Source organism: Castor canadensis, chromosome 5 (assembly GCF_047511655.1).
Source record: "Castor canadensis chromosome 5, mCasCan1.hap1v2, whole genome shotgun sequence".
Taxonomy (NCBI): domain Eukaryota; kingdom Metazoa; phylum Chordata; class Mammalia; order Rodentia; family Castoridae; genus Castor; species Castor canadensis.
The window spans coordinates 125,406,399-125,694,756 of record NC_133390.1 but is presented as its reverse complement, the minus strand read 5'-3'; the positions used below and the strand labels follow the sequence as shown (position 1 = coordinate 125,694,756).

At 39.5% G+C, this 288,358-nt stretch overlaps 1 protein-coding gene and 2 pseudogenes across 5 annotated transcripts; 2 read left to right on the top strand and 1 right to left on the bottom strand.

Annotated features, from left to right (window-relative positions):
* Positions 1 to 27,302: 27,302 nt before the first annotated feature.
* Positions 27,303 to 28,660, top strand: LOC109702678 (large ribosomal subunit protein eL21-like; annotated as a pseudogene).
* Positions 28,661 to 102,002: 73,342 nt separating this feature from the next.
* Gadl1 (glutamate decarboxylase like 1) lies at positions 102,003 to 261,744 on the top strand. Of its 5 annotated transcripts, none has more exons than XM_020156325.2 (15): positions 102,003 to 102,244; positions 130,814 to 130,986; positions 136,068 to 136,194; positions 138,410 to 138,500; positions 141,611 to 141,717; positions 142,717 to 142,832; positions 148,044 to 148,123; positions 148,244 to 148,298; positions 153,270 to 153,386; positions 158,180 to 158,244; positions 158,545 to 158,626; positions 198,922 to 199,121; positions 208,886 to 208,937; positions 216,289 to 216,378; positions 260,152 to 261,744. In XM_020156325.2, exons 1-15 carry the CDS (start codon positions 102,208 to 102,210, stop codon positions 260,323 to 260,325), a joined length of 1,566 nt encoding a protein of 521 aa, XP_020011914.2. In that variant the 5' UTR covers positions 102,003 to 102,207; the 3' UTR covers positions 260,326 to 261,744. The 5 variants fall into 5 exon arrangements, with proteins under 5 accessions (XP_020011914.2, XP_073930149.1, XP_073930148.1 ...); XM_074074048.1 differs by lacking the exon at positions 102,003 to 102,244 and adding an exon at positions 127,731 to 127,887; XM_074074047.1 differs by lacking the exon at positions 102,003 to 102,244 and adding an exon at positions 127,734 to 127,905.
* A 3,237-nt stretch (positions 261,745 to 264,981) lies between these two features.
* Positions 264,982 to 268,195, bottom strand: LOC109681523 (helicase MOV-10 pseudogene; annotated as a pseudogene).
* Positions 268,196 to 288,358: the final 20,163 nt, after the last annotated feature.

Below are 288,358 nucleotides of genomic sequence, written 5' to 3'. Positions count from 1 at the left end.
TTTCTTTTCTCTTTTGAATGTACTAAAAGAAGATTTGCTAAATTACAAACTATACCATATGTCATATTTAGGTGTGGAAACAGTCAGGAACACTTTTTTTGTTGTTGTAAACTTCTGCAAAAAGAGGTAGGAAATTACAATAGTTATCTCTATAAAAGACTCTCAATGATGCAAACAACAAAAAGCCATGCAGAAAATTCATTTTCAATTCTATGACATCAGCTTATGAATAATCATGATTTGCTTCCCTGGTTATATGATGATGTTATTCTATAACCCAAATTATGATTATTCCAAAGTAGGGAAAGCACAGATTCTTGTAATACTACAAAGTGATGTCAATGGACAACTTACACTTTTATACTGAGTGAAAAGAGAACTCTAGCTTATCGAAGAGGAAAGAGAGGAACTAAACCTGTTTCTCTTAGCTGAGACTAAAAGCTAGGTAAAAGCTCTCTTTTTTTTTTTTAAATAATTTACCAAGTGAAGATTTTAGGAGGCAAGGCCAAAATTACTTGTCTTTCAGGGCAGCCTTGGAAGTCACATAGCGTCACTTTTGCTGCATCCTCTTACTTAAAAGTGGGTCACTCACCCTGCCAGCTCTAAAGGCGGGGAGTTAGGTTCCACCCCATGACACAGGAATTCAGTTGCAGGGGTCTAGAAGAACATGTGGGCTGGGAGATGAGAGGTATTGTTGCAGTCTCGTGGGAGATAATCTGCCAGTTTCATTCAGCACTTACATTGCTTAATGCATATCCGTCTCCCTGTGGAGTCTGTAGCTTGTTGAGGGTAGGAAGCACTTATTTTTCGTTGGTTCTGAGCATGGTAAATAGAAGAGAAAAGGCACTCAGCATGTATGTGTGATGCATGTGGACTGAATACACAATTTTTCCTTCTATATCCAGAAAAAACATTATTTCTATAAATAGAAGCTATGTCTATTATTTTAATTATGCTAATGAGTACTTTTATAAGGTTAATTTAACTCATTGAAGTAGCACATTTTCTAATTTCCAGTAGAAGTGCTTTTCCTTAGCTATCTGTATTTACTCAGAGTTCTCCAGAAAAGCATAGCCTGTGTGTGTGTGTGAGTTTGTGGGAAAGAGAGAGAGAGAGAGACAGAGAGACAGAGAGAGAGAGAATGATGTAAGTCCCAGGGTCCCATGACCTGATATCCAGGAGCTCAGTTATCTATAAGAAGGAGAAAATAGATGTCTGGATCAAGAAGAAAAGGTGAATTTGCTTTTTCTTTTGCCTTCTTGCTCTGCTCAATCCCTCAATGGGTTCTCTGATGCCTTTTGTAGTAAGGTTGGTCTTCTCTAGTCACTCTACAGCATGAATGGAAACACTCTCACAAACACACCAGAACAATCTTTTAGGACCTGGGCATCCTTTATCCCAGTCACACTGACATGTGAAATTAACCATCACACAATTAAAGACAAGTCTTTCTAAAATTTATGCAGTAAACTCACAGTGGGCACAAAATTAATTTTTCTTAACCTGGCCCTTCTGGGTTCTCTGGTTCCATGCTGAAACATCTCAACTTTGAGAAGTTTGGCTGCCAGATGGAAATTCTCAGAGCCCTTCAAAGAGCTAAGATCTCAGTCGAAGCTGGGCATCCCAGAGCAATGCAAGAGTAGATACTCTGCTGGCTTGGAACCTCAGAATTATCTGTCCTCAGGCCCACATAGCTCTTTACCCTTCAAAGCCACACCAGGAAACCTCATGTTCTTATCTGTAAGTAGTACCCTAGCAACTACCACATTCCAGGTGGGATTTGCTGAAGCTTCTTCATTGGAGAACAAACCTAACATTTCCCTAAGCACAGTTTTGCCATCACAGCGAGGCTGAAGGGTATCAGATGGTAACCTGTGGCACATGTGCATATAGACTACTCCTTTCACACACGAAGAATGATGCTGTGTGAAGCCCTTAACCCATTGTTTATAAAAACTTTGGGCAGAATGAAACAGGATGTATACTGGACACTGTGTGATTATGTCAAAAGCAGCATCTATTTGCAAAGCGTCCTTAGTTTTTTTGTTTCTTGTTCTGTCAGTATCTTGTTTGTAACATATAATTTTCTTATATGTATCATTATATATTACATGCATATTATTATGATGATCATATGTTGTATAAATTATAAACATTGATGATTCATGTTGAAGTCTTATCCCTAGCACCTTTATTTCCCATCTTTGCTGAAGCTAAAAATATATCCTGTGATGATAATAAACTCTTTACTATTTTGGAAGTGTAGGGAGGTTAAAACTCAGTTTTTACAGAGGTAGCAGAGCTGGGTTCAAATGCTCACATGTCTGAAGTGTTTAAGGAAGAAAGCTCTTCACTGAGTACTATGAGTACTTGGAGAAGGTCCTCCATTGCTGTATGTGAGTCTCCGCCCACACAGGCTTTCTCCGGCCATCAGCATCCACTGCTCTCTTCACCTGTTTCTAGGACAATCTTCTCACCTAGAAAAGAGAGGCCGACATGGTCCCCTATTGAGAGCAGCTGTTTCTGCCAGGGCTATTGGTGGCCAAGGGTGGCAGAGCTGGTACCTGAAGTTGGTGGTTGTGGTCTCCTGGAAGCTGCTTGAGGAACAGCAGGAGGGAGGATGTGACGTCATTTGGCACAAAGAGCAGAGGGTGTGGAGAGAGAAATCCACAGCTGGAGTCTTTGTTCATCTCCTCGCTGCACGAATCTGAGCAAATCACTTAGTCCCTCTGAGCTAAGTGTTTTCCTTCAAATCAGGAGCTAATAATACCTGTCTTGCCTTCCTCTCTGGGTTATTGTGACAATCAAGTGACTTAACCTTGGGGAAAATTGCTGTGTAATTTGTAAAGTTTTCCATAATGTTAGTTATTTTTATCAGGGATGATCAGCAGGGTGGCTCCCCTTGCGGACATGGCTGCTGTGGAAGAAAGGGATAATGCTAGGTGCAGCAGAAGGAGATAGGTCCCTGAGCACTGCAACTGCTGGGAAGGAGTTTTGAGCTGTGGTGCTTTGTTGTGGTTGGACAGGGATGAGAGACAGAATGATAGACCAGAGCAAAAAACCCAAAGATACTATGGAAGTGAAACCTTATCAATTGCATATTAGAATGGACATAAAAGGAGAAATTGTCAATACATGAAAAAGCTATCAAAGCACACGTAGGACATTCATTTATTCTTTCAGCAAAGTGTTTTTAGATGTCTGCTTGATGGAGCACACACTGTTGGAAGAAAATGGATATTTGTTTACATACACTAATTTAACTCCTTTGGTAAGGAACATGCTTAGGTAAATACTGAGAAAATTAAGGTCAGCACAGGGTTCTGTTTGCTGACCTCCCAAATGGCTTACATTCATTTCCTACATCTGTCTATTGTCTGGAGGAGAGGCCAGGGAGGGGAGGTAGGATGTGTGGGCTATGCATTGTCCCACTGACTGACAGCTCAGTCCCTCCCTGGCTCTTAACCATGCACAAAGGACTTCTCCTCAAACCTCAGTTTTTCACCTGGGTGTTGGCGGCTTTCAGGGCCATCAAGAATTAAATAAGCTGTCATGTTTGGCAAGTGATGTGCAGTCTGCAGATATTAATACTCTCTGTTATGCAGGCTGGTGGCTTGTGATGGCATAAGGTAACCCCCTAAGCACAGCTGGTCCCATTTGGTTCTTCCCACCTTGGAGCTCCCAATACCCTTGTCCTCACTGTCCCACTGGGACAGTAAACCACAAAGCAAGCTTCTCTTCCCATGGATGAGAGTGTGTTCTTTCTTTGTCAGTGTGCTTAGAGCTCAATGACCAAAAATTTGGGGTGAGCTCTGCCACTGGGGAGCCTCAGCTGTAATCTTGGATGGGTCTGTGGCACCTGAGGACAATGTATTTGAAAGACCTAATCAGGTCTGGTTTTTTTTTTTTTTAGAGAGAAAGCTTAAACTGCAGTCCAAGAGTGCATTTTCGAGCCTGGGTTTTGCCTTCCTCACGTCTGCAGGTTGGGCATTCCTTGGTAGCCTCAAGCTTTCATCTGGGGGTTCACTGATTTTCATGAACAAGGTTGTGATTGCATCTTTGGTTGCCCATGTATACCAGGATTTAAGCAATGGCTGGGCAGTTATCCACTTTCTGCCTGTATTGGTCAGGGCAGGCTAGCTGCTGTCACAATACCCAAAGACTTGTAGTTTACCATGCTTGTTTATTTCTTGCTAACATGAAACTGAATTGGGTGTTTAGGCCACAGAGCCACCTTCCTCCCAAGTTGCCATCTCAGGATTTGGCTGCTTTGGTCCTGTGCTTCTATCTTCCTTTAAGGCCATGTAATCACCTTCATTGAGCAATGGAGCAAAAAGGAGAATAGAAACTTGCACATGGAGGTAGAGCAGAAATCTTCAGGACCCCACTATTCTCCCTGGACTCCTATTTCAAAATGTGCATGCCTTTTAAACTTCTAGCACCACTGTCACCATCCAAATCTCTTTCCAGAGGGTTTCTCTGGCCACCTGAGCCTGCTCTGTTCACCCGAGCAGCAGGTTTTCAGTACCCAGAAACTATTTTGTAGCCCTTAAACAATAATTTATGAGGGCTGGCATACAAAGAGCCCAGCTCCCATGACCCTTAGTGGAATACCCTGGAGGCCTGAGTGGGGGAATTCTGTGCTATTTATCAGAGTTTCCCATACGATTAAGCTCTGGTTGCTTAGAGTGGTAGGTAACTCATTGATTATGCATCATTTATTGACTTCCTTCCTTTCCTGCCTCTTCTCTTGCACTGGTGTTTGCGGAGGTCACCTTCCAAATAAACGGCTAGTGCGCTATCTCAGTTACATGATCTGTTTCTGTGGTGATGGAAGCCAAGGAGGGTTTTATAGGCTCAGTCTTGGAGGGACATGCCTTTCTTCCCTTCCTGTTCTCATAGCCTTGGGATGAAAACAGGAACATTACCTCATCTCCCCACAAGATAGGGCAGAAAGGGACTGCAGTTGTGTGCCTAGGACAAAGAGGATGGGGGGGTTGGTGGGCAGAGATTTCTCTTTTCTTCAAGAAGACACTGAATCTCAGGGATGCTAAGCAATGCTCACATTCCCATGGTGAGTAAGGCTAGACTTGAGAATGGAATTTCAGTGCCTTCAAAACCTGTGCTGTTCCAACCATGCTGGAGGAGGGATCTGGCCTTAAAGGATGAGTCTACTGTCAAGTAGCGGCTGCCAACTCACACAGGCCATTCACTCTCTTGTACAACAGTCTTCAGTCCCTGTCTGTGATATTCTTTCCCCTCAGGTAACAAATACCTACTTTTTCTGGACCCTCTAGGCATTTGCTTAGGTGATCACACCATCTAAGTCCTGCCTACCTACCTAGGGCAAAACCCATTGGCGATGGGATTTAGGGGCTATGATGAATCACATTAAGGAATTTATAAATTAGTTAAAGAAATAGATATACGAGCAAATAGTTTATTTTAGTTTAAAAGGAACAAAAGATGTGTGTGTCAAGTGTTTTAAAAAGTACAGAAGAAAGAGTAGGAAACTCTGCTTGGGGAGTTTAGGAAGACTTAACAGAGAGCAAGATGTTGGTCTGGGTCTTGAAAGATGAGTTGGGATTTTTCCAGGTAGAGGAAATAAGCGAGGCTAAATGTCCAGAATGAACAAGCTGTGGATGAGACAGGTGGTGCTAAAGTGTAGTTGGAACCTTAGGAACATGCACAGAAAATGAGGCATGGCAGTGGTGTGAGAGGCTGAGATCTTGGTCATGAAAGACCTTGTGTGACAAACCAATGAGGGCGAGTCTTAACAACTGGGACTAGGACAGCCATCAAGGAAGTTTAGTAATGAGAAGTTTAAGTGAAACATACAATTCATAAGCCTATATATTTGCTTGTGTCTATAATATTTCTATATACCTTTGTCTCTGTTTATCTTCATCAACCATCGTCATCTATTTTCAAAGAAAATACTTGAAATTCCATCTGAGTGAATTTCAGTCAAATTACACAAATTTGCCTGTTCACTGAGTCCATTGCTGACGTTGCCTAAGGCTGCACGGCTGGTCTGTAACAGGGCTGGGACTAGACCATCCTGAGTACCGGCATCACAAATCTGCCTTGTTTTGACCTTTGGGCCCAACTTACTGGGAGAAAACAAGGAAGTCATGCACAATGGGATTCAGAAGACCTTATTGCTAACCTTAAAAGGCTGGATGGTTTTGTAAATACATGATTGATAGTAAAGAGTCTCAGAAGTCCCTAAGTAACCCAAATCTTTTCTTTGCTCCTCCAAATCCTCACCCCATATCATACGTTCCTGTGTTGCTTCCAGTCAGTTTGTGGCATTTCTCTTCTGATTCATGTTTCAGTCTCTCATCTCAGTTTTCATGCATGGACTCAGTTTTATTAGCTGTATTACTTATCCCTGGGCTTAGATCTGCACCATCCCCACTCTACTTTGGGTGACTGGGAGAAAACTCTTTCATACTGGTTGTACTAGGGAACCATTCCTTAACCTGGCTTTACCCCTACTGAATGATTTACAGCATAGGAGTGGTCATACTGGGGATTGAAGAGTTAAATTTTACCTTGACTTTGCCTGTTAAATTCACTGGCTTTGTACAAATTGCTTTAGTTCTCTGTCCTCAGGATTTTATTTATTTATTTTTTTTTCCATTTTCACCAAGGATTAAGTCTAATTCTCACTGGGGTTTTGTGTTATGTAGATCTCATAAAATTGTGGTAGCAAACTTAACACAAACTGGCTTCAGTGGTTAAGTGCACTTCACTGGACCATGGAACAAAAAGGCACATGTTAAAGCTGGTCACTCACCTTTCTGGAGCCTTTGTTCAAACAATGTCTCCTATAAGTGGTTTTCCTCATCTTTTGATTGCTACACTGCATCTCTGCATTCTGCTACACTGGATTTATTCTCAATATCCAAGTAGCAGGAAAATGACTTCAGTATTTTCAAGTCTAATACTTTCTCTTCTTTAAGTTGAAAGTGAAAGAGAATTAAACTCTTTCTCAAGTTAAAAACCGAAAGGAGAATCTGTTTTTCATTGACTCTGATTGACCATTCATGGGTCAACCACAGTGGTGGATGGCTTAATCTCGGTCATATGCTGCATCACTCAGACAAGTAGTATAATCCCATCTAACCTGTGGCTAAGGCAGAGACACAGAGGATCTTAAAAAACAAACAGAGACGAGGTTAGAAGAGGGGGATTAAGAGGTAAGGAGCAGAAGTCTCTGAGAGGCCCTTCTTCTGGGAATCTCTGGTTTGTGCTTTTCTGAAGTGTTTCTGAGAGTACAAGTAGGTGGAATGTGGATATTGTACAGTACTGGAGCAGGCAGTCCTGGGTTGTAGTCCTTATACTACCAGCTATGTGACTGAGTGAGGGGATTGTCTCCTCAGAGCCTCTGAGCCATCACTTTAGCATGAATCATTTGGATGAAGTCCTTTCTACACCCTTTTCCAGCTCTAGTATGCTGGATTTCTGTGAAGTCCATATTGTTCAATTCCATGCCCATCCTGAAGGGAGAGGCAAACAGAATTTCCCCCACTGGAACCAAAGTTTCAGAAATGTAAGATGCCAATGAAAATGCTTTCCTGTATACTATTTTCTTTCTTGTACTTCCTACAATATCAAAGTGCTATGTTGTAGCCCTTTTTTCCTGCCCATTTGATTAATCTTGCAGTGAAATTATACTATCACATTTTGGGTGCATCCCCTATTTCCATAACAATAGGCTGGGTAAGTCTTCAGTACAGAAAAGTGATGATTGTTAATATAAAATCTACTGAAAACCAATTCTTTGAAGCACTTTGCCCTTTCTTTAGAAAATCATTTTATTGAGAAAAATTTAATCCATCTGATCATGATTTAGTTTCTATTGACTCATCATTTTTCCTCAGCAGAAGTGATTTAACTTCTAAAAAGTATTTAAGGAATACCTTCAACATTCTTTTTTTGCCACCACAGAGAAAATCACATTTTATTTTCTCCTAGAACAAATGGACTTGCAAAAAGTTCTAGTCCAAAACTATGAATGGTTAGACTGCAGTCTTGGATTTAAACAGAAGAAAATGTCTTCTTATGTTGGCTCTAGGAGAAGCAGAATTGATATCCAGTTGGGACCCACTGGCACTTTTATTATATTTTTTTGTGGCACTGGGGATTGAACCCAGGGCCTGGAGCATGCTATCCAAGCACCCTACCTACCACTTGAGTCATGTCCCAGTCCTCCTGTTTTTATTCTGCTTTTGAGATAAGGTCTTGCTAACTTTGCTCAGGCTAGCCTCAAACTCCTGATTTTCCTTCCTCCACCTCCCGAATAGCTGGGATTGCAGTCATGTACCACCAGGCCTGACTCCACTGGTACTTTGGTATGAAAGTTGCTTATGGCTAGTGTCTATTCTGATGGGTGGGTCTCTTGTTGTGCTTACAATATCTTGCTGGGAAAGTCCTTACCCTCTTCCCAACTGGCAAACATTGTAGTGTTTTATTTCGTTCCATGTCTGAGTATAGTGTGGCCCTTACTGACAGACATTTCTACCATAACAAGGTACCAAGAGCAAGAACTCCATGTGTCCTTGCCCCTTCAACTGTGCTCTAGAAATGCACATGGGCAGGTCTCACATGAGGCCGGGGGAGGAAGAGATGGGACAGGGAAGTAAGACAGGATCAAAGAGTAGGACATGGCCTTGCCCTGACATTGTCTGGCTGGGGACCCTATGCAAGTCACTGACCCTTCTTTTTGCCTTAGTTTCCTCAACTGTGAAATGATATGAATGGTGGATGAGTCTCAAGCGGTAACTAGTATGTAGATATATATTTCAGTGCATCCATTTGGATTTACAAAAAAAGTTTATTTTTCTTCCAAGTGAACTTTTCAAACAGATTTTTATTTGCCCAACCTGGCCGCAACAAAGTTTCTGGTTTCATATGTTATACAAGGACATTCCTTCCTCAAGAGGTGGAGTCTTTGTCTCTTGCCCACAAGTCTGGGCAGGCTTGTGATGCTACATGACTTCTGAACCCAACTCCTAAAAGCAGACCAGCTTCTGCTGACAATCTCTCTGCCCATGAATCTGCTGTGCTGAGAGATCCCTGACTAGGTGAAAATGAAGAGATGCTAAGAAGCCCAGCTGTTCTGCTTCCAGCTGCTGGAGTCATCCAGTCCAGTCACCAGCCACATAGATGAGGCAGCCTTCAGATAACTGTAGCCCCAGCCACTATCATCTGTAACTGCATGAATGAAAACCACCTTGCTGATCTCAGTCAATGCTCAGAAATGAGGGGAGTAAAGGTAGAATGATTGGTGTCATTTTAATTTGGGATGGCACATGCAGCAATAGATAAATAGACAACCTCTATATCAAGTTCCCACTCCTCTGGAGGGAGTTGTATGGTGTTGGGCCATCAGGTTCCTGCTGTCCATTATGTCATTATCAGATTTCCATCAGGTTTCCTTGTTCCTGCCCAGTCTTTAGTCATTACTCATGGTGACATTTTTGTCTTTTTCTCCTCTAAAACTTAAGACTTTTTCTAGCCTATTAACTTTTGGAATGACATTGCCACTCCCAGGCTCAGGGGTCCAGTCTACTGCTCCACGACTGGCTTCTGGGAACCCATCTCCCTTGTGCTCCAGAGTGCAAGAGGATATTTTTGCTGTTCCTACCCCACAGTGTTGCCTAAGATGGTCTGAGAGGCTCTTTTACACAGGTTCCTAGGCTGTATTTTTCAGATTTCCAAGTCACATCTTAGTAGTGAGTCATAAAATCAATCCAATAGTTTTCAAACATCATTTAAAAAATAAAAAGGAGTAGGATAGAATTGAATATGGATATCAGAGCACATAATGCATGGTGTCAACGTGGCTGGGCCATGATACCCGTTCACTTGGTCAAATTCTTCTGGATGTTGCTGTGAAGGTATTTTTAAAACATGAGACTAATGTCTAAACCAACCGATTTTAACTAGATTTCCCTCTATAATGTGGGTAGGCTTTACCCAATGATTTGAAGGCTTTAAGAAGAAAACTGATGACCCTGAGGAAGAGGAAATTGTGCTGACAGATGGCCTGCAGACTCCAACTGCAACATCAGCTCTTCCCTGGGGCTCCAGCCTACTCGCCTACTCTGCAGACTTTGAACATGCCAGCTTCCACTAAGTGACACCGTGGAAATAAAATAGTATCTTTCTATCTTCCGCCTTTTGGCACCTGCCTTTCTCTTATACACACACACACACACACACACACACACGTAGTGCATAATGAGATTGATATGTTCTCAGGCATTTTTTGTTGTATGGACATCAGACTGTGCTTACACAAATGAAGACAGCTACAGTGTCACTATGTGAGATAATCTTATGGGACCACAACTGTATATGTACAGTTGTGTATATATACAGTCATATGTTGGCCAAAATATCCTCATACGATGTACGACTCTGTGTGTGTGTGTGTGTGTGTGTGTGTGTGTGTATGTTTACTGCTTATCTGGATAGCCCTGACTAATATAGTAATTATTCTTTAAAGAATTTCTGCCTTCAACTGAATACATATACATGTACTGAGTTGTGTATAAGACATGTTTCTCACTGTGAGACTCAGTCAATATGTTTGGAAGATTTCATCTTACCTTACATATCCTCAGATATGTTCTTACTCCCCTTCATACTAGAATCTTGACACATCATTGCACTTCCCCCAGAGCTGTTGGATTTCCAAACCTCCAGTTTTCTTTTTAACCATCTCTCCCTCCTTGCATGATCAACAGAGCAGGGAATGCCAGATGAATAGATACAGGTGGTGGAGATGGAATAAGACAGTGCTCCTTGTCCTTGTATCCTCCCTTCTTCTCACATCACCTTTTCCCTCTCTCTTCCAGTTCCTCATTTCTTGAAGAATCTTGAAAAGGTAAAATCAGTTATCATCAGGTGATCTTGCTAGCTTCAGGCTTTCTCATCTGTATTATGGGGAAGTTAACTTAAACCTTAGGTTATTTTTGTGCAACTAAAAAGGGTCTGACACCTTTCAAATACTCACTATATCTTAGTCACCTTTTCTTTCTCATCTGCAACACAGCTGGATGTGTTGGTCTTTTCTTGAGACAAAGATTTTTCAAGGCAGGAACTCCATCTGATTCTTCTATGAGCATAGCACATAATAGCTACTCAGTATATATTGAAAAAATTTGCAGTCCAAGCTCTCCATTACTTCTTTGGCCCTTTGACTCTTATTTGTTGATTTAAAAATTCTGAGTCTGCTGGATTGGGAATTGTGCCTAATCTCCTGCAGGTGAAACATACATAGCAATGAATGTTACACATATATCAAACGTGGACCCTACCAAATAAAATACTATCCAATTGGAAGTGACTTTGATCTTTCCAGGAATGCCTCTATGTTAGACTCTTTCTCCTGAGACTGCCTAAAGTGGGAAAAATTACAAGGGAAGCAAATGCTATGGGGATGGCCTTGACATTGACCTTTTAACAATGAGCAGGAGTCTTAACTTCTCCAAGCAATATCTGCACATTATTGGGCCAACATTTTGAGTGGCTGCCTGCAATTTACAAGGGGTTCTCTAAGGTTATTAAGACAGAGGTTTTACTCTTTTCCTATTTAGTTAGTTGGAGGCATATTCCAGATGATAGGTGGAGGTGGTTGCCTGAACTTCCTTGGCTTCCTGAGTCTTTTTAGCTCTCAGTTAGCATGGTGTATGTGTGTACTTAACACCATGGTGATGGAACAGTGCCTTTCTGTTTTCTGCCTGGCACGTACCTTTCTACTCTGGGGAGGGTTGTTTCTGTCTCAAGGCAGTTGGCCAGGAATGGTATCTAAATTTGTATCTAATACCACATTGAGGGTGAAATACTATTTCACTATGTATCATTGGTCTATACTCTAGAATTCAAGCAGTGCTGTCTTTTGTGCATTCAGTATCCTATTGCCACTCATAAAAATGTGAGATAATTAATATAATAATCTCTTTCAAAATTATATTCATTGGTTTAAATAGCTTTGCTATATATACGAGTGCTTGGGTGAATGGGGTTATTTAATAGCTTAAATCTAGTCCATTTTGATAATGGAGTATTGTTGAACTATGGAAATGACTAAATGCCCTGTAAGAAACATAATACATAGGATATTGTTTTCCATGGTCTGCTTTCCTGAGCAGGAAGTTCAAAGCAGATTGTACCCACTGCATTCATCTTCCTAGTAGCTTTGAGTTAGTACAGTAAGTCCTTCAACTTTCTGTGTAGCTCTCTCTTTTTGTCCACTGCCAATTCTCTCCTCATTCCTGACTCCCTCTCCAGCCCTCATTTCCTACAACTAATTTTCAGAGTTTCAAAGGAGAGTTTTCCTCCTCCTTTGCTTGTCTTTTTCTCTTTAATTGGCTGCATTCTTTGAGTTCCTGGGAAGTTCCTGCACTCTAGCAAGATAGCTGAAGATTACCAGAGAAATAGGCCTTGGTTTAGGTGTATAATTTTCATAGCTAAGCTGTCCATGCAATATATAAATGACATTCACATCTGATGAGGATGAAGTTTCCATCAGTTGCTTGTTTTATAAAAAAAAATAGGATAAAATTCTAAACACACATTACTATATTTTTATAGCATCAAAGATTATTATAAGAGAGCAAAATTGAAAGAAGCACGTGACATGGATACAGGTGGACCCTGTGATTTATTCCTTCTTTTTATACTCACTCCTCAAATTCATATGTTGAAACCCTAATCTCAAATGTGATGATATTTGGAGGTGAAGCCTTTGAAAAGTAAAGAGGCTAGATTCAGTTGGGAGGATGGAGCCCTCATGCTGGGAATTTTGCCTTTATAAAAAGAGGAAGCATTAGCTCTCTTTATCTGCCATGTGAACACAGCAGAAAGACAACCATCTGCGAGAGTACTTACCGGGAACTGACTTAATCTCTAGCTTAATCTTGAACTTCTCAGACTTCATAGCCACAAAAGAGAATTGTCTATTGTTTAAGTCACTTAATCTGTGGTTTTAGTTATAGCAGCTTGAGTTGACTAAGACTCCCCAACCTGTCTTTGATTGCATTTCCTGAGTTTGAAGAAAGTATTCTCTAATGCTTTCTTCAAGGTTGACCTCTGTGTCCTCATGACTCTGAAAGACTGTCTAAGACCTGTCCAGCATATGTACATGCCATTTGAGGTTATCCTTCCTGCTTCTGCTAGTTTCCGCTAGCTCCTGGGCACTAAAAAGCTTCCCTCCATTATTTTGGCATATTGGAAGGATGGCCTTTGTTCTTAAAAGCTCTAGTTACTATGCAGTGCCAGCAAGAATGTTTGGCATTCAAAGGATTCTCTTAGCAAACCTTTATATTTCTGAAGCCAGATGAAAGCCTTAGCCATCCAATCCACTTTTACCCTTCCCATGGGTACCTGGCACTCCCTTATATACACACAGTTTTGGTTCTCCTCTTCCCATTAAGGAATTCTGACTATTCAACACTAGCTTAGTGAAGCACTGGCTTTGATTTGAAATGTTTAGCATGGACTGGTTCATGCCTATCCATTTTAGAAGACAGAAAACACATTTACTTCCTTTTCCAAACCTTTTACTTCCTTTATCCTCAATTATTAGCAACAAAATAAAAAGTTAAAGTTGTGATTTCCTGTTACAGACCTTGAACAAGAACAAGAGAAAATATACAAGAAATTATAGGTAACAGGAATAAAACATTAACTTACAAAATTTTAAATTCATCTTCTTTCAACTACCATCAAAGTATAGAAAAGTCTATCCTGGGATGCTTTTATCTGTATAGAAATCAGTGTATGTTGAGATGTCTTTGTTTACTAATAAGAACCAGATTCAAATGGGCTTGAACAAAATGTGTTACCTCACCTTTCTTGAACTCTGAGGAAGGACAGGCTTTAGTGCAGGACAATCAGAACCCCAGGGCTGTCTCTCCAAGTCTTCTCTGCTTTGTTTCAGATTGACTCAACCTTGCTTTAAGATAGCTGTCAAAAGCAACTGTGCAAAATAAGTCTTTATGGTGGAAGAGCACAAAGGAGATGCAGCAGGTTCCACTTGCCACGAATTGGGGCTAGGAGAGAAGTGAAACAAAGGAGAGGCTGAGTGAACTGACATAATAAAGTCCTGGACCAGAGAGAGAATAGGACAGGAGAGGAGGTAGGCTACACAGGCTGAGTGTCTGGATTTTAGAATGCAGGAGAAGCATCAGCCACCCTTGTATAGATACTGACAATAAGAGAAATAAGAGCAAAATTTGAGAGAAGATTAGCTTTGTATCATAAATATACACTCCTTTGGTATTTTCATGAGAGGGTATAAATTAAGATTCACACTGATTTCAATTATTTTGTTTGCTGGAGAATGACAGATACTAAAGTTTGGTTTGCTCAATACCTCTTTCACTATCGTCTGTTTTAGAATGTTAACCATATAATTTGTCATTCAAATGGTTATTTGAGGCTGATGGGAACCTGCTAATGATAATGTTGATAGCACCAGGTCCTAGGACTACCCCAGGCAACTAAATCATGATTTATTCTCATAAATAAGATTTATTTAGAATTGCTGCTGTAGTAGTTGGAAAGTGAGGTGCCTAAATTCCCCACCTCCCTGCTCCAGGGTGGTCAAGTGTCACAGCTCTGGTCCATGAGGTAGAGGAAGAAATCCCCAAAAAGGACTTGACTTCCTAATTAAATCAACAGGAGAGGAAAGACATGGCTTCTGCTCCCCTGCTCCTGCAGATGTGGTACCTGGAGACACATTAGTTAATTCCTGATCATTAGTAAGAAGGTCAGCACTCAGGCTGATGAAGAGAAAAATGGAGAACACTGGGATATTGATGCTTTCACAGAGCATCACAGGAAAGATGTAGATTACCTCCAGACTTCTTGTAACATGAGAAAAATTAACCCTGACTTGGAATGGAGCTAGTATCCATCTCAAAGGGTAGTTGTGACAATTAAATAAAACCATGATTTTAAAGCTCTGTATAGCAATTGACACATAGTAAGTGCTTGAAAGCTGATCATGGTTATTGTATAATTAACTCAGTTTAACTTGCATGAGTTTCTTTGCTTTTCTTTCAGGACAAGAGTGAGTGGGGAGACTATAGAATGACAGCAAGGCATGTAAAACACTGTATAAGCTTCATGCACTACCACAATATATAGTAGGGACTGGAAAGCAGGATTCCATTTTTCATGCTTTGAGACTTAGCTACTTCTACCAAAAAAAGAGAGGTGGTCACTGACAAAGGTGGACAACTGCTTGCAGGTAGATTTGTTCTGGGGACCAAAGATTGTCCCCTTTGCTGTATTAATGAGTGCTTGGGAGGATGTTATCTTGGATCTTATGAAAGTTTCCCATAATTGCATCCAGAAAAGGAGTCATTTAGCTTTGGAGATTCAGAAATATTTCAAAGGAATCATTCTGGTTTTTAGATTTTCATACAAAATATAAGTCAGGAGTCCTCACATTCAAACTATCAGAGCTCTCATAATTAAATTTCTTTTGGGGATGTTTTCCAGCATGGTCTGAGGAATAAGATGTATGTCTCTTAGTCACAGTAATGTGAAGAAGAAAGGACTGTTGAAATGGATGGAGACTTCATTTGTGCCAAACAGCAGATCCTATGTTAGTGCCAAGCCATAGCTTTTACTACAGATTAGGCAGATGCCTAAGGCACAATTTTCTCCACATCAAATCTAAAACAGGGACCTGGGTACACGTTGGGGTGTGAGAAAGAATAAATGAAGTAACATGAAGAAGGGAAAAATATTAAGCACATGAATTGCACCCAAGAGTTGAGTTACCTGGAAGCAAGAGGACTGCACTTTTTCCCTCAAGTGGGCCAGTCAGTGGCTGTGGAGTGTCTCCAAGTGAGAGGTGAAGGAGTAATCTATCATTTAAACTCCTTCTTGTTCTGAGGCCAATTCTCCAGAGAGAGGGAGGCAACGATGAGCTACTAGGAGCCCTCATTTATAGCAGCTAGGGATAGGTGCACTGGCCTACAACAGGTGATCTGGGAGAGACACCAGTAGGAGTCCCTACAAAGGAAGTCTTCATTTAAGGTCAACAATGTGCTTCTTCTTGCTGCTTTGACTGAGAATATATTTGGGACCAAAGGGTTAACATTTCTGAATCAAATCCCATTGTTTCTCAAGCTTGACTAATAGATGGATATTCTTTTAAGAGGGGAAAATTTCTTAGCTTTCAATGTTGGCTTGTGTTTCATTAAAAATTATATATATATATATATATATATATATATATACACATTTCCTAAAAAGGCATGAAACTAACACAAATTATAAATTAAAATTTTAAAAGTGTAAGACCATAGGAAATCAAACTGACAACATAAACTCAATGTGATGGATGAGGCTATTTTACTGTAGCTAATTTGCCAATCTCACTGTAAATATATATGGCTGTGAAAAAATGGACGGATTGTCTCAAATGGCCTATGCTACACAGAGCTGTGAAAGGACCAACTTTCTGCCACTTTTCTCTAATAGGACTTTGATGGAACCTTAATTTATACAGATCATGAGGTTCTCTAATGTTTATGTGGCACAAAGGAATAATTTAACATTTGCATGTTGTTAGTCTCTTCTCTTGTCATTGACCCATAAAAATCAAAGGTACGTCTTGGCGCCATTGTGAACCAAATGCAAACAGGCACTTACAGCATGTTGTGGCCAATCTTGTGAATAAATCATCCGTAACAGACTTATGCAATTCATCAAATGATATTTTAACATTTATCTAAAGACCTTATCCAGAGCACTTAGGGACCTGTAGAATCCTTTGATATGAAGCAGAAGGTCTTTCCCATGAAACAGGAATGTATAGAGAGAGTTCATCTACGTGATGACATGAAATAACTACGGCTTACTGGGACAAGGGGGCAGCATAAGGATGGCCCAGAAATTGGACAGTGAACCATGAAATGGTCTGAAAGGCCATGGATGGGCTCTTTGCCCCATATCTCATGACAATGTTTATGACTTAATTTAATGGCAATGTCCCTGTCTGCCTGGTGGCTCTGCATACAGAGGCTTCCCCTTGTGTAGTGGGATCCTCTTGCTCTTGCCATTGGCTAAGCACACAATGAAAGCTTCAGGGAGGCATGAGCTCCTGTTAGGAGAGTGGGGCATGGGAGCAGGGACCCTGGAGTTTCTGCTGCATCCCACATGACTGAGCATCATGTGCTTTCTGCAGTTTCTCCAGCTGTAGAAGCTCAGGAACCAGAGGGCTTGTGCCACTGCTGAGAAAGCTTCCCTACTTCCTCAGCTCCTTGCTTCCTTGCAACAAGCCTGGTTTCATTTCCATGAGCTCATCTGAGCATGTCTTTTCTTGTCCACCTGAAAGATGTTAATGAAAACATGTAGAATAGGAGGGGAGTCTCTGCTGTCATTGCTTAGATGAAGTCTGCTCTTAATCCAGAAACAAGACCTGCATTGGATCAGAGAGTCCTGTGGGAGTCATAGTGGGTTAAATTGAGTCTGAGGGTAGAAGGCAGACATTAAAACCCATAATTTCAACATAGAGGGAAAAGGAAAACATATGGGCAGCCACAGCAGCACAACCACCAAGATTTACTCTTCCCAATCACACCCTTGCTTAACAGTGGAAAGAATTCAGTGAGGTTAAGTGTTATGTTCAAAGTCTCCTTCATTTGCTAGGCACTGATTTAGTGATCAGTGTCCACTAAAGGCTGGATGTTATGCTAAGTTTCAGATAAGAAAAAGTCATGAGGGGCTCCTGCCTTCAGGGAGCTCCATGTTGGGCAAACAGATGGTTATGATGTGGTAAGACCATGACATGGAAGGAGAGGCATGGCTACCGTGTAGGCACACAGCTGGGTCACCAAATCTAGTCTAGTGCAGTCAGAGGAACCTCCAGGGATGCTGGGCAAAGCAGACAGTGGACCCTGGTGTCCTCTTGCATGGATGCTTTGGTTCATCTGCCCAGGGCTTGGGGAGTAGGCCAGGGCTCATTGCTTCTAGGAGTAGAAAGTGGCAAGGAGTCCTGGGAAAAAGCTCCAGTTCACACTCCCTAGTCTGCAGTGGCAGTACTTGAAAGAAAGGTTCTCCTGAAAACATTCTCAGCCAGAACACTTCTTACTCTCCTTTCAGAGACTGCATAACTCACTTTTCTCCTTGTAAATCCAAATCCTCTGCCAACTTTAAGACCAAGACTATCCCTGTCTGATCTTACCTCACTGCTCCTGGCATGGCCTTCTATTCACTGAAATCCTAAGCATGAAGACAGTCCTACTGGTCTGAGATGACTGAATCCATGTTGTAAGATGTGGAGTGTGCCAGAAGAGCCTTGCTACTCAAAGTGTGTCCCTTGGTTAGTTGTATCAACACCACCTGGAAATTTATTAATATTTTCAAAGTCTCAGGCCCCAACCCAGACCAGTAAGTCAGAATTGTAATTGCAACAAGATCTTCAGGTGATTCTTGTGCTAAAATTTGAGAAACTGTTCTGAAAGGATACTATAATTTAATTTTAAATGGCATACAAATGGCCTACAGTAGCTTTATTTGCAATCACAGGCTCTCTTTTATTACTTCTATCATCTTAAATAAAAAGAAGAAAAACTTGTATTTATAGTTTTTTGGGCCAGTACAGTATTTTGGTAATTAATTTGCATAATACTGGTATCATATATTGTCATCACTGCTACTTTTAAAAGCTTGTTCAGGATTCATAAAGTAATTTTTCAAGTCACAACTGAATGGAAAATATTGCAAACACAATTACATGTAAACACATTATAAAATGCTTAGAAAACTGTAAACAGATTGAAATATAAACACTATGAACACATTAACTGAGAAAGTTAGCTGACAAAGTATTCAAAAATACCTTATATGAGGAAGAAGAAATAATTAGTAACTTAAATATATAATTTGCTCATTAAAAAATTAAAATTCTGAACCTGAAAATAAAAATGTATGATGCATGCATTTATGCCATAATTGAGGGCAGGTTTCATCGAGAGTTTTTTGGCTGCTGAAATGGATCTGTGTGTCCTGGTTAGGGAATATGAGAAAGAAGATGTTTTATCTTCAAATAATTCCATGACTGTTTTTGTTTGTTTGAGGGGAGCTTTTTGAACAACTTTCATGGAATACACAGAGAGAGAGAGAGAGAGAGAGAGTTGTATTTTTTATCGAAGGAAAGCATCTCAGATCCATCTGTGTCTTCTTTGGTTTTATCTCCTATTGCTAGATACTTCGAACAGGTTTACCTGTTCTAATTTCAAAACTGTCAGATTTATACACCACTTGTGCAGAAAGCCTTTGAACTAGATAAGAATTATTCTTGTGAAGGAAACTTTATCAATTGTCATTTTCTTCTTCTTGAGGATTCTATAACTTGAGAAAAATGCTTTCTGAACAGAAACGTTTTGTTCAAAACAAAATTTGAATGCAGCAGAGGGTTTTTAAAGTATACAATCAATATGCAGATTTTTTAGATTTCAGCTTTATTTAGATTCTTTAAGAATGGTGTCACATCAGGTTACTCCAGAGGCACCTGCACACCCATGTTTATTGCGGCACTATTCACAATAGCCAAGTTATGGAAACAGCCAAGATGCCCCACCACTGACGAATGGATTAAGAAAACTTTGTATCTATACACAATGGAATTCTATGCAGCCATGAAGAAGAACGAAATGTTATCATTCGCTGGTAAATGGATGGAATTGGAGAACATCATTCTGAGTGAGGTTAGCCTGGCCCAAAAGACCAAAAATCGTATGTTCTCCCTCATATGTGGACATTAGATCAAGGGCAAACACAACAAGGGGATTGGACTTTGAGCACATGATAAAGTGAGAGCACACAAGGGAGGGGTGAGGATAGGTAAGACACCTAAAAAATTAGCTAGCATTTGTTGCCCTTAACGCAGAGAAACTAAAGCAGATACCTTAAAAGCAACTGAGGCCAATAGGAAAAGGGGACCAGGAACTACAGAAAAGGTGATATAAAAAAGAATTAACCTAGAAGGCAACACACACGCACAGGAAATTAATGTGAGTCAACTCCCTGTATAGCTATCCTTATGTCAACCAGCAAAAACCCTTGTTCCTTCCTATTATTGCTTATACTCTCTCTACAACAAAATTAGAAATAAGGGCAAAATAGTTTCTTCTGGGTAATGAGGGGGTGGGGGGGAGAGGGAGGGGGCGGAGTGGGTGGTAAGGGAGGGGGTGGGGGCAGGGGGTAGAAATGACCCAAGCCTTGTATGCACATATGAATAATAAAAAAAAAAGAATGGAGTCACATTAATAAAAATGACTGAATTTTTATTCACATATATCGGAGCCTAAAAAACAAAGCCAACAGTTTAGTCAATAATTTTAATGAAGGGCAATTCTTTTTTCTTTCTGTTTTTTTGAGCTTATAGGCAAGCAGTTCATTAAAAGAAGGACAAAGCTTTCCTGTGAGATAGGGAGAGGTGCTGAATGAGTTGCCCATGAACGGCAATTCTGACAAATTGTGTGAAAGTCATTGTCATAGGATTTACGGAAACACAAGAGCAAGAGATCATTGGAAAGATGATGAATGGAAACTACTATGCCAAACCTTTCCTGAATTAGTATAAAAATTCTGGAGACAAGTCACTCTTATTTTTAATTCAAGTCTAAAATCCCTGGAGCAGTGACATGTGCCTATGATTTCTACAGGGGGTCGTTGGAGAAAACAATGTGGTTTCACTGTAAACTTCATTGATTCCTCTTTTAACAAATTTCTGTGAGACTAGCTCATGAGAAACAAACAGGTTAAGTGTGTTCAATATAAGAAATGTTTACAAAAGCTCACATTAGTGTTCCTTGCATCGATACTTGTGATTATTTTGGTACTTTTGTTAAGTCTAATGATTTTCCAGAAATAAAACTCAATTTATCACATTTAACTGTAGGAAATAGGAGTTCCATTGATAATGGTGTGATTTTCAACCTTCTTCCAGGATCTAACTTAGCCTCAAATTGAAGGCTTTGTGAAGGTCTTTTAGGTGCTAATGTATACCTCTACTTTCTTTTCATAAAGTTGTAATGAAAAGCTGTAGAGTGTCTAGGAAAAGCCCTTGTGCTTTCTAGATTTCTTTTCTTCTAGGTTTGTCTGACTACCTTTCTGTGTCCCCCATGGAACATTTAGGGGCAGAATAGCTAAGGACACCCACCCAGCCACCATATTTCTTGGTTTTGAATGTCTTATTTGCCACCTAATATCTGTGTGGCTTTGGGCAGTTCCACACATTCTCTATGCCTCAGTTTGCCCACCTGTCAAATGGAGGCTCACAACATCATTGCTCACAGAACTGTGATGTGGACTAAATAAGAGCATATCCAGAGTACTTCCAACAAAGCCAAGATCACTCTAAGCGGTATATATGGTTGCTAGCGCTATGATGAGGATGATTGCAGGAGATAGTGACTGCCGTTCAGTCCCTTCTCTTTGTTCCCAGACAGAACTGAGAAAGGCCCAAATTTCTCATGTGTATCTTTAAAGCATGTCATGTGGTAGAAAAACCATTGATGTGAGAACCACACAGACCTCATCTCTTATTAGCTGTTTACACAGGGCAGATTATGTTTGCTGTTTCAGGTTGTTTTCATTTTGGGTGGTGGGGGTGGGGTGGGGATAGCATCTACTTCAGAAGAACTGCATAGATACCAAAGTAAGGTAACACACTTAAAACATTTGGCTCTTAGTTACATGTCTAAGTGCTCAAAATGGTCAAGAAATGTCCATTTCTTTCTCCCTTTCTGTCACTGACTACACATTTCATGGCATTTGATTATTTGCCTTAGTTTTTGTTTCTGTGAATAACCTTATCTTACCCTCCAATTTCTTTTTGCTCTTCAAAGTTGCCCATCCTTTATCTCAGCTCTTTAAATCCTTAATCCTTGCTCTTTTCAGGGAAGGTGTGTGTATCAATTCAACAATATAGGCCCTTAATCCCTGAGAGAGAGAGAGAGAGAGAGAGAGAGAGAGAGAGAGAGAGAGAGATTCATCTACAGTGTATTCAACCAAAATTCATTCAGGATCTACTAGGTTCTGGGAATAATCAAGGAGCCAAGCCTGGCCCCAGCATGTGAGGTAGATGTACAGAGGGGACTCAGAAAACAGGAAAGAGGGAGTGCCAAAGATGTGACAGGGAGCATTGGGAGGGGCAGCTGGTCTATCTGCTGCCACAGCTGGCCAAACATTGAGAGGATGTGGGGATTTCTTACAGCATAGGCAAAAGTTCACCTTGGGGAGAGGGGAGAAAGATCAGCACCTGGTGGGCATTTTGGGCAGAGGGACCACAGCAGCAAGGCACTGAGGAGAGAAGCAGCTAGGGGTAGTTGGATGACCACAGGCTGGAGACAAAAGAAGAAAGACCAGAGGCTGCAGGGAGGTCAGGCTGCAGGGAGATCAGGGAGGGCTTAGGGGAACAAGAACTAAGGATGTGCTTTGCAGGCAGGACAAGGCCATGTCTGAATTCTCCATTTCTTGGAGGTTACACAGAAATGAGATTTGAGGAAGCTAGAGTGAGGACCAGAAGGCAGGGAGGAATCAGGGAACAGGTGAACTGAGGTGATGAGGGCCCTGGTAAGAGCACTTGAGGTAGGACAGACAGGGTGGAGGACATGGTTGGAGCAGCAGCCTGGGTGGAACTCACCATGCAAGAGGGAAAGAAGGGAGGGACATTGAATAAAGCCAAAATCAGTAACATCAAAAAAAAAAAAGAAAAAATGGAACCATGTCACCAAAATGTAACAGGAAACAGAATGAGAGATTTACTTTCCTTTTTATGTGAGCCATTGGCTGAGAGAGGAGCACCAAGGGCATTTAAAACAGAAGTACTTAGTTGGATAATTGTGGGGATTTGTTTTGTTGTCTTTCGCTTCAATAAAGTGCATTATCAGTCTGAGGGAAGGAGTAGTTTTCTTTTGTTTTTTAAGTTTGTCCCAGCTTTTATTTTTATAGCTTCAAGCATGTAATCTGCAGTTTTTCTAAGGGTATCTGACCAGTGGGCCCGTGAAATTGAGAGAAAATGAGTTAATAAATAAAATCAAGGTGATTCAAAGGATTGGTGTGTTAGTCAACTTTCCATCACTGTGACAAAATACCAGCAAAAGCAACTTCAAAGTAGGAAAGATGGTTGCAGTTCACAGTTTCAGAAGTTTCTGCTCACAGCCACTTCCTTGTTTCTGGGATGGGCTGACACAGAGCACTGAGGCAGGCAGAGTTTATCACCTCATTATTGCCAGGAAGGAGAAAGAGAAAGAGAGCGAGAAGAGATAAAGGAAGGGGCTGGGGTCTCTTATGCCCTTCAAAGACATGCTCCCAGTGACCTACTTGCTCCTAGTAGACCCCACCTCCAGTTTCCATCACCTCCCAGTGCCAGCAGCTGGGGACCAGACTTTCAACGTATGAGTCTTTGGGGGATGTTTCAGATCCAAATGATAACATTTGCTAAAGTAAACTAAGACGTGTCAAGTGTTACTGCAGTTTCTTTAAAAGAGATGAAAAGGGTTTTTACTATAAAAAGAAAATGGAGAATTGTCTAGCAAATGATGAGATTTTATGTCATCAAATGTATATTTCTTGTTTAAGTGTTTGTTTTTGATTTCTACTCTTAACATCTTGGTGCTTAAGGTATTTGGTGAGTGTTAACTTCATTTATGCGTTCTGTTGATCCATGAGCCAGGTAATCAAGCATTTTATTCCATCTTGAAATAGTTAGAATATTTGAATTTCAGTACAAGGATTAGTGTTTCCTAACTGGGGGGCAGAAGCTCAGACCTCAATGGCCTCATTAAAAGATGAGGAGTGGGGGATTCAGTTCACATGATCACGTGAATTCACTTTGAGTGTCACCAGGTCACATGCTGGGAAGCATTTGTGAGTATATTAGAACAACAGGAAATGGAGCCAAAAGTGAGGATGCAGCTTCATCTCTACCTCTATTCAGTGCACTACAACTATCAGGTGCCTTAGCTTCTCTGGCTTCAGCTTCTCCATTCATACCATGGTAAGTCAGCTTAGATTGGGGGTCAGAAATACAAATAGCTACAGAGGCAGGTAGGTTACATACATAGGAAAAATGTACCTTACTGTGTCACACTTACATTCTTCCCATTCACAAGACAACTGTGTTGAAACTCCAGTCTCTTTTGCAGATTATCAAGTTTTTTGTCAGCACTTTTTCCACACCCAGTCAGGGTTCTTCTTCCGGTTTGTTTTCCTAATGGAGCTGTGGCAGACTGGAAGTAGGGAAAGATCGGGACACATATGTAGGTTGCCCAGGAATGGCCCAGACCTCCCTCACTTGGCCAGGCACTGCCTGTGGCGCTCCCCATTCATGGATTATTGGATGGAATTCACCTGGTTCCTCCCTTTCCCTAGATTAGTGTAAATTTTTAAAGCACCTGAAAAAGAAAAGCGCGCTCTCTCTGCTGGCAGATTTTTACCTTTGCCCATCATGCTCCCTTTTGTATTTCCCTTCCCTAACTTTTAATAAACTCCATTTACATCCATGTGTCCTGCCATGGATTCTTACCAGCGGGACAAAGAATTTGGAAGTCTTTTGATTAGACTACAGCAGTGGCTGTTAACAGCCTTAGATTGTGTTCTTTGCTACAGATGCACTTTGTTGGTGTGTAAAAACACCATGTTTGACACACATCTTTCTTAAAACATTTGTCCTCTCAGACTTTGGGACTTTTTCTCATGCTGGAAAAAGATACAGTATGAGGATAAATACTTCTTTTTAAAAGTTGTACTACAATGAAAACAACAATTTCAACTGCCAGGGGTAATTCCTGGCAGTTAACACTTAAACCCCACTGTAGGGGATAGTCGAGACGGGTGGTGACTATGGTAAACAGTAATCTGGTTCCTGTGGAAATGGGGAAAGGCACCATCCTTTTTATAGAAGTCAGTCAGTCTTCCCTTGCCACCACTTGAATTTTGGTCTGAGAATTTAAGTCCATTGTGGACATGTCTTCTGAAGTTTTTTTTTTTAAAAAGCATTCTGATTATTTCACATGGAATTCTTCTGAATTTTAAGCGCTGCACTGACAACTAAAATTAAATGTAAATAAACATCAGCATCAATACTTATTTAACCGTATAGGCTATCCATGAGAAAACTATGTGTCAGACGCTCACAAGGACTGGAGACTTTTTGCCCACATGATCCCTAGGATTTCTTTTAAAATACTCATGTATGTCTTACTATGTGCTGGGCACACAGTAAAGCACTTTACATGTCATTACTTGCTTAATCATCACAACCACCTTTATGATGTAGGTGCTATTGTTATCCTTATTTTACAGATGAGGAAAGGAGGCACAGAGGAGTTAAGTGACTTGCCTACTGTCATAGGGAAAATAAATAGTAGAGGCGGAATTCCAATACTGGTCATCTTCCAGTACCGCAACCCAGAAAATCTCTTACTCATGTACACTTATATATTTTATTTTTAAAACAAATTCCCTTAATAAGCACTAGTTTGTGAAATTTGTTGTTGATGGCAATGAGCATATTTATTTAAGTTTATATGAAGTTAGTAGTTTAGGATATTTCTATGTTGTATATGGGGAAAGATGGGTTTACTAGGTGTCTGAAGATTAATCAAATCACTGCACAGCCTACATTAGTGAGATTGAAAAAAATGACATGTTGATTAGGATCAGTCTCTTCCAATCAGATCTTATATGCAAATAAGTAACTGTTGTTTGATTGGCTGCTGGTGATTCTCAGAGGAAGTGATTAATGTTTTGCTTTTCTGTTGGCCCGACTATCCAGACAGTGTTAATACAAATGGAAATTCAGCCATATAGTTAAACAGTCTGTCACAGCAAAGAGATTTCCCGAGCTTTTTGGTTAAAGAGGTTTTTGAATGTATGTATGAGCAATATATGAGCTGACTTTTCATTTCAGCAAATATGAAGATGTATTATCCCTTAAGGTTTGTTATTAACCTTAGTTTCACCTCTGTTAATATTTACTCCATGGGTCAATAAATCTTGATACTCACTTCAATAGAAGCCAATATCTTCAGATTATGAGTTATTAATCTTGGCCAAGTTGAAAAATTGTGTGAATATTTTTCTTTCACTAGAAAAAGTGAGGACATTTTTGAATTCAGGCTCCCTATAAAGGAAGGTTAATTTTTATCTTGATCACCAAACTTCCTTTTCAGATTTAGTTCTTATAGCTGAGGGTCTGAGTCTTCCTTTGAGTTTTGGAAACTCTGTCCTGTTGAAAGAACTGCAGCACAAAGGACTAAACAGATCTTATTGAGATAGGCTAAAATTAGGGAATGTTCAGAACTCAAAGAAAAACATTACATTTTAGATTAACCAGGCTTTGGCTCAGGAGCCCCCTCACCTGGCCGGAACCACCCATATGCTGCACCTCTCATTGATTATTGGATGAGAATCACCTGGTTCTCCCCTTCCCATAGATTATCGTAGGTTTTAAAAGCACCTGAAGAGGAAAAACACACTCTCTCATTGTCTGGCTACCACATGGGCCTCCCCATGCTCCCCTACTTTTATTTTTATTTTTATTTTCTCCCCTACTTTTAATAAACTCCATTTACACCCATGCATCCTGCAGTGGATTCGTCCCACAGGACACAAAGAATTTGGAAGTCTTCTGATCACAGACTGCACCAGCGCCCTTAACACTATTTTAAATCCTCCTGTGAAATACCAATTTTAGGAGGAACTAAGAGGGTGCTACCAAATCACTATTGCCTATTTTTTATTTTTTGTGGTACTGAGGCTTGAACTCAGGTCCTACAGGTTGAGCCATTCCACCAGTGAAGGGTTTTTCATGACCCTATAGGGTCTCAAGAATTATTTACCCAGGCTGGCTTCAAATTGTGATCCTCCTGATCTCTGCCTCCTGAGTAGCTAGGATTACAGGTGTGAGCCACTGGTGCCTAGCAACTGCTGCCTGTCTTTGTATTGCTAACTAACTCTGGTTGATTTGATGTGAAACAAATGAAATGTATTTCTAGACCCCTGAACAGCTACATCTGACCCATTTCAGGATAAAAAAACAGCAGATGTGAAAAGACATGAGTATAATTTGGTTCCCAACATTTTAGATTTGGAGATTAAACTGTGAAACTATTCTATTGTTCAAGTAGTCCTGTAATCTACAAAATCATGTATACAACAACAAAGAAATCAAAGATGAGAGGACATAAAAAAATCATGGGAAAAGTTAGAGGTACCCTTTTTGCTGGAACTATGATCTTCCAGTAGTTTGCAAAATGACAAATGCAAAGGGAAAGAGGAAAAGAACCTGATACATGCAGTCTAAGCCCTTTAGTAAACATGGAGTTGTTCCTTTGGCTACATACATGTGAATCTACAAGAAGGATGATGCTGTAATATTAAGGGAATAAGTACTATTCAAAAAGGAATGCCTTATAAATGTTACCATGGTAAAACTGGAAATATGTACAATGTTACCTAGCATGCTTTGGCATTGTTGTGAACAAGGAAGTTAAAGGCAAGATTTCTTTTCTTTTCTTTTTTCTTTACATGTCTTTCTTTTTTATTGTTGTGTTGGGGGTACATTGTGGCATTTACAATAGTTCTTACAACATATCAAATACATCATAGTCAGAGTTCACTCTCTCTATCATTCTCCTTTATTCTCTACCCTCCCATTCCTGGAATAGTTTCAGCATGTCTCATTTTTCCATTTACATGCATGTGTACACAGATTCACACCACAGTCACCCTCCTACACCTTCTCCCCACAGCCTCCCCGCTTTCCACTGATACCAACCCTCACCAGACAAGACCTGTTCTGTCTCTTGTTCTCCAATTTTATTAAAAACATGACATTTTTGTTTGTTTAAGATAGCTATACAGGGAGTTTCCTTGTGCCATTTCCATGTATATATGTATTATAACCTGAATTGGTTCATCTCCACTATTTTTCTCCTTTCTACTTTAGTCCCCTTCTTATGGTGATTTCAGCAAGATTAAAAATTCTATATTCATTCTTGTATAGGAATTACATCACCATATTCACCTTCTTAACTTCCTTTTACCCTCCTTCTCTCGTATATGACCTCCTCTTAGCGTGACCTGTTTTTCATAATATTGCTGTATTTGTATTAGGACATATTCCACATATGAGAAAAAACATGTAGCCTTTGGCTTTCTGAACCTGGCTAACTTCACTTAAGATTGTGTTCTCCAGTTCCATCCCTTTACCTGCAAATGACAAAATTTCATTCTCCTTTATGGCTGAATAAAATCCATTTGTATATAAATACCACATTTTCTTAATCCATTCATCAGTGGTGGGGCATCTTGGCTGTTTCCATAGCTTAGCTATTGTGAATAGTGCTGCAATAAACATGAGCACGCAGGTAAAGATTCCTTGCCAAAAGAATTAATGTGCATGTTGAGCATATTAAGCTCTCTAAGAGCTGAGATAGCATCCTGAAATGGGTGAAGGAAAATAATCAGAAAAAGAAGAAAGCCAAACAGAAAGGAACCTGGGTTCAGTTGAAGCTCTAGCTAGCTCCACCCAGAGAAGCCCACTTTGTGAGAACAAAGGAAGGAGCTTGAGCTCAGGCATCTAGTTATTTCCTATGAATGTATGGCATAATGGATGTAAAAAAAAAAAAAGACTCCGGGCTGTCAAAGTAGAAGAAGAAGGGGAAGGAGGAGAAGGAAGAAGGAGAAGAAAAAGAAGAAGAAGGAGGAGGAGGAGGAGGAGGAGGAGGAAGGAGAAAGGAGAAGAAGGAGGAGAAGGAGAAGGAAGAAGGAAGAAGGAAGAAGGAGAAGGAAGAGGGAGAAGGAGAAGGAAGAAGGAAGAGAAGGAGGGAGGAGAAGGAGGAGAAGGAAGAAGAAGAAAAGAAGAACAAGAAGAAGAACAAGAAGGAGGAGGAGGAGGAAAGGAAGGAGGAAGAAGAGGAGAAGGAGAAAGAGAAGAAGAAGGGTGTTAGAGGTGCTCTTCCCCAATGGCTGGTGGCTGGTGCTCAGAGCACAGGAAAATGTGGCAGCTGGAAATAACTACATAGAGGGGAAAGGATCTTTCCAAAGGTTGATAAAGGGTTGATTCTAAGAGTTTCCAAAATAGCTACTGGGTCCGAGACAAGGAGGAGCCGCTAAAATGTGCTCTGCTCAGGAGCAAAGACTCAGATCCTTGCTTCTCACAGGAAGGTTCCCTTAGCAGAAGAGGGGCAGCACCATTGAGGAACTGATTAGAAATGCATGCTCCTGGTCCCTCCCTGAGCTGCTGGTTGGAACCCAGCCACCCGCGGTGAGACATCTCTAGGTGACCCTGAGGTGCTCAGGTTTCAGAGTCCTTGCACCAGGACATAGGTTTCTCCACTTTAGCTCTACATCACAATTCTTTGGGGAGTTTCAAAAATGATACTTGGATCATATCCCCAGAGGTTCTGATTTAATTGCCTTGGGGTCCATCCTGGGCATCAGGGTGTTTTATGCTTCATAGATGAGATGACTTTACTGAGCAGCCCCAGATTGAGAATTACTGGAGGGCAAGTTTCCATCTTTTCACTCGGAATGTTCTTTTCACACAATATAGCTTGCCAGGCCTCCTTCGCCATCCTGAAGTGAAATCTATATGAGTATTATTACTTGTACACGTGCTCCTCACTGCTGTAAAAGAGGAATAACAAAGCTCACTAGAGAGGCAGGCAGATGTAAACATGCGTTATGGATGTGATAGTCACAAATGCAGATTGATCAGGTGTGTTGATTTGACAACTCAAAAACCTCAGGCAACTTTGCTACAGGTGATATGATTTTCTGCAAAGAAAAACCCATCTTGGTAAAGTTTCTTACAATTTAATGAATAATGTTCATTAAAGCCTGACTTCAAGTCTATACTTAAAGGGACAGTGACTTATAGTGGGTACCACGATTGATTCCCATGAAGGTCTCCTGTCCTAGACTAAAGCCCTTATTTCTGCAGCTGCTGGGAATGTTGATGGCAGTGGCCTTGAGCTGATCTACTTCTCTGGGATTTACTTTGGCTGAAGAAGGCCTTGACCAATATCATACCATTTTTCAGGCACAGACTCCATCCAGTGGCTGGTAACACAGGTTCAGCCTTTTGTCTGAATTCAGGACAACTCTGAAGGCCACCTGGGATCCAGATCTCCCTGTTGGACTCTCTGCAACTTATGCAGTAACTGCCTTGCAGCTCAGCCTCCTCCCAGCCCAATTCTGCTTCCCCACCCCTTGAGGTTGATTCTAGAGTGCTCTCCAGTAAACCTCCTCCCTCCCTCTCAGCACTCACGCCAGCTCTGTACTAGTCGGAGAGGTCACAGTTATCTAAAAAAAGTCTTGTCTGTCATCCCATCTAGGTCTGCTTCATTGAGACAGTCAGGAACAAAATCTGAACTGCACTTGGTGCTAGCAGATGGGGGTAGGGTGGGGGATGGCACAGCTAGGGTATCTAGAGTTGTGTTAGGAAAAAAATCTCCATGCCTTGACCTAATAGAGACTTGTGTTAAATCCAGAAGCAGGGCAGCCTGGAGCCATTTGGTGGAAATTAGGCCACATTTGTTTTACTTTCCCTTAGAGCCCTTTTCTCTCCATGGAGCCTGTAGCCATCAGAATCATTTCTCTGGAAAAGATCCGATAAACTATTTACCCCTTCATGTGAATGTAAGTCAACAGTTCTATTTTCTACACCTCCAGAGATATTTGCATTTTAAGTATTTTTATGGAATAAAATTTGTGATCCTTTCTTTAAAGGCATCTCAAGAAACTACTCCCAGGTAGAAGGATTGGAAGAGAGAGTCTTTCTTCTTCTCAGCTATTCAAAATCAGTTTGTACGAGGAAGTTAGGAATGGGAGCCCTAGCAGGAACGTCTGTGAGCTGTTGTGGATGGGTCACCTGGAAATTCAATTTTCCCATCCCTATAGAAAGTTGTAAAGCAAAATCTCAAGAGTAAATTTGGCAAATTGTTACCTAACAAGATTTTAGGATAACAAGTTTATTTGCTGAGAAGACACTGTAAAATTTGAAAAATATTTGTAAATTTATTCATTAGCAAGCTCTTTACCAGAAGATACACAGTGTTGGTCTGATAACTTTGTATCTCCAGCTTTCAATTCCTTTTCTGTGAAACCAGATCAGCATTCAAAACATTTATCTCAAAGGATTTATCTCATGAGATTCTTTCTCCTTATCTCCTTATCTTCCAGTCGTCTTAATGAAATAGATAGAAGAAATTTTAAAAAGTGACAGCAAGAACAATGTTCAGAAGTCTCTGTGGAGGGTTTTACCCTCTCCTTCAGCCATAGAATCATTCATTCATTCATTCCAGAACACTGACTGTCCTCACTGTGCCAGACTTTGTCCTACGTGCAGAAGTAGAACAAATAGTGAGGCGCTGACCTGTGTCTTTGAGCACTTGCAGGGTAAGAGCATTCTTCTTGATCTGCTGACCGCAGGGCAACACTTTATTTACTGTTCACATTAGTCCTGTCCTTGGCCATGAATTAATCATGGCTTCATTTCTTCAGAACTGTGAGTTTGAAAGCCTTCTGCATGCTGTCGTTCAGGGTGTTGTTTGCATAATGTATCGACCATGCATGTTTAAACACCACCAAGGCAGATCATTAATACCAGATACAGTTACTGAAGTCCACCCCTGAGAATATCTTCTGCTTGGAATCTGAATTCCTGCCAATTTGCAAAGCTTTTCTAAAAGCAATTGACTGGTATTTTAATTTTTAAAATGTCTTTTAAGTTCTTTCAGCCACTGAAGTAGTTAGTAGTGATTCTACTAAGCTTTCTACCCCCTGCATGCACTAGCTTTGAATGAAATGATGCGAAATCTAAGAGAGTCAGGAACACACCATAAGAAATCACAATTTTGCTGATGCAGGATATTCTTAATAAGTAAAACAAGTTAACATAGTTGTTATTAAAAATAGCAATTTGATGCTAAATGCAAGGTGATCTGGTGAACAGGCATAAATTGCAGTTGTATGCAGCCAAATTTCTTTACTGAGACGACAGGGAAAGTCATCTTCCTCAGCCTTAGTTTTCTTGTCCATAAAATGGATGAGAAAAAAACAAGAAGAAAATCAGAATTAAAAAATTTCGGGTTTCTCTCTATAGAGCAACTAGTGCCTCTTAGGAGAGTGAGCACTTTATTTCACTTTTCCTTCCAGTCTAGAGTTTGGCAAAATATGACTCTTGGGCCAAATATGGCTCACCACCTGTTTTTACAGTTTTTGAAATACAGTCATGCCCATCTTTAACTGTGAATGCCTGCCTTCCTTCCATAACATCAGACTTGGGTAATTGCAGCAGAATCTTAATACTGAAAAGATTTACTGTCTGGATCTGTCCAGAAAAAGTTTACGGCCCCGTATCTACAGCAGGAATCTTCAAAGTGGGATTATAAGTGCCAGGAACAAAATATTTAACTCTACTTTGTTAAACAATTATCTTTTTATCTCAACTTTTGATTTCTATTTTTATATGTATCTTATAATGGCCCTAATATTTAAGTACAGTAAATATGCATATGGTTTGTGTTAATAAGTATACATATGGTTAAAATTTTTCAGTAGCACAGGGAGAATGATTAAAAAACTTTGGAGGCCATTAGTCCAGACATGAGTACTCCAGATAAAATACATGACTGAAAGTCACAAAATCTTAGCAATATAGGTTGCAAATTTACCAAAGGTCAAGCTATGGAAGACCCTTTGTGTTTCAGCACAATATTCTGGGAATGGTAGGAAGAAATCTGTACTTTTGACAATTGGCAAGTGCACATCTTCCATTTATATTTTTGCAACGGTGCTTCTCAAACTATCTGTGTCAAGGACTAGGTTTTTTCTTACTAATTTTTGAACCCAACATTTTTGTAAGTACAATAAAAATAAGTACCTGAACACTGAAATGAAAAAAGAATTATAAACTCCCTTTTTAATATTAGATTTAATAGACATTCAACTACTTAATCAAATTGCTATAAAAGTTCTAAATGTTTACTCTCTATGATTTCTATGTAGATCAGAAACAAAAATATTTGTCAATCAGGATTGGCTTTCTACCACACTTAGGGTCCCACTGCTGTAGAAAGTTCTAGGCAGAGATCTGGAATTGCTTCTATGTCATCACTTTTGGTGTGGTAGCTTTAGTTAAATAGGTAGTTAAGGCAGCTATATTTTAGTGTATAAGATTTGTAAATGAAAACAAAGGATGGATTTGATTCAAATCACATTTCTTCTTCTATGTAGGAGGAAGTATGGTAACCGTAAAAAGAATAAAATTTGGCGAGTCGTGGTATTACATGCCTGTGATCCTAGCTACTCCAAAGGTGGGGGTAGAAGGATAACAGTCCAAGGTTGGTCCTGGAAAAGTTAGCACAAGACCTTCTGAAAAACAAACCAAAAGTAAAAGGGGTAGGAGTGGGGCTCACGTGGTAGAGAGCTTTACTAGGAAGCCGAGGCCCTGAGTTCAATTTCTAACACCACAAAAAAGAAAAAATAAATAAAAGCTGAAGGAGGACTTCCTTTGTCTTCATAGAGCTTAAAGTCAAACAGAACAGTACTTTTCTAACTTTTTGACATAAATTCCATTTTAGAAATGTATTTTATACCACTGCCTACTATATAGGTATATATGAAATGAAAGTATTATTAAATATATTTACCTTTATTACATGTAATTAACTTGGTATTTTCTGTCTATTTTATTTGTATGAATCATTTATTCTCCATTTTTAGTCTATTCTCTTTCATATTTTAGATATTATGCTTGTGAGACACTGGTTGATTCTATGGCCCCTTAATGGGTTATTACCCATAGTCTAAAATCTCTGAAATAGGGGGCAAGTGGCAAATAAAAAGCACCTCTAGACCAGAGAAGAATGTCCTATAAACAGTAATTTAAAATAAAATCCTACAAAATATCAAAGAATGTAGAGACAATATTTAATTAAGGAGTTAAGATACTCATGAAAGTTCAAGACAGGCATGTGGACCTTGAAGAAAAGGGGAAGTCTGAAGGAAAATAATTTGTTTCAAGGAACAGGAAAGAATGGAATATTGTTTACCAAGGAGGGAACAGAAAAACCCAAAGAGTGAAAAAGGAATGGGAAGGGTATGTTTGGGAGAACTGTGAATAACGAACTAAAAACTTAAGCAGATACTTGAGGACTTGGGATATCTAGCAGCCAATAAATGTGTGAGATATCCAATTTTACTAGGTATCAAGAAAATGCAAATCAAAACCGCAAAGTGATAGAATTATATGCCAGCCAAACTGCCTATAATTAGAAAGACAGAAAATATCAAAAGTTGGAGAAGATATGAAGCATCTAGAAGAACTCTATTAAGGATAAATTGGTACAATCACTTTGGAAATATTTTGAGATTATCAATCAGAATTCAATATACACATGCCCTATATCTTGGCAAGTCCACTCTTGGGTATATATCTAAGAAAAGTATGCACATATCTTCACCCCAAAACATGTATCAGAATGTTTTCAGTGGCACTATTGATCATAGTTGAGATTAGAAATTACCCATCAATAGTAGAAACCAGACTCAAAAGGACACATCTTTCATATTTCCATTTACATAAAGTGCTAAGATAATCAAAACTGAATTACGCAGTGGTAACTGAATTCATGCTATTGCTTTCTCTTGTATAGAGGTGTTAACAACAGGTGGCAGGATAATGGGGCACTGGGGATGCTGGGAAACTCCTTTTACTGATCTGCCTTTTTAGTTTTTGGTGGGACTGGGGTTTGAACTTAGGGCTTTATGCTCGCTAGCTCTGTCACTTGAGCCACTCTGCCAGCTCTTGCATGCTTTTTTTTTTTTAGCAGGTATATTTAATTGATGAAAGTTTACTTAGGAGGTGATGGGGGTGAATGCGATTGAAGTACATTGTAGGCATGTATGAAAACATCATAATGAAACCCACTTAAAAGAATGGAAAAAAGTTTATTGAACTGTATTTCTGTATAGTTCTGTGAACTTATATATATGTATTTATAGTTAATAAAAAAGTTAAAAACCAAGAACATCTAAAATAATTAAAATTATTTTGAAGAACAAGATATAGATTTATAAAGCTATAATAAGTGAGACAGTACGGCAGTGATGTGCAAAGTGATAACAGAATAGAGTCCTAAGCTGGCCACGACATGATAGAGACACTTAGCAAAACATCACAAGTCAGGGCAAAGGGAAAATCTCTTCAATATATGATGTTGGAAAAACTGATTTCTTTTAGGAAAAACAAAAAAGAGTTCCCTACTTCACATTGTTTACAAAAATCAATGAGTTATTCTGTATATTAAAGGGAAAACTTTATAATATTTAGAAGAAAGTATAGAGACTCTCTTTATGGCTTTAGAATTCTTAAGTAGTGTTCTAAAACACAAACAGTAGAAGAAAAATTGTTTAACTATAGCATATAAAAATCAAGATACTTGGGCTGGCAGAGTGGCTTAAGTGGTAAGAGGACATGCGTACCAAGCATGAGGCCCTGAATTCAAATCCCAGTGCCACCAAAAAAAAAAAGATAATAAAATCAATTTGTAGTTATCAGAGAAAAACAAACTTAAACGAGGTACAGTTTCATACCTTTTAAGTTGCCAACATAGAAAAAGTCTGAAAATTCAAAGTATTGGCAAGAATAGACAGAAATTAAAAGTGGCATATACTCTTGCTGGAATTGTAAACAGGTTCAATTACCTTGAAGAGCAATTTAGGAACATCTAATAATTTCGAGTGATTTCACTTCTAGTCTGCACTCCGGCATGATTCTCAGTACATGGTTGCTGTGCCAGCAGGCATCCTTAACACCTGGGGGCTCTTTAGACCAGTGGATCTCAGACCTCCCACAGTCCTACTGACAGTATCCCCAGGTGCCTTACAGGTACATTACAGGTTAAAAAGCACTGATCTAGAGGAGTTCTCACACAAAGACATGGGGAACAGGTGCTAAATTCTTCAAAGAAGCATTGATTTTTAGAGAAAAATGGTTGACCACATCAATGTCCATTATCAAGTATATCAGTCAGGGTTCTTCAGAGAGATAGGTAGATAGGTAGATAGATAGATAGATAGATAGATATAGACAGACAGACAAAGCTATAGGGGAGGAGACTTATTATAAAATTGGGTCACACAATCATTCTTAGGTCTGAGAGAACGAGGTCCCATTGCTAGGCTCTCAGGAAGCTGGAGAACCAGAGAAATTAGTGTGTGGCTCAGGCAAATTAGTGTGTGAAACCTCAGGCCCTGGACCCAGTGATGCAGCTCTCAGTATGAGGCCAAAGGCCTAGGAACCAGGGGGCTTCCAGTGCATGTCCTGAAGTCCAAACGCTGAGGTTCTAATGTCCCAGGGCAGGAGAAGAAGGGAGGAGAAGGAGCAAACTCACCTTTCTTCTGCCTTTCTGCTCTATCTGGACTCTCAGTTGACTGAATGGTGCCTGCTCACAATGAGATTGGATCTTAGTCCACTGGCGCAAATGCCAGCCATTTCCAGAAATGCCTTCACATATGACCCACAGATAATGTTTTTCCAGTTATGTGAATATGCCTCAGTCTGGCCAAGCTGACACCTAAAATTAACCACCAGATCATGAAAGTATAAAAATTATTCATGGGATATTCTTTCACTATGTCCCCTGGGCCAAAAACTCTTATTGGAATATAGACATGTCTACATATGTAACTATGTAATATATATGTAATAGATATATGTTTTATATAGATAATATATATGTAATAGATATATGTTTTATCTATCTATCTATCTATCTATCTATCTATCTATTACCAATGGCTGGTTGCTTCCACACTATAGTAGCAGAATTGGATAGATGTGTGGCCTAAGTAGCCTACAATGCTTGGCCCTGTACTATCCAGCCCTTTTCAGGAAAAGTGTGTGGACTCCTACTGTATAGTACTGTGTAGAGCTAACCATGGTAACCAAGATGAATATATTACAAAAGTTTAATCTTTGGAAAAAGAATAATATATGCATTATAACCTTCCTGTGGAATTTGAAGATAAGTATAGAAAGCCAAAATAGTTATCATCAATAACACAAACAACAACAAATGCTGGTGAGGATGTGGGGAAAAGGAACACTTTTACACTGTTATTGGGAATTTGAATTAGTGCAACTGCTATGGAAAACGATATGGAGGTCTTTCAAAAACCTAAAAATATAACTATAATATAATTCAGCAATACGATTCCTAGACATATCCCTGAAGGAATGTGCCCCAGGATATGATAGAGGCACTTGCGCACCCATGTTTATTGCAGCACTATTCACAATAGGCAAGCTTTGAAAGAGCCCAGATGCCCACAACTGATGAATAGATTAAGAAAATGTGGGGTACATACACAACGGAGTTTTATTCAGTGATAAAGAAGAATGAAGTTATGTTGTTTGCAGATAAATGGATGGAACTGGAGAACTTCATGTTGTGTGAAGTAAGCCAGGCTCAAAAAGTCAAAGGTCATGTGTTTTCCTTCATATGTGGAAGCTAGACCTATAAGTTAAATGTATATATAGATACATATATGATTATACACACATATAGTGAGAGAGAAAAACTTGTATTAATGAGTCTGCCTGAAGGGGCTACAGGAGGTGGGAGAAGTAACGAAAATGTTAGAGAATGCAAAATATTGAAACAACCCATCTATATATGAATATAATATAATGTACTAGTACTATACGCTGTTGAGTATTAGGGAAGCACTGGGACAGAAAATGAGTAAAAAACGGGGGAGGGGGTTAATTTGACTACAGCATGAAATACCAAGGAGAAACTCTTTTGGACTGTCAATATATACATAAAAAAATGAAGGACAGGAGGGTAACATAGATCTTTTCCAGGTTGGGTACCAGTGGGGGCAGGGCAGGAATAAGGAAAGGGGAAGTGAAGGTGAATATGGTGAATGTATTTTGTATTCATATATGAAAATAGAAGAATGAAACCTTTCAAAATTGTTCTAAGAAGGAAGGGAGGGGGAAGAGGGAGAATGATGGAGCATGTAAATTTAACTAAGATATATTGAAAGCACATATGTAAATATCATAATTTATCCCCCTGTACAACTATTATACGCTAAGAAAAAATTTTAAACATAACAAAACACCATATTGTTTGTTGGTATGTGTATTTCTGTTATAAGCATAACACACACACACACGTATATATATATAATAAAAGTATAAAACATATGGGTAGGTTGCACACTGAATTAACCAGAAGAAGAATGATAATGGGGAAGAGGACATAAAGGACTTCTTCTTTCATTAAAATAAAATATACAGTTGTAACACTGTTCATGTCAGTATTTGTTAAAATGTTGTTGTGGGTACCTGAACCTTAGCTGTATTATTCTCCTAATTTCCCATTTCTAAAGTATTTCATAATTTAAATATTAAGATAAAAGTTGACTTTTTCAAAACCATTTGATTTTCCTGTCTTCATTTTCATCATCTGTTTTTTCACTTAAACGAGATGTTTAGACTTTAACATCTATTGCAATGCCAGGTTAGAGATCCTGGTGGAAAATGCAAGCTACTAAGAGCTACTGTTCATTCGTCATTCACTATGTGCCTGGCATTGAGCTAAGCGTCTCTGTTACACACTCATTTAGCCATCCCATTAGGCTGTTAGCATCCTCCACCTTACAAAGAAGGAAATTAGGCTGCCTGGTTTATTAAGGCACTAGTCAAGCAGCGTAACTGACCACAGGCCTTTCTAACTGCACTGAGATAATAAGAGCTACAGCAGAAAACTAACAGACTGATTTGGGGAATTTCAGAGCCTGTAAGCAATGGTTACTGCAGGTCTTTATTACTATTATCTTAAAAATAAAAGTTGAAGGAAATACACTTTTCTTTTAAAATCCATGAAGGTATGGTTGTTATGTGAAGACTTTCTTCCAACAGAGCTTTTTTTTTTTTTTTTTTTTTTTTTTTTTTCATTTTTCTTTTATTATTCATATGTGCATACAAGACTTGGTTTATTTCTCCCCCCTGCCCCCACCCCCTCCCTTACCACCCACTCCACCCCCTCCCGCTCCCCCCCTCAATACCCAGCAGAAACTATTTTGCCCTTATCTCTAATTTTGTTGTAGAGAGAGTATAAGCAATAATAGGAAGGAACAAGGGGTTTTGCTGGTTGAGATAAGGATAGCTATACAGGGCATTGACTCACATTGATTTCCTGTGCGTGGGTGTTTCCTTCTAGGTTAATTCTTTTTAATCTAACCTTTTCTCTAGTTTCTGGTCCCCTTTTCCTATTGGCCTCAGTTGCTTTAAGGTATCTGCTTTAGTTTCTCTGCATTAAGGGTAACAAATGCTAGCTAGTTTTTTAGGTGTCTTACCTATCCTCACCCCTCCCTTGTGTGCTCTCGCTTTTATCATGTGCTCATAGTCCAATCCCTTTGTTGTGTTTGCCCTTGATCTAATGTCCACATATGAGGGAGAACATACGATTTTTGGTCTTTTGAGCCAGGCTAACCTCACTCAGAATGATGTTCTCCAATTCCATCCATTTACCAGCGAATGATAACATTTCATTCTTCTTCATGGCTGCATAAAATTCCATTGTGTATAGATACCACATTTTCTTAATCCATTCGTCAGTGCTGGGGCATCTTGGCTGTTTCCATAACTTGGCTATTGTGAATAGTGCCGCAATAAACATGGATGTGCAGGTGCCTCTGGAGTAACAGTCTTTTGGGTATATCCCCAAGAGTGGTATTGCTGGATCAAATGGTAGATCGATGTCCAGCTTTTTAAGTAGTCTCCAAATTTTTTTCCAGAGTGGTTGTACTAGTCTACATTCCCACCAACAGTGTAAGAGGGTTCCTTTTTCCCCGCATCCTCGCCAACACCTGTTGTTGGTGGTGTTGCTGATGATGGCTGTTCTAACAGGGGTGAGGTGGAATCTTAGTGTGGTTTTAATTTGCATTTCCTTTATTGCTAGAGATGGTGAGCATTTTTTCATGTGTTTTCTGGCCATTTGAATTTCTTCTTTTGAGAAAGTTCTGTTTAGTTCACCTGCCCATTTCTTTATTGGTTCATTAGTTTTGGGAGAATTTAGTTTTTTAAGTTCCCTGTATATTCTGGTTATCAGTCCTTTGTCTGATGTATAGTTGGCAAATATTTTCTCCCACTCTGTGGGTGTTCTCTTCAGTTTAGAGACCATTTCTTTTGATGAACAGAAGCTTTTTAGTTTTATGAGGTCCCATTTATCTATGCTATCTCTTAGTTGCTGTGCTGCTGGGGTTTCATTGAGAAAGTTCTTACCTATACCTACTAACTCCAGAGTATTTCCTACTCTTTCTTGTATCAACTTAAGAGTTTGGGGTCTGATATTAAGATCCTTGATCCATTTTGAGTTAATCTTGGTATAGGGTGATATACATGGATCTAGTTTCAGTTTTTTGCAGACTGCTAACCAGTTTTCCCAGCAGTTTTTGTTGAAGAGGCTGCTATTTCTCCATCGTATATTTTTAGCTCCTTTGTCAAAGATAAGTTGCTTATAGTTGTGTGGCTTCATATCTGGATCCTCTATTCTGTTCCACTGGTCTTCATGTCTGTTTTTGTGCCAGTACCATGCTGTTTTTATTATTATTGTTTTGTAATATAGTTTGAAGTCAGGTATTGTGATACCTCCTGCATTGTTCTTTTGACTGAGTATTGCCCAACAGAGCTTTTATGGTAGAAGTTAGCAGAACTGGAGCCATAGGTCAGGCTTTGGTCTGAGTTTACCAGCAATTCTTGGCACCGTAATACCTCTGTTCTCAAAACCAAGAGGGTCTGTAGAGCAACGTGTTTCTGGTTAATAAGTTAACTTTGTTTTCAAAAAAATCTTTAGCCAAACAGATGTGTGTTGAGAGACTGCTGAGTGCCAGGCATGTAAAGATGAACAATGCAGACAGAGATCTCTGTCCCCATGGCACTGGCATTCTAGTTGGGGAAAAGAGGAAAAAGCAGAAAATCAGGAAAGATGATTAATGCCATGCTAAAAAAAAAAAAAAGAAAGAAAGAAAGCAAGGACAAGTAGAATGGGACAAAGAGGAATCCAGAGTGTTGAAGGTGGGGAGTCATTGGGTGTTGAGTGAAGAATGAAGGCAGTCCTGACTGAGGAGGTCAGTTTTGAGCAAGGACTGAGAGGAAGAAAGGAAATGAACCAAGGAATCAGAGAAGGAAAAGGTATTTTGGGAAGGGGGCAGACAGACTAGAACAAGGACACTGCAGCAGAACTGCTTATTACAGGAACTGCAGGAGGCCGAGTGGCTCCAGCTAGTAAAGGAAGGAGAAAGGTAGGAGAAGAGATGCCACTGGCCTTGAACCCTACCAGTTGTCCATGGGAAACCACTGGGGACCTTCATGGTAGAGGGGGAATATGTTCTGGGTTGTATTTGCTGAGAGTGGACTTACAACAGAGGAGGAATATCCTGCATAATCCAGGCAAGGGAATATGGTGGCTGTCTCAGGGATGTAGTGTGGTAAGAAATCATTAGATTTAGGGATATAACTTAAAGGTGGAACCAGAAGGATTTTCTAGCAAACTGAATGTGAGTATGAGAAAATGAGAAAGATGTTCCCCAATTTGTGACCTACAGAAAAACTGGGTAACTGGAAAGAAGGAGATACCAGCAGCTGAGATGGGTTGGTTGTGCATAGAGTAAATGTTTCAGGATTCTGTTTTGGGGCATTTCGCTATTGCAGTATATTTAGACTTCTAAGTGGAGACAGTTACATACTTGAATTTGGAATTCTGTTTGGGCTACAAGTCTGAGCTAGAAATGTAAATTTGGGACTTACATTTTAAAATTTTCTTGCATTCTCCCAGATCATTGCTCGCATTGTTATTCTACTTAATAATAGGAGTAGAAGAAAGGATGTCATTTTCTTTGACCCCGTCTTCCTAAACCTGGCAGTTTGATTTGAGAAGTACCAGCTATTTTGACAAGAGCTGTTTTGCTATAAAAGTACTGTCTGGATATTGGATCATGGAAAGGGAAATTAGAATTGCTGGGTGGTCACAGTTTGTGTGACAGCTGCATTACTGAAAGTGTCTGATAATTCAAAACTCAAGTCATTCAATACTCATACTGGCCAAAAATGACAGGTGTTTTGTTTGTCACCCAAGGTGGTATCTCCCATAATAGTGTGGTCACAGTTTTGAAGGCATTTCATCCACATCCTTTGAGATATTATTGTCTTACATTTTCTGTGAAGTAATTGGTATTTTTTAATTCACACATTACTTGAAATATTACTCATATCTTCAAATCCAAATCTACATGAAACAACCCTGTCTCACAAACGTTTACCTGAAAACATTAAAAAGAGATTTAGCTCAACTTGTAGTAAAGAGTAGAACAGACAAGGCTTACTGTCTCTGATCCTTATTTTTCCCACAATGTAGTAGAAGCCCTGATCTTTACCTTGACATTTGGGTGTAGATATTTCCCAGCCTGCCTTCATGCTAGGGGTGGATATGAGTAAATTTAGATAATGGGATATGAATGCAAATGACACATGCAGTTTTTACGTTGAGAACACCTTTCACTCCCTTCCTCTATCCTATTTCTTGAGATATGGTGACGGCAGTCAGGTACTTTGATCCATTCAGAGCAGGGAAATATCACGGAGGTCAGGAAGCAAGAGGATAACAGGAGACAGGGCCCCAAGACAGTGTCCTGCAGCACAGCTGCTCCCCACCTGCCACCTACCTGTCCCCTACTTGCCCCCCATCTGTACATTGTCTATCTTCAACCTGTTCAAGGAAAGAGAAATCAGCTGAAATGATTTCATTTAAGCCACTGCGTGCAGTAAAAGTAGGTGAAATATTCATTTGTCCACCGTGTGTTAAGTTTCACAGAGAATGTTCCCGAGGAAACACAGGTTAGAAAAATAGTGCAGACTTTGGCTTGGCATTTGGCCACCTGGACTTGAATTCCAGCTTTTCCATTTTCCATAGATATGAACTTGACCAAGTTATTCAAAATTCTTTGATACTCAATATTCATCTACAAACCATCAAAACAAAACAGATGTAAAATATCTAACACATAGACTTCTCTAGATTTATAGGGAAATGAAAGTCTCCACAACCAGAGAGCCACAGTCATTATCAGCACTTTCTCTATATATTTAACTGTCTACTACAGTTCCCTTTTTTAGAAGAATGGTGGGTATATCAAACACATCAGGTCCAAACAGAGTTTCCTTCTCATGTTTTGTTTACTCATAGCCTTCTTGCCTTACTTTACTATAACTCCATCTTCTGTTGGCTCAAAGTCAAAAATCTTGGTGTCATCCCAATATGCTGTCTTTCTCGTAACTTGCTTTGACTTATTAGAATATTGTATCGATTCCATCTTCAAATTAGATTCAGCATATTACTTTCCACAACTTACTCTTCCACCACCTGAGTCTGAGCCACCAATGTCCTGGACAGCCTATTCTTCCAAGCTCACTGAGTCTCATAGACATAGTCCTAACAACCTTGGCTATTCAGATGTTCGCCAATCCATATTAAGGAGTGTGTTACATCACGAATGATTTCAGTTCAATTGTCCCTGATAGATCTACTTAGTGTCTGAGAATTGTGCACCAGAGTTTCGCCTTATAACTTAATACATTGCCGTTTGCAAATGCTCTGTTTCTCTGGAACCCCGTGGATGCTAAGTGGGATGGATTTTTATTGCTCTCCTGGCACATCCTGCACCTTGTAAATTAATTAGTCTGCTTTTCAGCTTTGTTTTTAGGACATAATTGTTTGCAGCCATTCACTGCCATGCTTCCCACCCTACTGGAGGCTTCACTCTAGTGCTTTTAAAAAGGAAACTGGGGAAGGCAGGTTCTGTGTCCTGAGCCCGCCTGCCTTGCAGAGACTGCCCAGGGAAGCAAAGTGAGGGGTGCTGCTGTGATCACAACGGATCTCCCTCCTTTCAAAAGAGAAGCATAAAGAGAAGCACTTCTGAGTAGGCCAAGTCACTTCTGGAGCCTCAGCCATTGATCAAGTAAATTTAAATTAAGTTCTTAAGTAAATCACCAAGGTTCTACTCAGTTTCTTTGGCAAGAGCCAAATTCTAGTGCAACTCATTAGGAAGATCCTACATTATTCATCTAGCCACTCAGCCATTTTTAACCACATCTTGTTCAAGTTCTGTTAGTTTTTGTCTTTTCTTGATCATTGATCAGTTGTTTTCTCTTTTAATTTCCATGTCATCATGAAGTTAATTTCTACAATGGAACTTTACAAAATACCAGGGCACATACTTATCTGTAAGGATGAGAGATGGCAGAACAAAGAGCAATGCTAAAGTGGGATCTGAGCAGCCCCTAGGGAGGCTCCAATGTATGACCAAAGGCACCACCACCACCTGCTCAGACTTCTGAGAGATATTCCTGACCTTGTTCTGCACACAGCTCCAAACAACCCCTGGTTTCCTCTTAGAAGTGCTCATGAAATAAAAGAACAGAATTGCCGACAGTCTGGCAGCATCAAGAGTGGGACTCTGTAGTCTAGCAGATCCATGTACACATCTAGGCCTTGGGCAAGGTTATTTCCCCTCTGTGAGCCTTCATTTTCTAACCTTTAATTTAGAACAATGACAAATGATTCAATGCTACTCTCAGTATTATGTATGACGATAGGTACAAAGTAGCTATGGCTTGCTGGGCTTACAACAAATAATGACCTTTTCTACAGATGCCAGTGTTCTTGGGTAGAAATATTCTGTTCTAGAAACATTTCAAGAGTGAACCTCCAGAACTATTTTAAATTGGGAAACATATTATACTATCAGAGTATGTGAATTATGTGTGTACAGTTTCAGGAATAGTGGCAAGATGAATGAATACTGAATGCACAGCTTTGCTCCCTCCACATAGTGTGGTTCACCAGCAAGTGGTTCTTCATGATCTACCTATTCTGTGAATTTACACTGACTTAGCATCATTACTGATAAAGTTCAGAAAGTGTACTCCTTATTACTTTACCACATGTCTCTCCATTACTAAACACTTTTTTTTTATTTGAGAAGGCATCAGGACTTAGGGGACACCCTTGTCCCCTTTTCTTCCTCTGTTCCTTCTACACTATGTTGATTCATCATGGCACCACTGTGTCATGCAGCATTTGAGACATTAAACCATGCTATTTCCTTCTCCATCTTCACCTTGGCAGGCAGATCTTGTCTTGTAACTTCCCTGAGTCAGAATGGCAGAGCCTCTTGTTGGCAGAGGTGGTCACCATAGGGGAAATGGCTTCCCTGCTGATTCATACAGACCTCTTCTTGGAGTCCCCTGCTTACTGAGGAGGCTGAGCAGAAGCAGCCTTGGGCCTGAGGACAACCATCAGAGTGCTGCTTAAAAGGGTTCAAACTTCTTTATTCGCTTTCTTCCTTCATTTCTTCCTAGTCTTTTCAAGTGTTGCCCAGCATTGTCGTTACAGAACTGCTTTGTCTTGTTTACTTCTGCATAGATGATTAACTTTTCTTTTATCTTGGTTATAGGCTTCATAGTTCTAAAAGTGAAAGAGCACTACTCCAGTGTTTGTTCTGAAAAATGACACCCTCTCATTTCAGTGGCCCCCACACCCCACAGTCAACTGGTCTCAATTTCTTTCAGCTCTTTCTCCTCTTATTTATTTTCAGTTTTCTAAATCATATGCTTAAAGTGCTATTTTTAACTTCATCAATTATGTATCCCCCCATGTACTGCTAAAATTCCCTCTCCCACCTTCCTAATATGGTCACATTGCAATTTCTAGTTACACTAACATCTTACATATTCTATAGCTCTGTATGTGTTGTTCTTAAAGCAGCCATGAATTATCTTCTATTAGATATCCTTTTACATACAAAATTTGAGGTTGTTTTTTTAAAAAAAGAGATAATAGCTGTTATGATTTTGATACTTGCAAAGTATTCTACAGATTCAAAATGAATTTTTTTTCTGCTAGAAACTTATGGCTCTCTCAGGACTATCATATTCTTCAGTTCTGAAGTCTGCTTAACTCCATCTGACCCGACCTTCCATGCTTCTCTGACGATCTCGGCTGCTTGCCTTCTAGGCCTGGTGAAAGTTGAAGCCCGGGATCTCCCTGTGCCACTGTCCGGAGGGTTCCCTTCATTTCTGCTCTAGTTTGGCTCTTGTGGTCCCCAGTCCTCACATCCTCTTCCTGCTTGGTTTGCTCCTTCATTTCAGTGAAGGACTTCTTTCAAGAATGTTGTGGGAAGGAGTGCAACAGAAGATAAACTTTTCTTCACTGTGTGCGTGTGTAACTGAAGTTACTCATTGGCTATCAAAAGTCCATTCTTTCCTCCTTCCATAAAACAAGTTCATTCAAGATGGACAAGTGACCTCCTGAAACATCACATCTTCCAGCCTCCCTTGAACCTAACACGTATTCTGTATAAGTATGTTCTGGTCAGTGAAGTAGAAGCAGAATTGTTTTGTAGGGATTCTAGGGAAGTTGCCTAAGGGGAGCCAACTCAGCTATCAGGCCAGCCCTTTTGCCTTTCTGCCCTTTTTCCTTCCTACTGCTTGGAACTGAACATAATAGCTAGAGCTCTAGCAGCCATTTGGGGTCATGAGGTTATTTGACACAGAAAGCCAAGTGGAAGGTTGATGACACTTTGTTATTATTGCTGTTATCTTCACAGAAGGACACTGTGCCTGATGACACTGAAGTATCACACCCAGTCTGGAATACCTACTTTGGGGCTACTTTTATATAAAATGACACAAATTATCCTTGTATTTAAGGCATTTTTATTTTTCAGGTTTAATGTTATTTTTGGATTATCATATAATAATAACGTGCGAGATTTTATTGTCATATTTTCATGCATGCATACAATGTACTTTGAACAAATTCATCCCCTCCATTATATTTCCATTCTATCCTCTTCTGCTCCTCCCTTGTCAGGACAGTGTTTGGTGGGTTTCATTATGCTGTCTTCATATGTTCATATGTATATATGTAATGTACTTCAATTCTCTTTACCCCTCAATATACTTTACTTTCTCCCTCCAACATCATCATCAGCAGCAGCATAATTTTAGGTCTAGGTGCCATGAATGAGCAAAAACATATGATATTTGGCCTTTTGAACTTGAATTATCTCATTCAGAATTTTGATTTCCAAATTCATCCATTTTCCTACAAATGATATAATTTCATTTTTCCTTATGACTAATATTCCAGAGTATTTGTATATATGTATATTTATATGTGCATATGTGTATATATATATATATATATATACATATATATATATATATATATATATACACATATGCATATATATAATTTTCTTTAGCCATTAATCAGTTGTGCACCTAGGCTGTTTCCATAGTTTGGCTATTATGAAGAGAGCTGCAATAAACATGGGTGTGCAGGTGTCTCTCTTGTATATTGATTTATACGCCTCCAAATATATGCCCAAGAGTGGTATGGAAGGGTTATAAGGTAAGTTTATTTTTAGTTTTTGAGGAACTTCTATAATGATTTCCATAGTGGTTGTACTGGTTTGCATTCCCAGTAATAGTGTATGAGGATTTCTTTTTTCCTGCATCTTCACCAGCATTTGTTGTGGTGTGTGCTCTTGATTGCCAATATGAATGGAATGAAATGGAATCTTAGTATGATTTCCATTTCCTTTATGCCTAAGGATGTTGAATGTTTCCTCATGTACTTATTAGCCATTTGTATATCTTCTTCTGAGAACTGTCCAATTCATTTGCTCATTTACTAATTGGATTACTTCTTCTTTTGCTGTTTAGTTTTTAAAGCGCTTTGTATATTCTATGTATTAATCCCTTACCTGTTGAGCAGCTGGCAAAGATTTGATACCATTCTGTGGTTTGTCTCATGATTCTGGTAATTGTTTCTTTTTATGTGCAGTCCCATTTGTCAACTTTTGCTATTTCCTGGGCAATTGGAGTCCTATTCAGAAAATAATTACCAGTGCCTATATCTTCCAGAGTTTTCCCTCTAGTAGTTTCAAGTCTTACATTAAGATCTTTGACTTATTTGGAGTTGGTATTTATACAAGGTGAGAGACAGAGGTCTAGTTTCAGGCTTCAGAATGTAGATAGTTTTCCCAGCACCATTTGTTGAAGAGCCTGTCTTTCCTCCAATGTATGTTCTGGTATCTTTTGTTAAATATCAGATGACTATAACTGTGTGGTTTTATTTCTAGGTCTTCTATTCTGTTCCATTTGTCTTAGTGTCTGTTTCTGTTTTTGTTATTATGGCTCTGTAGTATAATTTAACATCTGGTATTGTGATACCTCTAGCATTGCCGTTTTTGCTCAGTATTACTTTTGCTATTTAGGGCCTTTTACAGCTTCTATATGAATTTTTCTATTTCTGTGAATAATGACATTTGTATTTTGATGGATATTGGTGATATAGTCATTGTCATGATACTAATTCTGTTAATCCATGAACATGGGAGATCTTTCCACCTTCTGGTGCCTTCTTCAATTTCTTTCTTCGAGGTGTTATAGTTTTCATTGTAGAGGCCCTTCACCTCCTTGGTTAAGTTTATACCAAGGTATATTTTGAGCTATTATAAATGGGATTGTTTCTCTGATTTCTTTCTCAGTCGGTTCATTTTTGGTATATAGAATAACTACTGATTTTTTTAACTTGAGTTTATGTCCTGTTATGTTACCAAAAATTTATTTATCAGATCTAGGAGTTTTTGGTGGAATCTTTGGGTTCTTTTAAATACAGAGTCGTATCATGTGCAAATAGGATAATTTGACTTCTTCCTTCCTTATTGAATCCTTTTTATTTCTTCCTCTTGCTAGGAAGAAATTCCTGTGGCTAGGAATTCAGCACTATACTGAATAAGAGTAGGGAAAGTGGACACCCTTTTTTCATTATTGCTTTAGTGGAAATGATTTCAGTTTTTCCCCAGTTAGTGTGAGATTAGCTGTAGTTTTGTCATAATCAGTCTTTATTATGTTGAAGTACATACCTTCTATTTCTAGTTTCTTTGGAGCTTTTATCATGAAAGGATGTTGAATTTTGTAAAAGACATTTTCTTCATCTAGTGAGATGATCATTTGACTTTTGTCCTTGATTCTGTTTATATGCTGAATTACATTTATTGATTTATGTATGTTGAGTCATCCTTACTTCCCTGGAATAAAACCAACTTGATGATGGTGTATGATCTTTTTAATGTTTTGTTAAATTCAGTTTTCAAATGTTTTATTGAGAATTTTTGCATCTATGTTTATTAGAGAGACTGTTCCATAATTCTCTTTTTTTGCATGTCCTGTAGGGTTTTAGAGTGACTCTAATACTGACTTAATAGAATCAGTATGGTAGTGTTCTTCCCCTTTCTATTTCATGGAAAAGTTTGAGGGGTATTGGTGTTATTTCTTTAAAGTTCTGGTAGAATTCATCAGTGAATTAATGTTTTCCTGGGCTTTTTCTTTTTGGGAAACTTTTATTACTGCTTCAATCTCATTGCTTGCCATAGATCTATTAAAGTGGTTTATATCTTCTTGGTTCAATTTTGGTAGGTCAAATGCATCTAGAAATTTATCAGTTTCTTCTAGATTTTCCAATATGTTCAAATATAGGTTTTCAAAGTAATCCCTCATGATCTTCTGGATTTCATTGGTTTTTGTTGTAGTAGCTCCCCTTTCATTTTTAATTTTATTAATTTGTGTCTTTTCTATTCTCCTTTTGGTCAGATTGGTTTTTCAATCTTATTTATCTTTTCAAAGAAGCAACTTTTTGTTTTATTGATTATTTGTATATTGCTTTTTGTCTCTATTTCATTTATTTCTGCCCTAATTTTTATTGTTTCTTTCCATTTGCTGATTTTGTGTTTGGGTTATCTTATTTTTCTAAGAAAATGCATCATTAGGCTATTTATATGAGATCTCTTTGTTTTTTTTTCATGTTGGCATTCATGGTTCTCAACTTTCCTCTTAGCAATGCCTAGCTGCATCCCAAAGATTCTGATAGGCTGTGTTTTAATTTTTGTTTGATTCTAGGAATTTTTGGATTTTCCCTCTTATTTCTTCAATGACCCACTGATCATTCCACAATGTGTTGTTCAATATTCATTTATTTGAATATTTTCTGTAATTTTTTGCTGTTGAGTTATAGTTTTATTTCATTATGGACTGATAAGATGCAGGGAGTTCTTTCAATTTTCCTATATTTTCTGTGACTTGCTTTGTATCCTAAAACATTAGCTATTTAGAGAAAGTTCCACTGGCTACTGAGAAAAATGCGTATTGTGCAACTGCTGGATGAAATACTCTTTAGATGTCTGTTAAGTCCATTTGATCTATAGTGTCATTTAATTCTGAGGTTTTGTTGACTTTTTTGTCTAGAGGATCTATCTACTGATGACAGTGGGGTTTTGAAGTCCCCATTATCATTGTGTTGGGGTCTATTTGTACTTTTCTGTCCAGTAGTGTTTAATGAAGCCGGGTGCACCAACATTAGGGAAACCTATGGATCTTTTTTTACAAAAATACTTCCAGTTACCTGCCTAGTACTTAGAATCCTGCAGGCTAGCATGTTATATGCAAGGAGAGCAGGATGGAGTCTGTCTGTTAATAGAGCAGATTACATCCCTGTTATCAATATGGAGCCTAACCATGTAGGGACTGCAGTCACTCTCATGCAATTTCTTCATTGAAACAACATTTAATTTCTCTTGAGTCAGAGATTTTTTTTATCATATAGTGGCTGAGGGTACAGAAGGAGGGTCTTTGGCTGAAGGTGTTGCTCAAGAGGTAGAGGGCCTGCCTTGGAAGTGTAAAGCCCTGAGTTCAAATCCCAGTACCACCAAAAAAAGTGTTCCATGGAAAGGGGGGTCTCCTAATGTAGACTTATACCAATCCTTGTGCTTTCTGCCCCACCCTACCTGGTAGCTCTGATTTCTATGTGTTTTTGAATAAGTTTCTCTGCATATTACTGGTTTCCTTCTTTGTAGAGCTTTAGCATTCTTGTTTCTTTTTCCTGCTAGTCACTTTTCACTCAGCCATATTTTCTATTTTTCTCTAACCTTGTCTTTCCCATTTTCTTTCTTTGTGAGAAATCTCACATGCTTTTGTCTTAAAGCAACCTTTAGCTTTTTTTTATAAATCAAATATATTTTAACTGATACATAGACATAAAATTATACATATGAATGGTCAATGTGATTTTTGATACATGTTCTACAGCCCTCCCCTCAGAAACTGCTTCCTCTGTCTACCACTTCACTTTGTGGCAGGCTGACCTATTTCACTAGCATTGTTCCTGAGTCTGTGTTCCATACTGGAAAAACTATGTTCTTAGTCCTTCAGTCACTTGCTTTGTATAATCCACAGATTCTTTCCTGCTTCAATGAACTTGGCTCTTGGCAACAGAAAGACTTGTTTTGCCAGTTGATGTGTATTCCCATTCAGCCTATTGATGGACCTCTTTGTTCTGGGCTCTGTGCCCCTCCTCTCTAAGGGTAGTGCTAAAAAAGAACACCCCCCCCCAAATGGTAGACCAAGACAGGGGTAAAGGAAGCTGGGAAGCTGTCAGTTACCTGTGATGCACATCTTAGCAACACACAGCAATAATTCCTTATTTGGCTCACAGATAGACAAGTGGGTCATAAGCTAGATAGTCTAGGTTGAGGTTGGTTCTTTTTTGCTCCTTCTCCTGGGACAGATGGCTAATCCTGGCATGTCCTCCTCATAGCTGTGAAATAAGAATGTCATAGGGATCTCAACTTACATGCATTTTTCAAACTACTGTTTACATCATGTCTGCTAACTTCCTATTGTCCAAAGAGTATCCCATGGCTAGGTATAGAACCAAAACACAATGGAGGTAAAATCTAGTTACTGAAATAAGAAGGGAGGAGAAGTTATTAGAGTTTATTCTACTTGGGTGGGAAAAAGTTGTTTCTAAAAAAATCTCAAAATATCCCATTCAGTAACCTGTCTCAGTTCAAACATGAGGCAAAAAAGCAGAATTTGAATTAAGTCTAAATTCCTTCAGAACCTATGTTCTTCTTATCACACCACTGAAGGCAACTCATTTTGAGATTTTAAAAGCAAAGTAATGTGAAAGAAAAGACATTTTAATAGACCTTAGCACAAATGTAACAGCCTTGTCTGAAATCCCTAAACTTATCACTAGTGGCTTAAATGCTACAAAAGTGAAAAAGTGACAGGAAGAATAAAAGTCCTTTTCCCATTCTTCATCTCCCACCCTAGTGTAAAACAATCTACAGAGATAACATTGGCTAAAATTTTGTTTAATTATCCATGAGTTTGATGGGAGAGAGTGTTTCATAATTTATAAACCAATTCTTGTTTAGCCAAATTAGGTCTTTAATTCTTGCATATTATAGTAACTATAAAATACAATTACATGTTACATAGGAAACAAACCCATAAAACAAAATGAACCAATCAATATAGCTCATTCCCCATAGAATTCTTTTTGGTATTTTAATGAGCCAAACTCTCAAACTAAGAATCAATATCCATTATGGTCTTTTCAGAAAGCAATAGTGGTCACATCTTGTTACAGTGACGGCTATCAACAGAACCTCCCTACTACTAGCCTGTGTCTCTGAGGCCTATGCTGTGGCCCGTGGCAACAGTGCTTGGCTGATCTCATTCAGTGACATTTGCTACTACAAATAATTTAGTAGGATTCCATTTATCTATGTCAAAATCTTTCACTTTGAGAAAGGGAAAAGATGAAGTTGGTAGAAAGACTAAGTTTTCTGATTCATAAAACTGAAGCATCTCCCAAGGGCAGTATGTCTGGAGTACTATGAACACTTGGATCCAAGTGCTGTTGTGACTCTGGAATAGTAAGTTTGGAGAGTCGGGGCATTTTACTAGGAAGGCCCAACAACAGATGTGTAGGGATAAAATAGTGATAGGAATCAGGAAACTCTCTGGTGATCTTTCTGGGAGAGTGACAGAGAGGTAAGGAAAATGAAGTGAGGAAGAAGGAAGAAAGGAAGAAAAGAGGAATGAAGGAAGGAAGGAAGGAGAAAAAAGAAGACAAAGGTTGATTCAGATGATTTGCATTTGTCTCCTAGAATGAGAGCTGACTGAAGAGTTAAGAATCTGATAAATGCATTTGAAGTTATTTGGAATTTGGGGCATAAAATTTTGCATTTTTTCAGCACTTACTGAGTGCTCAGATGCTAGAACTTTCTGCAGCAATGGAAATGTCTATATTGGTTCTGACAAGTATAGTGGTTCCCTACCACACAAGGCTATGAAACACTCAAGATATGGCTAGTGAAACTAAAGAACTGAATATTTATATCAACTCCTTGATGCTCGCAATTACTATTGCTGTCTCCATATTGTAGGTGTGGAATTGAAGCACAGGACCGTTAGCAACTTGCCTACGCTCACACAGCTGGTAAGCATCAGAGTCGGGAATCAGGCCTGGGCAATCATATCCACTGTGTTATATATTTGTCTTTAGAACTAAAGGAAGAAGAATCCACAGAGAAAGAGAAAATCTTGTTTATGATAAAACATACAAAGCCAGCAGATGAGCATAAGATCCTTAGAATTGACTGGAAAGAGCCATGGAGGCCCCAGTGTACCACCAAGAGAAGCTGCTCAGAAACCCTGCCTGCTACTGGCCTCTTATGGTCAGAATAGGTCACTGTGAATGTGTTGGGCACAGCTTTCCTGCAGTCCTTCGTGAATAAAGAAAGCGGTGAGAGAATGGAGAGCACATGCTATATTTCCCCCTTTGAAGCACAAAATGTGCACACATCAGTTTTCTTATCTCCTTCCTCTCCAGTTTGTCAAAATCTGCTCCTGTGGCAAGAATCTGATGACTGCATTCATTTCCTCATTTAGTCCATCAATGACTATCTATTGGGTTTGACTTCACTCAGAGCTTGGTGCTGTATCCCACACTGGGGTCCATCCACAGAACAGTCTGCCCTTTTCAGTCCTGGGAGATTATGGCCTAGAAGACACACAAACACTGCAGCAGTAGAGAAGAGGCCTCTGGCAAGGCTCTCCCAGTGACCTGGAGGATAGAAATGGAACCAGGTTAGAACTCTGAGGAGAGCACAGATAAGGTTTTAAGAAGACCTTTCAGGGTATACCAACCTGGCACCCTGAGAGAATGCCTCGTGCACACTGCCATCCTCCCTGCCACTGCCTGGCCCTGCAGATCCACATAGGTCAGGATAGGAGGAGGGAGGAAGAAAGGGTCAAGGAACTGGGCATTTTCAGAGGCAGACTTGGACTTGCTCAGCTCACAGAGAAATTCAAGAGAGCTGTCAATGAGGTGTCCTCTAAGGATCTCTTGGGAGAAACCCCATCCAGTTTCCTCTCTAACACAGGGGGACTGTATTCTTTATCATCCCAAAAAGAATACTGAGAGAGTCAAAGAAGAAGCTCTTAGTAACTGTACGACAACAAAGTTCATTAACTGGGACTATCCTGGAGACACTGGACTTATGGTTACTCTGTTCTGGGTGAGTTAGATTTCTGTTCTCATCAGGACCTGCCTGGAATTGAGGGGGGAAGAAGGGAGAAGGTGGAGGAAGGGGACAGGGGGGAGAAATAACCCAAACAATGTATGCACATGTGAATAAATGAATAATAAAAAAAAGCCAAATGGACTGTCCAGGGTTACAGAGAACACTGTAGGGGCCAAGGCAATGTGAGGGGTCAGGAAGGAGCATGGTGTCATTAAAAGAGCACTGGAAATGGAGCAAGAGGAACTGGATGGAAGTTCCTCTTTTGTCTCATAGTAGTCATTTACTCTGAGTAACTTCTTTCTTGCTTGTTTTTCTAACCACTCTGAAGTTCATTTTCTTAATCTGTAAAATGGTAATAATAATAATAAATACCCTGGATGGGATTATTATAAGGAAAACAAAAAGGTTTCTGTTCTCATGACTTCCATGATCTCCTTGGAAATAAAGCAGTCTGTGCAGTGGGATTTGATTTGTTCTCAAGATTTGTGCACAATTCTAGCACCATGTCTAGGAAGGATTTTAACAACTCCCCATGTGGTTCTAATGTGATGATCTGAAGTTCACATCTTGAGAAACACTGGACCCTGGGGTTGGGTCTGGATGCGGTCCTGAGCTGTTTCATAAGTATGTGAGTGACCTAGGGAAAATACCCTTCTAGTCCTGAGCATCCTCAGCTGTAAGATGGGCTGAATAATATTCACTTCACACAGTATTTTGTACATTAGAATAAACCTTGATATAGTACTTAACACCAAGCCTGGTGCAGTGTAAGCACTCACTAAATGTTGGATAGTATATCATGTTGAAATATATGAAATTGCATTTTTTGTAGTTGAAAACATCAAGAAGTGGTGATTTATATGGTTTGACTAGTAATTAGGGAAATTTTCTCCAGGCTTCTCCAAGGTTGTCATGGAGTATCCATCCTTGAAACTCAAATAAGTTATAAACATGACAGACAGGTTCTTTCACAGCAGGGAAGGTAGCTATACTGTGAGGAGGGACAATGCTTTTCACTAGACCTCAGGCTGCTGGGTTGAGCAGTGGCACCATTTTGCAAACTTTGGTGTGCACATAAATGACCAGGGTCCCTTTTTAAAAGGCAGAATCAAATGCAGTGGTAGCTTCAAGAAGCTCCCAGTTCACACTGATACTAATGCTGCTGGTCCGTGGACCCCCGCTTTGGTAAGCAAGGATAAAGAAGCTTAAAGGGAGATCTCCAGTGAATAAAAATGAGTCGCTCATCTTCTTGAAATGAATGACATGAATGAATGTCTCTGGGGCATTGGGGTGCCCTGAAGTTAATTGCTTTTTTGTAAGTATTTTAAGCAAAATTACTAAGCATTTATCTTAACACAAATCCAGGAATTTGGATAAATCCATATTCTGATAGATGAAGCAGCTTGCTATTCAAAAGGGTTTCCTGTTTTTCTTATTACTATGCTAAGTAAGAAGCATGACATTTTAGAGCTTAAGTGCATTTATTCATTCATCAAACATTTCTTTAGCACCAACTCCAGATTTAAAAAATAAAGCAGAAATGGACCTGAGAGAATGTTCCAGAGCCAGTTAGGATAGAGCTCAGACAGATCACAGATTTCCTGATCCACAGTGTTTCTTCCTTCCCACCAAGTCATGCATCAATGGTGGCAAAGTAATGGGACAATTGTTCCAACTGGCAGGGTTCCAAAAATAAAATTGTGTAAGCTCCAAATCTATTATCCATTCTTTTTGCAATGTTCACTTTGGAGAAATATTCTATCATAAAAAAGTAACAGAAGGTACATACATTTTCCACTATAGCATCATCACTTCTGACTACAAAATTCTACAATTCAAAGCAGAGATCCTGATTTACTTTACTTGTTGCACACTTGATCTTCTTTGGTTTTGTTTTTATTTTTTTTAATTATCATATTGTTGTTGCACTGGGGGCTCATTGTGACATTTACAAAAGTGCTTACAATACACCTTAGTTAAATTCACCCCTTCCATCTTTCTCCTTTGCCCCCTCCCCTTAGAATACTTTCAACAGGTCTCGTTTTTCTATTTTCACACATAGTACATAATACTTCCATCATATTCACCTTCCTTCATCCTTTCCTGTATCCTCCCCTTTTCCATTGGTACCGATCCCCAAACGGGACCTGTTTTACCTTCCTGACCTCCATATTTGAAAAAAAGACATTTTTGTTTCTTTAAAATAGTTATACAGGGAGTTTCATTATGAAATCTCCATGCATATATGTATTATAACTCAAATTGGTTCATCTCCTTCATTTTTCTCCTTCCTACCTTAGTCCCTTTCTTTATGGCGATTTCAACAGCTTTTTTAAATTCTATGTTCATTTTTATATAGAAAGTACATCAACCATAGCCTATGAATGTTCATTTCCAGTTTCAACCAATTGGTAAACTTACTAAACCTGTACCTGGAAATCTGGGCTTTATGTGCCTTAATTTTTTTTTTAAAGTTTAAAATTTTTTAACTTCTAGCTTTGCCCAGTCCTCTAGCCTTTTCAGTTCTCATGAAGATTTCCTCCTGCAGTCACTATCCTAGTAGGTCAGTCCTGGACACACTTGGCAGGGGGACTGGACCATGGAAATGCTCAACAGCCCACACTCAATACTTAAGTGCAGAATATTTGTTCTACCTTCAGAGAATCCAGAACCTTCAAAACTTCTTTCTTTATTGAATCCCAGTCTGGCACTATTCCAGTTGTTTGCCAAAGTCAAATTCGCTCCACTTTCTCTGTCCCCATAGAACAATTCCATCCCCCTGCTCTACCTAAATACTCTTAGGCATAGGTAGCAGATTGTATTTACAAAAATAGCAACAATATTTCTGGTCCCAGCTTTGTCAGACCCTTTCCCCTTCCTCATCAAGAAGTGCAGTGCAGGCTCCCTCCCCTTGAAGCTGGGCAGGCCTTTGTGTCACACTGGGTGGCTTGCTATAAGTTAGAAAAAGCAATACAGCTACCACCAGAATTTTGTCTGTCCCACTCATGGGACTGAAGCCTTTGAGCCTTGGGCTGCCATATAAGGAGTTCAATGTCCCTAATGCTACCACGCTGGAGACACACAGAGAAAAAGACCCTGGCAGGGAAGGGAGATGCCAGAGGAGCCTGGCTGTTTGTTTTTCTAGCTCAGGGAATAGTTTATGAGTAAGAAGCTTTGAGATTATTCCAGTGATGGGACCCAGGATCCTATCCCAAAGTATGGCATCTTGACTTTTGAAAAAACAGGAAAAGCAGGAAGGTCTCTTCTTGATCTTCATCCCTGGAGCAGCTCATAAGACCCTCCTTTGAAAGCTGCCTCCTGAAAAATGGAGGGAAAGAAGATCCATATTTCTGATAACACAGAGACACAGAAGAATCTGAACAGGTCTGCTGAGTTCTGACATGTATTACCATTGGATCATTCCCCCTTTGTCCAGCCATGCCTCTCCACAACTTCCCATTTCTTCATCAAACTTAACATAAAAATGCCTAGGCTTCCATATTTCCTTTCCTTCCTTCCTTCCTTGTTTCCTTCCTTGCTTCTTTCCTTCCTCCCTCCCTCCCTTCCTCCCTCCCTCTTTTCTTTCCTTCTCTTTCTCTCTCTCTCTCTTCTTTTTTTTTTTGACGGTACTAAGATTTGATCTCATGACCTTACATTTGCTAAGCACTTTACCACTTAAGGCATGCCCCCATCCTTGGCTTCAGTTATTTTTCAAATAGGATTTTGTGTCTTTTGCCCAGACTGGTCTCAGACCTAGATCTTTTCTATCTATGCCTCCCCTGTAGCTTGGATTGCATGTACCTACCACCATGTTAGTTGAGATGGGGTTTCACTAACTTTTTGCCCAGGCTGGCATTGAACTGTGATCCTTCCATTCTTCACCTCTCAAGTAGCTAGGATTACAAGAATGTACCCCCATGCCTAGCTGTCTTTACTTCTTGTGTTGTGTAAAACTGATATTAAATATATTTGTATGCTTTTCTCTAGTTAATTTGTCATTTATTTTAGAGACTTTGGTCACAAACCCAAGAGGGTGAGGAAAAGATTTTTCTGTTACCTTGCACCAGCTCCTGTCACTGTCTAATCACTCAGCTAAACCCATGCAGCTCCCAGAAACATGAATGATAGCAGTAATAAATGACTTAGTTGTTTTAAGTCTGTGTGAGGTGGTTGGTATTGCATCAATAGACAGTTGAAACAGAGACTTTTCAAGGTAAAGTCAGACTTTCAGCAAGCATTTCCTAAACACCTACTGTGTAGGATGAAGTGTGTTGTCTGCCATTCCACTAATTGGAACTCATACCCTGGACTTCTCCTTTCCCTGGTATGACCCATGACACTGTCTTCTGGACACAGGATAAGCTTTCCTAAGGCTCTCTTAAAGTGAGGCAGCCAGAACCAACCCCTACTCTTGGTTCTGTTGGCCAAGCCCAGACAATGTGAGAGCCCAGTGTGCAACAGCACTGTGGGCTCCATTGAATTCCCAGCTCTGATGCTTGCCAGCTCTGTGACCTCACCAAGTCGCCAATCCATTATGAGCCCTGCTTTCTTCATCCAGGAAATAAGGTTGCAATGAACATCCTTGTGGTAAGGATGGGTCCACTTTCAAATGAGATAATGTGTGTTAAATACCGCCCCTGCCTCACAATAGGACAAGCTGAGGGTTAAGGTAAGTGTGCTCATTAGTTTCATTCCCTCTTCTCTTGGGGAAAATTAATTTTTTAATGTACCCTAGAATCAGCTAGCAGATCAAATTAGCTTTGGTAGCCATTTACATCTTGGCATATGAAAATTTCAAGGAGAGGAAATTTCAGTAATGTGTCCTAGAACATACCGGGTACTGAAACCAAAACCAGAAAATTAGTTTCTGAACTTCTCCTTTTTTGTAGATACTGCCCTTTATGAAGCACCACCTATCTCCTTCTTTCCTTCCTTCTTCCTCCTTTTATTTTCTTCCTTCCCTTCCTTACTGCTTCTCACCTTTTCCTTCTTTCTTTGCTTATCTATTTCTATACATCTTTAAATTTGCAACCTTTCAAACACATAGAATACAGAGAAACTAATATGGTGAGCCACACATTCTGCTCACTCATCTCCAAGACTGATATTCTAGCCAACCTCCTGTATCTGTACCCCATGTACAGATGTGCTCTTCCGCCAGTCACCCCTGGATTGCCTTAAATGAGATCAGACTATTTTATAGCAAGTATTTCAGTCTGCAGCTGTGAAACCATTAAGAAATTTTTCCAAAATGCCATTTTACAATTAAAAATGATGATTCCTTAATATCATCAAATACCTAATCCATAGTAAAACTTTTTGAAATGTCTTCTAAACATTTTTTCTTTGCTTTAGTCAGGTTTCCAACAAGGTTCTTACCTCACATTTTGCCAATGTGTCTCTTAAGTCAGTCTCCCCTCTTATTTTTCCTTTGCATAAATTTGTTGATGAAATCAGGTCATGTGTCTGGTAGAATTCATCACATTCTAGAATTTTCACACCTCATGGGTATTGTTTAACAAGTGCCTATTTTCCTCTCTGCTTCCTCTAAACTGGCAGTCAGATCTGATTCAGGAGTCACTTTTGGCAAGAACATCGCACATATGGTACCATGCGCGCTCCTTGTGTCATATTCCAAGGCACACGATGCCTGCTTGTCTGACTTTATGTAGTGCACAGTCTTTGAGGGCATTTGGTCCTTTTTAAAAACCTCAACTATATGTTTCCTGCTGAATGTCCTTGGGCAAACTGTAGAAGGTTCCACGCTTCAGCATTTCATGGGGAAAATACGTATAAAGTTCATGCCTATCTCATGGGGTAACTAAGAGAGTTGCATGGATTATTTTTAAGTGATTAGAAGAGGATCCACCCACAGACAAATCTATACATAACAAATATAAATCTGTATTACCAACATGTATACTTTGTATATAAAAAACTGTATATACCATAAACTATAAAAGCATATATTAAAAGACGCGTAATTTAAAATGCATAAATATTTTGCGAATATTTATTTTTAAAGTATGTATAATACTTTAAAGTGCATAGTAATTAAAGTACATATTTTAAGACTATAGCATATTTGAATAAGTGTACAGTAATTAAATATACTGTAGTATATCTAAATATATTTACATATTTTAGTGTATTTTACTATCCTTTAAGTTATTATATATACTTCTAAAATCTAACAAATATACAAAGTGCTGCTATATTTTAGTGTTTACATATTATATTATAATATTTGTTAACTTGTTACACCCATGGTTTCTGTGACCCTTTGGGGATCTTCTCCTTAGGCAGACAGTTCCAGGCTTCATGCCGCCTGTGTACGCAGCAGCGCGTGCAGAAAGGCAAGTCCCAGTGTTCAGGGTTGTTGGAGCCACGTACTCACTCAGCAGGTTTCCTAAGCGCCTCTGTGTGCTGGGTCCTGGTGAGCAAGCCCCTACTACACACCGTGCAGTGTGTGGTCTCAGGCACACACAGCCAGCTCGGGAGGGAGCTGCTGATGTCATTTTTCCTTGTCTTCTATCTTTCCTCTGTTTCTCACCTATGACACCCCATGCACCCTCAAATAGTCATTGGAATCTGGGGCTTAGATGCCATGTTGCTGCCTCCTCATTTGCATCTGACTTTGATCTGGGTTTTACTGTTCCAACCTTTCCCTTGTACAAGATCCAGTTTTAGCTTCAAAGCCACAGAACTTGGCCCTGATTGCTCACCTGGCACTTTGTCTGACCTCTCACAGCCCCGTGCTCAGAGGAATACTTTTTCACAACTTCCCTTCAAGGACAGAATTGATTCTGAAATGGTATAACAGGTAGCTATTAGCACTGAACCCTAGCACTGAACCCACCAAACTTGGTGGCTTGAAGCAAAATTCATTAATTTAACTTATGGTTACTGTAGGCCAACCATTTATGCGGGGCTTAGCTGGGTAGTTCTGATCTTGGCTAGGCCCATCATGCACCTGTGATTAGCTACAGGCCAGGTAGACAGGCTGGGTTTTTTTCTGGCTGGAAGACTTTAACTGAGACAATGGGCTAATTTAGTCTGATCCATATCATTTTTCATCCTCTGGCAGGTTAGTTTGGGCTTTTTCACATGCTGTAAGCAGAGGCCAAAAAAAGTAGGAGAAAGAGAGCCCATGTTCCAAACCTCACTCCTGTCACTTTCTATTGGTCAAAGCAAGACTTGATACTGAAACAGAGGTGAGATAAACTGTATCTCTTAATGACAGAAGTTGCAAAACTACACTGCAAAGGGTGTGTAGACCGAGAGAGAATAAAGGACTTGGTCATTTTTGTAAACAATGTCCTATGAATTTTTTATGTGCAGTCATAGCTAAGGACAAAGACTTAGAAATAGATACATCTCATAGTGTTCTACTTACTGCCTTCTGTCTGCATCTAAGTAAGTGATCTGTCCATCAACAATGACCAGTCACTCAGAATGAATGAACCATTGAGAGTGAACCATTCTGAAATTTCATACGTGCAGAACCAAAGTGAAGAGGAGCTCAAGTTGTCAAGCTGAAGGCTCAAAGCTGCAAATTCTCATCTTTGGCTCTCCTGGAGATACCAGGTGAGGTTTAGGGGAGAGATACAAGATGTGTCTCTGAATTGATCTTTGAATAATCTTAAGCAAGTCACAGGGACTTCTATGTGACAGGTCCCCAGGCAACTCACCTTCCTCTGCATGTTATTTCTTTCTAACATAACATGCTTGTCAAAGTAGTGAGATATTATAGAGAAATGGGCTGTGGAAATGCATGTAAAATAGCATTTTATTCTTTGATGCACTGAGAGGCAAAGTGAACATTAGACAAATCGTTTAGTTTTGAAACCAACTCTTGTGAAGATTATTTCATTGCTGTTCAAAATTCAATTGCCCTCTCTTTGCAAGAGCCTTCTCCCCCTGTTTTTCCTCTCTTGGTGGTGGGGGACTTGTTTAGTGGAAGGCATGCATTATGACCTCAGACGAAATCCCTCCAGGTTGTTGAGGAATTGATTCTGCCCAAGAGCCTCACTTTCATATTTTCTTTATGATAGTCTATTTGATGCCTCCCAATTCAGTTCAATGGCTATGTTATTATCAGTTATTTCAATTGAGTGGGAAACTGTGCAAATTATGTCATTAGTTGCTTCTACTTTTCTTGCTCCTCTCCCTACAACCTCCACCCAAATAGGCAGATGGATTTCACCCTGGGGGTGACTTTCATTTTATGTCTATAAGGAAATAGCATATTTGGACTCACTTGGGTTTTATGGATTTTAAAGTACTTTTTATTGATTAATGTTTTAGGTTTTTCTCTTTAGGATCCACTCTGCTGTGGTATATGCCCTTCTGGATATGAAAAACTATGTAACTTCTTTACAGAAGCAAGAGAGATGGGAGTTTAAGTTTGGCCTGGGTGTGAAACAGCTAGACTTAGTGTTCCGATACTGATTTTGACCATGGCAAGTCCTTTTGTATGTGTAAGCTGCCTTTTCCTTTTCCTTATATAGAAATAGGGCAGAGCTCCCTCCTTGGGTAACTGGTTATAGATGATACAATGCACAGAGGCTGTTTAGTGTGGGGCCTGGCACATGTCAGGAGCTCACTAAATGGCAGCTGTTGGATGTTACTTCTACTGTTGGTGGTGACCAGGCTGATAGAATTACTCCTTCTGTTTCTGAGTGAGGTCATTGGCTGGAACAGTGGCTCAGCCAGGAAACTGTTTTTGAAGATACCCCAAAGGTCAGATGATAAGTTTTGTTCAATTGACAAAATGCCATAGAATGGTCAAAGAGGAACAGAAAAAGAGAAGACGTGTGCCAGAGAGGAGAAGGGTGTTCTGGGAAGATACAAAGGATGTGATAGAAGGCACAGGTGAAGGCCAGAAGACCTGTCTTTGTGATGTTGTTGTGCTTTTATGTAGAGCAGAGTGGTCCCCAAAGCTGAGTCTTGGGGACATACATTCCCCACTTAGAAGAAGCTGCTGTGCACTCTAGGCCGCTGCGAGGCTGGGGAAGCAGGCAAGTCATGGAATGTGGAACACCAAAAGCAGATTTGGAGATAGGTTGTAGAAGCTGGGTGGGGAAGGGGTCAGAGGAGGGACAAGCAGCACTCCAAGTGTAGCAGCATCCAGGGGGACAGGCTGAGTTCTGAGAAACAGGCTCCAATGAGAATTCAAGGCCTTTTAAAAAGGCCAAAGTGCAATGCAAGGCAAGTGGCTGCAAAATATACTTTTAAAGCTAGCATCCTTGGGGGCAAGGGCTCTGTGCTCTTAAAAATTTGTTTGTTGTTGTTTTAACCTAGCATGAAACATAGTAAGTACCCAACTAATGCTGGGGACCAGACAGACAAATTAATCTAATAAGACCTAAAGGATTTTCTTTGTACCTATAGGAGATACATGCAAGATAGGAAAGACACTTTGGATCCCCATATGGGGGTCAGAGTGTCAGTGAGATGACATACCAGCAGTATGACACTAGGCATGCCCTTTCATGTTTCAGCCTCACTATTCTTCTCTACAGCAGAAATGGTGGTGCCCACCTGGCAGAAAGCTTCTGAGAATTAAGTGTGATGCTTGTTCCCAGAGTATGAAGGCAGATCCTCCAAGAGTGACAGCTCTGATGTTTTTTTTTTATATTAACCATATAAAAAGCCATAGCTGTCATTCTTGGAGCTAGCAATGTCTTTTGAAAATTGAAAATCATTTAAAGAGTGCAAGAACAACTTTAGAAAAAAAGACATAAAGGTTGAAACCTATTTGAAAGTCTTCTTAAAAGTAACCTTCAAAGAACTCACATGTGTAGAGAATTGGCACTTTTTAAGATTTGGATATTTTGCATGACTTAGTCACTATACTCATTAGGGTCCTACCAGGGGACAGAACATGAGAAATGACTATCAGGAAATTGACTAAGAGGAGATGAGAAGAATGTTTAAGGATACACAAGGACAGAGAGAAGGTACCCAAGGTAGGCACAAAAAGCCAGCTTCTCTGCAGGAACACAGGAGGACTACAAGACCGGACCTGGAGAAATCCCCTCCCCTTCCTTTTCTGGTGTCCCTTAGCGCCCCCTACTGACAAGGTTTAGCATGGTGCCGGCTGGTGAAGGAGAAATATGCTCCCTGTCACAGAACAGGAAGAGGGTAGCTTTGGAGCTGAGAAGCAATGTGTTGACGAGTGGCACTGCCACATGAAGGGGAGAGATATCAGAAAAATCAGCACCATTTGGTTTTTCTTCCTCAGAAAGAAAAGGATGATTTTATAAAAAGACAATATGTCTGTATCTTCCCTTATATCCAGAGAGATATCTTGGAAACTGCTTATTAAGTTTCTGCAACTTTAATAAATGATAAAATTAAGGCTGCTAGTACAGAGCACAGTTCCAAACCACTCAGACAATATTGTATTGAAACTATTTATGTGATTTCAGCTATGGTTTATGGATGAATTTTAGAGAAACTATGCATTTAAGCAAATGATTGCTATTGGATTTCTTAGAGTTTATGAGCTGTTGCAAAATATTGCTCTCAAGAACCAACATTCTAATTTCTAGAAAGGTAATATAAAAACCTCAAAAGCTGTCTTAATGCAGCACCACATCTTGAAAGACTTGTTTTATTCACTTCAGTTCAGTTCCTTCAACCTAACAAATATTTATTGCCTAATATTCTTAAAACTGATTTCCAGAAGTGTGCCAGTGATTTGTGAAGGAAGTGTTCTCTGTGAAGACCAATGGGGAGTGGGAAGTGAGGCAGGGAGGGGAAGAAGCCAGGCAGAGTGTGACCTAAGGTGAAGTCCTATAGTGGGAGCTCTGGGTTATGAGCCACTGAGAGGAATGGTCACTGAGTGGGGAAGGGGAAGGGATGTCAGACTTCTGCACTGGGGGCGGGGGAGAATGTAGACAGGGTGAGGGATTGGGGTGGGAGGGTTGGAGTGCTCTTCTGGCAAATCCAGCTGTCTGCTCAGGCAAAGTGGACTCCAGTAGTTGAGAGGGGTCCTCACAAACCAAACTGATGGAACTGAAAGTGTGTCAAGGTTGCAGGTGGAAGTGGAGGTGAGAGCACACACACAAAAAATAAATAAATAAGTGAATAAGTAAGCAAGTAAATAAATAAATAAGGGTTGCAAAGGACTGTGATGGAATCTGGATAAAGTGATGAAATTGTCTTCACCTCATTTTTTCGTTGCTCTTCATTTCCTCCTGACTAGCCTTAGCATAAAACTAGTTTACTTTGGAAAGCTGAGGATCTTGACACTGACCTGTAAATTCAGTTCAAAACAGGCAAAAATGTGTGCAAAATGTGATAAGTAAAATAAAGGTGCCTGTGAGAAATCAGAAAAGAAAGCCAATAAGAATTGGATTGAAAGTCGCCTTTCATGTACAGGAGGCTAGGCAGGAGTCGTGAACTTAGAAAGTTTACACCTGAGCAGTGGAAACCAGATGACAGGACTTGAGAAATTGCAAATGATTATGTCTACTACCCCAGAAGAGATTCTTTCCTTTTGTAGGAGAACCCCACTATTGTTAGACTACACAGAAAGTCCAGACTTAAAAACAAACAAAACTGTTGCTTTTCAATTTCTATTTAAGTTAGTGGTGGGCTGAATTCTGGCCAGAAGATGTTAAGTTGTTGGATGGTACCTGAGGACAGCTGACGTGGTAGCCCAGATCTTCTACCTCAGGCCCATTCACTTCCATCTTCCTTTCTCAAACCTGAAGGTGATACTGGAGAGAGCCACCCTTTTGGGATCATGGGATGCCTACCTAGGATTTGCAGAGAGTGCCTAGTGGAAAGGTAGATAACATCCCTGATGACATTGGGTAGCTTCCAGATCAATCCAAAGATTCACGACTTCATTTATTCATTCACATCATTCCATGAGAAAAGGGAAACCCTGGAGTTGCTTTGGATTCTCTGCACCAGTAGCAAGTACAATTCCTTCATGGTATGACTATCCTTCAAGAATCTTACCAGTGAAGGAGAGGAGAGGAATGGTGTGTAACTAGAATAGAGGAGCAAGTGAGGTTGTCTTGGTTTGTGTTTTCCCCGAAGCTGACTTTGGAACATGGATTGAAGTACAAGTGGTTGATTTTGGAGGGAATCCCAGGAAATGTTTCTGAAGAAGTTCTAAAACAACACAGGGAAGGGAAGCACTAAAGGATGTGCTTTGTAGCAAGTTACTATTTGGGGCAACTGGAGTTTAATCTCAATGAACTCTTGGCAACAATACTGAATACATGCCTTATAAGTGTAGCCCACCTGGTAGGGGAGACAGTTGGGAAATTTATATGCCAATTATGACTGGTCATTACTGGAAAACTACTATTGAGGTAGGATAAGTTTGTGAATTCCATGGAGTTTTAGAACAGTCTCTGGTAGCCAGAGAAATCTTCAAAGAGGCAGATACCAGCAGTTTGAAGTCTTGCTGGTGTGCCCTGAAAGGCAAGAAGATATGTAGGTAGCATGCTCATGTACATATTACACAAGGGTGTGCTCTGTTTTGTTTGTGAGCATGAGAAACATAAATGTTGAGAGGAAATGTAAGTAGAGACAAGTGATTTAAGATTTAGGAAAGAGATAAACCCCATTCACGTGGCAGGGTTGCAGAGAAGAGCTGAGCCCTGGAGCTCGGATGCAAAGATGAGAGGATGGACTAGCTGTAGGATAGACTGAAATCTACCTATCTCATTATTTCACATAGATAACACATGATGGAGTCACTTTTTTTTTAGTGGATGAGGTAATTGAATATTATTTAGGTAAACTGAGGTTAGTTCTGATGGTTTAAAATAACCAGTGAGGGGAAGGGGTGCTGACCAACACTACAGGTGCTTGCAGGACTACAGGGCACCTTTCACATAGCGATGCCCATAGGGACCAGGTGCTGATCACTGATGAGTAAAAGGTTTCCTAATAAACTGAGCGACACAACACTGTAATACAGATAGTTGAAACTAACCATCAAATGGTTTGGGTGGCATTAAGATGTATGTATGGAGGTCCTTATTTCAGCAGGGTCAGGCTTAAAAGTAGACTGGTCAGTATGATTAACTAGGAAATTTTAAAATAGGGTGTAGTAAAAAGGCAAAGCAAAAAAATTTCAGCATCCTAAAAGAGCAATTGAAGTAACAGATGCTGGCATCACATGAACTGATAAGAAAGAATGTGGCCATGGAATTGGGAGTTTTCTGGAGGTAAAATAACATAAATATGGAAGAAAAAGATGGGAGAAAATGGGAGAAGAAGAGATGCAGACAGAGGTGAGAAATCAGGGGAGTTCAGACAAAGTTAAATTCTGACAAACATGATTCAGGAAATGACAAAGAGATTGAACTGACAGAGTTGGGTGCCAATGAAGAGAATAGTCAAAAAGGAGAATAAGAACCCTGGAGCTGGCAGGGTTGGGAAATACACTATGTGTGTATTCACATGCCCATCCAACCCAGCCACCGTGGCACCAATGTGCATTTCATACAGAAGGTGATGATTATGGCTCTTCATCCTACTCTGCTGTGTGTTTAGGGTGTGTTGGAATGGAGCAGCCTTCACCGGGCATCTGGAGAGTTGGGTCCTCCTAGACCTTGAGCAGGTGTCCTATGTGATCTGCACACTTGTAAACTGGGAGAGATTATACCTACTTTCCAGTCTTACTGGGCGGTTGCTACACAAATATCAGTCATTTAAATCACCAGCCATGTAGAAAGCTGCAGTGGAGGCACAAAATGGAGAAAATACAGAGCTAGTGGAAGAGGCTGCACAGACTTCAAATACAATGTTAGATTTGTTCACTTTTTAAAATTGCTGCAGTCTGCACATATTGCAAACTAGAGAATTCATTTCAAGTGCCAGTAACAGTTACAGGAGGAAAAAGAAAGAGCCAAGTATTTAAAGAGCTGTTTAAAAGAAGGGTGAAGGTCAGAGAGATTATATCAGATTGCCCCATCATGCAGGACTCCATCACTCTGATTTTTCTTGCTTTTTATTTTCCTTGCAAATTTTTTCTCTGCCAAAGACCCAGAAAGTTCTGTCCCATTGCTCATGTGCCAATGGTCAAGTGTGAAGTAGACCTGTTGGATTTTATGTTTGGCCATTTCCATGTTGACCTAACTGCTCTCTATTACATTTTTCTAAAGAGAAAATGAATAGTTATTCAAATCTTCCTTGCCAGCACTCATAAGCAGGCCGAATCTCTCTCATGTAAGCTGTAAAAGGAGTCAAACACCATGCAGACTTTTCCTCCTGTGGTCAAAACAGAAACTTGTTTTCTCTTAAATTTATTTGGAAAGGATGTTGTTTCAGTGATGCTCATTGAATTATTGTAGCTAACATTCTCCAGTGCACATGTCCAGATGCAGAACTGGTGTCTCAAAATGAGTGCCATCAATGATAGTGACAGAAGCGTGACTCCACTCCTCTATTCTTAAAATTAGTGCCGCCAGCACCTCCCTGTCTCTCAACAATGTATCTGAATGTACATTGGTTAGTTATTTACCAAAACAATACCTGAAGAGTAGAGACGTGGTAACAAAATTGACTACAGCTCTTTGCCTGTCTTCCTTCTTTCCATTCCTAATATATTTACTTGGATAATGGGTTTAATCAGGAGGAAGAGGCCCATACTTCTCACTACTCCCAACTGTTTGTGACCCCTATGATAAAATTTAGTAGCATTAGGCTCTAGAATCTACTCCTGCTCCTGGAGGATCCTTGTTCTTACAAACTGTGCATCATACTTTTATGAGAGGGACGTTACAAGAGGCTCTCAATATACAAGCCCAGCAGCTGTGTCACAGCTCTTTGCCCTGAAATGCATGTCTGGCTGCTGGGGGACAGGAGCCTGCCACTTTGGCAAGTGTTAGTTTGGAGGCTGTGCAGATGTAGTTCTGATCTCGATACGCAGGGGCACATTTCTTATTTCTCTAGGCTTCGGCTTCTTGAGTTTTAAATGTTTGTGTGTGATGGGGGTCCCTACATCATGGAACTGTGAAACATTCTATCCCTTTTGAAAGCAAATCTGGCAGCATCTATTGAAATCAAAAGTACGCACATCCTTCAAACCTGAAACCAGCTCTGAAATCTGTCCCGTGGGCTAAAAGCAGCAGTGCACACCAGTGCACAGGTGTTTCTGCAGCACTCTTGCTCTCACCCACAAACCCCAGGGGTATGGGTGAGTGATTGGTACATCTGCACCATGGGCTACTGGGCAGCCCTCAGGACCGACATGCTAGAGTTCTTCAAGGAGATGCTTTCAACCACTCTCAGTGTGATTCTTATCTCAACTCCAGCCTCTGGGATTATATCTCCTGATGGAATCAAGATGATTTTTGATGTTGAGCTGCACTTTTCTGGGGACTTGGCCATTTTTGGTGGGATTTTGGTTGAATAAGAAAAATGAAATGCAGAAGAGTGAATAATGGAATTTTGTGTACATTTTAAAAGCCCTTCCATACACATGTATGTATGTGTGCATGTATGTATGTGTGCATACATACAAACGTGTGTGTTTATAATCTATGACATGAGAAATAGCATGGAAATATGCATGCCTTGGATTGTCTTGAAGAATGGGGGAGCTTTGTGGGAATATGGTAGTGAGCAGAGAATTAAGAAGAAAGGAACAGGACAGAGGACCCAGATATGAATCCACACAACTATACCCACCTCATTTTTGACAAAGGGGCCAAAAAGGTGGACAAAAGACAGCCTCTTCAACAAATGCTGCTGGGAAAAGTGGTTAACTGTCTGCAAGAAACTGAAACCGGGTCCATGTCTACCACCCTGTACTAGTATCAACTCAAAATGGATCAAGGACCTAAAGATCAGACCTGAAACTCTGAAGTTACTACAGGAATTAATAGGTATAGGCAAGGACTTCCTCAATGCAACCCAGCAGCCCAGCAACTAAGAGAAAGGATGGACAAATGGGACTTCATAAAATTAAAAAGCTTCTGCACAACAAAAGAAATGGTCTGTAAACTGAATAGACTACTCACAGAGTGGGAGAAAATGTTTGCCACCTATACATCAGACAAGGGACTGATAACCATAATATATAGGGAATTTAAGAAGCTAAACTCTCCTAAACTCAATGAACCAATTAAAAAATGGGCAATTGAACTAAACAGAACTTTCTCAAAAGAAGAAATTCAAATGGCAAAAAAGCACATGAAAAAATGCTCACCATCTCTAGCCATAAAGGAAATGTAAATCAAAACCACACTAAGATTCCACCTCACCCCTGTTAGAATAGCCATCATCAAAAACACCACCAACAACAGGTGTTGGTGAGGATGTGGGGAAAAAGGAACCCTAATCCACTGCTGGTGGGAATGCAAGCTGGTGCAACCACTCTGGAAAAAAATTTGGAGGCTACTTAAAAATCTAAACATAGATCTGCCATATGATCCAGCAATCCCACATCTGGGGATAGACCCAAAGGAATGCGACACAGGTTACTCCTGAGGCACCTGCACATCCATGTTTATTGCAGTTTATTGCATAATACCCAAATTATGGAAACAACCAACATTCTTGATGAATGGATCAAGAAAATGTACTTGTACACAATGGAATTTTACTCAGCCATGAAAAAGAATGAAATCTTATCATTTGCAGGTAAATGGATAGAACTGAAGAACATAATTCTGAGTGAGGTCAGCCAGGCTCAGAAGACCAAAAATCATATGTTCTCCCTCATATGCTGACTTTAGATCTAGGGCAAATGCAGCAATGTGGTTGGACTTGGATCACATGACAAGGGGAGAGCACATACGTGAGATATAGAAATAGGTAGAAAACCCAAAACATGAAAGTGGTTGATGTCCCCACTCCAGAGGAGCTAATATAGAAACCTTAAAGTGACAGAGGTTACTATGAGAAGGGGATCAGTAACCAGTGCAAAGATCAGTTAGAGATGAATTAACATGGGTCATAACACGTGTACACAAAAGCAATACCAGGAATAGTTCTGTATAGCTATCCTCAACTCAGCTAGCAAAAACACTTTGTCTTCCTTATTAGGCTTGTGTCTTCTTCAAAAAAATTAGTGATAAAGGCAGAACAGGACCTGCCTGGAACTGAAGGGGGGAGGAGGAAGAGAGTAGGGGAGAGGGACAGGGGGGAGAAATGACCCAAACAATGTATGCACATGTGAATAAATTAATAATTAATAAAAAAGAAGAAATCATGCACAGTTTACAAAACTATAATTAAAAGAAATTTTCTAGTTAAAAAAAAGAAAAAAGGAAGAAAAGGTCACACTAAAAAATGTATCTATTACATTATGATCTGAATTTTGTTCCCTAAAGGTCAAATGTTGAAGTCCCTCAGCACCTCAGATATGACTATATTTAGAGATTGAACCTTTTGAGAGATGATACAGGTAATGAGGTTATTGGGATTGACCTATTCCAATAGGACTGGTGTCCTTTTAAGAAGAGTCAGTTAGGACAGAGGCATACACAGAAGGAAGACCACAAGCCTGGAAGATGACCAGCTACAAGTGGAGGAGGGAGGATGCAGAAAAGATCTTCTCTTACCGGGTTCCTTCTGTCTCTTTCTCAGAGAATTTTCTAGGTATCTTTTGGTCATCCTCTACAGATTTTTCAAAAGCTTGCAAATACAGTAGTTCTTCAGTTCCTGGTTGTTTCCTTTTTTTTTTTTTCGATAGCTTTGATTTTAGAATTTTGTCTTGCTTTTTAAAAACAATCCTTGGCTGAATATTTAAGTTTTAAGAAAACATTGCTCTAATTTTTTAAAATCACTTTTCACATTGTTCTTGAGAAGTTTGATATAAACCTGATTTTCTATCCTTTGTAAATGGCTAAGAGGTCCATTTTACTGAATGGCCTATGGTATTTTTCCTTAGAGTCTGGTAATTTTTTAAAAAATAAAATAGATTTTGGTTTGGAGTTGACAACTCTGAGAACATGGTAGCCTTTTCAACATGTAGATCATAGAATGTTTTTCTCTTGGGATCTGTCCTTGAATTATTTTTAAAATATTGGTTATATTCCACTATTTTGTTTTTCTTGCTCATTGATTGTAATTCTAATTATTCCAAGAACTCTTGCATCCTTTGTTTCACTTTGTTTCTCTTAACTGATTTCATTCACCTCCTCAGTGTTCCTTAATTTATGTTTGATCAAGATGATTTCCCCTTTGAGACTTTGAAATTTAGTTTGATATACTTTTAAAATTCAAATTATGTCCTGAGATTAGGGGGCTGGTGGAGTGACTCAAGTGGTACCTGACTAGCAAGCATGAGGCACTGAGTTCAAATTCCAGCACTGCCAAAAAAAAAAGATTAGAAAAGAACAGAGTTTATCTGTTTCACATAATACTATTTTCTGCCCATTTTATTCTGTATTTCTTATTTGAGCTATCGTTCATATTTTCAAATATTGTTAATGACATACAATTCATATTGAAATGTGTTACAACTTTATTCTGTTTTTCCTTTTTATAGTATTTTCATCAGGTGAAAAATAATTGATGCCATTTTCTTTGATCTTGCTAATAGTTTTATATGGAGGTTGCCTATGTTCTATTTGTGTGTGTGTGCGAGTGATGGGTTTTTTTAGAGATAGGGTCTCCAGAACTATTTGCCTGGGTTGGCTTTGAACCACAGTCCTCCTGATCTACATCTCCTGAGCAGCTAGGATTACAGGCGTGAGCCACACCGATGCTTTGGATTTAACTGGGTCATTAAGAAGAAATATAGCAGAGAAGGGTTTGGATGGCTCAATAAGTTTCCGAGTTGAAGAGTGCCCTCTTCTGTCAGAGCAGTGAAGTGCACTCGTTTCCTTTGGAAGGGAGGGCAATGTGCATTCTGACTCTGCCTGATACATTGGTTCTACAGGCCTCTTTATTTCTTCCACTTGTTGCCTTCTTTCTTTGCAGTCACTTTCCTGTCCCAAGTTGCCTACATTTTCTCCTAAGGGGCACTTTATCTAGACTGACACCTCACAAGTAATGTGAACTTCAGGACTAAGCCTTTAGGTTTCTCCATAGCTGGTGTTTGGTTCCACCCTGTCAAAAGTGATCTGAGAGAGACTTATGTGTTATATACCAGCATTAGAAACCTACAGTGTTCTCCAGGTTAGGAAGCAATCATCCTCTACAATAGTGGTTATTTTTAATCCTTGAATATGGTGTGTAGGTCCTCAGCAACTGATTTCAATGAAGTTCTGCAGGTTTTAGTGTGGAGGACTTACACGTCTTATAAGAGCTACTGTGTTCTGGTGGTTGTGTGTTTTATAAATAGCATAGTATGTTTTTATTTACTTATACAGTCCAATAATCCAAATCATTATTTAGGGTATTTTTGCTTACTTATATTTAATGCAATAATTTATATTTGGGCTATAAATCCATCTTCTTTAATCATTCTTTGTTTCATTCCAAAATTTTCTCCTTTTGTCCTTTGGTTAGATTAATAAAAAATAAATCATTTTATAGTTTCAGTACTTATTTTGAGATTGATTATTTAAAATTGATTCATTGGGGATTTCAATTATTAATTGGAAAATAAGACTATCTTGCAGTTAAAATACAAAGTTAGTATTTAATGTGAACAAATCTCAGTAAAAATCATATATTTTTGATCATTTTGTCTTTGTGTTTTGAAAGCTTCTTTGTTAGTTTAGTTTTGAAGGAGGCAAGAGAATCCATACAGGTTATGGGGGAGCAGTTTGCAGGGCTGAATGAAGTAAAGATTTTGAGGTAAAAGTGTTGCATGCTAAGCAATGTGTTCTCTTCTCTTTGAAGATTCTGAGACTTTTGTCAAGACATAATAAAAATAATTATTAATAAGAGGATAATTATTATTTTGGGTTTTGGAACAGGATTTATGTTTCCTTTGTATTTAACTGTTGAGAGTGATTATGAGGCAAATCAGTTTTGTTACATTTTGGGGATTTGCCCAGGGCTTAAGTATCAGTCAGGGTTCAGCCAGAAAACAGAACCGATTCTGAGTAATGTAATGGAATTTATTAGGAGCACCTGATAAATACATGTTCAAAGAACTGAAGAAACAGGAGGAAGATAAGCCAACTCAGAATAGCAACTGTTATCAGACATTGCCAGAGCCTAGGAGCTGTGGCCCCTAGTAGGAAGGAATTGGAACCATCCTGGTTTCTGCCTGACAGGGACTGGAGACACAAAAGAAAGCAGAGAAATAGGGTTGGAAAATATCTTGGATATTTTTTTCCAGTCACACTGAAATCTGCTGCCAGAGCTTCCTACTGTCTGAAACTAAGTAAATGCCAAGAGGTGGAGGACCCTGGGAAATGAGTCTGTAAGAGGCAATCCCTTAGTTTCAAAGCAGAACTGGGAATAATGGAGAATAGATCTGAGAGCCAGCAGGCAAACAGGTGTGGCACATAGTGTTATGAAGCCTTTCTTACGTGTGCTGGATGACTTCTAGATACAAGAGGACTAGGCCTGAGTGGCTTTAGTTGTCCTGTTAATGGTCAAGGTTGTCATAATAGGAACAGTTGAGGGATGCAGGCTAGCACTAGTCCTGGCTTAGCTCTGAAGGTCCTGATCTGGGTTAAGAATTGGTTTATTTCCACTCACTAAAATCCTGTAGGTGGGAGATGTGTCATGAAGAGATTGAGTCATTCTTACATGAATTGGGCTCCAGGCCAGAATTGGCTCCTCTGAGGGAAGGGATAAGCTCTCCAGGAGAGTTTTTAATACAGGAGATCTAACCCAGCTCAACCACTCTCAGTGTATATTCCTACCCTCAACTCCAGCCTCTGTCACTATATCTCCATCATGTTGCTGCTGAGCTGCCTTTTTTGGGGGGAATCTGGCATCTTTGGTGGGGTTTTAGCAAGATAGCTTATCATTGCTCAGAAGCTAAATCTAGGGAGAAGCTGTTGGCTGACCTGCCTTGGGCTGACTTTACTTTCTGATATCATATTGTTCATTTATCTACTCAGTTGTCTGCATTCTCACAAAAATGAACATAGGCTCTGTGAGATCAAGGACCTGGACTATCTTGTTCGCCTGTGTGTGCTCAGCACCTAGGACATTGCATGGCATATATTAGGTGGCCAATAAATAGTTGTTAAATGAACACAGACTCAGAATCATGCAGTGTCCAACAATTTCTGTAAGTAGATACTTATCAACACTGTCAAATATTGTTGAGAGATGAAACAAAAATATTTAAAAATAGTCACTGGGTTTTAAGAAAAGGCTGTCATTGGTAACAGTGGCAAACAATTTCAATTGTCTTAGGATGCCAAAGAGTGAATGGCAAGTGGTGAGGAAGCGGAAATAATGAGTGTGGAGGAGTTTTAGTGACTTTGCTAATGAAGATGGAAGATGGGTAGCGATGGAAAAGGGTTGCTTCAAAAAGTGGCTATATTACAATTACCTTGACATTCTATGTCAATGGGATGGGAAAGTTTGAAGATATAGACAGGAATGGGAATAGTCAACAGGAAGATGTGAATAGGTAGAAAGGGCTGCAAACAGAATACAGTAGAAGGATTAGCCACGAAGGGTCCAACTTCTCATATGCAGTAATGGAGGGAATGGAGAAAAGACGGAAGATTTTCAGGCAAACTTGGAGGCAGGCAGCAAGAAAGTGAAGGATCACTGCCTGTGACTTATTTCTTCCCCATGAAGAGGAAGTGAGGTATATTTTCTTTATAAGTACTTGTGGAGGGTCTACTTTGTGCCCTCACACTGCTGGGACCTGTAAGCGGTAGTGAGCAAAGACCAATACCGGATGTGCCACAAGAAGATTAGAGGCTGGAAGGGAGACAGACTTTATCGAATGATCACATTCTAAACTATAAAAACACAATCACACTGTGCATTGATTTGCATGGCTTTGTGATTTTTCTTCAGGCTGATTTGGCAGTCATGGAGAAGCACAGAAAAAAAAACTTAGACGGAAATGCAGAAGGAAGCCCTTTCTTAGCTCAAAGAACATGAGAGAATTCCTCTTGGAACATGGATTTACCCAGATGGAGCTGAGTCTAGGAGAATCACTACTCTATAGATTGTGAGATGTGTCTAAGCTCAGATGAAATTTCTGCTTGCTACCTTTCTCCTGTTCCACTGCTATCTTTCCTACCAAGAACTTGCTCTCATTTCTAACTACTCTGGGGCAGATCTGATCCTAGGGATCCAATTTGCATTTGTAAAGTACTTAAAGATACCATCAGAAACTCAAATAGAATGCTAAACTCTGTAGCTAAGAGAAAACTTTACTGTCTTTCTATAACCTTGAAGATTCTGTAAGTGGATCACTGCTCCTGGCTATTTATCTGTTTTGATCTCACTGAAAAAAGTATAATCAACAGTTCAAAGACTTGGATCCTAATTTGTGCCCTGAAAATTTGCCAGGTTAATTAACCTTGTCATTTTATGCTCCCATTCCTCCATATCTCCTTCATGGGATTAGATGAGCTTTCTGCTATGTGATCTTACCTATTAACTTTTAGAAGAATTTACTAAGCATACACCTTGATTTTCTTTTTTAAAAGTCTGAGCATCAGACACCTTCTGTATGTCAGAATAATTAGGTAGGTGGACTAAGTGTTGACTTAATTACTAAGCCATAATTTTCAGAAAAAATCCTCACCCACATTAGTTTTCTCTAGCCTTGACATATTAACTTTCTTACCTAAACACATTTGCTCTTGTCTTCCCCACATTCCTGGCCCCTTCGTTTAATACTGTGACTCTCCTTGTCCTTCTTCGATTAGGTGATTTTACAGGGTGCATCTTGAAAAGCAGTATCACACATCATGGAATGTTAGGATTGGGAGAGACCTCGGACCAGATGCTCCCTGGAAGTTGGTTTCCTGGCTTAAGCTTCAGTACCTCTAAGAAGTAGTCCCAGAGCGCTTGCACCATGCCCAGAACAACCACATAACAAGGATGCCAGGCAAGTTGTTTTACGGTTTTCTCAATTAGAAAGCAGACCCCAGCAGGGTTGCACTGATGTAATCAGTAGCCTATAGGGAAAGCCAACCAATACATGACAGCTGATTTCATTTTCTGAAAGAACTATAAGAAATCGGTCCCTCTCCCTTCTCTAATCCCTGTCTGACCCTCCTCCTCTCAAAATCTGCATGTGTGTGAACACATACACCTTCAGAACTGGAAACCATTGGTCTGTGCAAGGCAGACTGGATAGAAGGTTGGTAGCCTCTCTAGAGGACAGCTCAATGGAGCTGGGAGAGTTCAGCGGCCCAACAACTTCACTGGGTGGATACCACCCACAGACCGTGTTTCCTTGTAGACTTAGGAGAAACGGGACTTTTACTTTTTTACAATTTCAGGATAGTCTACCAAACTTAATCAGTGTATGTATTAATCCATTCAGACTGTTATAGCAAAATTCCTGTTTGTGTTTGTACACAACAAAAATGTATTGTCCCCAGTTTTGGGGGCTGGAAAGTCCAAGACCAAGGTACGAGCGGATTCAGTGTCTGGGAAGATCTTACTTTCTGCAAAGATGGCACCTTCTTCTATGTCCTCACAGAAGAAAGAGCAAAAGGGCTCTGTGAATCTTCTTTTATAAGAGAACTAATCCATTCATGAGGGGAGAGTCCTTATGACACCCAGAGGCCCCACCTTTTAATATTATCATCTCGGGGGTTAGGTTTCAACATATGAACTTCAGGAGGACGTGCAGTCAGGCCAAAGCAAGGGTCCCAGAAAAGAAGCTTAGTCTTCCCCATCTACCCATCACATGGACTCAGCTATCATTTTTGAATAAATAAAAATATCTATCCACTTCTCACTTCTGTATTATTCTAAAGCATATAATTTTACCTATTAATATTCATGTATTGCTGGAAAACAAAAACTATTTCAAAAGTAACTAAAAGGCCGTTACGAGGCCACCAAAAAGAATTGATAATTTTTTTGTTTTGGTGATATTGGGGTTTGAATTCAGGGCCTTGTGTTTGCTAGGCAAGTGCTCTACCACTTGAGGTGCCCCCAGCCCTGACTTGATAATATTTTGTTGATATTGTCTTTTCATTTTCTCAAACTGTCTCAGATATTTCTTTTCAGAAATTAGTTTATTTAAATTAGGGTTCAAAGAAAACCCTCATGTTGCATTTAGTTGACGTTAAAATTTTAGCCAAAGTATAGGAGTTCTATCTCAAATTTTAGCTTATTATATAGTGTAACAAAGTTCCTTTGATGCTAGATTCCATTTTGTAATGCATTAGCTACTGTTTGCATGATCCAAACATTGTATAATCAGTCATGTGCATTCATCCAAGTTATTCATTAAAAAACAAAAAGGAAAAAGATCAAATCTGGATACTGAAAATGTTCTATCTAAGCTGACCCTAATACATTAATTGTCTAACCATAATGCATCTAACTATACTATTATCTAGCCTTAATTTTAGCTACTAAGATATTAAGGAGTCCTTGCCAAATTTATTACTAAAGCAAGTAGCCATTTTGCCTTATGGTTCTAATTCTTGTACCTGTCATTTTAGTGGAAGGACTCATGAACATGTCTTAAAACCCATGATGGGTTCCAGTAAGCCTCACTTTCTATTCTAGTGATCAGTGTACCCATCTTTTAGATATGAGCACATGAATCAGTGTAACACATTGAAAACCCAGAAATAGTCTTATATTGGAAATTATCGGATATATTTAGTTACCCTTTACCTTTGAAATAAATGTAAAACTAGAAAATGATGCTTTTCATTACTTAGGCCTGCTGCCTTTAAAAAATATAATTTTATTTCATCTTCTATGAATTCCTTAGTGTCTAGCCACCATGAACCATCTGAGTGTACTCTGCAATCTAAATCTGTGTCTTCTCTTTTTCTGGCCCACCTCCTCCCACCTTGCCAATCCCATTTATCCTCCAAGATGCTATGTCTTTTATGGAGAAAATAGTAGTTTATTTGCTTTTCTGTCTCCCCAACTAAGCAGAGTTCTCCCTGAAGAGTCACTCATCATTGTGTCCACTGCTTAGCACAGAATGAATGAATGCAAATTGATGGGTGAATGAATTCCACCTAAAACCAAGGGAGAATTATTATCAAGCCTGGCAGTATAGAATTTGCAAAATTAAAGCCACAATACATATACACAAAAACTTCTGAATATCAGCTTTATGAATGGACATCGTTGGTATTCTGGTAATTTCACATATTGTTTGCCACATGTATTTTCAAATGGTAAAATTTCTGCAATCACATTTGGAGTTGTTATCGCTAACTCCTCAATAACTAGAAGTTTGACTTTATTAATCAAATTTATTCCAACCTTTCCAGTTTAAAGATCTTTCTTTGTAATGGAGAAGACAGAAGCACATCAAGAGAAAAGCAGGTCTGCCTTTCCTGACATTCAGCCAGTAAACCACTATTTGCCCTAGTCATGGTTGACCACAGAGGAAGCTAGACAGACAGACAAAAAAAAAAAAAAAAAAAGCACAAAAAGTCTGTCCATGCAACACTCTTGATTGTCTTGGTACATTTTCAAACCTCAATTTATTCCTTAAGTTTCTGAACCCTATTCTTACAGATGTATTTCATACTTAATTTGTTCTTGATAATTCTACAATTTGTAATTTTCTTTTAAAATTCAGACTTCTCAGGTGGTTTCCTACAGGGAAACTTCAGTATTCTTGCCAAATTTGGTTCTTTGTAATTATTTAAAATCACTTGGCTTTATACAATCAAAATTTCTTTTTATTTTAGGATTTAGTATCTCTAAAAACATTTCCCTTTGGAATTTATATTTTATGATAGGCTATTGCTTTGACTTTCAATTTGTTCTTGCTTCTTTATAGCTTCATAGTCACATCTCAGCATGTTCCATTTATGGTTTTACCATGGGATTTCCCTTGGCCAGTGGAACAGTAGGAGCTGTAAATCAAGTACACATGAGAAAAGCCATGTGTAAGTACAAGCGCAGTACAACCTGCTGGAGGATGAGAGTCTATATGGAGAGCAGCCTCAGTCATTCCAGCCATCTAAACCAAGGGCATCATAAACTCAGCTAGTCCAGCTATCTCACCAGCTGATTTATGGACACAGGGGACTAATAGACACCAGCAGAATTGCTTAGCTGAGCCCCACCTAACTGCTTACTCACAGAACCATGAGCTAAATAATTATTTATTGTTTTAAGCTACAGAATTGTGACTTTTTTTAACAGAACAAAAGATAATTGATACATGCCTGGGTTTCTTTAAAAATTTGAAAACCTTCGGTCTTCAAATCTTAGATACACTTAACTCTGTCCAATGTTGCTAGTTTTCTTTCCCATCATAAACTACAAGTCAGCACACACACCATCTCCAAACTTTCCACTCTCAGGACAGTTCCCAAATGGAGCAAAGAAGGAGTACTTTTGATCTTCATGTAAAGTTTGGGAAAGCACAGCATTTAAGTATAACAAACTAAAAATAATTAAGGCACCCTTTTAGTTATACTTAGTTATGAGTTAAGACATGATAAGAAAATCAAGATTCATCAAGAATTTGAATGCGGATATGAATCACCTGTAATTTGAAAGAGGGATATAATTGTTATGAAATGAACTCTTCCCTCCCTTGAGGTCCCTAAGACACAAGGTTCTGGGCTATCTACCTCTTGGCTTGAGTTGAGACCTTGATGTCTGGCAAAAATATTTATGTAGACAATCTAGCATGCTGCTACTTGCAAATAGGCCATCAATGCTCATGAGGAGTTTTTGTTTTCAGTGAAAGAAACCTGGAATATAGGAGTGGAGTGTGTAACTGGGTGGGCTCTGGAATCAGGCAAACCTGGTTTGGAATCTCTGTGCTATCACCATGTGAACCTTGAATAAGTCTCTAATCTTGGCTAAATCTCGGTGACCTAATAAATAATAGGAAAACAATAGTTTTACTAGGTGGAATTGTTTGAGGACTAAGTAAATTAGCACATGCAAGTATTTATAACAGTAAGCAGAATATAAGAATGCTCAACAGTGATCATACATTAGTTCTGTTGGGTATTAATTATACTTTTGTATTTATAATATCCTGTTATGTGCCAGTTCTATGAATTCTACCAAAGCATTAGTCCTAATAAGGATATATGTTCACCACATTTAACAAAATCTATAAGATACATACTTTGAAAATATGAACCATGATTTCAAAAAAATGTTGCAGGGAGTCATCAGTATCATCAAAACATCAAAACTTTTTCACCTGTGTCCCAAGAAAGTCCTATTGCCTTAGTATTACAGAACACAAAGAAACAAAGATATTAAATCCATGGACATCAGAAAGAAGCCTTCTTGGCTGGTATGGAGTCTTCTCATTTGTTTCTCATGGTTTCTCTTTTCTAGAACTGTCTTGGAGCTGATCATCACTCTGTGTGCCTGGGGGAAGGGTACTAAGAAGCCCAGTGACAGCCCAAATGTCACTGTCATTTGTCTCATAACTCCCTTATTTACCACTACCCTTACCTCTAAAAGGGATGAAATTGATTACTTCATCTCTCTTCAGGAGTAATGTGTCTTACCATCTCATTTGGTTCTGCAATACAGGTTAAGGTAGAAGCAAATTTAAAAAGAAATCAAAGTACCAAAAAATATAAACTAGGCATCATTTCTTATCCAGAGAAAATGTCAGACTCACAAGATATATGAATTCTATTCTTTTGAAAAAGAATATGAGATCACCCACAGGTGACAGCCCCAAAGCTTCAGGATGGGTATGAAAGTAAGAGCAAAATCCCTCCAAGCATTGCATGGCCAGTCAGTGCCAAGCACTCCCAGAACTGGTGAACAAAAAGAAGAGATGAAGAATGGGTCAGGAGGAGAGAAATGCAGTAAGCTATGAGTCTGAGGTGCACACAGGAAAGATGTGCTCAGAATTTGTTCCCACTTTATGAATACCAGAACAGGTGGTCAGGCTTGAGTCAATTTATACCTAAACATTCTAGTTCCCTTTTCTAGATACAACTTTCTTACCTTACAAAACTGATAGGACTAGAAATGTTATATATAGAACACTAGGACAGTTTCTGGTTTGAGGATGTGCTCACCAAATAACAGTTACCTTGGCTCTAGAGAGAGAAGAACTTCTTTTTCAGAAGTCATTGGTAATTAGAACCTCCAAATGGACTGGTAGGAGATGAGTCCACAACCTAAGCAATGGAAGTTAGTGGGAAGTCAGGTCAAGTCAGACTCTGGAAGACCCTGAAGGAGAGAAAGTAAGAACCTGATAATGAGTTTTAGAAATGCTGAGGAGGGACTCACTTAAGTGGCCTAGTTGGGGCCTAGATCCTCAACCAGGTGAGCTCCTGAGACGGTAGATTCTGGGGCTTGAGCAGGTTCAGTGGGGCAAGTCCAGGACAGAAGAGTGGAGGCAAGTCAGCACATATCCTCTTCGTTTAGACTCATGATTCTCCTTTCCTGGTTTCTTTTCCATCTTGGCCTGAGCTGGAGAATGTTGTGTATCATCATTGCTAGCAAACATCCACCTCATCCCATATGGTGGGAACAGGTGCTGCTGACTCTCCAAGGCATAAGCATTAAGGGTATTTAATTATCTCATCCAAAATAAACCAAACTAGGGAGCTTCAGATTTTATGCAGTCTCTGAAATGCCATTAACACCCCATCTTTGGTGGATCCACAAGGCTCATACACATATAAAAATGCATAACTTTCTCTTGACTATATGGAAATGATAAGGTGGGTTTTTTTTCTTCTTAAGTTTTCTTTTAATGAAAACTTAGGTGACTGTTGGGTCTCCAGACAGGAAAGAATCATGGAACAGATTTCTTTTTCTGTTATGAAGCTCTGTCTCTATATTCACAAAAAAGATCCCCTCTTGTATTTTTAAGAATCCCTAAAATCTAGGGCCGGATACCAATCATTAGCAACCACCAAGAATTGTTTAGACCAGGGGTGATTTGGCCCCTGGTACTGGAGCCCACTGTCTCTGAGATGTAACCTGCATCCATCCAGAATCCAAGAGCAAACAGATGGAGCATTTTAATGAGGACAATTCTAGGTGGAGGGATTTACAAAGAGTCTAATTATAAAGAGGCAGCCAGGGGACTTGGGCAGCCACAAGGGATAGCTATAAACACACAGGCTGCCACACTCCTTGGACCAATGGAATGAAGTGAAGCAGTCTGCAATGTAAAAAAAGAGAGATCCCAGTAAAGTTTGTCACCTTGACAGGAGCAGTGACCTGTCAAAGAGCAGAGTGCTCTCAGGGAGAAAGCCTAGAGGACAGGTGTCCCTCTTCCCTGGACTCCTCACTGACAAAACACAACAGAAAGCCAAAGGCCTTGGGAATTGATGATGTCACCCAAACAGGCAGCCTCTGGGGCAGATGGCAAAGTAGAGAAACATGGAGAACATGGGATTTCATGGAGAAATCCATGAAAACAGAGAAAATGCAGCATGCCACCTGAACACAAAATCGGATATTGCTTCCAGAGAAGATGGTGTGTGCATGTGAAAGACCAAGTGTCTGCTGCTTCAGGTAAAGCAGCTCCACTTCCCCAGCTGAAGAAAAATGGAGTAGGCCCTGCTAGCTGTTTTCAGTGATGTACAACAAAACAAAAGAGAACACAGATCAGACCTCATGGTGGAGTCTCTTATTGCTCTATTTCCTTGATGTGGAAATTCCATCAGTTGTACCACATGCTATCAATTTAATAACAGCCTGTGGAAGGAAGAGAGGAAGGAAGGAAGGAAGGAAGAAAGGAAGGAAGGAAGGAAGGAAGGAAGGAAGGAAGTACCAAGGGAGGAGGATAGGAAGAAGGAAGTGCAACCAGGACTACAAAAAGGAAAGCCTTTTGGTGTAGCCAAGCTTGCATGCAGTTTACTTGGCTTGTTATTCCAACTGACATTTTTTTCCTTTTGTCTCTCTCTCCTCCCCTCCTATCTTTCTCTCTGTGTCTGTCTCTCCTTTTTCTCTGTGCTGGAGAGACCAAGGTTAAAACTCTTACTCTTCAATTAAATCACACAGTCTTCTACCCCTTATCTCTCTCTGACTAGCAGAAGGAATAAACTTGTCAGCCAAGACATAAAGCTTTAGAGAAGTGGCACCAGGGCATCTGGAGAACAAAGGCCAGCACCTACTCTGAGAGAGTGCTTTGTCATGTACCTGAACAGAGCCCCTGAATTCCCCTTTAAAAAAGTGGACATTTTCCCTCAGAAGAGGGATTATGAAGAAGAAGAGCTTTGAGAGGTTAACTCAACCTGTCTTCCTCTTTGTCTGACAAATAAAAAACCTTATTTCTTTTTCCTCAAAATTCTGTTCTCATTAGTTGTGAGTTGGCATTGAAGTCAGGGGACCAGCTTTCTTATAACAGAAGGAAGGAAGAAAGATGGAGAAAGGAAGGAAGGAAGGGAGGGGAGAAGAAAGGAAGGAAGAGAGGAAGGAAAGAGGGAAGGAAGGTGGGAAGGAAGGAAGGAAGAGAGAGAGAGTGAGCGAGGGAGGTAAGATATTGTTAGTATAGCTATCAGTAGAACATGGAAACCCTTACTTCTGAGACGTTAAAATGTGAAAAAAAAAAGCATGTCGGTGAGGTTCAGGGTATTTTTAGGGCTGTGAAACTATTCTGGGACCCTGTGATGATGGGTCCATAATACTAGACATTTGTTAAAATCCACAGAAGGAAGCCTGGTGCTGGTAGCTCACACCTGCAATCCTGGCTACTCAGGAGGCAGAGATCAGGAGGATTGCAGTTCAAAGCCAGCTCTGGCAAATAGTTCATGAGATCCTATCTGAAAAAAACCCATTAAAAAAAAGGGCTGGTGGAGTGGCTCAAGGTGTATGCCTAATATTGAAAAAAAAAAAAACACACAGAATGTACAGCAAAAAGTTTAGGCCTAATGTAAACTAGAGCTTTTGTTAATACTAAGACATCAGTATGGGCTCATCAATTATAGCACATGTACTACACCAATGCAAGTTATCCATCATAAGGAGATGGGGGGCGGTATGTGGGAATTTTCTGCTCAAAGCAATTTATGCTTTGCTATAAATGTATAACCACTTTCAAAAACAAAGTCAGCAAATCAAATAACTTTATCTTAAACTAAAGGAAATATATTTAATGCACCAATCTCAACATGCTCTCCACCCAGTGAGGGTGTGTGTGGGGGGTGTGATGATAATAATCCCAACCCAGGCAAACAGATGCATGTGTCTCCACGTGACTCTTCTAATAAGCATGGATTTTGTACGTTTAGATAGCTTCACTGTTGCAATTACAAAAACACACCATCTCACAGTTGCACAAGGCAAAACAAAGAGACAGAGACAGAGAGATACTTGGTGTTTTCCTTCAGACCTTAAATTTCCTTGGTGAACAATGACAGTAGAAGAAACAATAATGAGCGAACATGCTATTGACCACCTAGTTCTCCTGACACTGTCGAGCCTTTGCAGGCTTATATATCAGCCACTGGACAGACAACCAAAAAGGAGTCTGTGGGCCTAGATCAAATAGGCCTGCAAACTTTGAGATGTAGTTTTTTCTTCAGTCTGCTGAGGGAGTGGTTCTCAGTGTCTTTCTGTGAATAGAATTCAATGGATGAAATAATTTGATGGCTAGATAGAACAATTCAATAGCCAGTTAACAAGCTAGTCTTTGCTGGGTGCTGGTGGCTGATGCCTGTAGTCTTAGGTACTTGAGAGGTTGAGATTGGGAGGATCATAATTAGAGGCCAGCCTGAGCAAAGTAGTTCACAAGACCCCCATCTCTACTAATAGTTGGGTACAGTGGCAGGTGCCTGTCATCCCAAGCTATGCATTAGGCTGAGATTGGGAAGATCATGGTTCCAGGCCAGCCCCAGCGTAAAAGTTTGTGAGACCCTATCTCAACGAAACAAAAGCTGAGTGTGGTGGCACCTGTCATCCTATTGATGGCAGGAAGCATAAAATAGGAGGATTGAGATCCAAACAAGCTTGGGCAAAAGGCAAGACCCTAGCTCCAAAATAACCAGAGCAAAGCTATAGGTATGGCTCAAGCAGTAGAGCACCTGCCTAGCAAGCCTGACACCCTGAGTTTAAACCCTAGTAACCACACACACAAAAAAAAAAGATGAAGAAGAAGAAACAAAAGTGGTTTAGCTTATACAGAGTGGCAGAAATCCTCTAACTTATCTGCTGTCGAGGTGACTGGTCTCCAAAGATAGTCCTTGATCAACTGGTCCTCCATTTTCATGCTCTGGTCTTGTCCACTCCCATGGAATCTGGGATGGATAGATTCAGTTTTGACTACAGAATGGAGTAGAAGGTGAAAACTCCTGCAGTATTGGCCTAAGACTGCTGAACCACTTACTGTGAGGGAAGTCAGCCACCATCTGACAGATTCAACTCCCCTGATAACCTGTCTTAAGTGGTCCTTACAGACATACTTTAAAGATGAGATAAGGACTGGTTCTGGTGTTGCACATCTGTAATTCCAGCTACTTGGGAGGAAGAAATAGAAGGACCAGGGTCTGAAGCCTGCCTGGAACAAATTTTATTATCTGAAAAATAAACTAAAGCAAAAAGGGCTGGAAGTGTAGCTCAAATGGTAGAATACTTGCCTAACAAATGCAAGACTTTGAGTCTAAACCCCAGTACTATCACAGAAAAGAAAAAAATGAGGTCTTTGCAAGACACTGGATAAAGAGAACTGGTTTGATTATACTCTGGTTTCTAATAGTGTGTATAGTGATTTGAAGCCATTTGCTTTTCTTGTGTGGGTGAGTTGTTGATTAGCCACAGCTGAGTTAGTCTTGTGGCTGTGGAAAAATGGATGCTAAGGCCAGTGCCATCTTGAATGCTGAACTGCACAAGATGTCTAAAGGGTTTCCTCACTCACTTGCCTGGTGCGTCAGCGGCATGGCTATAGGAGTCGGGGCTGGCCAGGAATCTGTGTCTCTCCCTGTTGTCTCTCTAGGTGACTCATTTGGGCTTAGTCACAGTATGGTCATTTCAAGGGGATGAAACTCAGATTGAGCTCATAACAGTCTCAAGTGAAAGCTTCAAGATTCCTCTTGACCAAGCCCATGTAAAATGACACATCTGCCACACGTTGTAGCCATAACACAAAACAGAGCCAGCCTAGGTTAACTGGGAAGGGACAAGAGCAGGGCATGAGTACAGGGACCACACTTGGACACCAGTGGCCTGAAGAGCAAACAAGTTAGAGTGCCCTAACCTTTTGCATCAGCAGGTTCCTTTGTTTCAATAAGCCTCCATGTTCCCTTTTATGAAGCAAATTCAGTTGACAATAACCAGGTGACCATTTCTTAAGACTTGCAATGTGCCATGCACTGCCCTAGAGACTTTCTCTCTCTCTCTCTCTCAAGTACTTTATATTTCACAATGACTCCTGGGTTCTACATATTTCTCCCCATTTGGGATGGGAGTCAGTTCCCAGAAAACAACATCCTTGGGGCCCTGTGGTTAGCGATGGGCCCACTTGAAGATCGTGTGCTCTTCCCAACAGCTCCAGCAGACAGCATCCAGGTACCACAGGTAAGTTCTTAGCATTTCTAGTGCTTTTGTTTAAACTACAGGAGAAGCCAAAACAGCCTGGAGTGAAAGGGTGAAACTGCCAATGAAGCAAAAAAAAGATAAGACGTTGGAAGTCCCCATCACCAGAAAAATATTCTTCTCCTTGACTGTTGCTGACAAGGGTACACAACCCGACCCTGAGCCATGCCTAACACTCTTCCTACCTGTTCCCTTGCCACCAGTTTTGCTCTTCACTGGGGTTTTGGCCAGCGGTTCCCAAACCTGAGTACACATTGGAATTGCCTGGGGAGCTTTTAAAAATTCTGATACCCAGGCCATTCCCCAGACCCTTAAACAATAATCTCTGGGGTAGCACCAAGCATCTGCTTTTTGTAACTCTCCCCTGTCCCAGGACAATCCCGGCTGCAGTTAACTAAGAAACCTGCTGTTGTAGTCAGCAAGAAACTTCATATTGGCTGGGCACCAGTGGCTCACACCACCATCCTAGCTACTCAGGAGGCAGAGATCAGGAGGATTGCGTTTTGAAGCCAGCATGGGCAAATAGTTCATGAGACCCTATCTAGGAAAAAATCCATTACAAAAAAGGGCTGCTGGAGTGGCTCAAGGTGTAGGCCCTGAGTTCAAATCCCAGTACTTCAAAAACAAAAACAAAGAAAAGTCCATATTTAACTGGGTATGGTGGCACTTGCTGGTGATACCAGTACTTGGAAGATCACGAGTTCTAGGCCAGCTTGGGTTACATAGTAAGACCCTGCCTCAACACATCCCCCAAAACAAAAAAAAAAGGAAAAGTTGGTATTTAACCAGATTCATGTCCTTTGCCTTTGTTGGCCTCTCTGCTTGGCCAAATTCAGCTTTTCTTTGAAAACTCAGAGTTCCATTTCCTATGCAAAGTCACTTTAGCTTCCTTCCACCTGTCTTCAAGCACAGAACTGCATCTCCCATTGTATGACTAACTTCCTGTGTAATGCCTCTAAAACATATGAGTTCTCTACCACTTTCCTGATCCCTCCACCTATTACCCACTGCTGCCAGAGTCACAATCCCTTAAAATATGGACCATATTTTACTCCATTTCTAAGACAGTGCTCTGCACAGTAAATGCCTGTTGGTGGATGAATGACTGAATGAATGAATGGGCAGTCAAATGAAAGGATAAATGGACATTCAGATCTGACACTTGCAGTGGTATATTCCATGCCTGGGTCTAGGGGCGTCCACTTCATCTGGGCCTATGTGAAGAATGTCAGGACTATCCATGTGTGTCTATCTGGCACTTCTTTCCTGCTTTCAAGGAAATATAGTCCTGGTCAAATTTTTCACTCCCACTTCGGTAAGGTACAAGGTAGAGTACGTTGATCAATGATCCTCAAAGATGCCCATGTTCTGATCTTTGGAGCTTGTGAATATGCTGTTATGTGGTGAAAGGACTTTGAAGATGGGGTTCCATTAGAAATCCAGAGGTGGGGAAATTATCATCTTAGTGGATCCTGGTATACTCACAGTGTCCTCACTAGAGGACAGGAGACTGAACTGCATTCAGAAGGCAGAAGAGGAGGTTTGTGGACTGAAGCAAATGTTGCACTGCTAGTTTGGAAGACAGAGCAAGGGGCTGTGAACTCTGAAGAATTTAGGGCCACAGATTGTCTGCTCTACCCTCCAGAGGGATAGTTTTTGCCCAGCAAATTGAATATGGATTGCTGACCTCCAGAATGGAAGAGAATACTCCATGTTGCTTTAAGTTGCACAGTTTGTGGTAGTTTTGTTCAGCATCCATAGGACATGAATACAGGCAGCTGCCAGGAAAGTTTAGGGACTTCTCAAAACCTCTGATGGGATGGAATTTCTCTAGTCTAGGTTAGGTACGGGAATGGGGGTATTTGGGGGCAGCCAGGGACCTACCCCAGGATTTTCTGAAAAGAAGCATCACCATAAAAGGAAAGATTTTCCTGCAATGGGGTGAAAGCTTGCTATTTTCTTAATAGCAAATATCAGGATTCCTATGCTTCACTCTTTTATTTATTTTGGCTGTACTGGGGTTTGAACTCAGGGCCTTGCAAGTGTTCTGCCAGGTAAGCCACACCTCCAGCCCTTTTTGCTTTATTTTTCAGATAGGTTACCCCCCCCCCTTTTTTTTGACTGATGCTGGCTTTTCCTATGTCTGACTCCTGAGGAACTAGGATTATAGGAGTGAGCCAATGCCTAGCTGAGGGTTACTCTTCACTTAATAAAGGCTTACTACCTCTGAGACCGTGTTCTGCATGCTTCATGAATATTGTCTTAATATTTACAATAGACTCTATTTACAATAGACTCCTTTCAAATATGAGGAATTTGAGGCACAGAGCGGGGTATACAACTAGCTGTCAGTTCTAAAGAGCATTTTACCTTTGCTTAGGGACCATACTTTCCAGACTCCTTGGGGTTCAGATGAGGCTCTAAGCCATGGCTTGCAGTAGAGCAAGAAGAGGGTTTAAGTTCCCTGATTAAGGATGCCCTAGAACTGATGAATGGATCATGAAATTGGGGTATATATACACAATGGAATATTACTTAGCCACGAGGAATAACGACATGGGATTTGAAGGTAAATGGATGCAATTGGAAGACATCACCTTAAGTAAAGTAAGCCAGGATCAGAAACACAAAAGACACATGTTTTTCTCTAATACATGGAAGATAGATCCAAAGATAAACGTATACACAAAAAACAAGCATGATCATATACAAACTCAGATGTAGAACATGTTTGTAACAGCGGGACTACTCTGTGGAACTTGGAGAAAGAGAGAAAGGAAAAAAGAATGATAGAGCATCAGTAATATCACATACCATAGGATGGGAAGGTAGCAGATATAAGGATGTGTATTTAAAGCTGTTGCAAAACACGGGGTGGGAGGAAAAGGTGTAGCAGAGAGTATTCAAAGGGCCTGAACAGACCAAAGTAAAGCACACCCACAGTGGGGATACATTGAGACAGCCCTTCGAACATCAACTCAAATATTTATTATGAAAACCAGGACTGTAAAATAGTGTGTGTGGGGGGGGAATCTAGCTGGAGGGGGAAGGGGAAGAAAGAGATTAAGGTGACAACAGTGTATAGTAGATGAACTTCATGTACTTGCATGAAACAGAGCTCAAAAACCTCTTACAATTGCTTTAAGTGGGATGGGGAAGGGGCTGAGAGGGAGAGACGATGGGGGCAATGTAAATAATGTACAGTGTAAGAGTAATCGTAATTGTCACTAAGCATCTCCCCTCTTTAATGAATATATCCTAATAAAAAACATTTTAGAAGGAAAAAAAAGAAGTACAAAGAACTGGGGAGCGAGGCAGGAGCGCCAGGACTGTCTGGAGAAAGGCCAGTGCCTCAGAGGGGCAGAGACTGCTGTCTTTCCCTTTGCACTTTTGTAAAGTTGGTTACATTTGGATACATTGTATGAGAGACTGAAGAGAACCCTGAAGGAAAAGGTGTTGACCACTGCCTGCTCTTGCAAAACAAGCAGGGAAGGAGTTGCAGAAAATAAGCAGAGAAAGAATAGAAACAACCTGGGAATGGAGATGGTCATGTTCTTACCAATGAAGATGCAGTGATGGAAACATTGTTTGCACATCTCACAGGTGTGTGTGACCTTGAGCTGCAGATAATCTCTTTTCCATCTAGGCACATCTTATAGAAGTTCCATATGGGACACTGCAGGTGTGATTCCAAGAAGAAAAGCTATATGGCCAGCATAAAGACCATCCTCCCTCTCTCCCTTCCTTAAGGACGCCCCCAGGGCTACAGGGAGGAGAAGGACCCAGAATGGCTGTGATTTACTCTTACTTTTCAAAAGCTATTAATCACATTGTATGTAATCAGTACTGAATGCATTAGTGAGACACTTTGCATTTTTCCTTAGTAACTTTTTGGAATTTAGGGTGAGTTTTACTGTCAGCACATCTCCATTTGGACCAGCCACTTTTCAAGGGCTCAAAATGCCTCAGGTGGCCTGTGGCCACTGCAGCAGATGGGCAGCTCTCCTTCACTACAGCTTCACCCTCTCCTCCCACATGGCCTTCTCATCACCTTCCATGCTGCATATGCTGGCCTTGAGTTTGCTTGGTGACTGGGAGTGCAGGACATGGGCACTGCAGGAACTGCCTCTGGCACCATCAAGGCATCGTTTGTATTACTTCCGGGTAATGATGGATAAAGGTACATATCAATTAGTATTGCTACTTTTTAAAATTTCATCACTCAGCAACATTAAATATTTTGATGAACACATTACCCAACTTTTAATCCCAGCATGAGTGTTCCACAGCTCAGTTGATGCAGAGAAGCTCTCAGTCCTATGTCATCGCCAGTTGTGTTGAAATTGTTGTGTGATTTGCTAAGTATTTCCCTTCATTTTATGAAAATCTGCCTCCCCAAAAGCAAATGGTGCTTCCAAATCAAGGTAAAATTGATGTGCATAATTCAAGTGTTAAAGTGAAAACCTGAGATTTGTTGAAAGGTGATTTGTCTTTGGGGGATGTTGTGTAGGTGTTATGGGAAGAACAGATGCAGCAATTTTTTTTTTTCTCCAGGTGATCCCCTGGGAACCATGTACCCATGAATACTGAGGGTGTACTGTAGTGCTTCACCAACAGACGCTCTGTGACCGTTGTAACTAGGATTTTTTCAGGAGCACTATCTCGTCTTGAGCATGTCATTCACTTCCTCTTAGACACATCCAAAATCGCTTGAGGGTCCTCAGGATGTTACTGCTGGCCATGATGGGAGAAGAGAGAGGGAACAAGCATAGGGTACTGTCCCACAGCTTCAAACTTGCACTACAAAGTGGTACAAAAAACAGTGTTCTGTTCCTCCCAAATCTTAAATTTCGTGGTGCTAGCTCTTTTGGGCAGGAAGATGCTGAGGACCAGCCAACTCTATCTACCTTCCAGAAACTCTATATCTATGATCTTCTGCGTGATTTACAGCAAGGGTCACAAATGTAAACACATACAAACAAACTCACAGAAACTTAAATGGATGGGATTGGGTAAAGGCTGCGGCACTTATTAAAGACCAGGCACTGAGTGTTTTACACATATGGCTCCTTTGCTCATCACAACTCTGTGAGAAGGACATGATTATCATGGTCACTTTTTGGATGAGAACACTGAGGCACAGAATGGTAAATGAAAAGAGTACATTTCTTAGACAAAGAGAGCAGCCTCTACTTGGCCCCAGCTCATGGCAACTATGCAGGACTTGGGCATAGCCCTGGATTTTTTTTTTAAGAGCTTGAAATATGAATTCAATAAGAACATTCCTAATGAATGAGAAAAAATAGCCTGGCAACTACTTACAAAATTGAAAAACATGATGCAGACCAAACAAAAAGTTTCTCTGTAGGCCAACTATGATTTCAGAGAGCCCATTTGCAACCTTAGATCCATGGTCTAGAAGTCTTTTAAGCAGCAAAGCTCAAATGTTTTAAATAAAAATACAGAGAACACTGACAAAGCCACAAGAATCTGCCATGAGTTGGAGAGGAACAGAAGTTAACTTTGTTGGCCATTGCTTTTTCTTATTGAGAGCTCCAGACACCCCCAGGATGCCCAGGACCAGTGCCTGACACACAGCTGGAAGCCCACATGCTCACAGTGAATTAACTAAATTTCCCAAACAAACAAACAAAGCCAAATCAAGCATCTGAGACTCATTTGCAAGACACACAGGAGGTCAGGCACCCTGTCTTTCCCTTCCAATCACCTTCCTTTGTAAAGAGTTTCCAGAAGGAATCTAATTTCACCTCCAATCATTTTCCCACTACTTTTGTTTACGTAAACAAACATCCTTTTTGCTAAGTACTTAAGTTAAAATTGTAGAACCACTGCCCTACTGGAAGAAAATGTTTGGTTTGCTCAGCCTATTTGAAATGTTATTGCTTTTCTTTTTTGTAATGTCAGGTTTGAAACCAACACATGCAATCAATACTGGCTGTGCTATAAATACGACAAAAAAATTTGCTGCATGTCTACAACACACACACACACACACCCCTCTTCAAAGTAGCCATTAAGGTAGACAGATGACTAACTTTGGTGAAAAATACTTTGAGTCAAGAAGTTTTAAAAGCAAAAGTTGTCTTAAAAACCTGCATGTTAGCTCTGCCTGGCAGCCCTTTCTTTTTCTTTTCTCTCTATGCACCTGAGGGCCTGAAGAAATTTCATAGCCAATCTACACTTCCCACACGGAGTTGGGCTGGGAACAAGGGCACGACCAGTCTGGTAGACTCAGTCCTTCAGAACATCGTTGGTGCAGCCTTTGTCTTTGTTGTTTGTTTCAGGGAACTCCAGCTTCCCCTATCTGCACAAGCTGATTCTTTTGGCTACCATTTCCTATAAAACTTTTCTTCCCCTAGTAAACTTCACCTGATGTTTGGAGCCCAGCTCAGATCCTTCTCCCCTGGGAAGCCCCAGCTTCCCCAAGCAGAGACAAACCTACTCATGCTCTCACTGCCTGGGCATTTGGTTCACCCTCAGCAATGTCACTCGCCCAGCTTGTCCCAATTACCTTTTTACACAGCTGTCTCAGTCCCCTGGCTGAGCTGGAAGCATTGCAGAGCAGGGAGCACCCATCTATCTGAAATGCCTTTGGGGCCTCAGAGCCTGCAACAATAGCTGAGGCAATCTCTGTGACATTCAGAGTGTAGTCAATGTCATGGTCACTTATGTTCCAAAGGTCCATTAAGTTCGGTTTGAGTGCTCACTGCCCAATTGGTTAGAAATTCCCTAGCAGTGGAATTTAGCAAGACTTTCAGAATTATAAGACCAAATAATTGGTGATGCAGGAGGACCCTATACACCAGTTTGTGAGGGTCATTGCTGTCCAGGCTGACTAGTCCCATGGCCCAACTTCCAATGGAATGATCACGAAGATCTGCACCCCTCTATGGAGGTGCACACACTGCCAGCTGCAGCTCAAGCCTGTCTCCCTCCAAGGCCCACACTCAAACCATCTCATTACTGCAAGCATTTGCACTTCCCTCAGGCCTGGAGAGTTCTGACCCTACCTTGCTCTAAATCCTCTGTCTTCTCTGTTTTTCCAGCTGCCCAGATGAGTTGTTCTGTAGGCCCAGTCCAGGAACGGCCAAGTTGTGCCACGTGGACCAAGGCCTGCCCTGGGTCAGGCACGGGACAAGACAGGTGAGGGCAGGGGCTAATTTTTGCTTCAGCTGATTGAGAAAAGTATTTCATCTACATGTAGGGAAGGAATTGTTTATCAAATGACATAAATTAATATTAAGATATGATAATAGCAAATGACTAGAAGAGTGAAATTGAAAGACACACAAAAGAAAAACCCCAATTTTATTTTTTATATTACTAGTTCCTACAGACATGAAATTATTCTGTAAAATTACTATACAGCAGTGGCTCTCAGTTGGGAGTATTTTGTCTTGTGGAGACTTTGGTAGTGTCTGGAGACATTTTTGGTTGCCAGTTGAGAGGACTTTGGTTGTTATCTCCAGGCACCTTGTGGGTAGAGGACAGGATGCTGCTGAATCCCAGAGTGCAAAACATAGCCCCACAGTCATGGTGCCAAGACGTCATCAGTACCAGGAGGTTCTTGGGTCTTTTCCATATGGCTACCCTTAAGTTTTCCCCTTATCTTTCAGGGATTATTTATAAGCACTTCTCAGACCAGCAATGGTCTGCAGACCACACTCTGAGAAGTAAGGTCCTACAGGTTTGTCACTGCCTTTCAATCAGCCCCAAGGTGTCATTTTCATGGTGGGTGTTTCCAGAAGGACTTGTATAGCAGTATTAAAATACATATTATTTTGTCTTAAAATGACACTGCTACCCACACTGTATTCCTCTAGAATATAAGTCTGAATGCCCAGGAGCAACTCCAAGCAGCACTGAAGAACGAATAAACAACCCCATATGATATCGTGTACCTCACTGGCATACCCAGCACCTGTCTTTTCCAGTAGGAATATTTTAATCCATTTAGTAAGCATTACTAAATTCATCATTGGTTTCTCACCACTAATCCATAGTTCTTTTTTAAAAACAGAGATTTCAAAGTCCCCCCCAAGGTGGAGGAAACCAGGTGGGGTGTAGCTAGGAATTTGTATTTTCAGTAAGTACCTGGGTGGCCCCAATAATTGGGAAATCTGGAAGCATTCAGATACCCCATAGAATCCGTCTACCATCTCTGAATCCAGTTATAGACTGAGTCCTGGGGATACAGTCATTGACCAGTTCCTCATGTAGTGCCAAGTGCTGTTCTGGACTTGGGGGCAGCTGCAGTGGAAAAGGCAGGCAGAGAAGTGGCCACTCAGAGCTCTTACTCCCATCCTACCCTGTTCTGTTGCTTCCTCCCAGGTTCTCCTGTCCCTGCCTAGATTGTTATAGTGACTGCTCTCTTCTTCTGGTCTCCCTGCCCCTTTCCACATCTGTCATTTTCCATGATAATACTAGCCCTCTCTTCATTGCCTGAGCTTCTAAACACAGTCTACAAGATCTTCAGAACCTGGGCTCTGCTTCCTCTCAACCTCATCTCTGGACACCCCATCTCCTCCTTGACTGACTCTCCAAGATGTAGAGAGCCAGTTACTGAAGCTGGGCCAGAGGTCAACCTTTGGTGGAAAACCAGTATTCTACACAGCAAACTTGTATCCATTTTTCAAAACTCACCCAAATATTACTTCTTTATGCTAACAATTGCTAGCATTTAAGTACTTCTGTGTTCTATAGGCACCATGCTAAGTGTTTGCTTCATTTATCCTCTACAGTAACCCCAGGAGGTGGGTACTAGGCTCACTTTCCATTCCCTATTAGGGAAGTAGAGCTTAGCTAATTTTGTTAACTTTCCGGTGGTCATGCAGTAAGTGGCAGAGGTGGGATTTGATTCCAGGCTGAATCTACCGCTGTCCTTCCACTCTTAACTTCCTTACATTTCTCCTCTCTGGAAAGCCTTCCTGTTGCTACACTCTGCCATATAGCCAGTGTGATAAACTATGTTCTTGTTCACAAACACACACTACCTTCCCTGGGGTCAAGATTATTATCTTTCTGCTCCGGTGTTGGTAACAGTGGGAGGGAGGAGGATTTATATCCTCCCTTATATAAGGGAGGATATATATCCTCCCTTATATCCACTGAAAGGGTGTAGGAGGATGAATAAAGTGGAAAAATTGTGTACTCATGAAAATGGAAATAAACCTGTTGAAACTATTCCAGGAATGGGGGGAAGGAGGATAAAGGAGAATGATGGAGGGGGTGAATTCCAATATATTGCAAGAACTTTTGTAAATGTCACAATGTACCCTCAGTGCAACAATAATATGATAATAATATTTTAAAAAGACTATCTTCCTATCTTGTTAGTGGTAGGTTTGGCCATGTGACTTGCTTTGACCAATGATCTAGAAGTAAAATAATTTGCAGTGTTCCTTGATGGGATGGTAACCAGAGCCTGGTTTGTTCTGCAACTTTCTCACTTTCTCTTTCTCAGCAGTACTGGGGTTTGAACTCAGGTTCTCAAACATGCTAGGCAAGCAGGCTACCACTTGAGCCACACCCCTAGTCCTTTTGCTTTGTTTGTTTTTCAGGTAGGGTTTTATGCCTAGCCTGGCCTAGGACTTCAATCTTTCTACCTCTGCCTCCTGAATAGCTGGGATTACAGATATAAACCACCATGCCTGCCCTACTTTATCTCTTAAATGAGCTTTTCCTCTTTCCAGAGAGAGCTTTCTCCAGCATTGTGGGTACAGTAGATATGGATAATGACATTTAGCTGATAAATCTTAGTTGGCTTGGGGGCTTATGGTTATCAAGCATAACTTAAGCAATTTTGACTGATAGCTTCTGGTTTAGTACAATTTTCGTAAGTGTGCAATACTTCTATCACAGCATGTAACACAATACTCTGTGATTAAACTACTCACAACCTTCTATCCTATTAGACAATGTTCTCTTAGGACGAGGGTCCTAAGAGGAAAAAGACTGGATATCTTATTCTGGTGCCACATTTAGCTCAGAGCTGGCTTGGCCCTTGCTTCAAATCCAAGTCTGATCTTCCATCCTTCCATACCCAGTCTGCAAGGCCTTGAGAGCCTCCTAAGAAATTGCTTACAAAGCTTCTTAAGGTACCAGATGTGATTTAGCTGCTTGCAGACAATAACTGTTAGATCCTCTTCTTATTGTGCCTCCCCCCCCACCCCCACTCCGGTTTCTGTAAATTGCTGTACACTCTCTTTTCTCCTGGCCTGGATTTCTTCTGTAAATATCCGAATTGTATTTCTTCTCAGGTTGTCAGCCCCAAAGTGAGTGACTATAATCTAAATGATGCTTCCTGGCACTTTGGGGCTCATCTTAAAACTTATAAAATGAAATTCCTTCATGAAAAATACCTGCCTCCCCCAACTCTTTCTCTTCCCCACCCCTTGCCCCAACACACATATGCATCAAGACCAGTCCTGTTATCAGCTGTTTGAGATCTTTTTGATTTTTTGACATAGATTATTCATTTTTTATTTTATTTATTTACTTTTGCCAGACACTGTATTGAATGTGTTTCTAACCACTGCTGAGAATGTGCTATTACACTTTTCCCCCTTTCTCCCTAGCAGAACCCCTGAAGTTTTCATGCTCTTACACCCATACATTGCCTACTTAGCCTGTCTTGTACAGAGAGTAGTTATTGAATTTTAAGTGGATGTTGCTAGACAAAGCTTCCAGGAAAGTTACTTAAACTTGGTAACTTGCTGCCAGTGCTATTTTTGTTCTCACCTCTTCCTTTTCTTTCCTGTTTGGAAAATAAGCCCAAGTCAGTCTGGAGTTTGGCAAACATTTTGTGACCATAAAGAAGTCCTGAGTTTAGAATTCTGTATTGAAGATGCTGGAGAAGAAAATGTGAAGGTTCTAGGTTCCTGATGAAACATGCTGTGGAATACTAACCCTGGATTAACCTCTAAATTTCATGTTAAATGAAGAAAAAACACTAATTTATTCAAATCACTGCAAATCTAGACTCTGCTACTAGCAACAGAAAGTACTTCTTCATCACTACATAGACATCACACAAAAACCCATGAGATTCGTATTACCACTTTCTAGATGGAGAGTCTTTTGTCTTTTTTTCTTTTTTTTTTTGGTGGAACTGTAGTTTGAACTCAGGGCTTTGGCTTGCACAGCAGGCGTTCTACTGCTTGAGCCATTTTCCTCTATCTCTAGTCCATTTTGCTCTGGTTATTTTGGAGATGGAGAGCTCATGAATTATTTGCCCTGGTTGGCCTTGAAACCCAATCCTCTGGATCTCAGCCTTTCAAGTAGCTAGGATTACAGGTGTGAGCCACCTGTGCCTGTTCAGATGGGGAGTCTTATGTTATCAGTCACAGACCACTCATTCATTGGTAGTATTAGATTGACCCAGTATTGGGTCATCATTGATTGGCTGGGCCAGCGTTTGAGCACAGTGTTTGTCTGACACCAAAGGCTAGGCTCTTCACACTATCTTTTGCTGCCTTTGAGTTGAACATGCCAAAGTTTCATCCCCATACAATCTGTGGGCCTTTCTGGTAGGTGTGAATGGTAGAGATGCTGTCATGAGAACACAAGTGCACTGTCCTCTTTCTCATCTGTCACCTCCTGTCCAGCGAAAGGCCTGTTTCTCAAGTTCAAGTCAACTGGTTCAATGATCAAGTCTGCTGGGGCAACCCTTCCTTCTTTGTCCACATGTAAATCCTGAATGTTATTAGGGAAATCTGTTGTTGGAGTGAAATTAGTTTCCAGAAAAAGTTTGTGCAGTGTAATGGGTGTTCACCCAATATTGGATGGTTTTATGAATTAATGAACACTGTTCTCACAGCTGTCTGGCCTGGTTCTTTCTTTCTGAAGGGTCACATGTAATTATGACAAGTAGAAACTCCTCAGTGAGTCTTTACATGTTCAGGAGCCACTTTCCTAAAAGGCTTGGTAATTCCTCCCTGGTCACTGCAGCCTGAGACTAGGCTCAGGCTGCATAACTAGGAATAATTCCATTCCAATCATGGGCAGGTTACTTAGTATAAGTTTCAGTTAGTCCATCTGTAAACTGGGGACAGTAATGATTATTGTTCTTCTAAGGACTATAAGACAGAATGTATGTAGGCAAGTGCCTAGTTCATAACATGTGACAGCAACTATCATTAGTGAAAATCTCCAAGTATTTCAAAATGGCTACTTGTCGGTGGAAGCACTGCTTAATTCCCCAGGTGGACTTCACCATCCTCACATGGGGCTCCTCTGCTCCCCATGTCTTTATAGAACATAAAACATCTAAGAATGTTGGCTGGGCTCAGGCCCACCTCTCTCTGATATGCCAGGGTCCTCTGAGCACAGGACTTTTCTTCAAATCCTTAGTGCCCAGCACAGGGGAAACATACAGTAATTGAAGAATAAAGGCAAGAATGAATATACCATACGAGCCTGCCACTGGTGGCTCATGCCTGTAATCCTAGCTATGCAGGAGGTGGAGATCAGGAGGATCACTGTTCGAATGCAGCCCTGGGCAAATAGTCCATGGTACCCATCACAAAAAGGGCCTGCAGTAAGAACGCCTGACTAGCAAACATGAGGCTCTGAGTTTAAACTCCAATGCCACCAAAACAAAGGAAAAAAAAGAATATATTATACTGGTGTTGTTACAGGAATAAATATGATAGTTGAGATAAGCCAGAAGGAGGTGAACGCCTAGAGTACATTTAAAGAAATTTTGAAGGGCATATTCTCTGCTTGATGAGAGTGAGGCTGAGGCAGTGGAAGGTCCTTGAATCTGGAAACCATTGTAGCTCTGACAGTGCTGGTTTGTCTCAGACAGAGAGGTGTATAATTCAACAGGGAATGACACTGGTCAGTATTCTAAGATGGAGTGGAGGCATTCATTTATTGTAATGTAAAATCCTCAATCCTTTAATGAAACACCATATAAAAGAATAGAAGGGTGGGGATGGTCTCAGAAACTTACAGAATCTTCTAAAATTTGAATTTAAGATTTCTAACACTAACTCTGCTAGTAGATATATTAGAAACAGGGTTTTTGTTTGGGAGCCTGGGTCTGTACTCTCCACCACTGTGAACTTTAATTATGCTTGCTAGAAGAAACAATCGCCAGGAAAAAATGATACTAGTCCCTGTTCAAGTACCTGGACTACAAATGCAGTTCCACAATGAGCAGTCATAAATGTGTTTTGAACACATGTATGTGTGTGAGGCATTAACTGATCACTCCTATCATAGCGAGAGCTCCCATTAAAAGCTCTTAAGGCAATTCATCTTTAAACACAAAGTTGGCTGGGAGTGTGACAAAAAAGTCATGCTCATTGACTAAATTAAAAAAAAGAAACCTGACTGAATTAAACTTTTGGTATTCAGAGGAGCAAATAGTGTTGAGGAAATTTGTACTAAAGACCAAATGCTGGGCCTTTCTGACTTGCCGCCTCCTTCAGCTTTTACCAGGAGGTAACAAAATGCCCACCCCTTACCCTTCTCCAAATTCGGAGTTTTGCAGAAATTCCCTGTACAACTCTGAAATGTCAGGGCAGTCCTGAATGAATTCTGTTCATAGCAGCAGCCCTAAATAGATTGCCGGGGTTGGTGGCCGGGAGCGAGTGCCATCCTATTTACCCAGTGGCATCATATTTAGTTCATATTTGGCCAGGAGCTCCTGCAGCCAAATCAGACCCTGCAAGGTGGGTTACTCCAAAGATCTGGGCTCCAGGACAGTCCCCAGGGCCACTCCCTTACCTGGCCAGCTTCTTCCCACTAGGAGGTTGTCCAGAAAGTTCACCTCTTACCCGGACATTGTGCCCCCGCCCCCGCAAGTGTCCCCATCCTTCCCGAGGCTCTGGGTCAAGCCCGGGGACGCAGCTAGGCGCTCCAAGTATTAATAGAGAGCCGCGGGCGCACCCCGGAGTCAGGACTGCGAGGGAAGGAGCGCGTGTCCTCGTTCCTCCCTGGGCTTGGCGCGCGCCCTGTGCACCTGTGCGTCCCGGGGGAGGCGCCGTCTCAGCCACCGCGTCCGCCGCCAGATCGTCCGGCAGCCCAAGCCGAGCCGGAACCACAGCCCGAGCCCGAGCCCGAAGCGCGGCTGGAGCCGGAGCCGGAGCCGGAGCCGCAGCCGCGATGAGCAGCGCCCCGGACGGCCCGGGTCCTCTGGACGGTAACCACTCGCGTCGCGCCTCGGCGTCCTCAGTCCTTACGCGCGCGCCCGGGCTGTCATTTCCCGGGTGCCTGCAGGCCTCGTAACGCGGAGGGGGTGGGTGGGAAGCCCCGTTTCCGTGCATTTGTGGGCCCTTGTCTGAACTTTTGCGGGTATTTTTAGATCAAACGAGTTAACTTTGCTAAAGCGCGGAGTCTCGCGGGCCACACAATGCGGGCTGACAGGGCACAGAGACCTCCCTGCTCTGCGCGCCCGGCGGTGTCCTCAGCCAGGGTGCAGGGACATTCCCTGAAAGCTGACAATTTCGTTTCTGCTGTGGGACAAGGACAGTATCACCCGCGTGCCCCCGCTCCGTCCCGCTCCATCTCGCCACTCTGTAAACGTGGCCAAAGAGGCTGCCTTGTTCTCCTAGAGATCCCTGGTGCTCTTCGGGTTGGACATTGGGGGCCTTAGTAATTAACCAAGACATTGTGCCGCAGCATTCCTGAAGATGACTTCATGATCAGGTGGCATTTAGTGCTATTTCTTTAAAATAATGCTTACAACTTTTTTCCAGGGAAGGGTCCCGGATTGCTTTGAACACGTGACGAAACACTCTAATCCAATCTCACCAAAACTGACCTACATTTTTTATGCACGTTAGACCCCTTCACTTTGTGTGCCCCAGGCATAGGCCTTTTTTTTTTTTTTTGAAAGGTCGTTATTGTTGCTATTCATTGTCGCATTCTCACTAACTAGCAAATTGTTGACCTTTTCAGAGCAGTCCTCCTCCAGGAATAATGAACTCTTCTTTGTATCAAAACCCTTTTGGGTTGTACTTCTCACGGCTTAATGAAGCCTCCACGGAGGTGAAACTCCTTGGGGCTTGTGCTCCACAGGTAGCCAGGTAACCACACCAGGGTTCCCTATAGGGTCCTTCATCTTCAGAGCTGGGTATTTTGCTCAGAGTTGCCAAGGCAAGAACCACTGTACAGAAAAAATATTTCATTCTTTCCTTTTAGTGTCCTAAGGTGAGTCCCCATATAACTGCCCCCGGGCTCTTTAAAAGTAGTTTATAATAGTTGGATTGTAGCGGCATGGTGATGCATGCCTGTAATCCTAGCACTCAGGAGGTTGAGGCAAGAGGATAGTGATTTTTGAGGCCAGCCTGTGTTACATACTGAGACCTTGGCTCAATAACAACAACAACGAAATTTAAAAATTTGAATGGCTGTAGTTTTCCCTACAGAGCACTTAAAAAAAATGGTACTTTAAACCACTTGTCAGACTTAATACGTTTGTGTTTCTAGCATGGACCATACTGTAGTTTAAAACACTTGGCTATTTGAGAAGGGATTGTGAAGTATCAATTGGATTATTGGTTAACAGCAAGAGTAATAGTGTAGCAGCTTTCTTCAGGTGAAGCAGGGTGGGCAAGGCCATTTATCTGACCACACTGACCCTGCTCTGTTTTGTTCATTTTAACCTCACTTTCTATTTTAAAGCCACACAGTCTTTAGAACTGTGATAGAAACATTTAAAAATAGGTGTCTACTCTTTCTAAATCAAAACTGGGTTCTTATAACCAGGTGTTCTACTTCTTTACTTTTTATTGCTAAAAAGGCCACATCGAAATGGTTGGTGAGATGAAGTTAATACAGGGAGAAGTCAGAATAGAAAATATGCTTTCTTTATGGTGTATGCTCTCACAAAGCTAAAGGAATACTTTTGGGAGATACCATTCTACCGAGATTGCTATACTGGTTTTCAGCATATTTATTTATTTTTATTATTGTTGCACTGGGGGTACAGTGTGACATTTAGAGTTCACTCCTCCATCATTCTCCTTTATTCCCCCTCTCCCATTCCTGGAATAGTTTCAACATGTCTCATTTTTCCTTTTCATACATGAGCACATAATTTTTCCACCACCTTTATCTTTTCCTTATATCCTTCCCCTCCCAGGGGAGCTTTCTCCCAAAGAGGACTTGGTTTACCTGCTTGTTCTCTGCTTTTGAAAAAAGACATTTTTGTTTGTTTAAGATAGCTATATGGGGAGTTTCATTGTGACATCTCCATGTATTATAACTCCTTGAGTTTCATTATCAACTTAGCTGGCAGCTGCTATACCCAGCAGCCACCAGAGGCATAGACAGAAGGACACCCTTAGTGGACCCATGTGTATGTGCTTCCTGCAGGCCTTCCTCAGGGGTGGGATTGCAGGAAAGGCTTGGTGACATGTGGCACAATGCAATGTGAAGGCTTTGAAGCTTCTTTAGTACTAATGAACCCTGGGGGCACACAGCAACCTGGAGGACCCACTGGGAGATCAGGGAGCCTGGCAGGAAGAGAGACTGGAGACCAAACCAAGTGCCGTCATGGATCTGGCGTATTAATCCAAACAGGTTTCCCAAGGTGAGCAATATTGGGAGTTAGAAGCAAGCCCCTGGAGCCCCCTGGGCCTGCGGGACATGGATATGAAGCTGGCAGCTAACATCTGAGTGGTCCTTTTAATAGAAGTAGTGGGAAAAGCCAGGATCCCATCTGCCAGGCGAGGGTGATACCTCTAAGTTTTTAACACTGCCACCAGCTGGACTACTCCAGTGGGATCTAGTATTGGAAATGGTGTCATAGGTGACAGAGACCTGCTTCTGGAACAAGGAAGTTAAACTTATATTTTAAAATGGATGCTGAGGCAACATAAAGTTATAAGTACCCCCTATACCAGATAGCTGCAAGGAATGAGCAGTGAAGTTTGAAGTTTAACCTTAAATGTGAATTCCTGAGAACCCAAAAGGCTTAAGTCCATGTCTGTCTGGTTATCCTTGAGCAGGTGACAAGGTGATAGCATGTTTAATAACACCTAACTGTGCCAAATGCTTGTTATGGCATCTCTAAAAAGCACAGGATAGATCTGTCAGACTTTGATTTCCAAATTCTTATGAGGTGATCATGCAAAGTGACATTGTGTGATATATTCAGAGATACGTTTGTCTTAAACTCTCTTGTTGATGTCCTACAGACCTGTACATTATGGAGGAATGTCCTGGGAATCCTGTGACAGAGAAACAATTCTCACTCTGCTCCTCATGCTTTGTTATGGTACATCCAAGAGGAGGCTAGGCAAATGACACCCAGTTCAATTTTATTACATTAACAATAAAAGATTCTTTGGACTCAAATAATCTTTTCCCCATAATAGTTCCAACATCCACATACTTTTACCCAAATGGATTTGGCTCTTGTTGAAAACACTTTTAGAATGGAAGTCAAATTCCCATTTTTACAGAGCAAGATAGAATTTTTTTCTGTTGAAACACTGACTTTCCTGTACTGTTATAGGGATGATAGCTGGTATGCTGTAATAAAATTAAAATATTAGTACTCAGGAACAAAACTTCCCTGTAACCTTTCTCCCTCTAGGTCTTTCCTCTTTTTTTCTCACTGTGACTTCTTTTTGTTTACTACCTTTTTTCTCACCACTTAAATGAAACACACCACAGGCAAAATTCACCATCTGGTAGATGATCTTTGCTATTGCTCTGCTGGCTGCCAGGACCCTCTTACCTAACCTTCACCAAGTCAGGGAAGGCAAAGTTATTATTGTCTCCCTTTCCTAGTCTTGGTTGGTGAGGGTAAGTGCCAGCTCTGCAGTTCAACCCAGGTCTCTAGCTCCAGAGTCCACCTTGACAGCTGACCCCTGGCCCTGCTGGGTGGGCATAGATATGAATGTGGCAGATGACCTGGAGCAGTGTCCTTCACTTAACCTCTTCAAGGACCACAGGGACAATGCTGGTGAAGACTTGGGATGTGACTCTAGGCTCACTGAAATATCAGCTGCTTTCTTTCCTCTTCCTTTTGGGTGGTGATGGATTGGGGCAGAGGGGAGGGGGAGGCTGGGAGTATTTGAAAGCATATGGAGGCAGCTCATTGCCCCGCCTTGCCAGGGTAGGCAGTGTGCTCTGCCCCTGGGGCAAAACCTTCTGGTGCCTAAGAATGAAAGGCAGCTTGGCTCTGAGGAACATGGTGATGCTTCATGGAATACACTGTACCAGCCCCTCTCTCAGGGCAGGTTCACTGTTCTTGTTCCTCTCCATCAACACAGATGGGCAGGCAGACCCACCATGGGCCACAGCTGTTCTCTTGCAGGTAACTGAAGGAACAGAAGAAGGAGAAGAGGGAAGAGAAAATACTTTTTCCTCAGCCTGTTCAGACTGTATATCTCTGGATATGTGATTTAACTCCTGTGAGCCTCAGTTTCTTAATCTGTAAAGTAGGAATGAAAATATCCACAGTTTAGGATTTTTGTGCGGATCAGGTAAAATGTGCAGAGAATATGGTGATTTTCCATAAATTGAATGCTTCTGTTCAGAAAATTGTATGTGGAGGTATGGAGACTTTGCAGAAAGATAGCCCAGGGTGATATTCACTCAACCCCACAATGCTTCTGGGTGAGATCTAAATTTTTTATTGGTGCAGAAAGTTCGCCATATGTAGGATCTCCACCAAGATCACACACACTGTGGGATTAAGCTGCTCCTAGTCTTTGTTATTCTGACTTTCAGCTTGGGGAAAGATCGAGAAGTTAATTTCTTTATTAAAACTGGAGAATGAATTGAGTCCAGGTGATTCGTGGGGAGGTGATTTTCAATAAGCTGTTTGGCCAGTGACATGGTGGAGTTACTGCCACAAATGGCTTCAAGATTTCTGTTCCTGCTCACTGATTTTTCTGCTGTAGGTAATTTGGCTACCCCTGGATTGCCCATGTCACAGCTCTTTACAAAATGTTTGTCACTATTTGTTTATATTCCTGTTTCTTGCCCAAAGTATATGAGGACATGGATCACATCTGTCCATTTACCGAATTGCTAGAATGGAGCAAAATGCCAGGCATACAGTAGGTACATGTATTGAACATATGTTTGTTCATGAACTCATGAATGGGTGAATAAAGCAGTGATGGGAGAATTTAGGTAACAGTGCATGATTCCTGAAATACATAGTCCTTTTCACTTTTGGGAGAATTTAGGTAACAGTGCATGATTCCTGAAATACATAGTCCTTTTCACTTTTGCATTTAAATTTTGAATACATATTCACTTTTTCCTTGAGCTGTTTGTAATAGTGAAAATTTATAGTTATGTACACATCAAACAATAGGGAATTATTTGAAACACCTTAATATCTAATTGCTGGGAGGCTTAAATAAATTATAGTTAGGTATAAAATATGTGGATAAATCCCATTTTTGGTAAATAATTATATATTGTTCAGGATTTAGGTGGCTATATAGTAAAGGATTTATCTCTGTTAATCTCTGGGCAGATGGGCTTATGGATATTCTCAAATTCATTTGCTTGTTTATCTGTTCTGATTCTTTTTTTTCTTTTTTTTTTTTTTACTATACTGGAGTTTGAACTCAGAGCCTATACCTTAAGCCACTCCACCAGCCCGTTTTTTGTGATGTGTTTTTTTTGAGATAGGGCCTCGCTTTTGACCTCGATCCTCCTGATCACTGCCTCCTAGTAGCTAGGATTACAGGCATGAGCCACCAGTGCCTGGCATGTACTGATTCTTAGGGAATGAACTTGCTTTGCTCTTATAAGGAAGAAACACAAGGCAATGCATGCACACTTTGAATACTGTAGATCACTTCCATCACCCCACCAGTCACTGGGTTCTTATGTCACCTTCTCAGCTGCCTTTCTGAATATGCCCATCAAACTCTTAAACATTTAAATAGTTTCCAACTTCTCTGTGTCAAAACAGATTTGAAAGAGGTGAACATTGAAAAAGAAACTTAAGGTAGGAAAAAAAAATGGAACTCAAAGCCAGTGGCTAAGGATATTAATTTTCCAACTTGTCATGTTGAAAGCTTTGCTGCAGACCAGTGTCGGGCTGACTTATGGTTTCCCCTGTGCCCTTGGTTTTCTTCCATTGACATGGGAACATCCTCTGATAGTGCAGGCATGTTTCATTTGTAAGAGTCCCTACTTATTTTATGCAGGTACCTGAGGTTTTTTCCTGGTGGCTAATGTTGAGTGTTTCTTCCCTTCCACAGGGTAGCCATATCCTCTGCTCAGTTTCCCAACTGTAGCTTGTGACTGAGCTTGCCTTGTAGAGAGCTGGTGAGGACTGAATGAGATGCTCTACGCAGACACTTAGCCCTGGCTCATTCACTATAAATGCTGTCTCTGTGCCAGCTGCCAGGATAATGATTATCCTTCTTAAGTGGAGAGGAGTAACAGGCTACATTTGTGATTGAAGCTCCACTGTACCATGGCAACTCTGTTGTCCCTGTTTTTGTCCATTGTCTTTCTTAGGCTGCCTGCCTGGAGCTCTAGGCTTTGACCTTGCAAACATTACTGCCCCAGAGCAGCCAGTCTCTGCCCAGCATAACTGTAGGGATCCCGTACAAAGGCTGCAACATGAATGAGGGCATGAAGGTGACCCCCAGGGTGGGAAGTTTACAGCACCTCTCAGTGGAGGATGAGTCATTAGGGCTCTCGCCCTCAGAGAAGCTGTCTTAGACATCATTCCATCCTGGCTCTGTCCTCTCACTAGAGCACGTGTGCTTTTGAGCCCTGTGTAGTTGCTGCTGGGAGGGGCCCTTGCTCGTTTCTGCAGACCCTCTGCGTCCTGGATTAATGGGAAGAAATCAGTACCTTAGTTTTCAGTGGGTAGAGCTTTCTCTGCCCCTTGTTCTGAACATGACTGGCCCTTTTGTCTAAGTTACTTTCCTCACTCTGATTCTTAAGCTCCAGAAACAGGCATGAAGTTGTTGTTATCTATTAAGTTTCTTAGACAATCAACATTTTATTGAATTTCTCATATTCAGCTCCTCAAATCTTGCATTAATTTCCTTAAACACTACAATGAGTTGGTTAAAATTGATGTTCTCATTTACTGATTATTTTAGATAACGATAATTGGGCATGTTGGTTTTGAAAACTTTTATATCTTAAGTCTTTTGTTAACCATATCAAAAACTTTTCCCATTTTCTTCAGTTTTCATTAATTTTCAGGCAATTATATTTTCTCCCTCTCAATAGTATTAGTAAAATGTTGGAGTGCATTAAATGTTTAGGGATTAATTTGAAAAATGCAAATGCTGAATTACTTAAATTTTTGTAGATTGCAAAATATTGTATAAAGCAAGAATCTATTTTGTTGAAAAGTAACAATCCACTTATCCATATGGAATTGGAACTGAAAATATACACACCTGGGGATTCAAAGTTGTTATGGATAATTAGGTAGAGAATGGATTTTTCTTAGTTTCTTCTGCTTGTCTGTATTTTCTGTAGTGAGTCTGCATTTCTCTGTCAAAAGGAAAAAAATGTTAAGTCTGAGGCTTGGGACTGGGGTTTCTGCTTTTTAACTGTTTTGCTCATTTATTGTAGGCCAGGCTTCCCAGCTAGTTCATCTGGTTTGGTTTTTCTCCTATTTCACAGGCATGAGTGTCATGCCTATTGTTTAAAATTCTTTACATTGGATTCTGAAGTATGTTGTAATTAATCTCCCATTACTGAATATTTATGGTGTTTGAATATTTTTTCTCATAAATAACACAGAGAAAAGGCGATTGGCTGAAATTTAATTAAAAATATAGAAGAAAAAAATGTAGAGAACCTTACCATTCTGAACAAAGGATCAACAATGTTTTAAGGCATAATACAGAGTTGAACATCTGCCCAGGAGCACATCAGAATTACCAATTCTTGAAACTCCACTGGCTGGAAGAATGTAACTTGGACAAATTATCATCTTGGCTACTGTGCACTTGGTCACATTGCTCTTAGACAATCCACAGGCTGCTGTTAGTATAATGATGGGGAGGACAGCTTTGATCTCGTCTAGACTGAGGCCTGGTTTTTGATGAATGACAGTGTGGCCCCTTCTGAGCATCAGTTCACTCCCCAGGACAGTGAGACTGTAGCAGACAATGCTGCTTATCTCACTCACCATCTTGTAGGGTTGATGGAGAGAGCATATGTAAATTACCTGGCACATTGAGACAAGTGTTTCCCATTTTCCCCTTCAATAAATATTTATTGCATTGAATTTTATGAATAAATAAGCATGACACTCTGTGGGGAGTATGTATTTAAATACAGCTCTTTTAAAGTAAATCCTTCAAACCAAATAACAAATGCACTGTATAATGAGGTAGGGAGACCTTTGACTTTACCTTTCTTAATAGAGAAATTGAAAAAGGGTTAGTTTTAAAGATTCTTCCTGCTCAGAACTGAAGCAACACATATGGAGAATGCAACTGAAAAAGACCGTGTGGAGATAGAATTTTTTTCCGATTGACTAAGTTACAACAATCGAATAGTATCTCCCTGGGCTGGGGAGGGGTAGATTTTATCTCTGGTGGATTTAGGGAACTGAGGCTGGACCTGCTTCTGCTGCTACCACTGCTTTTGGGACCACCCTTCCAAAGGGACTGCAGACTTGCTCAGGAAACGAACCACAGAGACCCCTAAATGTGGGGTGTGGCCTAATGCTCATTCTTTGAACAAGATGTCACAACATTCCCATGGATGGGAATTGTCACAGGGCAGGCACTCCTTTGCTCCAGCTGGGCTTCAGACCAAGTCTGCACATGTGGCATAAGTGGCCTACTTAAAGTCGTCTGCCCTGTCACTACTGGGGGCAAGGGGCTTCAAGTTGAGGATGGGTCTCAGCAGCGTTGGTCCCAGGCTCAAGAGGGCAACAGGCAGACGTCTGTATTGTGCAATTCTTGTACCTGATTGGTTGTGGACTAGCAGAATTCTGTAGAGTAAGATACAGAGCATTTGGGTGAATCAATAGTATATTTAGAGTTAAAGGACTTAGATCAGCAGATACCAGTTGTCTGTGCCTGCAGTCTCCTTGCTAATCTCTACCAGTTACTCTTTTATTTAAAAAAATCAAAGACTTAAAACAAAACCAAAAAGAATACTTCAGAATAAACCTAACTAATGAGATGAAAGACTTGTATGTTAAAACAACAAAGTATTGCAAAAAGAAGTTAAATAATTGGAAAGGTATCTTATGATCATGGATTGGCAGAAAATAATGTTGAGATGTTTATATTACCCAAAGCAATCTACAGATTGAACAAAACCTCTAGCAAAATCTTAAGGGCATTTTCTTTGCAGAAATAAAAACAAAATCTCCTAAAATTTATATGGAATTACAAAGGCTCTTACCTAACTAACTTAATTTTGGAAGAAAAATACCCCCAAAGTAACAAGGTTGGGGCATTCACTGTCATGTACTACAAGGATGAACCTTGAGGGCATTGTGCTAAGTGAAATAAGCTGTCACAAAAAGACAAATACTGCGACTCCCCTTATATGAAGCATCTAGAGTAGATTCATAGAAACAGAAAGCAAAATAGCAGTTTCCGGGGGCTTCAGGTGGGGAAGGAATTGTTTAGCTGGTACAGAGTTTTGGTTTTGGTAGATGAAAAAGTTCTGGAGATCTGATTCACAATAGTGTGGATACATGTAACACTATTGAGCTATACATTTAAAAATGGTTAAGGTGGTAAGTCTTATGTTATACATGCTTTAACATAAGAATAAAAAATAATTTAGGTAATTACTTGCCTGTCTTAGTCCATTTTGTACTGCTGTAACAGAATAGCACAGACTGGGTGGTTTATTATGTGCAGAAATATATAGGACCACAGTTCTGGAGTCTAGGAAGTCCAAGATGTAGTGAGGGTCTTCTTCCTGTGTAATCCTAAGGCAGAGGGCAAAAGAGAGACAGAGGGGCAAAACTGGCCCTTTAACAACAGCGACTGCCCCCATACATAAAGAAGGGGACCTCTTATGGGTCCACTACTTAATACTGTTACAATGGCAATTAAATTTCCACATAAGTTTTGGAGGACACACACTTTCATTAGCACTTGCTGAACCAGTTGAACTCTTCTGTGAGTATATCTTGTCCTTGTGAGCACCAATCATAACGTAACTCTTCTAAAGGGTGTGGTATGTCCAGCTGTTTGTCCTTTCATGGAAGAATCTCAAGTTACTGGTTTTGACCTTTTGTCTCTCTCTCTTTTTTTTTTTTTGTAGTATTACTGAGGATTGAACTCAGTGTCTCACACTTGCACCCCTGCCCTTTTATTAGTTAGTGCCTTGCTAACTTTTTGCCTGGACTGACTTCAGACCATGATCCTCCTCCTTCTGCTTCCTGAATAGCTGGAATTATGGGCGTGAGCCACCACATCCAGCCCTCTTGTGCCTTTTTTTTAATACTGTTTTTGTCTCCTTCATCACAGTTTCCTGAGGGATATCAGCTGGATTTTCCTCTTTTCTCTGACCATAGTAGCATCTTTAATCACCATTTGCTTCATGTCTGATTTATTGCCTTTAACAAATTTGGTTATCATCTTGTCTTCTGGTGTTTTAGCTAGGAAAAGGCTGGAATGGTATGTGTTGTGGGGTAGACCGCCTCTGCAGGGGATGTGAAGAGTCTGACATAGGAAGAGTTAACGAACAGGCTGGCTGGTTGGCGTGGTGCACGCCTGTGATCCTAATACTCCAGGAGGCTGAGGAAGGAGGATCTTGAGTTTGAGGACACCTTGGACTACATAGCAAGTTCCAGAGCTATGAGACCCTATCTCAAAAAATATAAAAAAGGAACAAAAAGAAAAATTAGTACCTGTTACACTACTGTGCTACAGTTTCCCCATTCTTCTGTATTCTGTTGTATGTTCCAGCTATTTGATTTCACCAGATAAGAACCTTCCATATAAAGTATATGAAAATGAAAAATGCTTTTATGTAAATGTTTGCATGCATAATTGCAGTGCATGCTCATGATTTAAAGAAATGGATGACGTTTTGTTACTAAAGATACACATGTAAATGGGGTTGGCAGATGAGTCGCAGTTTGGGCTACAAGGGTGTATGACGAACGTCTAACCACAGGGAGGGGATGGTGCCCGTGCTTTCTCCCATATGTACTTACTGCCTCAGTTTCCACTGTGCCCACAAACAGCACCCCCAGATGTTACTTTTCCAGTTTAAAATAGGGTGACCACTCTGCTGGTCCTATTTATGCTGTATGTAAATGGTTTTCAAGAGCTTTTTTGAGGTAATCTGGTTTACATTCATAAACCTGACCTATTTGCGTTTCTAGTTCAGTTCTTAGTATTTTTGCAGGGTGTCCAAGGTTCACCACAGCCCAATTTGAGTGTGTTCCTCACGTGGAATTCTTTTGAGACAGATTCCTGTGCTTTTCTTCTGGAGCCTTTCTGAGTACCTGCACCTCTCTGCAAGTAGCTATCTGCCTGAGAGAGATTATGATTTTTGTAAGAAGAATGCAAAGAGAAAGACACCTAATGTTTAGATTCCAGCAGTCAGCGGCATCAAAGCTGAAGGATAGTTTCATAAGCCAGGCTTCTGCCTTGAGATAGAACTTTCTAGAGAGGCTTATTTTTTCTTTAACACAGCCTAGTAGACCTAAAGGACAAAATCATGTAGCTTGGTCTATAGTACAGAGAAGAAACTCTGGTGCATATTTACTAGCTATCCATGAAGCTAAGAAGAAGAACAGGCAATGTTCAGGGAGACACCAATAAAACATCTCTACTTCTGGTATGAGGAAGACAGAGGTTAGTTCATAGAGTATTTAGAAGATAAAAACACCTTGTAGCCCTGAAAATGCCAAGGTGACAGTTCCCTAATGGTGGCTGGAGAGGGACAGCCCAGACTGAGCAAATCAAGGGTGATTCAGAAGGACCTGGTTGTCCTTCCTCAAAAGATGGCAGCTGAGTAGAGTACCCTGATCCTCTGCAGCATCCTTCTCTGATGAGGATGAAGGCCAAGGTCAGCTGATGGACTGCTGTACTGGGGAATGAAGGAGGAACATTGCATAAGTCAGCAAGATTTACACCATAACCAAGAGCTAAGGTGAGACTGCACCCCACTCTGACTGCAGTGTGAGAAAAGAGACCACCAGTGTGTGTTGGCCATGAGTGATTGGTGGGAAAGGCATGAAGGTCTAGACAGGTGACATTGCCCAGAGACACAGGTGCCAGAGCATACAGATTCAAGGACTCCATCACTCTCCCTCCACTTTGGAGCTGAATGAGACACGCTTCTCATCTCATACACCTGAACACCATCAGGAAGGGTGTTAGAGAAGGGGGTGTAGAACTCTGAGATAGCAAGCATTTTCACACAGAAATAGAGCATTTCCTCAAGGGAAGTTTAAGTCATTATATCTGATAAATTTTAGCCAGATTGGACAAAAGAAAGTAAACTTGTTATGTCTCTTCAGCAATGGGGGCTCAGGAAAAAAACACAATTAGAGATCAAAACAAAGATCTGCATACCTGGGTGCCAGAAAAGTAATAGCACCACAAATAGCCTTCAAACAAATGAACTTGGTTATTTCAACTAGTCCATTGCCATTGCCTCGGTCCCATCTTTGGGGAGTGCAGTTGCCAAAAGTAAATATTTGCTAGACTTGGTCTCAGATCTTTGATGGAGTGTCCCGTGTAAGTGAGCCTTGGTGAACATGTTCTCTTTCTTATAATGGGGGAAAAGAAATGAGCAAATGTCTGTCAGGTACATTGTAATTTTAAGCCAAGGGGTCCATGTATTCATTCCTGCCTACAAACTCTTTGTTTAAACAGAATTATATATAGAGGGTCTGGAGATAAAATAACACTGCCATGCCTGCAGTAGGCACCTACCTAACTCTTCATTACTTTCTCCCGGAGACACCTTCGGCAAGGGGCTGAAGCATTTAGAAATTTGTGCATCTGCAGAGCATTGATGAAGACCACTTTGGAAAGTACTGGAAGGTGATCTACATTAATTACATGAATAATAATTTAATTGATAAACGGGCTTTGGTCATAAGATCATTAGAGTGGTGATGCATCTTATAGGCAGCATTTAACTGAGAGCATCATTTATGGCAGAATTAAAGTATTTGAATCTACCAAGTTACTTAGAGCCAGAGTCTCCTGTCCAAAATTCCAGAATGTCCTTTACATATAGATTGTTAAGGCAGGTAATTAAAAGTATGAAACCAACTTTGCAAAATACTGATTAAATCAGAGTTGAAATTGATATTTGTTTCTAACAGCATTTGAGATTTCTTGGTGCAGGGCTAAGAATTTCAACATCAGGGGCTTCTTAACATTAAATTTTGCAGAGCAACTGTCTAAATTTCTTGGTGTTTGTAAGCCATTGTTAAATATTAAAATATATTTTGGTGATTCAGTCATAACATTTGACAAATGCTGAATTTCCACACTTCAATTTTTGCCTATTAAGTAGTGCTCCTTGTGTTTGAGGTTTTTAGGTGATAAAAGCTTCCAAATTCAGTACTCTGGATGTTGTGTTGTTTGATCTCCTAATACTTTGTATTGACTTACAAAATCAATGGAGACTTAGCTGGTATTTTATGACATCGTTCTCTTTCAGATACCATGTGGGCCAAAAAATACAGCAAGCAACAACTCTCCTTCATGTGCATTTTCATCCTGGTATGTTCTGCTATGCCATCAGACCAGTTTTATTTCAGTACCTAATTTGTATGAAGCACTGACTGAGGAGAAAGAAAATCTATGAAAAATTGAATTTTGTAATATTAGTTAGTGTCCTTATTTTTCAAGTTGATAGCCACAAAAGAGACTTTTGGAAAGTAATTGTGGAATGTAAATGTGAAGACAGTGCTGCCCACAAGCGTCCAATATGATGTGTCAGCTTAGCAGTTAGCTGTTCTGTTATTGTGTGTTGGTCCACTCTCCCTGGGGAGAGAGGCTGCATAGTTTAGTGGAAAGGGAAGATTTGTTCCAATCAATTATAGTTTAAATATCTCTGGATTTACTGTACCAGCTGTGTGATCTCCAGGGAGGTTAGTTTACCTCTCTGATTCTCATTTCCATATTTGTAGAATTTGGTGTGATACTTGCCTCATAGGATGTTGTAAAGATTTGTGCAAAGACATGTTATATAAGTGTATGATACAGTGTCTATCTTGTTCACTGGCATTCAGAAAAATGGTGTTTGCTGGATTCAGGTTTTCCAGAAGCAGACTGTGAATCAAGGATTAGCACATAAGTAGTTACTGTGTAAAGTGAGCCCAGGGAGACAGCCAAGGAAGAATGCATTGTAAAGTAAGTTGTCACTGAGTATCTAGAGCTTAATCTTGCTGGGTAACCCTGATGTTGGTGAAGAGTACACATGTCAGATTTATCCCATTCCAAAGGACAAGAGAGCTGGACATTTATACAGTAGTTTCTGTCACTTACTGTGTGCAGAATGCTGAGGGATGCATTAATTTTTCAGAGCTTCAGGCTTGCCATGTGAATAGGTAGAGCAGGTTCTGGCCAAAATAGCAAGGCCTCAGGCAACCATGTGAAGATGCCTGCCCTGGAAATTCACAGCTTATATGTAGAGGAGGTGAGACACCTGAGGAGTCACCCTGAACTATGGCATATTCTCATAGCTCTTCATTCCCAGGTGTGCTGAAACTGCCTCAGACATGCTCGTGAGAGTGCCATATTCAGAAATGTTGTAAGCCAGGTTTTACCTATTATTTATTTAGTTACGGTGCTCAGGATCAAACCCAAGCACTCACATATGCTAGGCAAATGCTCTACCACTGAACCATACCACCAGTCCCATAAGCCAGTTCTGAAACTGTTGGTACTGTGAAATTAGCCATAGTAAGTGTTTTCACACCATAGAAACAGGCAAAGGATATCAGTCTTTTTCCTTCAGAGCCCAGTTTATCAGTATACCTTATCCCCATCTCTTCTCTTTTCATAAAAGGAGACTCAGACTTATAAGAACATATTTGGGAATCTGATAGACCTATGTTCAAGTTTAAGCTCTGACGACTCTTAGCTGTGTAGCTTGGGTAAGTTATCTAACTCCTAAGTCTCTTATCCTGTCTGTAAAATGGGAACATTAGCATGTCACATATTTGTATAAGGGGCATTGTGGAATAAGGAAATTATTATAGGAGTGTGGACCTTACCCAGATGTGGAAGGAACTAACACATTCTTTAAGGGGCAGTTGGAAATCAGAGGTAAGTCACTAATCCGACTGTCTAAAGGACCTGGCAGACAGTTACATTGGAGTGTGTATGGGAATCCTGGAATGCAGGTGTGTCTGATGCCAGCCTGTGACCGTGAAAGGGGCTGGAGAAAGGAAGCTGGTTTTTCTGTGTTGTTGGTATCTCTGGGGAGCCATAGCTAGCATATGGATGGGAGGAAAAGAGAGTGAGGACAGGCTGCAACCCTCTGGCTTCCTCCATTATCCATCCTTGTGTTTGACCTCCAAGGATATCAGACTGGGCCACTGCTTCACTTCTGCTAGAGTGCAGAGAACAGTGTTTTTTTTTTTAATCACAGCAAAGGGCAGAACTACAGCTGTTCAACAGGTGCAGTATGTGCCCTGCTGGATTTCAGAACTGCTGTGGACCAGTGATTGCCCTGTGTTTTTTCCCTTTCTTGGGCGTGTCTATAGCACTATCCTGTCCTGTATCACTATTGTGTGCTATGTGTGGTGTCTGAAAAGATCTACTTGTCTGCCTATCGATTTGACTTAGATCATGGCAGCTTGGATTTTAAGCGTAATTTTATCATGGAATAGGATTTGGGGAGAGTCTGGGATGAGAATGAGTATATTTTAAGGCTGATAAAAATGTTGATAAATTGTGGTCAGAGGCTGGATGATGACAGATTGTAAAAATGGCTTCCTAGTATGTCTACCACTTTGCAATGTGACATTGCTGTCTGTCATCAAGAGGTAAGCTTTTTCTCTATGTCATGGATTCTTGCTGTCCTTGTGACTTGTTTTGACCAATAGAATGTGGCAGGAGTGATGTGTGCTATCTAATCTGAGGCCCCATGAGGCTCTGTAGCCTTTGCCTTCACTGTTTTCAAACCTACTATCACTCTGTGAGCAAGAGGAGTCTAATCTCTTTGGTAATGAAAGTGCACATGGAGCGAGGGTCAGCCACCTCAGTCTTCCCAGCCAAGTGCTGCTCTGAGACAATGCCCAAGACAGATGCAGTGTGTCAGTGAGCCCAGGACAGACCAACAGAATTATCTAGCCTATCCATAGGGAAGATTACACTGCTGTTGATTTAAGTACTAATTTTCAGGGTCATTTTTGTACAACTATAGATAATTCACACATCCTCCCAATAAATTGTTTAACCATTAATTTAATTATAGTAAGTTTTATTTGTTTTTTATCTCCACAGAGCTGTCGTGTTGAATGAATGCACTGATGCACTGTACTTTATGAAGGCCTTACCACAAATTTGACACGTAACACTAACTAGATGCTAGCTGTGATGATATGAAATAGGTTTAAAATGCTTATGAGAATGGAGTGGGGACAGTACTTAGTGAGTCTCATAGCCTGATTCCATGAGCAGCAAACAACCTATGTGCTGTTAAATGTCACTTCTCTCAACTTCAAAATAGGGACCTTGGCTAATGACCTATAAGTGCTTGTAAAGCTCCAGGATCCCACACATAGTTGCTCAAAAAGTCCTTGGGACATGTTCTAGATGGATTCAAAATCATATTTTTAGTGAGACTCAGTTGAGGGATAACTCTTGTCAGCGTTGTCACGATCTGCTATGGAGTGTAAGAGTACTTCACATCTCAACATCCAGGGAACGGAGACGTGTGGGCATTCCCCAGAATTTCTGCACTTTGCACTTGAGGGGTACCACCTAAAATATAGTTTGTCACTATGGTGGCTTTTGGGCAGATAAAAACTTTATAGAATATTTGCTCCAACTTTATGTAGAGGTGAGGTAGATTCTGTGAGTATAAAGGATGAGAAGAAAGATGTTGATGGTGGCCTTATCTTCTTCTCTACTGGCTGAGCAATTCAGCTCTGGCCCTACATCTGCATACACCACTCAGCAATGCATTAGCCCTGCAGTAACAGAGTCCTTTCTCTTTAGAAGTCAGTATAGAGCATCTATTCTTATTTAGCGCTATCCTTTGGAGAGGTATTATTGTCATTCCAAACAGCCTCTCAGTGTATTTTTAACAACCATATAAGTACAGTTTTCTGCATCTGAAGGTGGCCACATGTGAATGTTCCAGTGTGTGTGTTGGAGTACAGAAGAACTGAGAGCAACTGCCCTCTTCTTGCCTAGAAGGTGACTTGCCAGAGCCCTAGACAGGGAGGCAGCCCTGGCATAGACGAGCCCCACATCAAAGTTAATCAACAGATCATGCAAATGAGGCACCCATTTATAGCATTTATTTAAATTTTCATTGAAATTACCAGTTAACTGGAATACATTTAAAATCCTGAAGTCAACACTTGAGCAAATTGGTTTTAAAACTAGATATTAAATTGCAGCACATTGCAATTTAATACATACTTTCAAGATAATTGCTTACTGCTTTAGGAGTACAAAATACATGTCCAAATAGTTTAGTGTGGTTGATGAGACACAGGAAGCAGTATCTTCTTGCTTGACTTTTTTGGGGGAAAAGAATAGAGTGTATTAATTATTGACAAGGTATCTGGACTGTGGCTACTTGGCTTTGAATATTGGCTATACCACTTACTAGTTGTATGATTTGGGAGATTCACTTCATCTCTCTGATTTCAGTTTCCCCATTTGTAAAAAAGGGAGTTAATACAGATACTTTTATCTTAAGATCATACCGTGTGCCTCGCTCAGTAACTGGTCCATTGTAAGTAACCATTAAATGTTAACTATTATTATTTTATAAGTACAGCTATATATTTTTGTTTTCTTTGTGCCAAACTACAACTAGAAAGCTTATCAGAAAGACAGTTATCCAGGTGGCTTGAATCCATGTTTTGCATTATACTTCTGTCTGACCATATTGTGCTAGTCTCTTTTCGTTAAGACGGTATGAGTTGTTAAAAACAACAAGAAAAAAACAAAACAGAAACACAAAAGCAATTTGTAACAGTAACTGGGTGACCTCCAAATTTCAGAGAATAGTAAAAATAGATTAAATCTGATTGTCCCAAGAACATACTTACTGCCATGTGCCTGGTATGTTTTAACTTTCCTTTGTTGGAATGACCACAGAACCCTTGGTGCTCAGACTATTAGTCATGGCCCTTTAGTTCCACAGAACAAAGAATGACTCTTGCTCATTAAAAGGAGGAGTTTATTGCGAGGATCTAGGATGGCTCACAGAATAGGAGAGGTAAATAATGAGGTCTTGGAAAATCTGCAGATGGCAATATTTGGGACTTGGAGATACCAACAAAGGAGATTTGACTTAATGGAAAGTCTTACTGTGACTGTGTCTTGGGGGAGGGTGCTTCCGGTGGGAAGGCTAGCCTAAGTTAAAAATGCCACCAAATGAAGAATGAGTTTTCACTCTATATCCTTAAACCTCAGAAAACATAGGAGTGGCTGATAGAACAATGAGTCAAATCTGTGGTTTCAGAAATATATGTGGACAAGAAAGAAGATGATGAATAGAACAAGCAGCCAAGATGGCAGGGAAGGAAATGTCAGCAGGTACTGTGACTAATAGAGAAACGGTGCTAATGAAGAAGAGACAAAAGATACAGCAAGTACAGCTCCTGGGAGACACACTGTACCATGGTGCAGTGGCTACTGCTGAGCCAAATGAAACCGAGTTGTCCAAGGCACAGTACTCTAGCCTGGGTTGAAAGATGGGGAGGAAATCTGCAGAGTGGGGATGTCAAGTTCTGTCTTCTCATGGAGCCCAATGCATTGAAGGCTTTTGCAGTCAAAGTGATATTCATCATGGGAGTTAGAGGTAGGACGGGGAGAGCATGGTTTGGAGAGCTGCTTATCAATATGAGAAGCTTAGATATTCAATAGCAATATAGATTGTCAAGTAATGATAACTTAATGATAGGAATAGATGTCTCTAACCTACCTTCCTGAGAAGATGAGAAGGTTACCTACTGCTGGCCTGGTGACCAGTGAAAGGAAAACATTTTGGAAATTAAAGATAGTAAGGGGGGTTTATGGTGCGTCATACATTTGTAGGCCACCTGCAGGGAGCCACCAACTATCATTTTGGCTGTCTCAGGAGGCTCCCTTCTGTGGAGTTTGTCATCTCAGAAGCTGAGTGGAGTTTATGGACCTGGCTCATTTGTTGAAGGGGGTGATTTGGTGTTTCATTTGAATCTAACTCATCTGACTGGTGTTTGGATGTTAACAAGGGGGATTTCATAAAAGAAAACCCTGGGTGATGGGAGCATGGCACCTCCAGAAAAGCTTGTGGTTGTCTGTGCTCTGCACAGGAATTGTTGGCAAACACAATAATCTTTTCCCTGTTTTATTCTGTTACCATTGTATCCAAAGATCATTTTTAAGAGGTAGACTAGTAACATTATTGTAGGGGAAAATATAAAATAAATCCAGACCTATCAACCTGCCTCATGTTTAGTTTATGATTATTGCTGTCATGTCTTCCTGCCATCATGATTTGCCAACTGAACTCAACACCAGCATCACTTTGCCTTTTTGATCCCACTAGAGTTCTCAGTGGCTTCCTATTGCCTCCTCAAGAGCAGCTATACTTTCATGCTTCTGTGAGTCTCTGCAGGATTGGTCTCCATGCCTTCTCAACAGCCCTTTCTCTCACTTAAGTTTCTGCCTCTTGGACAAACAAAAGTTCATGAGCTTTCCAGACCCGCAAATGCACACTTCTCCACCTTAATTTCTGCTGCTTTCATGTTATAAATCTCCTTGCCATGACCTTAGTTTCTACCATTAGGACTAGTTCCTATGATCAGCTAAAATCTTGACCTACTCACACCTGCCCTCACCTCCTGGTGTCTTTTCCAGCATTTCCAGTGTTAGAACAAACTTCACATTCTACCTCAGTGCTCAGACCTGAATCCTAAATCACTTTAAAGTCTTTTGTTTTCTTGAGCCCTGCATTCATTTCCTCAGCAAGTTCCTCTTTTGCTACCCAATGCCCACTTACTGCTCCTCTCATTCCATCTCCACCACCTTCCAGCCCAAGTTGCCATCCTCGATTGCCTGGTCTCCTGTAGCCTCCTAAGCAGTCTCCCTGTTTCCACATCGATGTCCTGACAGTCCACTCTCTATGTGGCATGCAGAGTAATTATTTACAAATGAAAACATCTGTCTAAAACATTTAAGTGGCTTCCTGTTGATTGTAGAGTAAAATACAAGCTCACCTGACTTGTTCCCAGTCTGCCTTTCCACATCTGATTTTATTCCTTTCCTGTTCTTGATTCTGCACGTGGGCCATGCTAATCTTTTTCTGTTTCTTAAAAAAAGACGCTATATTGATTATTTGCATTTTGTCCCTTCTTCCCGAGCCGTTTTCTTTTCATGTCATTTCATATCTGCTCCTCCTTCATGAAAACATCTTCTCTCTGCAGGAGCACTTTTTCCTAGCCACATCTAAAATACGTCCTTGTTCTTTTTTTCCCTTTTTTTAATCAAGTAATTTCCTTTGAAGCATTTATCAGAGCCTGAAATGACCTTAATTATTCATCTGTTTGCATTTTTATTATATACATTTCACAACTACTCCAAGGAAATGTAAATACTTCCATCTTCTTGTTCATTGTGCAGCCGTGAGTGTACTACACAGTGTTTTGTACATCACAGACACTTAATAAATACTTGCTGAGGAGTTGAATGAAGAACCGAGTGCCTACCTCACCCCAGAAGACATTCTGATTCCCACATTCTGACCTCAAGTATCACACACTGTACCCTTTAGATGGAATTCCAGGTAGTCATAAATATTTTTCTTATTTTCTAATTTTTCTTATTGAATTTTAAGGTCATCGTCTGTGTGTCTGAGTTTCCCACATTTGGGTTTCTCACATTTCCCATAGTGCTGGCCCCAGTAAATAGTAAATATTGCATGAATATTTTATGAAAGTATAAATTTAAAAATTACCTATTTACTGCGGAGTTCAGCGAAGGAGAATTTAACCTTTACAATCAAGTACTCATCTCCAGCTGGTTGAAGTCATGTGTATAGCTCTGTCATTTACTTCTTTGACTTCCTATTTGCAGTTGTGCTGTGGAAATTGTTCCATTCCTAAGCCAGCTCTGATTCTATGGAATCACTGGGCTGAAGCTAAGTCAGGGCATTTGTTGCCATGACACAAATCCTCAGAGCTCTTGCATCAACTGTGTGTGTTATTGTTATTTCTTAATGTTTGTCTATTTCCTATAGTCTTCTTTGTAGGCTGTCTGTAGCTCCCCTTTCAATGGCACATTGTTTCTCAGACAATAAAAATGGCTTAAAACAGATGTGAAATTTAAAATTTGAAAGGGATGCAAACAGTTCATGAGGCTGGCAGCACAAGGTGTATCAGTGAAATTAGGTATCTACTCTTTAAGCCTAAAAGAGGCTTCTGATTTAGAAATCTCCAGAATGGAAAGATATGGCTTCAATTTTTTTAATTTTAGTTTTCCTTTGCCTTGCTCTATAAATGTTCTCTTTCTAGACTTTTAGCAAACTTGAGAACAGAGACTTGGTATGGCTTACTTCTGTACCCCAGGCACCAGGCTGAGGGCTTGGCATATAGTAGGGTCTTACTAATTTATTGGTTATTACTATTCTAGCTCTTTCCCCAGCCTTCACTTCTCAGCCTGTCTTGGACTGGCCCTCTGAGTTCTCTAGACTCCTTTGGTCCCTGAGATCTTTGCATGAGTTTCTGAAGAGCTCCTTGACCTCACAACTAGGTGCTTAGATTCATTTTTGATCCATTGTTCCTCCTTTTCTGTCTTTGGAGGAAACCAGTTTTCTATTGATAATTTGCTCTTATGATTGAGAAGAGTCTTGGATGGAATCCTTTGCTCTCATTGGCAGATTTTCTGACAAAAACCTAATTGGAACCTCTAGCTGGGCTGCAGTGTAAGGTGAGCGCTGAGTTGCTGTAGACCCAGTCACATGAGTGCTTCCTGTTGACTGAGTTCTTCGCCAGGTTTGGACCCTTCTGCAGCACCCTGCACACCCTGCCACACTTTGACCCCTTTAGTGACTTGAGGCAACAAGCCTGGCCATTTCCCTCACTTGCCACTGAGAACTTTGGACCACATGGAAGTTAAATACCATGAATAAGGCCACAGCAGCAGAGCTAGAATTTGAGCTAGGATCTGCCTGGCTTGGGAATTTACTGCGTCTGAGTGGAGCCTTATTAACAGTTGCAGTAACCAGAGAAGGGAGATGGGGCTTTGCCAGGTTTAGAGCTGTGAGGCCAAAGCCAGGGAGATGCACGAGGGTTCATTTTATAAAATGAGAGCAAACTGGCCCTGTCTGGGGATCCTGGGCTGTCAGAAACGATTGAAAAGACAGCAACAGTTTTAACTGGAAAAATGAGAACTTTAGATGAGAACTAAGGGAAGGTTCATGTGTTGGAATTAGAGTCCTATGGAAAAGAAATTAAACTTGGTTTGTGTACTTATTGTGAAATTCTGGGGGAAAGGCACTTGTGTATTTGAAGTCACTCTCAGTAGAAGCTTTGTGACTGTTTCAGCTGTTTGCCATTGGAGCTACTAATTTAAGGAGTGATGAGGTTTGAGATGACTACCATTTATTGCTACAGATTTTAAAAAGAGAAGAAAAGTCTTTTCTTCAGAAGTCTTCCCTAGCACCCCAAATTCTCCTGTAATCCTACCCTTGGACCCCAAATATCTATGTTTCTAATATTCAAAACATTGTGCTGGTGTCCTTGTCATGGCTGGTGACACTGTGCCTCCTATTGCAGGTACACAACTCTCTGAGGCTGTCAGTTACTAAGCGTGGGAACTGAGTCTAACTGCTTGAAAGCTCTCATGTTGCCTTGTAGATTGTAGACACCTATAAAGCAGAATCTCATTGTTCCTTCACAGAACTACTGTATATTATTTACCTTAGTTTTCCTACTAACAGGTTCTGTTATGGGTTGGACAAGTCTGCTAAGCCCAATTAAACCTTCTGGGCCCTTATTTCCTCATCTGTGAAACTGAGTAATGAACTAGAGTCTTTATTACCGATCAATTTGTAAGTCTTGAAAACTTTCAGAACAGGGTCTGACACCTAAAAAAGCATGTCTTATACTGCAATTTTTCTGCACCTCACTCCCAAGTGAGACTTTGGGAGACTTAAGGAGAAGATCCAGTTCAGTACCTGTCCCTTAACCTGGTGTATGGCACATGGTGGGTGATGGTGGGTGGGTCATTTCAGTGAACACATAACCATCAAAGGATGAGAGGTTAGGCAACTGAAGACATGAGAATTTGGAAGGGCCTTAGAAGTCACCCAGAATAGTGATTCCCAAAGCCACCTGCATATTTGTGCATTTTAGTACTGGTAGTATAAGCTAGAGTCCGTGCTGAAAGTTTAAATTCTGATGAGGCATGGTGGCTAAAACCTGTAATCCCAGCTACTTGGGAGGCAGAGAGCAGGAGGATCCCATTTCAACAAACAATCAAGATGTGGTGGCTCATGATTGTTATCTCAGCTACACAGAAGCTTTGGGAAAAAACATGATACCTTTCCTGAAAAGTAAATAAAGCAGACATGCTGTGGCTCAAGTGGTAGAGCACCTACCTTGCAAGTGTGAGGCCTGAGTTCAAACCCCAGTGCCGCCAAATAAAAATAAACTTAAATAAGTATATATAAAAAAGTTAAATTCTGAGCTCCACCCAATAAGTAGAATCGTTTAGGGGAGAAATCTAGAAGTGTGACCCTTCATTAATTATTCCAGGGGATTTCCAGCAGCCAGTGTAGTACTTTTCCTAGACTCTCCCATTTTATAGATGAGGAAACAGAGGCATAGAAAGGTCATATTATTACAGGATCAGAGAGCTTGGGAGTGATTGAGACTGAAACTCAGCTCTTTTAGGTGAGTGAGTTATGAAGGGGAGGATTTTTGGATTGTATGAGATTAGACAAGATGACTTCCAAGACAGCTACACGATCAGTACGTCCTTGAGAACTGTTGAAAGCCAGTGTCTGAACAATGCTTCCAAAGATGCCAGCAAAATGGCACATGGGTTTTTCTCTGTGGGAGTTTGCAATCTGTAACAAGAAAGAAAATTTCTGCACAGATAACCTCAGTGGAAAGTGACAGGCAAGATATGTGCACAGCTGCCCTCCCCATGTGACTGCCAATTTGGCTGCCATCTTCTGTCCTGAGCTTATGGAGTGATGCAGCTGTCCTCACATGGCATCCCCTGCCGTTGTAGCCCCTCATCCTACTCTTCCACAGGGACACTCACCAGCCACTTGGTCTAGAGTCTCTTACACCGCTCATGTGATCATTCTGAAAACTCCCTTTCTACGGTCATAGCTTACTTACCATCATCTGCAAATTCCCTCATGTATTTAACAAATGCGCTGTCTACCACTATTAGATAATGCTCATTGAGACAGCTAATATCAGTTGCCATTTACTGAGTACCCACTATGTGCTTTGTCTTATTAATTTGCTCAATCTTTGTCAAAGGAAAAGGCGCCTCTACCTATGTGAACAGGTTTTGAAGTGGATTTCCTGCTTGTTAGGAGTGTACATCTCTCTGACCAAGGCAAACGATGGACTTGTGTGGAGTTTTAAAGGGCATGGGGTGTGAGGAATTGGTGGAAATGCAGATGTGAGAGTGTTTGGGTTGAGTGGCTTTCAGAGGGAAATGTGATTCCTGGGACAAGACTGTGGTTGATGGCACTGACTTTCAGAAGTCCAGGGAAAAAAAAGAGCATAGAAATGGAGGGTACTGAGAGCAGAAGGGAGAGGACGGGGGGGGGGGGGGGGAGGAAGAGAGAAAGAGAGAGAGAAAGAGAGAGAGAGGATTGTTAGGACCCGGAATCGAGGGAGGGAGAGAGTGAGCACAGGGAGAGGGAGGGAGAGAGAGATCCTTTGGTGCATGGTTTCCTTGAATAATCCAGAGGCCATTAACTCTATCGTGTCTGCCTGATTGTTCCCAAGCTCTTCTTTTAGTCCCCACTGTCCATCAACTATGTTCTGTGTAGGCTCCATCCAGGCCAAAGGAGCCTCATGCTTGATTAAGTCCAGTCTTGAGTTCTCAAGTGTGAAGCATATAGATAACCAGCTATAGCAGCCCAGAGGAGGTGCCATTGCTGGCTGTTCCAAGGAAGCAGGCAGTGCCTCTTTCAGTTAACAGGTAGCAAATGTCTATCAAACCCCTATAAACTGCCAGTCATGTTCTAGGGGTATGGAGACAACACTGCAGCTGTCAGACACAAAGTCATGCTTGCACTGAGCTTTTGGGAGACAGAGAGCTAACAAACACATGGATACCTGGGCATCACATGTTACATAATTGTCACTACTCTAGAGTGAAGGGAGAAAAAGAAGGTAGTAGAAAGAAGTGGTTGCTATCATGTAGGATTGTTAAAGAAGACCTAGCTGAGAAACTGCTATTTGAGGAAAGAATTAAGTCCTGGTGAAGAAATCAAAGATGTTGGAGCTGCGCAGCTTGGATGACAGTTAGGAGAGGTGAGGGAGAGAGGTCACATGGGCTAGGTAGGTCATTATGAAGGCTTTGACTGACTTGGGCAGATGAGAAGTTGTGAATCCAGCAGAGGCGTTCTCCTGCGATCTCACCTGTTTCCTCACAGGAGCTGCAGTCCACAGGGCAAGAGGAGCACAGGAGGCTGAGGTTCCCTGGGAAACTACTGCAGTGATTCAACCATTGAATGGTGCTTTGGAGGAGTGTGGTAGGTGGGGTGATGAAAAGCACTCGATTTACGGAGCTGCCTCCATCTGGAGACTTCATTAGCATCACATAAAGTCTCTAGTTAGAAAGCCGGGGATGCCAGCCTCAGTAGACCACAGCTTTGTAGAGTGGGGGTTGAGGGGGAAGCAGAGGCATGTGATCATAATGACAAATGATAATAGAATAAAATGTGACTACTGAGGAAAGAGGACCCAGAGGTTTCTTATAGTATTTTCTTTTAGACAATTGTGTGAATTACAAGGATTTCTTTAATCAATTGCTATAAAGACAGTGATGATTTAAATTAAATTTCACTGCTATTCTGGTTGTGACTGACATTTTAAAATTTTATTGTGTGTGTGGTGTGTGGATTTGTGGGGGATAGGGGAGGGAGAGAAAGAGAGAAACTGACTCTGACCCTCTGGGAGGGCTAAGAGCTGCTATAATTCCCTGGGCAATAAAAGCCTGAAATTCTACTAATGAGGTTCAAAAAAATCTCACATTTCCATGTGCCTAATAATAGCACTGCCTACTGATATAACCAGGCTTCTTGGAATAATTGCCCTCTTTCCCACTTTATTTGTTAGACCTTAAAAACTTTTTTTTTTTTTTGAGGGAAAGTATCTTTGGATACAGAGTATTTCCATCTAAAAGTTCAGTTTTAGGGCTGCAACATTTGGGCCTCAGCCATGTTAACTGCACCTGGAAGGAAGGGGGAGGTGGAGTTGAGGTTTCTGCCTGAACTCTGGGGTTTTCCCTCCTTGGGGGATTAGGTAGATCCTGTGCTGCACACCTGGTTTCTCAGACTGGGGATCTGCCTTTGTGGACATCATTTGTATTTGTCAGTAATAGAACTAACAGGCTTATCAAGCCACATGATTTTAACAGAACATTGAACTTTCAGGAGAAAATGTTCTGAGGGATAATAAATGTGGATACTCCTAGATCCCTCAGTAAGCATAGAAATAACTGAAATGCTTACATTTGGAGACTTTTAAAAATAGATCACCAGCTTTGGCTAGGTGGGTTTAGAATGTAAGGCACTTTGAGAGGTACAGTGCTGAAAAATACTTTTCAAAACCGTTTCTGTAAATTCCAACTAAATGAACATGTGGATTATGAGGTGCAGAATACTGATTAGAGACAGAGAATGTGATCAAATCAGAGCTCTCATGGCAAATATTGGTTGAATAGCTGGATTAGGTTGCCAGGATTATTTTTGTGGAGGGCTATTTTGGGCAGGCAGTAGCCTTCCTTCTCAGATGTAGATTTCCATGTTGACTTTTAGCCTTTAGTCACCATGCAGCAGTCCTGAGTGTGTTCTGTCTGCCTGAACTGCAAGTGTGAAAGGTTTAAAAGGCACTAAAGACCAGCTTTCACAAGCCCATTCTGTTTCTTTCTTACTGTCCTTTCTTTGGGAAGTGGCTGTGAGAGTAGGGAGCGGCTTTCAATGGCAAAGTATTGTCTCTAATATAGAGGGTCATTGAATTTTATTTTATTTATTTATTTTTTATTTTGGTGGTACTGGAGTTTGAGCTCAGGGCCTCATGCTTGCTAGGCAAGCACTCTACCACTTGAGCCAGTCCACCAGCCCCTACAGAGGGTCATTGAAACATAGGTGTCAAATGTGAAAAAAAAAAGTGAGTGACATTTCTATATTGTCCTTCTTTCTAAAGAATGATTGATTAAACGGGAAAATAAGGTTGAACTTAACACATTACAACACAGCAAGTGTACATGACAGTTAAGCTGTGTTTGCAAATATCTCTTTGCACATCTTTGAAAGTTGTTTGCAAGAGTGAGTAAAATGGACCCGAGCCCCTCCACACTCCCTGATGCTAAACAAGATGCCACAGCAAAGGAACATGCAACTTTCTTTTTGTGTAAACTGAAATTTAGTCCACAGGGAAGGTGACCAAGAGCTACTCGTGCCTGCAGGGAGAGGGCACTTCCATTCAGAGACATGTCCTTCATAGAAGCAACTTTTCTTTGTTTTTGAAGATTTCAATATTTGCTTTCCTGAAGGTGTCCAGATGACCCCTTTAGTTCCTTCTAGGACTCAGATACATCAAATTCAGAATGGACCTTTATAAAATTCAATTTTGTATTCCAATCCAGAAATGCATTAGTGCTTCCCTGGGGAAAACAATTTGTGTATGGCCAGGTGCTGTGTTTTCTTTACTCCTGCACAGAGCTAGCTTCATCCTTGGGCTCAGAAATGCAAAGGAAATTTGCACAAGGAAAGGAAGGCTGAGACTTGCTACCTCAGTTATAGATTGGTCTACTCAATGTACCACATTTGGAAAGTTAGAACAAATCTTGTATACTTTATACTTCAAGGGAACACTTTAACAGCATAGAAGCCATGTTAAGTCCAGGTACAAATGAAGGGCTCATTCCCCAAATACCCAGTCCCCTGCCTGGGCCCCATACCCTGCTATAGGCAAGAAGAGATGTATCTAAAGAAAGGATCCAATGGCAATTATTTGTACATTTGTGGGAATGCCAGAGAATGTTTTATTCTTATAATTATGGAAGATATTATGTTTTTCAACTTCAAAACCATCTAATATGGAAATTGTACACAGTGATAACCTTTCTATCAGGCTTGACATTATAGTAAGTCAGGGGTCATCCACTCCATGTGCTAACTCAGCCCAGCACACAGGAGCATGTGTCGTAAGATGGGTTTACTTACCCTATAGAGCTTTGTGATTTTCTTAACTCTGCCAGGCTATTGGGCACCATAAGAAATTGTCAGCATCAATACCCCAAAGGGTGCGTTCATATTAAAAGAAGATGTGCCATTGGCACTGGGACAGTGCTCCCCCTCACACACCCTTTGCCTGTGTTTCGTGTGTAAGTTAATTAGATTATATTTCAAACACAATTTGTTTGTGTGCTTCCAGGAGATATTGATCAACAAGAGATGATTGCAAGTAAGAAGAGTGCTGTACTTGTGGATGGAATTGTGCTAAATGGCCCTACAACAGATGTAAAAGCAGGAGAAAAATTTGTTGAAGAGGCCTGTAGGCTAATAATGGAAGAAGTAGTTTTAAAAGCTACAGATGTCAAAGAGAAGGTAAGAATAAAAACCTTAAGAAGTCCTAGGACTGGGAAGGATAGGATTTCCCCATTTTGTTTGGCTGTATGTAAAGGGGGGAGAAGTACAGACTTTCCTTTCTCTCTGTCTCAACAGGATGTCCAGATACCAATGCTCGGGCCATTTCCTTTCCCAACCTCACGCAGTGTCTATTCTCCTGCAGGGTTGCCTCCTTTGTCAGGTCCTATTTATTGGGGGATTGGCTGAGACCCAGAGCTTAACCAGAAAAGGCCACAAGGCACAGGGATGAAGTTCCTGCCCTGGTTTATGATCTGGAGTGTAAATATCTGTACTCTGACTTATCTACTCCCGTGAGCATTCTCTCCATTTTCTTGTGCATATTCTTTATGTTGCTAGTGAAAGGCAGCAGAAGGTAGAAAAGTTTGTGAAAACTTGTTTTGTTTGCCTAATAGTCCTCCCAGAAGCTTAAACTAGAAATTTTGGGTTGTTCAATGGTACTCCTGGATGGTGCCATAGACTGGGTCTAGGTTTGAAACACAGGCTCAAATGGGTGATAGAATAACCACCAGTAGTATCTTCTCTAGAGTCCTTTGTTGCTGCATGCTAGGCTCTGTTCAAAGCACCACTCCACATGTGAAGTGTATTCAAGCCTAAGGAGCAGGTGCTGTTTACTATCCCCGTTTTAGAGATGAGGCAGAAAGTGAGGCACAAATGGGCCGAGTATCTTGCCCAAGATCACACACTAGCAAGGATCAGAGCTGGGGCTAAAAATCCACGCAGGTGGCTTCAGAGTCTGCTCTGCTTCGTGTGCTTCACAAGCCACTAAACTATCTTTTCTCCTACTGATCACATCTCATGTTGGTATTGGATTACCAATTCCAATGAGAGACACTGTTTCCCCAATTCCCCTATCCTCAGTTATATTAGTAGGAAATACATGCCATTAAAAATTTTTTTGATAACCCTATAGGTCACAACTCTGGTATTTTAATGTGCAATCAAATCACCTGGGATCTTGTTGAGATGTGGATTATGAATCAATAGGTCTTGGTGGAGCCTGTAAGTCCCTATTTTTAACAAGCTTCCAGGTCCGATTCATTTTATTAAGGTATTTCTAGTTTTTTTAATGCTCTCCCCACTCTTTCCGTAATTCTTACTGTTACTGTTTTGCAGTGCTAGGAATCAAGTGCTCTAGCATGGAGCTGCATCCCCTGCCCTGTTAACAAGCTTCCAGGAATGTCCCTGCTAATGAATGGTCTGAAGACCACATGTAGAGTATACCAGAGTTCTGGTTTGGTTGCTGTTGGGACTATTCTAAAGTGCTCCATACTGCACACTGTAATACCTTAAACTGCACAGGAATGACAATAATGAATATAACAGAAAATCAGCAGGTCTTTTAAATATCCCATTGATAATTATGAACAGTAATATATCTAGATGTTTTAATACCATGGGGCCAATTCATGATAAGTTTATTATGTAAAAAAGTGTTCTCTCATGACATTTTTATTTTAGGCTTTTCAAAATTGTTTGGATTATAGTCAGCCTCTAGTTTTGTTTTTCCTGTTGTGATGTTTGTGAATATTATTCAGTTTAGTAAAAAATGTATCAAACAAAAAAAAAAAAATTTTTTTGAATGTGGTGGTATTTATTCTGAATTTTGGGTTACATGCATTTTGGTAGTCTATTAAATAACATGTTGACATGGCCTCTGAATGCAGAAGAGTTATATTCAAGTCAAAATTGCTGATGGTATTTATTTATATATTTATCTATTTGTGGATTGAACCTGGGACCTCCCACTTACTAGGCAAGCACTCTACCACTTGTGCTGCACCCTCAGCCTGCTGATGGTATTTCTTTTTCATTCAGATTATATATTTATAATTGCATATTTTCTGATCTTCTCTGTACTTGTGAAATATTCTGGGCCTTGTTTGTTTTGGAGTACACTGCTTCTCTGACATTTTTTTAAATTGGCCTTTATTCAGTCATTAAATATTAACAGAGTGTCAGCTACTGGTAAGGCATTAAATTCAGCCCTAGAGGATATAAAGAAACAAAAGATTAAGGCTGAGCTCTGAACAGAATTCATAATCTGACTGGAAGGATATGTTTTCATTGGAGAAAGGAACAATGGGAATATGACAAATGCTGTGAGTTTGGGGCAGACTTTTGGCAGCTCACAGAAGAGTGGACCTTTGAGCTTTGATGTAGAGTGTAAAGGTTAAGTAGGATTTGGGTGGACAGAGAGAAACCAAGGTGGGTATGCTCATTTCTAGGGCTGTTAAAGACAGCTGGAAGGTAAATAATGGAAAGAGAGCTGCAGAGGGGCAAGATGTATTTAGCACAGCAAGGGGACTTTCTTGTCTGGAAAGAAAGACTCATAATGGGAAACAAGATGAGAAGGGGAGGCTGGTGACTTTAAGTTACCAACTAAGGAACTCCAAGTTGGTCATAGTATAGTAGAGATGCAGGCTATCTATCTGTGTGAAGTTGGGGTAAAAGCTATTTGGGATTGAGGGAGGCAGGTGAGGTTTTTATACAACCGACTTAGCCTACTTTTTCTGAGATCCAACAGGACACTATTAAAAGGTGACCTGCAGATACATCCCACACTTGATAAGGTGATTACTTCTAGGTACCTCATCAGTAGATATTCCTTTTTAGCCACTTTTCTAAAAATTGAGTTGCGATTTATAGTCAGTAAAATCACTCTTGGTGTGTAGTTTCATGAGCCTTTAGAAGTCATGCAATCATCACCATGATCAAGATACAAAGCAGCTCCATCTCTCCCCAAATTTTCCTATGCCCCCCACCCCCGCAAAACAACTCTTCCTGATCCTCTAGCCCCTGGAAACTAGGGATCTGTTTTCTGTCCCTCTAGTTTTTGTCTTTTCCAGATGTCATGTAGATGGGACTGTGTGGTAAGTAGCCTTTGAGTTGTGCTGTGTTTCCTCATCTGAGTTCACTGAGGCTCACCTGTGTCATTGAGCACATTGCCAGTCATTCTTGTAGGTGGCCTCGGGCACTGATGATTCACTTCAGCCTATCAGGGCTGCATCACCTGAGGTTAACTCCATGCCTCTGGCACAACTTGATTCTTCCTTCGGCTTCTCTAACTTCCCACCTCCCAGGCTTGTCACTCCTGGCTATTCCTCGGTCTCTCACCTCCCCTCCACAAGTGAGTTTTTTAAAGATATCTACACTTCCTCCCGCCCTCTACTTCTTCACCTCCTACCTCCTCACTCCACCACCATCTGGCCTCCACCCCACCTCTCTACGTCAAACTCTTCTTGCCAGGAGCAAAAGGGACTTCCAGTCTTCAGCTGATTTGGCTTCTTAGCAGTGCTTGTCAGTAATGAGTGTTTTCTCCTTAAAACATCCCTCGTTCTTGGTTTGGGGAGCATTAACTCTTCCGAGGATTCTCCTTCCTCGCTGACTAGTCCTCTACCTTCTCCATGCCCTTCCTTAAATGTTGGCATTTCCCAGAAATCCTGTGGCTTTCCCTCCCTGAAGGTTCTCTGTGAGTTGGGTCATTCATCTGCTGGTGTATCTTCACAAGAATCTCAAACTGACTACTATTTCACCTGTTTTGGTTGTGCTCAGAGTGCCTTACACAAAAGAGACTCAAAACTCCTCACCCCCCTACTCCCAACCAGTTCCTTGTGCAGCCCCATTGCTACCATAAGACCCTATGTCTGAGAGAGAGAGAAACCTTAGGGTCAGCTTTGGCTCATTTCTTTTTCTTACCCTCAACATCTAATCAATTTCCGGTTATTGATTCAGCATTTTGAATAACTCTGGGAAACACTTCATGTCTACCGAATCTCCCCTCCTTCAGACCACCATCATCTCTTGCCTGATTTATTATAGTTATCTATTTTTTCCAGTTTTACTTGGAATCTCCACATGGCAACCGAAGCTATTGTCCAAAACATAGCTATGACCCTTCCATCCCCCGATCCCAAACATTTCACTGACTTCCTTAGAACCAGTCAGTTATGTGCTTATAAAGCCCACTGCCATCTACCCACTTATTTAATCATTTATTCCCCATATCTTTATTATCTCAAATGTATCCAGTTCTGTGTTAGTTACTTGGGATGGGTGCATGAACAGACCATAACCTCTGCTCTGAGGGAGATTGTGTAGGACTAATAAATAACTGAGTAACATAGCATGTTGGAACATGAAAAGTGCTATGGGAAAAAGGAGGAGCAGAGAATGTTAGGAAAATTGATAGAGATTATGCAATGGACAGATAGTACTTACTAAGTAAGGAGTGTGGGTTGCTGCCATTGAGAAAGTGACACATTTGAACAAGCTTTAAAAAAAAAGGAGGGAGTTAGCTATGAGGGCACTTGGGGGAGAAGCATTCTAGATAGAGGGCACAGCCAAGCAGAGACCCTAAAGTGGGAACTTGCTAGGTGGGTTAAGGAGCAACAGGGAAGTGAGTCCCAGTGGAGGTAAGTAGTGCAGGATGAGACTACAGGGGTACTGTAGCCAGGGGAAACAGCCATGCAGGAGCTCTGTGAGTCCTTGCAAGCATTTCAGCTTTTACCTTTAAGAAAATGGGGAGTCAATAGGTATATTTGAGCCAAGGATCATTATGGCTGCTAGCTGATAGACTTGTGGGGCAAGGATACACATAGAGTATGTCTGTGTGCAGCTTTGCTTGTTGCAAAGTCCACATGCCAACCACAGCAGACTTACTCTACTTCTCAGATGTGCTACCGTCTCCTCTACTTTCAGCCTTTGTTGTTCCATTACTTCCCTCCAGAATATCTTGTGTTGCCTCATCCTTTAACCTCTGCTTGATTCACTCTGTTCTGATTTTGTGCCACAAACTCTGATACCTGTCTGCCAGGTGTCCTTCTCTGACTGTGCACATTTCAGATGGCCCCTCCCTGGCACCAACAATATCTGCATTGAACTCATAGCTCTTTTCATGTTGAGCCATGGTTGCAGGTTTCATTCCCCTCAGCTCCCACTTGTTGGAAGCTTCCTAAGGATAGAGTCCTGGCTTCTCATCCCTGTTGGTCCTGGGATTTGCTGAGTGCTTGGCTAACCCAGTGTTATTTCTCCACCTTCAGGTGTGTGAATGGCAGCCTCCTGAACAACTGAGGCAACTCCTTGACTTGGAGATGAGAGACACAGGCGAGCCACATGACAGGCTCTTGAAACTCTGCCAGGATGTCATACGTTTCAGCGTCAAAACTAGTAAGGCCTTCAGTTAATGTCCTTGATCTGTGCCTAACAAGCACTTTTGAAGCATTTATTTACTTCTTAATAAAGCTGAGGATGATAGTGTTTATGGGATAAGAAAACTGGATAAAAAATAGTGGTCATGATGTTTTTACCATGGTCCATTTAATCCCTAATCCAGATTTGTTGTCCAAGCCAATGATAAATTGACAGGAAAACTGTTGGTGTTAGCGTTTATATGATCTATTCCTTGTCAATCCTCATCTTCCACTTGTAAGCAAGACCATAAATTATCACTGTTATTTATTGTTTCTTAAATTGGTCCAACCTGACAAATACTATTTTGATTATATGAATTTCTAATGGCTTTTAAATTTTTATGTTTAAACATTCTTTATGGAAAAAGACTATTTGAGAAGGTGTCTTTAATGTAGCAGCAATAGATTTATTTGGGAGGTACTGATTCACTCTTGGAAATTGCTGATTACTAAATTACTATCAAATCTGGCAAAACCAAAAAATAAAAAACTTTAGTCAGATGTAAGAAATTGAATACATGTTAAGTTTTGCTATGACTATTCACATTAATGCCATAACTACCTTGACCTTGTGTAAATGCAGTGACGTGATGTCAGCCACACACTGGAGTACTAGTCCAGTCTGACTGTTAATGTCCTATACAAGAGTGGGAGACTAACTTGCCTGAATAAACATGTCTCAGTGTGATGTGAAGGTAGTCTAGTGCTTAAAACTCTCCAGGCATTATGTTTTGTGAATTCTGACATGGACTAAATTTAGTGGAAAGAACATCATAAAATCCTGGCTAAAAATAATTAGATTAAATTCCCTTGGGAATGTCTGCTGTATATGTATCAAAAACTCAGTTAGCATTCACAAGCAGAGATACATATCTTATTATTATAGTATATATCAGAAGTATAGAGTGACATTTAATGCAGTAGATTTTTCAGTTTACTGGATATTTTCCATAATGTTACCATGGAAATCCATCATAAATTAACACAGAACTAAAAAAAAGTCCTTTAAAATTACTTGTAGCAATGTCTTGTTTCCTTTCCTGATCAGAGAATGTTTTCCATGTTTTAAATGAAAAGACATTTTCTTTTGAGATTTTTGTCTTTTATTGAACCCATAATTTAAGGAGAGAGACAAAAACCCCTACTCTAAATTCTGCAAATGGTAATGAGGGATCAATAGTTAAGATGGTTTTAAGCACTAAAATTAGAAGTAGACGTCCTGTCTCTGATTTCTGTGATGCTGGGCTTCTGATGATGGAGAATGTCAAGCCAGTTAGTCTGGTGTTTGGTAGGAGTATTCACACTGTTTAAATCCAAGAACCTTCATGAGACCTTTTATATGAGAAAAAAAAAAAAAAAGAGAGAGAGTTGGAACTCGACATTGTTGGAGTCTTGAAGGAAACTGTGTTTAAAGTAAGCTGAATCAGAAAGTGCACAAAACCTGCCTGATGAGTCACATCCCACTCCTCCATAATACTGTCATCCTATTGAAGCTGAAAAATGAAAAGGCTACTTCATGGCCTGTGACCTGGGGTGAACCCTGTTGGTACATGTTGGTCTGATGTGAGGGAAGTAAGTATTGATATTTCCAGAAGGCAGATACAGCAGGCAGCAGCACTGGACAAATGTGTTCAAACCCATTTACTACGGGTTCTGGTTGGATGTGGGCTATGGAAAGAGCATGGTGCGTGCTCCAGTTTTACTTAGAAACATTGCTTAGTGGAAAAGGCCTCAGAATTTTTCCTTGTACATAATCATATTTTGAATGTTTTTTTAAATTGAGGTTCACTTATATTCACAAAGGTGCATGAATCTGAAGCGTCAGCTCAGTGAACTTGCACGTGTCCGTGCAATATGGAAGCCAACAAGCGTTAGGCCATTTCTAGCACCCAGAGGCTCCTCCAACCCCTGCCCAATCAGCAGTCCCTCCCCCAGAGCAGCTAGAATCCTGACCTCTGCTTCCACAAGTGGTTTTGCTGAGTCTGAATGTCATATGAATGGAATATAAATGTCAAATGGAAAATAAGTGTCACATAAATGGAATGTCATATAAATAGAATATAAGTGCTATGCCTATTCTTTTGGGCTGTCTACTTCACAGTTTGAAAGATTCATTTATGTGATTGCTGTATCAGTAGGTTTCTTTCTCTTTTCACTGATGCATAGGTGAATACTTTGTTTTAAATCTACAGGTCACCCAAGATTTTTCAACCAGTTGTATGCTGGTCTTGATTATTACTCCTTGGTGGCCCGACTAATGACAGAAGCATTGAACCCTAGTGTGTAAGTGCCATGCTACTGGAATTTCACCCTGAATGTGGGTTAGAGATGTTTTTTAAATAGATGAAATTTTATTTCATGAATTTCTATTTAATGTTTTTTTTTTCATACTCTACCATTAGTAATTGGAGTCTTGTGACACGAAGCAGTAGTAGAGGGGCTGTTTGGTTTATAGGGTGGTGTTGTGAACTGGTATGACAGGGATTGCTATCTCCTTTTAACAGACATGAAAACTGAGTAAGCAACTTTCCATTCATTCCTGCATGAAAACCTCTACCTCTGCTAAGCACTAGAGAGAGACTTTGAATAAAAACAGATCTTGACTCTGTCCTCATGAAGCATAAAATCTGGTGAGAGTAGGAGACATCCTAGTCAAAATAGTACTAGTGTGAAATTAATGTTAAATTCATACTCTCATGTAAGGGAGAGGTGCCTGATGTTATAAATATAAATGGGGACATTTTTCCAAGTTGACAGCTTAGGAAAGTCTTTACTTGAACAGTGTTGGCTAAGAGCTAGAGGATGCGTAAGAGTTAATGAGAGGGAAGAATTCCAAGGAGAGGGAACAGCATGTACAAAGACCCTATGGTGGGAGGCATGCCATACTCTGAACTGAAAGGTCAGTGTGGGTAGAGCTGACAGAGTACCAGGGACGGTAGTAGAGGACAAGAGTGGAAAGATGGAGAGAAGCCAGATATGCTAGAGCACTGTGGACCATACTCGTTAGTTATTCTAAGTACATCGAGAAACCATTGAGTGTTTCCAAGCCATTAGGTACATTTGCTACTAATTGCCAGAAAAATGCAGAATGTGTCAGAGGGGATTGATTAAGAGGACATTTCCTTAGTAATGTGAGAGATAATAGTAGTTTGGACTTAGATGGAAGTAAAGGGAATAGAAAAAGTGGGTTTAGAAGATCAAATGAAAAGAGTAGATAATATGTTGGATCTTGGAAATGAGTATAAGAGGGATGGTTCTGAAATGTTTGGGTTTCCATGGTCATGCCATTCAGTGATATAAGAAGAAGCAGGAGAGGGGACCAGTTTTCAAGTATATGGTGGATGAGGCAAAGTCAAGAATTCAATTTTCAAGTGTGGGTGTTTGAGCATGCAATGACTTTGAGATATCCAAGAATATTTATCGACTAAGCTGACAGATATATGAGCCTGGAATTTTGAGGTCCACAGGAAAGGTATAAATTTAAAAGCTATTGGCAAAGTGATGGGGATTGAAATAGTGGGCATGGATGACTTCCCTAAGTCAGTGATTCTCATCCTTGTCTGCTCAGTACAATCAACATGGGAGCCATAAAAATAGACATTGATGCCTCAGTCCCAACCCAGACCAACTAAATATAAATGCGGTAGGTGTGTCCCATAAATTGATACCTATACAAAGCTCAACAAGTGACTTTAATGAGCAGCTAGGATGGAGAACCACTGTTACAAGGATAGAGCTAGGTTAAAGAGAGGTAAAGGCTTGGGACGGGGCGTTGAGGACATCCAACCTTTAATGGTTAGGAGGAAGAGAAGCAGAAAAGGGGAAGGATGAGGGGGCTGTGTGGAAGTTGTGGAGGAGCAGGTGTCCAGAGCCATATGCTGTTCAGTAGTTAACCGAGGTGAGTGATGACACAGGTTAGCAACATCGTGTCATTGGTGACCTCACAGATGTCAGATTCCAGTGGGTGGAAGAAGCAGTAGATAGGTCAGAAAAGACAAGAAAGTTAAACTCTGAATCATCCCTTGTACAGCATAGGTTTTATAGCTCTTTCCGTGGTTTTTTAAAATCTGAAAAATAGAGGTCTTTGAAATATTCAGTTGTTACTAACCTGGACCATCCTCTCAAAATGTGGTCACCCTTGAGTGTGTTCCATCTCACCCTCCCCTCTAGCTGGAGGCCTGTCCCCAGTGTAACACTGAACTTGTTTTCAGTGACAGGTTTAACACTAACTCTTTTTGTTACAAAAAAGTGAATGATTATTTTATTTTGGGTACACAAAAACATACACACTTTTGGTGTGAGTGAACTGGTTTCATAGTGTGGTTGAAAATAGAGTCTGTCTTATTTTTCAAAGGATATAACATCTACAGAGTGCTTGGCACATAGGCAGATCATAGAGTCAGTTTTCAGTATTTTTGCTTCCATCCCAAACTTTCCCCTCCAGATGTTAAAATAATTTTTGTGACTATAAATCTAAATACAACTGCATGGTCTATGTATTAGTCCATTGTGTGGAAAGAGAAGCAATTCAAACATTACAGAACTTGACACAGTAACCGATGTAGTTTGAGGTTCTTGGAAAGGCACTCTGTATGGAGTTAGTGTGCAGAGTGTTTGCTAAGAAGTACCTTCAGGATCAACTTGAGTGACTAGAGAGTGAGGGCGGAGGAAGCGGGCATGGGCAGGGATGGGAGGCAAGCTACAGTCTAGGCTCAGTGCCTGTCTCTGCTGACCTCACAGAGATCTCTGCAGTGAGCAGTCAATTATGGAAGCTATAGGAAGAGTTGTGGCCTTGGAGGAAGCAGATTCCTGCTGCTGAGACAATCCTAACAGGGCTAACATAGCAAGGTTCTCTGACATCAGTGTTCAAGCCCACAGCAACAAGTTCTTCAGTGATCAGCACAGAATAAAACATGATCTGTACAGGACAGGAGTAAGGTGATGGAAGCCCTAGTTCAGGACAGGAAGCCTCCATGTAGAGAATCTAGTGCTGACTGTTAATGTAGTCATATTAGTAACCTAATACAACCTGGTTACCAAGACAATGACTTCTCTTTAATCATCCTCAGCATCCAATGCTGTAGCCAGAGAATGCAAAGAGTGAAATGACCACTGCCCATGATCAATCCAAAGAATCTCTCCTCATGGAATCAAAGGTGTCTTCTAAACTAAGACTGCTGTTGTGGCTTGCATACCCCTAAGGCCACCACCTATTGGTAGTTATCTAGCACTGTCACCTGTGGAGATAGTCTTTATTTCCAAGAGATGAATTCCCAAAACTACCTACACCTTTGCATCCACTGGGTTTAATAAAACTTTGTGCATTTCTTGGAACACCAAAGGGATATTTTGACTCTAGTCATAGAAGTGAAGTGTTTTTTATATCTGTCTAGTTATACGTATGAGGTGTCCCCAGTGTTTCTGTTAGTGGAAGAAGCGGTTCTGAAGAAAATGATTGAATTTATTGGCTGGAAAGAAGGGGATGGAATATTTAACCCAGGTGAGTACAACTAGTTATTTCCACCTGCCTCTTCTATGTGCATCTAAAAATACACAGTCATGTGAGGAACAAACTTCTTGTAGACTTATACATTACAAAAAGTTGGTATTAATAGTGCTACCAAATTGGGCACTGGTGACTCATATCTGTAATCCTAGCTATGTGTGAGGCTGTGAGGCTGAGATCAGGAGGATTGTGGTTTGAATCTAGCCCTAGGAAAATAGTTCACAACACCCCATCTCACAATAACCAGAGCAAAATGGACTGGAAATGTGGTTCAAGTGATACAGCTTCTGCTATGCAAGCATGAAGCCTTGAGTTCAAACTCCAAACCCCAAAACAAAAACAGTGGTACTTAGTAAGCATATAGCTTGCACCTTTCTCTAGAGTGACCATACTTTGCACAAATGCTAAATTAATGGCATGCATAACTAACAAATGAGATATCTACAATTTAGTATTTATAGGTCTACAATTTCAGATTTAAATCTAACATAGGTGAATTAATCTGCTGTTGGGAGTTTGGAAAGGCGATAAGTCCTCCAAATTTTTAAATCAGTTTTACTTGAGAAGGCTCCTAAATCATATTTTTTAATCCTATGATCCTTTTTTGGAGTCAGATATGAGCATATATTGTCATTTCAATTTTATCAATCTGGTGACAGTCTGATAAAATAATATTGGCTGTGGAGCCTTGGATGCTGGCCCTAAGTCCAAAGCTCTTCAGTTGAAACTTTAGTTTGGAAAAATTCTGGAATGAGAGAAGAGACCAACATCTCCTTCTTTGGGAAGATGGAAACATTCTGGAGTTGGAGGTCGGAAGTTCAGAAGTGTATAAATGGAATGTTCAAGTCATGAGTAAGGGAGGTGTTCAGATGACTTTAGAATTGAGTTTTCATTATCGGAGTAGTCCTGACCATTCATGTTTTCCACCATATTTGGTACTTTGGGTGCTAATGCTTCATGCTATAAATGTGACATTTTGCTTTGTTTTTTCAGGTGGTTCAGTATCTAATATGTATGCAATGAATTTAGCGAGATACAAATATTGCCCTGATATTAAGGAGAAGGGGATGTCTGGGTTGCCAAGATTCACCCTGTTCACATCTGCAGAGGTAAAACATGATTCTTCATAGCAGCTAGTTTTGTTTTCTGAGAATGCATTATTTAAGAGGGCTTGTTTGAGGACTTCTGTTGTGACTTTATCCTATCCTTATGTGATTAATATGCCTAACAATAACCTAATATGAGGTTTTGATGAGTTGAGGATTATCATCTCTGGCCACCCAGTTTTGTACATCACCTTTATTTAAAATTTATAGTCTTTAACATTTCCTTTGAGGAAAAAATGTTTCATTGGAAAGTGCTCTCTAGTTCTGTGAATCTTTTCTGTGTCTTTTTTATTAGAAATCAAATCATCACTACTGATCTCAGCGATGTTTTCCACTCACAGTTTCTTGTAAAGTTGCTTTGATCAGCTAATATGAGGGATTTATATCTTCCTTTTCAAAGGGAAAAGGAGAGATTCGGTAATAATCAACATCACACACACACACACACACACACAAACACATGATAGGGGTGTGGCCACAGTTTGTATGTCTTATTTTACTCTCCACTGAAGTACAAGTTCAGGCTGTGGACAAGTGCATCGGCTTTGAGCTAGACTGCCCAAATTCACTTCCCACCTCTATCATTTACTATCTGAGGTGATTAACATTTCTGTGCCTCAGTTTCCTAATTTGTAAAAATTGAATATATTGGTTGTTTCTTGTATCTGATAAGTTATCTCCACACCGAGTAGCATAGAAGCATAACTTTGTATTATCACTTACAAGTGTCAGGACAACTAGGAGTTTCTGCTGTTCTTGGCTGGGCAACCTTACTCATTTAGGGTTGGCTGGCCAATGGTTGATACATGAGTGGCTCCACAGGGTTACTCCAGTGACTCCTCTCTGAGCCCTGTACCTCATCCTCCAGCAGCAGCTGAGGTGTGCTCTCATGGCCCTAGGAGAAGTAATCCTATCTCTACACCCAGATCCAAGATGTGGGAAAGTAGTCTTTGCCACTTGGGAGAACTTGCTTCAAAGTCACCTTGCAAGTGGTCTAGATTCAGGGTGCTGTGAAGAATGGGGCCATGAAAGCAACCCAGAAAGCACATGGTGGTCATTGATTAGGAAGTCCTTACAAAGACTGAATGGATTACTACATGGAGAGTGGAATCTGTTACACATTAGTAAAAAATGCTGGCAATTATTAACAGGGGGAGAATGACCCAACTATGCAGGGTGGGTAGAAATGGATGGCACAGCTTAAGTCCAGTCTTATCAGTTTTATCTGGAAAAGAGTCTTTTTTCCCCCCTTTTTCTACTTTTGTGTGATTCCATTGGGTGCCTCTGTCCTTCTGCCCCAAGCCTTTTGCAGGAATTGCTTAGTGCTTTCAACTTGATTGGAAACACTGGGTGTCCTGTCAAATACATGAAATGGGCAAAATAGGAACATTCTGGATGAATTCCAGCTGTGTTTTCCTGAGTCTTCTTTGCTTCTAAGAATAAACATCGCTTTGAGCTTTATTATTGTGGGAGGATTTGTGGCCTGAGAGGCCCTAGGTGGAAGGACCACTCATGGCCTCCACCATGTTTTCCTCCAACCTCTCTGACCTATGCTCAGGTTTGTCCATCACTGAGCGCAAAGTGGGATTTGAGAGGTCGGAAGGCACCTGGGAGAACTCACCTGGGAGGTGCCTTCCAGCCAGAGTCTTGCTCCAGCCACGGTGGGTGGTCATTCTTCATAAGACGTGCTTTCTGTAGGGAACGAATGCTTGGCAATGATGACAGCTGGGAAGAATACTTGCTTATTTGGGATTATTATGGAAAAGGCTTTCCCCCTCCAGCCCTGGTCTGAAGGACGTCAGTGGATCAGAAATGCAAAGACCCTTCTGTGTTTGAACTGCTAAAGCTGATGAAATTGGGTCCCTGCCACCAGTTTAACACTTTTCCTTTTGCCTTTTGCATTCATCATTTGGTTTAAAACTTGCTGGAGTTCTTTTCTGGAACAGTTGCCCTAGAAGGGGGAAGAAATTCTATTGAGGCCAAGAATAAAGACGACACCTGGGGATGATCAGTGGCACAGGTGTGGCTGCTGAATGGAGAGTGAGAAGGCATCAAAGTCTCATGTTGTGAAACCATAAGTGACTTTTTTTTCAATTTCCAAAAAGAGGCAAAATGTAGGCTGTGGCTAACATGCCAGTTGAAGTTGAAGCCAGAATACCCAAGGACTGCACGTATATTCCACAGAAAATTTCTAAACTCTGAGCACACTGTAGCCTTGAATATATATTTTCATTTTCATCCCGTCCATTCAGACCTTTCTCTGTAGCCCATTCCTTTCCCTGATCTGCTGAAGAGACTTGGGTTGTAGCCAATATTTAGTTTAAAAAACTAAATATTGTGTTTGCTAAAGAGTCTTACTCGGTGGTAGTCTTTCTGCTGTACTCTATTTTTTAGGTGTTTGGTCCATGCCCATTGATGATGCTTTCCCTGTTTTATCAGGTGCCTTTGCCAGTTTCATGCTGCCCCAGATCATCCCATCTCTGTCTTGTACCATCAAGTGTAGAATACATGCTCCCACCTCTGAGGACATTTTTGTGTACTTCACATTTTGACTGTAATTCAGCTATTGATAGAGACCTAAGTGATCATGACAGAAATCCTAGTGTGGTCAGTGTATCCAAAGGACCCTCTCAGTGCTATGTGGAAATGAAAGATGAGGGGACTTGTGGAGAAAATTAAGAAATTCATGACTTGGTTAGCACTTTGATATGAACTCCTTGGGTATGTAGAAATCCTAGGTTTGTAAAGTTCCCAAGTTCAAATCATCTTTGGAATTAGTGTAAAGTAGGGATCATTGTCAGCAGCTACCTGCTGAGGGTCAAAAAGAGACTCTTACTTACAAAGCAGTGACCAATGGGACAAGCTCCTCTTTAGAAGGGTCTGGCTAAGAGAGGCACAAGAGAAATATTGGATGCCCAGCTCAGAGTTGTGCATTTATAACCTCAGGTGTCTCCCTGAGCTGGGGTGAGGTGCTATCTCAGATCTTCTTAACAGGCAAACATGTACCTTAGAATATTCTGCAGAGCATGAGGCTGAAGGCTGTCCAACTGGATTCTGGCTGTGGACTCTTTAGGAATAGAACCAGTTGTGTGTTTTTGGAGAAATCCCTCGCATATTTCTTTTGTAACATTCATGGGCTCTGCTCTGTCTACTTATGACTACTCAGCAATGAGTTAGTCAGCCGTAGATGGAGTCCAAGTGTCCAGGGCACAGTGCACACCCAGGAGAAAGCAGCAGTTCATTGCAAAAGCCAAGGTCATAGAAAGAACATCCTTGCAGGAATCAGAAAGTAAAACTTTAGCTCAATGCTGTCTTTCGTGCAGGCCCTTGCTGTGTTGCCTTCATAGAAATGAGCACCCACTGAGATCGTGGTGCTTCTGTAGATTTGTGAAACCTACAGTGAGGTTGAGTCTTAGAACAACTGACTTATCTTTTTCCAGAGATGAGAACAACACTGCTTGTTTCTAAATGCACTTGTTACTTGTGCACTCCAGCCTTCTGGGTTTTTCCTTTCCTTGAAACTCCTCACATGTCTGAAGCATCAACCTCTTTCTTTTATCCCCATTGAGGGCCCTTTTCCTTCTCTGATGCTTTCAGATGTCTAGACTTTGGTTTTGTAGACTTTTTATCTCTCCCCATCCATTTGAGAGTGACATTGGGCTGTACTTTGCCCTGAGGTACTCAAAGAGAGCTTCACTGAAGCTATTCTTATTCTGCTTACAAGTTTTTATTCAGCACATCTATTGGTTGAAGGTATTTTGCTGTTTCTTAGGGGTAGAGCACTGTGATTTCCCTTATAGTCAGAGGGCAGAGGGGGTAGGCTAGCGTTTAGCATTAGGAAAGCAATAGCTCTTTGGTTGGCATAGCCCAAGTCTCTGGTGAGAAGTAATTCACCTCAGCTATGTCACCTTAGCTCTGGCAGGAGTGTTACCTCCAGCCAGTATAGGCTGATGTAGCAAGTAGGGAATTAATTACATTTTCATGCACATTATCACTCCTCAATGTGCGTATGTTCTTGTGGCAATCAGAAATGAATGCTTCCTGCATGCATTTTGGATGTGTCCTATTTGATATTTGGAAACTAATTATTTAGTATGGCTTCATTTTTCCTACTGGTGTTACTTCTGCATTTTATTTTTGCAGAGTTAAAAAAAGAGCTCCCAATAAAACTCTCTTGACAAAAGAAGGAAAAAAATTACCACATTTGAGGGAATATATCAAGTTAAGTGTGAAGGCATGACTACTCTTTTAATGTATTCATACCTGCAAATTAAATTACAAAGGTTTTTTTTTTTGTACAATGATGTCCTTTAGCACCTTCATTTTTCTGGCATGACAAAAAATTAATCGACCACCTGTCTTCACTAATATATAAAGAAAGATACCTCCAATGTTTGAACTAATTATTTTATAGGCTCCATGTAGTGTGTGGGGAAGGGCAAACAATCTGAAGTCTATACTACTATTTGTTACTGTGAAATAAGCCATACCTAATTCCAGAACCCTCTATTAGCCCCATTCATTCCACAGCTGAGTAAAGCATTGTAACTTGAATTGTACTTTGGTTCTTATGATTTTAGTCACATTCACATATTTAATTTCAGCCTTGCATTCAATGTTAAATAAGACTGTTAAGTGTCTTATCAGCATTTACAACCCACTGTTTGTTCTTGAAAAGAATTAAACTGTTCCGTAGTCTGTGATTGCAATCTTTGAGACAGAGTGTTGCTTCCTCTGTGGGGGTTCTGAGTCAGCAGTGGACTGGATGCTAAGTTCCCATTAATACTCAGCCTTATTAGTAGCATCAAGAGAAGCTTTTCTTTTCTCAACATTATGGAAAACAACAGCCTCCAGTGACCAAGTCTGTTCCATGTGTTGAGTCCTTTATATGTGTCAACCTATTTATCTCTAAAACAAGCTGATAGAGCAGTCATTATTGACATGACCACTTTATAGATGAGCAAATGAAGGCTTGGCGAGTGGCCATTATTTATTCAAGATTCCATCAGTCCTGATTTCTCTGTCCCCACAGTCAAAGTTCCCAGCCACTACACTAAGGAGCTCAATGAAATTACTGTTTTCTTTTCTTCTGTGCAATCATGTTCCAAAGATTGTGCTGAACTATGAGGGCATATGTCCATTTAGATAACAAGTAATGCATCTTCTGTGCCGTGCATTCATCTCTCTCCCTTCCTCCTCACTTGTTTAATTCAGTGTCATTACTCCATGAAGAAGGCAGCTTCCTTCCTTGGGATTGGTACCGAGAACGTGTGCTTTGTGGAAACAGATGGAAGGTAACGGGAGAGGATCTGGTAGTCTGGTGGGTGGAGGGGAAATTCAGACTGTTTAAAAAGCAGTAGCTTTGCCTATTAATCCCTAAACATAACTGAAAGTCTTAAATCTGTATTCCTTAGAGGTAAAATGATACCCGAGGAGCTGGAGAAGCAAATCTGGCAAGCCAGAAAAGAGGTGAGAAGAGAGAGAGAGAGAGAGAGAGAGAGAGAGAGAGAAAGAATGAAGAAAGGAGTGTGTGTGTGTCTGTGACTGAGAGAATAACAAGGAGAGAATGTAAACTGCCACACCCATTTATGTATGTGGGAGAGAGGAGAGCATGTTGGAATTAAAACAGGAAAATTTGTTTACAGGTGTTCTGTTTCCTGGTGCTTTGGTGCTCCATGTACTGTAGAGTTTCTCTGCTGTTCTCATTCCCAGATTGCCAGAGTCAGTTAAAACACTGGTGTCACCGTATTCAGAATTCTTGGCTAGAGTAAGCCCTAAAGAGGAAGGTGGTCTCTGCAGCAGAGCCATAGTGGCTCTCTTCTCTCTGGAGTCCAAACCAGTTGCCTCGGCTTCCTTCAGGGTGGTTGTGGATTTCTCCATCAATTCGTATTCCATTGAATTCCAGCTCGAAGTCCATCCACTACTACCATGTCTTGTGGGGCCTGGGTAAAATTTCAATGGCAGAATGCCCTATGTTCCTTAGCTGCTAGAACATATGAAAGATGATGTGCTTTCTGCAAGAGAAGGCAAGGCATGGCCCAGACACCTGGTACGATCCAGGGAGACTGGCCTTGACACCTGCTTTTAAAAGAGTGTTTTATTGTTTTGAGCCCCCCATTTTGCTTTTTGGCCCTGAAGCTTGGTGGTGTGGTGTCCCTACTCTACTTCTCCTTCTCTCCCATCCCACCTCCTTTTCCATCTCTAATGGAGCTGTAGATGGTTGTCCCATACCTTCTCCATAGGAAGTGACAGGGTTCAGAATGCCTGCAGAAAAGCAAAAGCCCAACTCTGTAATGGGATAAGTAGTCTGTCCTCACAGGAGTACACACTCTAGGAAGGATGGGTTCTTTTCTTTTTTTTTTTAAGTGCTAATATTATATTTCTGTTGTTATACTATATTTTTTTCAAATTTTCATAAAAACCACCTTATCTTGGGTCATACTAGATTAGTATATTAGTATATCTGCTATTATTGAGAATGTATTTAATTTAATTTTTTTTTGTGGCACTGGGGATTGAACCCAGGGCCTCAAGCATGCCAGGCAAATGCTCTACCACTTAAGCCACATCCTCAGCCCTTTTGCTTTTAGCTTGTTTTTCATATAGTATCTCATTCTTTTGCCTGGGCTGCCCTCAGACCAAATTCTCTTACCTTTGCCTTGAGTAGCTAGGGTTACAGGCATGCACTACCATGCCTGATTTGCTTTTTTGAGAGAGAATCTTACTTTTTGCCTGAGTTGGCCCCAAATTGCAATCTTCTTGTCTTTGCCTCCTGAGTAGCTGGGCATGGACTCATAGTCCTGAGCCTCTGTACCTGGCACTATTGTTAATGCATTGGCTTTGGATATGTGTGCTTAAATCTACATTAATCTTTTTTAATTAACATGGTAATGACATGATAATTGTCTTATAGTTAGATTGTCATATTTCTCTGAGTTTTGGGTAAAATTCTACCAAACACACAAGAGGAGTTTGTTATGCTGTTAACCACATACATTGCCTTGTGGATTTAGTTTCAGCTTTTTCTACTGAAGTTACTATGAATAAACAATTTTCATTATGCCATAATGCTTCTGGTGGGGAATGCTGGGTATGTTTTTTTGGCATGGGTCATATCCTCCCTCCCTCTCTCCCACCTTTTCTTTCTCCTTTCCTCCTCACCCTTACCTCTTTCTTTCTGGAACTTTCATTATGGAAAATTTCAAGCACATACAAAGATAATATATAACAAGTCTTCATGCACTCACTATCCATCTTCAACAATTGCTAGCTTGTGCCACTCTCTGTTTTATCCACACCCCAGCCCCTCACACTACAACTATGCTAGCCTGAAGTAAATCCCAGACATTGTATCATTTGGACTATTAATAGTGGAGTATATCTGAAAAGATATGTTCTCTTTTTTTAAAAAAAGACCTAATACTAATAATTGCTTGATATCATCAAATATTCAGTCTACGTTAAAATTTCTCCCATTGCCTTTTAAAAACTAGTTGGCTTATTTAAAATATTGATTCAAACAAAGTCTCTGCATTACATCTGGTTAATACATCACATAAATCTTTTCTAATCCATAGCACCCTCTTCCTTTTTTATCCCCTGCAAATGTTGTTGAAGAAGCCGGGTCTTTGTCCTGTCAGGTCTCACCTTACGCCTTTTGCAGATTACATGGAAGACTGAGATTCTGTGTGCTTCCTCCTGGGCATTTTCCATTTCTTGTAATGTGGCACTTAGATCTCCAGGCTCAATGAGATTCACATTGGACCAGGAAGGCTTCATTTTATCCTTCTATCTGGAGACATCCAGTGTCTCTTTTTGAGATAACATTGAGCAGTGGGTCGGTATTGTCAGTCCACCTGCTAGCCCTCTCCAGTCTCTCACATTGATGGCCATCTGCCAGACCCCTCAGTTCATGAAGCCATGCTCTAATTCATTCTCTCATTCCTTTTTTATTTATTGACAGGCATTTTACTACAAAGGAAAATGTTTCCTCATCCCTATTTGATTTTCCCTAAGGAGATAGTTTTCACATGCAAGGCAGGATAAATGTTTTATTATTTCTCCCCATTTACAGATTTTCAAAATACTGAGTTAGTTTTCCGGCTTCCTGTAAACACAGTTCTCCCATTTAAAAAGTATTGTTAACAATTCATATTTCCAGCATAGTGGGTTTTATGCCACCACAGTTATTATTTTCATTGCTCAAATTTTTGTTTGCTTTGACAATGAAAGTATATGAAACCAACATAATTCTAAAGTTGAGAACTTGAAAAAAGAGGTTTATAAAAAGTAAAAATTGCTGTAGGCACATTTAAAGGCAGGGCAATGGGATTGGAGTTGGCATGTCTCCCCTCTTTTCTCTCAGGTCAGTTAATACTTAAGCCTGGATTTACTGTGAACAAACTTGTATCCATTCTGAGATAAGATAATAATACTTGATGACTAGTTTATTTTTCTCAGTAGTTAGGCCTTGCTGTTTTCTTTCAAGTTTTTCACTCATATTTTGTATGTAAGGAACAGTGCGTCAACATTTTTTGTGTGCCAGTATTCAAGTCCCTGGCTGAGGACAATCCATTAAAAAAATTCCTTCACACAGTGACCTTTACTTGATGTCACTATCAAGACAGTGAAAACACAAGCCTCAGAAGTTCTAAAGTGATTATTGACAAGCCCAAGCTAGTATGACCACTGAATATTTCGGAGGCATTTTCGTGTATGAGTGTGTGAAATGACAAACTTTCTTAGGGAATACAGCTCTTTGGCAATCAATACTGCTTCTGCAAAATTTTCTTGTTAACAGCAAGAGATATGAGCATGAAAAAAATATGGAAGGTTAAATCCAGATTGCAAAAGTTTAATTTCTGGGCTGGATATTTATAGCAAGATTTTTTAAAAGGTGAGGAAAACTCATTAGTAGGCTGTAATAGCTTGCATAGGTGTTTTCTCATGACTGTCAGGATGTCATATATTTTATGAGGAAAAGCCCAACCATTAAAAACCATTAAACAGTTTTAGTAAATTACTTTTTCTGTTGCTTTTAATGATTGATGCAAATCTGTTCTCATTTCATTTAGGTCACTGACATGATAAAGACTTAATCTGTTGTGGTTGAGTACAGGGAAGAATTTCCAAAGCCCATGGTTTCCCAGGGGCTGTGTCACTTCCTGGCCTGGCTCTGAGAGGTTTGGGGTAGAACCCATCCTATGTGTCACAGCTGTCTCCCCAAATGGCAACTGGATTCATTATGTACCATCACTTTGATTCCTGTGCATCTCAATTTGGAGATGTGGGACCAAGTGGTCTTGCTCTGCCCCACTTTCCGTTGAGAAATAACATCTTTCTCTCAAAGGTCAGTTAAATTGGAATGAGTTTGGTTCAAACACAACAACCTCTGGCATCAAAGGATATAAAAATATATTGCAATAGCAATGTACTTCATGATAAAACTGAGGGGGAAAATGGCGCCATGCTAACTGGAGGTAAAATGACATTCATAGTCAGCAAAGTGACAAGAGTTACTTGTCTAGAATCCTACAATTCTATTTGTTCCCCACAACCCCACAGTTGTGGTAGTTTCCTCCCAGGGCACTTCCACAGTAAGCAACACATCGCTGCTGCCATGCTGGTGCTGATATGTTTGGAAACAACTTCCTCTACTCTTCCTGTTCCTGGTTGGTATAAAGCCCCTTAATGGCCCAAGGTGTCTGGCTAGCTTGCCTGTAATGACTTTCCATTTCTGCATTGCCCCCACACTCTCCCTTTTCTCCCCCTTTTTCTACTGACACCTGCTTACCCTACAACATGCAGACACTGACTGTGTGAGGAGGCTAATCCACTACAGGACTGAGGCAGGTTCTCTTTCCCTGCCCCTCCACTGAGTCTCCCCACTGCAGCACCCAGGCAGACAGTGCTTCCCTCGTCCATTCAGATTCTGTTGAGTCTATACCTGAGCATGCCTTGGCTTGGTTGACTGCACTTACTTTATGAGGACACAAGCAGACAGGGCTGTGTGATTTACCCCTGGGCTGGGTATTTGTCTTCTGGTCCTGTTCGTGTTTGCTTTGTAGAAGGATGACAAGGCTGGCACTGTGGAAGCCCAGTATATTTCCCCAGGAAGGTGCTAGGAACCATGCAGAATGTCAGTTTGCCTTGCCATGAAGTTATTCACTTTCTATCTGGGCCATCTGTTTGAATGGAAAATACTACAGAAAGAAAATACTACAAAACCGAACTATGTCATAGCATTTTTTCAGTTTCCTTAACCTGTTTGTCATGACAGGAGGCCACATATTGGGGAAATTCAAAAGCACCCACTGAATTAATGATCCAAAGAGAACATGTAACTCTCTGGGAGCATAACCCTTTATGTCTATCAACATATTAAGGACAAATGTTGCAATGATAGTGACAGTTCTTTTTGTGTGTGGCTCCTTCTCACAGGGGGCAGCACCATTTCTTGTCTGTGCCACCTCTGGTACAACTGTGTTGGGCGCCTTTGATCCTCTGGATGAAATAGCGGACATCTGTGAGAGGCATGGCCTTTGGCTCCATGTGGATGTAAGTTCATCTGTGGGTGTTCATCTAACTTCCTAGACCTCTAGCTTTGCATACTCTCAGAAACTAAATGTGAAGCTGCTAGTACTTTTAGTTGTGTTTGTAATTTGGGGAACAAATACGTCATATCCTGTGAGGGTTAATAAAGATTCTAAAACTTCATGTACATTTTGATTTAGCTTTCTGGGTTCTGTGTTACTTTCTTCTTTTCCATGAACCTCTTTAGTTCCCCAAATTATTGAGGCAGCATGGTGTCGGACTTTGGACTATTGAACCAAGAGACTTTGATTTTGAATTATAATCTGCCTCTTTTTTCATTGTGATCTCAGCCATTTGGATTTTAGTTTCTTCATTTGTGGAAGGAGCTGGCTGATGTAGTCTGTAAAGAATCTTCTGACTCTAAAATTATTTGATTCCAATCAGCTAGAAGATGCAAAAAAAGTTGCATTACTAAATTGCATGTTATAATTAAATCAGGTTTTTTCTAGATCTATCATATATAATATTTGAGAGGGATTGGGATCATTTATATTCTTCATAATTTTCTAACTTAAAAGGTTGGCTTTTTCTAATTAATTTCATAAGTCCTGGGGTTATTATAATAAATTTTCCCTTCAACTAAAAGTAACTTTCATTATAAGCCTGCTTTTCAGGGTTAAAAAGTTGAATTCAGCTAGCTATGAATGCTTGTTGAGTTTTGCAGTTTTCTTTCTTCCTTTTTAAAAAAAATTTTTTCTTTTATGAAGTTAGTGGTTAACTTGTTTGATTCTACCTAAGAAAAGGGACAGTTGAACATATTCTTCAGAATCAGGGAACATTCCTTGGTAGGTGAGTGGCTCAGATTCTCCTGACCGGAAGCAACATGTTTTAACTTGGTCAACAGAAGGTAACTGAGCATTTGGAGGATATATGCACACATAATTTTATAGTTCAGAAGATTTTATGCTTTCAAAATAAATTATCTATGATATGATATGGGGAGAGTTTTTTCATTAAGTGTATGCTAATATTTGTTGAAAACAACAGTGGTTAATATAAAGACCGCTGGAGTTATTGACTTGATAAGCATGCTAATAACAGCAGGTCAAGTAGAGTATTTGTGACTTCTTTAAATGGGGTTTTAGTATTTGCATCTGTTCCACATTTCAACTTACATCTTACTGATTTTGTAGACTTACAAGCATAACAATACATTATGTCTTAAAAGATAATATGAAGTGAACACTTTCCTAACTGTGGAAATAAAGAGAAACTCATCAGCAGTTACACTTAACTATTCTACTCTCATAAAAGAAACATCAAATATGGATTATATACTTTATGTAAAACAAAGTAACTATGGCAGTTTTAAAATTTGGAATGATTTTAAGAGATTTATGGGGCTTAGAGAAAATTATGATTTATAAGTATGAATGAAAGGCTCTCTAGTTTTTTTTTTTTAAAGAAAAGGTTGAATTTTTTAAGAGAACACTTTTTTTATGGAGGCCTTTAAGCTACACCAAATTACTCTGTTTGCACATAGTAGGCACCCAACAGTTGTCTGTAATATTAGATTAAATTTGACCATGGCCTTTCTGAACTGTTAAGGAAATTAATAAGCCCTAACATTGAGTCAGTGTTTACCCATCCTTTATTACTGCAGATGTTGAATCTGCTGATAAAATTTTATTATAGCAGTATGTATCATAGAAGAAACTTCACAAATCATAGGTACTTTACTAATTTTAAAGGTAAAATAATAACAAAATTATAATTGCTTTTACCTATTTGAAATCTTCTAAAGTTTTTTTTTTTTTTAAAAAAGATCCTTTAAAATACTTAAACTGGCATTTACTTTATCCTCCTTTAAAAATATAATTACTTCTCTGGGTTTTCCATAATACCAGGTTGCCATGCACCCATACTATATTTTATTAATTCTTTTTTTTGTGTGTGTGGTATTGGGTTTGAACTCGGGACTTTGTGCTTGCTTAGCAGGTGCTTGAGCCACATCTCCATCCCTCATATTTGCTAATTCTAATTTACACTATTACATAATATTTTTGCATCTCTGAAATTGGTATTTAGAGGTCATTTTTTTCTTTCTCAGTGACATACAAAAAGTAGTAAATCTTACATCCGATGGGCTCTTAAATTTGATTAAAACAAGCAGATGAGAGAAACTTCAGTTCTGTTAGGGCTCTTAGCCTTCAGACCATGTTTCCTCTGTGATAGCAAACATCATTCCAGCTCCTACCTCAGACTTGGTCAGGGCTGGCCTAGCTTTTCTTTGAAGCAGAGACTGATTACTTTTGCAAGGCTTCACATTCCCAGGAAAGCTCCCCCAGTTGTAAGCATTGTATTTAAAACCATGGGTTTTAGAGACCTCAAAATCTTGATTCCACTCCTTCCTTCACCTCTTTCAAGATTAGTTCTCCTATCACTCTATAAGTCAGTTAATTAAAGGGAAAACTATGTAAAATGATTTATTGTGGTGCCTAGAATATAGTAATAACTCAATAAATGACAGTCCTTATTGAGGTAAAAAAATCAAGCTCCTTCATTTGGTAATTGGTTTAATATTTTCATAAATTCTAGAGTTAGGAATTTAAAAATGAACCAGATGGAAGTAGTGCAGTGACAACAGGGGTGTTGTTGGTTTTCTCTCTTTAGTTCCTTTGAGGGATAAACTAGTGGATGAGCTATTCCTAACCCCGTCAAGCAACTTTGTAAGCCAGGGCACTACTGCCTTGAAAGAGTTCATGTGATTTTAAAATATATATCCAGCTCACTAGGATTGGGAGAACATATTTACTTTGGGGAAAAGAAGGGGATGCAGGGGCAGGGCCAGTACAGGGAATAGGAGAAGTGGAAGGGGAGGGTGAGAGTCAGGGGACAGGGTGGGAGAGCAAGTGGGTGTGGCTGAGTCTTAGTCCCTTCCCCTAGGTGATGGGTTCTCAGTGAGAATGGGGTAGAAAGGTATTGGGAAGTGTGGGCAAGTTAGTATTTAGGGTGTGTAAGGGAAGTAAAAGAATGTAATATGTAAGTCATCTTAATGTTTGGGGGGGGTCAATATCTGAAAAATCCAGATCTATTAGTAGGTTGGGATAAAATTTTTCTTGGATGCTAAAGGCAGTGGCCACTGCAGCCCAGTCTCAGTCACACATGCTCCTTGTGAATCCCATGGAGGAGAGAGTACAGCACAGACACTTGGTTGACAACCCCAAGTCACTAATCCTTTTCCTGGGAGTCTTTGGAGTTACACGCACACCACCCTTGAGACACCTCAGAGCTTGAAAGTCTTTTGGTATCTCATGGAGTTATTGAAGACTCCAGTCCATGGAATCAGGGCTGGAACTAAGGACAGATCAATGATGTTCCTAGGACTCAGACTGAAAGGGCTGTGTAGGAATCCTACTCTGTGAGTTTATCCTTACACAGTGTACTCTAGCAACTCCGTCTCCTCACCTTATTCCCAGTCCTGCAGGAGAGGGTTAGTTTTAAGTGGGATTTAAGGCCACAGAGTGGCTTGTGCTGTATTTTAGTTTTATTGGCTGCTCATAGTCCCAGCGTTGGTAATACTCTGAGAATCACAGAGCTGCCTCACTTCCTTCACATCACGTTGCTTATAATCCTACTACTTCTTTCGACATGGATATTGGGATCTGCCTATCTTTTAAAGTTCTGTTGTTGAATGGGCTGGAGGTGTGGCTCAAGCGGTAGAATGCTTACCTAGCCAGCATTAAATCCTGAGTTCAAATCCCAGTATTGCCAAAACAAAACAAAAAAACCTGTGATTGAAATAGGGTAGTCTTTATGTATATGCTTGGCCACTCTTGAACTCTCATTCAAGAGTGCCTCTCCCACACCCCTAATTCTCCATTACTCTGCACCCCAATTTGGCCAAATGGTCACCTTCATTAAGCCATGGTGTTATCATGGAAAGAGAATGGGTTTTGGATCCCAGATCTGATTTACATTACCTGTGAGATCTTGGACAATTTACCTGCCACTTCTGAACCTTAGTTTATCTATAAAAATGGAGATGGTAATAACTGTGTCCTTAGTGGGATGTTGTGAGACTTACATAGATGTGGAGAGCATTTAGCAGCTCAAACCAGTCCCCACAGCTTCTTTCACAGTTGTCTTTCATTATCCCTCAAATTAAAGCTTGGAAATCTGCTCAGTTCTCCAGGACCAAGCTGGCTTTTGTATTTTCTGCATTGACTCCTCTGCCCTTCCTTCCAGACCTATGGTTTTGGGGACTTCCTTTTGTCTCCTCTTTCTCGTCTCCACTCTCTTGTGTTCAGAACAAAAGCTCACTCTCTCTCTCCCATCAGTGTTTTACAAATATTTTGGAGAGTTACTTGGCTGAGAAAGAACTAATTTTTATGAAAGGATATCGGCCTTCCATCCGCTTTGTCAATGCTGTGCCTCATTCATTGTATACAATGAGTCCTAATACAGTTTCAAGGCAACTAGCAGCATTGTGAAGATGTTACCTGTTTTAGATTCTAGCTTGAAGATGACACGAACTGTGTCTCTTTAATCTCCTTTCATCCACACAAACCTCAACTGCTTAAGGCACCAATATCTTTATGATGTGTGAATTTGCATCCTGTGAGTCAATAGGGGCCCATTTTTTGAGATGAAGTTCTGGTTCCCTGAGTAAAGCCATCTGATGAAATTCCCTGGAGTACAAACTGGTTAACATGACACGAAACATGAGATTGTCACTATGGGTTTTTTATGACAACCCACTGATAAGCAAATGCTGCTGAAATAACATTGTTTTGGTCATGTAAATATCTCAACAGGCTTCTTGGGGTGGCTCAGCTTTGGTGTCAAGGAAGCACCGCAAGCTTCTGCGTGGCATCCACAGGTAAATGCAGTTTCCTGGTTTGCAGGTGACTTTTATTTAGGCAAAGGACTCTCTTTGGATTTTGCCCATCCAATTTACATTTTGAAAATAGGCAAGAACAAAGTAATTGCTTTGCTATAAAATAAAACAAAATAAAGCAAAGCTTTCCAAATTCCTCCAAACCACCCCCATAAAGAACCCTGTAGAACAATAACTTGTGTATGAGGACTGAGTGTGGATGCAGTTAACTCTAGTTTTCCTTCTGCCCATGGAAACTAATTGAGTTTCCTTACTGTTCTGTCCCTCTGTTTAACACAATAGGGCCGACTCAGTGGCCTGGAACCCACACAAGATGCTGATGGCTGGAGTCCAGTGCTGTGCTCTTCTGGTGAAAGACAAATCTGTGAGTTTTTCTCTTATGGTCTTTGGCATCTAGGGGTTAAATCACAGTGTTTGCTGGAGGCTCCACTGCTGCTTATTCTCTGCTGTCTTGGGCCAGGTGCAGATGAAGGTCTTTGGGAAATGGTGATAACCTTGAAAGGAAAGATTAATAGGCCCAGATAAAAGAGCTAGTATTTCTGCTCATGTAATTCTGAGGATTTGAATTAGATATTATATAATTTCATTAAGTTACAGCACAATGGCCTCTGTCACTCACTTGGACTATATTTTATAACTCAGTTTTAAATACTGTCAAGCCTTATTTCTTATTAAGTCTGAGCTTTGAATTATCTTGAAACTTCTGCTCACTGAGAAAGTGTGACAGATGTGTATCATACATGAAATTGAATGTTTAATATTCTTAGCTATGGCTCAGTAGCCCATTTCTATGCGGGATTCTAGCTCAGAGCTGATCATCAAGTGCTGATTTATTAGGGAATTGCTTGTATGATGTGGTTGATGCTTAGCTCCTCTTGGAACATGGGGGAGGGTTGGAAACAAGTGTGGATTACTGTGAGGCAAGTAGGACAGAAGTCCTTACATTTCTCTTTGCCAGAAGCATAAACTCTGTGTTTTTCATGCATTATATAAGGATCTTTGTGGGAAGTGGCCCAGGCTGGGAAGTGCTACTTCTTTCTTAGAATGCCTCCTCAAGGTCTGTGTTCAGCATGTGGGTGATCTTTCTTAGCCATCTGTTTACATTTTTTTCCCTTAGGGAACTCCCTTTGCCAATGTTAAAGTCATTTTTTGTTTTTAAGGGTATTTGAAATTCTTTTTTTAAAATGTAGTGATATTTGTATGTTAGCGCCCTGTGTGTTTTGACATGATCAGACAAAATGTCCATCAGAAACTGGGAACAGATTCTGCCTCTGTAGAGATAGATGCTCAAGAAGATGAACTTGCCCCCAAATGTTTGTTAGGTTGGTTATGGTTGACCCTGTTCAGTACCACTTGGTTTTTATAATTTTAAGTTTTTAAATTGTGAGTGACTGTATTTGTAACTGAAAGGTAATTTAAGACTACTGTATCATTTCTGAGTAGAAGAACATAATTAACTTGCCTGTTGTTGTATATTTAGGACATGATAGAGATAGTTGTAAACCCAAGTTTCTTTTTGGACTAGATATAAAAACAAAAATACACCAAGCATACTTTATGTGCCAGGCATTTGACATTTGCTTTCTCCCTACTCGGCTGACCTGAATGACAAACTTATCGTTTGGTGTGACACTTTCAGAAGTGGAAAATTTTAGACCAAAACTTTTATGACTGTCTTTTAAATAACTTCTTAGCTTTTATGTACTTTTCTTCTTGAATGATATTTGAGTGATTTAGCCAAGAATGGATTTACATATATGTACTTAAGGCAATTTAAATTGTTCTGGATCATATAGCTCCTTAACAGTGATTAAAATTTTATTTTTTTAAAAAGAATTCATTCCTGGATCTCAATGATAAAATAAAACCATGTCTACTCACATGGAAGAAACTGAGGTTAGGAGAATTGCATTCATTGTGCAAATAATTGGATACTTTAAAATATGTCTTAATTTTTCTTGATGAAAAGATCATTCACAATTAAGATGGAATAGAAAGTTTCAGTCATTGGTTGTAAAATATAGTGATCCATTGAAGAAGTTTTGTGTTGGCAGTTTTTTCTTTTATACTTTTTTCTGCTTCTGTGGTTCTCTTTCATATTCATTCATTTGGTCCTTTAGCCAAACTGACTGATTGAGGTAGGCCCAACATTGTGCTATTTTTAGAGTTATAGTAACTAATAAGGCAGACATATTTCCCACAGCCAAAGAGTTTATAATCTCACAGAGAAGAGAACAAACAGAATGTGCATATTTAATTCTTTAGTTGCAATATTGATAAGTGCACTGAAGAATGTCAGACTCCACTGACTGTAAGATCAGCAAGCATTCAATTCTCCTTCTCTTCTTGTCCATCCCCAGTACTCAAGGAAGCAACCTCTCTTCCTAATTAAAATGTGAACATGCATAGAATAGAAGGAAAGGAAGAGGAAAGTCTTGGTCTTGGATGACAATTTTGAATGTTACAGCAACTCTGGAAGTACCTACATTCAGACTTTATGTGGCATGAGAGAATTAAATGTCCTTATTACTGAAATCATCTCCAGTGGGTACTCTGTGGCTTGCAGTCAAATGCCCCTTCATCTGGTGCAAAGAAGAGTAGAGTACTTTGAGAATACAGAGCAGAGAGACCTGAGATGCTCCAGGTGGAAGGAATAGCATGTGCTATTCTGTGCTTTTCTAAGAAAGAAAAATCCTTGTTAAATTTTAGAAACTGAAAAGAAGCTTATTGTGGGTGGAAGCACAGAAATGAGACTAAAAGATTAAGCAGTGGCTAGATCACACAGAATCTTAGAGACCATTCTAACCATTTACACTCAATCTTCAGAAAATGGAGGAACTTTAAAACCAGGGAGTAATATTTTCATTGAGGACAGTGAATTGGAAGGGAGAAAGAATGGATGCAAGAATGAGGAAAGGCATGCAGTGTCTAAGCAAGAGTTGATGGCAAGGAAGTTGAAAATACTGTTATGAAATCCTACATACATCTTACTGTCAAGGAGACATATTACCATTTTGTATCATTTATGTATGAGAGATGAAGCATTATTACTGAATGGCAACAGAGTGAATGTTATTTAGGGAGATGGGTGAGAAGATTTGAGAGTAAAATGTCTTTATTTTAGTGTTGGACATTTGAGATTCCTATGAAGTACTCAAGTGAGGATGTGTCACATAGGCTGTTGACATATGGATTAGGTATAGGAAAGGAAGTCTTCGCTAGAAAAGTCTATTTAGGATTGTTGCGGCATAGATACTTGAAGTCATAGGAAGCACTTTGAAGGAACTTTGGAATAACAAAAGAAGAGGGGCTAGGATTTATTCTTGATGAACTTCAGAGTTTAAGGATGGGATTGAAGAGGAAGGACTCCATGTGAAGGCTGTCAGAATGGCCAGGTTGAGGGTAGAAAGATCAGGGAAGAGTGAAGCTAATGAAACTAAAAGAAGAAACAGAGGAGGAGAGCAATGTCTTTCCTTCACTAACCATAAGGCTCATGACTGACATCCTTATAAAAGAGATTAACAATAGAAAAGTATAACAAAGGTATTTAGTAAGTTTTCTGTGACATGGGAGATTTTAGAAATGAAAATCCCACTGAACAACAAACAGACCCCTAAACAACAAAGGACAAGAATAAAAAAGAGGCCATGCTAAGTATGGGGAGAGCACGAAACAGGAGGAGGAGGGTAAAAGAAAGAAGTAAAGAAGGTGAATATGGTTGATGTACCTCCTCAAGAATGAAACAGAATGTTTAAACCTGTTGAAATCACCATAAGAATGGGACTAATGGAGAAAGGAGAAAAATGGAGACTATGAACCAATTCAGGATATTATACATATGTACATGAAAATGTCATAATGAAACTCCTTGTAACTATCTTAAACAAACAAAAATGTGTTTTTTCCAAAATAAAGGACAGAAAGGTAAAATAGGTCCTTTCTAGGGGTTGGTACCAGTGGGAAGGTGGAGGATATAAGGAAAGGGTAAAAGAGGGTTAATAAGGTGGAGATATTATAACTTGTGTGAAAATGGAAAAATGAGGCCTGTTGAAACTATTCTAAGAAAGAGGGGATAAAGGAGAATGATGGAAGGGGTGAATTTAACTAAGATGTATTGTAAGCACTTTTGTAAATGTTGCAATAATATGATAATAAAAATTTTAAAAAGATTTCAACACAAAAAATAAAGAAGAGAAATGAGGACCCAGGGAATACAACATTTTTATGGCTGGTCATACAGAAGTGAGATTAGAGAACCAAAGACTGAGCTATGGTAACAGACTGGGCTTGGGGGAAGCATAGCAAGGCCTGCTTGTTCAGATTTCCCTTGGTCACTAGGCGCAGGGCAGGCCCTGTGGAATGAAGGTCTTAGGGCCTATGTACCATGGAGAATTTTTTCTGAACTGCTTGAGGAAGAAGGGTAGGAGACCATGGAGGTCAGACAATGAACTTCAAGATGCCATATTTTGAGGTCTTGTTCCAAGTCCTGATAACAGTTATCAGGAATGTGAATGACTTTCATCCTTCATCTCACAGCACAAATGCCATTTCCTTAGAGAAGTGCTCCAAGACTTATCAAAGTAAAATGACATCTCCCCACTATTATTTCAGACTCTGTTCCCTCCTTTGAAGTACTTGTGCTACTGTTTGTGATTCTCATAGAAGATCTTCAGGAGAGGCACTGACATCAGATGAAAGGAAAATTCTGTCTCTACAATAATAGAAATAAGACCAAAGCAAAGAGCATGAACTCACAGGCAAAATCTTTAATGCAGACTTTTCCTCAAGAGGAAGTGGGAGGCAGCACTGATAGAAAGGGAGGCCAGTCTGTACCCCCTTTTTCTCCCTCCCCATCAGAGGAAGGAAGAGCCCTTTTATTGGGTTGCTGGGCAGGCTAAAGCCTGGTCATCTTTCACTAGTCATGAGTATGGTGTTTTTAAGAAATTTCTTCCTTCTGTCTTATGAGACTTTTTACCCCTCTGTAAGGTACATGTGCAATAGGAATAAAAAAACAAATAAACAAATGAAATTAGTAAATGAAATGAAAAATAAAAATCATTGCAAAATTTGGTCATTGATTAAGTACATTAAAAAATCCTCAGAAATATGTTTTCATGTCAGCAATAACTAGTTTTCAGTTTTTCTTCCAACCCACGTTATTCCTTTTGAGAACTCTGAGGTTCAGCAAGTACCCTTCCAGCTGATACTCATTATGGGCCTCTGCAGGCCTGAGTATACCTCCAAAGTAATTGCTGAGGAGTGATTTTAACCTAGGCTCACTTGTCCAGGTGGATAAGTGATCACTGTAGTTAAAAGAAAGCAAATCATTTAGTGAATATACTTTGCTAAGGAAAGACTAGCTCCCTAATTGGCACCCCATAGATTTGACATTCATGGAGAAGCCCTGTTGGCTACCTGGATGTGTGTGCATTTTTTAATTTCCTGTGTTAGTAAGGGGACCACTCCAGGAACAAAGCATAGCTGCAGCTCTTGAAGCTATGCTATCACTAACCCCCTCTGCATCATAGGGATGAAAAGAAAACCACAGATTAAAAAGAAAAGTCTGTAACTATAAATAAGTTGACTGCAGATGTAAATACTATGTGTCTACATGGCTGTGTTGGATCAAAGGTATTTTTGATGCTTTGATGTAAAATAAAAGGTGATACAGTCAAAGTGTCAGTTGCATAGGTACAGAAAATCTCAAGATGTGTTTTTTGATTTTTAGTGTTGATAAGGACTTTTCAGTTTAAAACAACCTCACAAGAAGATAAGAACATAAAACAGGCTAAGCACAAGGCTTTTTGTGTACAGATTAATTCTCTCCATTTCAATCCACTATTGTCATCTGACTTTAACCCACAAAGACTTCCTGTTGAACCTAGAAGCCACAGAATTCAGAGAACTTTTCTTTTCTTTTTCTTTTTCTTTTTTTAGAAGACATAAGCAATAATAAGAAAGACAAAGCATTTTTGCTAGTTGAGATAAAGCTTTTCTTTTCCATTGTTTAGGCTTTTAAAAAATTATGTCCATCCTTATATGTCTATATTAGAGGTAATGCATGTTTATCATAGATGAATCAAAAATTCATATAGAAAGATGAAGAAAAGACACATAAACCCGTAATACTGGAAGATGCCTCTTGTTTCCTTCCAGATGTATACACTTAAGTATATACATATGCACCATACCTACTCTACAAAATTTGCAACACATTGTGCTTTTAGCATGCATTTTTTTTTAAAGCGTACTGAGGACTGAACTCAGGGACTCACACTTGCTAGGCAAGTGCTCTACCATTGAGTCACAGCCCCAGTTTTTTTTCTTTTCAGTTTATTTTTTTGTATAGGGTCTCTTGCTTGTACCCAAGCTGGCCTCAGACCTAGATCCTCCTTTCTCTGCCTCCCAAGTAGCTAGGATTACAGGTGTTAGCCACTGGCACCTGGATGAAACTGCATCTTTGTGCACATTCTTTATTCTCCATGTCAATAGAAGTATAATAACCTTGATCAGCTTCCATGATGTTTTTTGTACTTGGTCTGTAACTTTCCTTTAAAAAATTGTTCACGTTCTCACTAGCAGAGTATGAATGAATGTGTGTGTGTGTGTTTTAAATTTTGGCAAAAGGGGTATGTACTTATATCAATTTTATAGGCAGTACATTTATTCACTTACTGATACAGATACAAACATTTTCCTTCTAATTTAGTCTCTTGACATTTCTACTTCCTTCTCAGGGATCTTTGGCTCAAGATATTGACATGCAATCCAATTCCCTGCTACCTAGGTTTCAAATGTGATACCTTGGAGATAAATTTACAGTTCTTTTTCATTCATATTCATCCCAGAGGAGGGGCAGAATATAGATCTAGTTTTTCTTTAGGAGAGTAGTAGGAGGAAGAAGAGGAGGAGGAAATTCATTTGTTATACATTCATGATGTTATTTTCCAGTATGGGACTCCCAAAAGAAAATAGAAAATTTTTGTAGGTATAGTACATCTGAGAATTAGCAACTTTTCAGCCCCATTTTATTTCTATTGCAAATAATAGTTGATATTGCAAATGACCATGCTTATTTGCCATTTCACAAACTGTGCAAGAAAAGACAGAAGAGCAAATAGAGTTGTTATCATAGAAGCTAGAACAAACTATATCTGCTTTTGTGAGGATTTACTTTTCAGCTCATTTTTCTTCATAGAACTTTCATGGTTCCTACGGTTTGAAAATACTAAAAAACATGATCATCGAAGAATTTTTTTCTTCTCATGCCAGAGAATCCTTATGCTTTTTCTATACAGATATATTATAAATCTCTTTAGAATGACAGCCTCCTAGCTAACTTTGCAAAATTGGGGAAGGTAGGAGCTTAAAACTGATTAGAAGAGAGAAGCATAGCAGTGGTAGGAGAGAGATCAATCTTCTGTGCTTGCTGCTGCCAAAGCCACTCTTCATCTCCTGGACCTTCTTGCTGCAGCTGAGAAAATTCTTCCCAGACCTTTCAGCAAAGTTGAGCATTGAGTTGCACGGGCAGAACGCACCAAATCCACAGTTGGTAACTAGCTCTTTCCTTTTTTAATTCCTGTGATTTAAAAATTATTTAAAGTAACAGCAGATAATTTCCTTTTTGTGAAATTTGGAGATTTCATGCATATGAAGGCATGTATGGGTGCATCACATTAAAAAAGCAGGAGGTTATCAGTAATGACATTTCTGTCGTTTTTCCTTTTCTTCTCTAGGACAGAAGTACATTAGATTCTCGTGTTCAAAATTCACCATGTTTTTCTTCACTAATCAAGCCAATAAAATTGGGTTTTAGTATGTTTTTGTTGGCATTTTCATTGTCATTAATTTTAACAAGGGAATTTGTACTTGTTTTAAACCCATGCTCCATAAAGGCTAGTGTATTCATTTCATTGCTGACTATGCCCCTAAGAGATGTATTATTACATAATTGTGACTTGATTTCAATCATTAGTTACCATCCAGTCATAAAAATACTGAGGTCCTAATACAAAGCATGAGCAGACCACCATCAGGGCCTGTCCTCAGTCTTTGGAATCATTTCAAGTAGGCTGTGAGCTACTTGAGGACACAATGCATCTTTTTGTCACCACGGTCCTAGTACTGGGTACAAACCATGGCACTCAGTTAATGCTCAGCAAAAATGCTTCCTGAAGTGACTGAACTTTTTTCTCTTTCCAATCCACCAAATAGTAATACATTTAAGTTTGCTACCTTCAATATGAAGTAATATGTCCTGCCCTTTATCCTGCAGTCTGATTTTTCAAGTTTCAGAGTGTGCCTTATTGCTAGTGCACAGGAATTATTTTCCATGGGGTATAGAAACTATTTTCTGCCTTCCTCCTATGGTTTGATATATCCAGTGCCTCTTCACATCCCATCTCACGTTGGCATTTTAAAATGGTCTACACTATGCCAACATTTGGCCTTTTATTTACATGCCTTAGAGGCCAGTAATAAATCAGTGACTCATGCTTTCCCTTTTCAGAAACCATATTGTCTTTCCCTAGGAAGTTATTTTTATGTTAGTATCCAAAGATGCTGTTCTTGATTGGAGACTGGACAAGTGGAAGAGATACTGCTTTTCTAAGGCTCCCAGGGTCTTCTCTTGACCCCTTCCAGTGAACAGAATGACATTCACAATCTGCCCTTTTGCTGGCAGTGGTAGTTAGTAGTGTTGAATCCAGCATCTTGGCCCATAGCTTCCCAATTTCATTCTTGAATTCCTTCAGAACTCTTGGGTGCCTGCCACCTGGTCCTACTGGTTAAGCTACATTTATTTCATCTGTTTGGCTTAGAGGCGCTGGGGTTTTGCCCACTATTGAATTTCATATTTTCTGCCTGTCTATTTATAGGGAGTCCTGAAGGTGTGGGAATCTCTCTGACACCCTTCCAGGTGAGGAATTCAAGCATCTTGGCAGCAAGCCCATGCCTGAGCAGAGCCCCAATCTTTGCTTCTCTCATGGGCAACTTCACATTTGCTAACAAATGACCAAAAAGGGGAAATATGAAATTCTACCTTCATGTCCTTTTGTCATTGCTGATTTAACATGATCCAAACTGTTTACTGACTGAGTTTTTTCTTTCCTACCTTGTAACAATACTGACTAGGGTCCCATAATACAGGAAGATCATATTACTGAAAAATCCAAGGGAAAAGAAACACAAGGGTAGGGGCATAAAAAGAAACCTGGAATGAAGCAAATAGGAAAATTTATACCATAATTAGCATGCCACACCTGCCTAGTGGGCAGGCTGAAATTTGGTTTTAGCATTTTTAAAGGATTCTGAGCATCTGCTTCCTTTTTTTGCTTTTTATTTTACTATTAACTCATAGCAACAAGGTCTTCCTTCTAGTTCGACACCCAAGACCCCTTTGACTTCTCAGAGTAAATTAGGCCATTTGTTTTTCTTTGCACAGTGCTGGTTGTCACATTTGTAGATATCTAAAAACGTACCTGAAATCACTAATTACCCTTTGTAGCTTTGTTGTTTCAAAGACAAAACATTTCAGGGAGTCAGGCTTTTCTGGATTTTTGCTTCCATGATTATTCCAAGTATCGATATAAGCCCATGTGAATAAAAGAAGAGTTCTAATTTTATAATTTACTCAGAAGTTGTAAGTGTAGAATTATTTAATAAGGTGTAAATCCTTTTTAGTTGTGTTCTGACTCCCAAATAACATGATTTTCTTTTGCCTGTTTGAGTTTTGTATAAATAGAGTACACAACATGAATTTTTTTGTGTTAGAGTTTTGGTTGTTACTGCTCAAATTTATTCTATGTCTTTGTTTTCTTTATTTTTTGGAGATGAAGTCTTGCTATGTTGTCTAGGCTATCTTAAACTCTTGGGCTCAAGTGATACTCCTGCCTCAGTCTCCCAAGTAGCTGGGACTACAGGTGTGAAGTGCTGTATCCCATTGTGTCTTTAAGTTTCATCCATGTTGTGGGAAAATCTAATGATTGTTTTCACTCTTTCATAACATAATCTGCAGTTTCTTTATCAATTCTGTTGCTTGTAGGCACTTGGGTCATTCCAATTTTGGACTTTCACAACACTTTGCTATGAACAACTTTGGGGACACATCTTTATTGCTTGCTATATCTTGGAAGTTCCATCTGGAAACTTTTTTTCTTTTTGAAGACTGTCTTATTGGATCACATGGTAACACATCGTTATATTTAAAGGAGAATGATAGAGGGGGTGGATTCAACTATGATATAACATAAAAACTTTTGTAAATGTCACAATGTGCCCCCAGTACAACAATAATGTGATTAAAAAAAGAAGAAAAAATGTACAAAAAGAGAAATCTTTATTGCATTTCCACTGGAGATAGAATTCAGTGAGTACTTGGATGGTAAACTCCCCCTACACACACTTTTTTTAGCCTTTGGTGTTATATTAAAATGTTAGCTATTTAGCTGTCATTTTGTTGATGGGGAAATGACTTTTTCCTTTGGATTCTTTTAACATTTTCAAGCTTTTTTTATTTGTTTGCCATCTAACTATGATGTTCTAAATTCGAGTTTCATTTAGTATATCATGCCTTGGCTTCACTGGGCTTCTTAAGATGGTGGATTGATTTGTTTCATAAGTTTGGAAACTATCTGTTTAATTATTGCTTCTGCTTCATTCTTTATCTGACATTCTAATTAAGTTTATATTAGACTTTTTCATTATTGTTTCTTTTACTCTCTATTTTGTATGTTCCAAAATTTTGTCTTTCTGTGCTTCATTGTCTTTCTGTGGAGAATTTCTTCTGATCTGTCTTGAAATCTACCAATTCTCTCTTCCAGTCTATCTAATCTAGTCTTAAAGCTATCCCTGTGTTCTTATTTCATTATTGCCTTTCCAATTTCATAATTTCTAATTGATTCTTTTCACTTATATATTTTATCTAGGTTCTTGTTGATATTTTTATGATTAGCTTTTTATCTCCTAGAATGCTGTAGACATAACTTGAAATCTGCCTTTATTAACTTCATTATCTAGATTCTCTCTGGTGCTATTCCTATGACTTCCTGTGTATGTGATTCCTGGCTATCATATTGTCTGGAAAAGGACCTTATATTTTTTGATGGTCTTACTGAATATAGTATCTGAAATTTTACCTTAAAGAATAATTTGACACCTGAAGTGAAGTAATTATTCTTCATGGAGTATTTTATTTTCATTTTGCTGGACATCTGGTGAAATTAACAATTCAGGACCAAAACTTAAAAAGATTTTCTGAATCTGTAGGACATAACCTGTATGTCCATTTTAGATGGAGACCTTGGCATCCCCAACAAGAAACAGAATTGCTTTTCTAACTCTGATGACATTGAACACCTTGAACTGCTTCTCGAAGCCCCCAATATTTTTGCTAGTGAGAGGTGATGGTGATTTATCAGGTCTCCACACTTGGGGGCTCCAGGGCTCCTGTCCATGTTCTCTCCCTTCTCATCATTCCAGTGCTTGTGTTGGCTATCCTTCCTGAGTCTGAAAATGTCTTGGAGTAGAAACATCTCAAGCTTCCCTCTTTAAGCTCCATTCCCTTCCTTGTACCTTCAGTAACTTATCTCTGTAGTGTAAGTCTGCAACACATTTGATTTTATGCAGTTTTTATGTTTCATTTCAGCATGTTTAGTTGTGTTGAGTGGGAGGATTTCCCATTCATGTAATCCCTTTTTTACTAGGCGTGATAATGTGCCAAGTTTTGGATTTTCAATAGTCAATTGCTGTTCAATACTGCCATCAGGGATAAACATTCATTAATTAATTCATAGTTTCATTTCAGGGCCTGCTGTAGGGATCATAAGATAATCTCTACTCTAAGTGAACTCAAAAGCTAGTAAGGAAAACAGACCTTAAACAGTTAAAATGTAATTCTACTTAGTTATATGATAGAGTAAAAAGTAGGTGTTTGGAGAATGTAGATCAAGGAAGTAAACACTGCTGAAGAGTTTGGTCAAGAAAACTCAGTTGCAGCAAAGAGACTTCTAAAGTATAGTTTTTGGTATTTTCTTTCTACACCTCAAAACCATTATATAATCATAATATCAAGTAGAATCAAGTATAATGATCATAACACTTACTTGTAACCCATCAGTCCATGTTAGATCATTAAAATTTTCTTGACAGATACATATTCATAGATTAATATATCTACATTTCTCTTGATACAGATTACTATTTTTGCTTCTATAACCAGTGTCTTGATTAATAAGCTCCCCTTTGTCCTTCTTATGATATAAGAAACAGAGGCTACCCATGCTTAACCGAATCCTAAGAATATTTCTTTTTTGCCAAAGATCTCTATCACACAAGCAGCTAACCCCAGCACCTGGAGTCTGGCTCTGCAGTGTGCATTGTATGAAAGTTCATCTGTGTTTTCAGAATCCTATCTTCTACTACAAAATCTACCATAGCTCTCCCCTGTCTCCATCTCCATCCACACCCTTCTCAAAACCATAATTGCATAGTCAGTGACTTTGATGGAAAAGCAGAAAGCTAAGCCTGCTGACAGTAGTGTCTTCTTCAAAAAGAATATATTGGTATTTGGAAATACTTCCATCAATTCTTTTTGTGACATACGTGAACTATGCATATAGAGAAAAGTTTTCAAGTGAAACCAGGATTTCAGGAGCATAAGTTGTCCCATTAGAAGCACCAGATGAAACCCAGTATTGCATAGCACCTCCATGTCAACCAGAGGAAATGTCAACTAATCTATAGTGAAAAAGTTTTATAAGCACCAGGAATTCAGAATTCTAACAGTGCATCAGCTGGAAGAGAAAGGGTAGAAGCTTGTTAATTAAGAGTCAGAACAAGACAGGGAAGGCAAGAATCTAACCCAAATCTAATTCCATTTCTAGAGCAACCCATTTATAGGATCAAGCTGCCATTGATTGTTTTCCTAAGTCCACATTGCTGTAATTATTACAGCTTCAGAATTTGTTTCATCTAGTGGGGCAAGACTCCGCTCACCTTTTATAAAATGATGTATTCTTATCTTTTTATTCTTCCAAATGGTTTTTGGAGATGTTTTTAAGTTTGAAAACACCCCATTGGGATTTTTTCCTAGAGTTATATTAAATCTAGGAATTAATTTGAGAAGATTTAATATCATTATATTATTTCAGCCTTCCCACCTAGGAATATGGTATATCCCTTCATCCATTCAGTTCTCTTTTATTTCACACAAAGGTTCTTTTTAACTTTTTTGCTATGGAAAATTTCAAACATAAATGAAACAAGATGATCTCCATGAACTCATTACCTGCCTTCAGTGAGGATCAGTTATGGCCAGTCTATCATATCTTCCTCCTCTTCCCTGTACAGTTAAAAGAAATAGAACCAATCATAGATATTATATAATTTTACCTGGAATTATTTCAGTTCTGGAGAGTTTCAGTGGTTTTCTCATAGGAAACTCCATGAGAAAATTTACAACTTTTTTAATGCCTTAATATCACTATGTATAGCATCTTGGGCTTTTATTTTAAATCTTTTAATTGCTGATGCTGGTATGTAGGGAACTTTTAGCAAATATTTATTTATATTTAACTACTTGACCAGATATCAGATTTATTATTAGTTTACTAGTTCTTAGGGAATTATTTTCTTGCACTGAGAATATAATCATATCAGTATAAATTATAATTGTGTTTTCCTTTTAATAGCTAAGATTCTTAGTAGTTACAACTATAAGACACTATAGAATTTCAAAATCTGCATTCAATAGCAATAGTAAGTAGAAGGCATTCTTGCAGTTACAGTTTTGTGATTTTATTGAGTTGCCTTAAAAAGCACATTTTTATAAATCCTCTTGAGAAATTGCCTAAGAATGACCATCAAATTTTACCATATTCTTTTTTATTATCTCATAAGGTGATTCTATCATTTTACTCTTGAACAAAGTATGTATTAATAGATTTTCTTTGTTACTAATTAACCTCATTTTGTTGCAGTAAATTATTATTTTAATGTATTGATGGATTTATCTATTTAGAATTTTGCCTTTGTCTACACATGATTAATCTACTCAGTGTGTGGGGGGAGCTGTTTATCTTGGTTTGATTGTATTTTGAATGCCAGATTTTAAATGTTTTCTTTATTTTAAAATAATTATTATACCATAGTAATCATCAGTTATTAAAAATGTTCATGAAAATTAATCATAAAACTCTATTGCTCAGAAATGTTTGGAGAGATAATTCTTGATTGTGTGTTCATTTTTCACATTTTTATTGAGCTAGTAGAATTTACTGTTTTACTTGACTCAAGTTCAATAACATTTTCTAAAATATTTAATCCACTTCAATAAGATTTTCAAATATATTATCCTAATGTATTATTTTTATATCATTTGTATCTTATATGCCTGCCTGAAACCTTAGTTTTTAAAATTTTTATTTACCCTGATTTGCATTATTACCATCTCTCTGTGTGAGGCGTTACTCCTTACATCTATTTTTCTAATTACATCCTCATTAAGTTTACTTAATTGCTATTCATTTTCCTCTGCTTTCTTTAAGTTTTTGTTTGTAAGAATGGTAATTCACATGTGAGGACAGTTTTGGCGTGGCTCCTAAAATTTTGTTTTGGGAATGCTTTCATTTGAATTATTTTCCAATTAATCTATAATAATAACATTGATTTAGTTCCAGCAAAGAGTGATTTATAAAAGTGATTTTAATTTCCCAAGTGCTTAAGATATGTCATGAAATTCTGGCTTTTCTTACTGTAGTTAGATAATGATCAGAATGAAACCAGAGATCAAGAGTAACAAATCTCTATCTTTTAAACTCCACAGATACTCTTGGAAAGATATCTTATCATCCAGATACCACTTTGTGTTTGCACTCTCTTTTTCCAAGCAGATGAACAGTCCTGAAAGCTGAGGAGGGGAGAAGAGTGTGTAGAGGAAACAAGTGTTGAATCTGAATGTCTAGGGGTAAGGAGAAGGAATAGAACCTCCTGTGAGTGTAAAGTTATGTAGGTTCTTTCCTCCTTGGCTCAAGTTCTAGGTGAGGTTCAGAGGGATGGGAAACCTCTCCCTCCCACTTCTGTGTCAAGGTGGGGAAGCAGAATCTAGACATGGAAAGAGTATATCTAGGCATAAGAGTGCCTGAGATAGCCCCCAGATATCTCCTGGTTATCAGAATAGCTGGGAGGGGTCATCCAAAGAGACTGACAATTAACAAAATGACATAAAGAAGTCTAGAAATAGGGGCAGGAAACAAGGAGGAGGACTCAGACTTTGACTGCTAGAGGCCATGGCAGGTTTCTACACAGAAAGAAGACAGAAAGAGTATTTTGGGAGGAGCTAAGGATGAAGCAGGTGATGGGCACAGCGACCACACTGTTTTGATTGTACTCCCCAGGTAGGGCTGCCAGTCTCAGCAATGAAAATACAAGGTGCTCAGTTAAATTTGAATTTAAGATAAATGACATATAATATCTTAGTATAGGTATATCCCAAACATTATATGGGGCATAGTTATAATTACAATGTTTTCTAAATGTACATGAAATTCAAATTTAATGGAGTATTTTGTATTTTAACTGGCAACCCTTCTTGGTAATTCATTCACAATAATGTTAGAGAACAAAAATGGAAGAAAAAAACTTCAGAGGACAAATCTTGATCAAGTGTGTTTCATATCTGAATGGTCTGAGGAATTATTCAATTTCAGTTTTTCTGGAAGTGACCAGAATAAATATGATACATAGAAATAATGGCGGCTCTGAATTAGAAATGGTTCAGTTACCAAAAAATAAAATATCATTTTTACAGATTCAAAGTGATTCAACTTTGAAATTTGTAACAATTACATTAGCTTTTAAGTTTACATGACAGGTAAATACGGGCACCTAACAGTATGGGGTTACATTATTGCCCAAGTGACCAGCACAACTAAATCAAAGTCTCCCACATTGCTTCCAGATTCCAGGTCTTGTCTGCCTGTAGTCCACTAGAGAAGAGCCAGGGCTGGGGTTAGGCAGGGACTCATGGCTCCCATTCTGTGGTAAGAAAGGAAGTAAGGGCTCATTGTGAACTGGACAAAGCCTAACTTGTGTTGATTGCAAACATTTTCCATCTCTTGCTATGACAACTTACTAATGGATTGCAGTTTTAAACCTGGTCCACAAGCTGAAAAGGACCAAGGAAGATGGAGTGCATCTTCCACATTGCTCTCTCCATAGCAGTTGACAGAAAGTCAACTGCTTTTCTAGAATGCTACTTTCTTCCCAGTACATTTCATTATGCCCTTGTCATGAACTTGCACATGTCACTGTTTTGTGCCCTTTTGATCTTCTCTTGACACATTATTCCTCTGTTTTATTACCAGCTTTAGACAGCTTCACAGTGCAGATTAAACCCTCTGCTTCCAGTTACAGAATCTCCAATGCATTCATTTAGAGTTCTGTCAGAATATTTGTACCATTTCCATATCCTGCTTGCCAGAGGTGTGGTGAAGTGCAATGAAATACGTAGCTGTTTCTGGAGCTAGTGAGAGCCAGGAGTTTATACGTAATAAGGAGAAGATTGTTTCCCGCCAGCAAGGTAGCTGCATCAAGTGTCAGAGGATGGGCTGCTCTAATGGGTTTTATTTCCCAATTATGAAACCTGTAGGGCTCCATTCACTGAAAGGGCTCAGTTGAAATCCCAGAGGAAGCTAGCAGGGGAGAAGATTTCTCCAATGTCTTTTTCTCTCCTCTGTGAAAGATATTGTGATGGAGAGAATGACTCCCCCATGATTCGTGGGGAAGGGAATTTCATGGAGCCAGAGTCTGAAGTGTATTTGTGTCTGATATTGGCTGTCCAGTTTGACAGTGGATTAATGGGGACTCCTGGGGTTTAGCTTTCCCTCTATGGGGAGTGTTTCCCCTGGATACCTTTATAGCTTCAAGCACTCTTGAGAAGAGTTGCCACTTGTATTCAAAATATCTATTATAATTATTTAGTACCAAAATGCAGACATTGGTGCCAGGCTAGATGAGGTCATAGGAGGACATGTTGTCCTCGCCATCATTAACAATTCCATGAATTTCGTAAGTCAAGGAAGGAAGATATCTGTGGCTCTTTGGAGGCCAATGTGGGTTTGGGTTCAGCCTGTGGTGTCTTTCTAGAGGAGCTGTTAGCAGAACTGGGAGGCTTCAAGGAGGTGGTCTCCAAATGGAGGCAGCCTCCACCTAGCCCTTGGGTAACAAGTTTGTGGTGTCATCATAAAAAAGAATTTGAGGATATACTTAGGTAGAGAACAAGAAAATTTATTAGTAATACAAAGCAAAGAATAGATCGTACACAAACCAGACATAGGTGCTGGCACATCTGATAATGGAGTGCTCTATGTGAGGGTTGTTTATAGAGAAAAAGTGAGTGGGGATTTGGCTTAAATATGCCTTAGGATAAGTGCTCACCTTTGTTATGGACACCTGGTACATTCAGCCATTCTTATTAGTACACTATTTTCTCAATTGGGCCTAGAGGTATCAAGATTGGTCTGTTTATTAAATTTGGATTATTATGACATAGATGCCTGAGCATCTCTTTAAACAAAGGATGGGTTTTACCAGATTCTTCCTTTGAAACAGGTGTCCATCGTTGAGGTAAAATTTTTCTTTGCAAACACTTTTGTGATTGAAGGAGTTATTTTACCAAATGTTTCCCTCCTCCCCCAGGATAAGTGTCTTTTTTAAAGATATTCTTGCTCAGTTCCCAGAGTGGTAATCATTTGGGCCAGCAGGCAAGGTCAGAAGGAGAGAGCTATTCTTTCTTCTTTTATTAAATGTTGTAGTCTATTGAGTGTAATGCTTAAATCAAAAAAGTAGTGCCTGTGTGCTTTTAATTAAGCTATTCATTAATGCAGTTTTTATTTCTGAATTCCTGGCTGCTGTTTCCCATACCTCTTTTCCCCTGATCTGTCCTGCCTCAGGAGCGGTAGCAGTCTGGGGGGCTGTGTTCATAGTTGGATATGGTACAGTGGTAGGAGTGTGCAGATGATACCTCATGATGCTATGAACTAAGTTGGTACTTAATTTCTGACAAGTACTAAAGTCAGAAATTGAGAACATGGGTTCTGGGAGAGTTAAGCGATGTGCAGACAATGGCATGTCCCAAGCATCTGGCACTGGGGAGCCACTGTGCTGGGAGATGGGGCTGGGAAGTGACCTCAGGTCACACATGAAGGGGTTTTTGAGTTAAGAGTGCTTTCATTTTCCTATAGGTAAGTGAAACCAGACACTCTTCTGCGTCTACCATAGTCAGTCATTTCTCTCACAAAACTCAGCTCAAGTTATGGGTAGAAGTGGGATTCAAAACCAGGAAAGCTCACTCCTGATCCAAGCTTTTAATTCCACAGCTCACAGTCTTAAAGATGATAGTAATACTTCAGCCTCATTTCCTGACTGAAACTTTGGATTTTAAACCCACAATAATGTACAGCAGAAGAGAATGTTGATTTAGAAAGATAAAGGCCTGTTCAGTCTCCTTAGAACTAATACAAAGTGAAATAGTATTGCTAATAATTTTTCTAAATCTAACTCCTTTCCACATACTCAGCCAGTCTGGGAAAGCTGACCTAGAAATGCCCTCCTATTGTAGTTTGGTCCCCAGACCCTTGCCTACAGGTTTTTCGCATTATGGTTTTTCTCTTCCTGCCCAGGGTATACAGAAATTCTGTAGATAAAATCTCTCTCTTCCAGGACAGGCAGGCTCCCAAGGATGGTCCATTTTCTTAACCCCTTTAGGATGCTCGCACTTTGTCCAACAAAGGCTTTCTTGCCTGGTTTGACACTGTAATTCTCATACTTAGAGTTGGATTGTGTCAAAGCATCTGAGAAGCCACTTCACCCCCTGCATCCCACCGCCAGAGAGTCCTTCTGTCTGCCTTCCCTCCTCCTTCCTCTTCTGCCTTTTTACCAGGAATAACTTCTGCTTTTTGTTTGCAATGATGAGATTTCAGTTTGAGATGCATAGCCCTTCCTGTCACATTATTTCAGCAAAGATCCATTACAAATGACAGAACACAACCTTAGAATAAAGCAGAAAATAAACCCAGATTTAACCAGCTTTATCACAGATTATTTTTTTTCTTCTTGGATGTGGATGGATCAATGGAAATTAGAAGTGATGCAGCAGTATTGGTATGGATTCTCAAAGCCAGCATTATAAGAATTGTAGAAACTCTTTCTCAAACCAAAAAGGAAAATAAATCATGACAATTCTCTTTCCCAAATTCAAATATCTCTTTTAGAAGCCACATAATTACTGTGTAAAGGGATTAAAAACTTGCCTCAGGTAGGTATGGTGGTGCAGACCTGTAATCTCATCTACTTGGAGTCAAAGGCAGAAGGAAAGTGAGTTCAAGGCCAGCCCAAGAAAAGTTACTAGGATCCTAGCTCAGAAACAAAAATATAAGCAAAAGGGCTGGGGGCATGGCTCAAGAAGTAGAGCAGAAAATACTTTTCTTGATGAATATGAAAGATAATTTCTTGTATTTTAAAAAATTTTCTGGTACTGGGGATTAAATCCAGGACCTCAAGTGTGCTAGGTAAGTGCTCTACCACTGAGTCATATCCCCATACCACTCCCCTCCTTTTTAATCAAAGAAAATATCTCCAGTTTCATGTAAATATGTAACTTTTCTGAACAATATAAATCTGGAAATCGTTGTCTTATTGTGTCTCCTCATAGGTATATTTATGAACAGGGGTTGAAATAATTATGCTCCTTGTGTTAAGTCTGTCCTGTTACTTATTTTTATAAATAAAGTTTTATTGGAATATAGCCACATACATTCATTTGGCTGAAGAGTTGAGTGGTTGTAGTGGTTGTAACAGAGATTGGAGGGCTTGCAAAACCATAGCATCTGACTTTTGCCAAAATTGTCCTTCCTTGTTTTAGAACATTCAGAGGAGAAGGCTTAACCTTCCCTGGTCTCTTGTACTATAGTTTGAAATAGGAGATTCTGGGATTATATATGCTTTCTTAGTGGGTAAATTGACCTCCATGCCTTGAAACCCATTAAAAACCTGTGTTCAAATTCTGGCTCTGCTTGGTACTACATTTAAAAGACTATGCTATATTACGAGGCATGTAGAAACACTTAAAAAGTAGAATTTCTTCTTTTTCTTATTTTATCCAAATTTAGAAGTAATCCACATGTGAGTACACACATTTTTCTGTCTGAACAAATGTCTATTTGTATGGTAGAAAAATTCTTGATTGTTTTAGTACATTTCTGTATTTTATCCAAAGAAATGCTCTTGTCTACTGCATCTTTGGTTCTATCCAAAGGTCTATCTCCAAGTGCTTTCTGATTCATTCTAATTTAATGTTTAAGGCTAGTTTTAAGTAGGCTTTTTCATGGTTATACTACTATGAACAATTTCTAACAAGTCTTCAATGGAATTTAATCAAAAAAGAGCAGGGAACTTATGCTTCAGAAATTGCCTTCCTACTCTGCATTTTTTCTCTTCTATAAAATCAATCCCCTATCTCTACTCTATGCTTCAGAGACCAGACCTCCTGAGGATGCTCAAACTCCAAGAAGTATAGGCCAGAGGCCTTGATGCTGAATGTGTAAGATTTCTTTTGAGAAAGAACTGTGCCCTCATTAATAGCAACAGAATAAGCTGAAGACAGACTGATTTCATCAATTATTGGGCTCTTGGTGTGGAATTGCTCTTTTAGCTTCAGTCCAAAGTAGTAGATTTGCTCCATATCAATTTGGTCCAGTGTGAAAGCAAGCATTTGTATATGTGCTGACCACCTGTATGAGAGATGCAATTAATCCATCTAGACTGAAGAAATATGGCTTGTGTTAATAAATTTTTGCTTTTAGTCATTCATCTAAGCATTAGCCACAAATAATCAAAATATTCCCAGGAAGTGAGCTACACTACAGTATCATTATCCCCAATTACACATGGATGAAAATGTAATATGATGAAACAGAGCAATGTAGTTGACATTTGCATAGTAAATACCCAGGGTTCAAAAGCAGCAGACATCTGCCAGATGCTTTTGCTGTATATGGGTGCCTGGGATTGCCAGGTGTGCCAGGAAATCTGCAAATAGAATTCCCCCCTCCATCTGCCTTCCAATGTGTCTTTTGTGTGCAGCCATCACTCCAGGCTTCACTGTATTTTGCCATCACATTTTCCTCAGACCTTGACCTCATCTTTTCTCTTGCTCCCCTTCCTCTTCCCTCTCTTCTCTTTACCTTCTTTTTCTCTTCTTCCTCCCCTTCCTTGTTTTCACTTCTGTCCTATAATATTGTAAGCTAGCTTATATCTCTTTTGTAACAAAATAGTTGTAAGTAAATACAGATCAGATAGAATCACAGAAACTCAGAGTTGGAAGCAATACAGGAAGAGTTAAATGAGCAAAGTTTGCTCATATTTGGGTTGATATAATTAGCTTCTGAACACATGATTTCTCTGTAAGCAGAGCAAAAGGTTAACTAAATTAGAGTTCTTATTTTGTTTGCAAGTTACATCCATGCCATAATCCATGAAGCTTCATAGTTTCCCTGGATTAAGACTCCAGCATGATTCATATTCTCTTTATTTTATGAACATGGAATAAAACTACTCTTCACTTGTATTCACATACAAAGAAGACTCAGATAATGAGTACTAATTGCACAAAAAGAAGCCAGATAATCGCCCTAGTTTTGTGTTCTCATAAAAACTCAACACTTCCACTGTCTCTGGACCCAACAGGAATGTAATGCAATGCTGGCTGATACGTCTAGATCAGGATTTTTTAATGTTAGATCAAGCTCTATCAGAGAAGTGGTTGTTAATAATTTCTGCACATTAACAACGCTCTGGTTGCTTAAAACAAAACAAAACAAAATATTGCTCTGCCCAAATCAGGAAATATGATATTTTGATTTGGAATAAGAACCTTGAATTAGTATTTTTAAAAACTCAGATGATTATGATGTTCCCTGAGATTAAGATCCATTGTAGTAAATGGTCTAGAGTTATGGAGTTAATTATAAGTCACACCAGCTTTTAATTTTTCCATTTTAATGGATAGAACAAAATAAAATGGAATAGGAACTATGAGTGGACATTCCATGGAGCAGTGAAGTATACTGTGCCATGAAACTTCTGTTTCAGCTCATGTGGACCACAGAAAATACTATGTTAGTATTTAAAAATAATTGCTTACTGTGGGTTGTAGTCAAAGTTTGAAAAACAGTTTTTAAAATTATCTTTAACAGAGAATGCTAATAGTTGTCCAGGGAAAGTGGGAAACTCTCCATCTGTCTTCAGAGAGAAGCCCAATCATACTATTTTAAATGCTGTAGGGTGAGCAGAGGTATTGCCCAGTGATCTCTGCACTATCAAATGTTTCTTACCTATTTATAGAAGCACTTGCACATTCTCTAAGAAACTAGGTCCAGCTTTCCTGTCTCCTGAAGGCAGGGTCACGGTTTAAAATTATTAGGTTACATTTCATAAAAATATCTTTTAGCTCAGGCTCTTCATTTTCAAATCAGCTTATCCTAATTTAAGTTAGGGGAATATAAGGAAGATTGACGTTTCAGGAGAAAATATAGAATCTCAGCTCATTCACTAACATACTCTATCAGTTCTCTGAAAATCCCTATCTGCCCTGCAGATTTAGAATGTAACAAAACTTTCCAAATTTTTCAGAAGCCTTTGGGAAGGAGAAGTGGGGCCTTGTTATTAAGAGTAAGAAATCAACTATTCCAGGATACTCTGTGATTTTTACAGATGATATCAAACTGATTCAACTCTGGATTTCTTAGCTATTCATATACTGGTGACATATAAATCCCTATCACAAAAGCCCAGTGTTCCCAAGCATCACTGACCCAGCCCTCAGGTGATCTGTGTGCCCGCCCCCCTTTCCTGCCCACTGCCCTTTCCTTTACTTTCATTTCTGGGTAGAGACACATGTGCTCTGGAAACTGCTGTTTCTTCCCACAGTGGAGCACCTGGTAAGAAGGGACCCAGGGAGACAAATGGAGAAGGGGGGAGAGCCAGAGCCTGAGCAGGAGGGGACTCCCTCTGCCAGGGGATGACCAGAAGGTACCTGAGGAGTCGTGCCCACCACATGTGGAGTGGCCCTTCCTGCCTTTACTGCTGGAGCTGAGCTACAGAACTTTAGGATCTGCTTGATAACTGTACACAATGCATTTGTAGTAGAGTGATGATTTTCAAAACCCTGTCCAGTGCATTAAGAAAAGAGGAAACTGCATTCATCTCTGCAAAGCAATTTAAGTATTTTCAAAAGTGTATCAACCGGAAGGTGGAAGACAAATGCAAGTAGGTCCCCTGCAAACTTTTCTTCCATAGTGCCATGAGTGAAGCTCTTTCCCCAGAGAATGGACCTTCCCCGATTGCTGTGATGCTAAAGCATCATGCTCACGAACTGAATAGGAGACAAAACCACATCCTGTTGGACACCAGGCACATAACACTTTCTGGAAGCAGCTTCAAGCAGGCAGAATAGGAGTCAGTTTGCAGAAGGCTGATGGCATAGTATTTTGAGAGAATGGAGATTGACATGAAGGTACTGAAAGGAGATGTCAAAATGGTAGCATGACAAGCTCACTTACGTCACCACATGCAGAAGAAGCAGGACAGGCTGTTTGCCAGTTCTTCAGAAGTTCAAACACAAGCATAATAAGTATCGGTGGACTTCTACTCCTGAAGTTTTTCAGAAAATGCAAGCACCAAGGGAAAGGAGGGTAATGAGAATTGGAGAATTAATTGAAGACATGACTGGAGGTTGACTGGTGGGTGACACCAGTGATTGGGAAATGCTTCAAAGGGATGAGAAAGACAGATGAATAAATTGATCAAAAAATAATTGACCAGAAGCTCTATGTCAGGATGCGATTCTCTGGCAGACATTGAAACAACCAATGAAGTGTCGTGTCTGAAATCAGACTTTCACATGGCAGAGGAGAAGGCAAATCAGAACTCAGATTTAGTGTCAAGTTCAAAGAAAAATTGTAGCTACTTATAGAAATACTAAGCTTTTCCCCCAAGCTGGATGCAATTCCAGATATTTTAGTTTTTACTCAGATAGAGTGTGTAAAAGCTGGAACAGAGAGAAAACGAATTAAATACAAAAATCCAAAAAAGATCAAAGAAATACCTGAAGGAAAATAAAAGATGTCTACCTAAAGAATTTACAAATAAAATAATACTTGCTGTAGAAACAGATGAGCTTAAATAGAGCTATGGACAGATGCCTAGATTGACCTGTCTTTCAGCATTTGAAATATCATCTTGGAATAATATCACTATAATGTCATTCATTCCTTCTTCTTTCGTTTGTTTGTTTCTCCTCCTTCCCCTCTCTTTGCTCTTTCCTCTCTCTCTCCTTTCCTTTCTTCCCTAGTCCCTTGTCATGATGCCTTTTGTGCCTTCCATATAAAGCATGCTGAGACTTCTTAGATGCCAGAGCATTTAAGAAGATTATCAAGAGGAGGAGTTTAAGTAAGGTCAGGTTCAAGTTCTTTGGAGGATGAAGACCATTGGTAACTCTTTCTTTTGTTCTAAGATTTCTTACAATATCCTTAATATTTTCTGCCAGTTTCATCTACTTTTATGACTACAGTATGAAAGTGTATAGCACTAAAAAGAGTAAGTGAGTGAGGACTGTCATGCTTATTCTATAGTGAGGAAGCAGGTCTGCAGCTTGCCTGGGGAATAAGTGAGCCAGAATAAGAATGGACAGCGACCACTGGGAGGGCTCAGGTGTATGGGAATGGGCCAGAGAGAAGCAGTGGGAGGTTAGGATTTTGGCCAGAGACTGAGGGGTGTTCCCAGTTAGCATTACATCATTAGATTTTCACAAGATTCATGCAGAGTATGTAGAACAAGCATCCTTGCCAACATTAGGTCAATGAAAAAAATGCAGCCCAGGATGTTAAGCGGCTTGCTTTGAGCTCTGATACCAAGTGACCAAATCAAAAGCAGGACTCAAATAGGCTGATTCTCACATTATTCTGCCAGATTGGTAATGAACTTTAAGGTATACTATCCACATGAGCCTGTGAAGATTTCATAACAAATCCCTCCTATCATGGCATGATTCCTGGTGCCTTAGTTACTCTTCACCTTTTCAGCCTGCTCTCTCATTAATTAGCTCCAGTTGCACTGAATTAATTCCCACCCTCTCTCCTCCTAGCCAGCTGCTCCTGTCTTTCCTCTCTCAGCTGAAAAGCCCTGTGTGAGGGCATTAAGGTAGTGAAAGGGGGCTCCCTCCTGCTTTGCAGCAAATTGCTCTTTCTCCTGTGCTAGGACTATACTGTAACTGCCTGTTCCCATCTGAAACTTCACAATGATAGTGACTTTCTCATTCTATATTACATCACCAGTGCCTGGCACCACTGTTAGTATATATGAAGACACTTAAAATGTTTGCTCAGTGAATAAATAAAGACAATATTGTATGGCAGAATCATTTGTAAAGTTTGCTTTATATTCATATGTGCATACAATGTTTTGGTCATTTCTCCCCCCCTTCCCCCCACCCCCTCCTTCTCCCCCCCCACTCCCACCCTCCTTCCCCCACCCCCTCGCTTCCAGGCAGAAACTGTTCTGCCCTTATCTGTAATTTTGTTGAAGAGAGAGTATAAACAATAATAAGAAAGACAAAGCACTTTTGCTAGTTGAGATAAGGATAGCTATACAGAGATTCCTAGCATTGCTTCCATGTACAAATGTGTTATATTCTAAGTTGATTCTTCTCAAACTGACTTTTTCTCCAGTTCCTGATCCCCTTCTCCTATTGGCCTCTGTTGCTTTAAAGTTTCTGCATTAGTTCCTTTGCATTGAGGACATCAAATAGTATCATGTTTTTTGGGTTTCTTACCTATCCTCATACCTCCCTTCTGTGCGCTCACCTTATCATGTGACCAAAGTACAATCATCTTGGTGTGTTTGCCCTGATCTAAAGTCCACATATGAGGGAGAACATACGATTATTGGTCTTCTGTGTCTGGCTAACCTCGCTCAGAATGATTCTCCAGTTCCATCCATTTACTTGCGAATGATAAGATTTCATTCTTCATGACTGAGTAGAATTCCATTGTGTATAAATACTACATTTTCTTAATCCATTCATCAGTAGTTGGGCATCTTGGCTGTTTCCATAACATGGCTATTGTGAATAGTGCTGCAATAAAACATGGGTGTGCAAGTGCCTCTGGAGTAACCTGTGTCACAATCCTTTGGGTATATCCCCAGGCATGGGATTGCTGGATCATATGGCAGGTCTATGATTAGATTTTTAAGAAGTCTCCAAATTTCTTTCCAGAATGGTTGTACTAGTCTGCATTCCCACCAGCAGTGTACAAGGGTTCCTTTTCCCCACATCTTCACTAACACCTGTTGGTGGTGCTATTTCTAATGATGGCTATTCTAACAGAGGTGAGGTGGAATCTTAGTGTGGTTTTGATTTGCATTTCCTTTATGGCTAGAGATGGTGAGCATTTTTCCATGTGTTTTTTGGCCATTTGAATTTCTTCTTTTGAGAAAGTTCTGTTTAGTTCACTTGCCCATTTCTTTATTGGTTCATTAATTTTGGAAGAATTTAGTTTTTTAAGTTCCCTATATATTCTGGTTATCAGTCCTTTGTCTGATGTGTAGCTGGCAAATATTTTCTCCCACTCTGTGGGTGTTCTCTTCAGTTTAGAGACCATTTCTTTTGTTGAGCAGAAGCTTTTTAGTTTTATGACATCCCATTTGTCTATACTTTCTCTTAGTTGCTGAGTTGCTAGGGTTCTATTGAGGAAGTCCTTGCCTATACCTATTACTTCCTACTCTTTCCTGTGCCAACTTTAGAGTTTGGAGTCTGATATTAAGGTCCTTGATCCATTTTGAGTTGTTACTAGTACAGGGTGATAAACATGGATCTAGTTTCAGTTTTTTGCAGACTGCTAACCAATTTTCCCAACACTTTTGTTGAAGAGGCTGTCTTTTCTCCATCGTATATTTTTAGCACCTTTGTCAAAAACAAGGTGGGTATAGTTGTGTGGATTCATATCTGGGTTCTCTATTCTGTTCCACTGATCTTCATGTCTGTTTTGTGCCAGTACCATGCTGTTTTTATTGCTATTGCTTTATAATATAGTTTGAAGTTGGGTATTGTGATACCTCCAGCATTGTTCTTTTTGCTGAGTATTGCCTTGGCTATTTATGGTCTCTTGTATTTCCAAATGAATTTTAGGGTAGATTTTTCAATCTCTTTGATGAATGTCATTGGGATTTTGATGGGAATTGCATTGAACATGTAGATTGCTTTTGGTATTGTAGCCATTTTTACTATGTTGATCCTACCAATCCATGAGCATGGGAGATCTCTCCACCTTCTATAATCTTCCTCAATGTCTTTCTTAAGGAATTTATAGTTTTCCTTGTAGAGGTCATTCACATCCTTTGTTAAGTTTACTCCTAGGTATTTGATTTTTTTTGAAGCTATTGTAAATGGAACTGTTTTCTAATGATTTTTGTATGATGATTTTATATCCTGCCACCTTGCTGTAGCTGTTGATGGTGTCTAGGAGTTTTTGGGTAGAGTTTTTTTGGGTCTTTAAGGTATAAGATTATATCATTTGCAAATAGGGATATTTTGACAGTTTCTTTACCTATTTGTATTTCTTTTATTCCTTCTTCTTGCCTAATTGTTCTGGTTAGGAATTCCAGTACTATGTTGAATAGGAGTGAGGATAGTGGGCATCCTTGTCTTGTTCCTGTTTTTAGGGGAAATGGTTTCCAATTTTTCACCATTGAGTATGATGTTGGCTCTAGGTTTGTCATACACAGTTTTTATAATGTTGAGGTACTTTCCTTCTATTCCTAGTTTTCTTACAGCTTTTATCATAAAATGGTGTTGGATCTTGTCAAAGGCTTTTTTTTTGCATCTATTGAGATGATGAAGTGGTTTTTGTCTTTGCTTCTGTTAATGTGGTTTATTACGTTTATTGATTTTCATTGAACCACCCCTGCATTCCTGGGATGAAGCCTACTTGGTTGTGGTGAATGATCTTTCTGATGTATTGTTGAATTTGGTTTGCCATTATTTTATTGAGTATTTTTGCATCAATGTTCATTAAGGAGATTGGTCTATAGTTCTCCTTTTTGGAGGTGTCTTTGCCTGGTTTTGGGATAAGTGTAATACTGGCTTCATAAAATGTGTTAGGCAGTTTTCCTTCCCTTTCTATTTCATGGAACAGTTTAAGGAGGGTTGGTATCAGTTCTTCTTTAAAGGTCTAATAGAATTCAGCAGCAAATCCATCAGGTCCTGGACTTTTCTTTTTGGGAGACTCTTCATTGCTGCTTCAATTTCATTTTGTGTTATAGATCTATTCAGGTGATTAATGTCCTCTTGGCTCAATTTTGGATGATTATAAGTATGTAGAAATCTGTCCATTTCTTCAAGATTTTCAAATTTATTAGAATATAGGTTCTCAAAGTAGTCTCTAATGATTTCCTGGATTTCTGTGGTGTTTGTTGTTATCTCCCCTTTTGCATTTCTGATTTTACTGATTTGGGTTTTTTGTCTCCTCATTTTAGTCAGGTTTGCCAGAGGTCTGTTGATCTTGTTTATTTTTTCAAAGAACCAACTTTTTGTTTCATTAATTCTTTGTTTTTTTTTTGGTTTCTATTTCATTGATTTCAGCTCTTATTTTTATTATTTCTCTCCTTCTGTTTGTTTTGGGGTTTGCTTGTTCTTGTTTTTCTAGGAATTTGAGATGCAACATTAGGTCATTGATTTGAGATCATTCTATCCTTTTAATATATGCAGTCATGGCTAAAAACTTTCCTCTTAGGACTGCTGTGTCCCATAGGTTCTGATAGGTTGTGTTTTCATCTTCATTAACTTCCAGGAACCTTTTAATTTCCTATTTTATTTCATCAATGATCAATTGATCATTGAGCAATGTGTTGTTCAGTTTCCAACAGTTTGCACATTTTTTGCTATTATTTTTGTTGTTGAGCTCTAGTTTTAATGCATTGTGATCAGATAGTATGCACACTATAATTTCTATTTTCTTATATTTGCTGAGGCTTGCTTTGTGCCCTAGGATATGATCTATTTTGGAGAAGTTTCCATGGGCTGCTGAGAAGAATGTATATTGTGTAGAAGTTGGATGAAATGTTCTGTAGAGCTCAGCTAGGTCCATTTGATCTATGGTATGATTTATATCTAGGATTTCTTTATTGATTTTTTGTTTGGATAATGTATCTATTGGTGATAGGGGAATATTAAAGTCTCCCACTACAACTGTGTTGGAGTTTATATATGCTTTTAGGTCCTTCAGAGTATGTTTGATGAAATTGGGTGCATTGACATTGGGTGCATATAGGTTGATAACTGTTATTTCCTTTTGGTCTATTTCCCCTTTTATTAGTATGGAATGTCCTTCTTTATCTCGTTTGATCAATGTTGGTTTGAAGTCTATTTTGTCAGAAATAAGTATTGCTGCTCCTGCCTGTTTTTGGGAACCATTGGCTTGGTAAATCTTCTTCCAGCCTTTCACCTTAAGACTATGTTTGTTTCTGTCAATGAGATGGGTCTCCTGTAAGAAACAAATTGTTGCATCTTCTTTTTTAATCCAGTTTGTCAAACAGTGTCTTTTGATGGAGGAATTAAGTCCGTTAACATTCAGTGTTAGTATTGATATATATGTGGTGATTCCTGTCATCTAATTGTCTCAGTTGTTTAAGGGTTTGATTGTGTGCAGCTAAATTGATGTTATTCTCTACTTTCTTGCCTTTTCTTCTCCTGTGGTTTGGTACTGCCTTCCCTTTCAAGGTTTTGTTTGCTTTCACTTTCTGGTGTAGATTTTCTTGAAGAATCTTTTGTAGTGGTGACTTTGTGGTCATATATTGTTTTAGTTTCTGCTTATCATGGAAGACTTTTTTGGTCCATCTATTTTGAATGATAATTTTGCTGGGTAGAGTATCCTAGGGTTGAAGTTATTTTCATTCAGTGCCTGGAAGACCTCACTCCATGCTCTTCTTGCTTTTAAGGTTTCCATTGAGAAATCTGCTGTGATTTTGATGGATTTACCTTGATGTTATTTGTTTTTTCTCTTTTACAGCCTTCAATATTCTTTCTCTAGTCTCTGTACTTGTTGTTTTAATGATAATATGTCATGGGGTAGTTCTATTTTGGTCAAGTCTGTTTGGTGTCCTGGAGGCTTCCTGAACCTGAGTGGGCATAGTTTTCTCTAGATTTAGGAAATTTTCTGTTATTATTTTGTTGAATATATTATGAATTCCTTTTGCTTGCACCTCTTCTCCTTCTTCAATGCCCATGATTCTCAAGTTTGGTCTTTTGATGGAGTTGGTGAATTCTTGCATATTCCTTTCACAGGTCTTGAGTTGTCTGACCAGTAGTTCTTCAGCTTTTCCTCTAATTACTATTTAATCTTCAAGTTCTGAGATTCTATCTTCTGCTTGTTCTAGTCTGCTGGAGTGGCCTTCCATTTTGTTTTGTATTTCTGTTTCATTCTTTTTTTCTGAGGTTTTCCATATCATGGGTCATTTTCTCTTTAATATTGTCAATTTTCATCCTGAGTTCATTTATCTCTCTATTTATGGTGTACTTTGTTTCACTTTGGTGTTTATTCAGGGCTTCTATGGTTTCTTTTATTTGTTCTTATGCTTTCTCATATTCTTTATTTTTGTTGTCTTGGTATTTCTTGAGTGTCTCCTATACATTTTGGTTGACCATATCCAGTATCATCTCTATAAAGTTCTCATTAATTACTTGCAGGATTTCTTCTTTCAAATTGTTCTTGTGGGCTTTGTTGGGTTCCTTGGTATACTTTCTCTTTGTTTTGTTGGAGTCTGAATCTGGGGGTCCATTTTCTTCATTTCTCTCTGGTTCCTGTACTAATTTGTTATTGGGGTGGAAACAGTTTCCATCCGTTTTCTGTCTTCCCATCATTCCACTTGGTGCTGTTACTGTCCCTGTAATGTGTGTAATTTAGTACACTCTAGCTTGTAATAGTAAAGGTAATGACATCTAGAATGGAAGAGTAAGAGGAATAAGAAAGCAAAGAAAAAAGAAAAAAAATGAGAACCAAAGAAATTAACAAGGAGAGAGAGTGTACTAATCAACAGTGAACTAAACAAGCATTTAGAGAGAAAGGGAAAAAAGAAAAAAGAAGAGACAAAAAGAAGAAAAACAAATCCCAGGTTCAGATGCAATAAAATTTCAGTCTTAATAGTTCTGGTGTTACTCCTTTAGCATCCAGTCCTGGTGTTGGTATTTGAGTAGTAGCTCTGTCATTGTCTCACCAAAGGGGGAAAAAATTAAAAAAAGAAAAAATAATTTAAAAAATAGAAAAGATATATAAAACTATAAAAAATAAAAATCTCAAGTCCAGAAACAATGACGTTTCAGTCTTACTAGTTCTGGTGTTGCTCCTTCAGCATCCAGTCCTGGTGTTGGTATTTAAGCAGTAGCTCTGTCGTTGTCTTGCCAGGTGGTTGGGTCAGGAGACAGCTTTGTGAACCACTATCTGCCCTGTTTCAGGCTGCAGCTCACCTGCCAACTCCTGCCAGCCATCTACTATTTCAGGCTTTAAGTATTTAAAATTTGCAGGGAGAGCTGTCACGTCCACCTTCTCTGGCAGGCTTTGTTTATTTAGAGTTCCTGCAGGAGCCTGCCCCCTCCCCTCTTCTTTGGTGGGGAGTCCTACAAGCCAACTACAATTGTAGGCTTTGTTTATTTAAAGTTTGCATGGGGAGCTCCCCTTCCCCTCTTCTCCAGTGGAGCATCCTGCACATTGGTTACTGTTGCAGATTTTATTTTTACAAGTTTGTTGGGGGAGCCATCACACCCACCTTCTCCAGCAGGCTTTGTTGATTTAGAGTTCTCCCAGAAGCCTGCCCCTCCCCTCTTTTCTGGTGGAGAGTCCAAGCTGGCTACAGTTGCAGGTGTTGTTTATGTAAAGTTCACATGGGGAACTGCTCTTCCCCTCTTCTCTGGTGGAGAGTCTGGCATGTTACTGTTGCAGGCTTTGTGTATTTTTAGTTTGCAGGGGAGACTGCCCCTACCCACTTCTCCAGTGTGCTCAAGGCACCCTGCCCTCTTTGCTATGTGTCCTTTTCAGTTCCTTGTTTATTTTTCAGTTTTTTTTCCCCCAGGGTGGGGGTCAGACTGTCCAGGGGGTATGCTGGTTTATCCCAGGGATGGCTGTGGGATACAATGTGCTGCTTATTTGCTCACCTGTTGGTCTGCATCTCCCAAGCAGGTTAGGAGCCAGCTTCTGGCAGTGTAGGAGCCCTCCTGGCTTCTCCATGTAACGTGGTGTGGAGAAGCTATGTGCAGACTGGGGGCTTGGGGTGTCAGAGTTTTGCTTCTTCTTGGTGGTTTTTCCTGCCAGGTGTGTCTGCAGCATCTCAGCAAGATTTTTGCTTTACAGAGCTCACGCTATCCACTTTCTCCCTCTAGTCACCATTTTGGATCCTCCTGATTTATATTCTAGGTTACAGTCAAGTTGTTCTTCATTGCAGCTTAAATTTAGTTTTGCACTATCAACAAATATCAGCTTGGATACTTAGTGCTTCCTTGGGATCATATGCTTAGGCTCCTGGCATCATAGTGCTTGTTATAAAATAGGATAGATATATAATTTTGGAATAAATTAATTACTACAAAGATGATTAGTATGCCCATTTGTTAAGTGAGTTGGAAAATTTTTTGCTTGTAATAAATGGTGGCATGGGACAGAATATTGGAAGAATTTTGGTAGCTTTTGTTTGGTAAGCTGAAAACATGATTGCAAAAAGGAGAAACAATATAAAAGTCTGGGTAACATACAGAATTTTGACCTAGAGACACATTGACTGCTGAATCAGAAGTGGCTGTGGAAATCAACAGTGGCCTGGTTAATCTTGAGAAGGAGAATGTGCAGTCTTTTGACATGATTATGTGTTTTTAGTGAAATCTTTGAATATCACCAGAGTCTCAAGTATTTTCCACCTGTATGTGAGTACCCACTGTGATTGCAGCCCCATGTAGTGAGTTAAGAATTCAGGCCCTGAATCCAAGCAGCTATTGTTTGAAACTCAGCCCTACCCACTGGTAACTGCATGACCTTGGATAATTAACTGAACCTTGCTATGTCACAAAACATGTACAATAGACTTGATAAAAATAACAGAGCATATATCATTGGGTTATTATGAGATTTAAATGAGTTCATTCATATACAGTGCCTAGCAAACAGTGTGAGCTCAATAAATATTATCTCTTACTGTTACTATTATTACATGGTAGGTTAGATGTTGTGAACACAGTGAAAGTGAAAATTATGGTTTCTCTGCTCATGTAGTGTGCTTGCCATTTGCCTGTTTCTCTTTATTGAGTGATCCCCCGTTCTTTGCCCTTTGCAGACAAAGGGGCTGGATTCCTGTGTACCACATTTCCCAGGCATTTCTGCCAGTTGACCTCCTGCTGATTTGGCCAGCAGAAGATTCAGATAAGACATTACTTTGGAAATAAAAATCTGGGATGAAAGCAATAGAAGCAGTAAACACCTCTCAATCATAACCCTAAATGTAAATTGACTTTGTTCTCCCATCAATAGACACAGATTGTCAGATTGGATCAAAAAGCAATCTGACAATCTGTTGTCTACAAGAAATACACCTCACAAACAGGCACACACAAACTAAAAGTAAAAGATTGGAAAAAGGATTTATCAGGCATGAGGAAACTGAGAGTAAGCAAGTGTAGCTATTCTCATATCAGATAAAGCAAATTTTACACAAAAATCACTCAGAAGAGATAAAGAAAAACACTACATACTAATAAAAGAACAATCCAGTGAGAAGACATAACAATTCTAAATATATATATGCACCAAACATAGGAGCCCTACATTCATAAAACAAACACTTCTGAGCTTAAAGGAACAGATAGAACCATAAACAGTAATTGTGGGAGATCTCAACACCCCATTCTCTTCAATGGACAGAAGTTGCAGACAAAAAAAATCAACAAAAATATTCTAGAATTAAACAATACCATAGATGAAATGGACTTAACAGACATTTATAGAGTATTTTTATCCTATGACAACAGACTGTACATTTTTCTCAGCAGGCCATGGAACTTTTTCCAAAATAGATGACATCCTAGATCATAAAGCAAATCTCAAAAAGTACAAAAAATTGAAGTAATCTCCTGTATCCTAACAGACCATTATGGGATAAAATTGGAAATCAATAGCAAGGAAAAACCACTAAAACCATTCAAACTCATGGAAAATGAATAACACACTTTTAAACAATCAATGAGTATTGAAGATATTTGGAAAGAAATTAAGAAATTCCTAGATTCAAATGAAAACAAGGAACAAGTTATTAGAACCTGTGGGACACAGTCTTAAGAGGGACATTTATAGCCATGAGCAACCACATCAGAAAACTAGAGAGAACTCAAATAAATAATCTGATGCTACATCTCAAACTCCTTGAAAAACAAGAGCAAGACAACCCAAAAGGTAATAGATGGAATGATATATAAAAATCAAGACAGAAATCAGTGAATTGGAGACAAAAAAAAATGAGTCAATGAAACAAAAAGCTGGTTCTTTGAAAAAATAAACAAAATTGACAAACCTCAGCCAAAATAACTAAAAGAAAAAAGAAGACCCACATTAATAAAATTAGAGATTAAAAAGTGAACATTACAAAAGATGCCAAAGAAATTCACACAATCATTCAGCAATATTAAAAATATATATACTCCTGCAAACTGGACAATGAAGAAGAAATAGATAAATTTCTTGACACATTTTACTCACCAAAATTGAACCAGGTGGTCATTAAAAGCTTAAACAGATCTGTAACAAGCAGTGAGATTGAGACAGTTATAAAGAAACTTCCAATAAAGAAAAGCCCAAGTTCTGATGGATTCACTGCTGAATTCTACCACTTTTAAAGAACTAACACCAATACTCAAATTATTCTGTAAAGTACAAAAGGAGGAATACTACCAAACATATTCTACAAAGCCAGTATTACACTAATACCAAAGCCAGGCAAAGAAACATCAAAAAAAAGAAAGTTATAGGCCAAGGTCCTTGATGAACATAGACTCAAAAATCCTCAATAAAATACTTGCTAGCAGAATCCAATAACACATTAAAAAGATCATACACCATGATCAGTAGATTTAATTCCAGGGATGCAAGGATGCTACAACATTCACAAATCAACACACATAAGACAGAATCAAGGACAAAACCCATATCATCATATCAATAGATGCAGAAAAAACCTTCAACAAAATTAAACATCTTTTCATAATAGAAGAAAGTAGGCATAGAAAATACATTCCCCAACATTATAAAGGCTATATGTGACAAAACTATAGCCGGCATCATACTAAATCGGAAAAAACTGAAATCATTTCTTCTGAAATCAGGTATGAGGCAGAATTTTCCACTCTCCCTACTCTTCCACATAGTAATGGAATTGCTAGCTAGAGCAGTAAGACAGGAGAAAGAAATACAAGGGATTCAAATAGGGAAGAAAGAAGAGAAACTATCCCTGTTTGCAGATGATATGATCCTATACCTGAAAGACCCTAAAAACTCAACCAAAAAACTCTTAGATCTTATACACATTTTCAGCAACGTAGCAGGATACAAATATCAATACACAAAAACAGTAGCATTTCTATACATAAACAATGAACAGGAACACTTCTACATTGTTGGTGGGAATGTAAACTAGTGCAATCTTTATGGAAAGTAATATGGAGGTCTTTCAAAAAACTAAAAATAGAACTACTATATGATCCAGCAATACCACTCCTAGGCTTATATCCGACGGAAAATGCTCCAGGATACAGTAAAGACACTTGCATACTCATGTTTATTGCAGCATTATTTACAATAGGCAAATATCCCATGGTTGATGAATGGATTAAGAAAATATGGTGTATACACAATGATCTTTTATTGAGCCATAAAGAAGAATGAAATTATGCTGTTTGCAGGTAAATGGATGGAATTAGAGGACTTCACATTAAGCAAAGTAAGCCAAATTCAAAAAATCAATGGTCACATGTTCCTCATATGTGGAAGCTAGACCTATAAGTTAGATGTATATATAGATACATACATAATCATATATACACACACATATCTATACATATATAGTGAGAGAGAGAACAAAATTGTATTAGTGAGTCTGTCTGAGGGACAATGGGAGGAGGAAGAGGTAAAAAATGTTAGAGAATGAAAAATATTGAAGAAACTCATCTATGTACGAATATAATGTAATGCATTGTACTGTAAGCTGTTGAATATTAGGGGAGCATGGTGATAAAGATTAAGTAATTTGATAAAAGCACAACATATACAGGTCTGAAATGCTAAGGTGAAACACCCTTGGACTGCCAATATACACTTAAATATGAAGTGCAGGAAGGAAGAATAGTCTTTTCCAGGTTCCAGTGAGAGGCAGGTGGACACAAGGAAAGGGGGAATGAGGGTTAATGTGTATGTATTTTGAAAATAGAAGAATGAAACCTGTTGAAATTGTTCTAAGAAGGTGGGAGAGGGGAAGAAAAAAGTGATGGTAAGTTTAAGATACACTGTAAGCACATATGTAAATATCACAATGTATCCCCCTGTACAACTATTTTATTCTAATAAAATCTTTAAAAAATTATGGTGTAACATTGTTGATCCATTGATATTGTAGCTGGAGCAAAGGGGTCATGACACTGAGATCTGGAAGCCACACTTTATTGGTGGCGCCTGGCTCAGCAGGATAACTCCCAAAGTCTGAGCTCCAAACACAGTAGGGTTATTTCTTTTATACATTGTAGATTTTGAGTACATCAAGGCAGGAGGGTCATTGGAGGACAGTTTTTACATTCCTAATTTGGGTACAAGCCTGTCGCTACCAGGGCAAGAAAAGCAGGGCAAGGAGGTTCTTATATTGCTCTGCTTTTCTATTGAGGTTTCCTTGCTGAACCTCCAGCTGCAAGCTTCTGTTTTTGCCTTTGTGGTTAAATGTCAGTGAGCACAGCTACTGCCTGTCAGCAAGAGGTGCTAAGACTGATTTCTTTCCATTTCATTCTACCACAATATTATAGAAGTCATTAAAACAAAGTGATAGTGCTTTAATTTGCTGAGAGAGAAGAGAGAGATTGAGAATCTGAATCTCAATGCTTGGGTTGTGTTAAAGACAACTGAATCTGGGGAGTAAAGTGGTAAAGAACAAAATTTATTCAGGAACTACTGCAACAGGAGTAGAGAGACCTCAGTATAGAACTGGGCTTGATTCTGAACACAGCATGGAACAGTGGAGATTTATAAGTAAGGAACAGGGTGGAGATCTGTAAAGAAAACATTTAGCAGTAAAATGGGTACAGGGGAAGCACACTCAACAGGAATCTCATGGAGGCAGGCTAGGGAAATCAGGGAAGGATGAAGAATTAAGTCCAATGCCAAGGCTGATCAAATATCCAGAGGGTGTGTGTGGTGGGGTTCTCTCCAAACCGACTCGGCAAGATTCTTATTACAGCAAGCAATGCAACCTGAGTAGGACCTCACAGGCTTAGGGATGCCTAACTGCAGTGTAGTCAAGGAGAGGAGCTTGTTCATTGGCCTTACTGGCAGAAGCGGTTCTCCATTTTCATTTCTGTCCAACAGCTTTCCCCCAAGCTCATGGGGCCCACGTGGGAGCCCTCTTTTCGGGGCTTCCTGCCAGGTTTCTGCTTAGGGAGTGAGACCAACACAGAAAAGAACAGAACAAGAGGAAATGACAGATTCCTGATGATGGATACCATCTAACCCTGATTCAAATGTGCCTGAAAATTGTATATGACTAGACTTTTAAATACATGAGCCAAATCTCTACAATTCCTCTCTGTGTAAGCTTCTTTCACTTACCACTATGCAAGTCCTAAGACAATGTCTGCTAATCCCTAAGAACAGTTTGAGTTCATATCACAACATAAAGCAATTTGTATTCTCACTGGTTACTTGTTGCTGGGATTCATGTCACTGGTATTTATTGTCCTGCTAGGATTAAGGGTATGAAGATGAGCTCTTCGATAGCACAATAATAAGTAATTAATTTTTTTCAAAAAAGTTAATTTTTCCTATGCTTATTCCAAAATGTAGTTTTCTCTGGACATCTGAGCCTCTTCTCTTGGTTGATGTGTATCTTAAAACTAAAGGACATCTCATCCATTTTAATATGGGGATATAAACTAAAATGCAAAGCAGGGACTTTGGGGGGAAAGTTTTCATTTATTTTCGATAAAGTAAATCCCAAGCTTCCAGTTGTTCTATATGAAACATTCCCAAGGCAGGAGGATTTTTCAGTGCAGTGAAATTAACTGTGTCACTTTGCAGGACAATTGCTCATGCTGTATGCTTGCCTGTCTCTCTGCTTCTCCATTTGCCTATGATGATGCAATTTGTCTTCTGGTAATGGATGGGTCACACCTCAGTCACTGATTTTAGCCTCTGAAGCTTGCTCAAGAAATGTCCAAAGTTCATTGTTTTGGGGATTTTTTTAATCTTTTATAACTGGTGAAAATAATTTTATGATCTTGATGGAAATGTGAGTACATGTGCACCCATGTTATGAATGTGTGTGCATGTTTTGTACTAAAATACATACAGTTGCCTAATGTTATAATATATGGTGAGACTGTAGTTGCTATAGAAACAATAAATCAAAATTTCTGATCATTGAGGTAGGGTGATACAGTGGTGGTCACTATGATCAACTGAAAGGTTGCTGGTGAAACCAAAGTAAAGATTTAAGAGAGAGTAACTTTCTCTACTTTAGTGTTCAGGTCAGAGCAATTGACTCTTGCACTGTGCCCACTAATCATACCCATGAGAACCAGGCTGAGGCTTTCTCTGATTGTTTTATATGGCTTTTGGACTTTCCAAATTGTATTTAATGTTTTATATTATATCAAATCATCAGGGTATTTTTTGGTAATGGAACATATTTACACCCAGATTAGTGTCCACACAAGACAAATGGTCGTTGTCAAAATGGCAAATATGTCTTTCATTTGGAGTGTGATATCTTGACATTTTCTTTTCACTCCTTTAAGTGTAAGTTGATCTGTCAGGTGGTGCACACTTAACACACTCATGAAAAAAGAGCATTTCTTAGAACCCCTGTGTCTACTGTAGATTTTTTTGTAGCTTCTTATGTAGACCTGACAGTTTTGCATTGTTAAAGCTTGGAAGATCAGCCAATGAGAAGTTCATGAATCTGTGTTTTTTTTCTGTACTTACCATATGTAAAGGGAATGGGAGAGTCATGTGGCTTGCTGGGGTGGCCTCACTGTTTAGACTGTTTAGTGAAGGTGCTCTGTGCCTATCACAGGATTATACTGCATGGATGTGAGGATGGATAGGGAATGGTTCCTGCCTTCAAGAACCTGCTGGACCACATGAAAAGAGAACATGTGTTGTGGCTGCTCACAAAGTGGGGAGGGCACAGCAACAAGGTCAACAAATACAGCCAACTATGAACCCAGATGAATGGGCAAATGAGGAAGATGAGGGGGAAGAAAAATTTGAGATGGAACTCATTGGAAGGATATAAAGGGAAGGCTATGTTTAGTCTTAGTGAAATTAAAAAATCATAAATCTGCTATATATACTCTACAGAATGTGTTGAATACTGCAATCTAATAGAGACAAGCTCAAGAAAATGATTTAAGCAAAGATACAGATCAGACCTGACCCAGTGGTGAAGGGACAGTGAGCAGATTGGTTATGAGGGGCTCAAATAAATCCTCTCTGTCCAGGAAGTCATGAGGGCCATGAATGATAGGTTAGGAAACATGGGCTGTACATGTATCAGTGGATACATGCTGACCCTGAAAGCAACATAAGTTAAACTCAAACAAAATAATATGGGCTGAAGGTGAAGATGTAGGATGGTGATAAATAGTAAATTTTCAACTAGTACTTAGTGGGGACTAACCAGTCAATGAATGTGAATAGAATTTGGTTATGAATAAAACCAATGTGAAGCAAATACAAAAGGCCCTTTGGGACAATAGCTGCTGCTCAGTGACTGTGAAGACTTAGGTCTGGTTTAAGTCTTCCACAGGATGAGCTCTTCCCTCAAGTTTTTATTCCAGGGTTATTGTCACAACTGGCCTTCATTGTGGATATGAATTGAAGAGAAGGGGATTTTAAAGCTTGGGGTTTTTTTTTGTTTTTGGCCTGTGAAATTGTATGAAGTATGCACAATGTCAGAGGTATTTTTTTTTCCCCCTCACTGAGAAACTTTGAGTGAGTTATAGATAGATTTACTCCTCTTGAGAAACTGGCCTACTTTGCTGTCACAGAGATGAAGACACAGTCACATAGACATTGGTGCAACTGTGAAGGTGGAACCTACCATTGTCAACCCAGAGGATTTTTAAAAATACAATGAGAAATTTGTGTCTTGAGGTTTAAACACATGAGTTGTGTCTGCCATGGGGCAGTCATAAGGTGGTAAAGTGAACCATACTTTTGATACAAGTTGTAGAATGTCATACAAGTTTTGTTTCTATATATTTTCACAATCAATTGTGTTCTAAAGTTAAATTTTGTGATCTTTCTTTCTTTTTCAAAGGATCTGCTTAAGAAATGCTACTCGGCTGAGGCATCTTACCTGTTCCAGCAGGATAAATTCTATGACATCAGCTATGACACAGGAGACAAGTCTATCCAGTGTAGCAGGAAACCTGATGCATTTAAGTTCTGGATGACCTGGAAGGCTGTGGGCACACTAGGCCTTGAAGAGAGAGTTAATCGTGCCCTTGCTTTATCTAGGTAATTGTGTGTGTGTGTGTGTGTGTGTGTGTGTGTGTGTAGTGTGCATGACAGAAAGACCAAATGAAAGTAATATTGACAAGGTCTGTGCATGCTCCTTTTTTGTGGATTCCTTTTCTCATGCAATCAACATTTTCTTAGCCTCTTCTATGTGTTAGGAATTATGGACAGAGCCCTACTATCTGTCCTGCAAGGTCATAGCCTACTGAGAGACACAGTAAGGTTGGGTGAAACACAGGTGACTTCCTTTTAGTGCTCAAGAGGGCTTCCCAGTGTGACCTTAAGGACCACTGCACAGGCTTCTTGGAGTCTGACATTCAGCTGAGACCTAGGTAAAGAGGAGTGAGGAAGGGGTCCAGGTAGATGCAAGACCAGAGTCAAGTCTCTCGTTGTGAAGAGACTAAGTCTGTTGTGACTTCAAGGACTTTTAAAGCATACCTGTAAGAACATGGGATAATGGGATGATACAAAGAAAAAGGTGATGTGGAAATGTTATGTTTTCATGCTTTTTACTATCATTAAAAACAAAGCTTTTGTCATAATTTTCAAAGACAGCAGAAAATCTCTTGATATACAGACCAGCCACTTGGCATCTGAAATGGACTGAACTGCTAAACTTAGATCAGTGGGTGCAATGGACAAGCCACGCTCAAATCTAATTTTAAATGTTTTCTTGTGCATGTACTGTATAGGGATGAGCTTCATGGTGTTAAAAAGCATTCAAATATTTAAAATACTTAAACTAGAGTTCTTCAAGTCTAGATTTTTGGCTTCTCTCAAAGGATTCAAAGGCCATTAATCCAGCATATCACCAACCAGCTAAATGTGATGCTGTGGAGTCTGTGGAGCCCCCATCACTTCTTAATGCTTTTGAGTTTTTGTTAAATCTGGCCAATTGACTACAGCATGGAGGTTTAAATAAACCTCGCTCAAAACTTAGCTGTACCATTTATAAGCTGTATGATTTGGCCAAGTTTCTTAATTTCTCTGCATCTCAGTTTGATCTAGAAAATAGCAATAATAATTACAACTATTTCAAATAGTTACAGCAGGGACTAAAGGAATTAACACACATAAAACACTTGAAACAATGCCTGGCATATGCTATAGACTACATGAATTTTTTTTTCTTACCTGCCTGGACACTGGGAGCATCAGTTCCTGACCTCTTGTTTGGAGGATCTTTCCATATCACAGGCAAAATCCTGAAGTATCTCCTTGGAGATTTGCAACAATTTCTTCTTCTATTCTGGGAATGGAGTGAGTGTCCTGTGCAAGAAAACTGTCTGAAACTTAGTGTCTTAAACACCTATTATTTGTTCCTGGGATCTGCAGTTTGGCTAGAGTGGTGTTACCGCACACTGTTGGTGGCTGGGCATTGGGGTTCTCCATGTTTCTTTCCTCTTCATTGCACCAGTAGGCAGCTTGAAGCATACTCTTTTTTTTGTGGTACTGGGATTTGAACTCAAGGCCTCACGCTTGCTATGCAAGCACTGTACTTCTTGAGCCACTCAGCCAGGGGCATATTCTTGTGACAACTATGACAGAAGCCCAAGAGGGCATGTGTAGTCATACAGGCCCACTTTGCACACCTGATTAACTATGTGTACCAGCATTCCATTGGCCAAAGCAAATCACATGGCCACATTCAATTTCAAGAAGCAGGAAGTACCATCTACCTTTTGTCAGGATGATTAGGGCTTGGGTATGAGAATAGTTGAAGAGATGGCTTTGTAACTTTCAGAAGACATTTAGAGGTCAACAAACCTGGTGATTATATTTTAAGAAGCAGTTTATACATCTGTGAATATTGTATCAGGGGTCTTTTGGTGTGATAAAAACCTTACTCAAGCTATTATAAACAAAGAAAAGAAACCTCATGTTACTTACAAGACTAGTATAGTGATGGCTTCTGGAGTGGCTAGATCACGGGGCTTAAAAATATCATTAGACCTCAATCTCCTTCTTTCAGCCATGTATTTCTTCATGTTGGGTTTATTTTCATGTAGAATGATGGCTGTCAGAAAGTCAGATCTATATTCTTCAAGGTTAAGGTCAAATGAAGAGTGTGCTCCTCTTTCAGCAATCCCAAAGAAAGTTTAATTATTTTGTGAGTGCGAGAAATGTTCATCTCTGAATCCAGCACTGTTACTGGGGAAACATGAGGTCAAGCTGAGTTGCATGCCCTGGCTTGGCTTTGAGAGAGCATTACTTCATTCTGTAGGGCACATGCTGAAGCTAGGGGAGGGTGTGCCTTTCCTAGAACTGGGGTTGATGTGCCTCTGTTAGAGGTAGGGAGATACCTATTCAGTAGTGAAAAAATATGACTACCATAAATATTCATAGATGTCCATTAAATTAAAAGTCCAGGAAGCTCTGTTTCCTGCTTTATAGTTTCTTGTTCTATTTAAATGTGTCAGAATCACACATTATTTTGCCTAAGCTGCTAAGTAATTCAATGACAAGTATCTTGAAATAAGGCTAGATATAAATATTTGATGATCATATTTATTATGAAATTAACATTCATCTCAGGGTGGAATTTAGTTTATAGTCTAAGGATACATTCTAATTTTTGCCTAGAAACATCACAGGAGGATAAATGTTAACGTTTCAATGCAATTCAACAAACAGTTGTTGTTTGTAAATGTTTGTCAAGTTGAATTGAATTGAATTAACATTTCAGTAAGCATCACTGCAGAGTCTGTGACCTATGTTTAAATATTTGAAAAAAATCTCCTTTTCCTGCTGCTACTCACAATAATTTGGTTTTTTTTCCCTGAACTTTCCACACTCTTGATGTCTAACAGTATATTCCAGAAGTCACCCTGTACCCCAACTTTCAGTGCCAAGAAAAAGGACAGTCTTTGTATGCATGCTGCTGGGAATGAATATGAAATGATAAACTTGGATAGAGTTTCTCTAGGATTAAGAATCATAGTAAATTAACAATAGCAGGGCTTTATTTTAATGATTTTATTTCTTTTGAGATTTACTGATTAGTACTCCTGCTTTTTAGGAAGGATAGAATATTATTAATTCTGGAATCTGTTTTGTTTGCTGAGCCTATATAAGTGGAATGATGATAAACTGTCTCTCAGGAGAAAAAAGGAAAAAATTCCAGTTTGTAGTCTGCAAATTACCATGGTATAAATATTCTCATCATGCCAGATTGAAAGATAGCAACAGTTGGGTTAGGTGGGTTTGCAAAAGTCCTGAGAATTTTGCAATGGTGGCTCGTCAGCCAATTCAAGCTGGTGAGAACTCTGCTGATTCTGTGTGCATAGCCTCATAATCTGTTCCAACTGCTGAAGGATTAGAGTTAAAATATTATTTGTTCTCAAGCCTCCTGACCCACAGGAATTTGCTTCAGAGTTACCAAATAAAAAAGTTGTCAGCTATACTTGGAAAGCTCTACGTGGCATAATTTCTAATTCAGAGTAGCACCTTCACGAAGAATAATTTCCTTCAGTGGGTAACAACTCTGCACAGTGGAGCAGCTTGTGATGATGGTGTTACAGTGTGTGGTGCATACCTATTATCAGCAGGCTGCTTTCGTTAAGACATCCATTTCCCTAGACCCTAGGTTAGGTCCGTTAAACCATGCAACTTCTCCCCTGTCCTATCACAGTAAAATTTGCAATTAATTCCATGGAAACAGTTATCTCATGATCTTGAATGTAAATGGAGCTTAATTTTGAAATTTGTATGTTGATCTTAAGAGTTAAGGACCAGATTTTTATAGAGTAGTGATCACTACACTGATCAGATTGTGTTCCCTCTCTTCCCTGAGAAAGTAAGAACAGATAGTTTTAAGAGCACAATGATTCTTATTTTATGGGTTGTCTGAAATTCAGCAAAAACAAAAAATGTAGTACCCAGGAGACTGCTAAGGATTTTTCTAATTTCAATTTGATCCTGTCATTCTAATCGAGGAGAGAACATTTCTTCAAGAAATAATGATTAAAAGTCTTTTCCTTTGGCTATTGGAAAAATTAGTGACACTGACAGCCTAAAGCAACATGTGCTATGAAGCATAATTGTCACTGGAGGGCTGAGGTTTAAAACCACCTCTTCTGGCACAAAATGCATGATTAAAGTACTTCTGACATCTGCCTAGAAGAGTTGGCTGTGTTTCCCAGCACCCAGGCCTACCTGTTGCTGAGGGCACTTCCAGGCCTTGTTGTGGCCTTCAGGGTCAGTGGATGGATACTCAGTAAGGGGTAATTGTTAAAGCAGGCATAGCATGTGTGTAAGTCTTTTCAGCAACAACAAACAGCTCAGAAGCTCCCATTCTGCTACTTTATTGGGTCTCCAGTGTATCATTCATCAATTCCCTTGGCACAGGATCTCCCCGGTCTCTCAGGTGGAATGCATTTCATGACTTGCATGAATACTGAGGAATTTATTGCTGTCAGTCTGGAAGTTGCACAGTGGTGCATTTGCACTTATGTATTTCCCTAGGTGAGGGGAGGAACAGTCTGGAAGGGCCAATGTTTTGATTTTCTTTTTCTTTAAATGGATAATTTTTTAAAGAATCACAATTGCATAGAAAAGAGCATGTGGGTATTTGTGATGGATTGCAGAAGCCTTGAATTGTTCTAGTAGGTACAGCACATACAGAAAGGAGATGCCTTCAGAGTTCTCGGAGGCTCTGTACAGCTTTCAGAAGGCTGCTGAGCTGAGAAGGATGAGAATGGCAGAGAAACTTGGTCCAGAGTCTTCCAGGGAGGCGCTTAAGTGGCTGGTAAATTGAGAAATGAAAAGGTTGTTTCCAGAAATAAAAGAGTAGCTTGCAAAAATGACAAACGAAACCCCCCAAAACTGTAATGGACTCGTGGAGAACTGAGATTCTCTAACATTGGGAACACATTTGTCTGTAAGGGAAGGAGCACTCTTTTGGAGCAAGAGTGTCATTAATGTTAATGATCATTGTAGACCAAGCCAGAATATTAATACAAACTTTACCCCAGTAGGATTGATGAAAATGCTTACTAATATGTGTTTTTTCTCCCTTCTCTTTTATGCCAAGCTTATAGGGAGAGTCAGTGATGAGGTTAGTGAACGTACTGTTGCTTTTGGGGTCCAATTTACTTGCATGCCTTTGATGGAAGTAGTGTGATTTCTGTGTTATGCCCCAAAACTGAATCTACATCTTTTTTCTGGCTTCTAACATATATTAATAGTTTTTTTAAAATGTATTTTATCTTTAGGCTGTTCCCTTATATTCGAAAAAAAAAGCTGCTAGGAATAAATCATCCCTATCAGTGTAGACAGAAGTGACCCAAAACTGATTTGGATTCTCTCCTAACACTTCATTTCATTTAAACATTTCTTTAAGAAGAGGATAAGGTTTCTTATAGAGGAAGTACTTCTATGACTAGTGTTTCCAAGCTGTGCTCTGTGACATAAATGACTTCTAGAAGATCTTACTAGATAATCTATCAAAACAAAGGCTCATGGTCAAACATGTTTGGGAAATGTTAACTACTCTATTATTCTTCTCTTGGAAATTCTGAGTGCTTACATAGACATTAAAGGCTCTAAGAAAGCCTGCAAAATAGAAGCACTTTTCATGGTTGACTGCTCACCCAGCAACCACTCTCTCTTCTTCCTTGTCAGCTGGAGCTTAAGTTCATTGAGGTAGTAGTGGTCCAGCTTGGAACATTGCTGTGCCACCAATGAGTTTAAGGTTGAGCTCATGGCTCTGTCCATACGATACAGGAAGAATTCTATGAAGACCTCTGGGAAAAATGTTCTTACCTAAATAGAGGGAGGTTTATTTATGAAAAGTACATTTTTGTTATAGTCTCATCTATTCCTTCTGGGGACACTGTTATGTGAAGATGTGACATATCTAGTGGTAATCATCCTGTGAACATGAGATGAGACCTCACTAACAAACACCCTAAGCATAGAAGGCTCAGTGTTTGTCAGTGATAGAAAATGCCTGGTTCCTGGCAACACTGTGGAGCCACCCAACAAGCTTGGTAAATGGCCAGGTGAACTAAGCCAAGTATGCTTCCAGTTGTGGACAAACACAAACAATTTGCTAAACCTGGCGGTGCTCAAACTTGGTTTACAGTGGAAACTTTTTTATGTGGAAAACCTGGTAGCATGGTTTACCAGGAAGCATAACTTGGGGATTCTGGTTAGACTTTTGTTTTCATAATAATAGCAGCATCTCCTCGTCCCCCCTAAACACCTGGTCAATTGGACATTGACCCAATGGTTTTACAGGCTCTGATGATGATAGCAGGGTGAATGTGGACCCCAACACAGGTCTAGGTCTACATGGTTAGAAAAAGCAGAATTTTAACTATAATAATTTAGCTCAGTTTTAGGAAGACTTTTCCCCAAAAGCAATGTTAGCCCATTGATAGAAATATTTTTAATTGAGACTACAGGCAGTGAGTGTAAGTTTCCCACAGTCATAATCTATCAGGAAAGGATTTGACCAGTTTGGTTCCACGTCTCCTTTACATACATGAGGACACTTAGGTGGCTCAGGGACCCAGGATTGCCAAGGGTCACACTGTTGACCAGCTGTGCCATTAGCAATTTCAAGCCTGGAGTTGTTTCCTGGGTTTCTTGTGAGGTGGAGTGTTTGTGAGAGCCTCTGCCCATTGAGGGCAGTGTCAGCCTCCTCAGGGTGAATCCACAGCCCAGGCTTCTGAATTATGGATTAACGTTTGGCACATTTGTGCCTATGAAGATGAGAAAAGGGATGGTTCTCAGAGCTTCCCTCATAAGTAGAGGTTGTATATGTCTGTTTGGTTGTGTGCTTTACATTTTTCTTTCAGCTCTTTTTCAAAAATTGCACCAGGAACTATACCTATGAAACTTTGCAAAGATGCATAAAAAGAAAGTGATAACCCTGACCCCAAGTGAACAGGCTGAAGCAGTTTGGAACACATTCTTTTATATTGTGCTCTGTGCTCTTAATTGCTGTGGACAGAGAAAACTTGTACCTTCTTTAAAAATGGGATTGAATTATCCATGTTTCTCAATACCTTGGTCATTATAGTGTTAGAAATATCTGGGCACTGATACTATCACAAATCAGAAAGTTGATGGGCAAGGCAAAATTTACCTCTGCAGAAGGGTGTACCTCTGACTGGGGTCAGGCAAGCAAGCACATAGGATGGACGAACCATATCAGTTTTTATCCCTAATGCAGGACTGCCTCTTGTTCTAATGTAGGGAGCTTGGGTTCACAGTCTTCACAAATGACTAAGGTTGAGATTTAGGGAAGGGCATAGAGGAAGGGCAGACACAATTGGAATGCATGGGCACGAAACTTAATTTGGTTGGTGTTTACAAAAACAAAGGGGTGACCCATCAGGCAGGAATTCTAGGATTCTGGGGAACCTGAGGCCTGAAATGACTGTTTACTGAAATGGCAGCACCAGGTATATAATTAACCCATGGGTTAAGGAGGTCTTGAAGCAGAAATTCCTTTGGACAATGATTATCTTAAAACTACCAGTTTGAGTTTAGGACATCCGATGACAAACAATTCTCTGCTAAAGGCAGATACTTTACAGAGTTAGGCAATGTGCCACAGAGCACATAGGAAACTGGGGAAATTAGCTAATATCCACACAATGACAAACATATTCCATAGTGTGGTACCTGATGGGTATAGGATAGAAAGGGTCTCAAACCCATGACACTGAGACTAAGAGTCTCACGCTCTACCAACTGAGCTAGCCTTTAGACAGAAAAGACCCAATTTAGTTGATTCTCACAATGGTATGTTTTAATTTACCATCATCCAACTTCTAGATATTAACCTTGTTTCAGGTTGTTTTGTATAGAATACATAGTCAGAGCTTTAAATACAATAACGTATGTATATGTATATATGTGTTTCTGTATATAATATCTCTATCGTTTGTATTAGCTTTTTTTCTAACAAATTAGCACAAAAGTGGTTTTCTTAACCAGAAGATATGAGCATTACATATTTTAAAAAGTTGATAGCAGTTTTCTGCCATATTCTTACTAGTGCTGGATGCTGCCACTCTTTCAAATTTGTTTCTAGTACCATAGGGAGGGTGGTAGCATGGTTCAAGTGATAGAACACCTACCTAGCAAGCACAAGGTCTTGAGTTCAAACCCCAATACTGCCAATACCATGTGGGGACCATGGGTAAGTATTATTTGTTTTCATTTGCATTTCTTTGATCACTAGTGATCTCAAGTATCTTTTCTGATGCTTATTAACCATTAAAATTTGTTTTCAAAAAGCATTTGGCAGTAAGGTTAAGGTTCAAAAACTTTATAGCTATATAACATCTCCTGAAAAAATATTCAGGGAAATGAATATGCAAGCAGAACACCAAATACTTTGTGACTCTGTGTGTGTGTTGATAACATTGTTGATCAAAATAAAGGATAAATATTACTAGTTAATATTAATAGAAAAAGATATCTATATGAAAACATCAATATTTAACCTTATGTGAAAATCTACATAGATAAATTATGGAATAAAAACTATCTTATAAACTAGTATATTGCATATTCACATACTAGAATGGTCTTAAGCAAATAATGTTATAATAAAACCCCCTCTTTACACATCTTCTATAGTTTAAAATATTTTTCTGTATGAATTTATTCAATTTTTTATAATAACATTTTCAGATTGGGAAAGTAGATTGTATTAGTCCAATTTTACAGGTAAAGGAATGAGGCACAAGAATAGGTTCCTGAAAAATAATTGGAGATTATATATGTATACACACACACTATATATATATATATATAAAAGTAATATTGTCCTAGTCCCATAATTACATGACAAGACTGTAATTTTCAAAGCCAGTCCTTACTATTGAGTGTGGCGTTTCTTTTTTTTTTTTTTTTGCTATTACAAATGAGATCACAATAAATCTCTCTGGCAAATACATTTCTTTCAGCACTCTGAACATTTCCTCACATTTGTCCCCCAGATTTGAAATACAAGGTCAAGCATTGTGAACTTTTTAGATTCATGATCAAACCACTAATTTTCAGTTGACCATTTCAGGCTTCTCTTTTATGTAGCTGAAAACCAAGCCAAGGGGGAGAAGATACAGTGTTATTTTACATTTTATGTTCTCTGTATCATTTTAGTCTTTACCCAATAATATTCCATTTCTTGTATATCTGAACCCTTTGTTCCTGGTATAACATTTATATTCAAGATAATATTTATATTCCAGATAATATTTATATTCCAGATGGAGCCATAGACATCCAATCAATGTCTATAGCTTGCTTATTTTTTTTAACATGACACTGATTGTCAACCTTCCTTGCCTCTGTTCTGCCCATGGAAAAGATAATTTTGGTCTTCCATTAAATTACAAGCAAGGACTGCACACCAAAATCTCTTCCCTCCAAGACAGAAAGGTAATTTAAATATCTGTGCTTAATCTGCATCAAGAATTTGGGTCTGAAACCAATATGTTCAGAGATATATATCTACTCTACTTTATCTGGCTTTTCATACTAGAGTTAAAAGCTGGTGTTAGCATGTGAGGTAGACATTATCTCATTAAAAAGGTATATCCTTCTACTGAGGCTCAGAGGATTGCAGTAAACTCAGGAATACCTGTTTAAATACATAGCTCTGCCTATCCCTGTGCTCTTACCTGTATCTTTTTAGAGACTAAGCCTTTCTCTGTATCAGAAATAACAGTTTTGTCTTAATTAAGTCATGTTCATGGTGTTTTAAGATTAAAGATTATGAACACTGTAATTTTTAATTTTAGGTACCTAGTAGAGGAAATCAAGAAAAGAGAAGGATTCAAGTTACTGATGGAAGTAAGTTATTGTGGAATTGTGCTTACGATTTTGTCAGTCAACAGTGATGAAGGTGGTAATTTTCTAATCTGTTATATTTCATTAGTTTTCATGTTGCAGACTTAGAAACAAGTCATTAGCTTAATTTGTGGAGTCCATTATGCTAATTTACTCTATTAGTGATCATTTTTTCTTTGTTGGATTCACAGGGAATATAGTTGCCTTTAAGTTGAAAATTAAAAAGCTCAATAATAATTACCAGGGATAATGCTGAGTAAATTATGACCTCTATCTTGATATATAAATTGCATAATGATTGTACTGCAAATATTCAATTGTACTATAGTGCTGCCTGCATATGAAAAATCAATTAAGGGAATGTACAACAATGTGTGCATTTTCTCTTCTTATAAAATAATGAGAGCATATTAGTTTTGGAGCAATGGGAACTAGTCATTTTGTTGTTGAATTATTTGCTATATAGAGGAAATCAGGTAATTACAAAGATGGAGAATATTTTTCTAAAATATCTGGTAAGGAAATATAAGGAATATAATTTAGTTTTGAAACATAAATTGTGGTTAACTTTGGTCTTATAGCACATACCTAATGTAAAATCACCTAGAGACTGCAATCTAGAAGCCTGTGCTGTATGTAAGAAGTGTAGGTATTTTTTGCTAATCTTTTGTCCAGCCAACATATTGCACAATTGCTATGTGTCAGACACAGTTCTGGGCACTGGAGATACAAGATAGGAGAGGCTCCTGCTCTGTGGCACTTACATTCAAGTGGAAAGTAAAAAGGAATGAACAAACAAGTTGACAGAGGGAACATCAAGTAGGGAGAAGTCTGAAGAAAACAAACAGGCCCATGAGAGGCAATCCAGTGTACACATAATTATTCTAACAGCAGTAAATAGGGTGACACTCTGAAATGGGAGTGTGTGTATGAGGTGTTTGCTTAGTTTGGACAACTGAGGTGAGAGCTTGTAAGTTTATCACCAAGCTGAGGCCTTACAGCAAGCCAGGCAGATGCTCGAGGGAAAGGCACTGTGGGCAGATTTGGCAAACAATTGCAAAAACCTAAAGCTGAAGAGGTCTATGTGTTTGAACTGCCAAAAGATGGTGTCACCCAGTAGGTGATGGATTTGGCGAGGTAGGTAGAAACCAGATTGGGTGGATCAAGTAGATGCAGATAAGACCTTTGGTTTTCATTCTAAATGCAGTTATTGGAGATGTTTTGAGAAGGAGTCCTGAATCTAATTTAAAAAGATGCTGCAGGTGGGCATCAGAGGGAAGGAATGTGGTGATGATGAGGGTGAATGGATGACAAGATGAGAATAAAGGGCACAAATTTGGAGACCGCACAATAGTCCACATGAGTTTGGTGAAAATCCTCAAGCAAGTTCAAGAAGCAGTTGTTCTAATGCAGAGCATGGTTTCCACCACTGTCTACAAAGGAGGTATCAGATTTGCAAGTTCTAAAATAATGAAAACCAGAGAGGTAAAGGAATCTGCAAAGCAACATGACAGAAAAGCAAAAGACAAATTTAGAATGCAGATATTCTGAAAGATAGGTGACCTGGTTTCTTCAACAGGCCAGTGACTTGAAGAAACATAAAAGATGGGTGTGATAATTACTTAAGGGCAAAGACACTTATGAGGCACAATAACCAAATGCAGTATGTAGACTTTGTCGGAATCCTAACTTGAACAAACCACCTGTGAAAAGGAAGTTTTAGAACAGTTGGCTAGTAATGAATGTGAACCAGCTTTTAGAGCACTGTTGATATTTTTACTCGTCATGATAATGGACTTCTAATTATGTATGCATGTGGCTGTTTTTAGAGGTACATATCTAAACATGTGTGGGAGAAACAAATCATTTGATTGGCTTAAATCATGCTTGAACCACCTTTTATATTTTCTTGAATTTGAGTTACGTCTTTATTTTCCCCAATTTTGGGGGGAGAGTATAATGGGGCCTCAAGTGTGCTAGGCAAGCAGTCTACCACTTGAGCCCTTTCCCAGTCCTTTTGCATTTAGTTTGTTTTTGAAATAGGGTCTTGTGCTTTTACCTGGTGAAGAACCACCATCCTCCTATTTCTACCTCCCAAGTAGCTGGGATTACAGGCATGCACCAGAATGGCACGGCCTATTTTCCCAAATTTGGGTTGCCTTGTTTTCTCTGGTGATGGGACCTGCAGTGTTTATGGAAAGTACCATACACTTTTTTTTTTTTTTGTAGTACTTGGGTTTGAATTGAGGGCTTTGTATTTGCTAGGAAGTTGCTCTACCCCTTTAGCCATGCTTTCAGCCTAGAACTGCACAATCCTTTGATAGAGATGAGGAAAAAATGAAAATGATGAGAAAAAAATAAGCTGTTTAAAATGTTATTTGCATATTTTTCCTACAGGTTGAAAAAAGTGAGGAAGGAATCTGTTAGGGTCATCTTCTAGGAGTGACTTTCACATCCTTGTGACAAAAATTAAGGCAGGTTTTGACCATTTGGTAGCCTTCTGCCCCTGGATGTGTTTTTCTATGGGAGCTTCCAGGTCCTGGTAGTACAGGTGAATCCTTAAACTATCTTTCAGAATTTCTACTATTCATGTTTCTTTTTTTTGTGTGTGTGTGCTTGGGATAGAACCCAGGGCTTTGTGCAAATGCTTCCCATTCTCTGCCACTGGACAGTGGCCCCAGCCCCTAATTATAAGGATTGTTCTGTGGATTTTTGCCTCTTTTCTCTTTATTCTAAGAAATAAAGTCGATTTAGCCTTGAATTTCACATGGAAGTGTCAAGTTGATGTGTGTGTGTGCGTGAGAGAGAGATAGAGTATTGTTTAGCAGATAGCCATAAGAATATTAAGTAGAACACTGAAAACAGTAAATGAATACAACAAAATAGAGTACCCAGTACTTGAATATCTTTTCTTGAAAAAAACAAAAAGTAATGAATATCTTCTTTAAAATGATTGAAAGTCTCATTTTAAATAAAATCTGCATTATTCATAGTCCCCTGAAAAATCAGATCTCTGGTTTTACCTGTGTTGTATCTAAGATTTTATAGATGTTTTCCTAGAGCTATCTTCATTCCTATCCTATCATTCACATATTTCATTTTGATCTCTTGGGAGATTCCTAATTATTCAACTTTTTGTTTTCTCTTCCTGAGTTCTACAGTAAAAAGAGTTATTTAGGCTTCATAGATTTCAAGAGCCGTGAAGGGTCTTCAAGGACATCTAGTCATCCTTCAAGGACATCTATTACATGAAACCTCTCTTGACAGCACAGGAACGGGTGGTCAACCTCTGCTTGAACACCTCTTCTAGGGAGCTCATATTCATGTCCCAATATCTGTTGAACCTTAGTACAAAGCATATTGTGATTTATCTTACATAGTTATCATGTTATATAGTTTTATGAGAACATAGCAACCTCTCAATTGCTATATTTAAACATATAGTGTTTTATTTTCTTTTTAGACTTCTGTAGCATTTTATACTGTTATCCATTCTGTCCTTCTTGAAATTCTCCCCTGTGTTGGTTTTTTTGACTTTCTTTCCCAGTTTCTCTCCTTTCCCATGTGACATTTTCTTCTCAGTCTCTCTGTGATGTTCTCTTCATCTAAATACCCTTTAAATATTCTTCCTCATGCTCTTATTTTTGGTCCTTTATTCTGTCCACATAGTTTACCTAAAATGTTTTATCCACATCTAGAGTGCTATATAGTCTCAATATTGTCTCCTAAAGTCTAGTCCCTTGTGTATGGGTATGTTTTGCAGTTTGACCTAGACTCCACAGGCACTTCAATTTGCCATTTCTAAAGCTGAAATGTAGCCATTTTTCTTACCCAAAATATGCATTCTTCATTTGGTCATTAGAACTATGATCCATCCAAGCAAAAATCTTGATATCATCTTTCACTGTCTCCCTTCCTTTCCCTTTATCTCTCTTGGGTACTTAGTTTTCTCCTTTCCCAAAGCCAGTGTCTTGGCTCAGTAACCCTTCACTGCTTAGGTTAGTGCTGTCTCTCATTTCCAGTCATAGACCTCTCCAGCCCATCCTCCACTCTGCAATTTGAATGGATTTTCCAAAATGAAACCTGTTTCCTAGGGCACCAAACTACACTTACCCCACATTGCCCAAACCCCCAAGATGACATATGAGGAAGCCGTTTATGAAATGATTCCCATCTCTATTTCCAGCTTTGTGTCTCTTCATTAAATCCTGTCCTCTATTCATTCCAACTGTTTATCATCCCCTGCCTACACTGGCATGTGTACTATTTCTTTGCCAGAAATGTTTCTTACATTATGAGAAATCTCTTCTTTTTTAATGCTCATTCTATTACAGTCTAATTGCCTTACCTAACACCCTTACTTGTGTTTGAGTTTCTGGAGGTGAGAATATAATGTAAGTCACTTTTCATCTCAATGTCTAGTCCAATATTAAAAACATAGAAAACTCTGCTTCTTATGTTGAACAGTATGGTTGACCTTTAGATATTCTATAAATTTTAGTGATCTTGTTCAAGTATGGTACTCTGAAATTAGCACAGAGATGCGTCTCAACTACTACAGATTTTAATGAGGCTGCTCATCTACTTGAAAAGGGTATTTTTCTACCAGTACAGCCCCAAACAATAGTCACTAGCTAATCAAGTTGCCTGCATGTGCCAGATATAGTACCAAATATTAGAAGTAAATTCTTTTTATTCATCAAACCAACCCTGTGGCACAGACTATGATATCTCTACATTATAGATGAGGAAGCAGAAACTTAGAACATTTGACACTAACTCAAGCAAAGATCTGGTGAATTGGGAATTCAAATGTACATCCTTGTGACTCCAAAACTCACCATTTTGTGCTACTTGGTGTTGCCCTTAAAATTTTCAACAGTCCAATCTTGTATTTAAACTCTAGGATCTTATAGTCTGTTACAACCCACCATGACAGCTTTGCCTTCATACTGAATTTGCATGATTGAATACTTGAAAGTGTGTGCTAGAGTCTGCAATTATGCTGACTAAAATGCATAGTGCTAGCTTTTTATTGCTGTTATTCTGATTGAATGACATTGTAAACAAAGAAGATGATGCTTTTATATGCGTCTTCATAGGGAAGAAAAAAACCCTAAAAGATATATAAGAATAACTGATGTGTAGAACAGCTACCATGGCTAGAACTGAGATAGATATCTGAAAAAAAGGCTACAAAGGATCTTTGTAGGGCCAAGATCCAGATCTCTTTGGGGAATGTAACGGTGGCTCACAGGATGGCAAGAAATGCACTGAAGTGTCATGTTGGTAAGACTTGTCAGAAACCCACACTTTGGAGTGCCCAGGGAAGCCAGTCAGAGTGAGAATCCACAACTTGGACCTCACTGCAGGCTACTCATAGAAGCACCAGAGAAGCCATGCAGGCAAGGTGCCTGGCTAGTGTCCATACCTGTGAAACCACTCAAGAGGAATATGACAACGTATAGTTATGGACCCTGACCTGTTGCTAGTCTGCTTTGGTGCCCAGCAAGGGGGAAGCTTCTGGGGGGTCATTTGCTGCTGGACACCCAGTCCTGCTAGAAAGAACCACAGTTCTGCAGGAGACCCACGAGGCATGCATACCAAGCCAATGTTCCTCTAGCAACCTCTCTTGACAAAGTATAAGATGGGCCAGGTGATAACAGAGAAATATGTACAGAGCCCACCTCTGTTATTGTAGGACACCAGGAAGAGGTGAATTTGGGGCTGAGAGGCAATACATTTATAACTGACATAAGTCATTGATGTAAAGCGATGAATTTCTAGAATCTACTGATAGTTAATTATATTTTTCTTCTATTATCTAATCAGAAACAGTTGCCTAATTTGAAAGATTATTCACATTAAATGATTGAAAGAAACCAAGTTGATTATAAATCAGAATGGCAATTATAAACAGTTATTAAAACTATTGTAGTCCCCTTCATAAACGTTTGTGGCAATTGAGATGAGTTACAAAGTACTTCATTTTTAACTACTCTACAGTTTTATTATTTGTGGCTCTTTTTTATTAAATCCAATAAGAATGTTAGCAATTTCAAAGATGAAAAGATGAGCAGAGTAAGAACTTACCTTGTTGAGCAGGAACTGTTCCTGGGCATCCACTGTGACTTAGAATCCACTGAAATCAGAACCCTCTATAATACCAGTCTTGCTCTCAAGATATGATGGGAGGATACCTGTTTCCTTTTTTGAAATACTTAAAATTTTATACTAACACTGAGGCATAATTCTGTGGTCACTGAGAACTGTTATAACATGGGTTATTATCTACAAACTGAAGTTGTGGTGGAGAAACCAAAGTCATTTCAAATAATGTCATTGCTAAGAGTCAAATGGCAGGAGGTGGACATGGCCCATGGTCTTTCCATGTGTCCAGTTCATGAGTTCCCAGGATAATGTCCTCGGTCACCTGGCCATCGCGTACAAGTCTTGTGATTGCCTCTGACATGGCACATCCTGTGTTGAGGTTCAAAGAAGACAAGGTCTTGTCTATGAGACAATGCTGAGTTAAAGCCTGAGTTAAATAAGAGCTAGAAGAGGTCCTATTTCCAGCCAAATCGTGTCTGATAGAAAGTAAGTTCATGGGAAAGGTGAGCGAGCTTACATTAGAATTTCTCAAACACAGACCATGCACCATGCTCTTCAGAGTCAGCCAGCAAGCTTCATGAACTGCCAGCTTGTTACTGTTTTGGGGTTAAATCAGACTCTGGGCATCTTGAGCACCAGAGTTCATATTCTGCCTTTTAAACACACTCATACTTGAGGTACATTCTCACTGATGCTCAGGACTCAAGGGTCAAGGTGATGCACCCCTCCCTCTTTTTTTTTTTCCAAAGCAGTATAGACTGGGGTCATGGCAATGCTGACTTGTGAATCCTGATCATGTCATGATTCTCTCAACTCAGAGGGCCTTTTGCATTTATCAGCTGTAGCTCCATAAAGCAGAAAAAGAATTAATGGAAGGAACTGACAGTATAAGGAATATTTTAAGGATCAGGATTGAAGCTGAAAGAACCAGGTGTGTAAGTAGCAGGCATTAACTGATGGTCAGCCATGGCTTGAGGCAGCTCCAAACTTGTCTTCCTATTCGGTGTCCATCCTTTTTCTAGAGGAAGAAAACCTTCTAGATGTAAGCAATGGAGAAAACAATTACAATAGGCTATAACCAAAAGGTAGGCAGAACAGATCTGTACTCTGAAGGATTCTGATGTTTTATCAAAGTTATACATACATGATAAAGAGCTATAAGTGTTTAAGAAGTATTTGTTTAACCATTTTCTAAGATGGATCTTGGGTAACAAAACAGCTTTCACATTTTCTTAATCCTCAGCCTGAATATGCCAATATTTGCTTTTGGTACATTCCACCAAGCCTCAGAGAGATGGAAGAAGGACCGGAGTTCTGGGAGAAACTTAGTCTGGTGAGTAATTCATGCATGGTGTTTTCCTTTTTGATGAGATGGGCTCAGCATCCTGTGTCTGTTGATCCTGTGGGTGATTTTGTATTTGAGAGGATCTCCTGAAGATATAGAGAGATGTCTTCGACTAGATTACAGAATGACCACATGCCAACAGTTGTAAATAATCTAACAGATTAGCACACTTAATACACAGACTCAAAACAATTGTGCTATTTGCAGGATAATTATAGAATTTACTAGATGTGCTTCTCAATGTACTTTAGAAAATGAAATTGAGTAACAGGACATAAGGCTAAAAGCTGGGTGATGAATGGTTACTCATTTCAGTTCTGCTGGTGCAGCTCCATGAGTATTGTGTTACTTCACTTGTAAATAATGTGAAAAGTGTAAATCCGACACCTTTTTTCTGTGTGACATTTTGTCCTCTTCCCCAAAAAAGGCCTGTATCTTATACCCAAGGGTTTACAGGACAAAAAGGAAAGAGATACCAGGAATAGGTTTCACCTGATCCCTGAACAAATGTGCTTGAAGGTGTCATCACACACAGCCGTGGAGGGCTGACAGTCCAGAGTGAGGAGCATCCCCAGCTCTAGGGATGGCTGTGTTTCATCCCTACCTTGCCTAGCATGGCTCTGCCGGTTAAAATCCTGCCTCCAATCCAGGTTCCAAAAACTGTGAAATCTCACGAGACAACACTACTTGATCTCACTCCCCTGCTGTATGGACACGTGTATATTGAAAGTGAACTTGGGAGTTCCTATGGGGATTGTGTGGCACACATGCAGCATGAGAGTTTGTGATGGGTGTCATTAAAGTTCAGTAATTCCTCATCTGCTGCATTGTCTTTCCAATCCCCCGCCCCCATTAATAAAAGCTCTCACTTGCAATCTCCTCCCTCCCCTCAATGGAGAAAATGATCATTATTTTAACACATTTTATAGTTGATAGCCCTTCTACTTGCCCTTTGAAGGAAAGGAAAGACTTAACAAGTCAGGCAAGCAGCAAACATTTCCTGAGTGCTCACTGCATTTTGCAACATCAAAACTTGGTTTCTGCTCTTGAGAAGTTCATGTTCATTGAGATGGTGAATCAAGTGATATCACAAGGTAACTAGTAAGTGGAGCTAAGCCCTGCTTGCAGTGAAAGTGTACAGAAAGAACATCTCCCTCAGTGTGCAATACTAGTGCAAAGTCATGAGGATGCCACTGAAGAGACAGTTTTAAAGAAGTAGATTCCAAGAAGTATCACAGCAAGAAGACCTAGAGGTTCTTCAAGAGGGGAAGGTGTAACTTGAAGACCACAGAATGCAAAGGAGCAGTGGCGAGAGGTGAGATGAGTGTAGTGGGCAGAGAGAAGGGCACAGGGCCATCTTACAAAGCAAAGAACTTGGAATGTTTGCCATAACCTAATAAAGGAAGGCAGTACTGCATTACCTTTAAGTGCTGGCTACCTATAGCTTCACCTGGCCTCATGTCATTTTCTGTTTGTTCTAGACACATTAAGCCTCCTATACTGAAGCATACTAGATGACTAATATATAAATAAATATTTTACCTCTTGTTAAACCTGAGATCAGGTAGCAAAAATGGGGAGAGATGAGTGATGTTATCCACACCTTGTCTTAGACAGGCCTTCATTACCTATTTCAGGTGGTTAATATAATCCTTGGGATGTGTCTTGTATTTTTTGTCACACAATGCAAATAAGAGAGTGCTTAAGAATACATTTCAGATGGTAAGTAAACCCATAAAAAGACATAGGAATTGGACAATGTGAGAATTTAATGGTGAGATTTAGAGAGACATTTTTTACTTTGATGGAATGCAACTGATATTTTTTGGTGGGGTGGGGAGAGAAACTGCTTCAAAAAGATATGGTTTCCACTTTTCTCACTGAGCTAGAAATCATTTTTGATTGTTATGAAAAGCAACAAAAATATGATATTTGTGTTTTACTGACTCAGTACTGTAGCCCAGACAGGAATGAGGATAACTAGATAGTTTCATTATATTTAGGGATATTTTTGACTCATTCTTTCTTTACTTTGTATTCTCAGAAAATTTGATAACGAAGATGGATATATAAGTCAAAATCAGAGAATTCAAGTATTATATGCTTTTTCAACCTTAACTGGAAATCAAATATGAATTGAGATACTCTCTTTTATCCCAAAACCCTGTATTTTCTCTCTATGGTTAATATCCATGACTCCCCATCTTTTCATCTTCGAAACGCTTTTCTGCCAGTTAGAAATAAGTTCCCCTCACCTGGTCTAATATCATACAATTTTATTGTTATGTTGCTTCTAATTATAAAAAATGTGTTCTGCACACAAATTATTGTTGGGACTCAGATTCTCAGGTTCCCAGTGTTGTTCTGTTTTTCTCTGCATGGGTATGTGTGAATGAATTTGGCAAGGGGGGGGACAATGCATATATACCTACTGTTGAGCTCTGTGGTTTTGTGCTTACTGTAGTGTAGGAATGCAAGTACATGATTTATAATGCAGAGTGTACTTAAAACACACTTCAAATTTATTTCAGGATTTATCTTGGATGGAGAATCACAAACAAATAAATAAGCTGAATAAGGCTTTGCCCCTTCAATTGAGACCAGCATCAGGGTGAGCTGTCAGATTTCAGACTCAGTGGTGTGATAAGTCTTCCTTTGACAGCAAAAGGGGAGAGGGATTATTTGGTAATGAATCTGGAATATTCCAGATACCACACAAAATGTGTGTGTGTATGTGTGCTTGCAGGTGTGTGGACACGTGTGTGACTATTTCTGAGAACACAGTTGCTCTGCAGTCTGACAACCCTGTGACAACCACTCTGTGACACTGCCTTCAATTACTGAGTTCCAGTGACTTCTTTTTTAGAGGTCCTCTACACATGTGTTTCTTTCTGACAGAAAGACCTGGTATGCCAGGTCTTTGTTTCTTCCCCATTTCTTTTCTGGTCTCTTGGCCTCCTGACACTCCCTTCTCCTGTTGACTTTCTTTCCTCCCTGCAATTCCCACCTCCAGTGCTGCTTCTTCCTCACTCTCCTGCTGAAAGGCTCTGAATTGCTTCCCATTCTTTGCTGTGGCAGTTTTCAACTGTGAGACCCAGTGAGCACCATTTATGATACATAGTAATAATGTTCCTTTATCCTCCTACAATGAAACCAATAGAAAGTATGTCCTCCCTATACCATAGTTTTGTAAACCCTGTGAAAGACCTTATATGTCATATGAAATAGTTTATAATAAAATATGTTACCTGACCTCAATGCTTCCGCATGGTAATATTAGAAGACACATGGAGGCAATAAGATTCTTGGAAGCACACTGAATGTAAGCTGCATGCAAATGAAGACTTATGACTGGGTGGTGTCAGTGATGCAAATATCAAGAATGGCGTAGTACTAGTGATAACATTTTGGAAATGGTACAGCTCTTGATAAAGTTCTGAAGAAACCTTTTTCCCTTGCTTTACATGGTAGTAGAAGATATAAATAAATAAATAAATAAATAAATAAATATATTCTTCTTTCTACAATACCTATACTAGTCATACTAGTTTCGAGTTCATAGGCAATGCTGTGATCAGTCTGAGAGAGATCTTCCTCTGGCTTCCTAGGGCCCCGAGGGTCCCTAGTGCCCTTCCTGGGACACTGAGTGGGATTTTACTTGGCTCTCTAAACATACTACCTAACATGAGTTTATGTGTGCTTGCTCCTTTCATGCTGCTCCATAGTGATCAACCATGGAGGAGAAGGAAGTTGGGGGCATAATGGAAAGATAAACCGAAAGTAAGCCCCAGAGGATGTTACTGAAAGTTACATTAGCTTGTTTTGCCTCCTCATTACTGAATGTTCTGATGGAGATTTCCTCTTTTGTGTACATTTCATAAATCTACTTTAACCAACACTATTTGCATTCTTAAAAGCAATTAACAACCTGTCTTTGCTACTCATGCATGGTCATTTTAACTTGGCTTTATTTGCTGACCTGCAGATTTGCAACTAATGTTAAGTCATTCATAACAGGCTCTTTTCTCCTCAATAGCAGAGGAAGAATAAATCCTTCAGTGCCTATTTGATGAATTTGTTGTTTAATTGCTTATTTGGTGCTATAACTTGATATGATAGTCCACATATCTCTAGACAGAATTTAGTGTTGTCCTGACAGCTTTCTCATTAACAGCACCCGAAGAAGTGCTTGCTGATCTGAGAAGCCTCACAGATGTCCAAACAGGCCACTTCTTGGGACCTTAGGCAGGGCTTAATCGTCCCTTGTCACACACCACTCATCTCCTCATTTTTCTTTTTTACTTCAAATATCCTCTCTTTTGTGTATGCCTTCTGGTTTCTCTGAAGGGTGTGTGTGTATGTGTGTGTGTGTGTGCTTGCCTGTGCACATGTGCAGGTGTGTGTAAGGGTTCATAAAACCTTATGAGTTTCTGTTTTTGAGAATTCTGATTCTGACTTTCTTTCAATCATGATCTGTGATAATAATTTTTAAACTAATAACACACATTTTGCTAAAGTCATGGCAGTTTAAAGAATTCTAATGAGGTCCTTTTTAAAGTTTCATGGTATTCAATTTATCATATGTTCTTCAAAAAGTCCTGTTTTTGGTGGATGTCACTTATTTTCAAGATGCTCTTGCTTTACAATTTATATTTAAAGAGAGACTAATGTAGAAGTTCCTGCATCAAGTATTTCTGATTGTGACTAGAAAAGGCCCCTGTCCTTATCATGCTGGGTCGTGGACTTTCAGCAGGCTTAGGCAGTGAATTTCCTGGGCTTTGTAGGTATTTGATGTGCTTTCTCACATTATGAAGACTTGTTCATTTAAGTGTTGTCTCAGATTAGAGCTGCTCTTGTGTACAAGTTCCCAGATGTTCTAGTTGTAGTCACCCAGATTAAGGGTGGCCTTCTTCATGAATAAGCAGGAGAAGCTGGTGAGAGGGGAATCTCTTCTGCTGATGGGCATGGGGTACTCTGAATGGTTTCTAGCTTTTATGCTTATCTTTCTTCCCCACTTGTTCTTTCACAGTCATTCTAAGCAACTCTACTTCATGGAATTTGTAAAATTTCAACCAATAAAAGGTTCTAACAAAAATCTTGTTAGATATGCACATACAGTGGGGAAAGTGCACAGTGAGTTTTCCATTGTACGTAAAGCATCTTTCAATACATAGAATAATTTTTAAACTATTATTATTAATTATCTTCTTTGCTTATTTTTATTGCTTTTTGTCCTTTACGCATGACTAGAGGGAGATTTTTCATGGATAGTTACTTGAACTTCCCAGGAAAGCTAGGCAAGGATAGACGTCCTCATTAAAAACGTATTTTTTCTTTCCTTTATTTTTCTCTTCTGAGTTTAACAGGCTTCTCTCTTTTATTTCTGTTGGGCTTTCTAACTCATTGCATAAGAAGTTTTGAGCCTGTCTGAGCTGTTGAAAATCAAAGTTGAGCAGAATGGAGCTGTTGTCTCTCTGCAGACTGAGGCTAAGTCCCTGGGCCTGCAGTCAGGATAAAGCTGGCTCTTAAAGAGGTGGTTCCATGTAGGTTGCACCCTACAGGTCATGTACACCACAAACAATTGTGTGCCTGAAACTAGATGGTTCACTGTGCACCCTCCATAGCAGTGATGGGAATGAGCCAAGGAGCACAGCTAAAGCTACACTTCACAGGTATCTTTGTACCTTGGATCTCCTGTTCTGCACCCATGCCCTGGCCTGGTCTATAATATTTGCATATGAACCAAGTTTGTCATTTAAACTTTCCGGTTTCTTTACTCTCTGTTCACATTGTAAGGTCTAACTGAAATAATTCTGAATTTCCCCATATATCAGGGTGAGTATTGTGGAAGCTGGGGATTGCCAGCCCCAACCGAGGGGAAAATCTTCACTTAGACACTAATGATGGCTGCATGAGGGAATGCAAGTTTGGGGTGCCAGGTCTTCTTATTTTTAGAAGAAGCAAGGTACTTATATGAACTGTTGTTTTTAATGTTTCAATGTTAGCAAATGATTTAAACATTTATAGCCTACACTTGCCAGTGGGATCTGTGTTAGGCTTTTAGTGCACCTCTTACTTAACTTCATCTGTTCCACCTGTTTCTGTGCATGTGTCCTGGATGTTTCTTATCATGTGATGAGATGAGATGAGATATGTCCCTTTTGATTTTGTGATGCCAAGATGTCTAACCTGGTGGTCAGTCCCAACCCATCATGAACTCTGAGGGATACTGAGCTCTGTGTCAGATAGCACAGAAGGAGAAAACTGCTGTTTTCCTGCTGCAGTTTAGGAAGGGGGTTCTAATGACTGAAAACTTGTACCACAGGTGGCAGCACAATTAAGATGTGTGGATGTATTATGTTTCTGTGTTTTCTCCTTACTCCATCCCAAAAATGACATAGGGCCTCTAGGCTTTATGCCTTTCCTAAGGTTTGCATGACCCGAAGACTTCTCTTTTCTTAGGTTTTCTGAAAGCATAAACTGACCTGTGAAGACGTGTAGAGGAGGCAGCAGAGGCAGGCCCAGGGGAGAGAGGAGAAATCTCCCTCACACCAAAGCATGGGTGCAGGAGACGAGAATTCCACAGGGAGGGATAACCCTTAGCCTTAGATTGGTTAAGGCTCTCGTGACCCTGGCAAGACTCAGAGATGTGCGAGCCATAATTATGACTGAGGATGGACTTCCTGATCTTCCAGCTGGCCAAAGATGATTGATGACTTGAGGTTGGGTTTGATTTTTTATCTAAAGAAAATCAAGTGTTGTGACTTTTCTTGCACAACTAAGTTTATGGAACAAAGTTCATAACCACAACACAGCTATTAAGGAAATTGCTGTGGACTCAGTGTGGTATTTATTGTTGTAAAATAAAGAATGAACCCTGAGCTGAAAGAAAAAAAGGAACTTTTTCCCCTCTATCCTTGAAGCTCCTTTGCCAGTACCCAGCCTGCCCCCTGCTGGCCCTTCTGCTTGTTGTTTCTTTCATGGCTGAAAAATGATCCTTGATGCTTAGTGAGCAGGTGCTGTGAGAATCTTTAGAACCACAGTAATTCTGCAGACCAGAGAGGCTCTCCGAGTATGGAATTCTCCAGGGGTCAAACGGTTCCTTCTGTGCACCCCAACAGGTTTTTTTTCTTCATCTTTACCTGAGGAGGTCATGCCCCTGTCTCCGCAACTGATTTTCTTGTGCTTGCCTTTGGGGTGCCTTTCTGCTCATGACCTCATTTTATCTGACTCTCACCACCTTTTCTCCTCCTTCCTTTGTCCTCTCTCTTCCTCTCTTTTCCAAAGGTTCATTCTTTTTTTCCTCTAATATTTTGCTCCCCACAATCAAAAAGTGTGTCCAGCTTTTGACAAAATCCTGATTACATGATTTTTCTCTTAATATTGTTTTCCCCTCAAGCTACTTCACTGCTCTTTCTCCATCCTATTAGATGATATTCTAGAGTAGAAAAGCTAAATATGCTTTCTCTGTGAAGTAGTATATATCTTAGTTTATAAACTATTCCTATAATTGTGAATGTCAGGTTGTTTCCAGTATTTTGCCATTGTATACAATAATGGGTATCTTCATGTTCATGTTTTTACTTTTCCAGAAGATAAAGTGATCAAAATGTAACTGTTGATTATGAAAATTGGTGTGACTGCAACCTGATTATGGGTGTGTTATTAATTTTTAAGAAATTTGTATCCATTTGCAGTTCTACCAGTAACAGGTATGCAGGGTTCACTCTACCGTGGCAGCATGGGCATTACCAGTGGGGGTGAGAGGAGCTACTTACAAAGGTGCAAAATCCTGTCCCAAGTTGGTTTTATTTTACATCATATTGGTTGTTGGTGGGATGAATGATTTTCTTTTTTTTGTCTTAGTTAATTGTGTTTCTCCATGTATTTAGCCTTTTCATAATTTACATATTTATATTTTGAGGTTTGTTGTTTTCCTTATACATTTGAATGTGGTTATATATAGCTTGGGTTTTAAAGTTTTCTTTGTCTCATGGAATGCAAATATTGCCCTCAGAATCATGTCCTTTTTATTTTAGTCTTGCTGTTTTTCACTGTACAGAAGTTTTAAATTTTTTATGTATTCAAATCTGTCAGTCTTTTTCTTCGTGATTTATTCCACTGCTTCAAAGCTGAAGTTTCTGTTGTTTCACAAATCTGATAAATATTCTATTCCAAGTCCTGCTGATTTTTCTGTCATTCAATTTTTTGAATTTAACTCTTTAATCCATGTGAAAGATACTTTTGTGTACATTGTAAAATACAGAACTAACCTGATTATTCCCTCAAATTATTATCCTGTGATTCCAATAGTAAGTAATACTTCCTAATACTTTTACTATGAGAAATTTTCGTTATCATGTATTATATTTTTTTAAATATTTTATCCTATTTCTGGACTTTCCAGTCTGTCTGCTGATCTGTGTTTCTGTTTTTGTGCCAGGAAGAAAGATTTTAAATGGTATTGCTTTATAATGGGTTCTCTAATTTGCTAAGACTATTACTGGATCTATTGTGAAATAGCATTCTTTAAAGTGATATATGTTTTTAATATTTGTGTGTGTATTCATTGTAATCCCTGTTATAAGTGAAGATCTACTCATTTGTATTCTTAATGTTGTAATGGAAGGGGAAATGCAGACAGTGAGGTTAAGTGTCACACTAGAATTGGCCATAGTGACCTTCAATCTCCCAAGCCTGACTAAGGTACAGCCCAGAACAAAACAAATACACAGGACTCCTTCTTCCAGAATCATCCAGAACTTCAAGATGATGATTGCAGAGCACCAATCCAAGCATGGCCTCTGAGCAGGAACCTGGGCAGCCGTACTAGTGTTCTTTCATTTTCCATATTGTTACTATCACAATGCACAATGGATGTTTGCTGAATGAATGACTCAATGAATTAAGGCATCTACTAGTGTTACCCTTGGGGTGACTTACTTGTATGCCTATAGTGGTTTTCCAGATACACAGTGGTTCTTGCCTTTCTTATCCATCATTTCACCTAAAAGAGTTGTTTTATACATTTGCTCATCTGAGTGTGAGTGAGCTGGCCTGCAGGGAAGCTAGAGGTCATCTTGTTATCTGGCTTCTGATATGCAAGAAGAAAAGACTGAGAGCCATTGCTTCTTATGAATCATGATTTGCATAGGGATGCAGAGGAAGGCGCAGCTTCATAAAAAGACATTTTGGGGGAGGTACACATTTTAATGGATCTTCTACTGTTGCCACAGGGAATAGTACCTTCTCTGCCTTGTATAAAGCCAATAGAGTTGGTGTTGTAAGTTACTGTGTTCCTGTATTATCAGATTATCACTGGTCTGAGTGAAAATCAAAACAAGGAAGGAAGGAAGGCAGGAAGGAAAAAAGAGTCCAAATTTGTAGGTGTGGTGTTAGAGGGCTAAACTTCTGTTGGTCTTATTCAGACTTTCCCTATATGTTACTGGGCCATGCTCTCTTTCTCAGGACCCTGTCCCCTACTGGGATGTCCTAGAGATGCTGTGCTTACTGTTGTGGGGCATGCTACAGCACCATAGCAAGAGTTTGGTTTAGTCAACTTTAATGTGCCTCACTCATATTGGGGACCTTTTTTCTGTGCACCAGAGGGAGGTGGCACTGAGGTGGACCAGCATATACTGGTTAGCTAAGTCAGTACTGATCACGTCCTTTATGAGATCTGCAATACTTGCATGCAAAAAGATGACCTGAGTGACAAAATTCTCACTCAAGTCTGTCCATTCATTTGAAAATCAGTTCTGAACACCTGTTGTGCACACCCATTCTTTTACATGCTTGGGTCACATTGATCTTATTGAATCATTTTTTGTAAAAAAAAAAAAAAACAACTCATTGAGGAGCTTAGAATTTCAATTTGGGATTGTAGTTTTATGAAAGATAACAGGAAAGATAAACGTACCACATGGAATTGTTCTAATTGACCATTTACAAAAGAAAGCTGGGTTTTAGTTTGTAATGCATTTTTCTTTTCCTTACACTTATCAGTATGGCCCAACAGAAATAGTGCAAAATTTAGGTATGACTTGTTTTAGTCTAAACACCAGAATCTATCACATCAAGTCTTAGAAATTAGCTTCTATTGTGTATCTTCCAGTATGAGCAGAGAAAATGCATTGGGTCAAAAATCTCATTCTATAACTCTATTAAGATAATTTTATCCTTTCTATCCTTGGTTATTATTTGAGAGAGATAAATTTTGGAAATTTCATAAAACAGTTCCTCTTCAGTTCACTTTTTGCTGCAAAATTTAAACCTAAAATTGTTTCACTAATTACATGATGAAATATAAATAATCAAATATAAATATGATATGAAAACTTGTAGCTAAATATAAGTTTACTCCTTTACAGAATATCTATTATGTTGAGTTTTCTATGTAATTATCACAAAATCAATTGCAAATAAAATATTTACAATCTTATTATCCTTATTTAGAGGTTTAAAGGTCAGTTTAGTAGGCATACCCTATGAAATGTTGGTTATTTTATTACAAAGGAAAAAAATCAATGAGGAGGTGGTTTCTTTTGTATTGTTGAATATTTACAAAGCCATATTTTCCAAGTATAGATAACCAAATTCTGTATCTTTTTAAAAAAAACTATTTTCTGATATTTGCACATTGATTTATTTCATAATCTAAAATTTTCAGGTCAAAACCTGGCTAAAAATTCTGCATATATAAAAAATTTTATATATGCATGTGTATATGTATATATACATGTAACATTTATAACACATAACAGCACACATATAATTAGAATGTGTATACATATAGATATATTGATGCACATATTTATAGAAATATTTCCAATGGAAATCAGAGGGTAGAAAGTATGTCAAGAAAAAGGTTTTTAAGTTTATAAAGCATTTTTGTTTAATTTCCAGTCTCTGATTTTGGAGGTCAGTTTATCAAACTCCAGAACTTGGGTATTCTTCATATATTTTTAATATTGTGGCAATTCAGAAAAATCATGTGAAAACTTTGCTGAGAATGCTCATTGCTATCCATGAAAGGACATCTCTCAGTAATGTACATTAGATAGGCATTTGGTCAGATTTAGGGCTTCATGAAATTAGTAAATAGAGCACACAATGCAAGATTTGCATCCAGGGTCTCTTCAGAGGTCCTGTGTTTATGCCTTTATGACAACTGATAGTGTTCTGTTCTTTTTAAATGGAAGAAGAAATCTAGTTGCAAAATATTTTTATGGCCCAAGGTCTGCATGATAAATTTTTATCCCTGTTTTGCCAGGTTGAATTAATACTGCTCACATTCTTATTAACCATTGATTTTTGAGTAAGACAGCACAGGAAATCAGCCTTTAATTTTGCTAATCGAAGCGGGAATGGCTTCAGTTTCCCTGTGTCCTCTGTGACCTATCAAATGATGACTACAGTCTTTTTTAATAGGACAGGTAAGGCTCCATCACCCATGCATCACCACTCTTCCCCTTATTTTTACAAATATGTGTGGTAGAAATTCTGGAATTAAAGAATGCATTCAGGGCAAAGTCACATTACCACAGTCACTCTTTGCTTTACAGAAATTATTTCAAATAGCATGCCTTTAACTTGAAATCTCCAGTAACCTAAGTAATTCCCTTTGAGTACTTAGGAAAGCCATAACTATTTGCAGGTATTTAGGACCGTCTTAAATGTGTGTGGCTTGGTGAGAGGAAGACAGCAAGTTATAACTGAACTTTTGTGTATGGCCAACCTAGAAGATGATCAATAAAAGAAAGAGACAGTAGAAGAGCAAGTCTGTGAAAGTCACTGCTGGACTTGGCTCTGGGCATTCTGTGTAGGAGACACTAACAGGGAATGCCAGCTGGAGACAGTCTACTGGCTGTAACACTCAGTGGCTAGGACTTCAGGAGAAGCTCAGATCTGGGGCTAGAACGTGGGAGTCTTCCACAGAGAGGGATCCAGTTCCCTGAAAATGAGACTTAAACGAGAGAAGAGGCTTCATGAAGAGAAGCAAACTTCTTGAGTAACATTGACAAGGAGTAAAGGCAAAGTTAGAAAATAGCAATGTGAATTGCTATGGAAACAAAAGAGTGATGTCTCAAAGAGGAAGGATGTGAAGAGAGAGAGATGCTTTCTGCAAGGGTGGGCCTTCTCTTTCTAGTACATCTCATTTTTGAAAGAGAATTTCCTTTCCTGTCTCACAGGAACATGACTTATTGCCACAATCATAGTGTAAAGCAAAACATCACAAAATGCCAGTGGTATAAAAGAGCCAGTGTGTACTGCCACTGTACCTGCAGGAAAGCCAGAGATACTGGGTGGCTAATTTGGCCCAACTCAGCTCTTCTCTGTGAATTTCTTTTCTTTTTCCTCAAACCTATGAATATCAGAAAAGTTTTCATATGGAAATGAGAGGGGCATGAATGTTTCAAGGGCCTGTGTCACTTCATGTCTGCTAATATCTGATTGACCAAAGCAAGTTGTATGGCTGAACCCAACACTGAAAGACAGTGGAGACTGCTCCACCCCTGTATTAGCCAGAACTAGCCATATGGTCATATCCAACCCCAATAGAGCAGGGAAATAGATTACTTTCCATGGAAGTGAAGAAGTAAGGATAAGTATTTCTGGAGTAACTGAATCTACCATGAATGAAGATGAAGTCTAGGTTAGTTTGTGAAATTTGGAGTTTTAAAAACAAACTCCTTAAAGATGATGACTGTGATAAAACTAATTTTTTCAACTTTCAGATTTATGACTATGGCTCCTTGCCTCAAGATGACATCATACCCACCACACTACTCCTTGCCTTTCACCAGGATGGTACTGAAATCACTGAGCTCTCCAATACTTGCTGGGTGGTGTAGAGTCACAATTACCTTATTATTGATTCTATTTTTGTATTTTCTAGTATTTTTTCACTTTATAAAAATACCATCACGGATGTTTGGGAGATTGCAGTTATAATGATGATTATAATTAGGAAGTGAGATTTTAATATATTTACAAACTATCATTTAATTCTTCTCCCTAGCAGGATAAAATCCCAATAGCTCTGTCAAAGTGTACATCAGGAACTTGTTTTATTTTTGCTTTTTGGTCAGTCTTTCAAAGCATGTGCTTTTATGCAACACTACTGAATAAAGCATGTTGTACATTAGTGCTTGATTAGGGGTTAGAAAATAATATATGTGTTAGCCCCAAGAAAGGTGCAGTTTAGGCATAAATTAACAAGGTATAGAGTCTGGAATAATAAAGCCTAGTAAGAATTAGAAATCAGCCTATGGGAACCTACCTAGGTTCAGTTTAGGAAATGCTTTGTGCCAAGCACTATGGGGAAAGTCAAAGGTGAAAGTGACATAGTACCAAGCTTTCAATTTGAGGAAAAGATAAATATGTCTGAAAGTTTCTGCAATAACAAGTCAAGTGGAGCAAGAATTATGAGCAGGACCAAAGTACTGAAGATATACAGGAAGGAGAACACGAAGAGTTCCTCTTCTAAGTTACTTCTTAGAGATCCAGAGATGTACAGTGGATTAAAGGCTTTCGTAATTGTTAAGTGGGCTAAAGAGACCAATGTCTCAAAGTCATGCCCTAAGCTGGTCCACCCAGGGAGCTTCTGATCCTGACTCTTGGACTGTGACTCTGCCACAAGTCATGCCAGCTCTTGTCCAGCCTCCTCTACCATGATCTATGCTGGCAAAATGGATTTCCATCATTATGCCGCTTCACCTACAGCACTCCGTTCTGAAATTATGACTTATGCAGGTGCACCGTGGTGACTAACTCTTTATCACATCAGACTCCTAAGCTGCAAGGGAGTTGCTAATTTCTAAGCCCAGGTAGGAAGGAACTTTAGAAGAAACTTTGCTGCTGAATCTGTCCCTAAGGTCTTCCACTAGAAAGACTGCATCAGGTTTTAGAAAGCAGTCTTTCATGTTTTGCGAAGATGTCACAGGGCTCTGCCTGAGACAGTCCTTTAAGAGTTGTAGAGCAGTGAGCAAATACGGAGATGACTTGCTTTATGGAAATACAATGGAGTTTTCTTGAGTAAGGTCACTGTAAAGACCTGTCTTTTTCTCAGCACCAAGAATCCAGGAAAAGTCTTAACATTCTCCCTCACCTGATGGTATGTCCTCAGAAGGCCTGCCTTTGTTTTTTGAGATACTTCCTGAACAGTTACCATTGCACCTGACTTAAACAGCCCAGTCTGGTGTCTCTTGTTGAGAAGAAGAGCAAGGGCAGGGAAAGACAAAGGGAATGTGGAGCATCGTGCAGGACACTAAGATCTGGCTGAAGGCAGAACTGGGAGAGGCCACACCGAGGGGCCTGGAGAAAAGTCGTCAGCTAGAGTCTCCATCAAGTAGCTGAGTGCCCTTCAACCTGTCAAAGAGGGGTTCTCTAGAGAGGGAGTGCTGGGTCATACAATCAGCCAGGTGGAAGAACACCTGGCCAACTGTCACATGTGAAAAAACACTGATTTCTAAGGCAGAGGATGCTGGGCCACTGAGGCTTGAGGTTCAAATGACTTTGGAGAGAGTTTTCTGCTATTATCCAGACTTGATTTTGCTCTTCTTACTGCTGCAACAAAAAACTAGCTTCAAGACCTTTGGAGCCAAGCCTCATCTGTACAATGGGTTTAATATCCCCAAATTCCTGGAATTGTTGAGAAGATACATTTGGGATAATGTATGAACACCATGGTGTCATGGTGTCACCGTGGTGATGATACTAAAGTCCTCTGTAAAAGTTACTTGCATTTCTCAGCCTTATCTAGTAATCATGAGAAATGATGTTTGGAGTTTGAGGTCCTCTGCTTATACTTGTGTATAATCAGAGGGAGGGGTTATGTCCTGGGAAATAAACAAAAGACAAGCATAAGGCAGAAATCCACTAATCCACGGGTCTGTGATTGTGCTCGGTATTCACTAATGCTATTACATTAGCCTTGGCTGTACATGCAGAAGTTCTGTGAGCATGGATATACTTGCTCGTAAAGAACACTTTGATGGCTTACCCTTTCATCTCTTAAAGGTCCCTTTCCTTTTTCCATGCAAAGTTTCCCATGCATTTATGGTTTTTATAGCCTTCTGAGGATATGGCTCCTGATCTAGTCCCTTTTTCACTTTTGCTAAGTTGTACTTTCCTGCTTTCTTGTATCAGCTGATTTTTAAATGTCAGACAGAGTAGGTTGATTTCAGAAGCTATATTTAAAAAAGAGTGGCATATGTGAGGAGAGATTTGATAGTGTCCAGAACCCACTTCTTACTTCCTTTTAGCCTGCATCTTGGAAGCAGAAGTACAGGCATTCACAGTGTTCTGTGAGTGAAGGGCAGACTTTCTGCTGAGATCTGAAACTCTCAGCCCTGGTGGTGAGGTCAGCCAGGAGTCCTGGCTCCAACCACCTTGGAAATGCTGAAAGAAGCCTAAGGGAAAAGCTAAAGCATATAGCAGTCATCGATTCTCAGGACTCACGCGTTTTCTGCCCGTGTTACCCTTCCTTTCTGTAGATGTTCCTATGGACTCTTGTTGGAGGCTAGACTGCTATCTCAATTAGCTATTGCTAAAAAAATAAAAACAAACTCAGTGTTTTAAATAATAAGCTTTTATCACCCTACATGAAGCTACAGATCTTCTATGTGGTCCTTCTTATCTTGGCTGGTCTCACTCTTATGCCTGTTGTCAGCTCTGAGTCAGGTAGGCAGCTCTGCTGCTCTTGACTGTGTTGGCTGCTACAGGACGGACTAGGATGGGCTCACTGAGACACCTAGGCTGTCTCCTGTGTGATCTCTCATCCTCCACCAAGTAATCCAGGCTTGTGAGGCCTAGGCTCAGATCTAGTGCCCATCGTTTTGGCTGTTTTCCATGGATCAAAGCAATCCAAGGTCAGCTCAGATAGAAGAGGAGATGATATAGAGGAATACACCACATCTCTTGGGGAGAATTTCAAAATCGTATTACAAAGAGTGATGGAAGGTTAGCTATTCAGTATTATGTTTGCAAAGATTCCTTTCTTTATAACTTTACACATTACAGTCCTTTATGGCATGATAAATGTTTCCATAATCTCACCTGAGTTGTATAAAAATCTTATATGGTCAATTTCAGGTCAGTTGAGTAACTGAGAATTTCAGTCAAGACTTAACTTTAGTCCTTTGTTACTGGGACAAAAGAGAGCAGGTTGGCACATGCTTAAATTCCCGTCAATCATGATGCTCATTTCTAGACATCTAGCTTTTATTTTGTTCACTCATTCACTTAACAAATACATATTGAGCATTCCTAGTGTGTCACACACTCTTTTGGTAGGGCTCCCTGACCTCAGTGAGCTTGTAGTCAAAAAGAGTATACAGAAAAATTGAAATCTACAGATTACTGGGGTAAGTAAGTGTTCTCTACACCTAGCACACCCTACAGAAAGAAATACATGGTTTCCTGTCTCAGCAGCGTTGCTAAGGAGAGAGCCCGGGAGGGACTGGCCCAAGAAGCTCCCCACTGGGAGGAAGTATCTTCACCTGTCCCTTAGGTTAATAGGTATTTTGAATATATTAACCCAATATCAATATATAAAAGTCATCAGTGTGAATATCATCTGTGTATTTTATTCTAGTGTGGGCTGAAAGAAAATTTTGGCTTATTAAAAGATTTACTTATGCAGAAATTCTAAATTTTTTATAATACCATCTTTTTCCAGGAGCTAGCTTGGAACCTTCATTTTTTTTGTTGCTATTTAATTAACAAGAAAAAGAATCCAGGTTCTTTAATAAATTAGGCCAATGATCTCATCAGGTCAACATCTTTGATAATATTCAGATCCATGATAATTATCTCCTATTGTATGTAGGACAAGTATAGTTGGTGCATCATTTATGGCAGGGTTACAGGTAGTTCTGGTACAGTGATAATCCTCTGAATCTCTTGCTAGATCAAACAGCCTTCTTCCTCCAGAACCCTTTTCACCAGTGCTGTAATGCTGAAGTGATTCCTCTTTGGTCTTCTTTCTCATGAAAGTCTCTTTGCTTTTTGCTTTTTGAGCATTTTATCAGTTACTGAAAAAAAATTAATTTCTTTCCAACACATGGGAGACTATTTTTCAGAAAGGAATGAAAAAAAAAAAAGGAAAATAAGCCAGTGCCCTGCAGTTGTTGTCCGCTTACAGTACAGCATGAAGATTCATTTTTAGAAAAATGTGCTGGGTAATTACATCTTCCCCATTTGCCAGTTTATCTCTGTTAAACATAGTACACATCTCACTGTGCATCTCACTGCTTAATTTGCTCTGTCAGCCATGGCTTTTAAAAAACTTGAGCTCTCAGGCAGTTGAGATTTTATGTCTGCAGTATAATTTCACAGGCAGTTTTTTTTCCCTTAAATTTTGTATTCTTAGCTCATTTATAGTCAAATATCTTCCACTCCATGAAGCTTAAAAAATATTTAGCCATTGAGGAAATGCACTCTTTATCATCCTCAGCTCAGCTGTGCAATGTGGACTCCATGTTCTTGATACTCCAAGCTGCTGCTGACTCAAGAGTTCACTGCTGGCACCCTGTGAGGTTGTCCCTCCCATGTCCCTTTAGGTTTGAGGTTTCAGCATGCCTGTCATCATGGCACATGTGCCTTTTTTTTTTTTTTCAAACCTCTCCTGAGAGATCTAGATTTATTATGTGCTTTGATTCTATCAGCTGTTTGCTTCCCAAAAGGCTTGCATGTGGAACTCTCTTTACACAGCTTGATAAAAATAAGGCATGGACTTGGAGGAAGGGGAAAAGAATGGAGTCATACTGAGAGGGAAGCCAATATGACTCTTTTTCTCTTTGTACTACAAGGATCTTTCCTCATCTAGAGGCTATATTATCAACCTGATGCTTTTCAGGAAACCTTGTTTGTCACTAATTGGCTATATCATTTGAAGGTGAAAGACAAAATTGATAATGAAAGTGGCCCTCAGTTCTCCTGGGGAAGCTATGGGAATGGCCATGACTTTGAATGTGCTCCTAATAGTGATATTGTTCTAAACAATCACTTCCTATCCTCTCAGTTGTCAAGGTTCTAGAAACCCTATTTCAGAGCACTAAACTGAAGGTGCTGCATGAAGACTCTCATAAGAGCATTGTAGTGTACAAGGAAACTAGCCAGTTTTCTTGCAATTTATCAATTAGCTAAAGCTTTTACAGGAACACATATCTTCATGTCTAACAGTTAAGAAATGAAGTTTCAATAGGTTTTTAGGTGGGTTATATTTCTTCCTATCATTGCCAAATATCCTTTGGAATCCCCTGTAAGTCTCATCCACAAGTAAACATGGAGTGGAGAGAATGAATTTAAGTACTCATTCAGAGAAGAACTAATGAGTTACCTTTAAGTTCTTGTTGGTCTTTGGTTGTTTGGTTGGAAGAACTCAACGTAGGCATGTGAGAGGAAGGGTTTCTCTTAAACACCCTTCTAAAAGAAGCCATCCTTCCTTAACAGAAGCAATTTGGTTTCTCTTTTAAATTGGACAAAAATGACTGGGAGAGTATTATATTTTGCTTTTCCTAAAAATTAAAATGAAGAAAATGTTGAAATAAGCAGTAAGCCAAAACCCCAATTACCCACAACAAATAGCCTAAATGCATGTTGTAACAAGCCTGTCACTGATATTTTTAAACATGTATTTGGAGCTAGAATTCAAAATCATGTTTTGAGGAAGAATTTCTGAATAGAAGGGATAAATGTCAGAGGAAAAAAATGTCATGTGCAGAGCACATAATGCAAATTGGAACTGTCTCTGTTCATACTGTCCACACCAATTTCTTTCCACTTGCATTCAGTCACAAGTGGGGTCTTCCCAGTGTGGTTAGCATTTCACAAGGTTGCTTGGAAAATTGAAGTCACAGTGGCAGTAAATCACTTTCTCACTAACCTGAAAAAATATTGCATTTATTTATTGGCAGTGACAATATTTTGTTTTTAAGGAGAAATTGACTTAAGGGGATGTCGCATAGATGTCCTTTAGGAGTCCCAGCGTACCCCATACTTTCTGTGTGCAGGTGGGAAGCCTCCACCCCTGCTGGGCTCTGGAGAGTGAAGCTACATTTTCTGCTGAAGGAGATCCACGGGCTATTGGCCTCCTCCACTGATGGGACTTCTATCCAGCCTTGTTATCAGGGTGCTTTGTGTTTTTTGAAAATTATTCTTTTGAATTCAATAGAACACTTTAATCTCTTCCAGCAGTCGATTCATTTAACGTGTCATTAATGTCTCTCAAATGTCAACAAACATTTATTTGGACCCCAAACCCGCAGATGTACTAAGAGAGGGGCAAGATTTTATAGCCCCCTCCTCGACCTCTTCTGCTGCTGTCCTGGGGCTGCCCAGTGGGCATGGTGGCATGTGACAGGGCAAAGGTCAAGAGAGAGGCCATGGAGGGACCATCTGACTCCCGCAGCAGACTGGGTCTGCGAGTGGATCGGTGGATTAAAGAAGCAGGCTGTCCTAAATTAATAGAAATATTGTGGTTATTAGATTACAGCAATGCGGGCACCGTCTGAAAGTCGAGGCTGGCGTGGCACAGCCCGGTTATCCCGCCATCTTTTGCCGCACGTGTCCACACCGCGCGTGGCCTTCGGAGGCGGCCAGGAAAGGCGGCTCTCCTGCCCGCAGGGAATCGGCCTCCCTTGAACGTCAAGGAAGAAAAGGCTGTGGATAATGACCCGGAAATTAAGAGGAAACCTGGTGAGCAGCGCCACCTCGGCGCCGCCCGGCCTGCCGGGTCCTCTCTAGGTCGCGGTGCGAGCCACCGCCCGGGGCCGCTGTGAAGCCGGGGTCAGCGCCGCCCGGGAAGCGCGGTCACTGGTGCCCTGCGGCATCCCTGGCTTACTCAGCTCGCACAGCCGTCAGCAGCACTTTTTTTTTTTCGTCATTACCCTTTGACATTCATTTATTGGAAATAGAGGTTGCAAAATTGGTTTGGGGGTGGTGAAAAGGGAAACTAGATTTAGTTTTGCTATTTAATCCTACTTTTTCGTCTAGCCAGGGGGGAAACCCTTGGACTTTGCTCCAAGGACCCGCGCATGGAAATGGTATGACCAGTGGGGGGAACCCGCGCGACAGAAATCTACATGGGTTTCTCAGACGTATGTCAGTGTCTGTGGGACAGGACTTCAGTGACAAGTATACTAGAGGGGCAAGTATGGCAAGAAAGTCACAAAGCGCTCTCTTTAAATCTTCTTATGCGACGTCTTTCCTCTTCTGCTGGACATGCCTTGTGTGCCTGTAAAATAGCTCTTTCCTTCTTTCTTTCAAAACACACTTCCTTTGACATTTACTGCAAAGGTCGCCCTTGTGGTCAGATAATGCCCTGTGTCTTCCAAAAATATGTGACACATAGAATGCTGTATTGATTCTAGGTCCCAGAAGGACCTACTGTTCATTGTAAATAAAAAATGAGCTCTCTAAGTCAAGCAAATGAATTAGTAATTTTTTGAGTCAGGCTAAAAATAAGCTAGTTTGAAAATGTGAATTTAAATACGTAATATGAGACCACAGAATGAATTACATATATGTATGTGCATATATGTTTTGTGTGTGTGTGTGTTGCTGACATTAGTGATTAGTTGCAGCAATTGTGTTACAGGATCAGCCCTAGAGAGAAAGAGGCAGGAATTTTTATCTGGGAGGCGTGTCTGTCATTTGAAAGCATCAGTGGGTGCTCTCTGGAAGGACACTGGCACTCCACACGCCTCTCCTGCTGGCTGTTGTTGAGCAGCTGGGTCAGCTTGGCACTTTGGAAACTTACACAGAGGCCAGCAGTGATGCGATGTGACTCTGTCGGTGCTAACCCTGCGCCAGGCTCCCTGTGCCACTCCACGCACTAGAGCAGCATGCCTAAGACAGATTCTTCTGATGTGTTTGATGACCAGCGTGTGCTGCCCAACCCAGGACACTTGTAAAAGCGAAGTGGATGCCGTAATCACCACAGCAGAGTGATGTAGATAAATCAGGGCTTCCCTAGTTAGGAGTCTTGGCAGTTTTAACCCCTCTGTCCCAGTCACAAAAGCATGTCAGGGTTAGGATGAAAGGATGTAATGTGGGATAATCGAAGAGTTTCTGTAATTTACTTTAAAGAAGGAGGAAGAGGAGGAGAAGCTACTTGCAAATTCCTGTATTTTAACCTGAAAAATATTAAATTGTCTAAACAAACAGAATTGAGTGACAGAAAACTCTGACCATTGCCTCAAGTACAGACTCTGGACCGAGCATTCTTTTTCCCATGGTCTGCTTGTCTGCTGTATTCCTCAGTGGTGATTTTTAATTGGTGTCACTTCATATCACAGTTGTTGTATGTGCTCTAAGCCATCCTTGAGCAGTGGTGTGGTACTTCTCATTGTACCTCAGAATGTGACAGTGGCCAGTGAGTTCAGGTGCTGAGGCCCAGCAGACCACAGTGGGCTGTGCAGTTCTAAATCATTAAGCAGAGCCAACATGCCTGCCTTCCGATGCTTCTCTAGAGTTGGCTAGCAGATTGACAATTCATTGCATGTGGAAATATTACCACCCTATTACTTAAAGGACCACAAAGAAATATAAGAAAAGCACAGTTTAAATGTTTACAGATTCTTCATTCACTAAGTTCAAAGTAGGTCAGTTTGCCTACAGTGTTGGCTTCTTATAGAAAATGTTCCAAGATTCACTTGCTGCTAAAAACAGACATGGGCTAGCAGTGCCTTGCTGGATAAGACAGAGATGGCTACTTAGCCATGGTCTAATAGTGAGAGAGCCATCCACCATTATGGTCAGTCTTCTGACCATAATGCAAGAAGAACCAAGAATGTAGTGGGAGACCACTGTCTTCACAATAGTGTCTAATTGAGGTTTTGGGACCTGATGAAGCCTTTCTTGCTTCACCAGAAAAGGTAGATGTAGCAATATGAGCAATCCCAATCCACTATTTCTTCCCATGTAAGACTAGGTAAGGTCAGTTACTCACAGAGACTGAGGTGGGCTGTCACTTCAGAGGACCAGTTGGACAACAGCAAGGATGGTGAGGTAAAAACCAGAGTAAGGTAAATGAAGGCAAAATTAGTTATTGAGTACTGAGAACTAATTCTAGTAAAAGTAGCACAAATAGTACTGAGCTGGAGGTTGTTGTTTTGCCTTTTTCTCCTATTGTAGGAATTTTAGAGGAAATCATATAATATTTGTTCAATATAGAGAGCACACAAATCAATGTCCAGAGGAATATAACATTGAAATGTGTGATTGAGACATTCAATAAATAAATAAATAACTTTGGGACATAGTTTTATATAGAGGAAATCAAAATGTAATGGTTGAATCATATTCAGCTTTCTTCCTGGGCTAAAAATTCTAGCTGCCAGTACTAGTTATTGAATGGTCTTGTATTTATTGAGTGCTATTGGTGTGCACAGCACTGTGAAATAGGTGCTATTAGTACTGACTTTCTAGTGATAAGAGCTATTGAACTCTGGAAAAAAATTAATTTTTTTGATATCAAAGGCCTGTTACAGGTACACTGTTTAACTGAAAACGTCATGGCTTATGGATGTGTATTTGAAAGCTGGTGCCCTGGCATCACTCTTTTAAACCCTTAGGTGTCACTCCACAGGCTGATTTGCTGGCAGGCAGAAGGAAACTGTTGGTTGTTTTGACGCCATTCTTACTGTAGCCAATGGGAAAGTGCTAAGTCAGCAAGATGGCCATTCTCTCCCAAGACGTAGATGGGACACTGAGCTTTGTTTGATGTGTTCCAGAATATACACTGGTCATTCTGTTTTGCAAATTTCCCTTTAACCTGAAAAATCTCACACCATTATTTTTTTCTTTTATCTTGGTGGTATTGGGTTTTGAACTCAGGGCCTCATGCTTGGTTGGCAGGCACTCTGCCACTTAAGCCACAACCCCAGCACTTTTTTGCTTTAGTAATTTTTGCATAGGGTCTCACACTTTTTTCCCAGAGCCAGCCAGGGGTTGCAATCCTCCTATCTGTGCCTCCCAAGTAGCTGGGATTATAGAAGTGCTGCCACCCTGCCTGGGCCTAGCTTGTTTATTGAAATGGTAGGGGGGAATCACATTAACTTTTTGCCCTGGCTGACCTTGAACCACCGTCCTTCTGACCCCCACCTCCCAAATAGCCTGGATTACAAGTGTGAGTCACCATGCCTGGTTCACACCGTCATTCTTTTCAGCACCATTTAAAATAATCCAAAGGAAAGCATTCACCAATTGAATCAGATGTGACTTGAGACTTTTCTATGTTCATGCACTTCCTCAAATCCTTCACTAGATGGTGTTCCAAATCAATCCTTTGCCTTTCTGCCATTGCTTTGGTGCAGGAAGAAACTATGATTTACCTAACTTCCCTCCTCTGGCTTCCAGAATGACTGGTCCTTTAAGTCTCTGTCTGCTGAACAGTTAGGTCTGCATGTTGCTGAACATTTTGTAGGCAATGCTTGCAGATGTTTTTGACATGGTTCTGGTTCACTGCCATGTTTAAGACATTGGAGTTCTGAGTGATCAGCAGGAGCTTTTCTGGAACTGTCAGTGGTGGCTCTAGTGATCTACTGGTTGTGTGCATCAGAAACATACTCATTCTAACTCCTAGCGAAGACTGTCAGAGCAAGCCACAGGCCATAATCTTGGCAGGAACTAGAGTCAGGAACTGGTGTAGTGGACGGATGGGTGATGAAGAGAAAGTAGTTACAAAATAGGATAAATCAGTGAAAATGGATAAGCCCTGTACTCATATTTGAATATTTGATCCACATTCCCCTAACCATGGCCATGTCTAGAGTCTTCATTTCAAAGCAAATGATGATTTAATGTATTTTTTAATACAAGTAAAGCAGATCTCTTTATGCTCACATCTGGATTTTGCAGAGGACCACTTCTATTTTCCTTTCCTACTACTGCTGGCAGTTGTCATACACACATTGGTGTTTTGTGAGGTGGCTGTGAGATTCAGTACATGGCATGTTATCCATCTTGTTGGACGAAAGATGTCATGAGGCTCTTAATGATTTTGGTCATTATTTTGGCTATAGAGGAGATGGGAAGTAGAAGGAGGGGATTTTAGTTTTGGGGACTGAGTATTATCTCAGGTATTTTGTCAAAGTGAAGGAGAGCTGACTAGCACTACTCCTGAACACATTTGACCATAATTATTTATCAGATAAGACATTTGACAGAACATAGAGAAACATAACGATTCATTGCTCTTTGAAAGAAATTCAAACCACCTGTCTGAATTCTGTAAGTCACAGTACTGGCTTCCCTTTAAGTTGAGCATATTCTTAATATAGCAAATAGCACTTTCTACCCCCGAACACACAGGCCCAAGCTGTAATGCGAGACTTTAGGAATTCCATGAAATGGTGTGGGACATAGAATATTATTTGCAGTCATTCAAAATATGTTTCTGTATTAAGACAAAGCATTTCCATGTCAATATGATTAGGAATCTAGTTAATTGACATGTAACTTGTGACATATATTAATATTTATTCCTCATTACCATAAGTTTGTCTCATCAAACCAGTTGCTCAGTAAATGTTGACGTAGAGAATTCTCTGCTTTATCTCGTTACTGGACCTTGCTCATTAACTTGGCCTGTGTTAAACAGGTGAAAGGGACTGAAACTCACTGAGCACTTTCCCACTGACACTTTTTATTTCATTTTAATTCCTACAAAATGTTGATGAAGTAGTTTTTACTCTCTCTAGTTTACATATTGAAAACCAAGCACTTATCTATGTCCTTCAGTGGCCACAAACATGGCTGTAGGACATTATGTATTAGGCTTGGATTTGTGATTTTTGCTTTTTATTTGCTACAGCAGGGGTCAGCCTGAAGGTCAAACCTAGCCCATTGCCTGTATCTGTAAATAGAGTTTAATTAGAACATGGCCATGCTTGTGTGTTTTCTGTCATCTGTGTGGCTGCTTTTGGATATAGCCTGGCTCTTTGTAACAGAGACTAAATGTCTTGCAAAACCTACCATTGCCAGTCCCTGTGCTATACATTGATATTATCTGTGCATATGGCTTGCTCACATATGATGACAGATACTACTGAATAACTGCTTAGAATCATCAAGAATCATCATGGTACCTTGGCTTTGCCTATGGATATCTAAGTGCTTGACTTTCCTAGGGTTTGGGGCTTTAGTGTCTTGTGTCTCACGTAGAGAACATTAGAACCAAGCTTCCAAACAAATCAGTTACCTGAGTTTTAGTTTCCTCTAAAGCGGGTCTCATCCTAGAACTAACCAAATACACCTTGGTTTGTGTCACATGAATTAGGCTTCTGTTAGATATTTTGCTGCAGCAGTAAATGAGTCCCCTCCTATCAGCCAAATATCAGTGGTTTATATCTTGATGACATTTCACATTCTGAGGACCAATGATAGCTCTGTTCAGCATCCAGGCTAATGGAGAAGCCCCTATCTGGGACATGCCACCCTTATGAGAGGGAAAGGAGAAAGACTGGCAGAAACACACATGGCTCTTAACTAGCAGCTCAGAAGTGCTCACACACAGGAGGTGCTGCAGGTTATGTGTGATTGAGCTAGGATGCACCTGTGAGAGCAAGGACACTTGAATAATGAAGGACAATAGAGAAAGGTACCACAAGCTCTCATAGTCAGTCCCCCATCTGCCGACTGGCAACATCCATCCTCCTGACCTCTACTTAGACAAGGTGAGGCTCAGTTTTTTCTCTGTGTAAGCACCTCTCACCCTGCCCTCTTCTGGGTGGGTGGTTGTTTTGTGTTTCATTCTAGCAACCCAGCCTCACACAGGCTTCCCTTTTTCTTTCCCAGGTGAGAGCCTATGGCTTGACAAATAATCCATGGTGAGGTAAACACAGGTCCAGCCGATGGTTTTGATTTACTTCCATGAGTAGGCATGCACTATTCTGAGGCACTTTGGGTAGTGCACATTTCTGCTTTCTATTTGCTGGTGTTATAAAAAAGAAAAGAAAGGCACCTAAGAAGCTGCCTTGTGATATAAGTTTCAATTTTCCTTTTAAAGAATGCTGACCCCTTTGTGAGCCCGAAGATGAAAGTTACCTGTTAAATGCAGATATTTCTGGCTGTTCTGCCCGGAGGTCAGTGAAGTAGAACAAGATATTAAAGATACTTTCCCAAACTGGGTCAGAACTGTGTTAAGAGATGAGAGGATTATTTCAGGAAGCCACACAATAATCCACTCACCCAGGTTGAAAAATGTATGTAGCATTTCGGGGCTCCGAAAAACTGTTTGAGGAGATGGATTAGTCAGCCGGTGTTGCACACAGGTTCTGTTTTTAGTGCTCCATTCAGCAGAACACCATTATTTCAAAAGCTAAGCAAAAGCAGGCCTTAAAAAGCAATTTCATCATTTTCTACCTATCTCTGAAGAAGTGAGTCAAAATCGATTTGAAATTATCTCTCCCACTTAACTAGATAAAAAAAAACCTTAGGAATTTACTAAAATACACATTAAGTTAATATGAAGTCTTAGAGGTCATTCATGGTTATATGCTTTTCCTTTCTTGTGTGACATATTAGATTAATATATATTAAACATGAAAAGTTTCCTCATTAAACTTAGCAAGAAATTAGGATCATCCACCCTTACTGCTATGAGTTAATATTGTTCTGGTCAGTACGATGTCTATAAAAGATGTGCACTTTAGAATATTTAAAAACACCCAGATATGTTCATTTTAGATTGTGTGATTATACGTCTATAAAACTTAAGGGCATCAAATAAAACAGCTTTTAGAAATTTACTATAGTAGATGTTCAAAGTTGAATATCTAAAAAAGTTTTTTTAACATACAGACTAAGAAAGTAGGAGGTAGGAAATGGAATTTTCATCAGAAGGCAGCTCTTAAAATGATTTCATTACCATAATAACAAAAGAATATTAAATATCTAAAAGATAATTTAAATAAAGTATAGTACTTAATAGAAGAAAATGGTAAAACTTTAAGTCAAAAAAATCCAAACTTAATGTTCCAGGAAGAATTTCTGTTTCATAGATTACCAAATGTAGCAGCTTTAAACAATCATTTTATCAAGCTGGCTGATTCTGTGGGTCAGCAATTGAGAAAGAACACAGAGGAAATAGTATATATGAAGCCTCATTTGGAAAGACAAGGATAGCCAAGAACCAGTCGAGTTTGGGGCTGGGATATTCTGGAAGCCCCTCCACTCACATGATGCTGGTCCTTGCCTGGGACTTAATTTGGGGCTGTCAACCAGAGTACTTCTATGTGGCCTGGGATTCCTCATAGCATGTTGGGGACAGGAAGGAGAAGCCAGTGTCCCTAAGAACACTGGTCTACTGGTCTACCTCCCTTGAACTTGCCTCAGAGTCTACACATAGTGACATGCTGCACTGAGTGAAAGCCTGCCACCACACACTACTGAGTAAAAGCCTGCCAAAAGCCCTTTCCCAATCCCAGAACTCTCTGTGAGAGGAGTGTGAAAGAATTTTTAGTTACACTTTTAAACATATAGTATGTGTTTTTCAGCTTCTTACAGTAAGAAGCTGAATTTGGGTGTGAAGGTGAATTTTTTCCTGCTTAATATGACTCTAATCATATTAATGAAAGGATTTTTTAAAACCTTGTCTAAGTGCTCCAGGTTGGTGATCATAGGCAGAAACCTCTTGAGAAGGATCAATACTGTCAGAGGACCTCCCTTCTCATTCGGTTTAACATTACAGAACTATAATAAATGATATAATTTGCATTAGTCTAAAATAAGACAGATAAATCCTATGGAATAGAAAGCTCAGGCCCAGGTATTTATAGAAATCATATGTGTTCCTAATACACAAAGGAATGGCAGGCTTATTCCATGAATGGGGCTGAAACTACTAGTCAGGCATGGAGAAAAGAACAACTATTTACTTAATCTTGCTATGAATAAGACTTTATAAGACCACTGTTGGAATGTGTGTGTATTTATATTTATATATATTCATCTTATATATGTGTATATATTCATTGATACATAAGTAATTGGTAGGTTTGATTACATGAATATCAAAACTATACATGTAATAGTAAAAACAAAGATAAGAACAGATAAATAATTTGCATCATGAGCAGGAGTCAGAGAAGTAATGTTCTCACTAACATAAAGGGTTCTTCCAAATCAGTAAGAAAAGTGTTGATCACTCAAAACAGAAATGGGAAAAGCTATGAGCAGGAATTTCATTAAAAGAAGACATTCAAATGGCGAGTAGGAATAAAATGGTTATTGCCTTCAAGAAGTGAAGGAGCCCTTTTTGACTGAGAAGTGACGATGCTTTGTGGTGTGGCTGCACTAGAACACTCTTAGAGGTTCAATTATTGAAATATTTATTGTCACCACTATTGTAGTTGAACATGACTGTTAGGCAGAATAAGCTTGGTTCTAGCAAAGCAATGTTTCTCTGTGATCTCTCTCATGACTTCCCCAACTTGGAAAATAATTCCAGAATCCAAATCCCACTCTTTCTCCTTAGTATTGGGATATAGGAAAAAATTCCCTTAGCCAATATCCGGAGGGCTATTTTCCAGATATTCCAAAATGAAGATTTGGATAATAATAAAAACATTGCCATTCTAACTCAAGCTTTGAGAGCCCTTTTGTCAGACAAAAATCTCACATAGAACTCCAATATATGAAAGAGGTAAGCAGAGCTTGGTTTTAGGTAGAGGAGGCTCCTGTTTTTGCCTTATCTGCGTCTTGCCCCTTGTACCCATGTATAGATTATAACACCCACTCCCCAACACAATGACTTAGAGGAAGAGAAATTCCCAATTAGTTAAAGAGTGTTGAGTGAGCATCTTTAGTCATCAGGGAAATGCAAATCAATGTTGAGATTCCATTTCACCCCAATCAGAATGACTATTATTAAAAATAAAAAACCTCAAAACAATTTCTGGTGAGAATGTGGAGAAAAAAAGAACCCTTATACATTGTTGGTGGCAAGGTAAATTATGGAGATCAGTTTGGAGGTTCCCTTAAAAACTAAAAATAGAACTTCTATATTTTCTACTATATTAGTACATATTAATTTTATGATTAATAATCATTAATAATTATAATATAACATAAAATGTGATTATATTTAATAATCATGAAATAAAAAGTAAATGCACACTTTGAAAAAGTGTTCAGTGAGCTCTGTAAGGAAGATTATGTAATTCGCTTTCATTATGTTCTCAAAACGTGCACAACTAAAGCATTTCATTATGTAAGTAAACGGGATTAATTTGTTGCTTAACATTTATAGCTAGAGCTATAAATATTATGTGGATATGTATTGTGATGCTAGGCATGGAACCAGTGCTTCTTGCATGCCGGGCCAGTGCTCTGCTGAGCTACACCCCAATCCCTTTTAGGAGTATTTATAAAGATTTCAAGGACAAACACCTAACTTTAACATTTTCTCCATATTTTTTGTGAGTAATACAGAATAAAATTTTTAAAAATATCCTCACAGTAACTTTCTGATTCAGTAGCAAAAGCAAGATGCATAAAACTTGTGACTTTAAGAGTTCAAGTTTCTCCTTTGAGGTTGAAATACCGGGATGTTTTCTGATGCAGTGAAGCTGAATAAGGAAGCACAGTGGAATGTATAAAAATGGCATAACTATAAATAGGGAGCAAAGAAGAGCTATGGAGAGAGCTGGCAGTGCACCCTGTGTGTCCAGCTGACTTTGGGCCAGAAATGAACACCTGTCTTTGATCAGACAAAGAAGAGGTGAAAAAGACAATTTAGACTTCGATTTACACCTGAAGCAAATAATTAGTGGGGGGAAAAAAGCTGTAAACAAGATGAGAATGTAGGTACCTGAGTGCAGGTGGGTGGGCAGGAAGGAGGTTCAGATTTGTGGATACAGGTGTTTCACAAAGGCATTATTCCAATGTCTTGGCAGCCTGCATGTAGCAATGTGACCCTTAGTCAGAGTGGTATAACACCATGGGCTACTTCTTTCATCCCCTGCGCCTTATCAGGACCCAGAACATACTACAAAAACCAGTAATTCTGCGATTCAGGAAGCCAGTCCTTCCAAGCCCAATCTACAGGTTCTATTCCTTAAAATTATTGCTGTGCCAATGCCAAGACTTCCTCCCACATCTGTGCCTGTGCCACTGGGTAAGGGTTTCACATTTCATGCCCAGAAGAGTCCCATTGGCTGCGAGAAGCTTGTTGGCATGGATATGGAATAAATCAATACACAAAATTCCAGCGGCTGACTGCTCAAGGCCAGGTATGAAGGGAAACAAGATTCTCAGGGAAGCTACCCTCACCTAGCCTGTGGGAGGAGGACTTAGCATTTTCACCCTTCTTAGAATGTCTTCAGGTGCTCCTTATCCCTGAGTGTGCAGGAAAGGTTCAAATGCAGCATCTTTGGGGCAACAACCTCAGGAATCTGACCCATGAATTGTAATAGGCATAGTGCTGGAAGGAAACACTGTGTCCTTGCTTTTGGCAGGTGAAGGATGCAGAAATATTGGACCATTGCCCATAGGACCTAGAGAGAAACCTGGGGCTGTACTCATGTTTTGCTCCCAGTGGGGTGATACACTGAATGTAGTATGAATCTTTAGGAACAACATGCAAGTCCTTTTAAGCTCTTGGGAGCCCATTTACTCTGTTGACCATCTCTAGTCATCTCTGGACAAAGAAAGGTTCTTGACTCATTAGAGAAACTGAGAGGATCCAAAGATGTCAATGGAGAACATGGGACTCCTGAAAACTGGATCTTGACAGGGGCACTCTTGACATTTTGGACAACATGTTTCTTCCTTAGGTAGGTTTGTTTCAAACCTTGCAAGGTGTTTAGCATCCTTGATTTTGGGACACTGCATACAAGTAATATGCCACAGTCATTGCAACAATCTCTAATGCCTTGACATGTTTCCACACGCCTACACCCCTATGGAGCTGGTGCCAACTCTGGCCAAATGCTGCTTGCTGAGTAACTTCACTTTGCAGAGCAAAATAGGGATCTTTCTACATGGTCTAACATTTGAGTTGTTGGCCCACAATAGTTACTCAGGAGCTATTAGCTCAGATGGCTGCTGAGACACAACCAAGTATTAAACTTTTGCTTTACAGAGTGTGTAAAATGTTTATTGTGTCCATTCTTCAGCTAAAGCTCTCAGTTCAGTTTGGTTTGTTTTTATGACTGTTCATTTCAGCTGCCTTGAATATATAACTTGACATTAGGTTTATTGGAATTGCTGTCATCGTCATTTCTATGTTGTAAACACCAAATATGAAGTGAACTGTATTCTTCATACTTTCTGGAACCTAAACTATTTGTTTTTGTGGCCTTTCTCTTTGTATTAGAAAGGACATGCATTGGGAAATTCTTTTAAATTAAAGCACTTTTTATTTTGTGCATGTGTGAATTTTCAGAGTACTCTGGAAGAAAATAAGGGTAAAACCTCATAGTTGAAAAAGGCATGTCCAATGAAAATGTAGTTTGTTTCTTCGTGTTCTGCCAGGCTGAATTGATCTCATAGATGCATATGATTTGATGGGCTGTAGACACCAGTTTTACACAATTTAAGCTTGAGAAGCTCACACTGCTGCATCTTACCCCTAAATTATGGGGGAGGTATAAGAGGAAGTAATGAGTGTTGTACAAAAGAGTAAGACAAGAATTAGGTAAAGAACGGTGGAACTACGTTGAAAGAGGAAAATTTATTCTTCAAGCAATCAAACAAAAAGCTCATTATTTCCTGGGCCATGGTAAAGTGTTTTGAATACCTTATCAAGTTTTATGATTAACAAAACAGTTAGCTAAGGACTTCTCTGAAGATTACTGGCTTTGTTTTTGTTTTTTTTTTCAAAACTGACATAAGGAATCTAAGATAAGATGATTTCCATCTCCTCTCCCTGCTCTCTCAAAAATTCTTTTCTTACCTAGAACACCTCTCATCTTCCACCTCATCATTGCCCCTCCTAAAGTCCTAGTTACAGTACATGATTGCCCAGTGTCTCCCAAACTTCTAACATGATAAGAGGCACTTGGGTACCTAGAGAATATGCAGACCACCAGGTCTGTCTCATCAAGACTTAAATCCAGCTGATCTGATTGGATCTGGGTGATTTGTATCTTCAAGAACATTTGGGAAACAACAATATCGCTCTTCAAACTTCCTTTGATAAAACATAAATAATTCTGGAGACAAGCTCTTGGATTTTGAATGTATGGACTTTTTGTGTATCCAAAGAATTAATTTTTCACTTCTAAAATATTTCTGTATTTGGACAAATTACAAAACAAATAGAAATTTCTAGAATGCAGTAGAAATTCATCCCTGCTCATAATAAATTTCAATGGTATAGTTCCCCTCCTAAACACTGCCAAGATAATCAATGAGTGTTTTACTTTATAAAGGGAAAACATTTATTTTATCAATATTAGAAGAAAATCTGGAACATTGATGTAGTAGTGAGATCCATGAGGTGCAAGATTTAATTTCCAAAACTTCTAACTTGCATCTTCTCTTACAAATATTTAAATATAGTTTGGATGCTTTGGGGAGAAAGAATGAATTATAAGTCATGTTTTTTGCAGCATTTTTAAATCTTCATGTCTCAAGAGATATTGATGAAATAGTATAATAAAACACCATACTTGAGAGTAGATTGGTTAAAAATCATCTTAAGAAATAAATAATATAGTTCTTATTATTGAGGGCTTAAAAGATGCCAAGCTCTGTGTGTCATGACCTTTATGAGTACACATCATTTCATTTAGTGCACATAACAATCCTACAAGGCATTATCAGTTCCACTTTTTTTTTGGTGTTGGAGATTGAACCCAGGGGTCTCATGCTTATTAGACAAATGTTCTACCATTAAGCTATATCCTCAATCCATGAGTTCTTAATAGAAAAGGAATATGATTCCAAGAGGTGTTAAATATGTTCTCAAAGTCACATAGACTTTCAAAATCTGGGCCACCTCAACCATGCGCCCTATCATCTGAACTGGTTACTTATGACACTGAAAAGGAATGCTACTAACAATTACAGGAAACCAGGAATAAACTGTGTCTGTCCTGTGGAAACTTGATATTTGGTGACTCTAGTGTGAACAGAGCTAGCTCATTTACCCATCAGGCCAAGTAAGTATGGGGGCGCAGAGGAGTGAATAGGACCATAGATAAATATTTGTTATCTTTTAGAAATGGTTTCAAAATACAAAAGAAAATCCGCAAAATAAAACATAATGAAATCATGTTAACTTAATTCATCATAACTCAACTGAAATCTGTAATTTTATGTGATTTCTATTTAATACGAATGGTAGGCACACTTAAATGTGTTTGATGTATGATAGAGTCCCAAAGCCTTGAGCATACAGCTGCCACTCTTCTACTCTGAGTATGATGCAGAAAAACTTGAAGTGCCACCATGTCTAAATACCCTCTTCCTTTGCACCATGAGTAGTCCATATGACTCTTCTCACTTATAGACCCACGAAGAAAGTAAGTGACTTGCTTAAGAACATGCAAATTAGTGGTAGAAATAGCAGAAAACATCCTAATTCAGAATTTTGTTTCCCTTCTTGTCTCTAAATTCTTCTTAAATAAGAACATTAATCTCTATCCAGTGGTGCCTTTGTTCAGTGGTAGGCATTTCACCTCTAGCACCATCTTCCATCTTTAATGAATCTTATGAAGAGGTTAGCTACAAATGTTATCATCTCCTGCCTAAGATAAGGAAACAAAGGTGTAGCTACATATCCTTTCAGAACCTCTTTTGTCTCAAAATCATTTATTCATTGCAAGATTTACATATAAGAAAATTCACCTTTTAAGGTATACAGGTGTATGAATTTTGCCAGTTGCATAGTGTTAGTTTGTAGTAAGGTATTAAATTAGGCTCTGAGGACTATAAAATAAAATAAAGGCCCAGGTTTTACTAGAATTTGTAGTCCAGTGGTATGTATGTTTCCACCACTGTAATACCATATGGAGGAATTCACACACACATGTACCCAAATTTCCTAGGGCTGCTTCTTTGTGGCCAACCTTTTCCTGAGCCCAGCTCCTGGTAGCCATTTATGATTCTCCATCATGTGTTTTTTCTTTTCCAGAATGCTGCCTACATGGCATCTTTGACTTAGCATAATATATTGCAGACTCACCCATGTTGTGTCAGTGGTTTACTCCTTTTAGTGCTGAGTATTATTCCACTGCAGGTACAGCACAGATTGTTTACCTGTTTCATAGTTAAAGTGCATTTGTGTTATGAACAAAATTGCTGCAAACATTCTTTTGCTATCAAAGTTTCACAGTCAAAATGCCTAAAGGAGGAAAAACAACATATTCAATAATTTCATTGGATTTGAGACTTTTGAGGAAAAGTATTCTAAGCTGGAATTGGTACCATGCGCCTGCAATCTCAGCACTCAGGAGGTTGAACAGGAGGATAGAGAATTCCAGGCCAGCCTGAGCTACAAGTGAAACCATGTCTCAAAATATATAAAACAAACAAACAAATATATTTTAATGCTTCATTGGCTAACTGTTGTCCCAGATGGTTGAACAGTGGGATCTGTTCTACAAAAGCATGGGAGAATTGGCTTTCTATCCTCTCCTATGAAGTAGGTATCAATGTGAGGCAGACATTTCCCATGTCCTGTTTCAAAGGAAAATGTGTAACTTGAGGAAATGAGAGAGAAAAAGGATCATTTTACCTAACTTAGGAGGGAAAAGAAAGTAGAGATAAGACCATGCCTGGACATGAACTAAACAAGCTACAGTTTCCTTCCTCTGAATGGGCAAATGCTCTAAGAAACCTGAGTATGTAGAGCACCTGTTCTGGAACATGCTGGTTTCCTAAGTGGGAGTGAAATCGCCAAGCATAACCAAAATTTCTTCAGTTCAGAGTTATGGATAAAAGCAAGGTGCTTTGGGAGGGCACATGCACGGTGTAGAAAGTGTCTCTCATTTGGGGCAGGAGACAAATTACTCAGACTTGTTTGGAAATACAAAGGAAAAGCTTTTATTTTTTGAGCTAGCAAGGTTTTTTTGCATCAGGTTAAACAGTCCATTTACTATATTTTAGAGGTGTAAAGCTAACAATTACCACAAAAAATTTTTATATGCGTAAAAACATCACATTCTCCTGTGCACTATCGTATGTTTCAACCATAAGGAAATGATTTTTCTTAGTGACTGTTCATTTAGCATCAACCTTCCTGAGTTACATGGAGCTTGCAAGCTGGAAGGTACCTTATGTGAATTCAAAACCCATTTCAATGGTACATGTTATGAGTAGCATGTGTGACAGAAAATCCAGTTAATATTTACAAGTCAGAGGAAACCCAGATTTCTAGTTATGATACATAATACTCATTTAGGTTTTAGGAAGCTGTTACATTAGGCACAGTATTGGGCTCTTTCATCATCAGAAAGAAATGGAATCTGGTTTTTTTTTCCAATGGAGAATATGCTTTTTTAAAATTAAAGCTAGAAGTTAAGCAAAGATACAAATGCAGGTTTCAGATCTAGTGCTCCAATATGGATGCCCTGATGACTGAATTCACTGACTCATGAAAGAGCAGCCGTGGTGTATTGTTAAGGAGATAATAGCAGAGAAATTAATGAACACATATAGCTGTGTCTGCACAATTGGGCGGAGACTGGCAGCGTGATATCTCCAGGTTAGCTTTGCTCAAATGGCTGACTGACCTTCAGCTGGTGAGGACTGGCCCCACAGAGGCAGGGAAAACTGTGTCCTACTTGTTACCACATTAGCCTACACCTTCTCAGAAGGAGGAAGGCACAGAGCTCACCAAAGTTCTGTGACTATTTCAGTACACTGGTCTTTCTTTTGGCCTGGAGTTCTTCCATTTAAGTCCCAGCTCTGTTTATGTCCCAAATTCCAGTTCCTACCTTTATCCACAGTGCATCTCTACCTGGCCTCAGAATCAGAAATGTCCCCAAACTCTTGTTTTTGAAGTAAGGTGATTTAATGGGGAAGGAGTTATATAAATCTCAAAAACAGTTTGGCGTCAAGCTTTGGTGTCAGGTATAAAGTGTGAAATTTCATATGAACATTTTCATAAACTACATTTTAATATTGTATTCAGGAGAGTCCTCTTCAAGTTAAAATTGAGGGTGGAGGATATTTGGAATCCAGTTTGTGAAGAAGGAATAAAGCAAGTTGTGTTCTGTAATTGCTCCTGAGAGAAGACCACAGTGGCCATCCCAGCCATCCATTGCTCTGAGTCCGTGCTCTGCTGGAGGAGAGTTAAGAAAACTTAACTCATTTCCTGGCTCAGTGTGCTTCTGAGTTAGAAGCCCAAGAAACATAATTTTCTATGTATTTTGTCCCTTGAATGGATGATAATGTATTTTTACCATTTGGAGCAGAGACAAATGCTGGCCTAAGGCCAAATCTAGCTTATTGTCTATTTATTGTGTATAGCCTAGGAACTAGGAATGGATTTTACATGTTTGAATAACTAAAAAGTAAGCAAAGGCAGTATAACAGTTATGACTTGTAAAAAGTATGTGATATCAAATTTCATGTCCCTAAATAAAGTTTTATTAGAACACAGCAATGCTCATCTATCCATGGCTGCTTTCTTGCTATTATAGCAGAGTTGAGTGTTTGCCACTGACATTGCCTTGCTCCCAAGGACTAAAATATTGACTATATGATCTTTATAGGAAAGAAATTCTGCCATCCTTGATCTACCTAAAATTCATGAATGGCCCTTGAATTATTCTCCATTGTTGTTTTCTGGATATTTAATTCCTTAACTATGAATTGCAATGAGTAGTTCTGGCATGATTGAACTCTGTTCTGAGGATATAGAAAAGGCCAAAGATGCATGAAGTTTAGTATAGATAAAGAGAAATTAAACACTCAAAAACTTCAAGGAACTTTTGTATAGATAAAAAACACTGTAGACTATATTTTGCCTTTGATATGGGCAAATTAATCTTTGAAAAAATTAATTATGGTAAAATTTGTATACTTTACTGTTAAATTTATTCGTCTACCTGCTCACCCCATGTGATACCAACAAGATTTGCAAATTATTATGAATTTAGCCTCTTTACCTCCACCCCCCAAATAAACATTGCTACCTTGGAAGACAAAGAATGTAAATGTATAAAACTGAAATGGAGATGATAGCACTAAAATCTTGGGCCTGTGGTCTTGGGGAGGATGAAGCAAAACATAAATCTCTTTGGGTTTATTGGAAGTTTTGAATAGTCTTGTTATCTTGATGTAGTATTTGCCCTTTCTACTTGCTGCAAAGAGATTATCTCCTTTAACTGCAGTGTTGTGTCTTCACTCAATCTCTGTGTCATTCTGCCCCATATTTTATAGGTGAAAAATATGACTATTTCACCCTCATAGTAACTGGTGGAGAAAAATTGTATTGAGATCCTACAGCCTAGGATATTTTGAACCCTCTACTATTACAACCTCTGGACTAGACTGGAGAACTTGTTTAGAGCTTTCAGGCTTAGGTGCATGGTTTCAGTGAAATGCCATTATAACAGAATTAGTTCCCAGATTTGACAACTGGGAAACATCGAATCTGGTCATCTATGGCATAGTGGTAAGGTAGAATACAAAAATTCAAAACAGAACAGAGACCATGCCAGGAAGCAGAAATAAGTATGCCAGATAAGGTCAAGATTTACAGCTTAAGTAAAATCCCCCCAAGGAGCCAGAAACTAAAGAAGAATGGCACTCAGAGCACAGTCACAGTCCACGCAGATCCACGGGCTGTGTGTCACCAGCCTGCAGTCAGAAAAGCATGGACATCCAGAACTGCTGTGCACAAGCTTTATAACAGTTTAGCAGCTTAACTTTATTACTGGATTAAAAAATAGGTTTGTATTTTTGTCTTTATTTCATTTTCCTGTAACTTTTATTGTATTTTACAAAAAGTATTAGTCTGTAATGCACTGAAAAAAATAAAACTGGTCCTTCCTTACTGATAGTTTGAGATATTTTGAGAAAATAAAACTGGTCCTTCCTTACTGATAGTGTTTCTCAAACTTGTTAACAAGAAAATGTATTCTTATTAACATTGAGTATGTGACATGTTTTTCAAAAGAATGTCACTTTACGGACATTAGCATTGTATTTTAACCAAAGACCACAATGTTGCCAGGTCACTTGCTAATCAAATGGCTGTAGTTGGCCAGAGAGTCATCTTATTTCATTTTCCCTTGACTTTCAGCAGCTTCTAGTGCTTATCATGTGCTTCGTGTGTGTGACAACAAAATTCTGTTGCAATGACTAAATCATTGCTGGAACATAAATTAAGGGGAGAAAACAGAAATCCCAGAGAAATGTGTAGATTAAGTTCCTGTGCAACCAAATAGAAATGTCAGGATCTTCTTCCACTTAAGATGCAGAGACTGGTGCACTGAGGCACAAGGAAAGAATGTGATTTACAATTTGAAGGAAAACCAGCAGTAAAATAATTGAGAGCTGGAAAGCAATCTCACTCTTGGCAAATTGCTTTCCACCATCATGCTCCATTTAGGGCGATATCTAGATACTTATATTTAGTTTGTGCATATTTTCTTTCCCTCGTGAATATTCCATTCTGTCAGATTAGGACTGTTTCTCTGCTGTGATCAGCAAAAGAGAACATCCAAATTGCCCAGCACTGGATTAGGCCTGCAGTCTTATAAACAGAAAATGGTTAATTTTTTAAGAGTAAAGGTGATAAGCTGGTTGTTAATGAGACCATTCTTGGTCCCCAAATTGTAAAAACATGGGTTCCTTTCAAATGAGATTTAATTTAACTTTATGGGAGTAAGGCATGTGAAATAACACTACAAATTGTAAAGGACTGGCAAAATATGTGTTAACAATAATTACTGCTATTACAACAGTGACAATTTGTGATAGAGATTTGATGAGTACCAGTGTAGGGAAGCCCATGGCTTTCTTTATCATGAATTGTTTATAGACAAAAGAGACCATCCCTGTTTGCTTGACAGTACCTCTAGTTCATGGACACATTGAGAAAATGCCTGTTGTACTGTCAAACCCTTGCTTAGCTAGTTCTCTGAGTCACAGAGATATTTAATTCTTTCTTTATAATCCCTGAAAGCCAGTGACAAAATTTAGCATAGAAGTCTGGTTCTTTTGTCATGTGCTTTTGCCAGAAGAAGCACAGTTTTATACCTTACACAAGAGCAAGAATTTAAATATCAAAAATATCTTTTTATTAAAGCATCTGTAGTGTTCTTTTTTATCTTCCTTACATTAAAAAATATTTCTGGTTTGCTCACAAGAAATGCAAACCTGACAGATTCATTTTTATAATTGTTTTGTTTGTTTCTAGGATACTTTATAAGTTGAAATCAAAATTCTAATTCTTTCCAAAGGTGAGGCATAAAATACCCCTCCCCTTTCGGGAGAAAAACAGTAGCATTGAAAAGTAAATAGGAACAAACTATGCAAATTAGGTTTAAGCCAAGGACATGCTGTCTTAAGTTTAAAATTGTCTATAATTCAGAGCTGTCTATACCCTGTCAGTAACTGGAGGATGATGGAGAGGTATATGAAGGGAATCCTTATTTTAAAAATGTCTATAGGATCACAAGCTGTAAGCTCTAAAATTCATAATTTATGGCCCTCCTGGTCACATATATGGCCCATGTGACTCAGGTCTTCCCAATACTGATTATCACTGGTACTATTGTGGGTTTTTCCTTTTAGTCAGTTTACATTAAGGAAGCCAGAGGCCACTTCCTCTTGGAATTAAAAATAAATGTGCCTTTGTGAGCCTAAGTCAGACCATGTTTCTGTATTGCCCTGTCACCAAATGAGGAGAAATAAAGAGGAAATGACATACGACAGATTAGAAGTTTATTACCTGTGAGAGCACAAGCTCATATACACACACACACACACACGCACATCCATGTGTGTTCACATGTGCACCAGAAGCCCCCTGCTCAAGATGATGAAGATTAATAGTTAAAACATATAATCCTAGAAAAATGTAATGCATATATAACTTAATTTTTATATTTAATATTTGTATTTTACACTTAAATATTTTCCATTATATTGTACAACTATATACATTCATTTCCCTATCTTTTGATGGAAATGATTTTTCCACCAAATGAGAATTTCCAAACATTTTCCAAAAACAAACAGTCTCTCTTGTGTAAAGGTCTGATGATTGGAGGACCTGCTATCTAATTCTTATATAAACTGCACTCTTCAAGAATCATCTTTTGGGCTGGGGGTATGGCTCAGAGTTAGAGCACCTGTCTAGCAAGTGTGAGACCCTGAGTTCAAACCCCAGTACCTGCTGGGAAAACTGGCTAGCTACATGCAGAAGACTGAAACTAGAACCTTATTTCTTACCCTGTACAAATATCAACTCTAAATGGATCAAAAATCTTAATGTAATACCTGAAACATTGAAACTACTATAGGAAAAAGTAGGGAAAACCCTGGAAGATATAGGCATAGGTGATTTTTTGAATAGGACTCTAATTGCCCAGGAAATAAGAGTAAGACTTGACAAATGGGATTGCATAAAATTAAAAAGTTTGTGAACATCAAAAGAAACAGTTATGAGGTCAAGAAATAACCAAAAAATGGGAAAAAATTTTTCCCACCAATTCAACAGATCGGGGATTAATATCCAGAATATACATTGATCTCAAAAAACTAAATGGCAGAAGAACAAATAATCCAATTAATAAATGGGCAAATGAATTGAACAGACAGTTCTAGAAGAGGTACAAATGGCTAATAAATATATGAAACAATGTCAATATCCTTAGCCATAAAGGAAATGCAGATCAAAACTACAGGAAGATTCCATTTCATTCCAGTCAAAATGGCAAATGACAACAAAGGCTGGTGAGGATGTGGGGAAAAAGGAACCCTCATATACTGTTGGTAGAAATGTAAACTAGTACAACCACTATGGAAATCAGTATGGAGGTTGCTCAAAAAACTAACACTAGACTTCCCTTATGATCTCACCATACTCTTGGGCATATATCTGAGTGAGTGCAAATGAATATACAAAGGAGATACCTTCACACCCATGTTTATTGAAGCTCTCTTCACAAAAACCAAACTGTGAAATCAGCTGAAGTCCTAGCAACTGATGAATGAATAAAGTATGGTGTGTGTATGTCTGTATATATATATATGTGTGTGTGCGTGTGTATGTGTATATATATACACACTGCACACACACACCATGAAATATTATTTAGCCATAAGAAGAATGGAGCTATGTCATTGGTTGGAAGATGGATGAACTGAGATAATCATGCTGAGCAAGATAAGCCAAGCTCAAAAGGCCAAATACTGCACGTTCTCACTCATTGGTGGAACTTGGAACGACGACGATGATGATGATGGGGAGCTGTCTCGGGCAGATCAGTGATGGGGGGAAGGAAAGTGAAGAGGATCGAAGTATGCTACATATATAAATATGAATATTGCTAATGAAATCCAGCAAACACTATTTGAAAGTGGGGAAACTGGAGAGGGACAGTGGGAAAACAAAGGAAGGGGTGAACTTGTTCAAGGTACACTGTATACACGTATGGAACTATCACAATGAAATCCCTTTGTATTATTAATGAATCCTAAATCAAAAATTTTAAGATAATTTTTAAACTTTTTCAAAAAAATAGAATCATCTGTTGCATCCATCTCAGATTTTTTCAGATGGAGTGAGTACTCAGACACTTGTGTGGCAATCTGAATGTAGAATCAGTCCAGACTCTCAAGATTTTGGTTTTATAGCTTTATTTTCTCTTTCAACACCTAATTTTCTAGCAATAATGTTTAGCCATGCACTTTTTACCTAATCTTTTAAAAGGATGAAGTTTAGTTTTCATGGAAACCACTCTCTATTTACACTCATATTTTGTGGGCTTACATATTATTTCTCTAGATTTTGCATAATTCTAGTAACAAAGGCTACTTGCATAATCAGTTTTGGGAGAAAATACAGCTGGTATATCTACATTCAAACAGAAAAGGGCTTCAAACAGATAAGGCTAAACAAGGTAGGTGTCCTTCTAGCTCCCAGATTTCAGCAGCCACCATCATTTGTCGCAAACTTTTGCAAGAAGAGTGGCAATTAACCTATGTTCCCAATTTCTAGAAGGCTCAAAATAAAATGTGTGGCATATTTTCAGAAATTTATATAACCTGATGGTTCACATTATTTCACTCATTTGACCTCTAATTTCATCTTCTTTTTTCTATCTTTTTTTTATACCCATATATTTTCTTTCATGGTTTGCTCTATTGTAAGAAACCTCCATTGAATAGATGTTTGTTTTTGTTGATGTAGACACAGTGTAGTTTATGTTTCATAAGACTTAGATTCTAGAACTAGCATGTACATGGAAAATGTGTTATTAAAATTGCTCTGAAGTATTACTTGAGAAGGCTCTGTGACTGCATTCAACACAACATGTCGGATGTCTCAAACACTGATTTTTCCCATCATCTTTGGAGCAGACCAAGATGGTGCTGAATGTAGGATGAAGTAGCTTGTTCTGCCTTCATGAAGCTCTGACAAAACATGGGTATATTTAAAACCCAGAATGTCTGTGATGGTCATACTATGAGAAGGAGAACTGAAATTTCCAGGAACTGAGATTCATGCACATTGTACATGGTGGTACTTATGTACTTATTCTTCCCTTCTGAGTGATCTGAGCCTCATCTTTCTGAGAAGATAAGGGCAGAAATTCATGATGATCCCTTTCCACATATTCAAGTAAGAGATGCTCAGAGTTAAAATAAAATTCAAATGAGAAATCATTGCTTATGTTTTTAAGCCAGTAAGAATGCATTCTTGACTTTGTAGCTTTGTGTTTCAAAATCTCACTATCTTAAAAGTTTGCAACCTGGCCCTTAGGTGGTCATACCACTGACTTAAAAATGGTCTGATTTCCCCATGTGGTTCTTAAATGAACTAATTTATTCCAATGTTAAACTTTTTAAAAAATTTGTGCATTTTTATAATCAGGGTCAATAATTCTTATGTCAACTGCAAATCCTCATTCTTAAACTATGAGCTTCCTAATTTTATCATCACATTTACACATGTTGTAAAAGACAGGGTGCTTGTATTTCACATATAAGAATAATATTAAACTGTCATTTTCTTCTAAATCCTTTACATTAACCAAGGACTTTCAAAGCACAATAATTACAGAAACATACAGGTTCTTATTAATAAATTAATAATTGTTAATCTTCAAAAGAAAACTGTACATTAGACCTGTATTAGTTTTTCTTTGGTAGACAACTGCAAGTTTCTTTTTTCCATCTATCACTATTCTGTATTCACAAGGCCTTAACTGGAGTATTTTGTCATCAAGACAAATTGAGAAATAGAACGTTTGATGCTTTCAATACTGTGATGCCTGAAGCCCCATAATTTGCTTTTTACAAGGCAGTGTTGCATTGTCATTTACATTTCAGAGCCTGGGACCTAGTGATTGTTATTTAGTCTTCATGTGCCTGAATTTCATTGTTTGCATGTGGGCATGTTGGTAGTATCTCCTTCATGGTGTTGATATGAAGATTCAATGAACTAATATGTCTAGAATACTTGGATCAGTATTCATATGCCATAAGATTCTCAATAAATTGTTATCATTATAGTGCAACTTTGTGCCTATGAGAATGTGCTCCCAACCCATGGATGGCTAATTGAAAACCAGTTGAGTGCTTCGGTATTCTGCTCTTTCACCTCCGTCTCCTCTCCCTTTGCAGGTAGCCCCAGCCATTAAGGAGAGGATGATGAAGAAGGGAAGTCTCATGCTGGGATATCAGCCCCATCAGGGGAAGGTCAACTTCTTCCGCCAGGTGGTGATCAGCCCTCAAGTGAGCCGGGAGGATATGGACTTCCTCCTGGATGAGATAGATATCCTGGGTAGAGATATGTAGCAGTGGCTTTCGTCCCCCAGAACAGGGATCCTGTCCTGGGGAGGAGTACTTCATAGGTTACAGCTCTTCTGATGACAATTAGGAAATATTCCCAGTCCCATGCAAAAACCTAAAATGCTAAGAAAATAGTGTTCAGAGCTCTTTTGATGACTGGGCATTATTGTTTTAGAAAAAGGAAAAATATTACATTGCTGTTTAAAGAGCATTAAAAAGAATAGTTTAAAGCAGTGGTTCTCAATGTGGTGCCCTTCCTCAAGCCTTACTTCAGCAAACTGAGTCAGAAATGCTGGGGGCAGGACCCAGTGTTCTGTGTTTTAACAAATCCACCATGTTAAAACATGATGCATGGTTAAAATCTGAGAAAACCATTGTATTGAGTAAGCAACTGGTCTGACATTTTGCCAGCAAAAGAACATGTAATATTTCAGTAGCCCCCAAGTCACACTTTGAGATACAACTGTGGTATCTGTCTACAAATTTTTAAGGGCATCAGAAGCATGTCAAAGCTATGTTTTTTTAAAAGAGAAAATATATAAGTTGTTTACTTTATAAAGATGTATGTTTTATCCAGGCTAAATGTTTTCAAAAGTTAAAGCTAATTACTATCTACTCTAATTTATCAAAGTTAGAGATTAGGATAAAAAATCAAACACTTTGCAGTGTGGCCTTTTTGATCAGTGAGCAATAGTCCTGATTCACTTCCCAAAATCATTTATGTCATTAGCTAGGAACAGACATTGTAGGGTGTGTGGGGGTGTGTGTGTATCTGTCTGTCTTTTTGTTTTAGATGAAGGAGCCCATTTCTCTGCTCTGTAAGGAATAACTAAAATGAAGTCCAGGGTTATACAACATTCCCTTTATAAAACTTTGAAATATCAGAGTAGACTTTTAAAGTGGCTTATATTGGTCAGGGAATCTAGGAACCAGAGGCCTTTCCATGGCAACACCTCCTCCATTTCTCCTGGGAGTGAAATAGCTTTATCTCTTATCCTGGTTTAGATTTTTATTTGACTAAGAAATGAACAGAATTCAGAGATATGGGTGTAGAGTTAAACTCTGCATTGAAAGGCGAATGACTGAAGAACACTCAAGGGTAGACCCAGCAACAAAGAGTAACCTTTCATACTTCATAAACTCATGTCGTTTAGATTTTGAGAAGCAGATGTACACTGTTTTGCTTTTAATGTGTATTTTCTTTTTAGTGTGCATTGTTCCCCAGTATCTCCGCTAGTCAAAGAATATTTTAATCTTTTCCTGAGATACTTCAAATCTTCCGGTGGTAGCTATTTGTGAGTGTAGATTTGTGTATTTTGCATTTCTTGTTGCCTTTATAAAAATGCCTTTGTAAAATGTTCCTAAAATTGATGCTTATAAATAATTTGGATTTCATGAAATAAAAAGCAATATTAGTGCACTTCACATTGTTGACCTTTCTTTTTCTGTCATCTCCTCTTTACTAGATTGTATCAATACATTTTAGAAGTGAACAAGACTTAGCTGGCATTTTAGTTTAACCATTGAAGAAGTAAGTTGGAGGCTATGTGTTTTTTAGTTAATACCTTGAATAAAATGGTAAAAGCAATTACAGCTAAGTGTGGGTTTGTCTCTTGTACAGGCTTTTATCAACTAGGCAATTCATGAGAAACTCTACAGCCACAGCTCAGTTCCTGCTGTGCCTTTTTATGAGGCAGCAATTTTTTGATCAATGGAAAATAGCACAGCTACCAGATATTTTGAAAATTCCATTCTTTATTTCTTGAAATATGCATATATACCACATTCACTCAGTATTTGACTTAATAGTTATAAAAATAATCATTTCATAAATGTATACACAAATACAAGCATGATTATATATATATATAAAATAAGTATCCACTAGTGGGACAATTTGAGGAGTATAGGGGGAGAAGGGAAAGGAAAAGAGAATGATACACAGTGAATAATATTGAAACACATTGGAGATAAGGCAAGAAGCTTTTGCCATCTGACCCTGTGGATAAGAACCTAGATAACAAAGAAGAGTCCTCTCACAGAGGAGAAAAAGGAAAAGCACTGTGAACCAGCTGAAAAATACAGGGAAAGAAAGAACCTACAGAGTGAATGAAGAAATAGTTTTCACCTTCTCCAGCACCAGCGCCCCTAAGGGAAAGGGGAAGACAAAATCTTCACCCCAAAAGTGAAGAGAACCTTTTCAGTATGTGACTTGCTACAGGAAAGCTGCTGAGAACCATAGAGTAGAAGTGGCGTCCCAAATAGGTGTGGCATGTCTCAGAATAAAGAAGTTGCTTGGAGCATGGTAGCAGCAGTAGCAGCAGTGGTGGCAGCACTGGTGGAGGTGACAACAGCCAACATCTACAATAACAGGCTTTAGTACTAGGCCTAATGCAAAGTCTCTAATGTGGTAGAGAAAACAGGCACTGCCAGGTTGGGCTTACAGTCCCCCTGCAGAGACTTATGTCAGTGAGGACATAAATGATAAAAGTCTGCTTCCAGTATATAACTACAGTCTGTAAGTGCTGGAGAGCTTGAAAGAGGGGAAAGCTACAAGAAGTGATGGTGTAAGACTGGCAAGTTTTACAATCCAGACTCTAGAAGTCTTCACCAGAGATTGTATTTAGATCTTCAAACACTTCCCCTCCCCACCTTCACTAAAGAAGGAACTCCTGGCTGTCAACAGACACCATTCCAGAGACAGGTATTCATTTACAGTGCCATCTAGTGGACTGAAAGACCAAGGCAGATAAAAAGGGGAGAAATAAGTCAGTAGCTCAGAACACTAGAAAATTTAAAATTTTTATGTTGATTTGGTCACTGTTAAGTTTGGGATGTACAGCTTTTTAATGTTTGTTTGTATTTTCTTTGTACATTCCAGCAAAGCAGTTTTGCATTCTCTCTCCCCCATTTTCTCTTCAGTCTGTCTTCCCTCCTTCCCCTTCTCTGTAGTCACCATATGAGTCCAATAGCCTGCCATCCTATGTGTAACCTTAAACCATTTCTTCTCTTCCCCTTTCCTATTGCCCTTCTCCATTCATACTTTCCTCCTATCAACAAACACAGCTGCTTTTTAGCTCATATTTTCCCTGTTTTCTTTACTCATCCATAATCCTCCTTTGCTACCAATACTTTTAGTAGGTGAATATATTCCTAGATTATTTTTGCAGTCTTGTGTTTATATTTATCTATCTGTTCAATATTCTCCATTTTTCTTTCTCCTCTCTTGATATAAACTAAATCTCTTCTAACTATCCCAGACTACTTTTTCATTAACAACCATTTGCACAGCCACACCTCCTCTTACCACATAAAACTTTACACTACATTTTATTTACTAGATTATCATCCTCCCCATCTTCCTTCCATTACTTTCATTATTACCTTTAGTCCTCCAGTACCATGAAGACTCATTTTTGCTCCAATAGACAACTATAGATACTGGAACAGTTGCAGTCATTGATTTTCTTTAGGAATTGATGTAATTTCAAGGCTGTAGCTTAGTAACTGTGATAGCTTTAGCGCTAAACTTCCTCTCCTTGTGTGGAATAGATAGTGGTACCCAGCACCTTGAGAACAAGAAGCTGGGGTTGAATATTGAGGCACACCCCACCCCACATCTAGAGACAAAAAACACACCAGAACTCACCAGCTACCCAGTCCTAAATAATCTTTCAGAAATCCCAACTAAAGGAATATATGGCATTGGAACTTCTAACCAAAAATGGCCCCAGATGTATGAATCTCAATGAAGAAACACAAAACAACAAGACAACAGCTCTCCCTCAAATGCCAACTCCACCAGGAAGAACTTAAACAATAGCAAAGAGGAGTAAATATCAATCATTGAATTTAAAAAATAGTAAGAATGATCAATGAACTCAAAAAGGAGACACATGAGTTAGGGACTGAACTCAAAGAGACTATGAATAAACAACTAGTTGAGCTCAAAGAGAATCCAAACAGATGAATGAAATAAGAAAGCCAATGCAAAATATGAAAGAAGAAATCAATAAAGATATAGAAATCTTGAAAATAATCAATTTGAAATCAATACCCCAAATAAAAACCTCAATGGAAGTTTGGCTAAAAGAGTGGCCCAAGTTGAATATAGAGTACCAGAAACAGAAGATCAAGTAGAGTAATTAAGTCAGTCAGTCAAAGACCATGAAAAAAATGCTAAGAAAGTATGAATGGAATATGCAAGACTCAGAGACACTATCAAAATACCAAATCTATGAATCATGGGCATAGAAGAAGGGGAAGAGATGCAAATGAAAGGCATTGATAACTTATTAGATATCATAATAGACAATTTCCTATAAATAGAAAATTTCCTCAATCTTGAGAAAGTGTGGGACATCTATAGATACAGATGAGTACCAAGCCAGCAAGACCAGAAAAGAACTCCCTCCCACATATATCATAATCAAAACACTCAATATATAGAACAAAGAAAGAATATAGAAAGCTACAAAAGAGAAGTGACAGGTCACATATAAAGGCAAACTTATTAAAATAACAGCAGAGGTCTCAATGCAAACTCTAAATACAAAGAGGTCATGGAAAGATATATTTAAGGCCTTAAAAGAAAATAATTACCAACCAAGACTTGTCTATCCCACAAAACAATCCTTCCTTTTTTTTTTTTTTTTTTTTTGTTTTCAGAGTTTTTCTTCCTTCTCCATCCCCCCAATTGTTAGCAGCTCAGTGTGTTATTCTCCCCAGCAGGGATAGGGAAGAAATGGCTTGGGTTGTAAACTCCCTTCCCAGCTGGCCTTCCTGTCCCTCACAGGGGCAGCTGGGCTGGGTTCTGCACAGGGATGAGCAGCAGTTAAGGCTTGGCTGGCTTGAGGACTCAGGCAGGCAGCTGTGTCTTCACAACTCATTCCTCCACTCTGGTTCCACTTGCAGGCACACTCTCCCTTCACCCTCTCTCTCCTGGGGGAGGTAGTCACGACCGTGGGGTCCTGAGGTAGAGGGGCTGAGCTTGCTGAGACCTAGGAGGGAGTTCTGTTCCTGCTGGAGGTCCAGTTTGGCAGGAAAGGGGCACCCGGTGTACCCCACGTTTTCTTTACAGAACTCCAGGAATGTTTTCCAGTCAGGGTCCTGGCCCAGGAGAAGGGGGTTGCCCACTACAATGAGCAGAGCCTTGGTCCGGGTCACTGCTACGTTGAACCTCTTGGGGTCCTTAAGAAAACCCAGGTTAAAGTCCAGGTCCAGCTGTACAAAGCCCTGGCTGCTTCTCACGGTGGAGATGAGGACGACGCTTCGTTCTTGCCCTTGGAATTCTTCCACGGAGCCCACCTTCAAGTCCTTGATACCATCCAGTCCTTGCAGCTCCCTGTCAAGTTTGGTAATACAGTGGCGGATTTTTTCCACCTGCTTCGGGTATGGGGAGATGACGCCCACACTTCGAAGGCTCAGGCGGGCTTTGCCCTTCTTGGAGAAAGGGGCCAGGAGCAGTTTCAAGTAGGAAGTCACCGTGGCAGCCTGTTCGGGGTTGCAGAAAGATGGGCTGTTGCCCTCACGCTCATCTTTGCCCATTACGCCATGAAAGATGATGGGAAAGCCCTGGCAAGGCAGACCCTCCCAGCGGCAGAAGCACTCTCCATCCACCACGTCTGCACAGGCCTGCAGCTCCCCGTCTTAGTACAGCTTGTTAGGAATGTCCAGGATGGTGGGATGAGACCTGTAGTTGTGTAGTAGTTCGGTAATGAACTGGGGGTCATAGCCGTTGGGGCCCTTCTTGTACAGGGTGTTATAGGTGAGCAGTCGCTCCATAAGTGAGTACCCCAAGCCATGCTTCTGTGCCAATGGGGACCGCAGCACAGGCCCCAGCTGCCGAGGGTCTCCTGCCAGCACCAGCTGCCCTCCTGGGTTGCCTGTTTCCTTGACTTCCATCAGTCCTGCTATGGCCACCAAACTCTCAGGCTCCATGCAGTGGCCAGCTTCATCGATGAAGATGTGTGTGAAGTGATCGATAGGAAACTGGGCAGACACCAGCCTGCTGGCAGTGATGAGGGTGGTAATTAAGACCCGATATCCCTGCAGCTGCTTCTTGGCGGGAAACACATATTCTCCCTTCTTAGCATCCCAGTTACAGCAGGGCTTAATGTCCTCAGGCACCATGCGTATATCCCTGCTGGGGGCCAGGAGGCGGTAGATGGAGCTGGGCAGGTGGACACGGAGCTGCTGGCAGAGGTCAGCCCCAGAGTTGGATGGAGCACAGGCCAGGATGTGGGCTTTAGGCAAGTGCTTCACCACCTGCTTAATGGCCTCCACTAATGTGACAGTCTGGTACCTGGGGACCCAAAGATAATGTAGGGGGCAGGCCGGGTGGTGCCCAAAACAATGTGCTTCATGGCCTGTAGCTGCTCTGGGTTCGATTCCAGACTCCGATTGTACAGCTTGAGCTTCACATCAGGGGGCAGCAGCGGGACCCCAGGGGAGGTCACAGGAAAAAGCATGGGCCACAATGGCCAATGCCCTGTCAGCTCCAGGGCCTGGTGCTGGACCCGCAGGGGTGGCGGTTGAATGTGAAGTTCACTTTGAAGGTCCACCCATCCACAAAGCGGCTCAGGAGGCTATTAGAAAAACTCAGCTTGACACGGTCCAGTTCCACCTTGTGCACAAAGCCCTTGTAGATGACAGAGTCTTCCTGGTGTGTCTCAGAGGACAAAAGGTCAAACAGGTGGTCACCCTGTAGTACTGAGGGGCAGCTCTCAGTCACCCCAGGAACCTCCAGTGTGAGCAGCCTAGGGTTCTGGTCCACGGGATCCCAGGTCATGGGCACCGACTCCAGGTCATAGTGCCGGATGTCACGCTCCATCTGCAGCTCCTCCAGGTGCAGCAGCAGCTGGAGCTTCACTTCATAGTTCTTCCACTTCAGGGCTGTCTCCAGCTGGGCCTTGATCTCGGCAACCTCCTTAGGTGCAGTGAAGACATTTGCTCCCTGAAGGATAGGGAGCAGTTGCCTGAGGCAGGGTGATGGATAGTAGGCTCCTAGTGCCAAACTTAGCTCCAGGTCATAGCCCTTAGCACGGTCGGGTCTCTCTCCTTCCTCTATGCGGTTGGACATTACAGGGTTTCTAGTGAACTGGAAACGCTTGTAGGGAGTTGTGGGCTTCAGCTGTGCAGCCTGGGGGCTGTGGGCAACGGCAGCCAAAAAGCGGGCAATGTAGAAAGCTCCAGCTTCTTCTGGTCCTGACTCCCCAGGTCCCAGCAGCTCCCAGAGCTCAGTGGCTGGGAAGTAGCCCACAAAGCTGGTCTTACAGTGGACATGGAGCTCATAGTATTCACCTGGACCCAGTGGACAGGGAAGCTCATGGTTACCATTGTAGAAGGCAAACTGGGGTGTCCAGCAGAGTGGGAAGAGGTGAGTGAGAGTAACAGGCTTGATCCCTCCATTCTGAAGCTTCAGGGTCAGCACCTCCTTTCAGTTCAAATCCAGGCGGATAAGGAGCTGCCCATCTCGGGCTTCATGGGGCCCCTGGACTTCCACGTCCTCCCCATGCTTCCCATGAAGATACTCAGCCCTGTCATAAAAGATCTTGGCTAGCAGTGACTTGTGCTGCTTGCTGATATCTGACCCCAGCTTCATTGGTCTCTTCTGGGAGCTGCACACTGACCCAGGGGTCCAGACTGAAGAACCTGACCTGAGTCTTGGTGACATAAGCCAGATTTGCAATCTTCATTCCATACAGCATGGAGGAGAAGCCAGGGGCAGGAGTTCCAAAGCTGGTCTTGAAGTCGCGATTATAAATGGTCTGCAGCCGCTCGCCATCCGTCTCCTTCTCCAGTCCCCGGTCGGCCAGGAAACTCTCAAAGCCCTGGCCAGTCTCCCGGAGCTGCCGGTAGATGAACTTGCTCGGTATCACGGCGGCGGCTGCGGCCCAGGCAGGAGGGTCCGTGGAAATGAAACTGAGCCTTCCCTCCGGACTCCTCAATGAGAAACCTTGCAACAAACAAAAACTAAAGGAATTCATGACCATCAAACCGGCACTAAAGAAATTATTTAAAGGAATCCCACACACAGAAGACTTAGACTCAGCCAGGAAAATGCAACAAAGGATAAGCCCCACTGACCAAGTAGACCAGTAAACAAGGAATGGTAGAAAGTAAACATCAGGGAAAAAACAACAGCAAAATGACTGGAAATATTAACACTGAATATTAATGGCCTCGATGCCCTAATCAAAAGACAAAGAAAGCCAAAAGACCTGACCATTTGTTGCTTACAAGAGACACATCTCACTGACAAAAACAAAGATTGGCTTAAAGTGAAAGGGAGAAAAAGATCTTCCAAGCAATCAGACCCTGAAAACAGACAGGAGTAACAATATTTATATCTGACAAAATAGACTTTAGACTAATAGTCAGAAAAGACAATAAAGATCACTTCATATTAATCAAAAGAACAATTCTTCAAGAGGAAATAGCAATTCTTAACATATATGCACCAAACGTCAGTGCACCCAACTACATTTATAAAACACTACTGTACTTAAAAACTCAGATAGACCCCAACACAGTGATAGTAGGAGACTTCAGTACTCCACTGTCATCATTATATAGGTCATCCAGACAAAAATTCAACAAAGAAACATTAGAATTAGTGAACACAATAGACCAAATGGACTTAATAGACATCTACAGAATATTTCATCTAAGGACTGCAGAATACAAATTCTTCTTAGTAACTCTTGGAACTTTCTCCAAAGTAGATCGTGTTTTAGGACACAAAGTAAGTCAACTAATTTAAGAAAATTTAAATAACCCCCTGTATCATAAGTGATCACAATGGAATAAAACTAGAACTCAATAGCAAAAGAAACTATGAAAATATTGAAACACATGGAGACTGAAGAACACATGGTTGAATGACCAGTGGATCATTGAAGAAATAGGGGAGAATTCAAAAAGTTCCTAGAATCTAATGAAAATGAAAATACAATCCATCAGAACATGTGGGGTACAGCAAAGACCATGCTAAGGGGAAAGTTTATGGCTATGAGTGCCTACATTAAAAAACAGATCTCAAACAACCTAATGATGTACTTTAAGCCTCTAGAAAAACAAGAACAAGCTAACCCCTAAACTAGCAGATGGAGAGAAATAATAAAAATCAAGACCAAGATCAATGAAATTCAGACCAGAAAAACTATACAAAGAATCAATGAAATAAAAACTTGGTTCTTTGAAAAGATTATTAAGATTTATAAACTTTTAGCTAAGCTGAATAGGCAGAGGGAGGAAAGGGCCCAAATTAATAAAATTAAAGATGTAAAAGAGGACATAACTGCTAATACCAATGAAATCCGGAGGATCATTAGGGAATACTTTGAAAATTTACATTCAAGTAACCTGAAAAATCTAGAAGAAATGCATAAATTTCTAAAAGAATTTAACCAACCAAAATGGAAGCAAAAGGATATAAACCAACTAAATAGAGCTATAACAAGCAAATAAATTGAAGCAGTAATAGTCTCCCAACAAAGAAGAGTCAAAGACCTGCTGGATTCATGGCTGAATCCTTCTAGACCTTTAAAAAAGAACTAGTACTCCTCAAACTCTTCCTGGAAATAGAAAGGGCAGACTACCACTTTTTCTATGAATCCAGTATTACCCTCATTCCAAAACCAAACAAGGATACAACAGAAAAGATAATTACAAGCCACTATCTTTAATGAATATAGACACAAAAGTTCTCAACAAAACACTGGTGAATGGAATTCAACAGCACATCAAAAAGATCATACACATTGATCAGGTCAGTTTCATTCCAGGGATGCAAAGATGGTTCAACATACATAAACTGATAAATGTAATACAGATTATAAATAGAAGCAAAGACAAAAACCACATGATCATCTCAATAGATGCTGAAAAAAATCTTTGACAAAATTCATCATCCTTTCATGATAAAATCAGTGAAGAAACTAGAAATAGAAGGAATGTTTCTTGACACAATAAAGGCTATATTTGACAAACCTATAGCCAACCCTATACTAAATGGAGAAAAACTGAAACCATTCCTGCTAAAGTAAGGAATGAAACAAATATGTCCACTTTCCCCACTTTTATTCAATAAAGTTTTAGAAATCCTAGCCAGAGCAGTAAGATAGAAACAAGAAATAAAAGGGATTCAAATAGGGAAGGAAGTAGTCAAGCTATCCCTATGTGCAGATATAATCTTTCACCTAAAAGACCCTAAAACTCCACCAAAAAAGAAAAAGAAAAACTCTTAGAAATCATAAACACTTTTGGCAAAGTAGCAGGATATAAAATCAACATACAAAAATCAGTAGTTTTCTATGTACCAATAATGAACAGCCTGAGAACAAAGTCAGGGAAACAATCCCATTTATAATAGCTTAAAAACATACCTGGGAGTAGGAGGAGGAAGGCATAAGGAAAGGGTGAATGAGGGTTAATATGGTGGTTGTATTTTGTATTCATATATGAAAATAGAAGTATGAAACCTATTGAAATTGTTCTAAGAAGGCAGGGGGGAGAATAGGGGGTGAATTTAACTAAGATATATTGTAAACACATATTTAAATATTATAAGGTATCCCCTGTACAACTATGATATACTACTAATAAAAAAGATTAATCAAAAAAATACCTAGGAATAAATTTAATGAAGGAAATGAGGGCTGTAGGTGTAACTCAAGAGGTAGAGTGCCTGCCTAGCAAGCACAAGGCCCTGAATTCAAACCCTAGTACCACAAAATAAAAAGAAATGAAAGATCTCTTCAATGAAAACTATAAATCACTGAAGAAAGAAATTGAAGAATACATTAGAAAATGGAAAGATCACCCATGCTTATGGATTAGCAGAATCAATATTGTGAAAATGATTCTACTACCAAAAGCAATCCACATGTTTAATGCAATCCTCACCAAAATTCTAATAACATTCTCCACAGAGATAGAAAAATCAATCCCAAAGTTCGTATGGAAGCATAAAGGACCTGAATAGCCAAAGCAATTCTGAGCAAAAACAGCAATGCTGGACATACCACAATACCTGACTTCAAACTATACTATAGAACCATAATGATAAAAATAATATGGCACAAAACATTGACATAAAAACAGACACAAAGACCAGTGGAACAGACATGGGTCCACACAGCTACAGTCAACTGATATTTGACAAAGGAACTCAAAATATACAGTGGAGAAAAGACAGCCTCTTTAACAAATGATGCTGGGAAAACTGAAATGTAGAAGACTGAAATCTTGTACCAATATCAATTAAAAGTGTATAAAAGACCTTAATATAGAGTCTAAAATTTGAAACTACTGCAAGAAAGAGTAGGGAAAACACTGGAACATACAGGCATGGGCAATAACTTTCTAAATAGAACTCCAATGGCTCAGCAACTAAGAGAAAGGATTGACAAATGGTACTGCATAGTACTAAAAAGCTTCTGCACAGAAAACAGTCATGAGACTTAAGAGACAGCCCACAGAATGGAAAATGTATTTGATAGTTATTCATCTAATAAAGGACTAATAACCAGAATCTATAGGGAACTCAAAAAACTAAACTCCCAAAGAATCAACAAACCAATGAAGAAATGGGAACATGAATTAAATAGGCAATTTTCAAAGGAAGAGGTACAAATGACCAATAAATACATGAAGAAGTATTCAACTGCCCTGGCCATAAAAGAAATGCAAATCAAAACTACATTAACCTTAATAGTTAAAATGGCTATCATCAAGAACACAAACAACAATTTTTGGCAAGGGTACAGTGAAACAGGAACCTTTATACACTATTGGCAGGAATGTAAATTAGTACAAACATTATAGAAAGTAGTATGGAGATTCCTTTAAAAACTAAAATTAGAACTACCATATAATCCAGTGATACCACTTTTGGGCATATACCCAGGGGAGTGTAAGTCAGGATACAATAGAAACATTTGAACTCCTATGCCTATACCTATGTTTATTGCAGCACTATTCTCAATAACCAAGCTATTGAAAGAGCCCAGATGCCCAACAACTGATGAATGGATTAAGAAAATGTGGTATATATACACAATGGAGTACTGCTCAGTCATAAAGAAGAATGAAATCATGTTGTTTGCCCATAAATGGATGGAAACAGAGGACATGATGTTAAGTGAAGTAACTCGGGTTCAGAAAGACAAAGACCATGTTTTCTCTCATATGTGAAAGTTAGATCCAAAAGATAAATGTATACAAAAATAAACATGGTCAAATATACACATTTATATATAGGGCATATTTGTAATACTGGAACTATTCTATGGCACTCAGGGAAGGAGGGAAAGGAAAAGATAATGGTAAAGAGTCAGCAATATCAAAATACATCGCATTCATTCAGATAGATGACATATGAATATCTACTGAAAGCTGTTGAATAATAGGGGGTAGAAGGAAAAAGGTAAGGGAGAGTAATAAAGGGAATTAAACTGACCAAAGTTCAGTATATTCACAGCTAAGATATATGAAGAAACTCCTCTGAACACTGACTTGGGAATTATGAATAAAAGATAGGACTGTAAAATAGGTTCTCCAAGGGAGGGATGTGCTTGTGGAAGTGGGGGAGGGTGAATGGAGGGGATAAAGGAGGGTGAATGTAGTCAATGTATTTCAAATGCACTGAAAGACGTTGAGCAAGATGTGGTAGGAGGAAAGGTTAGGGAAGAGTAATAGAGGGAGTTAGACTGATTAAAATACAATGCACTCCAGGTGAAATATCATAGTGAAACCCCTTTGAGCAAGGAGGATACACTTCATCAATGAAGGACAGGAATAATAGAACAGGTCCTGTTAGGGAGAGGGTAAAAGAGGGTGAATGTGGAGAAATTAATTTAAGATCCATCAGCATAGGGATGTTATTTCAAGCTATGGGATTGGTAAAATCATGTAGACTATGTTTGAAGATAAAAAGGAGAAGCAGACCAAGGACACGGTTCTGGGACATCAGCTCACAATGAGGAGGGCCCTCAAACAGCCTCGATCAGAAGCCACTGATGAGGCAGAGGAAGAACCAAGATAGAGTGGTTGTACAAAGGCCAGTGAAAGAAACACTGTTCAGGGAGGAGGAAGAGATTGACCGTATCAGATGCTGTGAATGGGTTAAGGAGGAATTAATTTGGGATTGGAAGTGTAGAGGCCAGGTCTCTGTTGAAATTTTATCTGCTGGAAGTATTTAAATATAATTGGCAATTTTCTTCTAGTAGTCATCAGATTTTATTCAGTCAAAAGACTTTTAAATTCCTTTTCTGCCTTTTGGTTTTTAATAGTAGCTCTTTATTAGACAGAGATCTAACAATAAGAAAGTGATTTAAGCATGTTAAAGTATCACATTAGGACCAGAGGTGTAGTCAGTGGTAGAGTGAATGCTTAGCATGCACAGAACCCAGGTTCAGTCCCCAGCACCCCAAAAAAGTATCACACAGTTAATTGAATCAGATAGGAAGAGGTTTAACAGCATGACTGAACACCCAAATAACAGTGCTAAAATTTGTAGGGGTTTAGTTTTGTTTATTCAAAATAAGTCCCATGTTAGACAATCCAGGGATGATGTCTTATATTTGCTTACCCTATAGGCAGACAGGAGACAGGGATTTGACAGCAAGTAACCTATTTTTTGGTGATCTTAGGAAGCATAGTTCAGAGGCTGGTGAAGTGAGACAAGGAAAGGATGGAAACCAGCAGAGTGAACATAGTGAGCAACTTAGTGATGTGGACCATGGAGGCTCGGTCCAGTCAATGACATCTGGGAACGGGTGCAGAGCATCACTGAAAGGCTGAGGAAGACGAGTGTTAATTCAGTACTTGCTAAATGGGATGAGGGCTGACCCCAGGGGCATTAACTCCCTGGCAACCCTGATCAGGCTGCCTTGGACCTGGGAAGTCCTTGGGCAGAGAGCATAGATGCTTACAGCTAAAGTCTCCAGTAGGCTTGGTGAGTGCTGGGACTTGGGAGGCCACAGACAGCTTTTGAGGTAGAGAACAGGGATTGGGATCTTTCTGTGCTTTGCTCTGCTACAGTCAGAGATGGAGTCAGTTATCAAGTTTTACTCATGGTAGTAGCCTGTGCCTCCACACTTGAGGCAACAGAAATAGGAAAGAGCCTCCCTCCCCTACCATGTGCCACAGGTCTCTTCATGAGAGACTTGAAAATACAGATTTTTGGGTTGTTTATGTACTGTTTTGTTTTAAGTAGACATGCTGATGACCACAGTCATCTAAGTATTCTTTCAGTCTTAAAGCAAAATACAAGAACAGGCAATGGCAGGCAGCTTGCTCTCTTTGCCACCATGTCACAAGCATGGTGTGCCACCAGCTCTTAAAGTCAAATTTAATTTCTTCAGAAAGCTCAGTAACTAACCTGGGTTGATAACTTTTGATTCCAATGAATCCAGTCTGTCTGGTTCATACTTATCTAATCCAACTGGAATTGGATTTATGCAATTTGAAATGTCTTAATACCTATGACTCAGTTATAGTCCATTTTGAACTTGGAAAAAAATCAGATTCAATTTTAGCTCTTCAGGACCAGTTTGATTCCACTTAATTTAAACCAGTCTGATCTAGCCTAATATATTTTCTTGCAGGGATTTATCTCAACCATTTACAACTGGTTTGATTTGTTCTACTTTATACAAGATTAATTTTATACTGTTTAATTCAAGAAAAATTGATTAAACACTTACTGAGTTTATATTATACACAGAGTACTATGCTACCTGCTTTACATGGTTTTATTTACTACTCACAAAACAGTATTGGTTGGAAATTATTATTACTCTCAATTTACAACTGGGAACCTGGGGCTTAGTGTTCAAAGATTATTCAAATTGTCAAATTAGCAAGTGGCAAATTAAGAGTCAAATTTAAATATCACTCATTCTAGAGCCTACTTTTAACTCTTTTACTTCACTGATAATTATTTGTGGAGAACAGACCAACTCTAGCAATCTGACTGTCCCTGACTCCCATTACTTGGCAAACAAAGCATCAAAAACTGAGTTAATCTCAGAGGACAGTAATTACATCATGCTGCCATGACACCTTTCTTAAACCAATGCAGGAGTTTTCTTAATGTTTTTTGCCATTAAAGTTGGAAGACAGTGTTATATAAAGATCTTCTGAGTTGAAATATTAAGAAATTTTAATAGGACACGGCAGAGGTCAGAGGAATAATAAATTCTGAGTATTGCTTTGCTTTTCTGACCTTTCCTGAGCTTCCTGATGATGTCTAAATGCTTATTTGATAGCTCCATTTGATGCCTCAAACTCAGAAATCCAAAACTAACTCTTACCTCCAACTCCATGACGCCCCCAAACCTGGTCATTTGTGCATGTTTTCATGTCATTGAATGGCAGTATATTCTGACTAGTTTGGAAAACTGAAATTTTATTGTTTATGCTTCATATTCCAGATCCATTTCTCCATGACTGGCCAATGTATTAACAGGTCTTCTTGGATTTACCTCTAATATGTATTTCAAATGCATTTATCCCTTTATCCATTGTCATGTACAAATTCCAAGTTTCTAACACCTTTCCCCTGGAATACAACAGTAGGCTTTTTTCAGCATCCATGCTCTACATACTATATAATCTACTCATCAAACTACAGACAGATGAAAAGACAAAACCGATCCTTTCACTTTCTTAAAACATGCAGTTGACTTTCAGTTTGCTCGAAAATTGTCATCTGCCACCTCTGCACATGGCCACCTGAATGCCTGTTGGTTAAGCAAAGCTAGGGCTATGAACCTTGCTGCTTAAGGGCGGATTCCAGCAGGGAGTTTCAGTGCTCAGATAGGATGCAGAGCAAGCCATTTTCAGGCTTAAGTCTGGGTTCAGGAGCCTTCACCTGAATCAAATTGACTGGACAGAGTTTATCATATAATAGTAGGAATGGAGAGTGCACTGAGGTGAGAGTCTTAATGCAAGACTTGACAAATAAACTATCGTTTGAAAAGTACTTTTTGTCCTGATGGGAAGGATGAGTCAAGTGTTTGTATAAACTGCTTGGCAGGAATTTCCTAAAGCAAACAGGAAGTTATTCATTGATTTACAACCTTTCTGAGCCAGATTCTCCTGAAACCAACAGTTAAATCATGTTGACTGTAAGTGATGTCTGTTCTCAGTCCCTATAGTTAAACTGTATGGAGGTAAATTCAGTTCTCAGGCAAAGATCAAATTCTGCAAGTAACTGTTGAAGCCCTGTATCCTCCAACTCTCATGGAGTTTCAGATGTATGTGATGCTGCCTCCTCCAAAGTGAGGTCCAGAAAATTCAGTCTTCTTTTAGCTGCTACTTCTCTCCTTTCCCCTGCATGTCAAAACCTATGGGTGTAGTGCTCACTTTTCCTGGTTCCCTTTTCCCTTTACCTAACAAAATTTGTGTCTTCAGTTCAAACCCCAATTTGATTTTCAGTTCCATAGGAATGGTTTCTCTGCTTATCCCCTATTGTTGTATCCACACCAATATAAACTCCAGAATTTTCTTAAAATGTATGTGTCATATAGGGGGCTTGACACATAGTAATTGCTCAATAAATAATTGTGAAAGTAAGAATGATTAGAAGTTGGGTGTATTAATTTGCCTTTCAGATGACATTTTTTTGGTGGGAGACATTTTAGTATATACAGGTAAAGAAGCTAATCCATTGTCTTAGAGGAAACTCAAATCACCATTCATCTTACCAAAGTTACACACCAAGATGAGTGCCTAAAAATGCATTTAAACTTATCTCAGAAAAAATTCTTCCTGGGATAAGCATGATTTTTATTTCCAAATATTTTTTCATAACCAAGTGTATTACTGGAGGGCATCCACCTTAAGACATTGCAAGTCAAGGATGGATTGGTTAACATTTCACTACCACTGGCTGGCACAGACTCAAATTTAAAATATTCCAGAGTCTGCAATTCAGACTTGCAGCTGACAACACTAATACATACATAGAGCATAAACTGTGGTTCACATAGATGATAAGCAGTAACTTTTCTTCTCTTTTTTAAAGCTTTGAGGATTCTGTGGGTGGATCATGCTGTGCCAGAGACTAAGGAATTAGAAGATTGTTAAGCCCCAAAGGAAAGCTTTTTTTCTCCCCAAGAATTTCCTTTCTGATGGTGAGCTGGGCAGGGAAAGGAATGAGCAGTAGATTCCAGAGGGAATTTCATTATCTCTAACCTCCCTGATCTTGGGAAATACTTAAGAATCCATCTAAATCTAAAAAGATGTCTTTCATCTCATATCAAAGTCAACATGGAAGTTGAATATTTTAGTTAAATGTTTAAGTCAAGTATTCAAGAATCTAAACACTATGTTTTCCTAAGACTTCTCAGGTTTGGACACATAGGAGAGAATTTTCTCATTCTGGGACCAGTAGCCTCAGCTCTTGTGTTTTATTGGATGCTATCTGTAACCTATAGATAAATCTTATTATCTCTACTCTTGAGGGCAGAACTATACAATCCATCCCACATGGCCTTTAGAGAGGCTTACACCTATGTTATATGGACCCGTTGGCTTGTCAGGTGAGGGCATACATAATCAGGACTGCAGACTGTGAGGATTCTTTTTTCCACTCCTTGCAAGCTCAGGGTATCCATATGCAGTTAAATAGACTCACTGTTTCTGCATCTTGTCTCCTGATGTAAACAATGGAGGCTGAGGGACAGGTCCTGGGAATTACACATAAATGGATTAGGTGACACCTGGAGCTGTTCCATCCTGATTGTAGTTAGTTAAACCACTGGCTAATACAGCATATTTATGCTATAGCATAGCATCTCTTACCTGTGTGGTATATGTGCTGAGATTATGGAAATGTGAGTTCAGTAGATGTAGATTTAAGACAGAGGCCCTACTCTTAGCCTATGGTGTGTGAGTGTAGTTATAGGTTGGGGACTGGGTTATGGGTTGATAGTATAGTATTTATAAGGCTGGGGCTGACTTGATCAAGGTGTTGGACAGATATGGGGCATCAAATCTGGGTTCTCTGTAGCCAGAGAGGGAATAGAAGATCTCTTTTCTTAAGAAAGTTCTATGAACTGCTGAAAAGAATGTGCATTGAATGGTGGTTGGATGAAATACTCTGTAGATGTCTATTATGGCCATTTGCTCTAAAGTGTCTGTTAGTTCTGAAGTTTCTTTATTGAGTTTTTGCCTGAATGACTGATCTATTGCTGACAGTGGGGGTTTTGAGGTCTCCTACTATCACTATGTTGGGGTCTATCTGTGCTTTTAAGTCCATTAGTGTTTTTTTAATGCAGTTGGGTGCCTCAATGTTTGGTGCGTAGATGCTAAGAATTGTTATTTCCTCTTGATGAATTATTTGTTTAATTAATATGAAGTGTTCTTCATTCTCTCTTCTGACTGATTTTAGTCTGAAGTCTACTTTGTCAGATATAGGTATAGCTACTTCTGCTTGTTTTGGGGATTCATTTGCTTAGAAAACCTTTTTCCACTCTTTCACTCTATGCCAGTGTTTCTTCTTCTCAGTGAGATGTGTTTCTTGTAAGCAACATATGGTTGGGTCTTGTTTGTCTTTTGATTGGATCACTGAGACCATTACCACTCAATGTTAGTACTGAGAGGTATCTGGTATTTCCAGTCATTTTTATCCCCCTGATGTTTACTTTTCCACTATTCCTGGTTTACAAGTGTGCTTGGTCAAAAGGGTTCACTCTTTCTTGCATTTTCCTGTTGACTCTAGTTGCTTCTTCTGTATATAAATGTTCTTTAAGTATTTTCTGCAGTGCTAGTTTTATGGTCAAAAATGCCTTTCATTTTTGTTTGTTGTGAAAGGTGTTCATTTCTCCTTCAATTAGGTAGAATAGTTTTGCTGAATAGACTAGTTTAGCTTGACAGTTGTTTTCTTTCAGGGCCTGAAAAATACCTTTCCATGAACGTCTTGCTTTTAGAGTTTGTGTTGAGAAATCTGCTGTTAATCTAATCAGTGTGCTTGTAAATGTGACTTGTCTTTTCTCTTTTGCAGTTTTCAGTATTCTTTCTTTGTTTGTATATTGAGTGCTTTGATTATAAAGTGTGTGTGGGAGTTTCTTTTCTGGTCCTGATGGTTTGGTGTTCTGTAAGCCTCTTAAACCTGGATGTCCCTCCCTTTCTTAAGGGTGGGGAAGTTTTCATCTACTATGTTATTGAGTAAGTTAAGTTATCTATGCCTTTAGTTTGTATCTCTTCTTCTTCTTTTATACCTATGATTCATAGATTTGGTTTTTTAATGGTGTCCCACACATCTTGCATGTTCCATTCATATTTTCTTAGCATCTTTTCATGGTCTTTGACTGATTGATGTATTTCCTCTACCTTATCTTCTGTTCCTGATACTCTTATTTTTAACTTGCTCCACTTTGTTTGTCAAACTTTCAATAACAGGTTTTTATTTGGAATATTGAGCTGTTCATTTCAAATTGGTTATTTTTCAGGATTTCTATACCTTTATTGATTTCCTCTTTCATATCCTGCATGGTCTTCTTAATTTCATTCATCTGTTTGGATTACTGTTGACCTCTTTTGGTCCTTTGTTTATATCCTCTTTGGGCTCAGACACCTGCGTATATGTATCTTTTTTGAGCACATTGGTCATTCTATTAGTCTTTGGAATTCCATGTATAATGTTTACTCCTCTTTGATGTTGTTTAGATGTTTTGTGGTGGAGTTGGCTTTTGGGAGAGCTGTTGCCTTGTTGCTTTATGTTTCTACATTGAGATGTACACATCTGGGATTATTTTTGATTCAAGGTTCCAATCCTCTGTGCCCTTTTAATAGGGTTTTATGGACTTGGTGGTGGGTGAGCCTGATGTGTTTTCTTGTCTCTTTATAAGGGGGTAGAGGTTTAATAGTAATTCCTTCAGTTTCTTATTTTCAAGATACTTGATTCTACTCCCTGTTCCACATAGGGCAAGGAAGTTTAGCTGCTAAAGCTATCACAGTTGTTAAATTGCAGGCTTGAAATTATAGTAATCCACACCAAAGATCAGGTACTGCTACTGTTCAGGCATTTTTAGTTTTCTATTGGATCATGAATCTTCATGGTCCTGGAAGACTAAAGGCAGGAAGGGTTGTGATGGGTGGGAGACAGAGGGAAAACTGTAGTGGATAATATAAGGTAAAAAGTTTATGTAGCAGATAAGGGTGGGGGCTGAGCTAATAGAAGGGATTACTTAAGAGGCATCCTGGGATAGGTAGAAAAGAACAAGTGGGTAATAAGATAGGGGAGACAGGAGGGAGAAAAATGGAGGAAACTGAACAAACAAATATAAACTCCACAGAACTGATAAAATCCAGGAATCTCTTTTTCTATTGAAAGTATTGGTAATGAAGGAGGGTTGTGTGTGAGTAGACATAGAGAAGGGAAATTGTGAGCTAGGATGTTGTTCTAGTGGTTGACAAGTGGAAAGTATAAATTGGGGAGAGTGACAGAAAAGAGGAGAAGAAATGGTTCATGGTTGTAACATTGAGGGTGGGTTATGGGGCTATTATATGATAACTACAGTGAAGAGAAAGGGAGGAAGGTAGTCCTAAAGAGAAGAGAAAATTAGGGAATAAGAATGAAAAACTTTTGTTGGAATGCACTGAAAAAGAAGCTACAAATAAATGAGTAAAATATCTATGTCACAGATTTAGCAGCAACCAACACAAATTTTACATAAAATTGTGAATTTTCCTTTGCTCTTCTGTGCAGTTGATCCTCCCCACATCTTCCCAGCATCAGTCACCCCATCCAGACTTGTAAGGTCCCCAGAACTTACAACTGTAGTTATATGGAAACACATGGTTTTGTTCAGATATCCTTACTGGTGGGAAGGTCTCTGGAAGGGCTGGAGATGGAGTTCATTGTTGGTTGTGCTGTCCCTGCTACTGTGCTTCATGCTCAGCAATTGCTTAGGTCATAGAGTGCCAAGTTCCCTGGGACCTCTGCGGACTGCCACTGGGTCCCTGTGTATTTTCTTTGGTGGGTACCTATTACTTGTTGGATTTCACTGTTGCCACTGGTGGGCATGTGGGCTCCAGGGCAGGTGGGGGGAGGGGAGGGTGGCACAGGGTGTTTGTGTGTATGTGTGTGTGTGTGTGTTGCATGGACTCCAAGAAACACCTCTGTGTGTGTATGTGGTGTGTGTGTGTGTGTGTGTGTGTGTGTGTGTGTATCACATGGCTCCAGAGAGGTTGGGTCCAGGACAACCCAGGTGCTTTCAGAACTCATTCTTCAGTTCTCTGCATTGTTTTTTGTAACTTAGGGAGAAAGTGGAAGAAAAAAAAGAAAAAAGATGAAACAAAAAACAAACAAACAAAAAACGGTCCCCAGCCATCTGGTGTGGTCACCAGCAGCCACAGCACTGGGACTTCTGGGACCGTTTTGTGTTATCAAAGCTAATTTAAAGAGTAATCATTGTACATTTGGTCTGTCTTTGGTGTTGGTGATATCTTACTTGGTGAAGTCAGGTTCCCCTAACCTTGCTACCAGGAACCTAAAGTTTTCTTTCAGACTCATGAGAGAGCTCAGAGCTCTCGGATCTATTAGCTATTCTGCCATCTTGCATGACTCCTTGGTTTTGAGTGGAAGATCTTAACTGGTTTGCAGTGAGCCATCACCAACAGATTGCACATCTATGGGAAAAGCATAGATTGAATGCCAGTCCTAATCAGTCAAATGCATTTACCGAAGATGAGGAGCAAGATAGAGTTATCAGAGCTTCAGGGTTATATTTGACTTCTAAATAAGATCAAGTTGGTACTGAGGTCACTGATTTGAACACTAGCTGATGTTTAAGTTTTGCCTTTAAGGTCAGCAGTTTAATATAGGTGTTGTGTGTGCCAAGGTCAGGGTGTGCACTTATGAGTAAAGGCATTTGTAGAAGATTGATGCCAGTCTTTGATTCTTGGTAAATGGAAAAACATTTGCTGTTACTAGGGAAATTTGGAGGAGAAATAATATAGTAGGCAAGAGAGCAAATGAATTTTCATGAGCAAGTAACTTGTAATAAATGGGATGTAATACAACTCAGAAAACTGAAACAAGCCAATAATCATAAATTGTCATTGCATGTGAAAACACTATAGAAAAACTGGGTCACCAGTCTCTTTCTGAGTGCTGTCTTCTGTGCAGCACATGGCAATTAGAAACCAGTGATTGGCATCTGTGCTGTTTGCTGAGCTCAAGTTCCACACATGCTAGTGCAGTGTTTCTTGATGCCATCTGCTCTATTGACAACCTAATGTCTTAAAGTCCCACACCTGATCCTGCATAAGTGGATCACCTTTGGTTCTCATTTTCAAAATAACAATAATAGAGAAGACCAATGAGTTACTGAATTGAGAGTAGCAGCTGCAAGTTTGGATAACTTCAGACACCATGGAGAACTGATGGTTTGCTCATGATGTTCCTTCATATGAGGAGTGAGTAATTGTTCCTGAAATGCCTTCTACCTCTTTCCCAGAATAGCCACAAATACTGAAAATGCAGGGAAACCCCTCAGCAACAGTGACTCTGGATCATAGAATTTACCATATTTTAGATTCTATTCAGCTCATCTATCCTTCTTTCCTTCTTAGGTCGGGGCTGACCTAAGCAAACTGCTTGGTGAATTGGGGCATGGAACACACCCAGTCTAACACCTATGGGCTCCTTAGGACCTTGAGGCCAGATCCGAATGACCAGGGAGGAAGCAAAAGGCAGCCACAGTGTGTGGGAGAGATTACCAATTTGACATAACAGTCATGTCAATAAGAAGTCATGTTAGAAATAAGAAGGGAACAGATCAGAGTGGGTAGTATTTAAAATGCAAATAAATTATTATTATTATTATTATTATTATTTTGACAGTACTGGGGTTTAAACTCAGGGCCCCATACTTTCTAAGCAGGTGCTCTGCTACTTGAGCCATAAACCTAGCCCTTTTTGCTTTAATCTTTTTGCCTGGGCTGATCTGGACCATTATCCTCCTATTTGCACTTTCTGTGTAGCTGGGACCACAGGTAAGCACAACAGGCAAAACTACTGGCTGAGATGGAGTCTTCCTAATTTTTCCCCAGTCTGGCCTCAAACTAAAATCTTCCTGATCTTCACCTCTTGACTACCTGGGATTACAGGCATGAGCCACCACACCCAGCTTCATTTCCCCCTCACATAGACTATTCTTTAGAAGTAAGTTATCTCCAGTGAAGGAGAGCTAAGCCATTTCCAGGAGGGAGTGAAATCAAAGATTTTGTGGACTTGTGTTAAAATCACCAACAGTAATTAATAAACAGTGCAAATGTATCATTTGTCCTTAAAGTTTTGCCTACTGATGTTTCTTTTTTTAGTCATGGGTGCAGCCTGTTACAGTTATTACTGTGCTGTTTATACTGACCTCTACCCTCACACCTTCCACATTTATGAACTGGGATTCTTTTGTAAAGGAGGCTGTACCCTTCTCCCCTCTGTATCCATTAATTCAACTACTTACTTGTATCTGTATGAACTAGAGAATAACTACAGCATGATATTTGTGACAGGTCTTCAGTTTTACAGTATGCAGTCAAAACATGGTTTTCCAATGTTAATTAGGTCCACTCCTTTTTTCCCTACCCACTTCAGTGAAGTTATGGCACACAGTATATATAGTTATATTTGTTTGTCCCAGTCTACATTCCATCTTAGTTATTGACAAAGACTCTCTCCTTGACCAAACTTTAATGGTGCTACTGAGCTTCCTTCTCCACCCGGCCTCAGTCTCAGTCTTCTGTGTCTGCCTTGGCCTCATTAAGTTTTAGCAAGAATCCTGCTATGCCAATTTAGAGAGAATTTCCCAACCCTGACATTGGATCATTCTTGATATGTGATCAAGTTCTTTACCCACTATTTTTGATGTCTAAGTTCTTGGTGTATCATCAGCCAGAATCCTATTAGTCAGATTAGTAAGAATTCTGTCCTTGGTGTCTCCACTTCAGACTTCTCCATCCATTGACACTCAGTCAGCTTGTTGGCTATACAACAGTTTTTGTTGTATTTGGAGTTGAGACTGATCTCTCTCCCCACAAAAGCCACCCATTATGGTATGCATTTTCATAAGTTTTGGAAAACGTGTAGTCAATAGTCACCACTACAGCAGAAAAAAGCTCATTGCCCTAAAATTCTCTTGTGAGGTTTCTGTATCATCAACTCCTCTTCCTACTTCCAATTCCAGGGAACAGCAATGTGTTTTCCACCCACATATTGTTGCCTTTTCCATGATGTTAAAAGGGTGGAATCACATAAATATAGTATTTGGGGTCTATGTCTCTCACCAAGTAAAATCTATTCAAATTCACCCATTTTGTTGTGGTAACTAATGGTTCATTCACTTTGCTGTTGAGTTCTATTCCATTGTATGCATACACCTCAGTTTGTCCACTGACCTGCTCAAAAATGTCTGGGCTCCCTCTAATTTTCTGAAAATATGAACAAAGCTTCTACAAATATTTTTGTACAGGTTGTTGTGTAAACATAAAGTTTCATTTCACTTCAATAAATGCTTAGGAGGGGATTACTGGGTCATATAATCAGTATATACTTATAGGAAACTATCAAAGAGTTTTCCAATGTCCCTGGACCGTTTTGCATTCCAGTAGCAATGTATTCTATTTTCTGTTGCTCTGTGTTGTTCCCACAAGACCTTAGTAATGTAATTTTATTAGCTATTCTAATGTCTGTATCTTTTGTGAGTTTATTTTTCAATTTTCTTATTGTGGTAAAATACACACGACATAAAAATTACCACCTTAATTGTCATTTTTTCCATTTTCTTTCTTTTTGTTTTTTGGTGGTAAAGGAGTTTGAACTCAGTTTCTAGGCAGGCTCTCTACTACTTTAGCCCAGGCTCTCTACTACTTTAAAGCCCTTAATTAATGTTAAGTATATAGTCTAATGTTATTAAATACATCTTTTTATGCAGCACCACGACCATCCATCTCCTTTACTCTTAGAAAACTGAAACTAACTTCATTAGACAGTAAGTCCCTGTCTTCCCATATCCCCAGTCCCTGGCAACCACCATATTTTCTGTCTATATGAAATGGGCTACTCTAAGTACCTGTGTAATAATATAATATCTTTTTTATGACTGGTTTATTTGACTTAGCATAACATCCTTCTTTGCGTCATGTAACTTTTTTTAAGTTTCAAGTTTATTTTACCTGATATTACTATGGCCACCTATGCTCTGTTCTGGTGAAAATTTGTATGGCCTCTTTTTTTATACCATCCTTTTACTTCTAACATATTGTCTTTGGGTCTAAAGTGAGTATTTGGGATGGATGGTATAGAGTTGGATCATATGTTTAAATCCATTCTCCCAATCTCAGTCTTTTGATTGAAGAGTTTAATTTATTCACATTAAGGTAATTACTGATAAGGTGGTATTTATTTCTGTCCTTTTATTTTTATTTTCTATATGCTTTATAGCTTTTTTGTCCCCAATTCCCTTCATTATTATGTTTAGTTGATTTTTATAGTAAAATACTTAATTTTCCTTCACATTTCTTCTTGTGTATATTCAATAGATATTTTTATGGTTGCCATGAGAATTAAACTTAACATCTTAAAGTTATAACACTCTAATTTGAATTTATGCCATCTTTACTTCAATAACACACAGAACTGTGCTACAGATTTGCCACACCCCTTCCAGTTGTTGATGTAACACGTTTGTACATTGTGAATCCAAAACGAAAACTATTCATTCTTTATAATTGTTAATATCAAATTAGTTTTAAAAAGGAAATATAAACTGAAGTTATAAGGTTAACATTTAAATTAGTAGCTTTAAAAATGTTTAGTTCTTAAATATGGGAAATAAAAAGTGGGGTTATAAACCAAAGTTATAATAATATTAAATTAAATTGATTTTTTTGTATGTTTTCCATGATGGTTGTACTAATTTATATTCACTCCAACATCCTCACCAGCACTTGCTGTCTTTAATCTGTTAGGTAATAGCCGTGCTTACTTGGGTGATGTGACATATCATTGTGACTTGCATTTCCTGATGATTAATGATGTTTAGCATTTTCACATATCCCTCTTGGCCATTTGTACATCTTCTGCAAGATGTCTATTTAGGCTTATTACCCATTTTCAATCAGATAAATAAACTGATGTATCAATTATCTATCTATTTATCTATCTATCATCTATCTATGTATCTATCTATCTATCAATCATCTATCTATCTAGCTAGCTAGCTATTTATTCTTGCTATTGAAGTTTTAGAGTTCCTTATATATTTTTGGGCATGGACCAGACGAATAGTTTGTAAATATTTTCTCCCATTCTGTAGTTGTGTCATCACTTTGTTGATTGTTTCTTTTGCTGTCCTGAAGGTTTTAGTTTGATGTAATCCTGTCTGTTTGTGCTTTTATTTTCTGTGCTTTGGGGATTTTACCCCCCAAATCCTTGTGCATTCCAATGTCTTGAGGTATTTCCTCTATGTTTTCTTCTAGTAGTTTCATAGATTCAAGTCCTAGATTTAAGTCTTTCATCCATTTTGAGTCAATTTTTGTAACTGATGAGAAATTGGGCTCTAGATCCATTCTTCCATATACGGCTATTTTTCTAGCATCACTTATTGAAATGATTGTCCATTCTTCAGTGCATGTTTTGTGGGTCTTATTTTCTGGACTGCAAACACTAAGGAGTGGTAATCTCTGTTTCCCTGTTTCTGTGAGAATTTTAGCCTACAACATAGAGCCTATGTTGTACATTCTTGTTCTCTGTTACAGTTTCCTGCTTGTCATAAAGATTTGGGAAGTTTTATTTTTATTTCCTATAAGGACAGTTGGCATGTATATAAAGGATTGTATCTGCTTACAATCCTTATATAAAATCCTTATATAAAATAGGGTCATTTCTTTTCACATTTATATCCCCCTATTGCCTGTGATGGGCCTGACACGCTGGCTTGATGTTTATTAAATAATAAAGTTGGTTTTTTTCTCTTCCACTTCATGGAGAAGGCTTTTGAGTTGACAAGATATTTCATTTTATTCCTTTTATTTAGATTTCTCCCAGAGCTATCCAAAATCCTTTGCCTTTGTTTACTCTGTTTCTGGGCTTTTTATTCTGAGGGCTGTAGCTTTATAGGATGACTTGAAATCAGATATTCAGCTTTTTCAGAATCATTAGGGTTTTCTTAATTCCTTTGCATTTTTGCATAAATTTTAGAATCTTTTTACTTATATCTAAAAAAGGGAAAAAAGTTTTTGGTAGAATTTTGATTTGATTGCAGTGAATATGTAGGTCAAATTTGGAAGACTTAGTGTCTTAATATTGAGTCTTCTAATTCCTGATCACAATTTAACCTTCCATCAGTTTTTATCTTTAGTATTTATTTCACCAGTTTACTTTAAAATTCAGCATATGGATCCTGTACTCTGTATGTTAGAGCTTGAACTGGTAGATTTGTTCTCCATCTTGAAGTTACAATGATGTTGTTTTCTGTTCCTTATCCTATCTGTTTCCTCACCAGTTATGTTCAGTCTTTACAATGAACTTTATAACCTAAATTATTTTGTTTCTGTTATTAACCTTGATATTTCCTCTTCTAATAAGATAGGGAAATTCTGTCTACTCTGTATCTTGTAATTACTTAAAAACTGGAAATAATCCAATGTCTTTGAGTAATTTTGAGTAAGTTGAATAAAGAAATATTGTTACTAAAACTATAGAACAGTTAAAATGTAGCTACCACCATAGCCTTAACCATCAAAAACATAACCTTAAAATTTAAAAAGTGGTATGAATATATATAAAATTCCATTAATATAAATTAAAAATACCATATACAGAAGATAACCCTCTAGGTCATAAGTATATCCATGAATAGAAGAATTTATGTCCAAAGAGGGCTAGACTTTGGCAGGAAAGCTGGGACAGGAACTGGGAACTGATTAGTTACTCAGATGGTAAGAATACGTTTATGTTTTATTTCTTTTCAAATGAAAGGCAAAGTTCTGAATCAAATATGACAAGGCACATTTATCAAAT

Coding starts and splice junctions, on each gene's coding strand:
- Gadl1 (XM_020156325.2), top strand. CDS start 102,208: ATGAGCAGCGCCCCGGACGGCCCGGGTCCTCTGGACG. Junction 142,833..148,043: donor CCCTGTTCACATCTGCAGAG/GTAAAACATGAT, acceptor TGTTTAATTCAG/TGTCATTACTCCATGAAGAA. Junction 216,379..260,151: donor TCTGGGAGAAACTTAGTCTG/GTGAGTAATTCA, acceptor CTCCCTTTGCAG/GTAGCCCCAGCCATTAAGGA.